Source organism: Typopeltis vanoorti, chromosome 10 (genome assembly GCF_054136105.1).
Source record: "Typopeltis vanoorti isolate ZY-2024b chromosome 10, IOZ_Tvanoo_1.0, whole genome shotgun sequence".
Taxonomy (NCBI): Eukaryota; Metazoa; Arthropoda; class Arachnida; order Uropygi; family Thelyphonidae; genus Typopeltis; species Typopeltis vanoorti.
Genome location: NC_143558.1, coordinates 3,444,348 through 3,732,705, shown reverse-complemented (window position 1 = coordinate 3,732,705; position 288,358 = coordinate 3,444,348). Strand labels below are relative to the sequence as shown.

At 36.6% G+C, this 288,358-nt stretch overlaps 1 protein-coding gene across 2 annotated transcripts; it reads left to right on the top strand.

Annotated features, from left to right (window-relative positions):
- The first annotated feature begins 61,412 nt into the window (after positions 1-61,412).
- LOC150102135 (5'-3' exonuclease PLD3-like) lies at positions 61,413-279,133 on the top strand. 2 transcript variants are annotated; one of them, XM_090398904.1, is made up of 10 exons: positions 61,413-61,562; positions 141,833-142,089; positions 156,736-156,916; positions 167,265-167,388; positions 189,714-189,847; positions 214,965-215,165; positions 233,740-233,879; positions 250,229-250,388; positions 270,860-270,962; positions 277,806-279,133. In XM_090398904.1, the coding sequence occupies exons 1-10, from the start codon at positions 61,545-61,547 to the stop codon at positions 277,985-277,987; spliced, it is 1,500 nt and encodes a 499-aa protein (XP_090255030.1). In that variant the 5' UTR covers positions 61,413-61,544; the 3' UTR covers positions 277,988-279,133. The 2 variants fall into 2 exon arrangements, with proteins under 2 accessions (XP_090255030.1, XP_090255029.1); XM_090398903.1 differs by lacking the exon at positions 61,413-61,562 and adding an exon at positions 129,548-130,311.
- Positions 279,134-288,358: the final 9,225 nt, after the last annotated feature.

The following is a 288,358-nucleotide window of genomic DNA, read 5'->3' as shown; positions in this document are numbered from 1 at the left end:
TCATTCATCACAGAGCACACAGTGATTAAGAATGTCATCAATTTCATTTGCATGAAATTCATGGAGCACAGCAACAGCATTGTAATTGTTTATGTAGTACAGCTTCACGAACAAAGCATGGTGGGGTAAGGTTAGTGCCATCGCTGCAGACAGTATTAACAACCAGAATGAAGGGAAAAATCCTGTGTCCATTTTTTTAAACCCTCCTGGCACCTGCCAAGTTGCATGATATGCAAATTCCATGCATTTGGTGTTTGCAATGCTCTCTTGTGGTGAATTATGGAACTACCTTTTTTTTTTTCACCTTCTCAGATTTTGCACAATGTATTCCTGCAAAGTTTCACAACATTTGGATCACTGGATGGCACTCCAAAAGACCTTAAACAGGGATAGTTTAATTATCCAAGATTTATTTAAATCTTGGATAATTGTTTTTCATTTAAATCTTCCTGAAGAGAGTTAGCATCAGCACTACTCCTTATAACGTTCCTCCAATTGGCATCATCAGCAAACAATTGGATTTCTCCTGCCAGTCCATATTAAATATCATTAACAAATAAATTAGAAGTGGGGTGTAAGAATGGAATCCTATATCAGAGACCATCAGTAACTGTTCTTTTCTATTACTCTGTTTCTATTATTCTGTTCAGAGCCAATCTGTTATCCATCTGATCAGTATTTGTAATCTATCCCTCACCCAGTTATATATCAACTTTTTATGTGAAAAGCTATTACATGCCTCTGCAAAAACCAAAATTATCACTATACATGAGTCTCCCTTATTGAAAACATATCCCTTATTCTCGCTTTCTCATAAAATACAAGTAGATGGTAAAAGCAAGATCCTTCATAAACCTATGCTGATCAGATGGTATGCGAGAATTTATTTCAGAATGAGATTCTCATATACCATTTGAGATCACCAACAGGGAATGCATGGTTAAGAATTTTCCACTCCCTCAGATGCTGAAACAGACATCAATTGCAAAAGAAAGCACAAGCAAAGAATTATTACTAAAATGGAAATTAAAATGATTTTATAGATTTTAGTAAAGATCCATCCCACTATAGCAAACTTATAGAAACCACAGAAACGGTTTGTTATTGTGTATAGTTTGCTGCAATGAATTTCTTTTAGCATTATATTACAAACTATTCCTGACAAAATCCTCTGAGGATTTTGTCAGGAATTTTTTTATTACAGTGAATGGGTTTCCTAATATAATTTTTATTGTTAATACCTCTGTGGAATCAAAAAAATCATCAACAGATTACGCTGTCATACACAAAGATCACTGAATCATGTCTTAAGGTCATTGGCTGCTTAAATGCTCACTGCACTCTTAGGCAATGCATTCCGTGGAATCAAAAGATTCAAAATTAATTTCAGGCGTGACGGTAAAAGTGATGGAAAAATTGGTCGAAAAGAGAATTCAAGAATGAGTGGATAAAAATATGATACTGGAAACATGGCTTTGTGAAGGGTCGGTCATGCCATAGTAATTTACTTTTTAAAAATAGAGTAACAGCTGTGTTGGATAAAGGAAATGGCTACACAATGATTCTGTAGATTTTGCTGGATTTTGCAAAGGTGTTTGATAGAATACCACATGGAACTCTGTTATGCAAATTAGCCAAATGCAGGATGGATATGACATTGGTTATGTAGATAAGAGGGTGGCTGCTGGACAGATGATCAAAATCTGGCATATGGAGGAGCAGGTTGCAGGAGTAAGCAGGTGACTAGTGACATTCACAAGGTTTATTGCTATAACTGCTACTGTTTAATTTGTACATAAAGGATTTATGTAAATAACTTAATCAAAGCAATGTGGATGAGAATGATTTAAATAGGCTGTCTGTATGGGCAAAATATAATGGATGTCAATTTAATGTGGAGAAATGCGAAGTTATGCATTTTGGGATAAATAGATTACAAGCTGTGTACCACATTTGATGGTACTGTACCCCAGGAAATATGAAACTGAGGATTGAGGGTGGTGGCACACAAAATTGAAGTTTGGAGGACATATTACTAAATTTGCTAAGGTGGCTCATAAGATTACTTGGCTGTTGAAGAACACACTAACAAATAGAGACAAGGAAGTTGTTATTCCTCTTTGTAAAGCTAAGACCCCTTACTTGATATGTCCACATCTGGATTACTGTGCTCAGGTCTGATCTCCTGGGTTTTTTGGGGATTATTATTATTATTACCCCAAGACCTCATGGAGTCAAAGACTCATCTGGGAGGTCCTTTATCACACACACACAGCCAATCATGCCGTGCATCGAACACATTCAAACTCCTTGCAGACACCACACTCTCAGGCAAGGCATTCCAATCATTCACAACTCTGCATGACAAAAACCTGCCTAACACTCCCCTACTCACACCCTCTTTATACAGTTTCCAGGGATGACCTCTGGTTCACCCCCGATCTCCCACTATTTTCTGTAGAACCTCTCCAGCATTGATCCTATAACAAATGCTTAATAACTTGTAGGTCTTTATCATATCTCCCCTCTTCCTCCTGTCCACCAGACTCTGCAAGTTGCATCTTCTCAATCTTTCCTCATACTCGACATTCCAGAGGTCAGAAACTACCTTAATCAATCGCCTTTGGACCCTTTCCAACATCTCTTCATCCTTCTGAAAACCAGGTGATCAAATCTGGGCACAATAGTCCATGTGTGGCCTAATCAAAGCATTATATAAAGGAACAAGAATCTTATTACTTCTACACGTTAATGTCCTCTGCATTATTCTCAGAAGCCTTTGTGCTATCTTCACAATTTTGGCTATGCGTCCCCTAAATTTCAGATCCTTATCCACTATCACCCCCAGATCTCTTATTTCCTCTACTTCCAACAATACATTCTCACTAAGCATAAATTCTGCATCCCATCTTTGTTTTCCAAATTTTAAAACCTTACATTTTGCAACATTGAACTCACATCCCCATTTGCTTGCCCAATCACTCAATTTATTCGAGTCTTCTTGCAAGGCCACAACATCTTCACTACTCTTTATGGTTCGTCCCAACTTTGCATCATCTGCAAACAACTGAATATCTCCATCCAAATCATCGCCAATATCATTAATATACAAGTTAAATAGTAATGGCCCTAAAACAGACCCCTGAGGCACTCCACTAGTGACTTTCCTTTTCCTGGATATCGCACCCCCATACACAACGTTTTGATACCTAACAGATAGCCAGTCTCCATTCCAATGCACTAATGTAATATCCAACATCTGCTCTAGTTTGACTATCAATTTATCATGAGGTACTCTATCAAAAGCCTTTGCGAAATCCAAGTATATTACTGTGTATCCTTCTCCTCTGTCCAAGGAAGCAGTCACTTTATTGCAATAAGTAAGTAGATTACTAAAACATGACCTCCCTTTAGCAAATCCATGCTGTCCATCAAAGATAATACCATTGTTGCCAACCCAACTCTGGATCCTAGTTTTGACACGCTTCTCCAACAACCTAACCACATCTGACACACAGATAATCCTATAGTTTGATGCTTGAGTTCCATCACCTCCTTTATGAAGCGGCACAATCTTGCCCTTCTTCCACTCCTTAGGGACTTGACCGAGTGCAAGACTCATATTAAAAAAATATGTGAAGACAGGTGTCAACTCCCTGGCACATTCCTGCAGAATACGTGCCGATATATTATTAAGTCCCACAGCCTTATTAACATCTAGTTTACTCAACTCACCTCTTGCTCACTGGGAAGAGGAAGTGATGGAGACAAATCAAAGGCAAGCAACTAAGATGGTAAATGGTCTGTGGAGGACAGATTAAGAGTGTATGGACTGCAGATAGGCAAAATATAGGGAATGGGATAGAAAGATTCAAGTTATTTACGGGAAATGTTTCAGCACTTTGCTAGAGTGAGCAGAACAAGAGGTCATCCCTGGAAGTTGGTAAGTGTGTGGTTAGAACTAGATTTTTTTTTTGGAGAGTTATGAATTAACGGAATGGGTTGCTGGAGTTAATTTAGTGCTTTGTCTGTTAATGGGCTCATTAGATGAGGTATGACATTAGTGTGAATAGTTTGGATCTACTGCAATTAGTCTTCAGACTTGTCTGTACAACAACAATAATAATATTAATAAAAGTCTTATTCAATGAAGCCATAACCTCTTTGCTTCTACATGTCAAAATCTTCCTCATCACAGCCATACTTTGATGTATTATAATTTATCATTGTGACCCTCTTAAACTTCAGGTCTCTGTCCATCACCTCTACTAGATCTATCATTTCCTTTTTCTCCTTCAAACTTTCTCTGCTAATTGTATACTTTGTATTTCATCCTCATCACTTGTCTACTCACAGAATCTATTCATATAATACTGCAAGGTCACATCATCTGCTTTCTTCTTCACAATTCTCCCCAGTTTGTATATTATGCAACTGTCTGCATCATCCTTAAACAATTCTATATATTCATTAAAGCCTGTCATCACAATATCGTTAGCATACAAATTTCATTATACTGATCCAAAATAGACCCCTGAAGCTTACCACTAGTGGCATTTCTCTTTCAGGACACTGATCCTACCATTCACTCATCTCTATCTGAAAGCCGATCACATATTCAACTCACTAATATCTTATCTAACTCCATCTATTTCAATTTATGAGTAGTTACCAACTTGTTATGTGGCACTCAATGAAAGGCTCTTTCAAAATCTTAGTATACCACTTTATTTGCATCATTCTTGTCTAATGTATTTGTCACCTTGTTGTAGCACACAAAGAGATTGGTAAAACGCAACCTCCCATTTTTTAATTCTTTAACAAACTCATCACAGAGAACAGTATTGCTCTTATCAACTCAGCTTTATATCCTAACCTCATCACCCTCTCTAGCAGCTGAATTACAACTCCAGACACATCGGTTGTCCTATAATTTGTAGCCTTAGGCTTAGCACCAGGGGAGGCTCGTGCATAGGCACTGTGGAACTGCAGCACCCCCAATTTTTCTCAATATATAAATATATTTATTAATTTATTTATATTTACTTGTAATATTTAATTTTATCATAACGATCCTGTACAATTCTCTTATTTTATATAAAAAATAATAAAAATCCATCTTGTAGCACTTAGGATGGCGAAGGATGCTAGCAGCACTGTGTTTACTACAGTGTCATATTGCTACTGTCAAAAGCATATGCACATAATAGTGAGATGCGAGCTATTAGCATAATGCGGCACTGTCGGTCGCGCAGTTCCACTGTTGTTTATATGCAATTTGCACCAGTAGTAGAGTGTTCATAGTGCTTATCATGTTTACTCCATCTCTTTAGATATTTGGACATTACAATTAAAAGATTTAATTGTAATGTCCAAAAATTGTAAATCCATTCCTTTAATTACAATTAAAGGAATGGATTTTATTTTTAAGTAATTTTGAATTATACTAAAGTGTATAATTTTATTGATAATAAAATTTCAAAATTTCAATAATAAAATAATATTTTTTCATGAAACAAAACAAGAAGAATATATTTTATTTTTAAGTAATTTTGAATTATACCAAACTGTATAATTTTATCGATAATAAACAAAATTTTTTCATGTTTAATTTTTTTTAAATCTTTACCATAATTTTAATATTTTATCAAAACACGTATACAACTGTACTTACAGTGTGTATATATATTTCGAAAGTTGCAGCAACCCCACGATTTCGAGCCACGAGCCGACACTGCAAGTTAACATCATGTTTGTGAGGTAAACAATTTAATCCTCTTTTGGGATTAAACTTTCCCTGTTGCAAGACTTGCAAAACTTCTTAAATAGTCAACTTCCTGGAACATTTCCTTAAAACACATACAACCACACTGATGCATGCACACTCACTGATATGTCATTGAGCCCTACTGCCTTATTAACACCAAGTTGATTTAATTTTACATATGTTCTTCATGATGTTCCATTCATTATTATTATTATTATTATTATTATTATCATCTGACCTCCACAGAGTCAGAGACTCATTCATGGGGATGAAATACCTTCATGAATTGCTGTTATTGAATATCTTAACTATATTCTCTGCAGCAGTTATCAATCCACAATTTTCATCGATTAATATAGTCATGTATAGTCAAATAAGCCAAGCAAATAAGAAAAGGGTGATCATTATGGGTGATTTTAATTATGGCAATATAGACTGGAATGAAGAGATAGCAACTGGAAGTAAAGAAAATGAGTTTCTTGAGTTTTTGAGGGATAACTACCTCAGACAGTATGTAACAGAGGGCACAAGAGGATTAAGGGTTTTGGATTTGGTCATCTCATCGGAGGATGTAATTATCAATGAGGTATCAAATCATCCACCAATTGGTGAAAGTGACCATGAGGTGATTACTTGGGTGGTTGCCAGCAGTGCAAGGACCCCTGTGAAAAAAGGGTATATGTGGAACTACAAGGGGGGTGATTATGAAGAGCTCAGGAGACAGCTTGCAGGTGTAGCATAGAATGAGGAGTTAGCTGGAAAAGAGATCAATGCAGCTTGGGGGATTTTCAAAAAATATTTAGTGGATGCAATGTCTAAATGTATACCATGGGTGAGAAGGTTAAATAAGTTAGGTGTGAGATGGATGAATAAAGAGATTAAGCATGCAATACAGAGAAAAGGGGCATTGTGTAGGCAGCATAAGAGAAGTGGAAGTAACCAATTTCAGGAGTTCTACAAAGACCAGGCAAGGAGAGTGACTTGGTTGGTGAGAGTAGCTAAAGAGAGGTATGAACAGCAGTTAGCTAATGAAGCTAAAAAGAATCCTAGGGAGTTCTTTCGATATGTAGCCAGCAAAAGAAAGAATGATTATGGAAGGTTGGCATTGATTGGAGGAAATGGTATAAAGACAGCTGTTGCAGAATGTGTGGTGGAGATACTTAATGAGCAGTTCATAAAGATCTTTCAATCTTGTGAATGTGACTTCATGGAGAGATTAAGAGCAGTTGATGATGGGGAGGAGAGACTGACTGTAAGTGAGCAAGAGGTGTTTGGGGAGTTGAGTAAACTAGATGTAAATAAGGCTGTGGGACTTGATAATATATCACCGCGTATTCTGAAGGAATGTGTCAGAGAGTTGACACCTGCCTTGACATATTTTTTTAATACGAGTCTTGCACTTGGTCAAGTCCCTAAAGAGTGGAAGGAGGGCAAGATTGTGCCACTTCATAAAGGAGGTGATCGAACTCAAGCATCAAACTATAGGCCTATCTGTGTGTCAGGTGTTGTGGTTAAGTTGTTGGAGAAGCTTGTGAGAACTAGGATCCAGAGTTGGGTTGACAACAATGGTATAATCTTTGATGGACAGCATGGATTTGCTAAAGGGAGGTCATGTTTTAGTAATCTACTTACTTATTACAATAAAGTGACTGCTTCCTTGGACAGAGGAGAAGGATACACAGTAATATACTTGGATTTCGCAAAAGCTTTTGATAGAGTTCCTCATGATAAGTTGACAGTCAAACTAGAGCAGATGGGGTTGGATATTAGATTAGTGCATTGGATTGGAGACTGGCTATCTGATAGGTATCAACAAGTTGTGTATGGGGGTGCAATATCCAGGAAAAGGAAAGTCACTAGTGGAGTGCCTCAGGGATCTGTTTTAGGGCCATTACTATTTAACTTGTATATTAATGATATTGGCGAAGATTTGGATGGAGATATTCAGTTGTTTGCAGATGATGCAAAGTTGGGACGAACCATAAAGAGTAGTGAAGATGTTGTGGCCTTGCAAGAAGACTTGAATAAATTGAATGATTGGGCAAGCAAATGGGGATGCGAGTTCAATGTTGCAAAATGTAAGGTTTTAAAATTTGGAAAACAAAGATGGGATGCAGAATTTATGCTTAGTGAGAATATATTGTTGGAAGTAGAGGAAATAAGAGATCTGGGAGTGATAGTGGATAAGGATCTAAAATTTAGGGGACACATCGCCAAAATCGTGAAGACAACACAAAGACTTCTGGGAATGATGAGGAGGACACTGACGTGTAGAAGTAGGGAGATTCTTGTTCCATTGTATAAGGCTTTGATTAGGCCACACATGGACTATTGTGCCCAGATTTGGTCACCTGGTTTTCAGAAGGATGAAGAGATGTTGGAAAGGGTCCAAAAGCGAATGACTAAGGTAGTTTCTGACCTCTGGAATGTTGAGTATGAGGAAAGATTGAAAAGATGTAATTTGCAGAGTCTAGTGGAGAGAAGGAAGAGGGGAGATATGATAGAGACCTACAAGTTGGTAAGGGGTTGTTATAGGATCAATGGTGGAGAAGTTCTACAGAGAATAGTGGGAGATCAGGGGAGAACCAGAGGTCATCCCTGGAAACTGTATAAAGAGGGTGTGAGTAGGGGAGTGAGAGGCAGGTTTTTTTCGTGCAGAGTTGTGAATGATTGGAATGCCTTGCCTGAGAGTGTGGTGTCTGCAAGGAGTTTGAATGTGTTTAAGACCCGGCATGATGAGATGTGTGCGAGATAAAAGGACCTCCTAGATGAGTCTTTGACTCCATGAGGTCTTGTTTAATAATAATAATAATAATAATAATAATAATAATATAATATTATCTTATGATATATGGCAAGAAGAATCTTGCCATATCTTGCCATTAAATGAAGATGATATCGTAACGGGAATAGAAATGGAAGGGTACAGTATTTTTCGTGAGGATAGAAAGGGCAGGAAGGAAGGGGGTGCTGCTGATGATAGCAGGGGAATTAAGTCCACATAAGATAGACATGAAAGGGGGAAATAGTGGCAATGGTTATAAGGTAGTGTGGTTTAATGTGGAGGTTGATAAGGAGACATATTTAATTGAATGTTGCTATAGGACTGGGAATGTGGAAGGTGGTGATGAAGAAATGTATAAACAACTCGGATTAGTGAACAAAGGAAGGATAATTATTATGGGTGATTTTAATTATGGCGGTATAGATTAGAATGAAGAGATAGCATTTGGGAATAATCAAAGTGAATTTCTCGAGTTCTTGAGAGATAACTATCTCAGGCACGTAAAGGAAGGCACACGAGGATCAAGAGTTCTAGATCTGATCATTTCATCAGAGGATGTAATTGTTAGATGGGTTTCACATTTTCCTGCAGTTGGTGAAAGTGATCATGAAGTAATCATCTGTGTTCTAACTAGTCATATGCAGGCTTTTGCAAGGAAATGATATATGTGGAATTATAAGGCTGGTGATTATGACAAGCTTAGGAGAAAACTTGGAGCTATAACATGGAATAAGGAATTGAGCAGTAAGGAAAAAAATGCTGCATGGGAACTTAGAAAGAAATATATATGTGTGATGATATATCACCACACATCTTAAGGGAATGTTCCAGGGAATTGGTAGTTGTATTGGCATGCCTGTTTAATAAAAGTTTTACAACAACATATGTTCCATTGGAGTAGAAGGAGGGTAAAATAGTTCCACTGCAAGGAGGATAAAATAGTTCCACTGCAAGGAGGATAAAATAGTTCCTTCAGCACAATTCCAGATATTATAGGCCAGTCTATATATCTGGAATTGTGGTGAAGGTTCTGGAGAGATTGGTGAATAGAAGGATACAGAAATGGGTTGATAACAGCAGTATTCTCTGTGGTTATCAGCATGGGTTCGTTAAGGGGAAGATCATGTTTCACTAACTTATTTATATACTATAACAAGGTGACAAATAAATACCTTGGACAGAGGAGATGCATATACAGTGGTGTACACTTGGATTTTGCAAAGGCTTTTGATAGACTGCCACATGACAAGCTCTTAAATAAATTGAAACAGATGGGACTGGATAACAGACTTCTGTGTTGGATCAGTGACTGGCTGTCAGATAGGTATCAGAAAGTTGTATATGGGGGTGCAGTATCTCAAAAGAGAAATCACCATTGGTGTGTCGCAGGGATAAGTTTTGGGATCATTGTTGTTCAATTTGTATTTTAATGATATTGGGTTGGGTTTAACTAGTGATATCCGGCTGTTTGCGGATGATGCAAAACTGAGGAGAGCAATGCACGGTCAGGCTGATGTTAATGCCTTACAAGAGGACTTGAATAGATTTCATGAATGGGCAAGTAAGTGGAACTATCAGTTCAATGTTGTCAATTATAAGGTTTTGAGATTTGGTAAACAATGATGGGATGCAAAGTATGCACTTGGTGGGGAAACTTTAACAGAAGTAGAGGAGATGAGAGATCTAGAAGTGATGGTGGACAGGGACCTGAAATACAGGGGCTACATTACACAAGTTTTGAAGAGATCACATCGAATAATGGCAATGAAGCGGAGAACCCTGACATGCAGAAATAGAGAAGTTATGATTCCATTGCATAAGACCTTGATCAGACCCCATATGGATTATTGTGCACAGATTTGGTCACCAGGTTTTCATGGTGACGAGGATATGTTGGAAAGGGGTACAGAGAAGATTCACAAAGGTAGTCAGTGGTATTTGGAAAGAGGAGTATGAGGACAGATTGAGAGAATGTAAGTCCCAGAGCCTCGTGAATACTAGAAAGATGGGGAATATGATTGAGACATATAAGTTGGTCAGGGGTTGTTATCAAATAGACATGGAAGAGATTTTTCATACAATAGGAAAGAGGAGTAGAACAAGAGGCCATTGCTGAAAACTGTTTAAGGAGGGTGTGAGCAAAGGAGTGAGAAGCAGGTTCTTTGCATGGAAGGCGGTTGGTGAGTGGAATGCATTGCTTGAGTGTGTTGTGGATGTGGACACATTGAATCAGTTTAAGACGTGGTTGGATGAGCATTGTATGCAATAGCGAGTATGCAATAACTCCCACGATGAGTCTCTGACTCCATGGAGATCAAATGTTGACAATAATAATAATATTCTTATTATTATTATGATTCAGGAATCCATGGGGATCAAAAGTCTAATCATGGCAGATCCTTCCTAGGAAACACAAAGTCTATCACACCACTCCATAAACTCATTGACTGTTCTTGCTCTCAACGCTCTATCAGGCAATGCATTCCATGGTTCAACCACCCTCTATGCAAAGAAACCACTTTCCACCCTCTTGCTCACAGCTTCCTTTTGTAACTTCCAGGGATGGCCCCTTGTCATTGCATCTTCTCACTGTTCCACCAAGCAAAAGAACTCGCCAGTGCTGACCCTGTAATTACCTCTCCTTCTATCCACCAAACTCTGCAATCCACATTCCCACAGCCGATTCTCATAACTAACATGCTCAGTCCTGAAACCATATTTGTTATCTGTCTCTGTACCCTTTCCACAGTTAATTTATCCCCTTCAAATCCTGGGGACCAAATTTGAGAACAGTAGTCTAAGCGTGGTTTGATCAGGTTCTTATACAATGGAAGGTCAGTATCCTCAGTATTGCAACAATCCTGTGGATTATCTTCACCTGTGCAATATGTTCCCCGAATTTCAGTTTTCTATTGATCATCATACCCAGATCTTTTGTCTCTCCTACTTCCTCCAGTACAGCTTCTCCAATCGATTATGGAGCTTCCCATCGATGTATCCCAAACTTCAAGACTTTACATTTTGCTGCATTAAACCTACACTCCATTCATTCACCCATCTGCCTAGTTTATTCAAATCCTCTTACAAGGCTGCTACATCTGCACTATTCCTAATAACACCTCCCAGCATCACATCATGTGCAAACAATGAATATCCCCTTGTAATCCACTGACAATGTCATTGATATAAAGGTTAAACAATACGGGTCCCAGTACTGAGTATGGGACCCGTATTGGGACCTGACTTGTAACCTTCTGCCTCCTGGATATTGCCCCACTATACACAACTCTCTCTGATACCAATCAGATAGCCAATCCTGAATCCAGTTGACTAACCTGACATCTAAACTCATGTGCTGCGACTTAAATATCGGCTTATCATGTGGCACCCTGTCAAATGCCTTTGAAAAATCCAAAAAAAAAAAAAAAAAAGGCAGTATATGCCTTTCTCTCATCAACTGATCTTGTTATATTATTATTATTATTATTATTATTATTATTATTATTATTATTATTATCAACTACCAACTTCCATGGGATCAGAGACTCATCATTGGAGGTACTCATTATTGCATACAACGCTCATCCAACTGCGTATTAAACTGATTCAATGTGTTCACATCCACGACTCACTCAGGCAATGCATTCCAATCACCAACCACCCTCCATGCAAAGAACCTGCTTCTCACTCCTATAAAAGGCAATCATATTACTGAACAAAAGTGCCCTTTAACAAATCCATGTTGACTCTCACAGATAACATTACCCTCATCTGCTCAACACTATATATGGTCCATCACTAATTTCTCCAAGATTTTAACAACTATTGATGAAACACAAACTAGTCTATAATTTGACACATCATAGTCTGCTATCACCCATATGCAATGGTACAATCCTATCTTAATTCTATTCCTTGGGTACCTTTCCCATAGGAAGACTTTTATTGAAAATACAGGTCAGTGGAGCAGTTAGTTCTTTAGCACATTCTCTCAAAACCCATGGCAAAATTCCATCCAGTCCCACACCTTTATTGACATCCAGAGCACTCAGTATTTGAAACACACTCTCCTCTAAACCTAACCTGCTCTACACCTCTAGTATAAAAACCCTACTTATCCAGGATGAAGTACTCCGATAAAGTGTTTTATTGAAAACTCCACTATATCCTCTGCATCAATCACTCTATTCCCATTTTTATCCCATCATGTCATTCTTCCACAATATTTCTCCTCCTACTGGTGACATAGCTAAAAAAATTCCTTTGGATTTTCTTTGGATCTCAGGGCGCCAATCTCTTCTCATATTCCAGTTTTGCCTTTCTTACCATACTAATCACTCTTCTGGTCTGAGTCTTATATTCTTCATGCATCTGCTTTCCACCCCTCTCCTTATATCTCTTCCATAACTTCTTTTTCACCTGCAGTTCCTGTTTGATATTGTTTTTCATCCACTTTACACCAAACTGTGTCCTCTTCATCACTCATGGACTACAGCGTACCACTGTTGCTAACAAATGTTCTGTAACAATTTCCCAAACACTAATCATATCTTGCCCTTTCAATGCCTCCTCGATGGAATTGCCCCAAGTTGATATCTATGACTATTATAATCACCTGCCTTATAATTCCACATATATTTCTAGCTGTTTGATACTCCTGCATGTCTCATCTTCTAAGTCAAAATCACATGATCACTCTCTCCAACTGTGGGAAGAGTTGCCATCTCAGTTATAATCAGCTCTTCTGATGCTATGACCAAATCCAAAACTCTTGAACCTCGTGTTCCTTCTCTTACATGTTGCCTAAGACATTTGTCCCTGAGGAATTCTAGAAATTCCATTCCCTTAATACTACATGCATTCTCTACTTCCCAATTTATACTGCCACTGCCATTAGTTCCCATAGCAATCATTCTTCTCGTACTTGCCAAGATCAACCGACTAAATATCTCCCACTCCTTACCCTCTGTGCTCTTTGTCTTGTTATTGAAAATTATATGAAAATATATTGAAAAAAATAAGGATTCTTCTTGGGCTGACTGGTTAATTTCTGTTCATACTGCACTTTTACTGCCTTTGCCAACTAAATCACCTTCCTGGCCTGTCCTCCACTGTTACTTACCATTACTCATCTTGTGCTGCCTCCACAATGCTTTTTTTTCCCTTCCAGATTGCATACTTAATCCTTCTAACATCCTTTTTACTTATTTTTACTTAATTTGGAATGCACATTAAGACAAAACTGATGTTAAATATCAGTGCCCAAGCAGTATTTATCTCCTTTCTGCCTAACTCTTCATCCCATGTTAAAGCTCTGAGCTCTCCTCCTAAATTTTTCATAATCACTGGCCTTATAGTTCCACTTATGTCTTTTCCTTACAGAAGTTTTCATATACAGGGCGTTCGGGATAAATTTGACATATTTATAATTAATTATATTTTTCCGTAAGTTACATGTATTAACACACACTTCTCTTCATTTAAAAGTTTGGACCCTTCTTCATTCACATACAAGATGTCAGAAAGGATGGATAGCTGGAACCCACCTGAATCATGGAAGAGAATAACTTGTATCATGATGATTCGTGCCCGCCATCAAAATAAGGATATTACGACTGCTGCCCAATGCTCCCTGAATACAGTAAAAACAATCAGGCATAAACTAGAGACTTGCAAATGGTGACTACGAGGATGTAGCAAGAAGAAAGATCCCTAGCAGACGATCTGATTGCGTTCGTACAGCAGAATTCCTCGCAAATCTGCAGGAACAGGTGTTGAAGAACCCTGGCATTGGAATTCGGGCTTTGTTCGTGGAGTTGCTAACTGTAGTCAAGCCCTGGAAAACAAGGGTAGGCAATGGTAGGCCGTATGTATGGCAGCAGGATTCGGCCCCTTGCCACACCTCTGGGAAAAGTCAAAAATGGTTGTCTGAAAATTTCTACGACTTCACCAGTCCAAATGTTTGGCCTCCAAACTCCCCAGACCTTAACCCCATGGATTATTTTGTATGGGGCGCAGTTGAAAAAGACACCAATCGCACTTCCAGTAATACAAAAGCCCAGTTAATGGATAAAATTAAAACAGTTTTTGCGGCCCTTCCCAGGGAGACTGTAGCATCAGCTTGTTCGAGGTTCCGAAGCAGAATTGAAGCTGTGATCGATGCTAATGGTGGTTATTTTGAGTAAATCTTGTTGATAGTATTGTAATTAACTCTGCCTGTAATGTTTTTTTTGTCAATTCATTAAATTTAATAGATACAAAGAAGATTTTCTTTTTCCTTACGAAACTGTCAAATTTATCCCGAACACCCTGTTCGGGATAAATTTGACAGTTATTACCGCCCACCATCCACATGATCACCTTAAGGTTACACTCACCAATTGGAAGAACATTTGATCATTCACTGTTACATCTTCTGATGATATGATCAGCTTTACAACAACTTGATCTCATCTGTCCTCCATTCATACTGCCTAAGACAGTTGTCGGTTGAGAATTCAGAAAATTTATTTTCCTTATTATAATTTGAATAAACTAGAGAGGTGGGTAAATGAATGGGGATATCGGTTTAATGCAGCAAAATGTATAGTCTTGAAGTTTGGGATCCATCGAAGGGGAGCCAGATACTCAATTGGAGGAGCTATACTGGAGGAAGTAGGGGAGACAAGAAATCTGGGGGGGGGGGTGATGATTGATAGAAATCTGAAATTCAGGGAGCATACTGAAAAGGTGGTGAAGGTAACCCAGAGGATTGCTACAATACTGAGAAGGATCTGCTGACCTGCATAGATAAAAGAGTTATCTCTGCAGGTCATAACATAAGATCCTCATCAGACCACACTTAGACTATTGTTCTCAAATTTGGTCCTCAGGATTTGAAGGGGATAAATTAACTGTGGAAAGGATACAGAGGCAGATAACAAAGATGGTTTCAGGACTATACAATATCAGTTATGAGGATTAGTTGAGGGAATGTGGACTTCAGAGTTTGGTAGATAGAAGGAGAGGTGATATGATCGAGACTTTTAAATTGTTGAAGGTAGTTACAGGGTTGATATTGGGGAGTTCTTTCACTCGGTGGAACAGCAGGAAGGAGCAATGACAATGGGTCATCTCTGGAAGTTATGAAAGGAACCTGTGAGTATGAGAGTGAGGAGTGGTTTCTTTGTGTGGAGGGTGGTTGAACTGTGGAATGCATTGCCTGATAGTGGTGAGAGCAAGAATGGTCAGTGAGTTCAAGGAGTGGTATGACAGACTTTGTGTTTCCTAGGAAGGTCCTCCCACGATGAGGCTCTTGACTCCATGGAGACTTGAATAATAATAATTATCATTATTTCCAGATGTGATCTCTTCATTTTGATTGATACTACCAAAATGCTTTTTTTTTGTTGAAAGTTTTTTCACTTGGTTATATTATAAATTAAAAATGCCAAGAAACTGTGCATGAAGTAATTTCATGCACAATCTTTAATTTATACCAAAATGATTATCTCCTTGCCTTCATTTGTTTACCAAGCCATTACAAAGAATACAATGAAGGGCTAAGGGAATAAATTCATTATTATTATCACCAGACCTCCAGCTGCTTGCCATTTCTCTTCTGTATCCCTCTAAAGGTAAGTATTTTATGTCTGTAGATATTATTATTATTATTATTATTATTATTATTATTATTATTATTATTATTATTATTTGACACCTCCAGGGAGTCCAAAGACTCATTGAGGGAGAGTGTGCCAACAGCATCGAAAGATTGGTCCCCTTCCAACTACTAACCGCGCTCAAACTTACTTAACTGAGCTATTAGTAGCAGAGGCTCTACCAATCGACCAACCTTTGCCGGCATATATGTGTAATGGAATCACAATCTATTTATTTCTGCATGTCAAGGTCCTCTGCATCATTGCCATAATCTAATGTGATAATTTCACAACAATCTCAGGCAATGCATTCCACTCAACAACCACTCTCCATGGCAACCAACTCACTCTTTGCTTGTCATCCTCCTTATTCAATTTCCAGGGATGTCCCCTTGTTCTGCCACTGTCTCCCGTATGATGAAAACTTTCTTTTTTTTGCCATTAACCTTGCCATTAACCCATTAACCTGGCAACAATCTCCCTTAACAATCATGTCACCTCTCATCCTCCTGTTCATGAGGTTTTGCAAATGCATTCCCTCAATCTGTCTTCATACTGCACATTCCAGAGATAGATAACACTGCAGTCAATCTTCTCTGCACTCCTTCTAATATAGTATATCATTATTCATTATTATTACAGGTGACTACAAGGAGTCCTTAGACTCATCGAGAGAGGCCCTAAACATCATGTCCATCGCAACTATTTGACATTCACACAGTATCTATCATACTTTGCCTTGAACTCATTCACTATCATAGCACCCACAACAGACCCTGACAGCTTATTCCACTCATTCACCACTCTAAAAGTAAAAACCCAGCTTTAACACCCTTACTAACCACACTCTTTCCCAGCTTCCATGGATGTGCCCTAGTTCTCCCACCACCAGTCCTGGTCTCAAAAATATCCTCTGAATTAATCCTATAGAAACCCTTCAGCAATTTGAATGTCTCAATCATATCTCCTCTTTTCTGCCTATCAACCAATTTCTACAACCCACAAATCTTCAACCTGTTTTCATAAGGTTCATTCCATAGACCTGCTATCATCTTGGTCACTCGCCTCTGGATCCTCTCAACCTCCTCCCCATCAAAAAGAAACCTAGGTGACCATATCTGGGGACAGTAATCAAGATGGGGTCTTATCAAGGCTTGATACAGAGGAAAAATAACTTGCTTATTTCTGCTCATCCAAGTATTCTTCAGCATCCAAGTGATTTGATCAGCTGATTTAGCCACTTTTGCGATGTGGCCCTCTAAACTTCAACTCCCTATCCACCAACACTCCCAAGTCCCTGGCTTCGTCAATCTCCTGGAGTACAGTTCCACCAATGTGATATACTGATGCTAATCTTTTCTCCCCAAAATGCATAACCTTACATTTTGCCACATTAAATTGACACCCATTCTCCTCAGCTCAGTCCTCCAATCTATCCAAATCATCCTGCAAAATTCTGACATCTTCTGCATTCACTATTGCCCTACGCAACTTAGCATCATCAGCAAACAAATGAATTGTTCTTCTCAGATCCTTCCCTATATCATTAATGAACAAATTAAACAGCAGTGGTCCAAGAACAGAACCCTGTGGCACACCACTAGTCACAGGCCGTCTTTTGGACTCTGCTCCTGAGTAAACTACTCTCTGGTATCTCGCCATCAACCACCCTCCTATCCATCTCACCACCCCTATATCCATTCCCATATGCTGCAGTTTACAGATTAGACTTCCATGTGGTATCCTGTCAAAGGCTTTAGCCAGGTCCAGCAGTATCACTGTAAACCCATCACCCTTATCCAGTTCAGCCATCACTGTGTTATAAAACCTGAGCAAATTACTGAGGCATGATCTACCCTTCACAAAAACCATGCTGTCCCCATACAGTATCTCATTTTCATCAATCCATTCCTGTATTTTACCGTTGACTACTTTCTCCAAGACTTTGACAATGACTCCTGATATGCTGATCGGTCGGCAATTTGCAACAGTAGTTGTGGATCCTCCTTTATGCAGTGGAACTATTTTCCCTCTTTCCACCCCTTCAGGACTAAACCAGACCTGAGACTCAGATTAAATAATAAGGTCAAGAGCACTGACAATTCTTTAGCCACTTCACGTAAGACCCGTGCTGATATACCATCCAATACCACAGATGTATTCACATTAAGGTTCTGTAATAGACTATTCACCTCCACTTCATTTGCCACAATTCCCATATAAACTAATGGCTCCTAATCCTCATGGAGATGAGAAAATGCAGTATATCCTAATTTCCATGACAACCAGATTTGTGCACAGTTATCCATATAAGGCCTGATTAAGATTTTATACAATGGAATCCAATCATCTAATTCTCGTCAATCTGCGATCCGTGATGAGTCTCCTGATTAGAAGTTTTAGACAATTTATTGCAGCTGGCTTACCATTTCTCCTCTGTATCCCTCTAAAGGTAGGTATTTTATGTCTGTAGATATGTGTAATGGAATCACGATTCTCCATCGTTGCCATAATCTAATGTGATAATTTCACAACTTGTTCCATTTTAACCGTAAACTTCAAGTCACTATCCACCACCATTCCCAGATCTATGACTCTACTTCCTTCAGAATTTCCCCAGCAGGTATACACTTTGCATCTTAGAAACAACAAAGCAGGTGATTATGGCACACTCAGGAGACAGCTTGAAGCAGTACCTTGGCATAAAGATCTACAATGGAAGTGTGTTCTTTTTGGAAGATAAAAAAAAAAAAAAAAAAAAAAAAAATCAGCTAACGCCTTTTTATTCCTGTATGAGAGTAGACGAGGCCATTTTAGCCCTGTCTAACTTTTTGGAGACTGAGTGGGCAGTTCTTATGGGAGATAGTCAAGGGATATTTGGAGCAACCCATATCACATTATATATCAAAAGTTAGGAAGGTACATCAGATAGGAGTTAGATGGATGAGTAGTGCAAGGATCAGGCAAGAAAGGTGATCAGTATGGTATGGAAGGCAAAGTCAGATTATGAGAGATTAGCCAAACAGGTAAAAGGAAATAACAGAGTTTTTTTTTATGTGGCAAGTAGGAGGAAGATTGACTATAGAAGGATAACGTTAATGAGTGCTGATAGTAGAGAGCTGATAAATGCAGACAAAAGTTTTGAACTACTTAGTGACCACTTTTCAAGGATATATAGGCTGTCTTTTCAAGGCTGTCTGATAGGTATCGGAGAGTTGTGTATGGTGGGGCAGTTTCAAGGAGGCAGAGTGTTACAAGTGGGGTCCCACAGGGCTCAGTACTGGGATCTATATTGTTTAACCTTTATATCAATGACATTTTCAGTGGATTGCAGGGAGATATTCAGTTGTTTGCAGATGATGCGAAGCTGGGAAGCATTATTAGTAATACTGCAGATGTGATAGCCCTGCAAGAGGATTTGAATAAGCTAGACAGATGGGCAAATGAATGGGGAGTTCAGTTTAATGCAGCAAAATGTAAGGTCTTGAGGGTTGGGACACATCGATGTGATGCTGCATACCCTATTGGAGGAGGTATACTGGAGGAAATAGGGGAGACGAGATCTGCAGTTGATGATTGATAGAAACCTGAAATTTAGGGGACATATTGCAAAGGTGGTGAAGGTAACACAGAGGACTGCTGCAATAATGAGAAGGACGTTGACCTGCAGAGATAAAAGAGTTATCATTCTGTTGTATAAGACCCTGATCAAACTATTGTTCTCAGATTTGGTCTCCAAATTTGAAGGGGATAAATTAACTGTGGAAAGGGTACAAAGATAGTTTCGGGACTGTACAATGTTAGTTATGAGGATCAGCTGAGGGAACATGGACTGCAGAGTTTGGTGGATAGAAGAAGGAGAAATGATATGATTGAGACTTTTAAACTGTTGATAGGTGGGTACAGGGTTAATACTGGGGAGTTCTTTCACTTGGTTGAACAGTAGGAAGAGCCATCCCTGGAAGTTACAAAAAGGAAACTGTGAGCAAGAGGGTGAGGTGTGGTTTCTTTGCATGGAGGGTGGTTGAACCATGGAATGCATTGCCTGATAGAGTGGTGAGAGCAAGAACTGTCAATAATTTTAAGGAGTGGTATGATAGATTTTGTGTTTCCTAGGAGGGACCTCCCACGATGAGTCTTGATAAAATTTGTGTTTCCTAGGAAGGATCTCCTGCGATGAGTCTTTTGACTCCATGGAAGCCTGAATGTGGGATTTAACATCCCCTTAATTTAAATAATAATAATATCATCCAAGCAAAGTTGTTGTTGTTGTTAATGATAGAAGAGAACAGGGACTAATATGAGAACAGAGACTGATGAATTGGGTAGGTACTTAGGATATTGCAGAATCTGAAAATGCAAATACTGCCATAGGATTGGATGGGATATCGACTACAATTTTACGATAGTGTGCAGGGTAATTGGCAATGCCTTTCACTAGGCTGTTTAATTTAAGTCTAAGCTCTGACAAAGTCCCAAGAGAGTGGAAGGAAGGTAAAATATTCCTTTGCATAAAGGAGGATCTTAAGTCTGTATTAGCAAATTATAGACCAATCAGTGTCTCAGGAATGGTGGTAAGAGTACTGCAAAAGTTTGTCAAAAAGAGAATTCAAGAATTGGGTGGATAAGAATATGATACTCTATGAGGGGCAGCATGGCTTTGTGAAAGGAAGTGTCAGTCATACTTTAGTAATCTACAAACTTTTTATAATAGAGTGATAACTGAGTCAGATAAAGGGAATGGCTGCATGATGATGCTGCTGCTGGATTTTGCAAAGGCATTTGACAGGATACCACATAGCACTCTGTTATAGTAAATTGCAAAAAATACGGATGGATATGAAACTGGTGATATGGATAAAAGGTTGGCTGATGGACAGATACCAAAAGTAGTATATGGAGGACCAGAATCCAAAAATGGGCAAATGACTAAGAGTGTGCAGAACTTCATGCTGGGATTACTGCTGTTTAATTTGTGCAAGTCGCGGCTGATCTGACAGATACAAGCAAATTGTTTAATATAAATATTCTTACACATATCCACTGTATAACTTGGAGGTCATGAGTAGGTGTGCATGCATATATTACGAGTGATATTCCACACTGTTTATGCTGTAAGTTTTGGTTTAACACGTGTTATGAAAAGGTGTGTGATATTTCATAGTAAATTGTATCTGAGAGATACCGTGACCTCCGATGTTAGTATAGTATTGGTGTATTTTTTTTTTAATTTTTATTTTTTTATTTACCATTGAAAATGGCTGGAAAAATATATCGATTTCTAATCCATCAGATGCTGAAGAGATCCTATGTCAGTATAGTAGGAAGTGTGAATGATAGCATTAATGGTTTCTCAGAGAATAAAAAAGATGAGATAGATGCATTGAGTGAGATCGCGTTGTTGAATGGTGCGATAGAAAGGGCAAAACAGCAGCTAGAGTGCATGAACAAAAGTCGACTGAATGAACCAACCAATAATAAAAGGTATGACAGGAAAAATAGGCGTATGAATGTAAACATCAACAAAATGAAGGATAGAGTGCTGTATGGGGACTCGTTAGTACGAGGTGTGTTAGTAGAGGATTTGACAAAATCGTACCAACTTGGTGCGACCATAAAAGATGTAACTGAGTCTATTAGAGAGAAAAAGGAAAGGGTGAAAGAAATGATTGTTGTGGCAGGCACGAATGATTTGAAAGGAGATAAAATGGAAATGATAGAAGACCTGAATGAATTGTTTGAGGTAGCAAAAGAAAAGAGTGAGAGAGTTAGAATGATTAGTCTTTTGCCACGGTATGACAGTGAAATGTTTAAAAGGAGGGCCATAATTGCGAATGACTTTATGCGTGGATTATGTATGACGAGTGGTGTGGAATTTGTGGACGTGTGGAGTGAGTTTGATGGGCGAAAGGATCTATATAAGATGGATGGCTTGCATTTGAATGGTTATGGTGTAAGAAGACTTGAGAAAGTGTTGCTGAATGTAGTGGATGTGCAAATTCAGGGAAACTAGATTTGTTAAGGGGGGGGGTAGATATACAGTCCTTAGGGATGCAGTTGAATGTAAGAATGAATATAATATGCAAGAGCAAATAAGGACAACAAACCAGAGTGGGATAGTTAATATAAGGCATCAAGGTAGGGTTGGGGCTAATGGGGGTCTTAAATTCATGTACACTAATACTAATTCATGTACACTAACAAATTACTATAAATTAACTATAAATTCATGTACACTAACACTAATACTAGGAGTATTAGGAACAAGAAGGAAGAGTTTTTGGCCATGGTTGGCACTTCCAGACCACAGGTTATTGGTATTAGTGAAACATGGCTGACTGTAGATGATATAGCTAGTGGGATTGAATGTGATGGGTATAGTGTGTTCAGGAATGACAGAGAGAATAAAATGGGGGGAGGAGTATTGTTGATGATAGCTGATGAGCTACAGCCAAGGAGAATAGAAGTTGAATTGCAGGATAGAGAAAAGAGCACATTTGAGGCCATTTGGTGTGAGATTGTGGCTAGCAGAACTAAATATACAATTGGGTGCTGCTATAGACCAGGTGATGGAAAAGATGGTGGTGACAGTATGCACAAGCAAATAGAAGAAATGAGTGGAAGGAGGGTGATTATTATGGGAGATTTCAACTATGGTTGCATTGATTGGAGTGAGGAGAGGACACATGGGAGGAAGGAATTGGATTTTATGCGGTTATTAAGGGATAACTATCTGCGACAGCATGTAATGGAAAATACTAGGGGTCAGAGAGTGCTTGACCTAGTAATTACATCTGAGGATTTGGTTGTAACAAATATGACCACATTGCCACCAATCAGTGAGAGTGATCATAGGGTCTTGACTTGGGAGGTGGCTAAAGGTGTAGAATCTTCAATTAGACAGGGTACATGTGGAATTATCGGGCTGGAAAGTATGACAAGCTTAGGAGTTTGATTGGCTCAGTGCCATGGCATGTACAACTGCAAGGACTAGAAGTTGATAGTGCATGGGAGGTAGTAAAGAAGTGCTTGCATGAAGCAATGGCTGACTGTATACCTAGAGTCCGAATAATAAATCAAGTAGGGGTTAAATGGATGAATAACACCATTAAGCTTGAGCTGCAAAAAAAGAAACAACTATGGAGGGAATTTAAGGAGAAAGGTGACCGGCAGGCACATGAATGGTATAAAGCGCAGGCCAGAAGGGTAACAAGTGTGGTAAGAAAAGCAAAAATGGATTAAGAAAGAACATTGGCCATGCAGGCTAAACAGAATCCTAAACAGTTTTTTAGATATGTAGCAAGTAAAAGGAAAAATGTACATGGCAGAATGATTTTAAAGAATGCCGATGGTAGGGAGGTAACTGAATCAGTTGAGATAGCTGAGTTACTGAGTGAGCATTTTGCAAGAATATATCATCCAGGTGGTGACATTGCAGAAACGAATAAACCAGTAGATTATACAGGAATTGTGGTGAATGAAGTGGAGGTGAGTAGTCTATTGCATAACCTCAATGTCAATACATCTGTGGGATTGGATGGTATACCAGCTCGTGTAGTACCAGAAGCAGCTAAAGAATTGTCAGTACCCTTGACCATTTTGTTTAATTTGAGTCTCAGGTCTGGGTTAGTCCCGAGCGGGTGGAAGGAGGGGAAAATAGTTCCACTGCATAAAGGTGGTTCCAAGACTGCTGTTGTAAATTACTGACCGATTAGCTTATCAGGAATCATTGTCAAGGTCTTAGAGAAATTAGTCAAGAAAAGAATACAGGATTGGATAGATGAAAATGGGATATTGTATGGGGGACAACATGGTTTTGTGAAGGGTAGATCATGCCTCAGTAACTTGCTCACGTTTTATAACACAGTGACGGCTGAATTGGATAGGGGTAATGGGTTTACAGAGATACTACTGGACCTTGCCAAAGCCTTTGACAGGATACCACATGGAACCCTAATCAGTAAACTGGAGCAGATGGGGATAGATATAGGGTTGGTAAGATGGATAGGAGGGTGGTTGAAGGAGAGATACCAGAGAGTGGTTTATTCAGGAGTGGAGTCAAAAAGACGTCTTGTGACCAGTGGAGTGCCGCAGGGCTCTGTTCTTGGACCACTGCTTTTTAATTTGTTCATCAATGATATTTGAAAGGATTTGAGAGGAAGTGTTCACTTGTTTGCTGATGATGCAAAGTTGGGTAGAGCAATTGTGAGTGCACAGGATATCAAAATTTTACAGGATGATTTGGATAGTTTGGAGGACTGGGGTAGGAAAAATGGATGTCAGTTTAATGTGGCAAAGTGTAAGGTTATGCACTTTGGGGTGAAAAGAATAGCAGCAGTATATCGCATTGGTGGAACCGTACTCCAGGAGATTGATGAGGCCAGGGATTTGGGAGTGCTGGTGGATAGGGAGTTGAAGTTTAGGGGGCCCATTGCAAAAGTGACTAAAACAGCTCACCAAATCACTTGGCTTATGAAAAATACTTTAACATGCAGAGACAAACAAGTTGTTGTTCCTCTGTATCGAGCCTTGATAAGACCCCATCTGGACTTCTGTGCCCAGTTATGGGCACCAGGGTTTCTTCGTGATGGGGAGGAAGTGGAGAGGGTCCAGAGACGAGTGACCAAGATGATAGCAGGTCTGTGGAATGAACCTTATGAGAATAGGTTGAGGATTTGTGGGTTGCAGAAATTGGACGATAGGCGAAGGAGGGGTGATATGATTGAGACATTCAAATTACTGAAGGGTTTTTATAAGATTGATCCAGAAGATATTTTTGAAAATATGACTGGTGGTGGGGGGACTAGGGGCCATGCATGGAAGCTGGGCAAGAGCATGGTTGACAAGGGTCTTAGAGCTAGGTTTTTTACTTGGAGAGTGGTGAATGAGTGGAATAAGCTTCCAGAGTCTGTTGTGGGTGCTACGACCGTGAATGAGTTCAAGGCAAGATATGATAGATACTGTGTGAATGTTGAATAGTTGTTCCAGACATGATGTTAGGGCCTCCCTCGATGAGTCTGTCGACTCCTTGGAGTTTCCTGGAACAATAATAATAATAGTATTGGTTTAGTTGTTTTTTTTTTCTTTGTTTAATAATTTCTAGATTGTAACTGAAAATAAATAATCCATCATGTATTATATTTGCAGTGTTTTTTTTTTAAGTTTTATCACAGTTTAGCACATAAGAAACTCTCAGATACACACGACCTATGCTGCAATTTTTTCGACTGTGACCTCCTCAGGGTTAAAGGGAGATATTCATTTGTTTTCTGATGAAGCCAAGTTGGGTAGGGTAATCAAGGTAATGTAGAGAGCTTGCAGGATGATTTAAATAGGCTTGCAGTATGGGCAAAACATAATGGATGTCAATTTAATGTGGAAAAGCATAAAGTTATGCATTTTGGAATACAAAGATTACAAGTAGCATATCATGTTGAGGGTACTGTTCTTCAGAAACTGATGAAGCCAGTTATTTGGGTAGTAGCAGTAGATGGTGAGTTAAAGTTTAGAAGGCACATTGCTATAGTAACCAGGGTAGCTCAAAGGATTACTTGTTTATTGAAGAACATACTAACAAACAGAGATAAAGGAGTATTCATTTCTCTTTATAAAGTCTTGATATGACCACATCTGGATTACTGTACTCAGGTCTGGTCACCTGGGTTGAATGGAGATGAGGAAGTGGGAGAGAGTTCCAGAATTGAGTAATCAAGATGGTGAATTGTGTGTGGAATTCTCCCTATGAGAATAGATTAATGGTTTGTGGGTGTCAAAAGTTGGTTGATAAGCAAAAAAAAAAAAAAAAAAAAAGGGGGGGGGTGTAATGGATGCATTTAAGTTACTTAATGGATTTTATATGATTAATATCTATAAAATATTTCCCCACTTGGCTAGAGAGGCAGGACAAGAGGTCATTCCTGGAAGTTGGATAGGAGTGTGGTTAGGAACGGTATGAGGACTAGATGATTAAACTTTCAACATCTATCTCTAATCCAGAGTGTTTTAGTAATAAGCTGTGACACCTTTTGACTACTTGCATATGGAAATATGACTTCTGCATTACTTCAATTTTAGTATCACCTCTGGGTCTGGCTCCCACTGATCAGACCTCAATAAAGGTCAAAACTAGTCTGGGTAGTAGTCCTTCCCATAATGCATTGCATTATATCAACATGTTTGTAAGATTACACATATCTGTAAGGATATGTGCACTACAGTATAGGATACTAATAAATTGATGTGAAGTCAGTGCCATGGGTAGGAGGCGCCCTTGTGCAAAACTTTTTTCAGGGCCCCATAAAATAAGTTTCCATGAAAAATTTTTGCGAAAAATTTTACTTTGTTAAAAGTACAAAACAATTTATACACATACATAAAAATAAATTCTGAAATTCATTAATAAGGAATTTTTAATAATAAAAATTTTCAAAAATGTTTTTTCCTTAATATATAAATACAATCGAATATATATATAAACAAAAATTACTTTTATGTTAAAGATACCAAGCAATTTTATAAGCTAGGTTTTTTAATCCTTTTTCCCAAGTAAGCAAACAGACAAGTAAGTCAAGTTTGCGGATGCAGGTAGTAACTTGACTTACTTGTCTGTTTGCTTACTTGGGAAAAAAGGATTAAAAAACTAGCTTAAAAAATTGCTTGATATCTTTAACATAATATATACCCATAATATGATATAAAAAGAAATATTTCATAACACACGCAATTTACAGACATAGAATACTAGTTGTAGTGGAGGTGGGCGGTAGATGGCGTTGATGGAGATGATTCGTAGTAGAGGTTCGGTGTAGTGGTTAAGACAGTTGTAGGTGTCCTCCCGCGATGAGCCTTCGGACTCCTTGGAGGTGTCAGGAATAATAATAATAAGAAAGATAATTTGGAGATATGCTTTTAACTATATAACAATTAGTATAAATATAGGTTTATTTTACATATTTATCGGTCTTGCTTTAGCCGCGACAAAATTTTTAATAATATCGTTAATGTCGAATGAATCCATAATATTATTTTCAATTGATATAATTGATAAATCCGTTAGACCAGGGGTCGCCAAACTTCTTTGACCGTCGACCCCTTCAAGAGTTTCTTGACTTTTTATCGACCCCCTCTATTTTACTATTACGTAATTATAATAGGACAAGCAAAAAAGACACTTATGTGAGTTTCTAGATTGTTTATTTTATAGTTACAATGTTTCTTGTATGTATAATATAGTATATATTATTATATTGGCTTAACTTCAAAGGGATACGTTTTTGTTTTTGACGACCTTCTTAACATTACATATTTGATAGGAGAGATAAATAATATATAAAATAAAAAATTTAATTTAGATAACAAAATAACAATAATACAATCTTCCTATAGGTATATATAGGATGTACAAAATTACAGCCCTGCTCAACACTTCAACATTTTTTTTATATATATTATATTATTATTAGACACCTACAGGGAGTCCAAAGACTCATCAAGGGAGAGTGTACCATCAGCATCGAACGATTGGTTTCCCTTCCAACTACTAACCGCGTTCAAACTTACTTAACTGAGCCATTAGTAGCAAAGGCTCTACCAATCGACCAACACTTGGAGAAATTTAGTTCGTGAATGAATGATGATTGAATTATAATACGTATACGTATGAATTTTAGAACATTAACGCTCACTTGTATGTCGATGCGCAAAAATGAGACTGGAATCGAATACGTGTAAGTATAAGTAAAAATAAGTAAATAAGCAACCATGCACGTGTTGCAACCTCGCTCCCGCTGCGCCGCCCGGTGGGAACCACCGACATCCGTTTATTGGTAAATACGTCATTTTGGTCTACATGATAGGCCTTCGTAACTGTTTTCATGACCTTGCTCCATCTTACAGGTCTCTTCATGTCACTGTTCCCACGATTCACTTTTAATTGCGTTGTCATTCAGGATGGAGGTAATCCAAGTTAACCGAATTAAATATTACCCGTACAATGATTTCTTATATTTTTCTATCGACCCCTAACAATGTCATATCGACCACTGCGTTAGACACTCTGCAGACATTGTTGACCGCAAATAATTTTTTATTACGCGTGGATAGGCTTATGTGTTCGTCAGACATGTAATAGATATCACGGTATGATATGAACACAGATGGATAAAAAAAATAACTATTTATTAACTTAAAAGCTAATATTTCGCTGGTATTATATCCAGCATCTTCAGAGCACACAACACAATGTTTGTTACAAATGCAAAACAACCACAATCCTGTGTAACAGTGGGGCTAGTAAAAGTAATTGCAGCGTGCAACACAAGACTAAAGTCCTAATAAGGTGCCATTTAGGTTTAAAAAAATAATAAAAGTTCAAAGTTTTGAAATAGTAGTCCAAATGATAGTCTTAGAAAGTTTGAAAAAATAAAATAAAAGTAATAAATATTAATTTGGTCTTAAGATGACTGTCTCCCAAATCTTTGGTAGATTTATACAGCCATGCTTGTTAAGGTTTGTAGTATGTTTTAAGGTTTCTGTTGATTCCAGGAACAACCTCTCTGACTTGTAGAAGTTTCTGTGCATTACTTTCCAATTGATCCTGTGTGCAGAGGTATCAAAAGCATGGTCTGCCAGACCCGACTTGCCATAGCGAAAGTGTCGGATATATTTTTTGTGTTTCCTGAGGTGGATGTCCACAGTTCTTCCTGTGTGACTGTAGTAGGCTTGATGGCAAGAACAGGGCACTTCATAGCTTCCTGGATGTGATAAAGGAGTGCATTTGTCCTTAGGTAAACGGACGAGAGTTGCTAATTTTACATATGGTTTAAATACTGTGCGTAATTGGTGTTTGTTAAGCACCCTAGATATCTTTTCAGATGTGTCTTTAATGTATGGGATGGTGGTAGTTTTGTTGAAGTCTTCTGTGGTAGATCGAGGGGATTTCTGCGTAGCATTTAGTATGTTATCTATCTTATGGGGATTATAACCATTGGTTAAGGTGTGACGTAGGTGAGAAAGTTCAGCAGTGAGCTTTTGGAACAGATTGCTCTAGCTCTATGAGTTAGTGTTTTTAAGATACCATATTGCTGAGAAGGGTGATGTGCGATTGTTTGTGTAAGTATCCCGCTGTATGTATGGGTTTTTTGATAAAGCGAAAATGATAAGGAACCTTCTGGAAGACGTGTGATCAGTGTGTCCAGGAAGGGCAGACTGTCATTGGCTTCTAGTTCCATTGTAAAGTGGATTTTAGGGTGCTGGCTATTTAGATGCCCTAAAAATGTATTCCATGTGTCTGGGCCATGTGGCCAAATAGCAAACGCATCATTAACATAGCGTAGCCAGCAGGCTTGAGCGTGGCTGTGTTGATAGCTAGCTTTTCCAGATGTCCTATGTAGAAGTTGGCTAAGGGGGGAGGAGAAAGGGGCGAACCCATAGCTGTCCCATCTAATTGTTTGTATATTTTCCCTTTCCATGTAAAATAACCTGCCTGTAATGTGAATTCAAATAGCTGAAATATATCATGGGGAAATTGTGAATTTAGTAAGTTAAGAGTTTCAGTCAATGGTACATTAGTGAATAATGAGGTGATATCAAAACTCACCATTTGGTCTGAACTTTTTAAGATGTGGTTTTCTAAAATACTTTTTAGGTGGGTAGAATATTTAACAAAAGAGGGATAATTGTTTATGTAAGTGGTTAGTAATTTGGCTAAATGTTTAGCTAGTTTATATGTAGGACTGTTTATACTATCTACAATAGGACGCAAAGATGTACCTTGTTTGTGTATTTTAGGAGCACAATATGTTCTGGGTGTTTTAATGTGCAAGGGTTTGAGTTTTTTGACAATTTCTTTTGGCCAGGAAGTGACTTTGTTCAGTAAGGACAAGGTACACCTTTGCGTCCTATTGTAGATAGTATAAACAGTCCTACATATAAACTAGCTAAACATTTAGCCAAATTACTAACCATTTACACAAACAATTCTTCCTCTTTTGTTAAAAATTCTACCTACCTAAAAAGTATTTTAAAAAACCACACACCTTAAATAGTTCAGAGCTAATGGTGAGTTTTGACACCACTTCATTATTCACTAATGTACCACTGATTGAAACACTTAACTTACTAAATTCACAATTTCCCCATGATATATTTCAGCTATTTAAATTCACAGTACAGGCAGGTTATTTTACATGGAAAGAGAAAATATACAAACAATTAGATGGGACAGCTATGGGATCCCCCGTTAGCCAACTTCCACATAGAACATCTGGAAAAGCTAGCTATAAACACAGCCACTCTCAAACCTAGTCTCTGGCTACGCTATGTTGATGATGTGTTTGCTATTTGGCCACATTGAACACATTTTTAGTGCATCTAAATAGCCAACACCCTAAAATCCACTTTACAATGGAACTAGAAGCCAATGACCTACTCTTCCTGGACACACTGATCACATATCTTCCAGAAGGTTCCTTATCATTCTCGGTTTATAGAAAACCCACACATACAAGGAGATATTTACACAAACAATCACACCATCACCCTTCTCAGAAATATGGTATCTTAAAAACACTAACCCATAGAGCTAGAGCAATCTGTTCCAATGACATTGCTCTTACTGCTGAACTTTCTCACCTACATCACACCTTCTTAACTAATGGTTATAATCCCCATAAGATAGATAAAATACTAAATGCTCCCCCAAAATCCCCCCACTATCTGCTGCAGAAGACTACAACAAAACTATCACCATCCTGTACATTAAAGGCACATCTGAAAAGATATCTAGGGTGCTTAACAAACACCAACTACGCACAATATTTAAACCATATGTAAAATTAGCAACTCTCATCCGTTCACCTAAGGACAAATGCACTCCTTTATCACATCCAGGAATCTATGAAGTGCCCTGTTCTTGCCAGCAAGCCTACTACAGTCACACAGGAAGAACTGTGGACATTCACCTCAGGAAACACAAAAAATATATCCTACACTTTCGCTATGGCAAGTCGGGCCTGGCAGACCATGCTTTGTATACCCCTGCACACAAGATCAATTGGAAAGAAACAAAAGTAATGCACAGAAGCTTCTACAAGTCAGAGAGGTTGTTCCTGGAATCAACAGAAGCCTTAAAACATACTCCAAACCTTAACAAGTATGGCTGTATAAATGTACCGAAGATTTGGGAGACAGTCATCCTAAGATCAAATTAATATTTATTACTTTTATGTTATTTATTTTTTATTTTATTTTATTTATTCAAACTTTCTAAAACTATCATTTGGACTACTATTTCAAAACTTTGAACTTTTTTTTACCCTAGATGGCGCCATATTAGGACTTTAGTCTTGTGTTGCACGCTGCCATTACTTTTACAAGCTCCACTGTTACACTGGTTGTCTTGCATTTGTAACAAACTATGTTTTGTGTGCTCTGAAGATGTTGATTATAATACCAGCGAAATATTAGCTTTTAAGTTAATAAATAGTTATTTTCTCATCCGTCTGTGTTCATATCATACCGTGAAATCTATTACAACAATTTTTTATTAGTTTCAGTTTTGAAAAACTTCTTTCCCCTGATGCTACGGATATTGGTAATGTTAAATAAATTACGCATCACAATCGCAGCATTCGGAACGTGTCGGTTAATTTATTTTCGTATATATAATTTAAAACATCCTGAGGAGCCAACTCTTTTTTAATAAAATATTGCGAAGTTTTTAATTCCTCAAATAAATATAAAATCAATATCGCATTTGTCGCTCAGTTTTAAGTGCAAATCTTTACAATGGTTCATTAAATCTTCATCGCTCCAATCTTTTAATTTGGTAATGTCTCTTATAACTTTAAAGTCCTCGGTATGTTGTTTTAAGAGTATGAATCTTTTCGTGATTGAAGTTATTGTCGTAGCTAAAATCGCGAAGAAAAAATTTATTTCAAAATTTTGTTTAGGATGATGTTGTCTCATATGATGCTTCGTAACCAAACATTTTTGTTTTTGTTCTTTTGCGGATGTCTGGAAAAATAAGATCAATATTAAGATCGTTTGCTACTTCTTTGACAGTTCTAATAACATTTTCAAAATATTGGTCTGTCCGGCGAGTATTTAATTCTTGTATAACATAATCAAGATTTTCTTTAATTTTTCCCATATCAAATGTCGGATTCTGCATTATTTTGCTTGCAACATTTACGAGACTTAAGATTTCGTACCAAACATGAACAGAGCAAATCGAATAAAACTTTGAAATTAAGTTGTCTGCCTGAACTCTAGAATGGATATCTTTAGTTTCATCTTCCGTAATATCAAACAGAGACAGGCAAATTTTCTTGATATTATTTTTAAGTGGCTTTATTGCTTCTACTCTACTTTCCCACCTAGTAGCAGAAAGTGGTTTCAAATTTAAAATATCATTTTTTAATATAGCCGAACGCTTCACAGATATTGAAAAATAATTATATAATTCCTGTATTATACAAAAAAATGTACAGTTTCACAGGATATCTTAGCTGCATCATTAACTACCAAATTTAATGAATGAGCAGCACACGGAATAAAAAAAAGCCCTTTATTTCAAGGATTTTTTTCTGCTGTCTATTATGTTTGCCTTGCATATTTGAACCGTATCATAAGCGTGGCCACGTAAATCCGAAATGTTAATATTCAATAATTTTAAATAATTTTTTATGATTGAAATAGTCCTTGCCCAGTGGTATCTTCTACAGATTGAAAACCCCAAAAATATTCATGAATTTATGCTATATTTGTATCTTTATTTTGATTAACAAATCTAATAACAATAGATAATTGTTCTGTGTGGCTTATATCCAGAGTAGTGTCAAGAATTAATGAATAATATTTCGCCTCTTTAACCATTTCTAAAATTTTTTGTTTTATAGCTTCAGAAATTATACCGATGATTTCATTTTGTATTTTATCACCTAAATAATGGGCGATGTTCCTTTTTTTGTAATGTTTGGATGCGATGCAAGTGTTCTGCCATTATCGAATCAAATTTAGCTATAGTTTCTACTAACTTTAAAAAATTGCAGTTATCATTTTACAAAACGTTTTTGTGAAGAACCTCTAAAAGCTATACACTGTCTTGATAAATATTGTATTATGTAGATTAACCGTTCTATAACAGATTTGCCAATATTTTTCTCAGTTTCGTATAATCTTTGTTGTGTGCAATCTCATTAATGCATTTCTTGATCAACGACATTTTAAGTTCGCTGTATTTTGAACAGTTTTTAATGTGCGCAGAACTTGTCTCGTGTATTTTTAGTATATGACTCAAATGTTACCTGATTTTCAAACTTAGCAAAAATATAATAGATGTAGAATGTACTTGCAAGTGTTGCCTCAGTCTAGCACTACGTGCAGGCTCAAACTTGACATACTTGTCAGTTTGCTTACTTGGGAAAAAGGATTAAAACCTAGCTTATAAAATTGCTTTGTATCTTTAATATATAATAGATGTACTTACTTTACTTGAATAATAATCCAAATTCACAAAACATTTACTAAACAACAATAAATATATCTTATAAAACAAAATAAAAAGGCAAAAGGCAACTGTACTGTTGCCTTTTGCCTTTTGTTTGTGAATTTGTGCGTTACACTGTTACCGTAATAACGCACAAAATGAAATGATGCAAAAATAAACCAAAAAAGTATCAAGAAAGGGCCAATAGCAGTATGTGTAAACAAACTTAAATCATCTAAAGAGTTTTATAGCTCATAAATAACCTATGTTTATTAATTTAATTCGAGCCGCGTCAGCTTGACGCGCCGATAGTCTACATCGCATTATACGGGATTTTTAGCTATGGCTGATTTTAGCTGATTAATATGTTTATAATTTATAAACTATTGTCTTTAAAATGTTATTTGTCTATCAAAAATACAAAAATAAGTACACAATTAAAAATAAAGTCAAAAATTGTCCAAAGTCACTTAAACACAGAATACACAATACACTCAATATGTTTCACATTCAAAATTGAAATGGCGCTGAAAAAAATGTAAGAAGTGCATATTTGGATAGACGCTATTTCGTCTATCCAAATTCGAAGCGGAATTTAAGAAAACGAACATCGTAATATATACCTATGTTTCAGACTAAATATTTTTCAATAGATCAGTGTTTCTGAAACTTCAGATATCCATGTACCCCATCTTTAATTTTCATTATTACCAAGTACCTTTTCAAAGTACCCTTATCAAAATAATAATAATAATAATAATAATAATAATAATAAATAAATAAATAAAAATATATTTCATTGTAAATGTCCGTTTTATTTGAATTTAGATGTACATTTACACAAAAAAAAATTATTTATTTTTAATAGAACAAAATTTATAATGATACTATACATTTTTACTTAATATAAATAATTTATCATCAATGAGAGGAGTGAAATTACTTATTTGTATATCTGCTATATTGTTCTCTTTTGTGCGTTTTATAAATCCAGTCTTTAACCAATGATCCATACTTACAAATTTGAAAGCTAAACAAATTACCGTATTTACTCGACTATAACTCGCACTTTTTCCCCAAAATTAAAGCTAAAAAATCGTGCTGCGAGATATATGCGGGGTTTTCGGAAACTAAAGTTTTCAGAAAAAAAACCAACTGAAAATGGGTATGACTTACCAAGAAGATTCTATTCTCCATCACTTCTTCTGTCCTCAAGAGTGGTTTCCTCGGGTGCAATCAAAGTTATCTACCCAAATACTGTAGAGTCATCTTCTTTCCCATTATAGCAAGCAAAAATTACCAGTAATTTAAGACTTGAGATACGTAATGAACAATCCTTGACAAATTATTAATGAGAAGTGAAAGATGTGCGCGAATGTAGGTAGAGAAAATGTAGAGAAAAAGCAACTACCGTATATTCCGGCGTATAAGTCGACTTTTCGGCATTGAAAAAAAGGACTAAATTTTTTAGGTCGACTTAAACGCCGGGTCAAAAATTGATTGCTTTCCAAGAAAAAACTAGTACGTATCATACTCTGTTAAATTTATTAGCAATATACAAAAAGGGTAAATAAATGAAAATATTTCAACGTATATCGAATTTATTTACAGAAGAAATTATTTACATGTTATATAATTATTTATTTACAAAAGAAAATAGGTAGGTAACTACATAATTAAAATTTAATTTTCACTGTCTGAATATATGAAAAGTTCATTGTACTCTGCTTCTTCCGGTATATCGTCATATAAATTGTATTCGTTTTCTCCATCAGATTTAGCATCGATTTCATCATCATTGTAAACAAAGCCATCTAATTTGTTAGATCCCATGCTTTCGCTACCCATTCACACATAGTTACCAAAGACGCATTAGCATTTGTCCCCCTTTTGTGTAACTTTTCTCTCCTTTTGCATCCACGAATTCCACTGTTTTCGTAAACTGTCTTTAAATGGCTTGTTCATACAAACATCCAACGGTTGCACTAGTGAAGTTAACCCACTTGGAATCACTGCCATATTGGTATTATTCTCTCTCTCTCTCTCTCTCTCTCTCTCTCTCTCTCTCTCTCTCTCTCTCCGTTAAATGGGATTTGAACATGTCCCACACTAAAAGACTGTTTGGATTTTTTAATGCACCTTCTCGTGTATTCCAAATATCTTTTATCCGCAGCTTAACTCCTGCTTCGTCCATCCAACCATTCTCATGAACATGGACAAAAACGTTTCTTGGAATTTTGATCTTTAACATTGTTTTTCTTTTAAAAATTATCATAGGTTTTAATTTAGTACCATCAGCCATACAAGCCAGTGCAACTGCGAAACGGCTTTTTTCATGTCCAGTTGATTTTAAAGAAATAGTTTTACTTCCTTTCAATTCTATTGTTCTATTCCCGATCATGTCAAACATAACTAGAGTTTCATCCATATTTCCGATTTGAGAAAATAAATAATTTTTTTACTTAAGTATAAAGAGCTAATAAGCTTCATTTCGGCAATGAAAACGTTATTTAAATTAAGGAGATATTAAATCCCACATAGTTTTAAAACCGAATAAGAAACTCAAAGATTGGAATCAGAGAGTTTCTTGCCGAATATAGTAAACTATAAAGTATCGGCGAACACTAGCGTTAGCAAATGCAAGTGATCCTAGTACGTAGTACAATACTGGGCAACTCGTTGCAAAGGTGGAGGAAGTAGTTCAGATCGCTATTCTTAGGTATTTTCCATAATGTAAAAACACATTTCCTAGGAAATGTATGCTGTTATTACATTATGGAGGGAGGTCACTGCCCAGACCGGTTTCAGCCTTTTTTGAGGCTTCATCAGTGAGCAGCTAGACCTAATACCAAAGTGTATAGCGAAAAGAACTTATGTACTTTGCGAACGAGTTTTCCAAATAGGTGCAACCATTAAGTTACTTAAGTATAAAGAGCTAATAAGCTTCATTTCGGCAATGAAAACATTACTTAAATTAAGTGGATATTAAATCCCACATAGTTTTAAAACCGAATAAGAAACTCAAAGATTGGAATCAGAGAGTTTCTCAGGGAGGCAGTGACCTCCCTCCATAATGTAATAACAGCATACATTTCCAAGGAAATATGTTTTTACATTATGGAAAATACCAAGAATAGCGATCAGAACTTCTTCCTCCACCTTTGCAACGAGTTTCCCAGTATTGTACTACGTACTAGGATCACTTGCATTGGCTAACGCTAGTGTCGCCGATACTTTATAGTTTACTATATTCGGCAAGAAACTCTCTGATTCCAATCTTTGAGTTTCTTATTCGGTTTTAAAACTATGTGGGATTTAATATCCCTTTAATTTAAATAATTTTTTTACATTCTTTTAGCAATTATAAATCTTTGAAAACTTAATAACTTATCATCCAAATCCTTTCGCAGCTTTTGTGCAATTTTCGTTTTTAGTCGAAGGACTAAATTTTTCCTTTCCATAAACCATCTGCACCAACTCACTGGAGCTTTGAAGTTTTCGCTGTCCTTTTTTTAGTATTTTCTTTTGCAAATTTAATCAATTTGCACTTAAAATTCGCGTCATATTTCATTCTTTTAAACGGAGCCATTGCACTTTGGTTCACTATTGGTCAACACGAAATAAAATTTCTTTTGTCAACTAGGTATTTTATATCTTTTGCTAAAACAAAGAATGAAACGACTAAAAAGGCAGTTATGATCCTAGTGGTTGACGCCTGTATAAGTATATTACTTAGAAACTGTCATAATTTTTATTTTTAAAGAAATTTTTCGAATCGACTTATATGACGAGTATACTATAAACACTCAAACTCCAAAAATTCCAATATCAACTTATACGCCAGGTCGACTTGTACCCCGGAATATACGGTATTAAGAAGGGCATATGATTGCTGCGGTGTTAACAAAAGATCGCGCAACCCAAACAAAACAAGCTGACAATTGAGTTGAAATGCTAATTCTCTTAAACCGATTTCCATATCTGAAATGCATTCACTATATATTTCTTAGTTTTAACACATTCATGACGGGGGGAGGGGTAGTGTCAATTGAGAAATATATTACACAGTATGTAAATGATGCCTGTGAACCTTATCCAGTAACCTGATAAAACTAATTGGGTTTCGTGTTTCTGCAGTATAATGGCTGTTGGGGATGGCGTATTGTTTACTGCAGGGAGCGAATTATCTCTCAAATGTGAAATTCGGGGCGATAGAGACTCGCAATTTGAGTAGGAGAATTCATGCATAATATAATTTAATATATATATATATAAGTTTATGAAATTCACATCATATGATACTGATGGGTTGTTTCCTTAAGTATCGATAAAGTGGGTTCTAAAATGTTTAGTTTTAGTGTGTTTGACTATAATTTTTTTATTAATAAAATATAATAAGCACATATTTAATTGTCAATGGGAAATGGCGCTTTTTTATTTAGTAAAATAAACGTTGTATTTTTGTAAAATATCTTGTTGCCATAATATGGCTGAACGAGCGCCCTTATTAAGCAGCGCCATGAGGCACTGCTTAATAAGGGCGCTCGTTCAGTTTTATCTGATTTATTTGACTGATTTAAAATTTGATCACTCATCAAATTTTAAATGTCAAATTATAATTTGACTGATTTAAAATTTCATTTTTATTGCATTAACTATAATTTGTAATTGTGTAATTTATATAGTACGATATAATTCAAGAATAAGAAAATTCGATATTTTTTTATTATTTCCCATGGTGAAATGACACTCCTATCTTCAAGTACCCTTGTGCTGTGCACAATCTGCACAACCGCATGGCGTGGCCCTGTGTGAAGTCATCAGCCTCTAGATGCAAGTATCCCAGTTGTGAAGTGATGTCACATGCAAACTTTGTTTTCTTACACTTTGATAAAGGATGAAACCAAGAATATATTTTCTTGGCATCTTTAATTTTCATTTTCCAGTTCAGTAACCAAACCTCTCTCTCTTTCTCTCTCTCTCTCTCTCTCTCTCTCTCTCTCTCTCTCTCTCTCTCTCCATGTGATGTATTGAATCCTACAAAAGGGGAAAGGCTCAGGAGGTTAGACGCCTATAAGAATGGTGAATGTTTTAATTATCTTCGCTACATATTTCATACAACAACCTGAAAGAAGAAGTTCTTATTGGGCTGAGAAATAGTCATTACAACGGGTGCAGAAACAATATATTCATTTTAAATATATAGCAAAATTTCTTGGAAATATCAAAGATTCCGAATTAAAAAGCACAGCAATCCAAATGCATAATGCACTAATTACATTGTTGCCTCAATATGCCAGGAATTCTGTAAATCTAGTGTCATGAATTTTATTGACATTTGATCATGGCAGCTAGTCTATAAGGGCTGTATTCAATGCAGCAGCCCTTATGGACGAGCCGCCACTGATTTCATATTTGAAGTTTGATAAAAATTTGCGGTCATTTCTCTTTCTCTCAGACCTTCAAGGATATAACGTGAAATGATTGAAATTATACGTGACAATAGCTCATTCAGGAGGAATTTATCATTTCATGTTTGGAACAAAGACTAGGGTATGTCCGAACACAGATGGGAGAATCCCAGCTGGTAATGTGCCAAAAAGAGTCAATTCATGTTGAAGGGGAGAAAGAAATAAGACAATGTACGAATTCGTCACAAACATGCGAAATCACGTGCTTTATACGGAAAATTTCCCAACTGTTGTACAAGCAAAATAGTTACCACTTTAAAAACTGGAATTTTTATAAAAGAAAAAGAAAATTTTCCAATGTATAATAATAAACGTCCGCGCAGTTAGCCTAGTGGTTTTGCACCTCTCAACTATATGCCTGGGGAAGGAGTGTCCTAGTTCGATTCCCTTCGACGACGTGAGGAGCTTAAGGATTTTCCTCAGCCATAGCCAAGTTAGCCAGTCTTGGGCATGGACAGCAGGGTTTTCCCCCAGTTTATCTGGGGTTTTTCATCCCATAAGCAGGCAAACCGGCCCCATGAACACATACGGATACAGTCATGAATATTGACCTTAGGGGTTGCAGCAGAGGAGTGCCGAACCGGCTGCATTAATACACCAGTAACCCCTCAGGAGGGGACTAAATCCATCCTAATGAGGATAGGATAATAATAAACACTCATCCCACGAAACACATTGATTATCCTATTATCAGAATGGATTCACCTTCTGCCATGCGCAAACGTGTCGAAGGGTCTTGCATCTGTGGTCGCACAGTAATAGAGAATAACATAAATGCCAATAAGAAAGAAAATTATTGCAGACAATCACAGGAAAAGTTGTTTCATAAGAGCATCCTTGTAAAGTCCAGAGAATTAAACATCTAGCAGTTCTGGGCAGAATGCGCTGTACATATAATTTTAGTTTTCCTACTATTACCCTTAAAATATAGCCTCTGTAGATCAGTTAATTTTGATGAGCACTTTACTTTGAAACACATCGGTTCGAATCCCGTCTATGACTAGAGGAAGAACTTTTATCAGTGTTTTTCAGTAAAGAGTGTGTTGCTAGTCTCATATGGAGGTGGAGGTTTTTTCTTCAGGAAACTCAGGATTTTCGTCCCTGAAAACAGGAAATCGACTCCGTGAAGACACGTTTAACGACAAAAGATTCTATTGGACAAGGAAGGCAAGCGGAAACCATCTTGTTCTATATTAAGTACCTGGTAATGTAGAATTGTTATCCCATCAAACATTAGTGTCAGGGGAAACAAACAGACAATTAAAATGATTCAACTAAAACGACAGATTATAATAACGATCGTAAATGACAAAAATTCTATCAAAAATACAGTGAAGAATTATCATCATTTAGAACTGTACTGCAATAAAATCGAAATTATTATAGAGGGGATTATACCACATCAGCAAACCAAGTATACAACCCAGCAGCAGACTTGTTTAATTCAAAAAATCTTATTAAAAGTCAGAGCGCAGTTTGCTACCGTTTTTGGCTCATTATATTATATAATTAGACATAATTTTCATTTGTCACTAATTGTCTAATTTTGTTACTGATCTAATCGCGACACCCGACAATTTAAATTAAAAAAAAAAAAAATCAGCTAACGTCTTTTTCTTCCCGTAAATAGGGAGTAGGCGAGGCCGTTTTAGCCCTATCTAACTTTTGGAAATTGACTGGATAGTTCAATCTCCAATCAGAGATAGCTGCCCCAAGGCTCTCACTAATTAAGGTGCACGCAGTGAAGAGAAACGGCTCAACAAGTGTCGCCATCTCGTGGTCCCTAACCCTAACACTCGTATTTAATGTCTGAAATAATGTGGGTTCTACGGTCGATTTTTTTCAGTTTACGGGACGAAAAACCTAAGTTTCTCCGGTAGAAAAAAACCGCTTGCCCGTGCCAGAGATCGACTAACTCGGGAACTGGTCGATAAAAGGCTTAGAAAAATTTCTTCTAGTCGCTGACTAGATTCGAAACCAAGAAGGCTTTATACATGCTGTACAATAGTATTCTCATTCTAATTGGCATTTTCTTTGACATTTCTTTATGGTTTCACATTGTGTATATTATCTGTGTTTATACAGTCTTTTCTTTTTTTTTTTGCATGATAATCTGCTCAGTGCTTTCTGTTTCCTATAGTTTTATGCTTCATCTGAGCTTTTGATTTTTTTTTTTTAAATTTAGTTTGTCATACATTCTATCATTCTATCTGAATTATTGTTGTCATTTTATCTTAAGCACTCATATTAACATTTTGATTACTATTTCATAAATCCTATTTGTTTCTATATGTAGTTACATTTAACTGTTTGCTGGTAGTATATTACGTCTTCCTTCTTGGGTTTGTGCTATATTTTTTTTGTCGTGTTAGGAAACACTTCTTAAATAATTTCTTCTTTAATAAACCTGTATAATGCTTGTTTTTAAAATGTAAAGGTTTGGTTCATACATTATGAACTTATCGTAGAACTTTGAGTGCTATTTACATATATCATATTTAAACAAATACATATAATTACTTTACATATTATACATTATTAAAATGCGGTCAAGCTCTTCCATTATATATATTGTCATTGACATTTTTGAAACATAAAACTAAACTAAAATCTCCATAATTGACCATTATTATACACACGGCTACAACCAATTATAGTATAAAGCAATTAATATACAGGTGGTTATACAGCTTAATGAGAAAGTATATTCTCTGTGTTTCTTTTGCTTATGTATATTTATTTTATTTCTTCGCGTTCTACAAGAAGTTTTGTATGGTTTTGTTTTAAGTTTTGTATTTATGGTGAGTCTTTTATTTCTATGATTTGCAGTTCTTCGAATTCTGAGATGAGACCCATTTGCCGCCATTGGTGTTTGGTTATTTTGTTTCTGTTTATGGTATCTGTGATTGTGTCTTTTAATATGTTGTTTATTTTCCTGAGAATGTCTGGTCCTGTTTCCATTCCATAAATTTTGTCGCATCTGTATGTCCATATCGAGTACATGGTTGTTATGATGATGATTGCTTTAGTTGTGTTAATGGTACCTTCGTTTAACCAGAATAATGTGTGTTCTGCTATGTGTTCTTTGTGTTTTATGAGTGTTTGAACGGTGTTCCATATTCGGGAGGTGTGTGGGCAGTACATCATTAAGTGGTAAAGTGTTTCTGGTTGGGGAAAAACTGACATGTGGCGGGACCTTGAAGCGGGATCCCTTTAGCTGTGCACCATATTTTTGTGGGCAAACAAGCGTGGTGTATTTTGTAGTAGAAGGTTTTTAATTTGGGGTTTATGGGCAGACTGAAAGCTTTCTTAAGTGCGTTTGATAGTCTTAATATGCCTTCTTAAGTGCGTTTGATAGTCTTAATATGCCTCTTTCAATCTCCCGGTGTTGTGGTGGGGGTATAACTGTGCGCGTGAGTTTGATGTGTGCTGCTTTAGGTCTCATCTTCAAAAATTCGTTTATTCCCATGTATTTATTAATATAGTTGTAACCTTCTGCTATCTCGTGGAACATTTTTGGTGTTTTACCACTCAAATGCGGAAGGGAACATATTACTTTGTCGGGCATTATCTTCTGCATATAGTATAGTATATATGCGCTCCACGCTTTTTCCTCTGTGTAAGCTCTCTCCATGATTTTCGCACTCGCACATAGAGGTCCACTGAGCTACAGGCTTATATTTAAATACACATCCTAAATACTAAATTTCATCAAATGTCATTCAACCAGTGCAGAATTATTATTATTAGTAGTAGTAGTAACAGTAGACTGCTACTAGTATTAGTACATGATATCTCCATAGAATCCAGACTCATAGTTAGAAAGCACTTCTCATATCTGCCGTCTTCACTAGTTAACCCCTTACCTGAAAACATTGCATGACTATCCACCATGTACACACCCTGAGTTCCATCATAGTCTAATAGTATTCAATACAGAATACTGTTTTTGTGTTCTCTGATCCATTTGCCTGCATTGTTATGAATAACAATTCGTACCATTTTATCAAGAAAAATAAAATAAAATAAAAACAGTCATCACAGTGGATAAAACTATAACAGTATAACTATGATTTGAATTTGGAATTTGGCAATATTTTCCATTCAGGCTACACTGCTTGGAAGGAAGTCAACGGAAACCCCCGAAGGGAAAAGTGCATTGTGGTGTAAGGGAAAAGTGTTTGTAGCCGGCATAAATTGGAGGAATATGATGCTCCTAAGTAAGGGCAGCTGTGTCTCCGGGTGAAACAGCTGCGAGAAGGGGAACTGACAGAGTTTGAAAGAGGCGTTGGGATAGGATGCCATGTTGAGATTTGCCAAATTGTTGACAAATTAGGCCATCCCAGGTCAACAGTCAGTGATACCATATTGAAATGGAAGCGCAGGGAGTCAACTGCAAGTGTTACCGCAGCGGACGATCCATTACACTCACCAACGTGACCATAGGGTGCTAGGAAGAATAATATGTCGGACGACCACCATTCGTCGGACGACAGGGTAAATAAATGTGGAGTTCCGGACATCACTGGAACACGAAACTGCACAAAAACATTCAGAACCGAGGCTTACAACATGGGTTTCTATGGCGGGACCTCATGTCATGGAGCAAAGAGCGTGTGTAATGGGAAATAAGAAAGCTTGGAAAGCTGCATTAGAGAGCGGAAAATCACGCTGCACCCTCTACCGAGCAGTTCGATGGGTGTGGACGACGCCGGTGAACGTCACTTACCAGAATGCATAATCCCAACTATGAAATTCTGAGGTTGTGGTGTAATAGTATGACCCTTTTTTTGCTAGTGTAGCATCGGGCCTCTGTTTGTGGTGCAACGAACATTAAACTCCAAGAAATATTTCTGAACATTTTCGACAATGTAATGCTTCCTACTTTATTAAACTGGGGAGCCAGTTTCTTCTCCATTTGAGGGTACAGCAGTAAAACAGCTTTCATCCAGATAGTGATGAGGGATTTACTCAAATAGTAAAGCGTATGTTGGAGGCTTCCTGATCAGCAGGCGAATAATCCTACTGCTGCTCTCTTCTCGGCTGTGCCTGGATAGAGACATTCATGCCCCAACTCTTTATGTTTCCTGAATCAACCACTCTACACATGAAAATCAACCTCAAAAATATTGGAGCCTCTGTAGCTCAGTCAGTATAGACAAAGCGCTTTGGTCAAAAAGACCTGGATTCGATTTCCGTCCAAGGCGTGAGGAACCTTTATCTGATCTCATTCGACGAAAGGTGAGTTAGCCGGTCTCATACGGAGGTAGGGTTTTTTCATCCGGAAACTCGGGTTTTTCTTTCCCCAGAACAGGCAAACCTATCCCGTGAACATACACGGATTACAGTCAAGAATACTTAAGAAACGGTCCCTCCCAACCATATGCCTGATTCGTCAGCTATGCCGGTCCTGAGCCCGGATAAAATACGGGTGTGTGTGTGTGGGGGGGGGGGAATTGAGATGGTACGTATCTCCCCGTAAAAGGGGCTCACGGCCGTTGTATCAAAAAAAATCAGCTAACGCCTATGTTGTTCCCGTATAGGGAGTAGGCGGGGCCGTTTACCCTTTCTAATTTTTGGAGACTAAGTGGGCAGTTCACTCTCCACTGGTAGCCAGTCAGAGAGATAGCTGGCCCAAGGCTATCACTGATTCATCGGTACGCAGTGAAGAAGGTGGCAAGCTAGTGCCGCCATCTCGTGGTCTCTAACCCTAACACAATATTTTTAATGTCTGAAAATAGTGTGGGTTCTACGGTCGATTTTCTTGAGTTTACGAGACGATGCAAAAAAAATCTGCCATAAAAATAACACGGGAATGAATAAACATGATCAATACAAGACAAAAATGGAAAAAGTGATAAAAATATGAAAATCACATTATGCTTTTAATAAAACATTCCACATTCATTCAACTGAGGCATCAGTGCAAACATCAGACATACAATACCACTCAGATATTAAAACCTGATCGTCATTTCTTAAACGAACCCTAATTAGCATACTCCACAACCCGAGCACACCTCAACTGTCCCAATTACATCTTTCATGACACATTCTGCAGAAAAGGAGGGAACGTGCTTTTATAAAATATTATGTCCCTGCCAGGGGCATCCAACATTTCCGATCTTGTGCTCAAGATTTCTTTATCTCATTTTATATCCTCCATTTGATGGGTTCATCGCTCCCCCAAGTCTGAATTATGCTTCCCTTTTTTTGCGTGCTTATCACTAAAATTTTATTTCGTGCAAATTGTGAGATTGCCCTCCATGTGGTGCTTTAACGTCCATAACACAAACTTGCTTCCCTAGACTAATCATTTGCCATGCTGATAAATCTATCACAAATAATTAACCTCTCAATCAGATTACCAAACAATCCTCATCATTTTTCCAACACTCTGGACCTTTTGTTTACTAGTTCTCCTTCCAAATACATTGTGGATATTAGATCTCCCCTTGCCTATTTGGCTATAATCTTATTCCAGTTTCATTGTCTACTGTTCGTTGTCCTACCAGCCAATCTCAGCCTCTTACCCTACGGTTACAATTGTCACAGCTGGGATCATCCCCAAACTTTTTATGCCTGTTTTCCGTGGACACATTGCTGCTCTCGCTCTCCTGATCCAATCATATACGCTGAACTAAAAATTGAAATAATACTTACAGTTTTCACTCCACTGCAAACTCGAGACTGATATTAAAGCCCTAGTTTTCAAAAAAATGCGTCTCTGCAGTCCATGATAAAAACGCATCGTAATTTCAACAGCGTAAATTACGAATCTGGCTTCTCAGACACTCGCACAATATCCCAACACAGGTGGAAAATGTTATCATCGATTCCAAAGCATCATAAGAATGAAATGCAATACACTTGCTTCTTGCTCAACTAGTAATCGAACTTTCTGGTCCTTTGCTAAGACTGTTAAGCTTAACTTCTGACGTTCCTCATTCTGAACTCTCTTGCGTTCTGATGGTATAATACCCAAGGAAAAGGCGCAAATCTTGGCATCAATGTGCAGATAACCAGGCCAAATCATCTCCCACACTAGCTTCCCCCTGCATTTCTCCTTGGAACTTTCTGCAGAAGAACAGCAGGAAAACTCTGATTAATCAGGATACTAAGAATTCTCTTAGTCTAGTTGTGCTCGAAAATTGTGTCCGAGAATTGACACTATGCTGTATCAGCTATATAAAGAATCATCATATTCTACTGACATCCACCCAACAGCTGAACTTAAAGTAGGAGACAAAGATTAGTAAACTAATTATCGTCACACTGTTCTAGCCTCAGTACTTTCGCAAAAGATGGAGAAGATTTCAACAACCAGCTTCTTCATCAACTGGAGATCCACAGTTAGTTAGCGATCACCAACATGGATTTCACCATTCTCGTTCTACAGCTGACTTTCTAGATAATCTCACCTACCTTTGGATTCAGGCCATGGAAAAATTTGGAGAAACTCATGTTATCACTCTCGATATTTCAAAGGCAATTGATCGTGTTTGGCACCAAGACCTCCTGAACTATCTGCCATTTTATGGCCTCCCTTCTACACTCTGTGACTGGGTTGCCAGCTTCCTTGCTGGTCGTTCACTGCTGGAGTATCCTATTGTTTTTCTCTGTTTACATCAATGGCATTTTCTCTCTCTCTCTAACTTGAAATCCTATTCACAGCTTTGTCGATCACAGTACTCTCAAAAATGATCTCAAATGATAACCAATCACTTAAACTCTGATTTCATCAACATTCTCATAGAGGTGAAGATAACTTAGTTAATTTCAATGAAAAGAACCACACCTTAAACCTGCCTTATTACCAGCAAGAAATATCCTACTTCACTCCTGCTTTTCATAATGTATCAATTTCCTTTCAAGATCACTTTTCTCTTCTTGGGCTGACTGTGAGATTCAGCTTTTCTTGACAAAAACATACTACAAGCATAGCCTCCACGGATTCTAAAAACGTCTTATGTTCCGACATCGCATCACTTCTCGTCTCCAACTCATAATATCCCAGATCCAACCAAGCTCGGAATATTGTTACCAAATTTCGGGTGGGACATCCAAAACCCTCCTGAGAATTCTTGGCGATACACAGACCAGGGCGATCTGTTTAACAGGTGACCCTTCAGTCACTTTCCCATAAGGACCTTTTTTTTGCATTATGCTTTTTCTATAGGTATTTTCATGGACAATCCTCCTCTGAATTGGGCACCACCATACCCATAATTTGTTCTACCCATGTGAAAACTAGAGCAGCCACTAGCCAACACCAATACAGCATCCAACTCCAAGACATATGGAACAAACTACTTATTATTCTCCTTCATTCCTTCTACATCTAATTTTGGAACAATTTCATCCATGTGTTTCTCCTCGCCAAGTGCAAACTGCAATGCTTTAAGAAACATTTAATAAATTACTTCTTTCTCCATAACCACTTATCAACACATGGCACTATGGTGTTATAGATCCTCTGAGAGTTCGAGTGATCGGTCATCATAATATTAAAAAATATTGAGACAACACATGGTTATTCACTAGTTGACTGGAAGTTTTCGAGATTATGATTGATTTCAGTCTTCAGTATAATAGCAGAAGCAGGATTATTTTCTGACAGGAAGCTTCAAAATTCTAGAGTTAGAATTGAATCAGGGTATGTTATCATATATTATTCTACAGAAGCCTTTCTGTAGAATAATCGTTTAAAGCTGAATCCTAGTAAGAAATTAGTTTTTTTTATAATGTTAGAAGTGAATCATCATTCACAATACTAGCTAAAAATTGAGAATAACGGTGAAACGAAACTTTGCTTAGAGGCTTATACATGATATTTGGCAATGTTTTAGTCCGCGTAAGAAAAAACGAGTTACTGTTACATCTAGCTATAAAATTCATCAAGCAGAGGGGCCTAGTTGACAGGCTTCATCTTTTCTTACTATATTTTGTTAATAATGGCTTCACACATCAGAGAAATCTAAATATAATTGATTACTCCTATATATTTAGCTCAATACATCAAGAGCCTCTATCAGAAAAATGCAGAAAAACTAGAAACAACATTTAAATTCCGAATAAAAGAATATGTCACATAGCATGCGTATAATATCATGTATATCCCGGTCACAGCATTACAGTAGAAGGAAAGTATCAGAGTTCAGAGATCAGGAAATAGATGTATAATTAATTAAATTATAAACAATTGATAGATAGGGTAAACGGCCCCGCCTACTCCCTATACGGGAACAAATAAGCGTTAGTTGATTTTTTTTTTGATTTGATAGCAATCGCTTCCTAAAACTGAGAAATAGGAATACAGCCTGTCCGATTAAGATTACGGTTCCAATGAACTCTGTATCTAATGTTGACGGATGAGAGACAATGCATAAACCTTCAGAATCCAAAAATCTTATATAATCTTGATGTTCTTCGATTCTAATAGCAGTAGAACTGCTAGTCTTCCAAAGTAGCAAAGATGACAAGAACAGAATATTTGATAAACCCCAGGCAAGGATAAAGGTGATAATGTATCTCTGATAGGTGGTAAGAAAGATGATAATTTTGGGCTGGTTTGAAGATGGTGTACAAATTATATCTGCAAAGGGTCTTTGTTATTTGTTCAGATGTTCCTTTATGGTAGGGTGTGCTGATCCCTTTAACATCAGATTGCAATCGGAAAAGGGATGATAATTATCAAATATTTTCTTTATCAAGGTCTCTCTGTATCCATTTGGTAATAGAATACGTTTTATTTTGTTTAATTCTTCTAATAAAAATGATTCGATGCCTGTGTAGCTCATTGGATGTGGCACTTGCATCCTCTGCGCCAGGCAGTACTAAAATAGATTTATTGTTCCAGCCTAGTTGGCGAGTGGAGGATCTTTTTCTAAGCCTTTCTTCGACCGATTCTCGAGTTAGTCGATCTCTGGTACTGGGATGGCTTTTTTTCTCCAGGAATCGGGTTTTCATCCCATTAACTCAAGAAAATCGACATTATTTCAGACAGTAACAACAGTAACATATCCTGTTAGGGTTAGATACCAAGAGATGGCAGCACCTGTTTGCCGGTCTCTTCATCGGTGGCTGCCTATAATTAGTGATAGAAATGGGCCACTATCTCTGATTGGCTACCAATGGAGATTGAACTGCCCACTCAGTCTCCAAAAGCTAGATAGGGTTCAAAGGCCTCACCTACTCCCTATATGGGAATTAAAGGCATTAGCTTATTAAATTTATTATTTATTAAAATTGAATCAGAACAGCAAATAGTGTGTGCTCGGTGCACAAGGTTTTTGATAAATACCTAATTTTTTTTGTAAACGATTGTAAACGGAAAATTCAGTATTACCAGCCGAGTTACGACGTCTTAAAGTATCCGAAAAGGGAATATTGTCGTTAGATTCCCGTCCAATAGTGAACTTCTTGCGAGTTTATTAGAAGTTAAATTTATCCAGAAACTGAAGTATTTCTCTGTCAGAGTGAGACCTGATTGCACAGACATCATCAACAAAATCTAGCCAAATATTTCTTACACCATTTCTCCTCGACCTCGAGGAGAAATGGTGTAAGAAATCCGACCCTCTAAATGCTCTATAAAATAATCAGAGAAAACATGTGATATATACGACTACCTATCGCAGTACTTTCGATCTGCCTAAATAATTTATTAAAGAAAGTAAAATGGCTGGCGTTGATAGTAAACTGGATTGAATTGCCGATGTCAACAGGGAAATTTGTTTGTAATAGTTGCAGCTTCTTGAAATGGAATATTTGTAATTAATGAAACTACATCAAAGGAAGCCTGTATTTCAAACTCTTCAAGATAAAGATCTTTAATTTTTTAAGTGAAAATTAATCTTTATGTAATAGCCAAGAAAAATTTCTTGAAAGATATTTTGAAAGATGTTTTAAAAGATATTTTGTCAAACCATAAGTACATCCTATGCAATAAACTATTGGACTTAATCGTATAGATATTATCAAAAGTCTTGTACACCAAGCATGCACAACATTTTCTTCTGAGATTGTTCTATTAGAAGAAATAAATAAAATAGAATTTACTCTATTACTTAATGCATACAGTGAGACCTTAATAAAGAAGATATTTGATAATTATCATCCCTTTTACAGATGGCAATCTGATGTTAAAAGGATCAGCATACCCTACCATAAAGGAACATCTGAACAAATATCAAAGACCCTTCACAGATATAATTTGTACACCATCTTCAAACCAGCTCAAAAGTTATCATCTTTCTTACCATCTATCAAGGATACATTATTACCTTTATCCTTACCTGGGTTTTATCAATACTCTCTTCTTGTAATCTTTGCTACTTTGAACAGACTGGCAATTCTACTACTAGTAGAATCGAAGAACATCAAGATTATATAAGATTTTTGATTCTGATTTTGATTTAGGCCTTGCGTCTCATCTCGACAACACTAAACATAGAGTTCCCTGGAACCGTACGAAGATGCTAAACTACAGTAGGTTCAAAGTTCATCACCTATTTTTGAATCTTGTGAAGCCCTACATTACCATACCATCCTAATCTTAATCGGACGGACTATGTGCCTATTTCTAAGTTTTAGAAAGTGATTGCTGTTAATTGTTTATAATTGTTTATACTTTTTCTTCTGGAAACTCGGGTTTTTCGTTTCATAAACCAAAGAAAATCGATCCCAGGACCCACATTATTTCAGACAGACTGTCTGAAATAATGTCGTTTGTTACTGATATCCTGTTAGGCTTAGGTACCAAGAGATGGCAGCACTTGTTTGTCGGTCTCTTCATCTGTTGCCGTTATAATTAGTGATATCCTTGGACCAGCTGTCTTTGATTGGCTACCAGTGGAGAATGAACTGCCCATTGAGTCTTAAAAAGCTAGATAGAGTTTAAAGGCCTCGGGTACTCCCTATAAGGGAATAAAAGGCATTAACTTATTATTGTTTATTATTACATTTTTATTTATTTATTAATTAAAAAAAAATAAAAAAAAATCAGCTAACGCCTTTTTATTCCCGTATACCGGAGTAGGCGAGGCCATTTAGCCCTATCTAACTTTTGGAGACTGAGTGGGCAATTCAATCTCCACTGGTACCCAATCAGAGACAGATGGCCCAAGGCTATCACTAATTAAGCGGTACGCAGTGAAGAGAGACGACTCAAATGTGCCGCCATCTCGTGGTCCCTAACCCTAACACAATATATTTAATGTCTGAAATAATGTGGGTTCTACGGTCGATTTTCTTGAGTTTACAGGACGAAAAACCCGAGTTTCCCGGGAGGAAAAACCTGCTTGCCCGTGCCAGAGATCGACTAACTCGGGAACCGGTCGAAAAAAGGCTTAGAAAAATTTCCTCTAGTCTCCGACTAGACTCGAAACCAAGTCTTCCTTCGTGCGGCCAAGCGCGGCTGTGTGCAAACCCCACATCCGCCGAGCTATTTCCACTGCTCTGAAATCTAATAGTTTCCTCCTACTGGACAGCTGCAACCCACTCACGTGATATTATATGCATGCTCTGTGACTCGTTCTTGTATTCAGAATTTAAATGGTTTTCCTGTTTTTCTGTCTTTCCCTGGAAGAAGCTCATGATATATTAATCGGAATATGTGTGAAGCCGTTATTCAAAAAATATTGCATATCTCTAATAAACAACCAGTAATTTATTCTTCTTTTCTCTTGGTGTTTAAATGCCACATCTTAATTTCTGCCCTGTGTCTGTTTCAGAGGCATGAACACTGCTCCTCTGAATTCCTGCACTTTCAGTTGAATCTGTTAGAACGAGAGTGGAAGCTAATCAGAATTCCTTTTCAGAACAACTGCAAACACACTGAGCCCACTTCTTCTCATCCTGTTTTATTCCATCTACGTTTTCTTCTCTTGAACGGCCTTCCCTATGAAGTGCTCCTCAAAAACTACAACCTCCAACCAGGGACACGCCGTGCAGTTGTGCAGATTGTGCACCGCACAAGGGCGCTTGAAGATATGGGTACCATTTCACCACGTGAAATAATAAAATATATATATATAAATTTTCTTATTCTTGAATTATATCGTACTATATAAATGACACAATTATAAATTATTAATGCAATAAAAATGAAATTTTAAATCAGTCAAATTATTATGAATTCTTATTTAACAATATTTTAACTTGATACATCACCAGTTTTATTATAATTTATTTGAAGTGAAACGCTATCAATATTACCACAGATTTTATTTCACAGAGTAACCATCGACTCAGAGAAAATTTTATAAATATTCTGGATTGTTTATTATATTTTTAGTGGAAATTGTTAGTTTAAGACATACCATGAATTCATTCTTACGCTGTGCTTTGCCCAGTACCATTTACAGGATGTGGCATAGAGACAGCCTGCCTCACGGTGCTCGTTCAGCCGTATTATGGCAACAAAATATTTTACAAAAATACAGCGTTTAGTTTACCAAATAAAAACGCGCTATTTCCCATTGACAATTAAATATATGCTTATTATATTTTATAAATTAAAAAAATATAGTCATACACACTAAAACTTAACATTTTAGAACCCACTTATTAGATACTTAAAGAAAGAACCCATAAAATATACGATGTGAATTTCATAAACTTTTATAGTCTATATATATATATATATATATATATATATATATATATATATATATATATATATATATATATATATATATATATACAGTATATATATTAAATTATAATATGCATGAATTCTCCTATTCAAATTGCGAGTCTCCGTGCAGTAAACAATACGCCATCCCCAACAGCCATTATACTGCAGAAACACGAAACCCAATTAGTTTTATCAGGTCACTGGATAAGGTTCACAGGCATCATTTACATACTGTGTAATATATTTCTCAATTGACACTACCCCTCCCCCGTCATGAACGTGTTAAAACTAAGAAATATATAGTGAATGCATTTCAGATATGGAAATCGGTTTAAGAGAATTAGCATTTCAACTCAATTGTCAGCTTGTTTTGTTTGGGTTGCGCGATCTTTTGTTAACACCGCAGCAATCATATGCCCTTCTTAATACCGTATATTCCGGGGTACAAGTCGACCTGGCGTATAAGTTGATATTGGAATTTTTGGAGTTTGAGTGTTTATAGTATACTCGTCATATAAGTCGACTCGAAAAATTTCTTTAAAAATAAAAATTATGACAGTTTCTAAGTAAAATGCTTATACAGGCGTCAACCACTAGGATCATAACTGCCTTTTTAGTCCTTTCATTCTTTGTTTTTAGCAAAAGATATAAAATACCTAGTTGACAAAAGAAATTTTATTTCGTGTTGACCAATAGTGAACTACAGTGCAATGGCTCCTTTTAAAAGAATGAAATATGACGCGAATTTTAAGTGCAAATTGATTAAATTTGCAAAAGAAAATACTAAAAAAAGGACAGCGAAAATTTCAAAGCTCCAGTGAGTTGGTGCAGCTGGTTTATGGAAGGGAAATATTTAGTCCTTCGACTAAAAACGAAAATCGCACAAAAGCTGCGAAAGGATTTGGATGATAAGTTATTAAGTTTTCAAAGATTTATAATTGCTAAAAGAATGTAAAAAAATTATTTATTTTCTCAAATCGGAAATATGGATGAAACTCTAGTTATGTTTGACATGATCGGGAATAGAACAGTAGAATTGAAAGGAAGTAAAACTATTTCTTTAAAATCAACTGGACATGAAAAAAGCCGTTTCGCAGTTGCACTGGCTTGTATGGCTGATGGTACTAAATTAAAACCTATGATAATTTTTAAAAGAAAAACAATGTTAAAGATCAAAATTCCAAGAAACGTTTTTGTCCATGTTCATGAGAATGGTTGGATGGACGAAGCAGGAGTTAAGCTGCGGATAAAAGATATTTGGAATACACGAGAAGGTGCATTAAAAAATCCAAACAGTCTTTTAGTGTGGGGCATGTTCAAATCCCATTTAACGGAGAGAGAGAGAGAGAGAGAGAGAGAGAGAGAGAATAATACCAATATGGCAGTGATTCCAAGTGGGTTAACTTCACTAGTGCAACCGTTGGATGTTTGTATGAACAAGCCATTTAAAGACAGTTTACGAAAACAGTGGAATTCGTGGATGCAAAAGGAGAGAAAAGTTACACAAAAGGGGGACAAATGCTAATGCGTCTTTGGTAACTATGTGTGAATGGGTAGCGAAAGCATGGGATCTAACAAATTAGATGGCTTTGTTTACAATGATGATGAAATCGATGCTAAATCTGATGGAGAAAACGAATACAATTTATATGACGATATACCGGAAGAAGCAGAGTACAATGAACTTTTCATATATTCAGACAGTGAAAATTAAATTTTAATTATGTAGTTACCTACCTATTTTCTTTTGTAAATAAATAATTATATAACATGTAAATAATTTCTTCTGTAAATAAATTCGATTTAGAATTAGAGCCTGTGTAGCTCAGTGGATGTGGCGTTTGCACACCACCGCGCTTGGCCGCACGAAGGAAGTCTTGGTTTCGAGTCTAGTCGGCGACTAGAGGAAATTTTTCTAAGCCTTTTTTCGACCGGTTCCCGAGTTAGTCGATCTCTGGCACGGGCAAGCAGGTTTTTCCTCCAGGAAACTCGGGTTTTTCGTCCTGTAAACTCAAGAAAATCGACCGTAGACCCCACATTATTTCAGACATTAAATATATTGTGTTAGGGTTAGAGACCACGAGATGGCGGCACATTTGAGCCGTCTCTCTTCACTGCGTACCGCTTAATTAGTGATAGCCTCGGGCCATCTGTCTCTGATTGGATACCAGTGGAGATTGAACTGCCCACTCAGTCTCCAAAAAGTTAGATTGGGCTAAATGGCCTCGCCTACTCCCATATATACGGGAATAAAAAAGGTGTTAGCTGAATAAATTCGATACAAGTTGAAATATTTTCATTTATTTACCCTTTTTGTATATTGCTAATAAATTTAACAGAGTATGATACGTACTAGTTTTTTCTTGGAAAGCAATTAATTTTGGATCCGGCGTATAAGTCGACCTAAAAAATTTAGTACTTTTTTTCAATGCCGAAAAGTCGACTTATACGCCGGAATATACGGTAGTTGCTTTTTGTCTAGTTTTTCTCTACCTACATTCGCGCACATCTTTCACTTCTCATTAATAATTTGTCAAGGATTGTTCATTACTTATCTCAAGTCTTAAATTACCAGTAATTTTTGCTTGCTATAATGGGAAAGAAGATGACTCTACAGTATTTGGGTAGGTAACTTTGATTACACACAAGGAAACCGCTCTCCAGGACAGAAGAAGTGATGGAGAATAGAAGCTTATTGGTAAGTCATACCCATTTTCAGTTGTTTTTTTTTTTCTGAAAACTTTAGTTTCCGAAAACCCCGCATATATCTCGCCGCACGATTTTTTAGCTTTAATTTTGGGGAAAAAGTGCGAGTTATAGTCGAGTAAATACGGTAATTTGTTTAGCTTTCAAATTTTTAAGTATGGATCATTGGTTAAAGACTGGATTTATAAAACGCACAAAAGAGGGCAATAATTTCACTCCTCTCATTGATGATAAATTATTTATATTAAGTAGAAATGTATAGTATCTTTTTAAATTTTGTTCTATTAAAAATAAATATTTTTTTTTGTTGAAATGTAGATCTAAATTCAAATAAAACAGACATTTACAATGAAATATATTTATTATTATTATTATTATTATTATTATTATTATTATTATTATTATTATTATTATTATTATTATTATTATTTTGATAAGGGTATTTTGAAAAGGTACTTGGTAATAATGAAAATTAAAGAAGGGGAACATGGATATCTGAAGTTTCAGAAACACTGATCTATCCAAAAATATTTAGTCTGAAGCATAGGTATATATTACGATGTTCGTTTTCTTAAATTCCGCTTCGAATTTGGATAGACGAAATAGCGTCTATCCAACTATGCACTTCTTACATTTTTTTCAGCGCCATTTCAATTTTGAATGTGAAACATATTGAGTGTATTGTGTATTGAGTGTATTGTAAGTGACTTTGGACAGTTTTTGACTTTGTTTTTAATTGTGTACTTATTTTTGTATTTTTGATAGACAAATAAAATTTTAAAGATAATAGTTTATAAATTATAAACATATTAATCAGCTGAGGGACAATAGCTAAAAATCCCGTATATATGCAGGGTAGACTACCGGCGCGTCAAGCTGAAGCGGCTCGAATTAAATTAATAAACATAGGTTATTTATGAGCTATAAAACTCTTTAGATGATTTATGTTTGTTTACACATACTGCAATTGGCCCTTTCTTGATACTTTTTCGGTGTATTTTTGCATCATTTCATTTTGTGCGTTACGGTAACAGTGTAACGCGCAAATTCACAAACAAAAGGCAACAGTACAGTTGCCTTTTGCCTTTTTATTTTGTTTTATAAGATATATTTATTGTTGTTTAGTAAATTTTTTGTGAATTTGGATTATTATTCAAGTAAAGTAAGTACATCTATTATATATTAAACACACCAAGCAATTTTATAAGCTAGGTTTTAATCCTTTTTCCCAAGTAAGCAAACAGACAAGTATGTCAAGTTTGAGCCTGCACGTGGTGCTAGACTGAGGCAACTCTTGCAAGTACATTCTACGTCTATTATATTTTTGCTAAGTTTGAAAATCAGGTAACATTTGAGTCATATACTAAAAATACACGAGACAAGTTCTGCGCACATTAAAAACTGTTCAAAATACTGCGAACTTAAAATGTCGTTGATTAAGAAATGCATTAATGAGATTGCACACAACAAAGATTCTACGAAACTGAGAAAAAATATTGGCAAATCTGTTATAGAACGGTTAATCTACAAAATACAATATTTATCAAGACAGTGTATAGCTTTTAGAGGTTCTTCACAAAAACGTTTTGTAAAATGATAACTGCAATTTTTTAAAGTTAGTAGAAACTATAGCTAAATTTGATTCGATAATGGCAGAACACTTGCATCGCATCCAAACATTACAAAAAAAGGAACATCGCCCATTATTTAGGTGATAAAATACAAAATGAAATCATCGGTATAATTTCTGAAGCTATAAAACAAAAAATTTTAGAAATGGTTAAAGAGGCGAAATATTATTCATTAATTCTTGACACTACTCTGGATATAAGCCACACAGAACAATTATCTATTGTTATTAGATTTGTTAATCAAAATAAAGATACAAATATAGCATAAATTCATGAATATTTTTGGGGTTTTCAATCTGTAGAAGATACCACTGGGCAAGGACTATTTCAATCATAAAAAAATATTTAAAATTATTGAATATTAACATTTCGGATTTACGCGGCCACGCTTATGATACAGTTCAAATATGCAAGGCAAACATAATAGACAGCAGAAAAAAATCCTTGAAATAAATTCAAGGTCTTTTTTTTTATTCCGTGTGCTGTTCATTCATTAAATTTGGTAGTTAATGATGCAACTAAGATATCCTGTGAAACAGTACATTTTTTGGCAGGAATTATGTAATTATTTTTCAATATCTGTGAAGCGTTCGGCTATATTAAAAAATCATATTCGTGTTTTAAATTTGAAACCACTTTCTGCTACTAGGTGGGAAAGTAGAGTAGAAGTAATAAAGCCACTTAAAAATAATATCAAGAAAATTTACCTGTCTCTGTTTGATATTACAGAAGATGAAACTAAAGATATCCATTCTAGAGTTCAGGCAGACAACTTAATTTCAAACATTTATTTGTTTAAGTTAATTTGCTCTGTTCATGTTTAGTACGAAATCTTAAGTCTCGTAAATGTTGCAAGCAAAATAATGCAGAATCCGACATTTGATATGGGAATAATTACAGAAAATCTTGATTATGTTATACAAGAATTAAATACTCGCCGAACAGACCAATATTTTGAAAATATTATTAGAACTGTAAAAGAAGTAGCAAACGATCTTAATATTGATCCTATTTTTCCAGACATTCGCAAAAGAACAAAAACAAAAATATTTGGTTACGAAGCATCAGTTGAGACATCATCCTAAACAAAATTTAATTTTAAAATAAAATTTTTCTTCGCGATTTTAGACACGACAATAACTTCAGTCACGGAAAGATTCATACTCTTAAAACAACATAACGAGGACTTTAAAGTTATAAGAGACATCAGCAAATTAAAATATTGGAGCGATGAAGATTTAATGAAACATTGTAAAGATTTGCACTTAAAACTGAGCGACAATCAAGATTCCGACAATCGCGATATTGATTTTATATTTATTTGAGGAATTAAAAACTTTGCAATGTTTTATTAAAAAAGAGTTGGCTCCTCAGGATGTTTTGAATTATATATACGAAAATAAATTAACCGACACGTTTCCGATTACTGCGATTGTGATGCGTAATTTATTTAACATTACCAATATCCGTAGCATCAGGGGAAAGAAGATTTTCAAAACTGAAATTAATAAAAAATTATTTGCGGTCAACAATGTCTGGGGAGCGTCTAACGGATTTATCAATTATATCAATTGAAAATAATATTATGATTCATTAGACATTAAAGATATTATTAAAAATTTTGTCGCGGTTAAAGCAAGACGGAAAAATATGTAAAATAAATCTATATTTATCCTAATTGTTATACAGTTAAAAGGATATCTCCAAATTATCTTTGTTATGTAATATTTCTTTTTCTATTATATTATGGGTATATATTATGTTAAAGATACCAAGCAATTTTATAAGGTAGGTTTTTTAATAATTTTTCCCAAGTAAGCAAACTGACAAGTAAGTCAAGTTACTACGTGCAGCCGTAAACTTGACTTGTGTACTTGTCTGTTTGCTTATTTTGGGAAAAAGAATTAAAAAATCTAGCTTGTAAAATTGCTTGGTATCTTTAACATAAAAGTAATTTTTGTTTATATATATATTCTGTTGTATTTATATATTAAGGAATAAACATTTTTGAAAATTTTTATTATTAAAAATTCCCTATTAATGAATTTCAGTGATTACAATGTTCTACTACTGTTAAATAAAATTTATTTTTATGTATGCGTATAAATTGTTTTGTACTTTTAACAAAGTAACATTTTTCGCAAAAATTTTTCATGGAAACTTATTTTATGGGGGCGCTGAAAAATGTTTTGCACAAGAGCGCCTCCTACCCACGCGCGGCACTGCCTCCAACACTTCAATACTCAACTCGTCAATCTTTCGATAATGGAGACTAATGAGTTTGTAAGGTTGGGACTTATTGTAACTTTGGTGTAGATACCAAACATAATTGGCCTCTAAACTCAGGTAGCTTTTTTGAAGCCACCTGAGGATTTCTGGGCAAGGTGGTGTGATGAAAGTCATCGAGATATGAATTCATCTTCCACCTAATAACAATCAACTGCACACCTCCCACGACATATTCATTGGAGGGTGAGTACGTGTTCTCTAAGCTGTTCAATAATGTTGTCTCTCTCTCTCTCCTCCTTCTCTCTCTCTCTCTCTCTCTCTCTGTGTGTGTGTGTGTGTGTGTGTGTGTGTGTGTGTGTGTGTGTGTGTGTGTGTGTGTGTGTGTGTGTGTGTGTGTGTGTGTGTGTGTGTGTGTGTGTGTGTGTGTGTGTGTTGTGAAATAATTAAAGCTTCCCTTACTAGAATTCTTTAATATTCCAGAAATTCTAGGCATGATTGACACCTTGCATGCATATTTTGGGAAAAGGGTTGGGAGATTTTATTATTATTATTATTATTATTTTATTTTTTATTTTTATTATATGGGCACCTCCATGGAGTCCGAGTACTCATCTCGGGAGACCCAACCTATCATAGATTGAATACCTCTCCTTGAACCCATTAATAGAAAAAGCACTCACAACTGACTGGCAACCCATTCCACTCGTTCACAACTCTTCAAGCAAAACATTTAGTCCTTACACCCCTACAGACTACACCTTTATTCAACTTCCAGGGATGAACCCTTGTTCTGGTCCCTCTTAGCCAAATGCTGAAACATTTCCCCTGAATCTATCCCATAAAATCCTTTAAGCAACTTAAATGTTTCTATCATATTCCTTCTTTTTCTCCCATCAACCAATTTTTGCAATCCACACACCTTCAATCTATCCTCATAGGGCGCATTCCACAGGCCACTCACTATCTTGGTCACGCGCCTCTGAATCTTCTTGTTTTTAGCCAGTACATAACGTCACTTTCTGTAGGCTAATTGTATGAAACTATATTCTACTGTCCCTCATGTATGCATCGAAATCCCTGGATATTTAAAAAGAAAGACATGAAAAAAGATGGAAGCCTGAACACCAGTATTAAAATTTCGTCGTGAAATACGCAACTTAAAGTTAACTGCATATACTTTTTTTTTTCTAATTATGTATATTTTCATTTTCGTATTGAAATTTAGGTTTACGTTTTCTTTCTGGTTTAAATTTGTGTGTGTGTGTGTGTGTGTGTGCGTGTGTGTGTGTGTGTGTGTGTGTGTGTGTGTGTGTGTGTGTGTGTGTGTGTGTGTGTGTGTGTGTGTGTGTGTGTGTGTGTGTGTGTGTGTGTGTGTGAAATATTTAACGCTTGTATTTAACACTTCTTTTTACGCTTAGAATTTGATTCGAAATTTAATAAAACTGAAATAGGAGTGTTAACACTTTTGCTGTTTTACTAAATTCTTTTCATATTTATCATACCGACATTCTCTTGAATGCCGATTTCTTTGGAAATTTTACAATATAAACGCAGTGACTTCAACAAAACTAAAGCTATCGATATTTCAAATGAATTGCCCTCGTGGTCTTAGTTGTTTCGGCTTTAATTGTAAAAGAACAATATTTCTAACACATTTCAGTAATTATCTATTTTTAATAACATTTCCACACATAAAAATACCTCTATATCTTTTCCGGTGTGTGACTTCTAACATGTGATGAAATTATCTGGAAGCTTGTTATTCACTAGTTTCAGTGGTTATCGTAGAAGTCGATACGATATTCTAAATTTACTCATGTTTTTGTTTTTTATTGCTAACCATATGTTAAAAATAGAGACTCACATGCGTTTTATTTTTATTTTATTTTTTGTTTTGCTTACCTCTACAATCTCTACTGCGTTTATACCTTTAATATGAATTTCATTACGGAGTCAGTAGACTAAGCAAAGCAACAAGCATCCTTTTCCATAACGTGTTCTCAATGCCGTAGAACGGTGGTTTAAAATCGATTAGTTTAGAAACAGGTTCTCAAGTAGCGCCCTCCCATTTTGTGGAATATAATCATAAGGGAACTTCGTTAACTGCGATACTATTTCTAGTTATAAAAAACATTTTTTGTCTCTGAATTGAACGTGTGAAATATTTTCTTACACATTTCTCTTCAGTATGAAGTTTCGGAAGTATGTAAGTATTTATACTTTACTATTAATATGTTTATATCAGAAGTTAACAGTTTGTTCATAGTAGATAGATATTTTCTAAAAGTTTACGACGTTTCACTGCGTACAATTTAAAAAAAGCTCCTCTGGGTTAAATTGGTAGCTGAGATCATAATCAGCATAATTATGTGCGAAAACTTTATTTCATTAGCACCTTTCAATTGACAATGCAAAGTACAGATATTCTTCTGTACAAAATTTACTGGATATCGTGTTTGTGTCTTTGTAATGGTGTTTGAGAGGGATTTGTTATAGGTGTGTGTGTGTGTGTGTGTGTGTATATGTGTGTGAAAATTATTATTATTTTTTTTATTAGTTATATCAGAGGGCGCTGCTTACACAGCAGACGGATGCATGTACACTGTATCGCTGCTCCTGGTTTTATTGATTTCAAGTGTTATTTAACTCATGTTTCTAACTTGAAAGTGATACTATTTAATTCTACTAGTCACGCTGAAGACAGGGACATTCAAATCACACCAAAATCGGATAAGTAATATTCAAATTTTCAGTGTTACAAGATCATAGAATTTACTGCAGTCACCAGCCAACGAAGAACGAAGGACGTCGTCATTTTAAAAGTCGTACTATAGTCGCTAACGGGAAGAAAGGCTAAAGGTCACCGATACAGCAAAGTTCAAGCAAAAATGAGCTGTAACAAATGCAACAAGCCATTAAGCGATGAAGGGGACGGGCCGCATTGTTCCGGATGTAACAAAAAACAACACTTCCACTGTTAAAGGATCTCAGAAAGCACGTGGAAAGCAAAAGGAGCCGTGAAACGAACCGAATGGCGATGTCAACAGTGCCGTGAGAAAATGAAGAGCAAACACCAAAGAAAAGTAACGACGCACATCAAGGTAAGCCGCTTCCGGATCCGAAAATTACAGATAACTTTGATTCATTTAAACTCATGGTGAAAGACTTATTAAATGCACACATGGAACAAATTAACAAAAAAGTCGAGGAGTATGAACATTAGCAGTTCACTAACGAGACCTCTGAAGAAATATTAGGAACCGTGCGAGAAATCGAAACGAAATTAACGATAGAAACGCAAGAAACACTCCAGCGCGAAAATCAAGAATTGTGGAAAGTGTCAAATGGAACAGATGCTACAAAAAGAAAGAAAAAAAGAACTTCAAATTGAGGGAATAATGAAAGAAAATACAGAAGACTTAAGCAACATAATGCAACTGATCGGCAGCAAAATTGGGATTCAAATCGCAACCACAGATATCACCTATATCAACCGAGGACCACAAAAAAACAAAGAGAGGCCGCCACCAATCATCGCTCGTTTTACCAACAGAAATCTGAGAGACTCCATTCTTACAGCAAGCAAGAAAACAAGGCCGACAACAGCGATCCTAACTGATAAGAAGCTCCCGACGCCAATCTATATAACGGAACACCGAACTCCATACTTCAAAAATCTTCTATACCAAGCAAGGAAGAAAACACAGGGAATAACTACAAGTTCCTGTGGACAAAGAATTCCCAGATATTTTTGAGAAAGAATGAAAACACTCGAGTATACATAATTACAAGTGAATTCGACTTACACAGCCTACCAATATAAAACACTAACTTTTCACATTCTTAAGAATAAGATTAGAACTCATTTAAAAACTATATAATGGAGATCTCAAACATAGGCGAACATATCCAGTCAGACAATATAAACTTCAAGGTCTTTGACTCTTCGAAGAAATGGTCAGACAACATTTCCACGAAAACCAACTTCACTATCATACACACAAACATAAGAAGTATAAAAAAACACTGGCATGCATTGATAACACAGCTCAATTATACCATGATAAACATAGTTGTGCTAATACTGACGAAGTTGCAATAAACGACACAGAAATTTACGCATACAACATACATAATTATCAAACCTACAACTTATGCAGAACAAACAAAAGAGGAGGTCGCATCGTGGCATTTATCAAAGAAAAATACAATGTGACAGAAAAACAAACTCACTTCGAACATGCGGAAAGAAACACTAATTTTGGAAATCACAAATAGCCACAATATTATCAAATACACAATAAACACAATACACAGACCCCCAGATAATAATCCACTCAGTTTTCTTCACGAGTTAGAAACATGGCTAAGCGGCATCGAACCCCGCACAACACACAGGATCATCCTAATAGGAGACATTAACATAAATACGCTTGACCACGCTTCTTCAACCATTAACACATATCTTGATATACTAAGTCAGTACAACATAAACCCTACCATTAACTCCCCAACAAGAGAAGAAATACTCAATAACTCACTAACACAATCATGCATTGATCATGTCAACATACGAGCTCCCATCCATACATATACATCATCAGTAATTAACGTAAAAATTGCCGATCACTACTTTGTCAACATGGTTTTATTACGTTTACTACCCACCACCACAAAACTCGATCATACTAAAGAGCATTGTCGATAACCAAGTAAAAAATACAGACTGCAATTCCCTACTTAAAATAAATGATCCTGTAACATTATACGAGAATTTTCAACTAAAGTTCACAGAAATATACAAAAAAAGCAACAAAACCTACACAAAAGAGGCGACAAACAAACAACAATCCATGGATAAATGACGACATACTAAATACTATTACTGTGAAAGAAAATATATGGAAAAAATTTAGAAAGTCACCCAGTAACAAACATTTACAAACCTCATACAAAAACACAAGAAATCAACTAACAACAAAAATTCGTAGGGCAAAAAGACGCTACTATTTCCAAAAATTCATGGAATATAACGACAACATTAAGCAAACATGGGCTAAACTCAACGAAATAGTAACTCGAAAAAAGAAAACTTGAGCACAAGATTTTATTGCAAAAAGCTTCGGTCAGGACACAAATCAAGAGGAACTAGCAGACTCATTCAAGCATGCTTTCACAAACAACATCACACAACTCAAAAAAGACAAACTACCAACGATCAACAAAAAACTACCGAAACAAAGTCAACAACAAACGATGTATTTTCCACCCGTAACAAAACAGGAACTGAAAGAAGTAACCCTTACAACTAAAACCAAATACCACTCCAGGAATAGACAAAATAAGACTCGCAGACCTTATAACACACTTTGAACAAATAAATCCAGTACCTTTGAAATTCGTGAACATAATATTCGACACAGGCATTATTCCACAACAACTAAAAACTGCAGTAATTACGCCAATATACAAACACGGCAAAAGAAACGAAACTCAGAACTACAGACCAATAGCTACACTACCAGTCATCTCAAAAATTCTAGAAAAAATAACATACCAGACTACAGAACTATTTACAGAAGTACAACATCATCTCACAAAACCAATACGGCTTTCAGAAAACAAAATGTACCATTACTTTATTAGAAGACATCGCCGACACAATAACCAAAGCTCTCAAGAAAAACAAGTACGCCGTCCTTATACTGCTGGACCTAAGCAAAGCATTTGATACACTTGAACATGACATACTACTCACCAAACTATACTTAATAGGTATAAGAGGAACACATCATACATGGTTCAAGAACTACCTCTCAAATAGAACACAAGTAACAAAAATAGGTACATGTCACAGTCGGAGTATACAAGAAAAACATGGTGTACCTGAAGGTGCCATATTATCACCCACTCTATTCAACATATACATTAACGATATTCATAACATATCCATAAGAAGTCAAAAATTTCAATACGCAGATGACACTGCACTGCTAGCAATCTACACAGACATTAACACAGCTCTCTGCAAAGCACAACAAGACCTAAACGAAATCACAACATACTTCCACCAAAACGCAATTCTAATCAACGGCACCAAAACAGAGATATTGATAATACACAACCCAAGAATCATACGCCCTGCATCACTATCGAGACATTGTCACACATACCGCTGACTTAACAACAAAAATACCTGCCAATGTTCCGAAATCAAACCTGTAATACATGCAAAATACTTCGGTCTCTATATAGATTCCCACCTTAAATGGGCGAAACATATAGAATACCTACACACCAAACTCCGGATCATCGCAGCAAAAATCTTCCAAGTAAAAGACATTATTCCATCCAACATAAAAAAAACTCCTATATCATGGTATCTGCGAATCTGCCACCTAACAAAATTAGAAACACCACACAGGAAAATCGTGTCAACAGTGATCTGGACACCTTACACGCAACAACGAATATCCGACAAGCACATGGCGATACACAGAATTCTGAGCATTAAAAACCTGAAACACTACATGACATTAACAAGGAATTACTTCAACATCACCTATCGAAACAACAGAGTCGCATATCGTATAACACGATCTATAACAACTCTTTACATCCCCACACCCTTCAACAACTCATACGGTTCTTTTGTGAAATCTCACCAAACTATACTTAATAGGTATAAGAGGAACACTGCATACATGGTTCAAGAACTACCTCTCAAACAGAACACAAGTAACAAAAATAGGTACATGTCACAGTCGGAGTATACAAGAAAAACACCGTGTACCTCAAGGTGCCATATTATCACCCACTCGATTCAACATATACATTAACGATGTTCATAATATATCCATAAGAAGTCAAATATTTCAAAACGCAGATGACACTGCACTGCTACCAATCTACACAGACATTAACACAGCTCTCTGAAATGCACATCAGATACCCACGCAACTCAACAACGTACCAAGAAATTTAAAACACGTAGATAACTACAGAACACTGAAAAAGTAACTCTGGAAAATATACCAACAAAGTTAAGAAACCATTAACACTAATATACAAATCACAAATCACCAGAATCGAACGCCTACATTCCATCCATAAACAGTAGCAACAACATAAATAGTGAAGGCTAAGTCCCACTCTCTTCATAAAAGCTAACCCAAGCTTCGGAGTAGGTGGGATTAAATCGCCTCACTCATCTACAAGTGATCCTTATAAACAAATGCAGAAATTTCTTTGTATAATCATTCTTTCTCAAACTTTGAAAAAAAAAATATACAAAAAATTCTGTATAATCTTCGTGGTTAATATTAGAATAACATGTGTTGTAAATACATAATATAAAGGCGAAAGAGTATTATTAAAAATTTTAATTGAAATCCAATGTAGAAATTGCAGCACTTAGTGCAGAACTCTGTAAAATTATAAGGTGCAAAATCACACAATATGTTTATTGTATGTATAAATATTTTAGCAATCAAATCATTATTATTATTATTATTAAATATATATATATATATATATATATATATATATATATATATATATATATATATATATATATATATATATATATATATATATATATATATATATATATATATATATATATATATATATATATATATATATATATATATATATATATATATATATATATATATATATATATATATATATATATATATATACAGTATATATATATATATATATATATATATATATATATATATATATATATATATATACAGTATATATATATATATATATATATATATATATATATATATATATATATATATATATATATATATATATATATTTATTTATTATTATTTTTTTTATTTATATATATAACAAAAATATGTATATGTCACAGGCCGGGGTACACAAATGAATCACGGCGTCCCTCAAGGCGCCATATTATCACCCACTCGATTCAACATGTACATTAACGATGTTCATAACATGGCCATAAGAAGTCAAATATTTCAATACGCAGATGACACTGCACTACTAGCAATCCACATAGACATCAACACGACTCTCTGCAAAGCACAACAAGACCTAAACAAAATCACAACATACTTCCACCAAAACGCAATTCTAATCAACGGCACCAAAACACAGATGTTGATAATATACAACCCAAGAATCATACGCCCCACATCACTATCAATACACTGTCACACATACCGCATTAACAACAAAAAAACCTGCCAATGCCTTGAAATCAAACCTGTAACTCGGACAAAACATATGGAATTCCTACACACCAAACTCCGGATCATCGCAACAAAACTCTTCCAAGTAAAAGACATTATTCCATCCAACATAAAAAAAACTCCTATATCACGGTATCTGCGAATCCCTACTCAGATACAGTCTATGCAAAACACATCAAACAGCCACCTAACAAAATTAGAAATATTACATAGGAAAATTGTGTCAACAGTGATTTGGACACCTTATACAACAACCAATGTTCGTCCAGCACATGGCGATACACAGAATCCTGAGCATTAAAAACCTGAAACACTACATGACATTAATAAGGAATTTCTTCAACACCACCTATCGAAAAAACAGAGACACATATCGTGTAACTCGACCTACTACATTCCTACAATCTTCAACAACTCATACGGTTCTTTTGTGAGATCACATGAAATACCCACGCTACTCAACAACCTACCAAGAAATTTAAAACATATAAATAACTACAAAACATTAAAACACGAACTCTGGAAAATATACCAACAAAGTTAATATACCATTAACACTAATATAGACATCACAAATCACCAGCATCCAATTCCTAGATGCCATCAATAAACAGTAACAACAACATAAATAGTGAAGGCTAATCCCACTCTCTTCATAAAAGCTGACCCAAGCTTCGAAGTAGGTGGGATTAATTCGCCTCATTCATCTACACGTAATCCTCATAATCAATGACTGCAGATTATGTAACAAAACCGTCAGTAAGGTGTATAACAATAATGAAGATACTGATAACATTATTCAGATTCTTCTTCTTATTGTGCTGTCTTCTATCGAAGTTCAGCAACCATCTTGGCGAAAAAACTGCGCTCTTGTGCTAATCTGAGCAGTTGTGCACTGCTCTTTCCTGTCCACGTCTTGATGTTGTCAAAACATGATATTCTTTTTCTTCCTCTAGTTCCTTTGCCATCAATTCTTACTACCAAAATTAGAAGTTGGTATTTGCTGTTTCTCATGATGTGGCCAAGATATGATGTTTTTCGTTTCTTGATTATTTGTACAAGATGTTTAGCTTTGCCAATGGATTTTGAGTAATTTTTTCTCTTCATTGGTAATTTTCTCTGTCCATGATATCTTTAGCATTCTTCTGTATAGCCACATCTCAAAGGCTTCGATTTTCTTCATGGTTATCGCCTTCAATGTCCATGTTTCAACTCCATAGAGCAGAATAGACCACACATAGCATTTCAGCATTCGGCATCTGACTTCCATGTTTAGGTCTTTATTGCAGAATAGTGTTCTCATTTTCATGAAGGACTGCCGTGCAACTTCAATCCTTGTCTTTATATCTATTTCTAGATCCCACCGTTCATTAAGCCAACAACGAAGATATTTATATCTTGACACTTGATCAATATTTTTCCAATTGAGTGTCAGTTTCATTGATAAGGCTGGATGTTTGCTGATGATCATGTATTTTGTCTTGTTGATGTTTATATTTATTCCCATTCTTTGGTTTTCTATGTATACTCTGTCAATGAGTTTTTGGAGATCCATAATGTTATCTGCAATTAGCACGGTGTCATCTGCATATCGTAGGTTGTTAACAATCTTTCCATTTATTGTGATTCCCTCTGGGCATTCTTCCAATGCTTTTTTAAAGATTATAATCGATTTAATAAAAAAAAAAAACCCGAATCATTGTAAATTTAAACGAATTATTGTGAATATTAATGTGAAAAAAGATGTCAAACACATTGTTAATATCATTATTTATGCAGTTTAAATAAGATACAGCAATCCTAGCATTCTGTACTAAAAAAAAAAAAAATTATATTGATAGAGATAATCGTGTAATCTATCCTGTGTAACTAAACTATAACTGATTATAAACTATAACTAAAATCGTTATTACTACTAATAACACACGAATTGTTGAACTATATGACCTACGCACTGTACAAATTATGCAACAAATTGGAATCTGAATTGAACCACATGTGAAAAATTGTAGTATTAACTCTTAAATTGTATGTAACGTAACTATATTAAATTGTATGTATTATATAAATATGTGTATTATATGTATTATATAAATATGTGTATTATATGTATTATATAAATTGTGTGTATATGTATATAATTTATTTGACAGATAATAAAGTATTATTTGACATATTATTATTATTTTTTTAATTTTTTTTTTTTTAAGTTTGAGAAAGAGTGATTATACACACAAATTTCTGCATTTATTTATAAGGATTACTTGTAGACGAGTTAGGCAAGTCAATCCCACCTACCCCGAAGCTTGGGTTAGCTTTTATGAAGAGAGTAGGATTAGCCTTCACTATTTATGTTGTTGCTACTATTTATGGATGGAATGTAGGCGTTCGATGCTGGTGATTTGTGATGTGTATATTAGTGTTAATGGTTTCTTAACGTTGTTCGTATATTTTCCAGAGTTCGTTTTTTAATGTTCTGTAGTTATCTACGTGTTTTAACTTTCTTGGTAGGTTGTTGAGTTGGGTGGGTATCTGATGTGATCTCACAATAGAACCGTATGAGTTGTTGAAGGGTGTGGGGATGTAGAGAGTTGTTGTAGGTCGTGTTATACGATATGTGTCTCTGTTGTTTCGATAGGTGATGTTGAAGTAATTCCTTGTTAATGTCATGTAGTGTTTCAGGTTTTTAATGCTCAGAATTATGTGTATCGCCATGTGCTTATCGGATATCGGTTGTTGCATGTAAAGTGTCCAGATCACTGTTGACACGATTTTCCTGTGTGGTGTTTCTAATTTTGTTAGGTGGCTGTTTGATGTATTTGCATAGACTGTTATTCCGTATCTGAGTAGGGATTCGCAGATACCGTGATATAGGAGTTTTTTTTATGTTGGGTGGAATAATGTCTTTAACTTGGAAGAGTTTTGCTGCGATGATCCGGAGTTTGGTATGTAGGTATTCTATATGTTTTGTCCATTTAAGGTGAGAATCTATATAGAGACCGAGGTATTTTGCGTGTGTTACAGGTTTGATTTCGGAACATTTGCAGATATTTTTGTTGTTAATGCAGCGGTATGTGTGACAATGTATCGATAGTGATGCAGGGCGTATGATTCTTGGGTTGTGTATTACAAAATCTGTGTTTTGGTGCCGTTGATTAGAATTGCGTTTTGGTGGAAGTATGTTGTGATTTTATTTAGGTCTTGTTGTGCATTGCAGAGAGCTGTGTTAATGTCTGTGTGGACTGCTAGTAGTGCAGTGTTCATCTGCGTATTGAAATATTTGACTTCTTATGGATATGTTATGAACATCGTTAATGTACATGTTGAATAAAGTGGGTGATAATATGGCACCTTCAGTACACCGTGTTTTACTTGTATACTCCGACTGTGACATGCACCTATTTTTGTTACTTGTGTTCTGTTTGAGAGGTAGTTCTTGAACCATGTATGCAGTGTTCCTCTTATACCTATTGAGTATAGTTTGGTGAGTAGTATGTCATGTTCAAGTGTGTCAAATGCTTTGGTTAAGTTCAGCAGTATAAGGACGGCGTACTTGTTTTTGTCGAGAGCTTTGTTTATTGTGTCGGCGATGTCTTCTAATAATGTAATTTTGCTTTTTTTTTTCTTCTCTGAAAGTCATATTGGTTTTGTGAGATGATGTTGTACTTCTGTAAATAGTTCTGTAGTCTGGTGTGTGTTATTTTTTCTACAATTTTTGAGATGACTGGTAGTGTAGCTATTGGTCTGTAGTTCTGAGTATCGTTTCTTTTGCCGTGTTTGTATATTAGCGTAATTGTTGCAGTTTTTAGTTGTTGTGGAATAATGCGTGTGTCGAATATTATGTTCACAAGTTTCAAAGGTATTTGATTTATTTGTTCAAAGTGTGTTATAAGGTCTGTGAGTCTTATTTTGTCTATTCCTGGATTGGTATTTGGTTTTAGTTGTAAGGGTTACTTCTTTCAGTTCCTGTTTTGTTACGGGTGGAAAATACATCGTTTGTTGTTGACTTTGTGTCGGTAGTTTTTTGTTGATCGTTTGTAGTTTGTCTTTTTTGAGTTGTGTGATGTTGTTTGTGAAAGCATGGTTGAATGAGTCTGCTAGTTCCTCTTGGTTTGTGTCCTGACCGAAGCTTTTTGCAATAAAATCTTGTGCTCAAGTTTTCTTTTTTCGGGTTACTAATTCGTTGAGTGTAGCCCATGTTTTCTTAATGTTGTCGTTATATTCCATGAATTTTTGGAAGTAGTAGCGTCTTTTTGCCCTACGAATTTTTGTTGTTAGTTTATTTCTTGTGTTTTTGTATAAGGTTTGTAAATGTGTGTTACTGGTGACGTTTTATTTTTTTTCCATAGATTTTCTTTTTCAGTAATAGTATTTAGTATGTCGTCATTTATCCATGGATTTTTGTCTGTTTGTCGCCTCGTTTGTGTAGGTTTTGTTGCTTTTTTGTATATTTTTGTGAACTTTAGTTGAAAATTGTCGTATAATGTTACAGGATCTTTATTATTAGTAGGGAATGCCAGTCTGTATTTTTTACTTGGTTATCGACAATGCTCTTTAGTATGATCCAGTTTTGTCGACGTTTGTGGTGGTGGGAGGGGGGGGGAGGTAGGAAACGTAATAAAAGAAGTTGAGACAAAGTAGTGATCGGCAATTTTTATGTTAATTACTGATGATGTATATGTATGGATGGGAGCTCGTATGTTGATATGATCAATGCATGATTGTGTTAGTGAGTTATTGAGTATTTCTTCTCTTGTTGGGGAGTTAATGGTAGGGTTTATGTTGTACTGACTTAGTATATCAAGATATGTGTTAATGGTTGAAGAAGCGTGGTCAAGCGTATTTATGTTAATGTCTCATATTAGGATGAGACTGTGTGTTGTACGGGGTTGGATACCGCTTAGCCATGTTTCTAAGTCGTGAAGAAAACTAAGTGGATTATTATCTGGGGGTCTGTATATTGTGTTTATTGTGTATTTGATACTATTGTGGCTATTTGTGAGTTCCAAAATTAGTGTTTCCGCATGTTCGAAGTGAGTTTGTTTTTCTGTCACATTGTATTTTTCTTTGATAAATGCCACTATGCCACCTCCTCTTTTGTTTGCTCTACATAAGTTGTAGGTTTGATAATTATGTATGTTGTATGCGTAAATTTCTGTGTCGTTTATTGCAACTCCGGTCAGTATTAGCGCATCTATGTTTATCATGGTATAATTGAGTTGTGTTATCAATGCAAGCCAGTGATTCTTTATACTTCTTATGTTTGTGGTGTTGATAGTGAAGTTGGTTTTGGTGGAAATGTTATCTGACCATTTCTTCAAAGTGTCAAAGACCTTGAAGTTTATGTTGTCTGACTGGAAATGTTCTCCTATGTTTGAGATCTCCATTATATAGTTTTCAAATGAGTTCTAATCTTATTCTAATATTATAGTAGTAATCAAATAAAAAAAAATCAGCTAACGCCTTTTTATTCCCGTATACGGGGAGTAGGCGAGGCCATTTAGCCCTATCTAACTTTTGGAGACTGAGTGGGCAGTTCAATCTCCACTGGTACCAATCAGAGATAGATGGCCCAAGGCTATCACTAATTAAGCGGTACTCAGTGAAGAGAGACGGCTCAAATGTGCCGCCATCTCGTGGTCCCTAACCTTAATACAATATATTTAATGTCTGAAATAATGTGGGTTCTACGGTCGATTTTCTTGAGTTTACAGGACGAAAAACCCGAGTTTCCTGGAGGAAAAACCTGCTTGCCCGTGCCAGAGATCGACTAACTCGGGAACCGGTCGAAAAAAGGCTTAGAAAAATTTCCTGTAGTCGCCGACTAGACTCGAAACCAAGTCTTCCTTCGTGCGGCCAAGCGCCGTGGTTGGCAAACGTCACATCCACTGAGCTACATAGGCTCTATTTTATAGTAGTATTAAAATATTATTAATTAAAATTATTTAATATTATGCTAATATTAAAATAATAATAATAATTATTATTATTATTACTTATGTATGTATCCTATAAATCAGTTTACTTATCAGTTGATGATGAATTAGCCTGTCTCATACAGAGATGACCAGGTTTTCCTCCTGGAAATTCGCGTTTTTCATCCTGAAAAATAGATAAACCAACCAGAAAAACAGATAAACGAGAACTCATGAAGTTACTTCTATCCAATTTCATCAGAAGAGGGTGTAGCATGATTTCTCGCTCTATCACGGACCTTCACCACTCTACAGACCAGTCGTGGTTTTCGTTACACGAATGTAAGCAGTTTATCGGTGTTGTTGATTGCTACATTAATGTATAACTTACTTTGGTAAGCACGAACCTATCCATATCGAACTTCTGATTTCCCTATCATTGTTTCTAGTAATCTTTGGTTACTCAATTATCACCTGGGTCTTCCTAAGCATTTTATGGCTGATTAGATTTCTGTTCGCTGAAAATATTGCCAACTGTTAATTTTGGCTGTCAGTCTTTTGCCACTGTTAAGAACTGATAAGTTACTATTATGGTGTCCTTTGATAATACTTCTGTTGAAGTTCTTAAATAGTTTTCCATGTGCCACTGTATACAGATATATAATCGAATCTAGGACTACATGTTTCCATTTCTACTGCTATACTTAACAGAGTAGGTTATGCGTCCAGCAACAAGATATATCTATTAGCATGTTTAATTCTAAAACAGCGAAGTGTACCAGTATTTATTTCAACTTAATGTATATCTATAATTTTCCTAAGGTACGACGAAGATGAACGACAAGCATTTAGAAATGCATATAATTCTGATAATACTTACAATGGAAATTTTGATGGTAATTTTATAGACTTAATCCACAGTTGAATTGTTCATTTGGAGCAAAAGTTTTCGATTAGAAAATTAACAAAATTATTTATTCTACAATATTTTTGTTCTTTTATATTATCAATACTTTATGTAGTTTCTCAATGGTATTGTTAGTCTTTCAGTTTATCCCCACCATAATTTTACTGATAGATTCTTTTTCTTCGTATAATTTTTCTGTTACCTATTATGAACAGGTTTCTTGACTATATCGATGAATTCTTGACTACTTTCTTTTATAATAAATTTATAAAATGTTCTGTTTTAAAATATTCTTCTCATACTTCAGTTTGCACTATTTTAAACACCATTACAAGTGTAATTATTATCTTCTGAATTTAATTCTCAGTGAGACTTTATGCATCGGTAGTATGGTAGGCACTTCTGACCAGATCAAGATCAAGATAAGATAAAGAATCGTGACGTGATTGGTTGACGTCATTGTGGGCGTGGCTTCACGGGTTTGGAATGTTAGGAATTTCCCTGTGGGCATATGTGTTAATGGCTTCAGTTTTTGTGTTTTGGATCGCGTTTGGAATTGTGGGTGATGGTTGAGATAACGATTCGTGTTGTGATTGGTGGACACTTCTGACCAGATCAAGATCAAGATAAGATAAGGAATCGTGACGTGAATGCTTGTTAATTTAGGAAAATGTCAGGGTTAAGGGTCAGGTAAACAGTACTGTAAGGAAAAACAAACGAGTCAAGTGTCTTTGCAGTTGCAGCAATTCGTTCATCCCGTGCAGCTATCGTATTGTGTTGTGATGATTGGTATCCAGGAAAGTAAAGTAAAATAATGGGTGAGTCACAAAAGTCATTGAAATTTTCTTTCTTCAGGAAAATAGCACAGACAAAACTCTTCACCCAGCTCTAAAAGGATGGAAACCGATTATTATTTTAGAAGACACGTACATTGTGATGTACAGGGTGTTCGGGATAAATTTGACAGTTTCGTAAGGAAAAAGAAAATCTTCTTTGTATCTATTAAATTTAATGAATTGACAAAAAAACATTACAGGCAGAGTTAATTACAATACTATCAACAAGATTTACTCAAAATAACCACCATTAGCATCGATCACAGCTTCAATTCTGCTTCGGAACCTCGAACAAGCTGATGCTACAGTCTCCCTGGGAAGGGCCGCAAAAACTGTTTTAATTTTATCCATTAACTGGGCTTTTGTATTACTGGAAGTGCAATTGGTGTCTTTTTCAACTGCGCCCCATACAAAATAATCCATGGGGTTAAGGTCTGGGGAGTTTGGAGGCCAAACATTTGGACTGGTGAAGTCGTAGAAATTTTCAGACAACCATTTTTGACTTTTCCCAGAGGTGTGGCAAGGGGCCGAATCCTGCTGCCATACATACGGCCTACCATTGCCTACCCTTGTTATCCAGGGCTTGACTACAGTTAGCAACTCCACGAACAAAGCCCGAATTCCAATGCCAGGGTTCTTCAACACCTGTTCCTGCAGATTTGCGAGGAATTCTGCCGTACGAACGCAATCAGATCGTCTGCTAGGGATCTTTCTTCTTGCTACATCCTCGTAGTCACCATTGCAAGTCTCTAGTTCATGCCTGATTGTTTTTACTGTATTCAGGGAGCATTGGGCAGCAGTCGTAATATCCTTATTTTGATGGCGGGCACGAATCATCATGATACAAGTTATTCTCTTCCATGATTCAGGTGGGTTCCAGCTATCCATCCTTTCTGACATCTTGTATATGAATGAAGAAGGGTCCAAACTTTTAAATGAAGAGAAGTGTGTGTTAATACATGTAACTTACGGAAAAATATAATTAATTATAAATATGTCAAATTTATCCTGAACACCCTGTATTTATTCAGGACCACTTGGGAAAAGTTATGCAGGAAGTGGTCTGATATCCTCGGCTACTTGCAAAGAATAGTTGACTACGAAATGGACCACAGTGAGTGTTATATTCTGAAATGCCAATATGGGGAACTAATACTTGATGATACAGGAGTGATGGAAGTAAAGTTTTTTTCTATTAGTTGTGAAGAAGCTGAGCGATATTCACCAAAAATGTATGATATTGATAACACTGGCCAACAAAAAAATTTTTTTTCTGCTGATTATGATCTGACACTTGTTTTTTACTAATTTCGGTGTGCTGATTTCAAATATCAAACCCATTTTTCTCTATCACGTCAGGTTTTTCCTCTATAGCATTTTCTTTTTGCTAATTTGTAAGTTTTTGATAGTTTTAAGGAGGCAGTACTATTTAGAGGATCAGAAAAATCGATTTTTTAATATTATTTTCTGAAAGTATGTACTTTTAAAAATCTGTTTCTAAATTTTTATTAAGAAAGTCGAAAAATTCCCGAAGATATAGCCTATTATTCAAAGCGGTGCGCAGCAGAATCAGAGCGCTCACCGCTCTCGCTTGTTAGTAAACGAATAAATGTGTAAGAACCTGCAACGGCACGTACTGGCACTTTGAATGTGAGAGAGGCCGATAACTGACCTAATACATTTAGGTGATGAAAAGTAGGCGATGACAACTGCCAAAAACACAGGTTCTGAAGTTATTAAAATATAGAGACCATAACTGGATCATCTGTGTGGATCTTAAAATGGTAAACTTTTTACTTGGCTTTCAAAGAGGATATACAAAGTTTCCGTGTTTTCTATGCTTCTGGGATAGTCGAGTTAGAAACCAACACTGGAGTCAGAAACATTGGCCTCTTAGAATATCCTTAAATGTTGGAGAACAGAATGTTATAAATCAACCTTTAATCGACAGAGAAAAAATAATTTTCCCACCTCTACACATCAAACTAGGTCTTATGAAGCAGTATGTTAAAGCTTTAGATTTACAAGGTGACTGTTTCCAATACATATGTGAAAAATTTCCACAACTTAGTTATGAAAAAATTAAAGCTGGTGTATTTGATGGACCACAAATTAGAACTTTAATGAGAGACCCAAATTTCATCAACTCTATGAACGAAATTGAGAAAGAGGCCTCAACTTCATTTACGATGGTTGCAAATAATTTTCTTGGAAACAAAAAGGCGTGCAATTACAACGATCTAGTGGAAACAATGCTTGAAAACTTCCAGCACCTAGGTTGCAACATGTGCATAAAGCTTCATTTCCTATATTTCATTTCATCTTGATAGATTTCATCTTCATTTCATCTTGATAGATTTCCCAAGAATTTAGGTGCTGTAAGCGATAAATAAGGCGAAAGATTTCATCAAGACTTAAAATCTATGGAAGATCAGTACCAAGGACGATGGGATTCTCACATGATGGCCGACTACTGTTGGAGTATTCAAAGGGATTGCCAAAACAGAACACACAGCAGAAATTGCTACAGACAAAATTTTGTTCCCTGAAACTCATGTGTAAGTAAAATTGTTATTTTTTTATAAATATTTTTGTAATTTTTAATGAATATTGTTAAGTAGTTAGGTATCTAATCATCGGCCTCTCTCGCATTCAAAGCACCAGTAAGTGCCGTTGCAGGTTCTTACGCATTTATTCATTTACTAACAAGCGAGAGTGGTGAGCACTCCGATTTTGATCTGCGCACCACTTTGAATAATAGGCTATATCTTCAGGAATTTGCACCCAAATGAGTAAAAAACAAGTCTCATATAAAAGTCAGCAAAAATTGTATTGGACAGTGTAATCATTTACTATTTTTGGAAACTGAATTACCATCTGTTAGTATCATGGGGAAAATTATCGCTAATCATTTAAATTCATCAATGGTAAAATTCGACTTTCAAGATTTTATCTAATTCGATAAAGATTCTTTATTTTGGGACATTTACGAACATTTTAAAAAACTGTTTGTGTATATTTGCTGACAAAAGAATACACAGAATGTTTAAGGAGGCATGGTGTCATTTCCAGACTACACAATATCAAATGTATAGAAGTGTGGTTACCATGGTATCTGATTTAAAAATTCTTTTGCATGACCAGCTATTTTGATGTAATGTAACCAAGAAACAGTGAGTAACAAAAATTTTATTCATTGAACTCTTTGGAAAATGTTAAGAGTCTAAACTAAATATTGTAAAATATTTTTAGGTAATTACATGTTTCAAATTTTTCTCAGTGAATATACTTGTAAATAGTATTTCAGCAAAATAAAATATGCATTTGTAAACTTAAATGAACGGAGATGTGTGCTTTTGTCGTTGCGTTTTTCCACAGTGAATTTTTTACTCAGTTATTCTGATTAGAACTTGATATTTAAATCCAGAACTTTATATCTTAATACAATTCTGTTTAATTATTTTTTTTTAAAATCACAACTGTGAAATTAATGCCAGGACGGGAGAAAAAAAAGTGTTGAAAACTAATATCTATGTATTGATTATTTTAGAAATTGCCTAATGCTACCTATTGACATTATTTGAGTTATCTGAAAACAATTCGTTCACATAATCGAAAATCCGAACTGTTAGAATTTGGTTGTTTTACAGAGAGAGCAGCTAATTAACCCAAAACGTGACTTTAACTCTTAAAGTTTGGTATAGAAAAATGTTTGTACTCTCCAGATAACACATACAAATTTTACCTTTCCCCACACAAAGTAAGACAAAAACACACCAACAGTATATCCAACAGCATGCAAAAACATGTTGTTGAGTCATCTGTGCAAAAGGTTCATTTTTGAAGGAACAGTCAGGATATGGCATATAGTAAGGATAAACAGTACTATAAGAAAAAACCATAGAGTCGAGTGACATTGCACTTAAGGTAATCGTTCATCCACTGCAGCTGCTGTTTAGTGTTGGGGTGTTTTGTGTTTGGTAATGTAAAAATAACGGGTGAGCCACAAAATTCTTTGAAAGTTTCTTTGTGAAAAGTTCTAATTGTTTAGAATTTTGTAACAGAAAGTTAACATAAAATATAAGATCAGACCTTTATCTCAGAGCTAACAATCCGTGAAATAATAATAATAATAATAATAATCATCATCATCAAATTCCTGCCATGTACCCTCAAGGGGTGTACAGGATATGATAGTACTACATGAAAAAAATTACATCATTATTAATTTCCAATCTACAATTTTCCTCCAAATCAGTCTGTTACTTGTCAAGACTCTGACATTATCAGATCTTATATTTCTATCGTCTAAAGCATTTTGTACCGTATCAATCCACCTATATCTTGGTCTTCCTCTGGGTCGTTTTGCTGCCAACCTGGCAGAGAACACTTGTTTTGCTAATCTTTCCTCGCCCATTCTGTTTAAGTGACCATACCACCTAAGATTAGCTCTGCTAACGCATTCCTGGATGCTGACAATGTCAAGTTCTTTCCTAATATCCTCATTTTTAATATGATATTGCCATTGATGTCATCTGTTCATGCCTATAATCTTTCTCAGGACTCTCATATCTGCCGTCTCTAGTCTTTGATCAAGTGTTTTACTTCTGACCCAGCTCTCAGATCCATAAGTTAAAACTGGCTTGAACACTGTCTTGTACACAGCTAATTTAGTGTTCTGACTGATTTCTCTCTTATTCCATATGAATTTATTCAATTGACTTCCCACCATACCAGCTTTGCTGATTCTGTTGTCTATTTCTATATTTAATTTACCATCTTCAGTAAAAATCGTGCCTAAATAGCTAAAATGTTTTACTTGTTCCACAGGTTCTCCATTCACAACACAGTTGACATTTTCAATGATTCTGCCTATTTTCATTGTCTTTGTCTTTTCATTCCTGACCTTCATACCGTATCTATTACAACAGCTATTCAATTTAGTCAGTGAATCTTGCATACTTGTAGCAGATTTATTCAGAAGTATAACATCATCTGCATAAAGCAAAGAGCTGACATTAACATCTCCAATTTTGATATCATGTTTAATACCACTTTCCTTCATAATGTGAACCATATAGATAATGAATAACAGAGGGGATAATGTAATTCCTTGTCTCACACCAGATTTAACATTAAACCATCTTCCTGTACTTCCTTCAATTCTAACTGCTGACTTACAACTCAAATAAAGACTAAGTATTGCTTGATATAATGCCCCATTGACACCATATAACTGAAGCGTATTGAATAGCTTCTCTCTTGACACCTTGTCATATGCCTTTTCCAGATCGACAAAACTTAAATACAGATCTTTGTTATATTCCCATGCTTTCTCGACTATTTGTCGTAAAGTGAAGATCTGATCCTGACAGCCTCTATTTGGCCTGAATCCAGCTTGTTCTTCACCAAGCTTTTCTTCCATGATTCTTCTCAACCGTTTCTCAAGTATACTTGCATAGATCCTGCCAGGAACACTCAGCAGGGAAATAGCTCTGTAATTCTCACATTCAGTTTTATTTCCCTTTTTATATATGGGTACTATGAGAGCTCTACTCCAATCATCGGGAATTCGTCCCGCTGTCCAGGCTTTCTGAACTATGCAGTGCAGCCACTGTAAGACTTTTATACCACCATACTTCAGCATTTCTGGTCGAATATCATATACTCCTGCTGCCTTTCCACATTTCAAGCCTTTGACGGCTTTTTCTACTTCTAGTATGGATATATATTCCTGACTGCATGCCTGGTCAGTGTTTTTTACCACTGTGCTGTCATCACTGGTTGTTTCATTTAGCAGTTTTTCAATAATAATAATAATAATTTTATTATTTTTAATAATAATAATAATAATAATAATAATAATAATAATAATAATAATAATAATAATAATAATAATAATAATAATATTTTTTTTTTATTGTTCTTTCAAATATTTACATATGTATAATGATCATCTATTCAGTACATTAATTTACAAGGTTCAGCACTTTGTGCTACATATAATGAGATTTAAATAGTAATGATGATAACAGTTTTTTTTATATAACAATCATAATAATAATTTACAATTATATTCTTCAGGGTTACATAAGTTGTATAATATTACATGCTGTAGTTTACTATTATTTTTTCAAGTTTGAAAAGGTGTGATTATACAACAGTATTTACACATATGCAATCTAAATATTACATTTCCTAATTCTCACAAACATGCAGTGTAAACTCATGATTTACATTTAAAAGAATTTTTTTTATTACATTGCATACATTTGATTACATATGATACATTACTTACATTTGTTTACATGTGATATTTACATTACGTACATTGCTTTACATATGATACATACATTACATACATTGGTTTACATGTGATAAGTACATTACATGCATTTGGTTACATATGATACATCTCGGATGAAAACTAATTTTTTGCTTTCATCCTCGAAGCTTATATGTAAGCTTATCTGAGGATGACACCGGTTGGTTATTATGTATATATTTTTTGCTGTGTTGAGAAGCTACGAAATCTACGAAATTAATAATAATAATAATAACAAAAAAAATCAGCTAACGCCTTTTTATTCCCGTATACGGGAGTAGGCGAGGCCATTTAGCCCTATCTAACTTTTGGAGAATGAGTGGGCAGTTCAATCTCCATTGGTACCCAATCATAGACAGATGGCCAAAAGCTATCACTAATTAAGTGGTACGCAGTGAAGAGAGACGGCTCAAATGTGCCGCCATCTCGTGGTCCCTAACACAATATATTTAATGTCTGAAATAATGTGGGTTCTACGGTCGATTTTCTTGAGTTTACAGGACGAAAAACCCGAGTTTCCGGGAGGAAAAACCTGCTTGCTCGTGCCAGAGATCGACTACTCGGGAACCGGTCGAAAAAAGGCTTAGAAAAATTTCCTATAGTCGCCGACTAGACTCGAAACGAAGTCTTCCTTCGTGCGGCAAGGCGCGGTGGTGTGCAAACGCCACATCCACTGAGCTACACAGGCTCTCAAATAATAATAAGAATAATAATAATGATAATAATTTTTTTTTTAAACATTTTATTATGTCTCAGCATAAATTACATACAATAATAATATTTACAATATTTACAATAAGGATTATACAGAATTTTTGAATTTAGAATATACATAATAATAATAATAATAATAATAATAATAATAATAATAATAATAATAATAATTTTTTATTGTTCTTTCAAATATTTACATATTTACAATGATCATCTATTCAGTATATTATTTTACAAGGTTCAGCACTTTGTGCTACATATAATGAGATTTAAATAGTAATGTTGTTAACAGTTTTTTTATATAACAATCATAATAATAATTTACAATTATATTGTCCAGAGTTACATAAGTTGTATAATATTACATGTTGTGGTTTACTATTTTTTTTTCCAAGTTTGAAAAGGTGTGATTATACAACAGTATTTATACATATGCAATCTGAATATTATGTGTCCTTATTTTCACAAACATACGGTGTAAACTCATGATTTACTTTTAAAATAATTTTTTTTTACATTCCATACATTTGTTACAGTTATTATATACATTACATTCATTTGTTTACATATGATATATTACTTACATTTGTTTACATGTGATATTTACATGACGTGCATTGGTTTACATATAATACATGCATTGGTTTTCTTGTGATACGTACATTACATGCATTTGGTTACATATGATACATCTTGGATGAGAACTAATTTTTTTACCTTTCAGTCTCGAAGCTTAAATGTAAGCTTATCTGAGGATGACACCAGTTGGTTATTATGTATTGTTTTTTTTTTTTTTTGCTGTGTTAGGATGCTACGGAATCTATGATTGAGAAATTCGCGCACGCGCACTCACACGCAGACGCACGCACGCACACACACACACACACACGCACACGCGCGCACGCGAACCCCCCTCCCCACACACACAATAAATTGGAATGTACTGATGCGTCGCTGAACGGGAAGCCTGAGCGAATATATTGTGTTTCATTAAGTTTGTATGGTATTTTGGGTGCGTGTTTCTTGTTCGTAGTATGTCCTTAGAGCTCTTTTCAGGCTATTGTAGTTTGTAAGGTTTCTGTATTCAAAAGGTAATTTGTTTATCATGTCTGGGATGTAGAAGTTTCGCGTGGCCTTTCCGTAGTGATTATTGTATTTATATGTGATATAATTAGTAGTCTGAGGTCTTGTTATACGGTATGTATTTCTGACTGTCCTGTAGTTGGCATCGAAATAATGTTTTAGCAAGGCTGCATAGTGACATAAATGTTTTGCTGTCAGTATTTTGTGTTCTGCCATTGCAATGTTTATAAGGTCGTGATTTTCTCTTTGTTCCCAAAAGATCAGTTTTGTCATTTTGTACTGTAGCGACATTAGTCTATTTAATTTGTAGGGTGCACAGAAGGCATACGTTGTTATCGCGTATCTTAGTATATTTTGTCTTAGTGGTTTGTATATTAGTGTTTTTAGGCATATGGGAACTATGTCTTTTAATCTGTAGAGTTTACCACTTATTGTTCGGAGTTTGTTGTGTAGATGTTTTATATGGCTATTCCAGTTCATATCTGCATCGAGGTAAATTCCAAGGTATCGTATTGTTTCACCTGAGTGATTGTAGTGGTTTTGCTGTTCTGTGTGTTTTTTGTATTGGAAAGTGGATGTTGGATGGTTATATATTTGTTATCAACTGGTCGAGTCAGTGGATTTCTGAATATCATTAATTTTGTCTTTTCTGAGTTTAGGTGCATGGAGTTTTTCGTGAGCAGTCTATGATCAGATTTATGTCATGTTGCATATTTGTTTGGGCTATGCTTGCGTTATTATGGATGGATATTATTGCTGTATCGTGTGCGTATTGGAATATCTTACCTTTGAATGGTAACTGATTAATATCGTGCGTGTAAATGTTGAATAGAGTTGGGGAGACTACAGCTCCCTGTGGCACTCCACAGGTTACTGGTAGCTCTCTGCTTCGGTTTGATCCGATACGTGTGATATGCTTTCTATTTTGGAGGTAGTTTGTAAACCACCTGTGAAGTGGCCCGTCTATTCCAACATGCCTCAGCTTTTCTAACAAGGTTTGATGTGTAAGTGTATCGAATGCTTTGGTTAGATCTATAAAGACTACCATGGCTATTTTGTTTTTGTCTAAGGCGGTATTAATTGCGTCTGTAAAGTCTTCCAAGAGAGATGTTGTTCCCTTATTTTTCTGAAAACCATATTGTGTTTTAGGGATAATATTAAAGATCTCAGTGTATGCTGTGAGTTTCTTCAGTATGATCCGCTCCATAATTTGATTGATAATTGGTAATGTTGCTATGGGTCTGTAATTGCTGATTAAATTTCTTTTTCCTTATTTGTATATGGGTGTAATTATGGCGGTCTTTAGCATACTTGGTATCTGTCCTGTTTTAAATATTTTATTTATTAGTTTTAGTAGGATAGGACTTAAACTAGTTGCATGTTGCTTTATATCTTTAGGTCTGATACCATCTATTCCTGGGCCTTTGTTTGGTTTGATTTGATATATTGCTGAGAGGAGTTCTGCTTCTTTTATGGTTGGGAACCATAATGTCTGTTTTGATCGCGGTCCAAGTGGAGGGTCTCGTTTTGTGATTGGGGGAATATTGAAGTTCTTGGATGGAGTCTACAAAGTATTGGTTAAAGTCATTTGCTAGTTGTTGGATAGGTTTTGTGTCTTTCATGAAGCTGTGTTTTATGGTTTCGGAGGCAGTGGTGTTGGGAACAGAATCTAGCATCTCATTAATCAGATGCCAGGTTTGTTTCATGTTGTTTTGTGCCGAGGTTAGTTTGTCTCTGTAGTAGCTTCTTTTTGCATTTCTGATTTGTGTTGTAAGGCGATTCCTTGTTATCTTATATTCAGTTTTTAAAGTTGTGTTATTTGGATATCACTTTAATTCTTTCCATAAAGCGTCCTTTCTGTGTATTTCTAGGATTAAGTTTTGTGTTATCCAAGGGTTTTGTGTTGTTTTTGATCGAATTCGGACTTTCTTTGTAGCTTTCTTATATATTTCCTCTAGTGTGAGTTTAATGTTGTTGTATAAGATATCTGCTGAATCTGATGCCAGGTGTTCCCAGTCTGTTTTTCTTATTTCGTGGTTGACTATTTCTTCGTCTATTATTGTTTTCTGTCGTTTTTCTTCTGTGGGACATTGCATGGGTATTGTCTTGGTGTGCAGGTTTAGAGCGGTGAAGTAATGGTCTGCTACTTTGCACTTTATGACTGATGCAGTGTAACTATTTGGTGATGCTCGGACGTTTATATGGTCTAGACAGGAGGCAGTGATAATATTTCCGAATATTTCTTCTCTAGTACATGATGTTATTGTTGGTATTAGATTGTACATGGATAGTGTGTCTAGGTATTGTACAGTGTTGTTCTGGTTTTCATTTGCAATATTTATGTTTATGTCGCCAATTATCATTAGGTGTTCGGTTAAGCATATTTCTTGGCTTGAAAGCCAGCAATTGAGTTCGTGTAAGAATTTTATCATGTTTAGGTTTGGTGGCCTGTAAATAGCATTTAGTATTATGGGATGCTGTGTATTCGTGGTATTAATGATTTCGAGGCAGAGGGTTTCAGCATGCTGAAACTGATAGGCCATTTCTTTTGCTATTAATTTTTGTTTCATAAATATTAGTATTCCACCCCCTCTTCTTGTTTCGCTGCATGATCTATGTTGTTGGAAGCCTGGAATTTGGAAAGCAGTCGCTTCGTCATTAGTTATGGATACTTCTGTAAGAATCAATAATATCAGTGTAATTCCTCAGATAAGCCTGTAATAATAACCAATGTTTTCGGATGCTTCTGATGTTAATATGCAAGATTGAGAGACCTCTCACTTGTACTGTGTTTTGTTTCCATGCATCAAGAGATTCGAAAGTACAATTACTGATGTATTCTGGTGTAATTACATCTATCTGATGGTTCACATTCATTTTTGTTGTGTTGAGATCTTCTTATTGAACTAATTTGGAGTCTTTTGTTTCACTCTGGCAACCTGTCTATATCTTCCGAGCTTTTTATTTGTATACACTTTGAAGTCTATGACTTTCTCAAGAATATTTTGCCATCTTTGATCCATAAAAATTAATACTTTTTTTCTGTTTTTCCTTTCTTGCTTGGTACAAAAGATTCTGATTGAAAGGTGTTAAATACTCAGAGAGATTGGCGTATTGTCTTGCGATGCATTTAAATCCTTGACTACTGTTTTTTTCATTCTGCTGGCTTTTATGAGATTGTCTCTTGTAGCCTTGCTTGTCAGACGAACTATGACTGGTGCCGGTCATGGCGAACCTTGTTTTCTGTTCTTCCTGGGAAACCGATTTATGGTCTGAATATCATTATGCTGTAAGGGGATGTCAATTGCATGGCCTAACTTTAGAACTACGTCTCTGAGATTTTCTGTGGATTCGGTTTCTGTAAGACCGTTTATGACAAGGTCTTCTTTATGTTGTTGTTGGTTTAGAACTTCGTATTGTTGTTTCAGGGAATTAAATTCTTGACGGAGTTCCGATGTGTCTTTTATCAATTTGTGCTGCCTCTCAGTTAATGCGTTAATGCTGGTTTTAATGTCTTTTACCGTTTGTAAGACTTCTTCGACTTTTGAATTATTAAATTTAACAAACTCTTCATATTCGCTAATTTTTTTTGTTATTTCTTTATTCTGTTTATCAAATAGTTCTTGGACAAGATCTACCAAGCTGGCTTTTATATTTTCTAAACCTTTTTCTAGCAATAAATTAACAGAACTCAAATTATAAGACTCACCGGTGTTTTGTTGTCTGTTCAGTTCATCTTCCGATTCTGCCTCTGGCGTAATCAGTTGCGTCGTGGGTGGTGGAATTTCTTTGTTCTCTCTACAGTTTAGGCACTTCCATTCTTCTCGTTTGGCATTGGATTTGCGTTGCCAGGTTGTTTCAGAAAGTCCGGAACATGCAAAGTGAAAATTCCTATGGCATTTCCTGCAGGTTATGTAACATCCGTCGGACGGCAATTCCTTCTGACACTTGTTGCACTTCATGACTCTCCTTTCTTCCTCTGGACAGCTGCGAAGATGGTGACGTCCTTTGTTCTGTAATCGTTAGCAACCGCGGTGTATGCTTCAATTTTTTTAGCACACTCAGATTTTGGATTCCACTTGGCCGATTTCGATTAATTATATGTCACTGTCTTCAGCGTGACAAGTAGAGTTTCTTTATGACACTTTTAAATTAAAAACAGGAGTTAGAACCACATTAAAACTATAAAAACGGGACGAGCAATACGACCATGCACCCATTTGTATACCTACACAGCACCCTCTATCAAATAATAATAATAATAATAATAATAATAATAATAATAATAATAAATAACTATTTATTTGTGGTGCCATACGAAGTAATCTAAGAAGAAGGATGAAGGAAAATGATTATGAAAAATCGACAGTGGGTGAAAAATACGAATTTTCAGTTATCATTGGGATAATTGATTGCCAATTTCTTTTGAATAAGAGTTCAAATTTATTTCCTAAAGAAATTTGTATTTCTGATGGAATTATTGTAAGATATGCATTGACAAAATCACCTTGTAGTTGGAAAGAATTACCTGAAAGAGTTAAAAAAACAGAATTCTTGGTTAATAAAATATAACCATCAGCTGAAGTGGGAAATTGGTTCACTATCTTTGGACAAACTATGAAATTGGATGATAGAATCAACATGCAAATATCACATATTACTTGCCAAAGGAAGAGAAAAATCAAAAACATTAACGAGGTTAATAGGGAGGCCTGTTCTTGATTTAAATGAAATTGGATGCCCAAAAGGTGAAAACATAACGTGTACTTTTAAATGCTTCTTTTGGAAGCATAATGAAAGATTCTGTGCTTTTAATAATTCTCAGAAGTATATGTATTGGTTTCAAGAAAATAAATATGCAACCCTTTTTACTACAGTAATAAATTCTGAACGATCACCAAATAAAAAATTAACTTTCAGATGAGAGTCACATTGTCAAAAACCACATGATGGCAATTCCACAAGCATGGGAAGAACCTTTGATGTATTTTTCAATTTATTTATTTTTTTTTGTATTGTTAGATTCAGTAAATACAATTTGTATATAATATTTCATTCAAATAAAATGTGTAAATTTAAATGAACAAATTGGGTGTCGTTGATGTGTTATACAAATTTAAGAAAGACGATAACATATTTTTTTTGACTCACTAAATTAAAAGTCTTATTTGTTCATGCAAGCCCTCAAATATTTCAAGAAACTGTCAACTCTTGGAAGCAAAAGGAACAATCGGGTATTAAATGAATAGCCAGAATTTTAGTGTAGAAGATTTCACCTGAAAAGTTACAATACTGTAAGAATTTAGCTATTTTATTTTACAGAGCCATTTGTTAATAATATTACAGTCAAATGAAAGGTAACATAGAAATTAACAAAGTATATAGTACAGAGCTAATATTCATTTCAAATATTCAACTCTTGGATGCAAAAGGAATAATCGGGTATTAAATTAATACTCAATATTGGTTTTAAAAAAAAATAAATGTAAGCATTAATTTAGTACATCAATAATTTCCCACAGCAACGAAGAGTTCCAAAAACTAAACACACGATTTTTCACCTACGTACAACAAATTGGCTACCGGATAAGAGAGATATCTTTATGATAAGACTTAACAGAAATCTACAGTGTTGGAAAATAAATTCACATACATTTTATATATTTATTAATTTTGCTCAGTTATTCTGTTAGAATATGAATTTTAAAAGTAAAATACAGAAAATAACCAATCAATTTGAAAAAAAAAAAATAATAATAATAATTTCACTTGTCAGAATTCCATACTCTAACAGCAGCATTCAGAATTCGAAACCGGAAATAACACTTACCCTAAACTAAATGGCGCATAGACTTTCCCACCAAGCTTGGTAAATCATTGCATGAGCAAAAGTGGGAAGGAATTAAACAGAGAACCAATCGGATAGTAATCTAAAATAAATAGTCAACTATAGAAAAACAGTCGTACTTCCCCGAACTGATAATTCCGTGCAAAACATCAAAGGAAGAACATGAGTCATGAAAAAGGTGAATACCGCGATTTGACGTTACCGCTCGGTTCCGGATTATTCCTCATGAAAAACACACAACTTAGGATATGTGTGTCACAATGAACGAATCATGTGAATGCTAAAAACATATAGTGTACCAAACGGACAGAAATCTAAGGAACAATAGTCAAATAACTTTTCAGGTTATTAAAGAAATTTCGTTCTTTTAAGATTGTGTTTTTGTGTGTTGTGGTGTGGATAAAAATTCAACTATTTTGGAATATCTATTTGGATTAAGAAGAATCATTCTGTAAAACTGTAAGTAAATTTAAATTATCATTAGAATTTCTAGACTACATACAAAAAAGTTATTGTAACCTTTTAAGTCTCCGTTTATTTTTAAAATACCGTTTGGTGTTTTCTCTTCATGTAAACTAAAAAAAAACACCATTACCCAAACATTTGTAAACAAGATAACGTTAATTCGAAAAAGATGTTGTCATTTGGCAATAATCTTTTAGTAATGTCATCTCCAACTGATAATGAAAATTTCGGAGCAAAAAAAAAAGTGTATGTTTCAGTTAACAATATGTTCCCATTCCGGAAAGAATCAGCTATCAGCTAACGCCTTTTTATTCCCGTATACGGGGAGTAGGCGAGGCCATTTAGCCCTATCTAACTTTTGGAGACTGAGTGGGCAGTTCAATCTCCACTGGTACCAATAAGAGATAGATGGCCCAAGGCTATCACTAATTAAGCAGTACTCAGTGAAGAGAGACGGCTCAAATGTGCCACCTTCTCTTGGTCCCTAACCCTAACACAATATATTTAATGTTCCGGAAAGAAATGTAAGTTAATTTTTTAACTTAAACATAACAAATGATAATTGTAATTTCAATAATCACTGCTCGTATGTTTTGGTAAGCATAATTCTAACACTGAATAGTTTTTTTTTTCATAAGAATAATCATAGGGTATATATTAGGGTATCAACATGGATACATTAGCGAGTTTTCATGCCTAATATGTGTGTGTTTGTGGAACACCAGCATATAATTAAATTAAACAGAAAAGCGTAATCACTGCCGCCATCGCGACTCTAATCTAAGAATTCCCACCATTTAACAGGAAAGAAATGTCCCATAATGTATTGGAAATTAGTACACACAACCAAACAAAACATGACGACAATGACGGATGTGTGTCACCCTGGGAAATTTCCAAGATATCTTATCTCAAAAACATCGACCACAATTCCATAGCCAAACCAAAATACCATATGATATCACAGAGAGACATATGTTCCCCAGAAATTTCCAAACGCATAACGTCATGATTCTTATCTCTAAATATCACCAAACACACCACGTGATGTCCCCGACAGACGAGGGCCCCAGCGAAATTCCAAATATTCTAAACTCAATAACAACAAACATCACGTCACGATTCCTTATCTTATCTTGATCTTGATCTGGATAAAAGTGTCCCACCAATCACAATACGATTCCTTATGGTTCTTTCCATTCAAAACAATAACGTCACTTATTTACAACTAACAAATGACGTCACTTATCTACATCTCATAACAACAAACATTCACGTCACGATTCCTTATCTTATCTTGATCTTGATCTGGTGAGAAGTGTCCACCAATTACAACACGAATCCTTATCTCAACCACACCCACAATTCCATACTCGAACCAAAACACAAGAACTGAAGCCATTGACACATATGCCCACAGGGAAATTCCTAACATTCCAAACACATGGAGCCACGCCCCCAATGACGTCAACCAATCACGTCGCGATTCCTTATCTTATCTTGATCTTGATCTGGTCAGAAGTGCCTACCTACCATACTACTTGCATCTTCTCTCAGAACTATACACCATTCCAATTTGCAACAAACATATTAAGACAGAAATATTGTAGATATCTGAGTAAAAGAAAAATCAATCGACTAGCGGAAAATAATTGCAATTATTCTAGATGAAAGCTCACTCATGAAAACTAAATAATTACTGGATAATTTGGAAGTGATTTATATAAAAATATGAGTCAGCTGTGATTGCTGTACACCAGAGAAGGCCAAAGTAATGTTCTTTTTAATTTTCAGAAATTTTTAATTTAAAAAAAAAGGATAAATTTTCAAAACCGAAGCGTGGTTGAGATATTTAACTTTATCTCACATTTTCCCATTTCTAAAAAGTGCCCTGGTACACAGTTTTTTAGTTTCTTTCTAGAATGTCACACATGCAGAAAACAAAAATATTTTTGATTTCTTTTCTGATGAGTGAATAGCTAATAAGTTCATTAGAATTACAATCGAAACCATTAAGACTATAAGGATACTATATTAAGTTCGTGAAATGCATGTGCTCTCCTGGACAGCTTCAGATAAAAAAAACGAAGAAAAAACTATTATTATCATTATTATTATTCTTATTATTATTTGAGAGCCTGTGTAGCTCAGTGGATGTGGCGTTTGCACACCACCGCGCTAGGCCGCACGAAGGAAGTCTTGGTTTCGAGTCTAGTCGGCGACTAGAGGAAATTTTTCTAAGCCTTTTTTCGACCGGTTCCCGAGTTAGTCGATCTCTGGCACGGGCAAGCAGGTTTTTCCTCCCGGAAACTCGGGTTTTTCGTCCTGTAAACTCAAGAAAATCGACCGTAGAACCCACATTATTTCAGACATTAAATATATTGTGTTAGGGTTAGAGACCACGAGATGGCGGCACATTTGAGCCGTCTCTCTTCACTGCGTACCGCTTAATTAGTGATAGCCTTGGGCCATCTGTCTCTGATTGGGTACCAGTGGAGATTGAATTGCCCACTCAGTCTCCAAAAGTTAGATAGGGCTAAATGGCCTCGCCTACTCCCGTATATACGGGAATAAAAAGGCGTTAGCTGATTTTTTTATTTTTTTTATTTTTTTTATTATTATTATTATTATTATTAATGAGAAATAATAAAATGTTAAAAATGTTAATTAATAATTAAAAAACATCTGTAATAATCATCATTATGAATATTATAATAATATACGTTGTAAACAGTTTTGTTATTATTATTATTTGAAAAAACTTTATGTACGAGAAAGTATTTGTTATGCATAATTGTCTTCATATAATGTATGTAATTTATCTGAGAAATAATAAAATGTTAAAAAATATTATTATTATTATTATTATTATTATTAATTAAAAAAAAATATATATATATATTAATTGTATAATTTCCAATACAAATATTAAAATGCAAACAACATCAACGCAAATGTTACTGCACATCGTAATATGCTATCCTTCTCACTGGCACACTCAGGTTTCAATCTTGGAGGGGGGGGCGAATTGAGTAGACGAATTGAGAAGACACACTACACATTGCATACGAATATTCAATGTGTATTCAATATTCAATTCAATATTTAATGTTCGGCCAGCCTGAGCACTACTCGTTCGCCTTGCGTTCACAGCGGCTGTGATTCCCGAGAGCTATAGGGTATTCCCACCTTATGTGACCGCTAATTCATAAGCAGTATAGGAATAGACACGACACAACATAAATAAAAAAAATAAATTTTAATTAGGAAAAGATTTTTGGAAAATTTTCTAGTGTTTTTTCTTTTGGAGGAGGCCAGAACTCCTTGTCCCCCCCTGATGCTGCTACTCATGTTAATACTCGTATGTGTTTACTGCACGTTTCTAAAATGTGCATCTGTAAAATAATATTTTTGTTATTGTTGTACTTAATGTTTGTAGTATTTGAAACTATTCTTGAAGAAAAATAAAGATGGTTATTATTATTATTATTATTATTATTATTATTATTATTATTATTATTATTATTATTATTAACACTAATATACAAAGCACTATGCTAATATATACTAAGATACGCTATAACAACGTATGCTTTCTGTGCACCCTACAAATTAAATAGATTAATGTCGCTACAGTACAAAATGACAAAACTGAACTTTTGAGAACAAAGAAAAATCACGACCTTATAAACATTGCAATGGCAGAACACAAACTACTGACAGCAAAACATTTATGTCACTATGCAGCCTTGCTAAAACATTATTTCGATGGACAGTTAGAAATACATACCATATAACAAGACCTCAGACTACTAATTATATCACATATAAATACAATAATCACTACGGAAAGGCCACACGAAACTTCTACATCCCAGACATGATAAACAAATTACCTTTTGAATACAGAAACCTTACAAACTACAATAGCCTGAAAAGAGCTCTAAGGACATACTACGAACAAGAAACACGCACCCAAAATACCATACAAACTTAATGAAACACAATATATTCGCTCAGGCTTCCCGTTCAGCGACGCATCAGTACATTCCAATTTATTGTGTGTGTGGGGGGGTGCGCCTGCGCGCGTGTGTGTGTGCGTGCGTGCGTGTGCGTGTGAGTGCGCGTGCGCGAATTTCTCAATCATAGATTCCGTAGCATCCTAACACAGCAAAAAAAAAAAAAAAAACAATACATAATAACCAACTGGTGTCATCCTCAGATAAGCTTACATTTAAGCTTCGAGGATGAAAGGGAAAAAAAAAAAATAGTTCTCATCCAAGATGTATCATATGTAACGAAATGCATGTAATGTACGTATCACAAGAAAACCAATGTATGTATTATATGTAAACCAATGTAAGTAATGTAAATATCATATGTAAACAAATGAATGTAATGCATATAATAATTATAACAAATGTATGTAATGTATATAATAACTGTAACAAATGTATGCAATGTAAAAAAAAATAAATAAAATTATTTTAAAAGTAAATCATGAGTTTACACCGTATGTTTGTGAAAATAAGGACACATAATATTCAGATTGCATATGTGTAAATGCTGTTGATTTTTTGGCCAGAGGAGGACTATCGAAGATGGCGTCTCGCGTGTTAGTGTTTCGTGTTGTGTATTTTTGATGGTGAATTATATGATATATATAGAGGTAAGCGTTCTTCATTTTCTGAAATATTGATTTGTACATTTAGCTAATCGCTCGATATTGCTGGCAATCCTTTCCATCTGCAATATCCTCTACAAAATTTCTGCTGGCAGGTCTCAAGACCTGCGGGATTTCTAATTGCGATCATAAGCAATTTTCCGATCACTACCGACTAGATATAACAACAAATAAAGCAGACATGGATAATATTACTGATCTGCTAGAGCATCTAAACAAAGAACAAGCAGTAAAATTGTTTAAATTACTGCTTAAAAAATTTGATACTGAATGGCCAGGTTTCCTAAACCTGTACACCCAACCGGAAGAATCCGATGATATGGACGGCGAAGTGGAAGAGATCAATGACACATCCATCTCCCTGCCCGAGAGCCCCAGTCAGACGGTCTTCACAGGTGAACAGACGGGCAAGAGACGGCGAATCGAGGAAGATCATGTGGAAAACGAAACTACCTCACAAACAGTCCCGGAAAAAAGGGAAAAGGTCCCACCGGTAATTCTCCGTGAAAAGGAAAAATGGACCACAGTTGCAAGAAACCTAAGAGAACATCAAATTGGATACTCCTGGGCCAAAAACACCAACGAAGGTGTAAAAATTCAACCAACAACAGTCACAGACTACGGAGGAATAACAAAAATGATGGATAACAACAAACTACAGTACCACACCTTCGCACTAAGCAGCGAAAGAAATCTAAAGGTTGTACTGCGAGGTGTCACAGAAGGCATTACCTCCGAGGAGATCGCGGCTGACCTTACCCAGCAGGGCCTATCACCTATCAAAGTCAGCCGGATGTACAGATCCGATAAACAACCAATGCCATTAGTACTGGTTGAGATACAGAACACTCAAAGACAAATTTATGACATAATTGCAGTCTGTGGACTTAAAATATCAACAGAGCCACTCAGGAAAAGGGCATCAGCAGGGCAATGCCATCGTTGCCAAAAGTTTGGCCATGCCCAAAGACTCTGTAAAGCCGAGTTCAGATGCCTGAAGTGTGGCGAGAAGCATCAAACCATTACATGCACAAAAGCAAGAACCACACCAGCCAAATGTGCCAACTGTGGAGGTCCCCACCCAGCAAACTATAAAGGATGCAGCCACCATCCCAGAAATCACGGAACTACAAGACCCGTCCAACCTCCCCCTATCTGGACCACCAATCAAAGCATCTCTGCTGCACAGTCATCAAACCATCAAAACCCAAGCCATAAAAGTCAGGAAAGGGCTCAACCTTCCACCAAGACCTATGCTGAAGCAGCTCGCCCAAAGGACACAATACAAAGCAATCAAATAGGCTCCAACATCACAGCAATACTGACTTCTTCGCTAGCCACTATGCTCCAGGAATTCAGCAGAACAAACCCAACTCCATCCTCCACAAAGAGATTCCTGCAAGGAACCCATTCCATACTCACAGCACTCAACTATGAATAAAACAAAAGTAAAACCGAACTCGCTTCTAATTGCAGCCTGGAATGCCAATGGCCTCACCAACAAGACATTAGAACTACAGGGATTCGCACAAAGACACAATCCGGACATAATGCTGATCAACGAGACCCACCTAAAACCTGCCAACAACCCAAAAGTGAGAGGATACACAATATACCGAACGGATAGACTCAGCTCCAGAGGGGGAGGCACTGCCATCTACATCAAACCATACCTCCACCACAATGCCATATCCAACCCACAGACTACAAACCTGGAAACCACAGGAATACAAGTCCACACAAAAAATGCTGGAAGCCTCAAGATATTTGCTGCCTACAACTCACCAAGCAATCCTCTACTGACAACAGACCTGGATGCAGTCCTCGGCACCACAGACCCCACCATCGTAGTAGGTGACTTGAACGCCAAACACACAGCATGGTTCAGCACCACCAACAACAGAAGTGGTCGCATACTACACAACTATTCAACACTTAACTCAGTTGTGGTAGCAGGACCCACTGAGCACACTCATTACAGCCCTCATGGCAGATCAGATGTACTTGACATAGCTATCCTTAGAAACATCAGTTATCAATACAAACTAGAGACTCTCAATGAACTATCATCCGACCACAACCCAATACTGATCAAACTTGGCACGCAAGATCAACTAGCCCACCAGCACACCTTCATATCGTGGGATAGGCTAGCTAAAATCCTACCAGAATACATTGGTCCTGTACCAATCATCCACAAAGAAGAAGACATAGATGAAGCAATAAGCAATTTAACAAGCCAAATTAAAAAAGCACTAGAAACAGTCACCAAAACCGCAACCAACCACCCATCCGGTCGGCTCCCAGAAAACATAATGGACCTCATCAGAACAAAAAACAAAGCCAGGAAAAGATATCACAACACAAGAGCCCCACAGGACAAGAAAACTCTGAACAAGTTGAACAACCAAGTCAGAAAAGCACTTCAAATCCACAGGAACCAGGATTGGGACAATAAACTATCATCACTCAACCCAGAAGATCACACAATATGGAAATTTCTGAAGATTCTGTGCACTAAACACAATCCCCTACCGCCCATGCAAAGTGCTCATGGAACAGCGCACACGGATAAAGAAAAAGCAGAAGCAATAGCAGAAAACCTAGAAAAACAATGCAGCCCGTCATATGATAATATAAACATCACCCACATATATAAAGTCCACCAGCAGGTCAAGCGTACCTTAAATCAGTCCGAAGACAAACCAGCCAGCATCACCCCCACTACTCCAGTTGAAATAACCAACATCATAAAACATCTAAACAACAAAAAAGCTCCAGGGCCAGATGGAATTACTAACAGAATCATCAAATTACTTCCTAGAAAGGCTATTATGCACCTGGTTAACATAACCAATGCAATATTGAGGATACAACACTTCCCCTCTGCATGGAAAACAGCAGACATCATACCAATAAAAAAGTCAGGAAACAATCCGCAACTCCCGCAAAGCTACCGTCCAATAAGCCTGCTCTCCAACCTGGGAAAGATTGCTGAAAAAATTATCCTTTCAAGACTACAAGAAAAATCAGACCAATTAGGAATAATCCCAAACGAACAATTCGGCTTCCGCCGTATGCACAGCACAGTGCAACAAATACACAGAATAGTGGAGCATATCACTCAAGGATAGAACTGGAACCTTCACACAGCTGCAGTTTTTCTGGATATTGCCAAGGCCTTTGATAAGGTATGGCATCAAGGATTACTCTATAAACTCATTCAGGCCAACATACCAACAAACCTTACCCATCTAATAAAATCATACCTCACTGACAGATCCATGCAGATAAAAATAAATGGCACCATCTCAACTAGGCGCAAAATCCTGGCAGGAGTACCTCAGGGATCTCTTTTGGCTCCTTTACTTTTCACAATCTACGTGGCTGACATTCCACAGAACCTGAGGACTGCCATCACAGCCCTATATGCAGACGACACAGCCATAATGACAAGATCTCTCCGCCCACACCTGGCCATCAGTCGTCTCCAGGATACCAACACAAAGCTAGAGAAATGGTTCTCCGACTGGAGGATACAAGTAAACCCCGTCAAAAGCTCAGCTATACTCTTCACCAGACGCAAAGCCTTCATCCAAGATGATATTGAACTTCTCGGAAAAAAGATACCATGGCAGGCAGAAGCCAAATACCTTGGAGTACAGCTAGACAAAAAGCTAAATTTCAACAGCCATATCAAGCTCATAGGCACAAAGACATCCAGAGCCATAGCCCAACTCTATCCCCTGATCAATCGCAACAGCAAATTGGATATACGCAACAAGCTGTTATTATATAAATAAAAAGGGGGGAGGAGTGTTATTGATGATACTGATGAGCTTCAGCCAAGGAGTATAGAAGTTGAACTGCAGGATGGGGAAAAAAGCACATTTGAGGCTGTTTGGTGTGAGATACAATCTAGCAGAACAAAATATACAATTGGGTGCTGCTATAGACCGGGTGATGGAGTGGATGGTGGGAATAGTATGCATAAGCAAATAGAAGAAATGAATGGAAAGAGGGTAATTATTATGGGTGATTTCAATTATGGTAATATTGACTGGAAAGAGGAGAGGGCACATGGGAGGAAGGAATTGGATTTTATGCAGTTATTAAGGGACAACTATCTACGGCAACATGTATTGGAAAATACCAGGGGGCAGAGAGTGCTGGACCTAGTAATTGCAACTGAGAATGTGGCTGTAACGAACATGACCTTGTTGCCACCAATTGGTGAGAGTGACCATAAGGTCATGACTTGGGAGGTGGCTAAAGGAGTCGAATTTACAATTAAGACAGGGTATATGTGGAATTATCGGGCTGGTAAGTATGACAAGCTTAGGTGTGTGCTTGGCTCAATGCCATGGCATGTAAAACTGCAAGGGCTGGATGTTGATGGTGCATGGGAGGTGGTCAAGAACTGTTTGCAGGAGGCAATGGTTGACTGTATACCAAGAGTCCGAATAATAAATCAGGTAGGGGTTAAATGGATAAATAACACTATTAAGCTTGAGCTGCAAAAAAAGAAACAATTGTGGAGGGAATTTAAGGAGAAGGGTGACCATCAGGTGCATGAACAGTATAAAGCTCAGGCCAGGATGGTAACAAGGGTGGTAAGAAAAGCAAAAGCAGATTACGAAAGGAAATTGGCCATGCAGGCTAAAGAGAATCCCAAACAGTTTTTTCAATATGTTGCAAGTAAAAGGAAAAATGCTCATGGTAGAATGATCTTAAAAAATGCTGAGGGTAGGGAGGTAACTGAATCAGTCGATGTTGTGGAATTACTGAGCGAGCACTTTGCAAGAGTATATCATCCAGGTGGTGGCCTTGCGGAAATGGAGGAACCAACAGCTTATACTGGAATTGTGATGAATGAGGTAGAGGTAACTAGTCTGTTACAGAACCTCAATGTCAATACATCTGTGGGATTGGATGGTATACCAGCTCGTGTCGTACGTGAAACGGCAAAAGAATTGTCAGTGCCCTTGACCATTATGTTTAATTTGAGCCTCAGGACTGGGGTCAGTCCCAAGGGGGTGGAAAGAGGGGAAAATAGTTCCACTGCACAAAGGTGGTTCCAAGGCTGCTGTTGAAAATTACCGGCCAATCAGCATAACAGGAATCATTATCAAGGTCTTAGAGAAAATAGTCAAGAGGAAAATACAAGATTGGATAGAAGAAAATGGGATACTGTATCGGGGACAGCATGGTTTTGTGAAGGGTAGGTCATGCCTCAGTAACTTGCTCACGTATTATAACACAGTGACGGCTGAACTGGATAAGGGTAATGGGTTTACAGTGATTCTGCTGGACCTTGCTAAGGCCTTTGACAGGATACCACATGGAATTCTAATCAGTAAATTGCAGCATATGGGAATGGACATAGGGTTGGTGAGATGGATAGGAGGGTGGTTGACGGAGAGATATCAGAGAGTGGTTTACTCAGGAGTAGAGTCCACAAGACGGCCTGTGACTAGTGGTGTACCACAAGGATCTGTTCTTGGACCACTGCTGTTTAATTTGTTCATAAATGATATAGGAAAGGATCTGAGAGGAACAGTTCATTTGTTTGCGGATGATGCAAAGTTGGGTAGGGCAATAGTGAATGCAGATGACGTCAAAATTTTGCAGGATGATTTGGATAGATTGGAGGTCTGGGCTAGGGAGAATGGATGTCAATTTAATGTGGCAAAATGTAAGGTTATGCATTTTGGGGTGAAAAGATGGGAGGCAGTTTACTGCATTGGTGGAACCGTGCTCCAGGAAATTGATGAGGCACGAGATTTAGGAGTGTTGGTGGATAAGGAATTGAAATTTAGGGGACACATTGCAAAAGTGGCCAAATCAGCTCATCAAATCACTTGGTTGCTGAAGAATACGTTGACAAGCAGAGACAAGCAGGTTATTGTTCCTCTGTATCGAGCCTTGATAAGACCTCATCTCGACTACTGTGCTCAGATTTGGTCACCTAGGTTTCTTCTTGATGGGGAGGAGGTGGAGAGGATCCAGAGGCGAGTGACCAAGATGATAGCAGGTCTGTGGAATGAACCGTATGAGAACAGGTTGAGGATTTGTGGGTTGCAAAAATTGGTTGATAGGCGGAGGAGGGGAGATATGATTGAGACATTCAAATTACTGAAGGGTTTCTATAAAATTAATTCAGAAGATATTTTTGAGAACAGGGCTGTTGTGGGAGGACTAGGGGACATCCATGGAAACTGGGCAAAAGTGTGGTTAGTAAAGGTGTTAGAGCTGGGTTCTTTACTTTTAGAGTAGTGAATGAGTGGAATGCGCTCCCTGAGCCTGTGGTGGATGCTGTGACAGTGAATGAGTTTAAGGCGAGGTATGATAGATACTGTATGAATGTCGAATAGTTGTGATGAAAATGATTTGGGGCCTCCCTCGATGAGTCTAATGACTCCCTGGAGTTGCCCGTAATAATAATAATAATAATAATAATAATAATAATAATAATATAAGATGGTAATTCGACCTGTAATCACATATGCATCCCCGGCATGGAGTCACACATCCAAATCTAACATCCAGAAACTACAGAGGATACAAAACAAATGCCTGCGGATGATCTTAGACGCCCCATGGTTCGTCAGAAACACGCAGATCCACAGAGAAACCGGAACCCCTGACATCCGTTCTCTCCTTCATGACCATGCGGAAAAGTTCTTCAGCAAGGCACATTCTCATCCCAATCCACTAATCAGACAAGCTTCCAGTTATAGTGAACATGACTATCAAAAACACAAAAGACCCAAGGCAATCCTGCTTTCAGCAGAACAGAGCTAACTACACAATTCACAAAGTGCGAGCATAAGTCTCACAACCTCCCCCATCAAGCTTCTCCACACAGATAAAGGGGAAAATAAAAAGCATTTTATGCTTCACCCAGCAAGCCAGTAACGTTGTTGTTGTTGTTGTTGTAAATGCTGTTGTATAATCACACCTTTTCAAACTTGAAAAAAAAAAAATAGTAAACCACAACATGTAATATTATACAACTTATGTAACTCTGAACAATATAATTGTAAATTATTATTATGATTGTTATATAAAAGCCTGTGTAGCTCAGTGGATGTGGCGTTTGCACACCATCGCGCTAGGCCGCACGAAGGAAGTCTTGGTTTCGAGTCTAGTCGGCGACTAGAGGAAATTTTTCTAAGCCTTTTTTTCGACCGGTTCCCCGAGTTAGTCGATCTCTGGCGCGGGCAAGCAGGTTTTTCCTCCCGGAAAACTCGGGTTTTTCGTCCTGTAAACTCAAGAAAATCGACCGTAGAACCCACATTATTTTCAGACATTAAATATATTGTGTTAGGGTTAGAGACCACGAGATGGCGGCACATTTGAGCCGTCTCTCTTCACTGCGTACCGCTTAATTAGTGATAGCCTTGGGCCATCTGTCGCTGATTGGGTACCAGTGGAGATTGAACTGCCCACTCAGTCCTCCAAAAAGTTAGATAGGGCTAAAGGGCGTCGCCTACTCCCGTATTTACGGGAATAAAAAGGCGTTAGCTGATTTTTTTTTTTTTGTTATATAAAAAAAAAAACTGTTATCATCATTACTATTTAAATCTCATTATATGTAGCACAAAGTGCTGAACCTTGTAAAATAATATACTGAATAGATGATCATTGTACATATGTAAATATTTGAAAGAACAATAAAAAAAAATAAATAAATAAAAAATTATTATTATAAATTATTATTTAAGGAAGTCACAAACTTCAAAGCTGATACAAATTAAAAGCTCATAAGACACAGAAAGGCTGCCACAGTGAAAAAAAAAAGCCTCCTAATTAGCTCAAAAAGAAGCCCACAATAAAGTAGAATGCAAACCATCAAGACCGATGCAATCTCAGGATATATCGGCAATTTCACTTTGATTAGACCTTTCAGATCATTTATTCAGATATATATATATATATATATATATATATATATATATATATATATATATATATATAACCAGTGTCATCCTCAGATAAGCTAATTACAAAGCTTCGAGGATGCAGTTGAGACATTACATCCCAGTGGTAGTATTTATCTAACATTATTTACTTAACATTCTGTAATGAATACTTTTAGTAAACAGAAAAATGTAATAGTAATACTTCAGTTATATACTGTATTTGTAAATAATTTGTGATGAGAATAATAAACTTTGCCATTGTAAAAAAAAAAATTACTGTTTCTTGGCCAGCTTGTAAATTTCACTCTTATGTTGTGAGAAATATAAAATTGCACTCAGTTCGAAAAAAAAAATAATAAAAATAAAAATAAACACAGTCCTATAGTCTGTAGCTGAAAGAAACATAGTCTACACTTAATGAGCTATTAACCTGAAAAATGAAAACCTCCCCACAATATTTTATCACCAAAAACTTCGGTCAGGAAAAGAACCAGAAAGAACTAGCAGAATCATTTAACTACGCCTTCACTAATAACATCATACAACTAAAAAAAAAAAGATACTTTTCCCATTAGGCCAAACAGAAAATTTTAACCCAAATTCAATAGCAATCCATGTACTTTCCCCCTGTATCCAAATTAGAACTGAAAGATGATCTCATGAAACAATTAAAGCAAAAGACGAGACCAGGAATTGATAAATCAGACTCATGGACCACCTAACACATTTTGCACAACTAAATCCTGTACTTCTGAAACTTGTGAACATGATATTCTATACTGCCGATATTCCCAAACAACTAAAAACAGCTATAGTTACCTATCTACAAACATGGAAAAAGAAATTACGTTCACAACTACAGACCAATAGCTAACTTGCCTGTAATATCTAAACTTCTTGAAAAAGTAATACACACAAGACTACAAATCTACTTACAGAAATATAGCATCATCTCACAAAAGCAGTACTGTTTTCCAGAAAAGGAAGAGCACAACCATATTATTAATGCTCATTACAAACGAACTAAATTAAGCTGTTTTGCTACACTCATACTCCTTGTTCTTGCCAAAGCTTTTGACACACTTGACCGTGAAATACTGCTATCCAAACTACACTCAGTCGGAATAAGAGGGACATTGCATACCTGGTTTAGGGATTATCTCACAGACACAACGCAAGTAACAAAAATGGCACATATCACAGCCATGGAACACAAATACAACACGGAGGCGCTCATGGAGCAATATTATCACCCACGCTGTTCAAATAGACATAAATGACATTTCAAAACTTGGCCTTACAAAGTCCAATATATCAATATGCAGACGACACAGCACTACTAACAGTCCACACAGATATAAACATTGCACTCTCAAAAGCACAACATGACCTAAGCAAATAACTGGCTACTTCTACCACAACTGAATTATAGTAAACAACACCAAAACGCAAATGCTAATAATAAAGAACCCTTGAATTATGCACCCTGCACTACTAACAATATGTTGTCACATGTCATGAAAGGTTGATATACGCTTGTATCCGCCGAAACTTTTATAGTCTCTATATTCGGCATGAAACTCTTGCAGTTTTTATATTCGGCTATGAAATAATGTCGGATTCAATATCCACTTAATTTGAATAATTTTGCATTGCCGAAGTGAAGCCTTTGGCTCTCTTTTTCAGTAGTCAAAATTGACATATTTATGAAAAACGACAAGACCGCCGGGAAATATGAAAAAAAACGGTACTGTCCCTTTCAAAACGGTACGTATGGTAAGCCTAACTCTAAGCCATTTAGCTTTAATTTTTTTGGAAACTAGGAAGGACAAGCCAACTCGTCCCTTATTTACAGGACTGCTGGTACAGACTATCAATGATTTTTAATTTGCATCCTGGGAAGGAGAGCACCTCCAACAACTTCATTTTGTTGTCTAAAATATTGTGTTTTACAGTCGATTTTCTTGAGTTGTTGGAGTAAAAATCCGATCTCCCAGCAGAAAAAAACTATTTTCTACTATCACCAACTGACTAACTTAGGAATCCTTCGAAGAGTGGGCCTAAGAAAAATATCCTCTGGTCGGCGAACAGAATCGAACTTTGAACAATCTTTGTTTCTGGCGGCTAGAGATATGTATACAAACGCGATTTCCACACGTTTACCTACAATTCTGATTATATTTGACAAAAAAACAAAAACACTTTTTTGGAAAAGACGCGATATCCTCAGGTCTCAAGTGTAACCTACCTTGTATATGAGTTACTGGATTATAGCATCCTGTTAAAAGTTTGAAGTTAATTTTATCTTTTGTCCTTACTTTTTTATTCATTTGCTTATTTATTTATTACTAATTGTGGGATAGGGTATACCTATATATTCACTGGCATAGCTAGGGGGTGCGGAGGGAGCGGTTCGCCCCGGGCGGCACTTTGAACCTTTTTGAACTTTTGCAGTTAATTCTAAAATACAGTTTTCGAGAACTCAGTTCGAAATATTGTAATACTACTGCGAATTTTCCTCACAATTGCTGTAAGTGTTGCTAGTTGTTAGAGGAATTTTTCTAAATAAAAGTTGATTAAGAATTACCTCCATTACTATGAAATAGACTTCGCCAATGTCATCGACGATTCTGCTAACAGAAAAGCAAGAAAAATAACATTTTAGAATGTTGAAATTAAAGCTTTACTTCAAAAATAAACAGTGTTTTAATTTATTTTCCTATACGACCGTTTTGACTTTTTGTAGTATATTTGGTGTGTATTGAGAGGGGCGGCAAACTTAAGAAACTCCCCTGGCGGCAAGCTCTAGCTACGCCACTGTGTATATTCTATTGTTTAAAACACGGAACTAATTTCATGCTTTCACACAATTTAATGACGATTAACGATCTGTCATCAGACCATAACCCAATACGATTAAAATTGGGAAACCTTGAAAAATTATCTCCTCCCCTCACTCATTCATTCCTTGGGAAAGGCTCTCCAAGGTACTTCCAAAATATATTGGCCCTGTTCTCATCATTAAATCAAAAGAGGAAATTGAAATAGCTGTTAATAATTTAACAGAACAGATTAAAGCAGCTTGTGCAGCAGTTACTACCCCTGCAAACTACCCGCAAGTCCAACCACTTGCCAGAAGATATTATGAATCTGATTAGAGAAAAATATAAGGCAAGAAAAAGATATCACAACACCAGGGCGCCGCAAGACAAATGGATCCTGAACAGGTTCAACTCTGCAGTGAGAGATGCCCTTGCAGCCCGTAGAACTCAACTCTGGGAAGAAAAACTAACCTTCATCTCTACTGATAACCACTCCATATGGAATCTCATCCGAAAGATGAATAAACCAGAAATAAACCTCTTCCCCACCTCCAAACAGATTCAGGTCTCATCCACACGGATGCTGATAAAGCTGAAGCAATAGCAAACCATCTCGAAAAACAATGTAAACCTGCATACGATCATCGCGATTTTAACCATATATACAAGATCCATCATAATGTCAGATATTCACTCAATTCTGCTCTCACATATTTCACTCAAATTGCACCCCACCTCACCTGCTGAAATATATGCTATTATTAAGAATTTCAAGAACAAGAAGGCTCCTGGACCCGATGGTATCTCTAACAAAGTAATAAAGCTTCTACCACGTATAGCTATTGTCCATCTGACAAATATAATTAACTCCATCCTTCACTACAAACATTTCCCTTCCTACTGGAAAACTGGCGGACATAATACCGATCCATAAGCCTGGAAAAAAGATTCCAGATTACCTCAAAATTACAGACCAATCAGCCTCATCTCTAATCTCGGCAAAATTGCTGAGAAGGTAATTCTTACCAGACTTCAAGATTCAGTACTCCGAATAAATATCCTGCCTAAGGAGCAGTTTGGCTTCAGACAGTCCCATAGCACTATGCAAGCAAATACACAGATTGGTGGACCACATTATCACGGGTTTTAACTGGCGGCTGTTTTCCTTGACATAGCCAGTGCATTTGGCATTATGGTTTGCTATACAAACTGCTATCATCTGGTATACCAAACGGAATCATTCATCTTATAAAGGCATACCTTTACGATAGTTGCATGCAAGTCAGGATGTGCGGGGTAGCCTCGACACAAAAACGCATCTTGGCTGGATTTCCACAAGGATCCTTACTAGCACCAATCCTTTTCTCCTTATACTTGTATGATATACCACACAACCCATTATCTTCAATTAAAGCCCTGTACGCTGATGACACAGCGATATTCCAGATCTTTAAAGCCTCACCTAGCCATCAAGAAACTGCAAGAAAACGTACTGCTAATCGAACAATATTTTTCCAAATGGCGACTCCAAGTGAATCCCCTGAAGAGCGTAGCCGTCCTATTCTCCAGAAGATCACTGCTTCCTAAAGAAGATATTCTCCTTTTCAACATTAAAATTCCGTGGAAAAATGAGATCAAATATCTTGGTGTAATACTGGACAGAAAACTGACTTTCAGCTCCCATATCAAGACTCTATGTGCAAACACATCAAAATCCATAGCCCAGCTCTATTCGCTAATTAACAGAAACAGTAAGCTGAGCACTAGAATCAAACTTCTCATATACAAACTGATGGTTCGTCCAATACTCACCTACGCTTCACCAGCCTGGAGTCACACTTCAAATTCTAATATTCTCAAATTACAACGTATCCAGAATAAATGTCTCAGATTGATCCTGGGTGCCCCATGGTTCATCCGAACTGTCCAGCTACATCGGGACACAAATGTCCCCTATATTTACACTTTAATGCGGACTATAGCAATCAAATTCTTCTCGAAAGCATCTGTGCACCCTAACAAACTGATCCAACTGGCTGAAGATTATGACGCAATGGATTATTTCAAACATAAAAGACCTAAAGCCATCCTAAACTTCAACACTGAGGATGACTACTCTTCTAGCCCACTCAGGGCGAGCAATTAGCTCATAAACTTTCTCCACTCACAGTTTCTCTCAAGATAGTCGGGAATATGAAAAGCTTTTGCTTCATCCCTTATGTCAGTAAAGTTGATAGTTGATAGTATGCTTTCACGTTTTGTTTTTACTCATTGCAGATGTTTTATGACCTTTCCTTTAGAGATATATTCTATCACTGACGTCATAGAATCGAAATCATCACTTCCTATGTTGTGTGGTCACATGTCGCATTATGGAGAGGTGAAGTAATCAACGTGAACTCATTGGATTGTAGTCGATGAATGGTAGACAGAGTGAACCAAGCTATTTTTGAACTTGTTAAATGACTTCATGTGAAATTATTAATATTCAGGACATTGAAAGCCCTTACACGAAACATATACAGGCTATTTCAAAAGGGTGCATTCAACTTTGCAGGAGAACAGAGAATAACTTGGAAGACGTACAAAATCTGAGTGAGTGTCATGATTTAGTGAAACACATCAATTTTTTGGTCACGTAACTTTATTACCAAATGACAACACAAGATGGCGTGAAACGTCACACCATTTTAAGATGCCAACTTTCGATGATACATAAGGAGCACCTTTCCGCGCACAGTATTGCTAACAGCTTCCTAGTAGGTGTACGATGTTACGATGTACACGTGATACAAGGATTTTGTGGTAACAGGCTGGTCTGTGTGTCGTTCAAGGTCAATGGGAATTCCCGGCCATGTGCTCGTGATGCATTAAAGTGAAAAAACTGTTATTCGGTTATGGTTTACCTTTGTCAGGCACCTTGCTTGGCACATCACCGAGCATCGGAGTGACCATACGGTATCTGTGGATAGCCAGTGAACACATAGGTACTTTGCGAAGAGTGAGAAAGAAAGAAAAAAACGATTTATCAAATCAACCGAGTTTTACGCTGCTTGACAGCGGACTGATAATACAACTTCGCGTAGTATTGCTCAAGAGATGATATTGTAGATTATACGTTTAAACATTATTGAGAAGAACCATGTAATTAATGAATTAAATTTTTTTTTTTTTATCCCCCCCCCCCAAAAAAAATCGGTATTATTATAGCTTTGCCGTTCACCATGAAGCAGTTGTTTTCAGCCAAGAATCCTGAAACTTCCCATACGTACCAACTCATTAGAAAAACGGTAAAAATTGTTTATTAACTTTTACTTTTCTGATTTCAGTTCTTATGTTGGAATTGGCAGACATCTGCATTGGACTTTCAGTACAGGTGATGCCGTGATATAGTAAAGTTGCTTAATAATATATTGTTAGAAGGATTAAACTAAATTTTTTATAGTCTAGCCAAGTGAAAAATAAACTTTCAACATCTTTCTCTAAATCCAGAGTAATTTAATAAAAAGGTGGCACACCTTTTGGCAACTCCTATAGGTAAAGATGACCTCACTAATGCTTCTGCCTGGTATCTCCCCCTGAATCTAGAAAAATGGTTTAAAGACTGGCGACTACAATTAACCCCCCAGAAAAGTACAACGATACTCTTCACAAGAAGACGAGCATCCCCCAAAGGAGACATCACCCTGTTCAACTCTAAAATTCCCTGGAAAACTGAAGCAAAATACCTAGGAATACTTCTCGATATGCGATTATGCTTCAACAGCCACATCAAGAGCATATGCACCAAAGCTTCAAAATGGGGGGGGGGGTGGGGGGGGGGGGGGGTGGGGGGGGGGGGGGGTGGGGGGGGGGGGGGGTGGGGGGGGGGGGGGGTGGGGGGGGGGGGGGGTGGGGGGGGGGGGGGGTGGGGGGGGGGGGGGGTGGGGGGGGGGGGGGGTGGGGGGGGGGGGGGGTGGGGGGGGGGGGGGGTGGGGGGGGGGGGGGGTGGGGGGGGGGGGGGGTGGGGGGGGGGGGGGGTGGGGGGGGGGGGGGGTGGGGGGGGGGGGGGGTGGGGGGGGGGGGGGGTGGGGGGGGGGGGGGGTGGGGGGGGGGGGGGGTGGGGGGGGGGGGGGGTGGGGGGGGGGGGGGGTGGGGGGGGGGGGGGGTGGGGGGGGGGGGGGGTGGGGGGGGGGGGGGGTGGGGGGGGGGGGGGGTGGGGGGGGGGGGGGGTGGGGGGGGGGGGGGGTGGGGGGGGGGGGGGGTGGGGGGGGGGGGGGGTGGGGGGGGGGGGGGGTGGGGGGGGGGGGGGGTGGGGGGGATTCAGCGTGACAAGTAGAGTTTCTTTATGACACTTTTAAATTAAAAACAGGAGTTAGAACCACATTAAAACTATAAAAACGGGACGAGCAATACGACCATGCACCCATTTGTATACCTACACAGCACCCTCTATCAAATAATAATAATAATAATAATAATAATAATAATAATAATAAATAACTATTTATTTGTGGTGCCATACGAAGTAATCTAAGAAGAAGGATGAAGGAAAATGATTATGAAAAATCGACAGTGGGTGAAAAATACGAATTTTCAGTTATCATTGGGATAATTGATTGCCAATTTCTTTTGAATAAGAGTTCAAATTTATTTCCTAAAGAAATTTGTATTTCTGATGGAATTATTGTAAGATATGCATTGACAAAATCACCTTGTAGTTGGAAAGAATTACCTGAAAGAGTTAAAAAAACAGAATTCTTGGTTAATAAAATATAACCATCAGCTGAAGTGGGAAATTGGTTCACTATCTTTGGACAAACTATGAAATTGGATGATAGAATCAACATGCAAATATCACATATTACTTGCCAAAGGAAGAGAAAAATCAAAAACATTAACGAGGTTAATAGGGAGGCCTGTTCTTGATTTAAATGAAATTGTGATGCCCAAAAGGTGAAAACATAACGTGTACTTTTAAATGCTTCTTTTGGAAGCATAATGAAAGATTCTGTGCTTTTAATAATTCTCAGAAGTATATGTATTGGTTTCAAGAAAATAAATATGCAACCCTTTTTACTACAGTAATAAATTCTGAACGATCACCAAATAAAAAATTAACTTTCAGATGAGAGTCACATTGTCAAAAACCACATGATGGCAATTCCACAAGCATGGGAAGAACCTTTGATGTATTTTTTCAATTTATTTATTTTTTGTTGTATTGTTAGATTCAGTAAATACAATTTGTATATAATATTTCATTCAAATAAAATGTGTAAATTTAAATGAACAAATTGGGTGTCGTTGATGTGTTATACAAATTTAAGAAAGACGATAACATATTTTTTTTGACTCACTAAATTAAAAGTCTTATTTGTTCATGCAAGCCCTCAAATATTTCAAGAAACTGTCAACTCTTGGAAGCAAAAGGAACAATCGGGTATTAAATGAATAGCCAGAATTTTAGTGTAGAAGATTTCACCTGAAAAGTTACAATACTGTAAGAATTTAGCTATTTTATTTTACAGAGCCATTTGTTAATAATATTACAGTCAAATGAAAGGTAACATAGAAATTAACAAAGTATATAGTACAGAGCTAATATTCATTTCAAATATTCAACTCTTGGATGCAAAAGGACTAATCGGGTATTAAATTAATACTCAATATTGGTTTTAAAAAAAAATAAATGTAAGCATTAATTTAGTACATCAATAATTTCCCACAGACCAACGAAGAGTTCCAAAAACTAAACACACGATTTTTCACCTACGTACAACAAATTGGCTACCGGATAAGAGAGATATCTTTATGATAAGACTTAACAGAAATCTACAGTGTTGGAAAATAAATTCACATACATTTTATATATTTATTAATTTTGCTCAGTTATTCTGTTAGAATATGAATTTTAAAAGTAAAATACAGAAAAATAACCAATCAATTTGAAAAAAAAAAAATAATAATAATAATTTCACTTGTCAGAATTCCATACTCTAACAGCAGCATTCAGAATTCGAAACCGGAAATAACACTTACCCTAAACTAAATGGCGCATAGACTTTCCCACCAAGCTTGGTAAATCATTGCATGAGCAAAAGTGGGAAGGAATTAAACAGAGAACCAATCGGATAGTAATCTAAAATAAATAGTCAACTATAGAAAAACAGTCGTACTTCCCCGAACTGATAATTCCGTGCAAAACATCAAAGGAAGAACATGAGTCATGAAAAAGGTGAATACCGCGATTTGACGTTACCGCTCGGTTCCGGATTATTCCTCATGAAAAACACACAACTTAGGATATGTGTGTCACAATGAACGAATCATGTGAATGCTAAAAACATATAGTGTACCAAACGGACAGAAATCTAAGGAACAATAGTCAAATAACTTTTCAGGTTATTAAAGAAATTTCGTTCTTTTAAGATTGTGTTTTTGTGTGTTGTGGTGTGGATAAAAATTCAACTATTTTGGAATATCTATTTGGATTAAGAAGAATCATTCTGTAAAACTGTAAGTAAATTTAAATTATCATTAGAATTTCTAGACTACATACAAAAAAGTTATTGTAACCTTTTAAGTCTCCGTTTATTTTTAAAATACCGTTTGGTGTTTTCTCTTCATGTAAACTAAAAAAAAACACCATTACCCAAACATTTGTAAACAAGATAACGTTAATTCGAAAAAGATGTTGTCATTTGGCAATAATCTTTTAGTAATGTCATCTCCAACTGATAATGAAAATTTCGGAGCAAAAAAAAAAGTGTATGTTTCAGTTAACAATATGTTCCCATTCCGGAAAGAATCAGCTATCAGCTAACGCCTTTTTATTCCCGTATACGGGGAGTAGGCGAGGCCATTTAGCCCTATCTAACTTTTGGAGACTGAGTGGGCAGTTCAATCTCCACTGGTACCAATAAGAGATAGATGGCCCAAGGCTATCACTAATTAAGCAGTACTCAGTGAAGAGAGACGGCTCAAATGTGCCACCTTCTCTTGGTCCCTAACCCTAACACAATATATTTAATGTTCCGGAAAGAAATGTAAGTTAATTTTTTAACTTAAACATAACAAATGATAATTGTAATTTCAATAATCACTGCTCGTATGTTTTGGTAAGCATAATTCTAACACTGAATAGTTTTTTTTTTCATAAGAATAATCATAGGGTATATATTAGGGTATCAACATGGATACATTAGCGAGTTTTCATGCCTAATATGTGTGTGTTTGTGGAACACCAGCATATAATTAAATTAAACAGAAAAGCGTAATCACTGCCGCCATCGCGACTCTAATCTAAGAATTCCCACCATTTAACAGGAAAGAAATGTCCCATAATGTATTGGAAATTAGTACACACAACCAAACAAAACATGACGACAATGACGGATGTGTGTCACCCTGGGAAATTTCCAAGATATCTTATCTCAAAAACATCGACCACAATTCCATAGCCAAACCAAAATACCATATGATATCACAGAGAGACATATGTTCCCCAGAAATTTCCAAACGCATAACGTCATGATTCTTATCTCTAAATATCACCAAACACACCACGTGATGTCCCCGACAGACGAGGGCCCCAGCGAAATTCCAAATATTCTAAACTCAATAACAACAAACATCACGTCACGATTCCTTATCTTATCTTGATCTTGATCTGGATAAAAGTGTCCCACCAATCACAATACGATTCCTTATGGTTCTTTCCATTCAAAACAATAACGTCACTTATTTACAACTAACAAATGACGTCACTTATCTACATCTCATAACAACAAACATTCACGTCACGATTCCTTATCTTATCTTGATCTTGATCTGGTGAGAAGTGTCCACCAATTACAACACGAATCCTTATCTCAACCACACCCACAATTCCATACTCGAACCAAAACACAAGAACTGAAGCCATTGACACATATGCCCACAGGGAAATTCCTAACATTCCAAACACATGGAGCCACGCCCCCAATGACGTCAACCAATCACGTCGCGATTCCTTATCTTATCTTGATCTTGATCTGGTCAGAAGTGCCTACCTACCATACTACTTGCATCTTCTCTCAGAACTATACACCATTCCAATTTGCAACAAACATATTAAGACAGAAATATTGTAGATATCTGAGTAAAAGAAAAATCAATCGACTAGCGGAAAATAATTGCAATTATTCTAGATGAAAGCTCACTCATGAAAACTAAATAATTACTGGATAATTTGGAAGTGATTTATATAAAAATATGAGTCAGCTGTGATTGCTGTACACCAGAGAAGGCCAAAGTAATGTTCTTTTTAATTTTCAGAAATTTTTAATTTAAAAAAAAAGGATAAATTTTCAAAACCGAAGCGTGGTTGAGATATTTAACTTTATCTCACATTTTCCCATTTCTAAAAAGTGCCCTGGTACACAGTTTTTTAGTTTCTTTCTAGAATGTCACACATGCAGAAAACAAAAATATTTTTGATTTCTTTTCTGATGAGTGAATAGCTAATAAGTTCATTAGAATTACAATCGAAACCATTAAGACTATAAGGATACTATATTAAGTTCGTGAAATGCATGTGCTCTCCTGGACAGCTTCAGATAAAAAAAACGAAGAAAAAACTATTATTATCATTATTATTATTCTTATTATTATTTGAGAGCCTGTGTAGCTCAGTGGATGTGGCGTTTGCACACCACCGCGCTAGGCCGCACGAAGGAAGTCTTGGTTTCGAGTCTAGTCGGCGACTAGAGGAAATTTTTCTAAGCCTTTTTTCGACCGGTTCCCGAGTTAGTCGATCTCTGGCACGGGCAAGCAGGTTTTTCCTCCCGGAAACTCGGGTTTTTCGTCCTGTAAACTCAAGAAAATCGACCGTAGAACCCACATTATTTCAGACATTAAATATATTGTGTTAGGGTTAGAGACCACGAGATGGCGGCACATTTGAGCCGTCTCTCTTCACTGCGTACCGCTTAATTAGTGATAGCCTTGGGCCATCTGTCTCTGATTGGGTACCAGTGGAGATTGAATTGCCCACTCAGTCTCCAAAAGTTAGATAGGGCTAAATGGCCTCGCCTACTCCCGTATATACGGGAATAAAAAGGCGTTAGCTGATTTTTTTATTTTTTTTATTTTTTTTATTATTATTATTATTATTATTAATGAGAAATAATAAAATGTTAAAAATGTTAATTAATAATTAAAAAACATCTGTAATAATCATCATTATGAATATTATAATAATATACGTTGTAAACAGTTTTGTTATTATTATTATTTGAAAAAACTTTATGTACGAGAAAGTATTTGTTATGCATAATTGTCTTCATATAATGTATGTAATTTATCTGAGAAATAATAAAATGTTAAAAAATATTATTATTATTATTATTATTATTATTAATTAAAAAAAAATATATATATATATTAATTGTATAATTTCCAATACAAATATTAAAATGCAAACAACATCAACGCAAATGTTACTGCACATCGTAATATGCTATCCTTCTCACTGGCACACTCAGGTTTCAATCTTGGAGGGGGGGGCGAATTGAGTAGACGAATTGAGAAGACACACTACACATTGCATACGAATATTCAATGTGTATTCAATATTCAATTCAATATTTAATGTTCGGCCAGCCTGAGCACTACTCGTTCGCCTTGCGTTCACAGCGGCTGTGATTCCCGAGAGCTATAGGGTATTCCCACCTTATGTGACCGCTAATTCATAAGCAGTATAGGAATAGACACGACACAACATAAATAAAAAAAATAAATTTTAATTAGGAAAAGATTTTTGGAAAATTTTCTAGTGTTTTTTCTTTTGGAGGAGGCCAGAACTCCTTGTCCCCCCCTGATGCTGCTACTCATGTTAATACTCGTATGTGTTTACTGCACGTTTCTAAAATGTGCATCTGTAAAATAATATTTTTGTTATTGTTGTACTTAATGTTTGTAGTATTTGAAACTATTCTTGAAGAAAAATAAAGATGGTTATTATTATTATTATTATTATTATTATTATTATTATTATTATTATTATTATTATTATTAACACTAATATACAAAGCACTATGCTAATATATACTAAGATACGCTATAACAACGTATGCTTTCTGTGCACCCTACAAATTAAATAGATTAATGTCGCTACAGTACAAAATGACAAAACTGAACTTTTGAGAACAAAGAAAAATCACGACCTTATAAACATTGCAATGGCAGAACACAAACTACTGACAGCAAAACATTTATGTCACTATGCAGCCTTGCTAAAACATTATTTCGATGGACAGTTAGAAATACATACCATATAACAAGACCTCAGACTACTAATTATATCACATATAAATACAATAATCACTACGGAAAGGCCACACGAAACTTCTACATCCCAGACATGATAAACAAATTACCTTTTGAATACAGAAACCTTACAAACTACAATAGCCTGAAAAGAGCTCTAAGGACATACTACGAACAAGAAACACGCACCCAAAATACCATACAAACTTAATGAAACACAATATATTCGCTCAGGCTTCCCGTTCAGCGACGCATCAGTACATTCCAATTTATTGTGTGTGTGGGGGGGTGCGCCTGCGCGCGTGTGTGTGTGCGTGCGTGCGTGTGCGTGTGAGTGCGCGTGCGCGAATTTCTCAATCATAGATTCCGTAGCATCCTAACACAGCAAAAAAAAAAAAAAAACAATACATAATAACCAACTGGTGTCATCCTCAGATAAGCTTACATTTAAGCTTCGAGGATGAAAGGGAAAAAAAAAAAATAGTTCTCATCCAAGATGTATCATATGTAACGAAATGCATGTAATGTACGTATCACAAGAAAACCAATGTATGTATTATATGTAAACCAATGTAAGTAATGTAAATATCATATGTAAACAAATGAATGTAATGCATATAATAATTATAACAAATGTATGTAATGTATATAATAACTGTAACAAATGTATGCAATGTAAAAAAAAATAAATAAAATTATTTTAAAAGTAAATCATGAGTTTACACCGTATGTTTGTGAAAATAAGGACACATAATATTCAGATTGCATATGTGTAAATGCTGTTGATTTTTTGGCCAGAGGAGGACTATCGAAGATGGCGTCTCGCGTGTTAGTGTTTCGTGTTGTGTATTTTTGATGGTGAATTATATGATATATATAGAGGTAAGCGTTCTTCATTTTCTGAAATATTGATTTGTACATTTAGCTAATCGCTCGATATTGCTGGCAATCCTTTCCATCTGCAATATCCTCTACAAAATTTCTGCTGGCAGGTCTCAAGACCTGCGGGATTTCTAATTGCGATCATAAGCAATTTTCCGATCACTACCGACTAGATATAACAACAAATAAAGCAGACATGGATAATATTACTGATCTGCTAGAGCATCTAAACAAAGAACAAGCAGTAAAATTGTTTAAATTACTGCTTAAAAAATTTGATACTGAATGGCCAGGTTTCCTAAACCTGTACACCCAACCGGAAGAATCCGATGATATGGACGGCGAAGTGGAAGAGATCAATGACACATCCATCTCCCTGCCCGAGAGCCCCAGTCAGACGGTCTTCACAGGTGAACAGACGGGCAAGAGACGGCGAATCGAGGAAGATCATGTGGAAAACGAAACTACCTCACAAACAGTCCCGGAAAAAAGGGAAAAGGTCCCACCGGTAATTCTCCGTGAAAAGGAAAAATGGACCACAGTTGCAAGAAACCTAAGAGAACATCAAATTGGATACTCCTGGGCCAAAAACACCAACGAAGGTGTAAAAATTCAACCAACAACAGTCACAGACTACGGAGGAATAACAAAAATGATGGATAACAACAAACTACAGTACCACACCTTCGCACTAAGCAGCGAAAGAAATCTAAAGGTTGTACTGCGAGGTGTCACAGAAGGCATTACCTCCGAGGAGATCGCGGCTGACCTTACCCAGCAGGGCCTATCACCTATCAAAGTCAGCCGGATGTACAGATCCGATAAACAACCAATGCCATTAGTACTGGTTGAGATACAGAACACTCAAAGACAAATTTATGACATAATTGCAGTCTGTGGACTTAAAATATCAACAGAGCCACTCAGGAAAAGGGCATCAGCAGGGCAATGCCATCGTTGCCAAAAGTTTGGCCATGCCCAAAGACTCTGTAAAGCCGAGTTCAGATGCCTGAAGTGTGGCGAGAAGCATCAAACCATTACATGCACAAAAGCAAGAACCACACCAGCCAAATGTGCCAACTGTGGAGGTCCCCACCCAGCAAACTATAAAGGATGCAGCCACCATCCCAGAAATCACGGAACTACAAGACCCGTCCAACCTCCCCCTATCTGGACCACCAATCAAAGCATCTCTGCTGCACAGTCATCAAACCATCAAAACCCAAGCCATAAAAGTCAGGAAAGGGCTCAACCTTCCACCAAGACCTATGCTGAAGCAGCTCGCCCAAAGGACACAATACAAAGCAATCAAATAGGCTCCAACATCACAGCAATACTGACTTCTTCGCTAGCCACTATGCTCCAGGAATTCAGCAGAACAAACCCAACTCCATCCTCCACAAAGAGATTCCTGCAAGGAACCCATTCCATACTCACAGCACTCAACTATGAATAAAACAAAAGTAAAACCGAACTCGCTTCTAATTGCAGCCTGGAATGCCAATGGCCTCACCAACAAGACATTAGAACTACAGGGATTCGCACAAAGACACAATCCGGACATAATGCTGATCAACGAGACCCACCTAAAACCTGCCAACAACCCAAAAGTGAGAGGATACACAATATACCGAACGGATAGACTCAGCTCCAGAGGGGGAGGCACTGCCATCTACATCAAACCATACCTCCACCACAATGCCATATCCAACCCACAGACTACAAACCTGGAAACCACAGGAATACAAGTCCACACAAAAAATGCTGGAAGCCTCAAGATATTTGCTGCCTACAACTCACCAAGCAATCCTCTACTGACAACAGACCTGGATGCAGTCCTCGGCACCACAGACCCCACCATCGTAGTAGGTGACTTGAACGCCAAACACACAGCATGGTTCAGCACCACCAACAACAGAAGTGGTCGCATACTACACAACTATTCAACACTTAACTCAGTTGTGGTAGCAGGACCCACTGAGCACACTCATTACAGCCCTCATGGCAGATCAGATGTACTTGACATAGCTATCCTTAGAAACATCAGTTATCAATACAAACTAGAGACTCTCAATGAACTATCATCCGACCACAACCCAATACTGATCAAACTTGGCACGCAAGATCAACTAGCCCACCAGCACACCTTCATATCGTGGGATAGGCTAGCTAAAATCCTACCAGAATACATTGGTCCTGTACCAATCATCCACAAAGAAGAAGACATAGATGAAGCAATAAGCAATTTAACAAGCCAAATTAAAAAAGCACTAGAAACAGTCACCAAAACCGCAACCAACCACCCATCCGGTCGGCTCCCAGAAAACATAATGGACCTCATCAGAACAAAAAACAAAGCCAGGAAAAGATATCACAACACAAGAGCCCCACAGGACAAGAAAACTCTGAACAAGTTGAACAACCAAGTCAGAAAAGCACTTCAAATCCACAGGAACCAGGATTGGGACAATAAACTATCATCACTCAACCCAGAAGATCACACAATATGGAAATTTCTGAAGATTCTGTGCACTAAACACAATCCCCTACCGCCCATGCAAAGTGCTCATGGAACAGCGCACACGGATAAAGAAAAAGCAGAAGCAATAGCAGAAAACCTAGAAAAACAATGCAGCCCGTCATATGATAATATAAACATCACCCACATATATAAAGTCCACCAGCAGGTCAAGCGTACCTTAAATCAGTCCGAAGACAAACCAGCCAGCATCACCCCCACTACTCCAGTTGAAATAACCAACATCATAAAACATCTAAACAACAAAAAAGCTCCAGGGCCAGATGGAATTACTAACAGAATCATCAAATTACTTCCTAGAAAGGCTATTATGCACCTGGTTAACATAACCAATGCAATATTGAGGATACAACACTTCCCCTCTGCATGGAAAACAGCAGACATCATACCAATAAAAAAGTCAGGAAACAATCCGCAACTCCCGCAAAGCTACCGTCCAATAAGCCTGCTCTCCAACCTGGGAAAGATTGCTGAAAAAATTATCCTTTCAAGACTACAAGAAAAATCAGACCAATTAGGAATAATCCCAAACGAACAATTCGGCTTCCGCCGTATGCACAGCACAGTGCAACAAATACACAGAATAGTGGAGCATATCACTCAAGGATAGAACTGGAACCTTCACACAGCTGCAGTTTTTCTGGATATTGCCAAGGCCTTTGATAAGGTATGGCATCAAGGATTACTCTATAAACTCATTCAGGCCAACATACCAACAAACCTTACCCATCTAATAAAATCATACCTCACTGACAGATCCATGCAGATAAAAATAAATGGCACCATCTCAACTAGGCGCAAAATCCTGGCAGGAGTACCTCAGGGATCTCTTTTGGCTCCTTTACTTTTCACAATCTACGTGGCTGACATTCCACAGAACCTGAGGACTGCCATCACAGCCCTATATGCAGACGACACAGCCATAATGACAAGATCTCTCCGCCCACACCTGGCCATCAGTCGTCTCCAGGATACCAACACAAAGCTAGAGAAATGGTTCTCCGACTGGAGGATACAAGTAAACCCCGTCAAAAGCTCAGCTATACTCTTCACCAGACGCAAAGCCTTCATCCAAGATGATATTGAACTTCTCGGAAAAAAGATACCATGGCAGGCAGAAGCCAAATACCTTGGAGTACAGCTAGACAAAAAGCTAAATTTCAACAGCCATATCAAGCTCATAGGCACAAAGACATCCAGAGCCATAGCCCAACTCTATCCCCTGATCAATCGCAACAGCAAATTGGATATACGCAACAAGCTGTTATTATATAAATAAAAAGGGGGGAGGAGTGTTATTGATGATACTGATGAGCTTCAGCCAAGGAGTATAGAAGTTGAACTGCAGGATGGGGAAAAAAGCACATTTGAGGCTGTTTGGTGTGAGATACAATCTAGCAGAACAAAATATACAATTGGGTGCTGCTATAGACCGGGTGATGGAGTGGATGGTGGGAATAGTATGCATAAGCAAATAGAAGAAATGAATGGAAAGAGGGTAATTATTATGGGTGATTTCAATTATGGTAATATTGACTGGAAAGAGGAGAGGGCACATGGGAGGAAGGAATTGGATTTTATGCAGTTATTAAGGGACAACTATCTACGGCAACATGTATTGGAAAATACCAGGGGGCAGAGAGTGCTGGACCTAGTAATTGCAACTGAGAATGTGGCTGTAACGAACATGACCTTGTTGCCACCAATTGGTGAGAGTGACCATAAGGTCATGACTTGGGAGGTGGCTAAAGGAGTCGAATTTACAATTAAGACAGGGTATATGTGGAATTATCGGGCTGGTAAGTATGACAAGCTTAGGTGTGTGCTTGGCTCAATGCCATGGCATGTAAAACTGCAAGGGCTGGATGTTGATGGTGCATGGGAGGTGGTCAAGAACTGTTTGCAGGAGGCAATGGTTGACTGTATACCAAGAGTCCGAATAATAAATCAGGTAGGGGTTAAATGGATAAATAACACTATTAAGCTTGAGCTGCAAAAAAAGAAACAATTGTGGAGGGAATTTAAGGAGAAGGGTGACCATCAGGTGCATGAACAGTATAAAGCTCAGGCCAGGATGGTAACAAGGGTGGTAAGAAAAGCAAAAGCAGATTACGAAAGGAAATTGGCCATGCAGGCTAAAGAGAATCCCAAACAGTTTTTTCAATATGTTGCAAGTAAAAGGAAAAATGCTCATGGTAGAATGATCTTAAAAAATGCTGAGGGTAGGGAGGTAACTGAATCAGTCGATGTTGTGGAATTACTGAGCGAGCACTTTGCAAGAGTATATCATCCAGGTGGTGGCCTTGCGGAAATGGAGGAACCAACAGCTTATACTGGAATTGTGATGAATGAGGTAGAGGTAACTAGTCTGTTACAGAACCTCAATGTCAATACATCTGTGGGATTGGATGGTATACCAGCTCGTGTCGTACGTGAAACGGCAAAAGAATTGTCAGTGCCCTTGACCATTATGTTTAATTTGAGCCTCAGGACTGGGTCAGTCCCAAGGGGGTGGAAAGAGGGGAAAATAGTTCCACTGCACAAAGGTGGTTCCAAGGCTGCTGTTGAAAATTACCGGCCAATCAGCATAACAGGAATCATTATCAAGGTCTTAGAGAAAATAGTCAAGAGGAAAATACAAGATTGGATAGAAGAAAATGGGATACTGTATCGGGGACAGCATGGTTTTGTGAAGGGTAGGTCATGCCTCAGTAACTTGCTCACGTATTATAACACAGTGACGGCTGAACTGGATAAGGGTAATGGGTTTACAGTGATTCTGCTGGACCTTGCTAAGGCCTTTGACAGGATACCACATGGAATTCTAATCAGTAAATTGCAGCATATGGGAATGGACATAGGGTTGGTGAGATGGATAGGAGGGTGGTTGACGGAGAGATATCAGAGAGTGGTTTACTCAGGAGTAGAGTCCACAAGACGGCCTGTGACTAGTGGTGTACCACAAGGATCTGTTCTTGGACCACTGCTGTTTAATTTGTTCATAAATGATATAGGAAAGGATCTGAGAGGAACAGTTCATTTGTTTGCGGATGATGCAAAGTTGGGTAGGGCAATAGTGAATGCAGATGACGTCAAAATTTTGCAGGATGATTTGGATAGATTGGAGGTCTGGGCTAGGGAGAATGGATGTCAATTTAATGTGGCAAAATGTAAGGTTATGCATTTTGGGGTGAAAAGATGGGAGGCAGTTTACTGCATTGGTGGAACCGTGCTCCAGGAAATTGATGAGGCACGAGATTTAGGAGTGTTGGTGGATAAGGAATTGAAATTTAGGGGACACATTGCAAAAGTGGCCAAATCAGCTCATCAAATCACTTGGTTGCTGAAGAATACGTTGACAAGCAGAGACAAGCAGGTTATTGTTCCTCTGTATCGAGCCTTGATAAGACCTCATCTCGACTACTGTGCTCAGATTTGGTCACCTAGGTTTCTTCTTGATGGGGAGGAGGTGGAGAGGATCCAGAGGCGAGTGACCAAGATGATAGCAGGTCTGTGGAATGAACCGTATGAGAACAGGTTGAGGATTTGTGGGTTGCAAAAATTGGTTGATAGGCGGAGGAGGGGAGATATGATTGAGACATTCAAATTACTGAAGGGTTTCTATAAAATTAATTCAGAAGATATTTTTGAGAACAGGGCTGTTGTGGGAGGACTAGGGGACATCCATGGAAACTGGGCAAAAGTGTGGTTAGTAAAGGTGTTAGAGCTGGGTTCTTTACTTTTAGAGTAGTGAATGAGTGGAATGCGCTCCCTGAGCCTGTGGTGGATGCTGTGACAGTGAATGAGTTTAAGGCGAGGTATGATAGATACTGTATGAATGTCGAATAGTTGTGATGAAAATGATTTGGGGCCTCCCTCGATGAGTCTAATGACTCCCTGGAGTTGCCCGTAATAATAATAATAATAATAATAATAATAATAATAATAATATAAGATGGTAATTCGACCTGTAATCACATATGCATCCCCGGCATGGAGTCACACATCCAAATCTAACATCCAGAAACTACAGAGGATACAAAACAAATGCCTGCGGATGATCTTAGACGCCCCATGGTTCGTCAGAAACACGCAGATCCACAGAGAAACCGGAACCCCTGACATCCGTTCTCTCCTTCATGACCATGCGGAAAAGTTCTTCAGCAAGGCACATTCTCATCCCAATCCACTAATCAGACAAGCTTCCAGTTATAGTGAACATGACTATCAAAAACACAAAAGACCCAAGGCAATCCTGCTTTCAGCAGAACAGAGCTAACTACACAATTCACAAAGTGCGAGCATAAGTCTCACAACCTCCCCCATCAAGCTTCTCCACACAGATAAAGGGGAAAATAAAAAGCATTTTATGCTTCACCCAGCAAGCCAGTAACGTTGTTGTTGTTGTTGTTGTAAATGCTGTTGTATAATCACACCTTTTCAAACTTGAAAAAAAAAAAATAGTAAACCACAACATGTAATATTATACAACTTATGTAACTCTGAACAATATAATTGTAAATTATTATTATGATTGTTATATAAAAGCCTGTGTAGCTCAGTGGATGTGGCGTTTGCACACCATCGCGCTAGGCCGCACGAAGGAAGTCTTGGTTTCGAGTCTAGTCGGCGACTAGAGGAAATTTTTCTAAGCCTTTTTTCGACCGGTTCCCGAGTTAGTCGATCTCTGGCGCGGGCAAGCAGGTTTTTCCTCCCGGAAACTCGGGTTTTTCGTCCTGTAAACTCAAGAAAATCGACCGTAGAACCCACATTATTTTCAGACATTAAATATATTGTGTTAGGGTTAGAGACCACGAGATGGCGGCACATTTGAGCCGTCTCTCTTCACTGCGTACCGCTTAATTAGTGATAGCCTTGGGCCATCTGTCGCTGATTGGGTACCAGTGGAGATTGAACTGCCCACTCAGTCTCCAAAAGTTAGATAGGGCTAAAGGGCGTCGCCTACTCCCGTATTTACGGGAATAAAAAGGCGTTAGCTGATTTTTTTTTTTTTGTTATATAAAAAAAAAACTGTTATCATCATTACTATTTAAATCTCATTATATGTAGCACAAAGTGCTGAACCTTGTAAAATAATATACTGAATAGATGATCATTGTACATATGTAAATATTTGAAAGAACAATAAAAAAAAATAAATAAATAAAAAATTATTATTATAAATTATTATTTAAGGAAGTCACAAACTTCAAAGCTGATACAAATTAAAAGCTCATAAGACACAGAAAGGCTGCCACAGTGAAAAAAAAAGCCTCCTAATTAGCTCAAAAAGAAGCCCACAATAAAGTAGAATGCAAACCATCAAGACCGATGCAATCTCAGGATATATCGGCAATTTCACTTTGATTAGACCTTTCAGATCATTTATTCAGATATATATATATATATATATATATATATATATATATATATATATATAACCAGTGTCATCCTCAGATAAGCTAATTACAAAGCTTCGAGGATGCAGTTGAGACATTACATCCCAGTGGTAGTATTTATCTAACATTATTTACTTAACATTCTGTAATGAATACTTTTAGTAAACAGAAAATGTAATAGTAATACTTCAGTTATATACTGTATTTGTAAATAATTTGTGATGAGAATAATAAACTTTGCCATTGTAAAAAAAAAAATTACTGTTTCTTGGCCAGCTTGTAAATTTCACTCTTATGTTGTGAGAAATATAAAATTGCACTCAGTTCGAAAAAAAAAATAATAAAAATAAAAATAAACACAGTCTATAGTCTGTAGCTGAAAGAAACATAGTCTACACTTAATGAGCTATTAACCTGAAAAATGAAAACCTCCCCACAATATTTTATCACCAAAAACTTCGGTCAGGAAAAGAACCAGAAAGAACTAGCAGAATCATTTAACTACGCCTTCACTAATAACATCATACAACTAAAAAAAAAAAGATACTTTTCCCATTAGGCCAAACAGAAAATTTTAACCCAAATTCAATAGCAATCCATGTACTTTCCCCCTGTATCCAAATTAGAACTGAAAGATGATCTCATGAAACAATTAAAGCAAAAGACGAGACCAGGAATTGATAAATCAGACTCATGGACCACCTAACACATTTTGCACAACTAAATCCTGTACTTCTGAAACTTGTGAACATGATATTCTATACTGCCGATATTCCCAAACAACTAAAAACAGCTATAGTTACCTATCTACAAACATGGAAAAAGAAATTACGTTCACAACTACAGACCAATAGCTAACTTGCCTGTAATATCTAAACTTCTTGAAAAAGTAATACACACAAGACTACAAATCTACTTACAGAAATATAGCATCATCTCACAAAAGCAGTACTGTTTCCAGAAAAGGAAGAGCACAACCATATTATTAATGCTCATTACAAACGAACTAAATTAAGCTGTTTTGCTACACTCATACTCCTTGTTCTTGCCAAAGCTTTTGACACACTTGACCGTGAAATACTGCTATCCAAACTACACTCAGTCGGAATAAGAGGGACATTGCATACCTGGTTTAGGGATTATCTCACAGACACAACGCAAGTAACAAAAATGGCACATATCACAGCCATGGAACACAAATACAACACGGAGGCGCTCATGGAGCAATATTATCACCCACGCTGTTCAAATAGACATAAATGACATTTCAAAACTTGGCCTTACAAAGTCCAATATATCAATATGCAGACGACACAGCACTACTAACAGTCCACACAGATATAAACATTGCACTCTCAAAAGCACAACATGACCTAAGCAAATAACTGGCTACTTCTACCACAACTGAATTATAGTAAACAACACCAAAACGCAAATGCTAATAATAAAGAACCCTTGAATTATGCACCCTGCACTACTAACAATATGTTGTCACATGTCATGAAAGGTTGATATACGCTTGTATCCGCCGAAACTTTTATAGTCTCTATATTCGGCATGAAACTCTTGCAGTTTTTATATTCGGCTATGAAATAATGTCGGATTCAATATCCACTTAATTTGAATAATTTTGCATTGCCGAAGTGAAGCCTTTGGCTCTCTTTTTCAGTAGTCAAAATTGACATATTTATGAAAACGACAAGACCGCCGGGAAATATGAAAAAAAACGGTACTGTCCCTTTCAAAACGGTACGTATGGTAAGCCTAACTCTAAGCCATTTAGCTTTAATTTTTTTGGAAACTAGGAAGGACAAGCCAACTCGTCCCTTATTTACAGGACTGCTGGTACAGACTATCAATGATTTTTAATTTGCATCCTGGGAAGGAGAGCACCTCCAACAACTTCATTTTGTTGTCTAAAATATTGTGTTTTACAGTCGATTTTCTTGAGTTGTTGGAGTAAAAATCCGATCTCCCAGCAGAAAAAAACTATTTTCTACTATCACCAACTGACTAACTTAGGAATCCTTCGAAGAGTGGCCTAAGAAAAATATCCTCTGGTCGGCGAACAGAATCGAACTTTGAACAATCTTTGTTCTGGCGGCTAGAGATATGTATACAAACGCGATTTCCACACGTTTACCTACAATTCTGATTATATTTGACAAAAAAACAAAAACACTTTTTTGGAAAGACGCGATATCCTCAGGTCTCAAGTGTAACCTACCTTGTATATGAGTTACTGGATTATAGCATCCTGTTAAAAGTTTGAAGTTAATTTTATCTTTTGTCCTTACTTTTTTATTCATTTGCTTATTTATTTATTACTAATTGTGGGATAGGGTATACCTATATATTCACTGGCATAGCTAGGGGGTGCGGAGGGAGCGGTTCGCCCCGGGCGGCACTTTGAACCTTTTTGAACTTTTGCAGTTAATTCTAAAATACAGTTTCGAGAACTCAGTTCGAAATATTGTAATACTACTGCGAATTTTCCTCACAATTGCTGTAAGTGTTGCTAGTTGTTAGAGGAATTTTTCTAAATAAAAGTTGATTAAGAATTACCTCCATTACTATGAAATAGACTTCGCCAATGTCATCGACGATTCTGCTAACAGAAAAGCAAGAAAAATAACATTTTAGAATGTTGAAATTAAAGCTTTACTTCAAAAATAAACAGTGTTTTAATTTATTTTCCTATACGACGTTTTGACTTTTTGTAGTATATTTGGTGTGTATTGAGAGGGGCGGCAAACTTAAGAAACTCCCCTGGCGGCAAGCTCTAGCTACGCCACTGTGTATATTCTATTGTTTAAAACACGGAACTAATTTCATGCTTTCACACAATTTAATGACGATTAACGATCTGTCATCAGACCATAACCCAATACGATTAAAATTGGGAAACCTTGAAAAATTATCTCCTCCCCTCACTCATTCATTCCTTGGGAAAGGCTCTCCAAGGTACTTCCAAAATATATTGGCCCTGTTCTCATCATTAAATCAAAAGAGGAAATTGAAATAGCTGTTAATAATTTAACAGAACAGATTAAAGCAGCTTGTGCAGCAGTTACTACCCCTGCAACTACCCGCAAGTCCAACCACTTGCCAGAAGATATTATGAATCTGATTAGAGAAAAATATAAGGCAAGAAAAAGATATCACAACACCAGGGCGCCGCAAGACAAATGGATCCTGAACAGGTTCAACTCTGCAGTGAGAGATGCCCTTGCAGCCCGTAGAACTCAACTCTGGGAAGAAAAACTAACCTTCATCTCTACTGATAACCACTCCATATGGAATCTCATCCGAAAGATGAATAAACCAGAAATAAACCTCTTCCCCACCTCCAAACAGATTCAGGTCTCATCCACACGGATGCTGATAAAGCTGAAGCAATAGCAAACCATCTCGAAAAACAATGTAAACCTGCATACGATCATCGCGATTTTAACCATATATACAAGATCCATCATAATGTCAGATATTCACTCAATTCTGCTCTCACATATTTCACTCAAATTGCACCCACCTCACCTGCTGAAATATATGCTATTATTAAGAATTTCAAGAACAAGAAGGCTCCTGGACCCGATGGTATCTCTAACAAAGTAATAAAGCTTCTACCACGTATAGCTATTGTCCATCTGACAAATATAATTAACTCCATCCTTCACTACAAACATTTCCCTTCCTACTGGAAACTGGCGGACATAATACCGATCCATAAGCCTGGAAAAAGATTCCAGATTACCTCAAAATTACAGACCAATCAGCCTCATCTCTAATCTCGGCAAAATTGCTGAGAAGGTAATTCTTACCAGACTTCAAGATTCAGTACTCCGAATAAATATCCTGCCTAAGGAGCAGTTTGGCTTCAGACAGTCCCATAGCACTATGCAGCAAATACACAGATTGGTGGACCACATTATCACGGGTTTTAACTGGCGGCTGTTTTCCTTGACATAGCCAGTGCATTTGGCATTATGGTTTGCTATACAAACTGCTATCATCTGGTATACCAAACGGAATCATTCATCTTATAAAGGCATACCTTTACGATAGTTGCATGCAAGTCAGGATGTGCGGGGTAGCCTCGACACAAAAACGCATCTTGGCTGGATTTCCACAAGGATCCTTACTAGCACCAATCCTTTTCTCCTTATACTTGTATGATATACCACACAACCCATTATCTTCAATTAAAGCCCTGTACGCTGATGACACAGCGATATTCCAGATCTTTAAAGCCTCACCTAGCCATCAAGAAACTGCAAGAAAACGTACTGCTAATCGAACAATATTTTTCCAAATGGCGACTCCAAGTGAATCCCCTGAAGAGCGTAGCCGTCCTATTCTCCAGAAGATCACTGCTTCCTAAAGAAGATATTCTCCTTTTCAACATTAAAATTCCGTGGAAAAATGAGATCAAATATCTTGGTGTAATACTGGACAGAAAACTGACTTTCAGCTCCCATATCAAGACTCTATGTGCAAACACATCAAAATCCATAGCCCAGCTCTATTCGCTAATTAACAGAAACAGTAAGCTGAGCACTAGAATCAAACTTCTCATATACAAACTGATGGTTCGTCCAATACTCACCTACGCTTCACCAGCCTGGAGTCACACTTCAAATTCTAATATTCTCAAATTACAACGTATCCAGAATAAATGTCTCAGATTGATCCTGGGTGCCCCATGGTTCATCCGAACTGTCCAGCTACATCGGGACACAAATGTCCCCTATATTTACACTTTAATGCGGACTATAGCAATCAAATTCTTCTCGAAAGCATCTGTGCACCCTAACAAACTGATCCAACTGGCTGAAGATTATGACGCAATGGATTATTTCAAACATAAAAGACCTAAAGCCATCCTAAACTTCAACACTGAGGATGACTACTCTTCTAGCCCACTCAGGGCGAGCAATTAGCTCATAAACTTTCTCCACTCACAGTTTCTCTCAAGATAGTCGGGAATATGAAAAGCTTTTGCTTCATCCCTTATGTCAGTAAAGTTGATAGTTGATAGTATGCTTTCACGTTTTGTTTTTACTCATTGCAGATGTTTTATGACCTTTCCTTTAGAGATATATTCTATCACTGACGTCATAGAATCGAAATCATCACTTCCTATGTTGTGTGGTCACATGTCGCATTATGGAGAGGTGAAGTAATCAACGTGAACTCATTGGATTGTAGTCGATGAATGGTAGACAGAGTGAACCAAGCTATTTTTGAACTTGTTAAATGACTTCATGTGAAATTATTAATATTCAGGACATTGAAAGCCCTTACACGAAACATATACAGGCTATTTCAAAAGGGTGCATTCAACTTTGCAGGAGAACAGAGAATAACTTGGAAGACGTACAAAATCTGAGTGAGTGTCATGATTTAGTGAAACACATCAATTTTTTGGTCACGTAACTTTATTACCAAATGACAACACAAGATGGCGTGAAACGTCACACCATTTTAAGATGCCAACTTTCGATGATACATAAGGAGCACCTTTCCGCGCACAGTATTGCTAACAGCTTCCTAGTAGGTGTACGATGTTACGATGTACACGTGATACAAGGATTTTGTGGTAACAGGCTGGTCTGTGTGTCGTTCAAGGTCAATGGGAATTCCCGGCCATGTGCTCGTGATGCATTAAAGTGAAAAAACTGTTATTCGGTTATGGTTTACCTTTGTCAGGCACCTTGCTTGGCACATCACCGAGCATCGGAGTGACCATACGGTATCTGTGGATAGCCAGTGAACACATAGGTACTTTGCGAAGAGTGAGAAAGAAAGAAAAGAACGATTTATCAAATCAACCGAGTTTTACGCTGCTTGACAGCGGACTGATAATACAACTTCGCGTAGTATTGCTCAAGAGATGATATTGTAGATTATACGTTTAAACATTATTGAGAAGAACCATGTAATTAATGAATTAAATTTTTATTTTTTTATCCCCCCCCCCCAAAAAAAATCGGTATTATTATAGCTTTGCCGTTCACCATGAAGCAGTTGTTTTCAGCCAAGAATCCTGAAACTTCCCATACGTACCAACTCATTAGAAAAACGGTAAAAATTGTTTATTAACTTTTACTTTTCTGATTTCAGTTCTTATGTTGGAATTGGCAGACATCTGCATTGGACTTTCAGTACAGGTGATGCCGTGATATAGTAAAGTTGCTTAATAATATATTGTTAGAAGGATTAAACTAAATTTTTTATAGTCTAGCCAAGTGAAAAATAAACTTTCAACATCTTTCTCTAAATCCAGAGTAATTTAATAAAAAGGTGGCACACCTTTTGGCAACTCCTATAGGTAAAGATGACCTCACTAATGCTTCTGCCTGGTATCTCCCCCTGAATCTAGAAAAATGGTTTAAAGACTGGCGACTACAATTAACCCCCCAGAAAAGTACAACGATACTCTTCACAAGAAGACGAGCATCCCCCAAAGGAGACATCACCCTGTTCAACTCTAAAATTCCCTGGAAAACTGAAGCAAAATACCTAGGAATACTTCTCGATATGCGATTATGCTTCAACAGCCACATCAAGAGCATATGCACCAAAGCTTCAAAAGTTATCGCCCAGCTATACCCCTTGATCAACAGACACAGCAAACTAAGCTCAACAAATAAAATACTACTGTACAAGACAGTGATCCGTCCCACAGTCATATACGCCTCCCCAGCCTGGAGCCATACCTCCAAGACAAACATCCTCAAGCTACAAAGACTACAGAACAAATGCCTGCGAATGATTCTGGATGCCCCATGGTTCATCAGGAACGCCCAGATCCACCGGGACATAAATATCCCCTACATCTCTCCACTACTACGCTCCCTAGCAGAAAAATTCTTTATGAAGACATCTATCCATCCAAACCAACTGATACAACAAGCCGGAAACTATGACGGTAATGACTACTGGAAACATAAGACCGAAAGCCATCCTAACACCCAACGACGAATAACCACTTCTGCCCACTCAGGGCGAGCTAAAATAGCTCGCAAATCTCTCCCATCACTGCTCCCAAAACAGACAACAGGGAATATGAAAAGCGTCAAGCTTCACCCTCTGCGCCATATATATCCTGCGTCCTGGTATCTCCACTTCTGGGCCTGGTTCCCACTGAAGAGACCTCAATAAAGATCGTAACTAGTCTGGGTAGTGGCCCTTCCCTTAATGCATAACATTATACATATCTGCAAGGAGATGTGTTTTGCATTATGGGAGATACTGAGATAGGAGTGATATTAGCTTGGTCCACCTTTGCTATGGTTGCCCAGTGTTGTACTACCTTACCCCAGCCCTGAAGATATTTTCAGGTGCAAACTTTGTTTGCTTACACTTGGATAAAGGATTAAACTAAATTTATTATATGTTGTTAGGATATTTCATTGGCTGTGCAGGTTTTATTCCTGGAGCAATGGAGAGGGTTGAAAGATTAGGAGTCAGAGAAGTGGATGTATATAAAGTACTAAGCAGTACCGTCGACAGGGTGTAGCATAGAGGCAGCCTGCCTCATGGCATGGATTAATAAGGGTGCTCGTTCAGCCATATTGCGGCAGGCGGTGTCGCTATGCGAACAATTCCTGTTAGTGTAGGAATTGCGGAAAGAAGTTTTTCCAAGCTAAAACTGATTAAAAATTATTTGCGAACAGCAATGACCCGAGAAAGATTGGTTGGTCTAGCAACTATTTCGATAGAGGTGGACATAGCTTCTAATTTAAATTTAGAACAGCTTATAAACAGTTTTATTGTGCGATATCCCTGTGCAGCAAACATTTAATTAATATTATTATGTGATCGTTTTCCATTAATGTTTCTCTTGTAATAAAAACAAAATAGCAATTGGAGATTTTCTTATATTTTTGTCTTATAATCCATCAGGGGCGATATTTAATTGTTTGTCTCAGGGTGCGATCTAATCTGGCGACGGCTCTGGTACTAAGTATATAAGTATATCTGAATGCCTATAAGGTGGTGAAGCTGGATGAGATTTCTCTCTCGTTTTAAAGGATCGTTCAAAGGAAAACAGTACCATTGACCTGACTGTGTAATGAAATGGAAAAGTCCCTGGAAGAGTACTACCCATTGAATAAGGGTAGTCCACAGGCATCAAACTGTTGACCAGTTTGTCTTATTTCTGTTAAAATTTTGAAGATACAGGTAAGAGCTTAAGTTCAGTCGTGGACAGATCAATATGGATTTGTTAAGGGGGTGCTGTTTCACTAATATGGTTGCTTTTTTTTTTTTTTTTTTTTTTATAATGAAGTAACGAGTAATTGATGAGGGAAATGTGTATATTAATTTTTCTGGATTTTGCAAGTGCATTTGATAAGTGCCCACAGTAAGTTTATTTTTAAGATGCAACATTATTATTATTACATGACACCTCCAAGAAGTCCAAAGACTAATCGAAGGAGGGCACTTCATAACTCTCAGTCTTCTCCACTGAATTCACAAACTACAGTGAACTGCAACTCCATCATCATCTACACCAGTGCCATCTCCCCACCACCACCACCACCACCACTAGTATTTTCACAGACAATTACAAGCATCCATGCCCAAGGCAGGATTTGTAGTTGCCTTTTAGCTGGAGAGCAGATATACTAACCACTTGGCCAGCATATGTGTTTAGATATGAAGTTAGTGGAGCAGTTGCTTATTTTTTTCCACACAGAAAAAATAAAAACTTCTAGTATATTATTTTATGCTTAGAGTTTTCATTAGATTGTTCTATTGATATAATAGATAGCATGTGATTCATTAGCAAATTGGCCAGAGAAAACTTGCAAATAATAGACAAAAATATTATTAGTTGGTAATAGATGAAGGATCAAGTAGTGTGGACACTATACCTGTTGGGTATAGTGCCCTCCTATGATGAGTCCTTGGAAGCATAATTTCTAAAATTAACTTCCACTGAACATGGAACAAAAAGGCTTGTTTACTGAGGCATAGGTAATTTTCCTAGCATATTGTTCTATAAAAAAGGCTTAAGTGGGTTGACCCTAATTGTGTAATAGAGGGATATACTAATGATATACTAATGCAAAGAGTATTAGGAACAAGAAGGAAGAATTTTTGGCCTTGATTGGCTCTTCCTGGCCACAGGTTATTGGCATTAGTGAAACATGGCTGACAGAAGATGATATAGTTAGTGGGATAGAATGTGTAGGTTGTTGGAGGGACAGAGAGAATAAAATGGGGGGAAGGGTGTTATTGATGATAGCTGATGAACTGCATCCAAGGAGAATTGAAGTTGTATCGCAGGATAGTGAAAGGAGCTCATTTGAGGCTATTTGGTGTGAGATTGAGACTGGCAGAATAAAATACACAGTTCGGTGCTGCTATAGACCAGGTGATGGAATAGATGGTGGAGATAGTATGCATAAACAAATTGATGAAATGAGTGGAAGGAGGGTAATTATTATGGGGGTTTTCAACTATGGTAACATTGATTGGAAAGAGGAGAGGACACATGTGAGGAAGGAAATGGATTTTATTAAATTATTAATGGATAACTATCTGAGATAACAGTATGTAATTGAAAATACTAAGGGTGTGAGAGTGCTTGACTTGGTAATAGCATCTCAGAATTTGATTGTAATGAATATGACCATATTGCCACCTATTGGTGAGAGTGATCATAAGCTCTTGACCTGGGAGGTGGCTAAAGGTGTGGAATTTTCGATTAAAACAGGGTATATGTGGAATTACCGTGCTGGCAAGTATGACAAGCTTAGGAGATTGCTTGGATCAATGCCATGGAATGTACAACTGCAAGGGCTGGACGTCGATAGAGCATGGGAAGTGGTCAAGGAGCATTTACAGGAGGTTATGGCTGATTGTATACCTAGGGTCCGAATAGTAAAACAAGTAGGGGTTAAATGGATGAATAGCACCATTAAGCTTGAGCTGCAAAAAAAAGAAACAACTGTGGAGGGAATTTAAAGAAAGGGGTGACCTGCAGGCACACGAACGGTATAAAGTGTAGGCCAGAAGGGTAACGAGTGTGGTAAAAAAAAAAAGCAAAGCGGATTATGAAAGGAAACTAGCTATGCAAGCTAAAGAGAATCCCAAACAGTTCTTTCAATATGCTGCAAGCAAGAAAAAACTGTACACGGCAAAATGATTTTAAGCAATGACGATGGTAAGGAGGTCACTGAATCAGTCGATATAGCGGAGTTACTGAGCGAGCACTTTGCAAAAGTATATCATCCAGGTGGTGACATTGAAAAAATGAAGGAACCATTAGTTTATACGGGAATTGTGATGAATGAAGTGGAGGTGAATAGTCTATTACAGAACCTTAATGTGAATACATCTGTGGGATTGGATGGTATACCGGCACGGGTCTTGCCGGTATACCATCTCGGGTCTGGTTTAGTTCCGAAGGTGTGGAAAGAGGGGAAAATAGTTTCACTGCATAAAGGAGGATCCAAGACTACGGTTGCAAATTACCAACTGATCAGCATATCAGGAGTCGTCAAGGTCTTGGAGAAAGTAGTCAAGGGAAAAATACAGGAATGAATTGATGAAAATGAGATACTGTATGGGGGGTAGCATGGCTTTGTGAAGGGTAGATCATGCCTCAGTAACTTGCTCAAGTTTTATAACAAGGTGACGGCTGAACTGGATAAGGATAATGGGTTTACAGTGATACTGCTGGACCTGGCAAAGGCGTTTGACAGGATACCACATGGAATTCTAATCCGTGAACTACAACATATGGGAATGGATATAGGGTTGGTGAAATGGATAGGTGGGTGGGTGGTTGATGGAGAGATATCAAAGAGTAGTTTATTCAGGAGTAGAGTCCAAAAGACGGCCTGCGACTAGTGGTGTGCCGCAGGGTTCTGTTCTTGGACCACTGCTGTTTAATCTGTTCATTAACAATATAGGGAAGGATCTAAGAGGAACTGTTCATTTTTTTGCTGATGATGCAAAGTTGGGTAGGGCGATAGTGAATGTAGAAGTTATCAAAATCTTGCAGGATGACTTGGATAGATTGGCGTTCTGGGCTAAGGAGAATGGATGTCAATTTAATGTGACAAAATGCAAGGCTGTGCATTTTGGGGTGAAAAGATTAGCAGCAGTATACCACATTGGTGGAACTGTACTCCAGGAGATTGATGAGGCCAGGGACTTGGGAGTGTTGGTGGATAAGGAGATGAAGTTTAGGGGGCACATTGCAAAAGTGGCTAAATCAGCTCATCAACTCACTTGGTTGTTGAAAAATACCTTGACGAGCAGAGACAAGCAAGTTATTGTACCTCTGTACAGAGCCTTGATGAGACTTCATCTCGACTACTGTGCCCAGATTTGGTCATCTCGGTTCCTTCTTGATGGGGAGGAGGTGGAGAGGATCCAGAAGCGAGTGACTAAGATGATAGCAGGTCTATGGAATGAACCATATGAGAACAGGTTGAAGATTTGTGGGTTGCAGAAATTAGTTGGTAGGCAGAAAAGGGGAGATATGATTGAGACATTCAGATTGCTAAAGGGTTTCTATAGGATTAATTCAGAGGATATTTTTGAGATCAGGACTGATGGTGGGAGAACTAGGGGACACCTATGGAAGCTGGGAAAGAGTGTGGTTAGCAGGGGTGTTAGAGCTGGGTTCTTTATTTTTAGAGTGGTAAATGAGTGGAATAAGCTGCCAGAGTCTGTTGTGGGTGCTATGACTGTGAGTGAGTTCAAGGCAAGGTATGATAGATACTGATAGATAGAGAATGTTCTATAGTTGTGTGGACATGATGTTTAGGGCCTCCCTCGATGAGTCTGAGGACTCCCTGGAGTCTGTTGTGGGTGCTATGACTGTGAGTGAGTTCAAGGCAAGGTATGATAGATACTGATAGATAGAGAATGTCCTATAGTTGTGTGGACATGATGTTTAGGGCCTCCCTCGATGAGTCTAAGGACTCCCTGGGGTCGTCCGTAATAATACTGCAATTAAATATGACTGGATATTTCGGATATGTTACATTTTTTTTAACACCAAAAAATAGTTTAAAAAATGTGTAATTTGAAGATGTCATTGGATTATTATTGTTACTTGATACCTCCAAGGACTCATCTTGGAAGAGCACTCTGCACTCTACTCTGCTCTATTACACACATCTCACCATCACCCTACTACTTAATTCTCCCATTACATGTAACGCCATTCTATCACCCACCTGCAACAACAATATTTTTTTGTTTGTAATTTGCATAGAGCAGTACATCTACTGTTGAAGATGTTTATTGACAATCATTTGTAGACTAGATAATGGTTTCATTATGTTTCAGAATTGCTGCAAGTTATGTAGTCATTTTTGTTGCAGTGAAATAAATTTATTGCTTCTTTCCTATCCTATATGTATAATTTCAAGAGTGTTTTCTGTATGGTAGTCTAATAGGTCCTAAAACTATATTTTTTAAAACTCATATAGATTCTGAAACAGTTTTTTTTTATATATATATATATTATACATGAGTGATCAATTCAAGAATTTTGTTTTAGATGTCTGTTATGATCTTTTCATCAAAACTGGTGCCAATTAGCCAAACTGATTGATAGAAACTAGCCCGATGCAACCATCTGCCTAAAAGAAAACAACCATCATCTGTTATTTATTTTGATATATAGTTACTAAGTTATCAATCCCATTGAATCAATAAGTTTGTGAGTCAGCTAACTGTTGTATTGTAGATCTTGTGACCTTTCATGTATGGGGTCATTATAAAAAAAAAAGTATGATTTAATGCAAATTATCAGCCTCTGAACTGTTAAAAAAATAAATATACAGAGGTTAGTTCAAACTTCAGACAAAGGTGACTGGTATGCTAGTAAAATTGTGCTAGGAGAAGGGAGTATAGCTTGGGAAAGTGTGGGATGAAGTGAAGGGAGGAATGGAACTGTATGAGAGTAATAAATTGTGTTGAATAGGTTTGATATGTCATCTGGAAATGCTTTTTTGTTGTGGGGTAAACAGTTCCAAGTGAAAGGTCATGAGGAAGTAAGAAGAGATAAAGAGTAAGAATGGTTAGACTGAAGAAGAGATGATGAATGAATAGGGAGCAAAGAGAGAGAGAGAGAGAGAGAATGTGTGTGTGTGAGAGAGAGAGAGTGGCATGTGGATAAGTTTGGTGCTGGAAGGTATTCATTTGAGGTTTGTGGTATAATTCACCAACACCAAAGGATCAAAATAAATAAGCTCAAACCTTATTGAAAGTTTTTGAAAGTTTATTTTTCATTTGGTTAGACTATAATAAATTTAGTTTAATCCTTTATCCAAGTGTGAGCAAACAAAGTTTGCGCCTGAAAATATCTTCAGGACTGGAGTAAGGTAGCACAACACCAAGCAGCTCGTAGCAAAGGTGGACCAAGCTAACTTTACTCCTATCTCAGCATCTCCCATAATGCAAAACATCTCCTTGCGGATATGTATAATGTTATGCATTAAGGGAAGGGCCACTACCAGACTAGTTTCGACCTTTATTGAGGTCTCTTCAGTGGGAGCCAGGCAGAAGCAATGGCGAGGACATCTTTACCTATTGGAGCAAACTTTGTTTGCTCAAACCTTATCATATGAAACCACCTAGAATATTTGGGCAAGAACAAGTTCACAATTCTGATACCTCGCCACATGTCCATTAGCTAGTATAGATGGGTGCTCAACCTTTTTCAAATGTGATAAATAAAGGTGATGAGAAATTTAAGTAACATTAAACAAACATGTAGAATCAGCTGAATGCTGAGCATAAGTCAACTGATTTGTGACCAATAGCAAAATACATTTATAACATGATGGGTGAGTGTGCACAGGCTGTTTGTGTGCCCATGATTCTAGGAGAAGAAAACATGATCGTATTTTGTCATATTTATATAGCTTTTGCATTGTTTGTTAAACATTATGTTGCATCTTACTTTTTGTTTCACTTTTTTTCTCCTCAGTACTTAATATTGATTTCATCTATAAAATATATTTAAATTTTATCATGAATATTTTGAATTTCAGTATAGGCTTGTTGGTCAGTTTGAAAGTATAAAGGCCAGAGGTTGGACATGCCTGGTGTAGGCCATCCCTGTACAAACTTGCCCACCAGTTAGCATAGTCGTTCTTCCACACATGCATATAGAGATAACTTTCTCTCCTTTGTTAAAAAAAAAAAAAAATGTTCCTTTTGAAACTATTTAAAAAACCTTATAATTAAAAATTAATGTCATGATTATCTTTGATATTACATCTCTATTAACTTCCTCACCTCCCAAGATTTGAATTATCCAGCTGAAAATAATTATAGTGTTAGTCTTCTTCATAGATCATTCATCTATTACTAGAGACCCACCAAATCCCAAGTGAATTAATTAAATCAGTTGGAATTTCTTTTACATTTTAAATAAGAATTTCTCTGCAGCCAGTTTGGAATCATTGACTTACTTATGTACTCTCAAATTTTAATTGAACAGCTTAATAATACCTCAGATTTCATTTCTAAAGTTCCATTTCCACCTTGCATCTATGTCATTATGGTGAACTTTGTTGTTATACTTTTCACCATTGTACATTAATTTATGTTCTAAGGAATTTCATGCTGACATCCTTAATTTATTTGACTTCATTGTGCTTTCTTCTTGTCTTCTAAGCTTTACATAATCACTAGCCTCATACTTCCGCATGTACCCTTTCCTCGCAGAAGTCTGCATGTGGCTAGCAACAAACCATGCGATCACTTTATGATCACTCTCACCAACTGGAGGAAAGTGCAAAATCCTGCTTACAATTACATCCTCTAATGAAGTGATCAGATCTCAAACTCTCGATCCTTGCATGCCCTCCTTTACATGCTGCCTGAGATAGTTGACTCGCAAGAAATTCATTTTCCTTATTTCCAAATGTTATCTCTTCATTCCCATCTATACTTTCATAATTAAAATCACTCATAATAATCATCCTTCCTTTGTTCACTAACCAGAGTTGTTTATACATTTACATATTTTATCACCCACCTTCACATTCCCTGGCCTATAGCAACATCCAACTAAATGTCTTCCTGTGAACCTTACACTGCACTACCTCATAACCATTGCCAATATTTCCCTCCTTTATGTCTGCCTTATGTTGAGGCATAATTCTCCTACTATCACCAGTAGCTCTCCTTTTTTTGTCTCCTTTCTGTCCTTGTGAAAAACACTGTACCCTTTCATTTCTGTTCACATTAGGATATCATCTTCATTCAACCATGTTTTACTTATTCCAATGATTTTGGGATGAATAAACTCGATCAATGAAACCATTTCATCTCCCTTATTTCTGATACTTCTGGCATTTGTAAAGAAAAACATTGCAGTTCACTTTTATGTCTATAACCAGTCCTATCCAAGCCACTTGTTGGTTGTGATTATTTCACCACACCTGCCCTTACCCAACAATCTTTATCACCCCTTACCATATATATCTGCTCAGTCTCAACTTCTCTGTATACATCCCAATCTACTCCATATCTATGCTGATCATCCCCATACACACACTACTACCTCCAACATCCACTCTCCCTATGCCATGTCTCCTTATCTACCTGGGCTTTCCCTTTTCTCTTGCATTCCCCTTTTCTCTTCATCTCTCACATTACTACTGTTTCTGTTGCCAGGCACTTCTGTCTCTTCAATAGACTCTCCTGTTCTTTCATTTCATCTCTTACTTCTGATCTATTGCTTGCATCATACACTGCACTTCCATCTAGTAACAATTTCTCCAGTTCACTCACTCCAAAGCATTTCATATGCAATCCGTGACATCTGTATAATTCTATTCTTCCCTCAAATACATGCCATACATCCTCTGTCCAAAACAAAACCGAACTTTTGATAGAAAATAAAACACAGGCCAATTATAATTATTCAAATCATTTATTTCAATCAATGTACTCTCTCTAAGCTTCGATACAGCGTTTGGCATGGTCAATTAATTCGTTAAACGAGTTTTTTATATCATTTTTGGGATACTGTTGAGAGTCGTGGTTACTGCCACTTGAACATTTTCAATGGTGTCGTATTGCTTTTCTTTCATTGGCAAATTAAGTCACAGGTTGCTAAATCAGGTGAATACGGCAAGTGATTCAACACACAAACTTGGTTTTTGCTCTAAAACTGTTTCACAGTGTTCGAATGATGAGATAGTGCATTATCGTGCAAAAGTGACCAGCTGCCTGCATCATGATATTCATGCTGTACGCGATGAATTCTCGCTATCAATCGCTTCAAAACTTTGAGATAAAACTCGCCATTGACCGTTTGGCCAGGCAGAAATAAATTCTTTGTGGATATTGCCCTTGGAATCATAGAAACAAATCAGCATTGTCTTTACTTTTGACTTCTCCAAGCGACTTTTTTTTCGGATGCCCTCTTCTGGTGCTTTGTTTCAGGTTCATACTCAAAACGTTTTGTCACCAGTAACGATCGTTTCAAGGAAGTTTGAGTCCTTGGTTTTAATGAAGTCCTTGCAGTGTTCAATTCGATACATTTTTTGGTCATTGGTCAACTTGTGGGGAAAAAAATAGGCCCAAACTCTCGGTCAAAATGTTGTGCACAGTTGATTTTGGAATCCCCAATTCATCTTCAATTAATCTCACAGAGACGATTTTGGGTTTTCTTTGATGAAATCACGCACTTTTTGGATGTTAACTTCGCTCAGTCCACTTTTTGGGTAGCCCGGCTGTTCGTCATCCTGAAGCGTCTCACGACCATTTTGAAATCGCTTAAACCACTCGTAAACTTGATTATGGGATAAGCATTCATCACTGTATGCTTTTTGAAGCATTTGATGTGTTTCGGTAAAACTTTTACCAAGTTTAACACAAAAGTCAATCGCAGCTCTCTGTTTGAAACTCATTTTCTGACCATTCGTCAAAACACACTGTGACTCTTGGCACTATAACTCGACTTCTCATCATGCGTATCAAGGATTTAGGCCTAGCATGGCCTGTTCCGGCCTTAGAAGTCATCGTTGAATTGTTTAAGAGGACGTCCTGGTTTTCTTTTTTCTAACTCTACTTCTAATGAAACAAATGTCATAAACAGTTGAAACAACACTAATGAAGGTTGCCAAAAAGATACAATGGGTGGCGCCACTAGTTTCTTCTATTTTCGAAAAGTTTGGTTTCTTTTTGGACAAAGGGTGTACATCCACAAACTGTACTCCCTTCTTCATACAGCTCCACTAGCATATCATTTATGATTCTGGCTCTCCATCTCAACTCATCATTGTCATACCTATTATTATTTTTATGTCATACCATCATTATTGCATGACACCTCCAGTATTTGCAGCATAATGCCATTCAAGTATAACCAGCTACAATCAGACAAATGTTGGACTGTGTGACTGTTCATGATAGTGTTGACTTTAATTAGATTATTGGATTTTCTTATGATTGATTTTATGACATATATGAGTCTATCATGCCAGTTTATCATATGAATATATACGTATATATTCATTAATAACTTTTGTAAATTAAATGTCAAATGTTATTAATAAGTTGATGTAAATTTTAGTTAAAATAATGTTTTATCATTTTTTGTTTATTGCAGTCTGTTGTTAAAAGTACTGGTAAACATGATATTGGAGAAGATGAACTGCTACTGTTTGATTCTTGCTATATATTAAAAGGAAAAGGAGAAAAATGGAGTGGCTGGTTGAAAATTTCATGCATACTAATAGGCATTATTCTTATTCTGATAGCCTTGGTTTCTCTATTGCCATGTCTAGATCAGAAAGAAGACCTTGTGAATAGTGCTGTTATTAATGAATATAAGTCTGTATGCATCGATTATTCAAGTCGATGTGTGTAAGTAGTATTAACTATTATGATCATGTTATAATATGTGGTGCTATGCTGAAAATACCTTCTAACATTGTTCTCAGTCATTGAAACAAAAACTTAATTTCTTGATAATTATTTCTGAACATAACCTCTCTGTAGTCCATACATTGCAATCAGCATTCAGTTAACTTCATCATTCCATCATGAAACCAGTCATCCTATTTACAGTGCACCCTTTTCACTGTTTTTTTTTTATTTTTTATGTTGCTTCCACCTATGAAAGGTTATTTGTAAACCTATAATATATTTTGTACCATGGGTGTGCTATGGATTTTTTTCTATTTTTATCAATTTTATATATATTTTTGTATTTTTAATTTATTTCTTATATAGTCTGGAAGCCCTGCTCTAGAGACTAAACATAACTTTTTCAAGCTACTTCAGGCCTCCAATAAGCACAGCGTTGGTCTCACAGCAGGTAGTGAAATTCATCTCCCACCTCACAGACAGTCAGAAACGTCCAAGGCAGGTGCGCTAGCTACTCGGCCAACCAGGTCAACAATAAACTGCCACCTTGACTTCATCATTTAGTACAAAGCATGTCCCCTAACATGTTTTTCACTTCCTGAAAGATATAAATTATGATAGAGCCAATTCTGTGCTGTATGATCAGCTGTGAAACTATGGTATCTCAGGCTGGAGTTGTTTATGCACTTATGTAATGCTATGTAGTAATTATTATTATTAATATCAGATCTCCGTGAAGTCAAGATTCATTGCAGGAGGTACCATCAAACATAAAGCTTATCAAACTGTGCTTTAAACTCATTCAACGTGTCTATATCATTCACCACACTTTCAAACAATGCATTCCACTCACAAACTACTCTGCATGCAAAGAACCTACTCCTCACTTTCTTGTTCATGCCTGCTATATAGTTTCTGCAGGTTACCTCTTTTTCTATTCACTTCTCCCATTCTATGAAAAATTTCTTACACATTATCCTAGCAACACTCCTTTTACCAACTTATGTTTTAATTATATACCTCTCCTTCTATTCATGAGATTTTGCAAACTGTCTGTCTTCATACCCTGTATTCCAAAGACATAACATCTTGATCTTTTCTGGACCCTTTCTAATATAGTTTATCTTGATCCCCATGAAAATCAAATGACCAATCTGTGCACCTATTTATATGGTGCCTGATCAAGGCTTTATACAATGGAACCATAACCTTTTTTCCTGCATGTCAAGGTCTTGTGCATCATTGCCATAATCCAATGTGATGACTTCACATCCTGTGCAGTGTGATCCCTTAAAGTTCAGGTCACTGTCTATCACCAGCCATTCCCAGATATCTCACTCCTACTGCCTTCAAAATTTCCTCATCAAATGTACACTTCACATCCCATCCTTGCATACCAAATTTCAGAACCTTTGCCACATTGAACAGATAGGTCCACTCACTTGCCCACCCATACAATCAATTCATATCTTCCTGTAAGGTTGTGACATCTGCCGGACTCCTCATCATTCTCCCGAGTTTTGCACCATTGACAAACAGTTGCATATCTCCAGGCTCTGTTATGGACCTGTCCCCCCTGCAGCACGCCACGAGTAAACTTTTTTTTTGACCTCTTTTGGGATATCATTCCCACACACGACTTGCTGATACCTGTCTGACAGCTAATCACCTATCCAACTAATCTAGTGTCTAATGCTACCCATTCCAGTTTAGTCACCACCTTGTTGTGTGGCACTATGTCAAAGCCTTTGCAAAATCTATGTATGCTACTGTATATGCATCTCCCTTGTCCATTACATTTGTCACCTTGTTATTAATTAAATTGGTAATACATGATCTCCTTTTATGAAACCCATGCTTTGCTGTTATCAACCCATTTCTATATCTTTGGTCTCACCAATCCAGGGGTGTGCCTGTGTGCAAAACTTTAGTTGGCACCCCCTATCCCCACCCTCCAATAAAAAAAATTACTTTAAAAGAACGTTTTTTTTTTTAAAGTATTTCCTCCTCTTTGGCGCCTTTACTATCTTGGCACCTGTGTGCATCACACACATGGCACATATGGCCGGCACGCCCCTGCACCAATTTCTCCAACACTTTAACTACAACTCCAGATATACAGTTTTACTGTAATTTGTAGCTTCAATCTTGTCAGCCTTTGCAAAGTGGAACAATTTTATCTTCCTTCCACTCCTTAAGGACTGGTCTGTTGCAAGACTTATTAACTATTGTCTATTAGTTAATTATTATCTATTGTCTGATGTTAAGATTAACATCAAGCTTTCTTAACTCATAACTCTTGCTCACCTGCCATTGAGCTATTTTCTCCCACACTTGAGCTAATCGTGATTTCATTCTGATAAGGTTGAAGATGCTGATGCATTGCTCACTGAATACATTGACTGTCCTGTGCAACAGTGAAGACAGTGTTGAAGTGGTAGAGACTGTGCTCAAAGTTTGAATATCATCTAGGATGGGAAGAATCTTTTTAAGGGCTTTTCAAATAGAGGCAAGTTAGCCAGTCTCTTACAAAGGTAGCAGTTTTTTTTCCTACCATCAAACCAGGTAGAGATTTGTGCACCCATTATCTAACAGTAGTCATCTATTCTCTTCCTATGGATCTGCTTTCATTCAATAACGAATAGCGATTGCTGCATGCTTTCATCTGTCCTGATATTGTCATTTTAGAATGCACTGTTTTCACTGCTTTGATTCAGAAACCTCTAGTTCTAGACCTGTGAATTTCATTCGCTCCAGAATGCAAGATAATGATTAGTGTAATTTGATTATTCAATTGACTGGCTGCTCATTAAAAAATAAATTTCAACAGGCCCAAACAGGAAGTTAGTTGCTTGCTCTGGTTCACCATAAACCAATTTTAGGTGGATAGGCAAGACATAAAGGGAATAATACATACGATTTCATTATATGCAAGTGGTATGTTTTACTTGGAGCAAATATGAACATGGCCACATTGTCATCACACACATGGCAGTGTTTATTTCCTTTGTGCTACACTTGCCTTCACAACTATTCATTGCATCATCACCCATATACAGTAATCTAACAGATAAGCTTAGGTGTTGATGGTTATTCATGACTTATTTTTCACGGTATTAACAACACCACAAACACTTTTATCAACAAAGATGTTTTTTTAACGCTTATATTACGTGTGTGTTGTGCTCTGATGATGCTGAGTTGAAAATCAGCGAAATATAAGCGTTAATAAAACATCTTTGTTGATAAAAGTGTTTGTGGTGTTGTTAATATGAAAAATAAGTCATGAATACCCATATACAGTATGAAGTACACCATAATTTTTCTTAGTAATTTTTTAATTTTAGAATTCCTTTGGTAATTTAAAGCCTATTAGGCATAGGGGAAAAACACAGGAAATACCTTTTGATGATTATTTTTCTAGTGTGAACTTAATAAGAGGTTGTACAATATTGATTTTTTTATAGAAATGAGTGGAGTTCTGGTTCTTTGTGACTCCATACTGCAAAGATGTCATCAATGTACTGCAGTCAAATTGCTGGTTTTGAGCCTAGAAGGTTCTTTCTTCTAGGCATTAAAGATAAAAGTTGGCTAGGTTAAGTGATGGGGTGAGCTCTTTGCAGTTCCTTCTTCTTGTTTATATATTTTACCTTTTGACAATATCTCTTGAAGAAAGAGATATTGTCTCTTTCTTCACAAATATCACTGTCTTTTATTCTTGTAATAAATTCTGTGGAGATTTTTATCGAAGCAACTGAGTGACCAATGAGGGTGAGAAGGTTAGACAGAAATCTTGATATTTTATCTGTGGGACTACATACAGAATCCATAATAGGTCTAAGTGGACAGTTGCTTTTATGTAATTTTTGTGAGCCATATATACTGCTTGAAAAGAAGTCAACAGACATCCCCACAGACAAGGTGCATCGTGCAATGTAATGAGTCACATATTTGTAGCTAGCATAAATTGGAGGAATATGAAGCTCCCAAGTCTGTGCAATTATGTCTGCATGAAATGACTGTAAGAAGGAAACTGATGGAGTTTGAAAGAGGCATTTTGACAGGCCTATCTGTTTGGCAAATTGTTGACAAATTTGGCCATCCCAGGTCAACAATCAGTGATACCCTACTGAGATGGAAGTACAAGGAGTCAACTGCAAGTGCTACCTGCAGTGAACAACCCACCACACTCACCAAACGTGACCATAGGGTGCTGTGAAGGGTAATATGTAAAAACTGCCATTCGTCAGCTGACACATTGAATGCAGACTTCCAGGCATTGATTGGAACACAAATCTGCCCAAAAACATTCAGACATGGATGTCCATCATATGACCACTATATGCAAGCTCACATTACCTGAACCAACATACAGGGTCGTCTTCGATTGTGCAAAGAGCATGTACAGTGGGACATAGTTGCTTGGAAAGCTGTGTTATAGAACAACGAATTACACCCTCTACTGATCAGATGGATGGATGTGGCAGATGCTGGTAAATATCTCTTATCAAAGTGCATAACCCCAACTATGAAATTTGGAGGTGGTGGTGGTGTGATGGTATGGTCTTGTTTTTTCTGGTTTGACCTCAGATCTCTGTTTGTGGTGCCACGAACATTGAACTCTGAGAGGTATCTGAACATTCTGGACAATGAAATGCTTCCTACTTTGTGGCATTTCTATGGAACTGACCATTATCTCTTTCAGCAAGGCAATCACCGTATCATAAGGCTGCTGTAACTGCATGGCTTATGGACATGAATGTCAACACACTAGTCAAGTGTGTTGACATTCATGTCAACACACTTTGTTGTCACCCTGTGTTGTCCGTTGGCTTCTTTCAAAGCAGTGTATTCTAGGGGTCTTGCATAGTATGTTCTGAGTCTTTGATGGTTTCTTGATCTACGGATGTTGTTTTATCCAATAATTTGTTGAGTTTTTTGAGTTGACTTTTGGTAGGATCAGTATTAAGCTGGGAATATGTATTGCAATCATGAAAAGATAATTTCATTTTTGAATCGTATGGTATGGCTTCTAAGTCCACAGTGGTATTCCTCTTGTCAGCTTTAGTGATAACTGTTGTTATTTTGTTTTAAGGATTTCAGTCTGATGATGAGATATTCAGTTCTGATTGTTGTGCATCATAGATCACCTTGGCTACTTCAAAATGTAATCCATTGTCTTCATTACTAGACAGATGTACTTTTCAATGTTGTGCACAAACTCCAAATAGGGAATACATTTGTAATAGCCCCGTGCTAGTACATTCTGTTCATATTCAGTTAGGAGATGACCAGATAAGTTAATAACTCATTTGTCCATAGGTAATTTAGTTGTGTACCATGTTCATGCAACTTGTCTTAATATGGACAAACTGGAAGATCTGTCAATAAACATATCTCTGAACATCAAGACCACATCTGGCTTATCAAACCTCACAAATCTGGTTTGGCACAACATGGAATAGAAACACTAGCCAACCTCAATCGTAATGACCACTTCACTAATCCAAACGTGTGGGAAATTGTTATCCTCAACTGTATTAAATTTGTAATCTCTTATATTTTATTTTTCACTAATCTATTTTAATTTATTTTCAGCCCAATGGTTTTAACCCATGAACACATGACTGTATACATAGAGGGATTCCAATTTAACACGTGCTCTACTATTCCTTTATTCAATTCCTTGGTGTTGTTTGCTGTTTGTACTAATGATGATGTCTTGTGATACATAAGAAGAAATATATGCATAATAACTTTAATTTTTACATTGGTACACGTGTTTCTATAGTTAGTCTATTTAAGTTTTCCTGCAGGATCACTGCATCATGCTCATTTACCATTGCTCTTCCCAGTTTAGCATCAGCAGCAAACAACTGAATATTTCCTGTCAAATTTTGTATCTTGAAAAGTTTTCCATTCTATTACCTGATATAAATCAGCAGCTGTAAGTTTAATGGAATCCTCATGCATTATCTTCAGTAAGTTTTCATTCTTTCCTTTCTGGTATATAGTAAGTAATATCCCTTGATAACAGTTTCAAACTCCAGATTGAAAATGTCATTTAATCAATCCTTAAATTCTGCTAATGCCTTTTTTTCCCTTATAAGGAGTAAGTGAAGTCATTTAGCTGTATCTAACTTCTTCAAAATGTTGGTTGCTTTCTAGACACAGTGTTACTAATAAATGACTTTATTAGTGACACTGTGTTTTATATTACGCATGTTTTGGTAGTGCATTTATTATTGAAATTTATGGTAAACTTTTACTATAGTGAATTCATAAGGTGGAGAACAAACTCTCCTTTATAACAAACCATCCCAGTGGTGGGAAATGCCACATGGATGGCTAAAGAGAATGATTTTACTATAGTGAATTTCTCTTAGAATAGTGTGGGATTTGGTCAAGACTTTCCAACAATTTGTTATAGTGAATGAATTAATAAATATCCTAGCTAGAATTAGAGAAACGGCAACTTTATATATATTTAGTTTTGTCAATTAGAGTTTAGCATTTCAATCCCATTTCCCTAGATAATTTTTTTCTCCAAGAAAACTCCAGCATGGATTCATGTCCATCACTTGTGAACAGCAAGAGTGATTTTGAAAGCTTCTCCACTTGGTTATATTATAAATTAAAGATGCCAAGAAATTATATTCTTGGTTTCATTCTTTATGTACAGCATGCTGTACATGTCTGTAAGGATATTTGCATTGTATTATGGGATACTGAGGCCATTGTTGTGAAGTCATTAGTCTCTATATAAGAGTTGCGAAGTTACTTCATGTGCAAAATTTTTTTTGGTTACACGTGGTTAAAGGATGAAACCAAGAGTATAATTTCTTGGCATCTTTAATTTATAATATAACCAAGTGGAAAAACTTTCAACATCTACCTTTAATCCAGAGTATTTTAATATGTGAGACAGCTTTTGGCTACTTATATACCAAGATATGACTTCTGCATTACTTCAAACTTGGTATCACTTCTGGGTCTGGCTCCCACTGATGAGACTTTAATAAAGGGCAAAACTTGTCTGGGTAGTGGCCCTTCCCATAATGCATAGCATTATACATGTCTGTAAGGATATGTGCATTGCATTATGGGATACTAAGGCGATTGCTGTGAAGTCATTAGCCTCCATATAAGAGTTGCTCTATCATCAAGTTACTTCATGTGCAAATTTTGGTTATACTTGGATAAAGGACGAAACTAAGAATATAATTTCTTACCATCTTTAATTTATAGTAAGAGTGATTGCATTATAAAACAGCTACTATTTGAAGCACATTATTGAATTTTGCTAGAGTGAGGGAAATGAGCGAACCATTTGTAGGCCTCTGTTTTGATCATATTTTTTTCTCTCCATGAGAATTACTTTACATTATTCATAAATAGAAATAAGCGAATAATATCAAGAATAGCTTGATATTATCAAGCTATTTTTGATATTAATGATTAACTATTCTTGATTATTAAAATCAAGAATAGCTAAGGCAAAAGTAGCAATAATAAATCATTAATGACATTTGGAATAAACAGACTAAAATAAGAATTATATTTACAAACTATTTACTATTTATTATCTGGCTTTGCAATGGGAAGCCTTTTGTCTTCTCCATGTGCTGATTTATTCATGCAAAACTTTGAAAAACATTTCCTCACATCTACAGATCCTTCGCTTTGACAGTGATATGTAGATGATGTATTTATTATCTGGAAATACAGTGTTGCTGAATTGCACAATTTTTTTTTTTTTTTCATCCATCAACTCTTGCCATCATAAAATTCACTTTGGAACTTGACAATGAAGGAAGATTACCTTTCTTAGATGTTTTAATTTTTTTTGAAACAAGCAGAAGGAGGAATCTCTCTTAGCATTTACCATAAACCCACTCATACAGATCATTACCTACATTCCTCCTCATTGCACCATATATATCACAAAAATTGGGTGTTATACATACACTCAAGAAAAGGGCAATTTCTATTATAGGAGATGAAGAATAAATGAAAGAATTACAGTCTCTATTTCAACTACTTGCAAGCAATGTATATTCTAAGAAAATGGTACAAAGAGTACTATTCTCTGCTCCTGTTCCACAACAAATTCCTGATGTTTACTATAGAACCTCAGTTTCCATCCCTTGTAGACTTTCTCTCAAAATCGCTCATCTCCTAAAATCTCATGACATAAGAGTAGCTTTCAAGCCCATTGTGACTATGCGAACTTTATGTTCACCTAAGGACCACAACACTTTCAACCAACATCCTGAAGTTTATATTCCATGTTCTTGTAGCCTTTTTTACATAGGGCAAACATCTAGAAGTAGAAATAAAACAAAAAGAGCATATTGGAGATGTGAATAACAATAGAGAAGACAGCTCAGGCCTAGCTTTCCACTTCTCCCATACTCACCATTATATTATGGACAAGTGTTCCATGCTTCACAAAAAGGACAACTTCAATTCTTGCAACATCAAAAAATCTACGATGGATATCCACTCACAAGGCACACTCCACAAAAACCAAGGAATGATTCTATTAGAATATTCATTGGAAGTTGCTTATTAGATATTTCTGCATGTCAAACTTTACTGCCAACTATCATTCACACTTGCTAAACAGTGACTGACCTGTGCCAGCTTCCATGTTCCACATGTTTTCTGTTTTTTTAGTTGTTTTTTTTGTTCTTCCTAACTCAGAAGAAGCCACTACCATATATGGTGAAACTAGTTGGTATAATCATCTGTACTATTATGGCCTAATAGAACCCAGTGTCAGTAATTTTACATAATGCTTGTTTTTTTGGCTGAAATTTCTACACGCATCAAATGAAGAGGTATTGAAATTAATGGGGAAAAAAGAGTGCTTGTGGAAGACCTCATAAAGAGAAAGTGAAAGATGGTAGAACACATATTAAGAGAATCAGCAGGGGAAACTTCTGTGGAAATACTGGAGAGAAAATTAGAGGGGGAGACGATCCTCTGGATAGACCAAGAAGAACTTCTTAGATTGATCATTTAAAGAAATGGATGGGTAATGAGCTATTATGAGGTGGAAAATGGAAGAGGGACACTCTGGCATGCCATGAAGGTAACCTCTAGATTGAAAATACTACTTAAGAAGAAGAATAGCTAGAGGAAATGTGCACTGCAACAGATAGAGTAGAGGATGCAAAAGCAAATAATGGTAGCGTGTAGGTAGACATCTATGTGCTAGTGATCATATTCCCTAGAAATGCCATGAGCAACATGAATTTCTTCAAATGATTCTATGGTGTGTGTAGCAAACGTTGAGTAAGGTTGGCTAGGAGATGTGCTATGATAAAGAAAACATGTAGATCTCCAGGTGGTAAATAAATTAGTTATTATTATTATTATTATTATTTGTCACCTCCAGGAGTCCAAAGACTCATCGAGGGAGGGCATCTACTCTACAACTCTGCTTCCACCACTCACAATCCACCAATTGAACGCAACTACACCAACGCCATCTACCGCCAACCACCACCACTATTTTTTCCACAGACAATCGCAAACGTCCATGCCCACGGCGGGATGATCCTTTTATTGATGACCTTTTGTTTCCAAGAGGGGCAATGGGATTATAATTTGATGCCTGACTTTCTCTCTCCCTCTTTTTGTGACAGCTGTATGTAAGCTTGATTTCATGTTATTGGTTATGCTATTGTGTCATACTGTACATCTAGGATGGATTTTAATTCTGAAGCAAAAAATATCTCATTTTAAGAAATCTACTTTGCATTTCTTGATAGTTTTTTAATAGATGTTGCAGACTATAGTGTTAAGCTGAGTGTAAAACACAGGGATTTTGACTTCAGCCACATAATATGTTCTGAATTTTTATCTTATACTACTTTCTTACATTTATTGGGGAATTGAGGCCCAGATAACAGTTAGGGGTTTTGTGTGAAATGTCAAGTAAAAGGCTCTTATTTCAGCAAGATTATTTTAATCAGAGGAGAGTTTGAATCAGGAGAGGGGAAACAATAATCAAACCATGGAAAAGAAACAGAAATCATTGTTCCTCCCAACTAACTGTTGTAGTGCCAAAGGACATGGCTGAAATTGGCTGAGTGAAGGTCATTTTATAGAAAATTGAATTATCAAGTGTTCTTGATAATTCAATTTTGAGGAAGAGCTGGTTATCAAAATTCCTATTTTGAGGAAGAAATGGTGTAGGATGTCTGGAGAAAAATAAGGAATATTCAGTCTTCTGGCCTGGCAAATGGATAATTTATGTTAATATTTGCTGTTATGGTTAACAAGAAATATCCTTTCGGCTTGATATGTAAAAGGCAGCTAGTTTGAGTTATGAACATTGAAGTCTCCAATGAAAATGATATTATTATTATTATTCAGGCCTCCATGGAGTCAAAAGACTCATCGTGGGTCATGGGAGGTCCTTTCTAAAAAAACATAAGTCTATCAAGACTCATCGAGGGAAGTCCCTCCTAGGAAACACAGTCTATCATACCGCTCCTTAAATGCATTGACCGTTCTTGCTCTCACCACTCCATCAGGCAATGCATTCCATTGTTCAACCACCCTCCACCATACACAACCCTTCTGCCTCACAGTTTCCTTTCTTAACTTCCAGCGATGGCCCCTTGTCTTGACTCCTTCCCACTGTTCAACCAAGCAAAAGAACTCCCCTGTGTCAACCCTGTAACCACCTCTCAACAGTTTAAAAGTCTCAATCATATCACCCCTCCTTCTTCTATCCACCAACTCTTCAGTCCACACTCCCTCAGTCGATCCTCATAAATAACATTGTACAGTCCCGACACCATCTTTGTTATCCCCCTTTGTACCCTTTCACAGTTAATTTATCCCCTTCAAATCCTGGGGACCAGATCTGAGAACAATAGTCTAAGTGTGGTCTGATCAGAGTCTTATACAACGGTATGATAACCACTTTATCTCTGCAGGTCAGTGTCCTTCTCATTATTGCATCAATCCTCTGCATTACCTTCACTACATTTGCAATATATCCCCTATATTTCAGGTTTCTATCAATCATCAAACCCAGATCTCTCGTCTCTCCTACTTCCTCCAGTTGACCTCTTCCCATAGAGTATGCAGCGTCCCATTGATGTATCCCAAACCTTAAGACCTTACATTTTGCTGCATTAAACCGACACCCCCATTCATTTGCCCATCTATCTAGCTTATTCAAATCCTCTTGCAGGGCTACCACATCTGCACTATTACTAATAACCCTTCCCAGCTTCACATCATCTGCGAACAACCGAACATCCCCTTGCAATCGACGAACAATGTCATTGATATAAAGGTTTAACAATATAGGTTCCAGTACTGAGTCCTGTGGAACCCCACTTGTAACCTTCTGCCTCTTTGATATTGCTCCACCATACACAACTCTCTGATACCTATTGGACAGCCAATCCTGAATCCAGTTGACCAATCTGACATCCAGATCCATGTGCTGCAACTTGAATATCAGCTTATGATGTGGCACCCTGTCAAATGCCTTTGCTAAGTCTAGGAAAACGGCAGTATATGCCTTTCCCTCATCTTGTAACTTTATCATAAAAGGCTAGCATATTGCTAAAACAAGAGCTCCCTTCACAAATCCATGTTGACTCTCACTGATAACATTACCCTCATCTGCCCAATGCTGTATATGGTCCCTCACTACTTTCTCCAAGATCTTACTAACTGCTGATGACACACAAACTGGCCTATAATTAGACACTTACAGTCTGCTACCGCCCTTATCTTACCTTCCTTCCATTCCATGGGCACCTTTCCCGCAGCCAGACTTTCGTTGAAAAGCCAGGTCAAGGGCACTGTCAGTTCCTTAGCACATTCTCTCAAAACTTGTGGTGAAATACTATCCAGTCCCACAGCTTTACTAACATCCAGAGTACTCAGTATGTGGAACACACTCTCCTCTAAACCTCGAACCTGCTCTATCCCTCTAGTATTCAAATTGACTCCTCCAGGATGAAATACTTCAATATAGTGTTCATTTAACAATTTCACTATGTCCTCTGCATCAGTCACTCTATTCCCATTTTTTATCCCATAATGTCATTCTTCCAAAATCATTTCTCCTCCTACTGGTCACATAGCTAAAAAATTCCCTAGGATTTTCCTTGGATTTAAGGGCCAATCTTTTCTCATATTCCAGTTTCGCCTTCCTTACCATACTAGTCGCTCTTCTAGGCTGTGTCTTATATTCTTCATGCATATTCTCTTCACCTGTCTCTTTATATCTCTTCCATAGCCTCTTTTTCGCATGTAGCTCCTTTTTAAAATTGTTTGTTATCCACTTTATGCCAAATTGTGTCCTTTTCTTCACTCATGGATATACAGCTTACCATTGCTGCTAACAAATATTCCTTCACAATTTCCCAAGCACTAATGATACCCAGGCCTTCCAATTACTCCTTCCACGAAACTTCACCAAGTTGACATCTAAGACTATTATAATCACCTGCTTTATAATTCCACATGCGTTCCCGTCTCTTTGATACTTCTGCATGTCTGTTCATTTTCCAAGTCAAAACCTTATGGTCACTCTCTCCAACTGGTGGGAGAGATGTCATCTCAGTTATTATCAGCTCTTCTGATGCTATAACCAAATCCAAAACTCTTGTTCCCTCTGTTACATGTTGCCTAAGACATTAGTCCCTCAAGAATTCTAGAAATTCCATTCCCTTATTGTTTCATGTATCTTCCTCTCCCCAGTTTATACTACTGTAGTTAAAATCTCCCATAACAATCATTCTTTTTGCACTCGCCAAACTCAACTGTCTAATCATTTCCTGGTCCCCACCCTCTGTACTCCTGGGTCTGTAGCAACACCCCACTAAATATCCTGTCTTGCCCACCTCTACCTCATACAATATGCTTTCAAACTCATTAGTGTCACTGCCTTCCAAAGTCTCCACCACCACGCTTTCCCTTCCTATCCTGCCGAAAAATGCTGTACCCAGCAACTTCTATTCCTGTTATTATATCCTCTTCTGTCAACCACGTCTCTGTGATCCCAATAATCTTTATCCAGGCTGATGCTATCAGTGCCACCAATTCCTCTCCCTTATTCCGAATACTCCTTTCATTGGTATAATAAAAATGCCATTGTTTCTATACCCAGCATTATCCTCTCTAGACTCGGCGTTACCTGATGTTGTCCCCCTTCTCCCAAGTACCCATTCCCACAAGAGGCCACCCATGCTACCATCCATACTGGGACACACTGACTCTTTCAGAACAGCAATCTCTCCAGATGCCTACATTCTTTCTCATTCAAATGCAGGCGGTCTCTTGCATACAGTTCCTCTTTGCTCTCAAATGCACTCCAATATCCACATATTCGAATCCTCTCTTCTGACACATTCTCGCTATTATGACATTCAATATCACCGCTCTTCTGCTCAGCTCTTCTGCTCTTCTTATCATGCCTAGGAAACACAACACTATCTTTCCTCTCTGTGTCTTCTTTTGGACAGCCTCAAGCAAGAATCTCGTATCTCTCGCAGCCCTATTTACACCACTACTCAAGTCATTTGTTCCCACCATCACAATCATCTCATCCACCCTTTCACCTCTCTTGATTGCCATAGCCACACTTTCTATTGTTCCTCCTGGAAAACTCTCCTCATGCATCCTATCATGAACACCACGGATCATTGAGGCCTCATACATTACACCTCTTACCATCATATTCCTCGATTGCTCACATGCATCCCTCACTCTCTCTCTTGTAACAGTTTCTCTCTGTGCTCCCCTACTTACCTGCCTTCCTGACATCACTCTATCTCTAGTCCCTGTGCTCCCTTGCATTCCTCTGATTGCTTCTCTCCTGCTGTTTTCATTCTTTCCTCTTCTATCATTCCTATATCTGACACTCATTCCCTCTCTTCCACTTATCCTATTCTCACCTCTATCGATTATATCGATAATTGATTATATAATTGGACTGTAGAATGTAGACTGTGCTTATTTAATGAATAATGGATGTCATCATTCTAAACTATAACATAGGGAAAATTGTCACCCATCACATATCTTTCAGGCTTTCCATGCTTTTTGATACAGTTTTTATTATACCTGGATTCATATCTATCCATCTGCACTTTTTGAACATAAAACATCTTTTCCATTATTTTTTTTTTTTATGATATATGTAATATTTTTTGAAGTTTTTATACTTATTCTGCTTTTCTTTTTTTCTCTAAAAGTGCATACATTTTCAATCCCTCCAATACCCATTATATTATGAAAATGTGCCTTATATTGTATCATATTTTGGATAACCACACTTGATGTAATTGGTTCTGACAGTTAGTAGACACTGTTGAGGAACATTTACTGTTAAATAAGCATTTTAATCATGTTATATATTCATTGTTTATTTATTGTCATCTAGATCATTAGACAAAAAAAAATATGCATGAATAGACTATGTTGTACTTTTTTCAAAATTATAAAGATGTGATATAAATTTTTAATTTTTCAATACAATCTTTTCTTTCATCATTTTATACGAATAGCATTCCACTAATAGTTTTTTATTAATTTTCTGATCCAAATATTGTTACGGTAGTCATGTGTTCTTAAAAAAAAGTATGCTAATTTCATTTACAGAATTAACCTTTTAGAGAGCATTCCTCAAAATTTAACTTATGACAAAGGATCTCCAAGCCATCAATCAACATTTGAAGGCTGGCAAAATTTGATACGGTCTGCAAGAGAGACAATTGATATTGCATCGTTTTATTGGACACTAAGAGGAAAGGACATTGTACCTGATCCTTCAGACTGGCAGGTTTGTGCTTGTGCAAGATTATTAATAATAACCTTGAATTGATAAATGTGATTCATCTTATGAAGTGCATTTCACATACATATATAATTTCATACGAACATTTTGAATCAAAATAATTCATATAATGTTTTCCACCAATTATCAGAATCTTTTCATATTTGATTATCATAGTTTTCACAAATGCAAAAATATGTTTGTTTTATGTTTGTTCTTTTGTTTTAATAGCTGTCTATCATTGAATAATTAACGAGCAGAAATGTGATAATCGATCATTATGAACAATGCAAGTTGCCTTGAAAGCTGATTAGTATGGTAGGGAGGGCAAAATCAGATTATGAGAGGAAATTGGCTGGTAGGCCAAAAAACAAGAATCGTTTTGCCATTTAGCAAGTAAAAAGATGAATGGAAGAATAAAGTTATAGTAGCAGAAAACATATTTGAATTAAGGAGTTATCACTTTGTGGCATGTCATCCAGGTGGAGAAAATTCAATTTCAGAGGAAAGAACCTTGTACCTGATGCTGAGAATATTATAATATTCTCAACATTTACATGCAAATACTGCCAAGAGATCAGATATTCTCAAGAAAGTGCAAAAAAATTGGTAGTGCCTCTGACTAGATTGTTTAATATGATCTCAGCACTGACAGACTTCCAGAGCAGTAGAAAGAGGGCACAGTAGTTCCATTACATAAGGGAAGCTCCAAGACAGAGGTGTTGCAAATTAAAGATTTGTTAGTATCTTAGGAGTGGTGTTTGAGAGTTTGGAAAAGTTGATTAAGGCCAGTACTGAAGACTTATGGTATGGGTTATGTATATAGGAATATAATATTTTGTTGGTGGGAGGAATAATTTTGTGAAGTGAAGTTCTTGTCTTAGTAATTCTATTGTTTTCTGTAATAGTAACAGTTGGGTCGGTTAAAGAAAATAGTACATCATGGTATGGGTTAACATTAAAATAGTACATCAAGGTATTTGACAGGACGCATAAATTGGAGCAAATAGAGATGGGTATAAAACTTGGTACAGGTAACCCTCGTATAATGTGGTACTTATATAACGCAGTCTACAAATTGCAGTAACCCTTTATCTTTTCATATTTTTTCACCGCATGACTTAAAAATCAAATTTTATCTTCGTTAAATTTGTGTCTGCCCGTATCGTGCATGTAGCTATAAGTAGCGAATTTTAAGGGAAATATCCTTTAGCATGCATGTATTGGATCCTACTTCTTGTCAATCCTTACTTTGGATCCAACATGTTAGTCACTACGATGTTCTTAACCAAAAAAAAATAGTTGCTAGTTGATTTCTAATTTTAATCTAATTTAAAGTTGAAATATAAAGAAAATTTATATTTAAAGACTGCGCCACTTTATATCTGAATTAGTTCAAGAATTGAAGATAAGCCAACTCGCAACTATCTCTCCTTTTAGGTGTCAATATTATATATACTGGCAGAGTATATTTGACTTACTTAATTTACCCACTTTGGTTCGAATATTTTATGAATGGTGCAGTAAAAGAGATTCAGGCAAAATACAACTTGTGATTAACAAAAACAAACATTTAATTTAGGATCACAATTATACGCATGAGTTCAAATCACTAATTAAGATACTACAAACACTTCAGCTCTTCTGATAATACAGTCATACAAACTCTAACAAGATAAATCTGTTATCTCTATATTACAGACTTCTCACAGTTCCTTAAGTTCCAAAATACAATAAAATCTCAGTGACACCGCTTTACAAGTAAACACTTTCAAATTTTCGCTTCAGTTAATCTTCGCGATAGTTACTGTTAACATAAGGAAATTCTGGGATGAAACTCACACACTTCTCTATATAGGAAAACTAAAGGTTGGAATAATCTTACCGAATATAATCTTCTATCTTCATCAATTTATACACAAACACTTTTTATAACCGCAAACACTTTTAACAATAAACAGCACTTATTAAAATAAATCTTCTAAGCATTAACTGAATTAGTTCATGGGCACAATACATATAATCAGATGTTCTTGTATGAAGCACTACTGATCACTCTTGAATTAGGGCAATACACAATAATTCCTTAACTTGGGGTTTTATATATACAGATGTTCATTCCTCCAGCATTCAAATAATTCTTTAGGCACTATAATTCTAAACACCGCTATCATTAAACATAACCCTGTTGCCTCTATTTATTCTCTAGTTACTTCTTACTATGCTTCACGTTTCAGTGTGTCCTTGAAAGGTCGGCCCTGAAAATAAATCTCAACTAAAATATCGCTAGTCATTCAGTAGTCACTCAGCTATCTTCCGTTGCTTAATTTATTATTCAGAAACTTATTAGCTAACTGCTTCTCAACTTGTAGACTTTATTTAGTTGCTTGAGTGACTTGCCGACTCGCTATTATCGCACTGTGATTGCCGAATGCCCGATTCCAACCTAATGCCTCTCTCTTTAATAAATCTCTAATGCGCTCATCTCCTAATTAATTCGTAATTCCCGCGTTCGTCGCTTAAATATCTGTTTTCCCCCCCTCAATTGCTCATGTCATTTCTTTCTAAAACTCTTTTCAATAAACCTCACGTGGTGTTCCAAAACGTGCTCGCTCACTTACATACGTTTCCATGACAACAAAACAAAATATAATAAAATTGAGCTATTGCATAACGTTAAACTTCTACAAACAGGAATAAATAGACAATATTTACATTTCAATAAATGCGCAGTTAAAATATTGAATATAAATTCTTATAATATTAACATAGTAATAATTAAAATAGCTTAATATTTAATACAGTCTTTTCATTATTAATACATATAGCTTTGATTAAATAATTAGATATTAGACAAAATTAAAGTAGTTATACGAATATTAAATTGCAAAATAGGTTGTTTACATTAAATAATTACAATTGTAGCCTTTGTGATGGAAGATCATGTTGGATTCTGAAGCAAATAGTAATTACTCTAATCTCTACATAATCAGAATCCAACACATGTATGCCAATTGTTTACCGTATAAAGTGTTAATTATTGTTGAAAGTTGTCTTCGTTTTCTGCTAGGAAAGCGCATTAAAAATCATAAGTGTGTTGATCTTCTCAAACTGAGCACTTCAGTTTCTTCTGAGTTACATACAATATGTAATGCTTTTTTTATGTAAAAAAAAAATTTCTATAATAATGGCCACATAGAGGGCTTTTGCGATATGGTTGAAAACGAAAATTAGTGAATTAATTGATGGGGAAATAGATTTAAATGAGGAGGAACTGCTACAATTGATAGATGACGTCGAACCAAATGGCGGGGAAGTTCTGTCGAAGATTCTGATTGTGATCCGTTAAAAAAAAAAAAAAAATTCAGTTTAAAGAAATTAGCAGAAGGATTGAACTTGGCAAGGAAGTTAGGAAGCTATTTTACGGATAATGACCCCAGAACAGAGGGCTCCGGAAAATTCACAAGACAATTGGATATTTGTTTAGCTCCATATTATGAACTTAATAAAAAAAAATTGCAGCATAGTGGTAAGCAAGGTCTTATTACTGACTTCTTGATAATTAAACCAGCCGAAGTATGCAATGCGAATTATACAAATGAAATCATCACTTGAAATCCAAGAGATTTCAAGTGATGACTTCTGGCCACTTGTAAATAAAGAACATCTACGAAATGTTCGTTTTGAAGACAGTGATGACGATTGTAATATGCACTTTATTATGTACAATGAAGTTTATGTACAATTTGTAATTTTATAAGTTTATACTATATATTTGTTTCATAGTTTTATGTTTTCTTAACTTACATGAATTACAAGAATTAAATAAAAATATATTTTTGTTGGGTATGTCGTTGTTTATATAATTTAAAAAAAAACGATTTCGGAACTTAACCCTATGTTTTCTGTGTAATCCGAGTCTCACATAACACGATTTATATAACATGGCATTTCTATGGAACCTAACATATGCATTATATGAGGGTTATCTGTATATAGTGCTGTGGAATCGGGGAGAAAGTAAGCGACCAGTAAATGTACATATGACTTTGTACTTTAATAAATTTAGTTTAATCCTTTATCCAAGTGTGAGCAAACAAAGTTTGCGCCTGAAAATATCTTCAGGACTGTTGCAAGGTGGTGCAACTCGGTGCAAAGGTGGACCAAGCTCTCATCACTCCTTGTCTCAGTATCTCCCACCATGCAAAGCACTTCCAACGACTTCATACTTTGTTAATTTGTATATTAATGATATGATGCAAGGTTGGAAGAATACCTAGTTATTTGCTGATTGTGTGAACCTAGGAAGGGCAATGGTAAATAAATGTGATGTAGTGATTCTGCCATATGCTCTAAATAGATTGACATTGTGGTCAATGATAATGGTTGCCAGTTGAGTATGTTATCATGGAAAAGATTACAAGCTACATATTATATCTGATAGGATTGTATTTACATGAAATTTGATGCCTTGGATATGGAACATAGAGTTAAAATTTAGAGGACTTGGTAAAAAGTTGGTGGAATAGCATAAAAAATTCACATGGATTTTGACAAGTTTTTATTGTAATCTCATATTCAAATAGAATGTGATTCCAGGAAAGAGAGGACCGAATTTTTTGCTTAGATATGGAACGAATTGTTGGTGGCAGCTGTGAGTGCACTGTCAGTGAATGAGTTTAAGAAGAGGTGTGATCATTATGTGAATAATTGCTAGTGTAGTCCTTTTTGTTGTGGGTATTATGAGTATCTGGGACTCCATGAAAATGAACAGTTAATAGTAAAAAGAACTGTTTTCACTTCAATCAGTTTTATACACAAAATTAAGTCCCAAATAATTGATGTTATAGATATTTAATAACTAAATATTTTAATTGCAGTTGTATTGATTACAAGTTGTATTAATTACTTGTTGTTCATGATCTGATTAGTAGTAGATTTTAGCTAAAACTGTGTATGGGAAAAATAATTTCAGCTACCAAAACATAGCTGCATTTAATTCTTTTTAAGTTTTTATGCATCAAAAATCCTTTTGTATTTATATTATACCCAATTTCTGAACAGAATGTGCATGTTTTTCCATAAAACACTTCTAAGTTATAATTTTAAGCTTTGTAATTTTTTGTTATTATTATTATTACACATCCATCTCCATGGAATCCAAGGACTCATCATGGGAGGCCGCTCTAACCATTATTGATATTAAGCCTGTCAGGTAATGCTATTTACTGACGAAACACTCATGAATGCCTCTGACAATCTATTTCACTAATTTGCCACTGCTTATTACATTTTTACACAACATCTAGGGTTTTCCTTGTTCTCTCCCATCCTGTCATGTATTGGAAAATTTCTTTAGCTTTTACTCTATTATAATACCCCTTTAGTAACTCAAATGTTTTTGTCATATTGCCTCTTTTATACCTAATAGCTAAACTTTATAACCAATGAAACTTTAGTCTATTCTCGTAGGAAGTCACTATTTTGGTCACTTGCAGCATCTAAATCCTCGACCACTTCCTAGAAACTCATATGTCCAAATCTGTGCACAGTAGTCCAGATATTCACATCAAAGCCATATAAAGAGGGACAATTACTTATCATTGTTTTAGTGTGTTTCATAACATTCAAATGATCCTTTTTGGGTATTCTGCCCACTTTTGCAATGTGTCCTCTGAACTTCAACTCTCTGTCCACTATATTACCCTAATCCTTATCCTCATAAATTTCTTGTAGTATATGCAGTACACAGCTTAGTTTTTTTTAACCTAAAGTGCATAACTTTACACTTTGTCACATTAAATTGGCAGTCATTATCCATTGTCAGTTATCAGTCTATTTAGTTCATTCTGCAGGATCTCTACATCTTTATTAACTATTGCTCTCCCTCCCCAGTTAAGCATCATTGGCAAAAAAGTTGGATATTCCCACTGAAATCATTCCCAGTATAATTGATGTGCAGATTAAACAGCAGCAGTCTCAGTATAGATCCTATGGCCCATATAGTCACACACTTTCTGTTTGATTTGTCTCCACCATATGATATGATGTTTTTTCATCATCCACCATGTCCATTTCACCAGCTTTATGACCAAACCCATAAAGATTGACATAATTTGACAAGATACATCTTGTCAAATTATGTAGTATCTTGTCAAATGTTTTTTGCTAAGTCCCGCAGTATCATGGTGTAGACTCTTATCCAACTCAGCTGTCACTTTATCATAGAAAGCAGGTAAATTACTAAGACAAGATTTCCCCTTTACAAAGCTGGTCTGTTTCTTCTCTAAAAGGTATCATATATCTATCCATTCATTCCTGAATTCTGCCCTTAACTGACTTTTCCAATACCGTAACCATCACTCTTACAGCATTAATTGTTCTATAATTTGAAACCTCATTCCTGCAGTCTCCCTTGTGTAATGGAAATTTTGCTCTTTCCACTCCCATGGCATAATCTAGCAGTGCTAAGACAGTCTGATGTTAGAGCTGTAATTTCTCTTGCACTTTCTCCTAACACATGGGCTGATATATCTAATTCCATAGTATTCACATTATGATTTTTTAACATTAGATCAACATTTGATCCCTGGTTCACTATATTATCTACTTCAAAGTGATCCAGTGAGTCAATTATTTCCTTTATTTCTGTTACCTGCTTACCATATGCATTCAGGAAAGTTATCCTTCCGTAATCATTATATCCTTCAGTAATTCATACATTTCTTTTAATTTTGTTATTAAGAAATGTGAAATAGGCTAAGCATACCGTTCCACATATACTTCTTCTTAATTGAAAATTCCATGGCCTATTGCACGTTTCTTAATAAAATTCAGAGAAATGTTTCAAACAATGTCTGCAGTAAAAATTGATAAAGGAATGCCACAAAAATAAAACAAAATTTAAACTTAACACACACATACGTACACTGTATGCTTCATTTCATTTAAGCAGCATTTCTTTATAGGAGTTTGTTTCTTTCAAATTCCTTTAGAAAACTTTTTGAGAAATTTGTGTTTAAAGGTAGCAACAAAATATTCAGTTTTTCTATGTATTTTAAGATAGAACTATTAAGTTTTCAGTTTTTTATTTTTATTTTGTGGCCTTCCTTTAGCAAAGTTTTTTAATGCAGGTATTTAGAAAACTACCTTGCACTTTGTTATTAATCAGTGTGATCATCACTGATGTCTTTTTTTTCTTTTTTCAGTGAGAATCAATTTGGGTTTTAAAATGAAATAATCACCTCTCTGTTACTAATGGAGGTGTGTGTGTGTGTGTGTGTGTGTGTGTGTGTGTGTGTGTGTGTGTGTGTGTGTTGATTCTATGAGATATTTTGGTCACAAATGAGAAATCATTCATTTTCTGGCTAGTTCCCTTATTTTTGAAATACTTCAAAAGCTTAAAAAAAAATTTTTTTTTGACGTTTGTATATTTTTATTGTGAACACTAAAATTGTTTCCACTCTAGTTGTAGCTGAGTTGCTTTACAGTAACTTGGCAATGTTTATAGTGATGTAATTTACACCTACTTATGAAATGGTGAAGCTACAAATTCAAGTTTCAGTTTTAATTGTAGCTTAATTTTTAGCTACTTTCACTACAAATGTATCCCAGCTACAGAACATCTAGCTGGTGACTAGCTCTTAAGACATTTATAGCATAAATTTATAGCTCTGATATGAGTCCATCTAGGAAGCTGTTTAATTTAATCATGATTTTAACAGCTTCCTAGTGTTATATCAGTTCTTTCTTTGTCTTTGTGTGGCATCACTTTCTTGTTAATTTTCTATCTTAAATCCTTGTTGTACCAACTAAGCCTGAAATCTCTAACCTATCTCTCTGGGGCTGCTTCTCTATTCGGAACTCTGACAAAATTAATTTATTTTAGCTGCACCAGCCAGAGTCCTAGTACAGAAGAGTTCTTGTACAAAGAAACCTTCCCAGAGTTTAAGTATTACCTAATCTTATTAAAGTATTAAGTGCCTATAGAAACTTCAACATTGCAGTCATGGCCTAAACTTTCTTTAATTTCCCCTTATTCACAGGTTCGAACTTTAGCGAGGTGGTAATTTCAATCTCGTGCTCAGACAAACTCAGACTTACATAGAAAAAACATGTTTATTAATTAAATTTTTAAATAAGCTAGATAGATGGGCAAATGAATGGGGGTGTCAGTTTAATGCAGCAAAATGTAAGGTCTTGAGGTTTGGGAAACATCGATGGGATGCTGCATACTCTATGGGAGGAGTTATACTGGAGGAAGTAGGGGAGACAAGAGATCTGGGGTTGATGATTGATAGAAACCTGAAGTTTAGGGGACATATTGCAAAGGTGGTGAAGGTAACACAGAGGATTGCTGCTATTATGAGAAGGACGCTGACCTGCAGAGATAAGAGGGTTATCATTCCGTTGTATAAGTCTCTGATCAGACCACACTTGGACTATTGTTCTCAGATTTGGTCCCCAGGATTTGAAGGGGATAAATTAACTGTGGAAAGGATACAAAGACTGATGACAAAGATGGTTTCAGGACTGTACAAGGATAGTTATGAGGATCGGCTGAGATAATGTGGACTGCAGAGTTTGGTGGATAGAAGGAGGAGAGGTGATATGATTGAGACTTTTAAACTGTTGAGAGGTGGTTACAGGGTTGACACTGGGGAGTTCTTTCGCTTGGTTGATCAGCGGGAAGGAGTGATGACAAGAGGCCATCCCTGGAAGTTACGAAAGGAAACTGTGAGCAAGAGGGTAAGGAGTGGTTTCTTTGTGTGGAGGGTGGTTGAGCCGTGGAATGCATTGCCTGATGGAGTGGTGGAAGTGAGAACGGTCAGTGAGTTTAAAGAGTGGTATGATAAACTTTGTGTTTCTTAGGGGGGGGGACCTCCCCTCGATGAGTCTTGACAGACTTTATGTCTTAGGAAGGACCTCCCTCGATGAGTCTTTTGACTCCTTGGAGGCCTGAATAATAATAATAATAATAATTATCAAAATTTCATACAATAAACTTTTACATATCAAGGTATGTCATATCAGAATTCTAATTCATTAGCTGAGCTATAAGGAACACATTAATTATCAAAATACTCAAATTTTACATCTCTAGATTAAATAGGCACATATTCATCATAAAACAGTAATTCAAAATTCTAAGTAAAACTTGCTAACAAAGGTCAATTCACACTCAACCAAGTGTTGCATACTCTCGGGCTTTCAGACTACTAGTCCAATATGATTAACGCGTTACTGAGCACAAAAGTCACTTAAAAGTTCTCTTTCTTCTCAATCAGAAATCTGTTCTTCTCTCTTTGCCCCAATACTAATCATTACAAGAATAAGGCATTTACTGTACTTTACCAGTGTCCTGAGAGGATATCGCGCTTCTTTTCGTCCGTCCTTTGTAGTCAGATGTCTTTCTGCTTTATCGAGTGGCGTCCACGTGGAGGTTACGCTGATCGACATGTCGGCCATCCTTTTTGGGGAACTTATTCTGCTGTTTCGCATCGGTAAACTTTTACCAATGGCCTTAGTTAGTGTCTGCAGTCAGCTTGCGAATAGCATGCCCGACTCATTCAGCTAGCAACCGGGAAGGAGATTACTTCTGGCGCCATCGATCGGTCAGCACTCTGCTTGTCCACACGTGAAAACAGGAACAGGAAAAAACGGGAGGTTCAAACCTGAGTGAACTCGCTTTTTATTCTTCTTTTTAGCACCCTCTTTTCTAATGGAGGATCTCTCACTGTGCTCTCCTATTTGTCCCTACGCGATTGCATCACACTTCTGCTCCTTGAAGAGCGCTCGTTTTGCGAGCGCGAGTTCAGCTCGCCTTCCACGAACGCTTCCGTTGCGCCGTTACATCATCGTAGGCAGCTAGCTAGCAACCTTTGAACCTTTGTTTGCACTTAGATTTACATTCTTACCCAGTATAATTTAGACATCAATAATTTTGACAATATAATTCTATTTAGACATAAAATTTTCTCCTCAACTTTACTTCTTTCTAAGGTAATTGTAACAGGTTTTCTTTTATATTTTTTTTACTTAACTAATAGTGCAAACATTTCTAGCTCAGAATTGTGTTTCTTGTTAAATCTTGAATGAATGACTTTTTTGTTGAAAGAGTCTCCCCATTCAAGATCTAACACTAGATGCTCATATTTTATTTTATATTCCAGTATTACAATTGCAAAAATTGCACTGCACTTGCAATACTGGAATTTAGCATAAATATATTGCATACTCTGGATTTTAACTTTGTCTATAGGATAGTTATTCTTCCTTAGTGCTGTAATAAAATTTATAATGATTGTTTATATTCTTGATATTTTTGAAATCATATCATATAATATTGATACAGGGAGAAAAAATATTCCAAGAAATTCTTCATGCAGGAACAGAAAGGAATATCAAGATTAGAATAGCACAAAACCAACCATCAAAATATCAGCCTAATTATGATACACAAGAACTAGAGAAAAGAGGTAATTTGTTATTACTTTGTTTTCAAAACATTAGGAATCAAATTTGTGCCAGACATCATAGAAAGAATGTAGTTAATCTGATATGTTTTAAATAATTAAACAAATTGCATTTGCAGCAAGAATTTGGAGGTATAAGCCTCTGATGTGCTTGTTCTTTTATAGTTTAGCATCAATTTCATAGATGCTAGACTTTAAAACCATCTCATGAACAAAAGTTCCACGTGTAGTGTCATGAAGCTGAACTGTGATGAACAAAGTAGGAAATGCCTGAAAGTTGTAATGATTACAGATGATGTGAGGGATAACTGGCTGAAGTGGTTTGCTTCTCTGCACAAGGAACCTTCATGGGTACTAAGGTATTTTTTGAGGAGAGAAAACATAGGGGTAAAAGTTAAATTTGGACCATTAACGTACTGGTGATGCACAATATACAGCCAAGTCTCTTTATGTGACTCTTATCCATGAAAGGTTTTTGTAAACCCTTTCATGGATAAGAGTCATATAAAATACCCAAGATACGAATGTGCCTGTGGTATTTGTGGGTGGGCTAAGAATTTTTTTCTATTATTTAATATATTTTTGTATTTTTTTTATTTTTAATTTACATAGTCCAGAAAATCTGCTCGGGGGTGCTTAAAGGTCAAAGCTGTATAACTGAGAGGAGACCTCCACATAGCCTTTAAAGGAATGCGGAGAACCGAACAGGGCATCTGACCTAATGTCCAATCCTCACCTTCTCGTAGTGCACCCTGTTGGGTATCAACTTGGATACTGAACGAATGCGGATGGGCTGGCAATTTGGGATTTAGGCCGACTAAATTGTATTCTTATTGGTTAAACCAAAATAAAAAACGATGGTACAACATGACAAAATTTCATGCCGGCTGGGGCGTTGCCCGGTTAAACAAGGCCTCCGTTGTTTTTTCCAGGGAACCAGGGCGAACAGCGAAAAGTGAGCTACTGGAACAAATCTGAAAACAAACCCCAACTCAACATCACCAGAGTTAAAGATCGGTACTATCAACGTAAGAAGCCTGAATGGCAAAGAAATGGAGCTAACTTAGGAATTAGATAAGTACCAGATCGACATAATAGGGTGACTGAAACAAAAAAGACCAAAACTGGTGAGATCTTTCTGAGCAATAAATACAAAATGTTATATTCAGGCAATGACAATCAAGGAAAAGGAGTAGCCATAGTATTCAACACAAAATACGAGGCTAATCTTCTTGAATGGCAGTCGGTCTCAAGTAGAGTAATGTGGGCAAATATGAGAATGGGTAACTGGACAATGAGACTTATTTGTGCCTATGGTCCCACAGAAGGCTAAGGTAGAAGTGGAGGAATTTTTTGATGCTTTAGAAAAAGCAACTGACACAATGAAAAAGGAAATGTTGGTTCCTGTTGGGGATCTAAATAGCAGAGTAGGAAATGATTGTGAGACATACAAAAATATTTTGGGAAAATTTGGAGAAAAGAGCAAAGCTAATAATAATGGCAAATATCTGTTGGATTTCTGCTCAGGACATGGACTGGTTATTACTAACACCATGTTCCAACATAAAAATGTGCACAAATTCACATGGAGAGAAGAGGCTAGGAATAAGAAAAGTCTCATTGACTATGTTATTGTTGATAGTGATGTTTTCTCCCTGGTGCAGGACACCAGAGTGTACAGAGGATTTGAAATTGGAAGCGATCATTATTTTATTAGACATTAGTCTTGAGCAGGATAAAATTGAATTTCATATTGAAGAGAATGACACACAAGAAAGTTTTAAAATGAATAAAAGTTGAGCAGCTCTCAGATGTGAACTACAGACTAAAATACACAAAGATTATTGAAGAAAAAATGAAAAGAGTTTGAGAACAAGAACCAAACCTTGGAGATTCAGTGGCAAACCTTCAAGAAAACCCTGATTGATTCAGCCAGAGAAGCATGTGGTGAGGTTGTCTGCAAGGATAAAAAAAATCAGAACTCCCTGGTGGACACAGGAAGTTAGAGGCAGTGAAGGAACAGAAGAAAGCATAGCAAAAGTGCCTGTCAAATAAGTCAGCTTGTGCTCTTAGAGAATACAGAGACAAATGCAAGAATGCTAAACACTGTGTAAAACTAACTAAACAAAAGTCATGGGAGGACTTTGGCAAGAATATAGAAAATAAATATGAAGAAGGTGGCAAAATATTCTGGAGGTTGTTGAAGAAGCTTAGGAATGGAGGAAAGAGTACTGTAAAATGAGTTAGAGATGATAAAGGTGACATGAAAACATTAGAAAAAGATATCCTTGAAGTATGGAGTAATTACTTTGAAAAACTGTTAAATGAAACAAGCAGCGATGACAGCACATTGATAAAAAAAAAAAAAAACACTGACCAGGCATGCTGTCAGGAATACATATCCATACTTGAAGTAGAAAAAGCCATCAAAGGCTTGAAATGTGGAAAGCCAGCAGGAGTAGATGATATTTGACCAGAAATGCCGAAGTATGGTGGTATAAAAGTCTTAAAGTGGCTGCACTGCATAGTTCAGAAAGCCTGGACAGAGGGACAAATTCCCGATGATTGGAGTAGAGCTCTCATAGTACCCATATATAAAAAGGGAAATAAAACTGAATGTGAGAATTACAGAGGTGTTTCCCTACTGAGTGTTCCTGGCAAGATCTATGCAAGTATACTTGAGAAACGGTTGAGAAGAATTGTTGAAGAAAAGCTTGGTGAAGAACAAGCTGGATTCAGGTCAAATAGAGGCTGTCAGGATCAGATCTTCACTTTATGACAGATAGTCGAGAAAGCATGGGAATATAACAGAGATCTGTATTTAAGTTTTGTCGATTTGGAAAATGCATATGACAAGGTGCCAAGAGAGAAGCTATTCAATACGCTGCAGTTATATGATGTCAATGGGGCATTATATCAAGCAATACTTAGTCTTTATTTGAGTTGTGAGTCAGCAGTTAGAATTGAAGGAAGTACAGGAAGATGGTTTAATGTTAAATCTGGTGTGAGACAAGGATGTACATTATCCCCTCTGTTATTCATTATCTATGTGGAACACATTATGAAGGAAAGTGGTATTAAATATGATATCAAAATTGGAGATGTTAATGTCAGCTCTTTGTTTTATGCAGATGATGTTATACTTCTAAATAAATCCGCTACAAGTCTGCAAGATTCTCTGACTAAATTGAATAGCTGTTGTAATAGATATGGTATGAAGGTCAGCAATAAAAAGAGAAAGACAATGAAAATAGGTAGACTCATTGAAAATGTCAACTGTGTTTGGAATGGAGAACCTGTGGAACAAGTAAAACATTTCAGTTACTTAGGCATGATTTTTACTGAAGATGGTAAATTAAATATAGAAATAGACAACAGAATCAGCAAAGCTGGTATGATGGGAAGTCAATTGAATAAATTCATGTGGAATAAGAGAGAAATTAGTCGGAACACTAAATTAGCTGTATACAAGACAGTGTTCAAACCAGTTTTAACTTATGGATCTGAGAGCTGAGTCAGAAGTAAAACACTTGACCAAAGACTAGAGACCACAGATATGAGAGTCCTGAGAAAGATTAGAGGCATGAACAGATGGCATCAATGGCAATATCAATAAAAATGAGGATATTAGGAAAGAACTTGACATTGTCAGCATCCAGGAATGCGTTAGCAGAGCTAATCTCAGGTGGTATGGTCACTTAAATAGAATGGGAGAGGAAAGATTAGCAAAACGAGTGTTCTCTGCCAGGGTGGCAGGAAAATGACCCAGAGGAAGACCAAGATATAGGCGGATTGATACGGTACAAAGTGCCTTAGACAATAGAAATATAAGATCTGATAATGTTGGAGTCTTGACATGTAACAGGCTGATTTGGAGTCAAATTGTAGATAGGAAGTTAGTAATGATGTAATTTTTTTCATGTAGTACTCTCATATCCTGTACACCCCTTGAGGGTACATGGCAGGAATTTGATGATGATGATGAGAAAATCTGCTCTAGAGACCAAATGTGGAATTTTTCAAACCGCTTCAGGCCTCCTGCAAGTAAGCAGTGATCCTGCACTGGCCAATGAAATTCATCTGCTACTAAAGACAATCGCAAATATCCAGGCTGCCCACAGTTCGATTTAAACCTGCAGCCTCTTGGAGAGCAGATACATTAATCACTTGGCTGACAAGGTTGGCATTTCCTCTCCCTAGCGAGGGGAATGGCAATTAGACGTCTAGGTGATAGATGATTTTCATTCACCTCTTGAAATACCACAGTTCTGCTTATTGGAGGCTTGAAATGTTTATTGCATGTTTCATCTTCAGAGTATGGTCTCCAGTTTCTGTCCCTTTCTGTCTCTTCACACTTGGTTCAGATGACATCCTTTATGGGAATGCCCATCACACATTAAATAATTAATGAGCTAACACTTCTTGCATTTGAGGGTGCAACAATAAAGTAGTTCTCTATGCCATCTGCTAGGTAGTACATGTGACCAAACCTGATGGTAGAGTGTCATGAAGCTTTCCATCTATCTTGCAAATAATCCTGCTACTGCTCACTCTGCAAATTGTACCTGGAGAGAATCTGGGTATAGCAGTATGCAACGACTAGAGTCTGGTTACTCCTCATGTTCTAAAGTCTCATTCCCCACAGCTTGCCCAGGCTCTGGTGTTTAGGTTTATATATTGATTTCAAAGCTGAATATATCTGAAAACTTAGTTTTAAAAATCTGACCAGAGAGCTTATGAGAATACAATTCCTTGCATTGGAGTTGCCTTGGACAGTTCTTTTAAGTTTTAGCATCCATATATTTGCCTTTTGTTAATACTTTTGATAAAGGTTTCACTGCCTGATGGCTGTTTTTAACTGGTTCTGGTTCTCTTCGGACACCAGGTAAACACCTTAAGAAGGCAAAAACATCGTTTAGTACCAAAGTAGTCCTATGTCAGAAAGTTGTATTTTTCATAAGTGAACTCTTGGACAGTGTGTAATAGTAATTATCAAGGAAACAGCCATACAGCTTTTTGTTTTTTTAGGGTAAAATTTCAAAGCTTTTGAATTTTCTACATATATTCAGCTTTGAAATAAGGTTGGATCTTTAATATCCTTTATTTATATTTATTTTACATCACCAAAATGAAGCTGTATGGCTCTTTTATAATTAAAATAATTTAATTATTACTTCCAGTATTTTACTGAAGTTAGATTAGCATCAGTAGAGAACAGTACACAAGTATTACTGAGTATGAGTTAGTGAAGCCAGTGTGAAGAAACAAGGTAAATCTACAAGTCCTGAATGGTGTTTGTATATTGATATGTGGGTTAATTCAGTTGTGACGGCATTATCAGAAGAAATCAGTTTTGCTCTGTTAACTGCACCATGTAGTGGGTTTGATTAGGCATTCTTGGCATTTTGACTGATGATCTGAGCATAAGTGTTTTCCAAATCTGAGGCAGTTTTATGAATTTATACTTTTCAGATTAGGATTGTTTATAGAGCAGTGGGTGATTCAATGAACAATTTTTCATACCATTTTTTGCTTCTGTGAAGCAAAGTGGATTTCTTCCAGTAGCTTCTGTGGTGGGTACCCAAGAAATTGTCTACAAGTCTTGAGTGACCGTAGTAGCACTGATGTAGTCTTTGTGTTCAGAGATTCAGATGTTGACACTCCTACCTGTATGGCTTTAATGGGATAGCTTGCAGTTGCAGTGCACTTGGTATTTTGGTATCTCCTCAAGATCAGATACAATCCTTAGATTGTATCTGATCTTGAGGAGAGCAGATAAGGGATGCCAATGTTCTTGAAGATGGTAAATAGATTGCATTTCTTCATGATTTTTGCTAACTTTTCAGATGTGCCAGGGATATATGGGTTGGTAGTGGTTTTACTGTAGTCTATATTTGTAGAGGGGAGAAAGCATGTGAATATGAGATGTTAATATTTTTTTGACCCAGTGGGATCTGTAGCCATTAACATATTTCCACAGGAAAAAATCTAATCAGGCCAAGTTTGAGTTCTTGGACACTGCTTGTTTGTGGGCAAGCTCAGTGATGAGGGCCTTATCATCAGAACAAATCGGTTTTGCTTTGTTACCTACATTTTTTTATAATGCCATACTATTTGAGGGGTATGAATTGTTGGTAGATATATCTGCCTGAATTTATGTGTAGGTTTTCTGTAAATAAAAAATTGCTGGGGATCTACGATCCATCTGGTTAGTGTGTAATGAAGGTATCTGGGAAGGGCAGCCTTGTTTTCTTTTGCTAAAGTGAACCAGTTCAACTGCTAATAATGCTAATTAGATCCACTAGGTTGTTAAGTGCACCAAATTTCTCCCTGAAAATGCTTCATGCTATTCAGAAGTAGATTGACTTCTTATTAGATGCCCCTTCTCCCACTCTCTCCAGTTGTTTTCTCATAAGTACTGTTTTTGTATTCCCTTTTCTATAGGTATGTTCATGGGTGCTGCACCATGAAACTGGCCATTATCATTTAAGAATGTGAGAAGCTGCTGGTCAACATCCATGCATAGTTGAACTTCAAACTTATCAAACCAATTTTAATCCTTCTCTTTTATTCCATCTACATATTCTTTGGAATTGCTTTCTCCATACTTTTCTCAGTGACTACAACCTCCAGTTTTTCCCAGGCTCCTTCTTTCTCCTTAATCACTTTCTTAGCACTATTATGTTAAGTTTTGTAATTTTCTGTATGTGGAGTTGATTTAAAAAAAAAATTAAAAAAAAAGTGAGAGAGAGAGAAGACAAAGGACCTGAATATTTAGACCCAAAGTGAACTTGGAATGAATGCCAGGAAGAGGAGAAATGTTATTATACATTGTCAGACTTAATATTAATTTTTATTAAGATTGAACAAAAGTTTTGAAATGATTTTAATGATTCGTAGCATTGCAGTTGTAAAACATTATTCAACAAAATATCAGCCATTATGTTGTAGTCTTGATCTTTTCTTCTAACTCTTGATGCTGAATCAACTTTTTGAATATAGTTAGATGTCAGTACTAGAGAGGCCCTCTCTCATTCTTTCTATCTCAAGTTTTTTCAATCAGAACTACTATGTGTAGCCTCTGACATCAAGAGTATACACCTTTTAGATGCACATTGCAGGTAACAGTTCAATTGAAATGTGCATCTAAAAGGTGTATACTTATACTCTTGATGTCAGACTACGCATAGTAGTTCCAGCTTGAGTCTCTCTTGAGAAATGTCCTAAGGGTACAAAATCGTTAAAAGAACTTACATTTTACACAAATTATGGACTTTACAACCATGTTACAAATAATTATTTTAATTTCCTGATGTTTTGACCTTCATATTAAGGTCATCTGGAGGACACACACACACACACACATATATATATATATATATATATATATATATATATATATATATACACACACACACACACACACAGAGAGAGAAAAGCTAAATTACATTTCACATAATATGCTGAAGAGACAATGATTTGATCAACGGTTATTCTACTGGCCTGACCTCTAGTAAAAATCAAAATTTAAAAAAAAACAACAATAAATAAATGAAATAAAATAAATTAACTACATCAAAGCTATATACTATTTAACACAACATCAGAGAAACTTTCTTTCGTATAGATATTTTTGTTACAGTAAAAATGATGTCTAATTGAATATGACAATTGTTATATTAGATTTAAGATTCTGGATTACCTATGGACCTGTTTATAATTAACTCTTAGGGAGAAAGGTTAAGTGGAGGTAGAATATGTGGCTTTCCATATGCTTAGAATTTTTAGACCATCATTATTGTTAAGATTAGGGTAATTGATAAGAATCTCACAGGTCTCCTTAAATTTATGTTCATACCATGTTTTGGTGTGATGTAAACAACATCACATGTTTTTCCAGCCAGTTCTATGTAAAGTGTTTTCCTTTTTTCTGATAGGAATTGTGCATCCTGTTTCCTCTATATAGGGCAGATTACAGGTGCAATGAATACAGTACACTCCAGGATGGGCCAGGAGAGGGAGTGGTTAGCTCTTTAATTTTGCAAAAGGTTTAAAGGTGGCTTTAAGGTTGTATTTTTGTAGTATTCTGTTTATTTTGTCTGATATCCCTTTAATGTATGGAAAGGTTACAGTTTTATTGTAGTCTAGTTTGTTTTCAAGTGAGGTCCTACAAATTTTGTTGAGAGTATTTTGGCTGTATTCATTTTTTAGGAAGGTATTGCTGATAATTTTCATTGGAGCAAATCTTCAAAGCCCTGTTTTTTAGTGTATTAATGACCCCTGGTTTTTGTGTTGGGTAGTGGTAGAAGTTACTGTGTAAATACGAGGGTGGTCTGAAAAGTTCTTCACCTAACAATGAAAAAACAAATTTATAATTTCAAAATTCTCATAGACAGGCTTATACGTTGGTTATGCCTTATAAATCACTTAAGGAATTGACAACATAGATACGAACATAAATTAAATTACACTTTAATAAATATTTCTGATATTTCGGCAAGGTCACGTTGCCATCTTCAAAATCATTCAAATCGTATCTACTGAGCGAGCACTTTGCAAAAGTATATCATCCAGGTGGTGACATTGAAAAAATGAAGGAACCATTAGTTTATACGGGAATTACGATGAATGAAGTGGAGGTGAATAGTCTATTACAGAACTTTAATGCAAATATATCTGTGGGATTGGATGGTATACCGGCACGGGTCTTGCGTGAAACGGCTAAAGAATTATCAGTACCCTTGACCATGTTATTTAATCTGAGTCTCGGGTCTGTTTAGTCCCGAAGGTGTGGAAAGAGGGGAAAATAGTTCCACTGCAAAAAGGAGGATCCAAGACTATGGTTGCAAATTACCGACCGATCTTGTCAAGGTCTTGGAGAAAGTAGTCATGGGAAAAATACAGGAATGGATTGATGAAAATGAGATATTGTATGGGGGACAGCATGGCTTTGTGAAGGGTAGATCATGCCTCAGTAACTTGTTTTATAACATGGTGATGGCTGAACTGGATAAGGGTAATGGGTTTACAGTGATACTGCTGGACCTGGGCAAAGGCATTTGACAGGATACCACATGGAATTCTAATCTGTAAACTACAACATATGGGAATGGATATAGCGTTAGTGAGATGGACAGGTGGGGTGGTTGATGGAGAGATATCAAAGAGTAGTTTATTCAGGAGTAGAGTCCAAAAGACGTCCTGTGACTAGTAGTGTACCGCAGAGTTCTGTTCTTGGACCGCTACTATTTAATTTGTTCATTAATGATATCGGAAAGGATCTGAGAGGAACTGTTCATTTTTTTGCTGATGATGCAAAGTTGGGTAGAGCAATAGTGAATGCACATGATGTCAAAATTTTGCAGGATGATTTGGATAGATTGGAGGATTGGGCTAAGGAGAATGGATGTCAATTTAATGTGACAAAATATAAGGTTATGCATTTGGGGGTGAAAAGATTAGCAGCAGCATACCACATTGGTGGAACTGTACTCCAAGAGATTGATGAGGCCAGGGACTTGGGAGTGTTGGTGGATAGGGAGATGAATTTTAGGGGGCACATTGCAAAAGTGGCTAAATCAGCTCATCAACTCACTTGGTTGTTGAAAAATACCTTGACGAGCAGAGACAAGCAAGTTATTGTACCTCTGTACCGAGCCTTAATAAGACCTCATCTCGACTACCGTGTCCATATTTGGTCACCTAGGTTCCTTCTTGATGGAGAGGAGGTGGAGAGGATCCAGAGGTGGGTGACTAAGATGATAGCAGGTCTATGGAATGAACCATATGAGAACAGGTTGAAGATTTGTGGGTTACAGAAATTAGTTGATAGGCAGAAAAGGGGATATATGATTGAGACATTCAAATTGCTAAAGGGTTTCTATAAGATTAACTCAGAGGATATTTTTGAGATCAGGACTGGTGGTGGGAGAACTAGGGGACACCTATGGAAGCTGGGCGAGAGAGTGGTTAGCAGGTGTGTTAGAGCTGGTTTCTTTACTTTTAGAATGGTAAATGAGTGAAATAAGCTGCCAGAGTCTGTTGTGGGTGCTAGGATGGTGAGTGAGTTCAAGGCAAGGTATGATAAATACTGTGAGAATGTTGTATAGTTGTGTGGACATGATGTTTAGGGCTTCCCTCGATGAGTCTAAGGACTCCCTGGAGCGCCCATAATAATAATAATAAAAGGAACTTACAAAAAAGGCACTTGCACGTAGGCACTACAACACAGTAACTGGTCTCAGTTACTGTGTTGTAGTGACTACATGCACGTGCCTTTTTTGTAAGTTCCTTTTGAAGATGGCAATGTGATGTTGCTGAAATATCAGAAATATTTATTGAAGTGCAATTTAATTTATATTCATATCTATGTTGTCAATTCCTTAAGTGATTTAGTAATTTCAAAATTATTAAGACTAATACATTTTATTCTAGTGACGGTACAGCACCATTATCCCATCCCTGTAGTGGTTCTCAGTAAGATCTGCAAAATACCTCTCTACAGCTGCAATCACCTCTTGATTAAAAGATAAACACTGGCCAGTGAGGAAGAGTTTTAGTTTTGGGAAGAGATAGGAGATAGAAGTCAGAGGAGCCAAATCTGGGGAATAGGGTGGGTGTTCTAACCATTCATAGTGCAGATCCCTTAATTTTCACATTAAGATGTCAGATGACTACAACCTCCAGTTTTTCTCAGGCTCCTTCTTTCTCCTTAATCACTTTCTTAGCACTATCATGTTAAGTTTTGTAATTTCCTATATGTGGAGTTTTTTAAAAAAAAAAAAAAAAAAAGTGAGAGAGAGAAGACAAAGGATCTGAATACTTAGACCTGCAAAATAGACATTGCCAAAACACCTTTGTGGGCAGGTGCATTGTCCCTATGAAAGATGAATTTTTTTTTCTGCAAACCAGGTCTTTTCTTATAAATTTTTTTTGTCTAGTCTGGTTAAAAGATCAGAATAATATCCCTTGGTTATTGTTTTAATCTTTTCAAGATAATTAATAAACAGAATGCCTTTAACATCCCAAAACACTAATGCCATGACCTTTCCTTCTGATGGAATTGACTGTCTTCTTTGGCACTGAACAACCGGCTTCTGTTCACAGTTTTGTTCTTCGTAAAACACTCCAAAAACTGTTGAGAGATTTTCATTTGAGAGATTTTCATTTGATGTTCATGGGTGCCACACTTGCTTACATCTGCTGTAAGCAAGTGTGGCACCCATCTTGCGCACAGCTTTTTCATTTGCAATTCTTTATGCAAAATATCCTACACATTCTTTTGAAATGCCCATAGTCTCAGCAATTTTATGCACTTTGACTCGCCTGTCATCTAATACCATATCCATCCAGTTCCACTCGATCAATGATTTCTGGTGGTGTTACACTTTTTGGACATCCTTCACGTGGATCATCTTCAAGGCTGGTAAGCCACGTTTAAACTTGGTAGCCCATTTCTTAATTTTTGAAAACGAAGGAGAAGAGTGCCCATAAACTTTTTATTATTATTATATCACACCTCCAAGGAGTGCAAAGACTCATCGAGGGAGGGCATCTACTCTAAAACTCTTTGTCTCACTACTCCACCAACCTTCATCTAATACCAACACCATCTACCGCCAACTACCACCACTAGTACTTTCACAGACAATCACAAACATCCATGCCCACGGCAGGATTCGAACCAGCAGCCTTTTGGCTGGAGAGTAGATATGCTAACCACTCGGCCAACCAGGCTGGCAAAAAGAAGCTCCTTGGGCTTGTCCGAGATTTGATCCCTTGCACCCGAAGCGAGAATCATACCACTAGACCAACAAGCCATTCAAACTTTTATGATCTTCGAATGAATTTCTTTTGCTGTTAAACCCTCTTTTACAAAGAATTTTATAACTGCGCGATACTTCATTTTATCCATTTCAAGGGATATAGACAACACGTTTCCTTCAGATAGCTGTGTAAAACAAACTACTTCATCGAATGACCTGCAATTTCACATGGATGCTTATGACAGATGTACCAACTTAGAAAAAAGAAATCTTGTTGATAGTGTTGCCATCTATGGTAAAGGCCAAGAACTTTTCAGACCACCCTCGTATTTGCCAGTAAGTGTCAGTTTCCAATAAACAGTGAAGGAAAGACTGCCAGAAGGAAGACTTGTGACAAGTGTATCTAGAAATGGAAGTGTGTTCTGCTTTTCAATCCCAGTTGTGAGTTGTATGCATTTGTGTTGTTTCTTTAGGTGGCTGAGGAAAGTGCCCAATGTCTGGCGGCTATGTGGCCAGATAACGAAAACATCGTTAATTCTTTTTTTCCAAATAAGGCTTATTTCGAAAAAATGAATCTAATAATCTCAGACAATGCCATATATCAACTTGTTAACTATGACCCTAACAACTGAATAAAAAAGAAAACAGAGAAGCTACTCAAATCAGTCACCACATGGTCTGAAGATATTTAAAAAAAATTAATTCCGCACTGCACTCGTGCCCTGAGAATTTACTGTCTACGAAAAATTCACAAACAAAACACACCACTCAGGCTGATAGTCGAAGGTATAGACAGCCCCAATTATCACCCTATCCAAGAAGCTAGCAACAACACTCAAGGAGCTGGTAGATCATTCCCCTTCTTATATTAAAAACACACAACACTTTGTAAACAAAATCAAAAGACATCACACTGTTAAAAGATGATTTATTAGTCAGTTTTGATGTCTCTGCCCTCTTCACAAATGTCCCAATGAATGACACAATCCTTCTATTACAGAAAAAATTTCCTCCCAATATCACGGCGCTTTTTGCACATGTACTACGTTGTGGCTATTTTTTGTCAAAACACTTTCTACCTACAAAAAGAAGACACAGCCATGGGCTCACCATTATTTCCTCCCTCCCATTGCTAACTTTTACATGGAATATTTTGAGCAATGTGCTCTAAATTCCTCTTCTTTAAAATCCAAAGCCTGGCTTAGATACATTGATGATGTTTTTGCTATCTGATCCTATGGCTGCCAAACATTACCACCTAAATAAACAACACAAATGCATACAATTCACAATTGAGATTGAAACACACTTCCATTTCAATCTCACATACTGATCATTAATACACAAAAAAAAATAGGGCTTGGAAGATTTGTTCCAATGAACAAACACTTAAAAATGAATTAAAAGTTATCAGCAATACCTTCCTAAAAAAAATGGTTACAGCCAAAATACTATCAACAAAATTCTGTACAAGACCCCACTTAAAAACAAAAATAAACAAGACTAAAATAAAACTGTAACCATTCTATACATTAAAGGGATATCAGACAAAATAAACATTATACTACAAAAATACAACCTCAAAGCCACCTTTAAACCTCCTGTAAATGTTATGGTTATAGGGTCTAAATGAGACATTATATGAAGCAAGACATAATCTATACATGAGTTATAAGTTAGCAGTTAGAATGGAAGGAGGTACAGGAAAATGGTGTGATGTAAAATCAGGAGCTGTAAGACAAGGATGTACACTACCTCCACTCACATTTATCATCTGTATGGATCACATTATGAAAGAAATGATCTCAGGTCTAATATCAAAAATGGAGATATTCAACTTAACTCTTCACTTTATGCAGGGTTTGCTGACCAGATTGAATGACTGCTGTAAGAAATTTGGTATGAAAATTTAAAAATAAAAAGACAAAAATAGGCATGAACATCGAAAATATCAATTGCATTCTGAATAGAGGACCTATAGAACAAATGAAATATTTCAGCTATCATCATCATCATCAAATTCCTGCCATGTACCCTCAAGGGGTGTACAGGATATGACAGCACTACATGAAAAAATTACATCATTACTAACTTCCTATCTACAATTTTCCTCCAAATCAGTCTGTTACTTGTCAAGACTCCAACATTATCAGATCTTATATTTCTATCGTCTAAGGCACTTTGTACCGTATCAATCCACCTACATCTTGGTCTTCCTTTGGGTCGTTTTCCTGCCAACCTGGCAGAGAACACTTGTTTTGCTAATCTTTCCTCTCCCATTCTATTTAAGTGACCATACCATCTGAGATTAGCTCTGCTAACGCATTCCTGGATGCTGACAATGTCAAGTTCTTTCCTAATATCCTCATTTTTAATATGATATTGCCATTGATGCCATCTGTTCACGCATCTAATCTTTCTCAGGACTCTCATATCTGCGGTCTCTAGTCTTTGGTCAAGTGTTTTACTTCTGACCCAGCTCTCAGATCCATAAGTTAAAATTGGTTTGAACACAGTCTTGTATACAGCTAATTTAGTGTTCCGACTAATTTCTTTCTTATTCCATATGAATTTATTCAATTGACTTCCCACGATACCAGCTTTGCTGATTCTGTTGTCTATTTCTATATTTAGTTTACCATCTTCAGTAAAAATTGTGCCTAAGTAGCTGAAATGTTTTACTTGTTCCACAGGTTCTCCATTCACAACACAGTTGACATTTTCAATGATTCTGCCTATTTTCATTGTCTTTGTCTTTTTATTGCTGACCTTCATACCATATCTATTACAACAGCTATTCAATTTAGTCAGAGAATCTTGCAGACTTGTAGCGGATTTATTTAGAAGTATAACATCATCCGCATAAAGCAAAGAGCTGACATTAACATCTCCAATTTTGATATCAGGTTTAATACCACATTCCTTCATAATGTGATCCATATAGATAATGAATAACAGAGGGGATAATGTACATCCTTGTCTCACACCAGATTTAACATTAAACCATCTTCCTGTACTTCCTTCAATTCTAACTGCTGACTCACAACTCAAATAAAGACTAAGTATTGCTTGATATAATGCCTCATTGACACCATATAACTGCAGCGTATTGAATAGCTTCTCTCTTGGCGCCTTGTCATATGCCTTTTCCAAATCGACAAAACTTAAATACAGATCTTTGTTATATTCCCATGCTTTCTCGACTATTTGTCGTAAAGTGAAGATCTGATCCTGACAGCCTCTATTTGGCCTGAATCCAGCTTGTTCTTCACCAAGCTTTTCTTCCACAATTCTTCTCAACCGTTTCTCAAGTATACTTGCATAGATCTTGCCAGGAACACTCAGTAGGGAAATACCTCTGTAATTCTCACAATCAGTTTTATTTCCCTTTTTATATATGGGTACTATGAGAGCTCTACTCCAATCATCGGGAATTCGTCCCTCTGTCCAGGCTTTCTGAACTATGCAGTGCAGCCACTGTAAGACTCTTATACCACCATACTTCAGCATTTCTGGTCGAATATCATCTACTCCTGCTGCCTTTCCACATTTCAAGCCTTTGATGGCTTTTTCTACTTCAAGTATGGATATGTATTCCTGACTGCATGCCTGGTCAGTGTTTTTTATCACTGTGCTGTCATTACTGCTTGTTTCATTTAGCAGTTTTTCAAAGTAATTACTCCATACTTCAAGGATATCCTTTTCTCCTGTTTTCATTTCACCTTTATCATCTCTAATTCCTTTTACAGCACTCTTTCCTCCATTCCTAAGCTTCTTCAACCACCTCCAGAATATTTTGCCACCTTCTTGATATTTATTTTCTATATTCTTGCCAAAGTCCTCCCATGACTTTTGTTTAGCTAGTTTTACACACTGTTTAGCTTTCTTACATTTGTCTCTGTATTCTGTAAGAGTAAAAGCTGACTTATTTGCCAGGAACTTTTGATATGCTTTCTTCTATTCCTTCACTGCCTCTTTAACTTCCTGTGTCCACCAGGGAGTTCTGATTTTTTTTATCTTTGCACACAACCTCACCACATGCCTCTCTGGCAGAATCAATCAATGTTTTCTTCAGAGTTTGCCACTGAATCTCCAAGGTTTGATTCCTGTTCTCAAACTCTTTCACTTTCTTTTCAATAATATTTCTGTATTTTAGTCTACAGTTTACATCTGAGAGCTGCTCAACTTTTATTCGCTTTAAAACTTTCTTACATGTTATTCTTTTCAATATGAAATTCAATTTATCCTGCTCAAGACTAAATAGTGATCACTTCCAATTTCAAATCCTCTGTACACTCTGGTGTCCTGCACCAGGGAGAAAACATCACTATCAACAATAACATAGTCAATGAGACTTTTCTTATTCCTAGCCTCTTCTCTCCATGTGAATTTGTGCACATTTTTATGTTGGAACATGGTGTTAGTAATAACCAGTCCATGTCCTGAGCAGAAATCCAACAGATATTTGCCATTATTATTAGCTTTGCTCTTTTCTCCAAATTTTCCCAAAATAGTTTTGTATGTCTCACAATCATTTCCTACTCTACTATTTAGATCCCCAACAAGGACCAACTTTTCCTTTTTCATTGTGTCAGTTGCTTTTTCTAAAGCCTCAAAAAATTCCTCCACTTCTACCTTAGTAGAACCTTCTGTGGGACCATAGGCACAAATAAGTCTCATTGTCCAGTTCCCCATTCTCATATTTGCTCACATTACTCTACTTGAGACTGACTGCCATTCAAGAAGATTAGCCTCGTATTTTGTGTTGAATACTATGGCTACTCCTTCTTTTCCTTGATTGTTATTGCCTGAATATAACATTTTGTATTTATTGCTCAGAAAGATCTCACCAGTTTTGGTCTTTTTTGTTTCAGTCACCCCTATTATGTCGATCTGGTACTTATCTAATTCCTCAGCTAGCTCCATTTCTTTGCCATTCAGGCTTCTTACGTTGATAGTACCGATCTTTAACTCTGATGTTGAGTTGGGGTTTGTTTTCAGATTTGTTCCAGTAGCTGACTTTTTGCTGTTCGCCCTGGTTCCCTGGCGAAAACAACGGGGGCCTTGTTTAACCGGGCGACGCCTCAACCGGCATGAAATTTTGTCATGTTGTACCATCATTTTTTATTTTGGTTTAACCAATAAAAATACAATTTGGTCGGCTAAATCCCAAATTGCCAGCCCATCCTCGTTCGTTCAGTATCAAAGTAGATACCCAACAGGGTGCACTACGAGAAGGTGAGGATTGGACATTAGGTCAGAAGCCCTGGTCGGTTCTCCGCATTCCTTTAAAGGCTATGTGGAGGTCTCCTCTCAGTTATACAGCTTTGACCCTTAAGCACCCCTTAAGGTTTTTTTCATATTTCAGCTATTTAGGTAATTATTAACAAAGACAGCAAATTATATATGAAAATAGAGAAAAGAATAATCAAAATTGGTATGGTTGAAAGTCAGTTGAATAAAGATAGAGAGAAATTAGTCAAAATGCTACACTAGCAGTATAGACAGTGTATTCTGCTAGAAGTTATAGATCTGAGAGTTAGGTTAAAAATAACACAGTTGAACATAGACTGAAGACTACTGATATAAAAGTTCTGAGAAAAATTAGGGAAGTGAACGGATGGATGGCAGAAAGATATTAAAATAGGAGATATTAAGAAGGAACTTGCTAAAATGCACAGATGGAAATGAATTGGACATGTACTGAGAATGGATAGAGGAAATTCCAAGGGTAACTTTGATATGGATCCCAGAAGAATAAAGAAAAAGGGACATGTCTAAACTACTGTGGCATCATGATAGGAAAAATGGTTGGCTGGTCAGGAGAGTCAGAAAACAGCATAATTAATTATTCAAGCCAGAAGTAATGGGAGAAAACAGATCTCTGCTTTATTGCTAGTGGGCATGAAGTGGATAAGTATGTAAGTAATCACATTGTATTATCCTAATATCTTCTACCTTAGATTTTTGCTGTATATCCATGACGGTATGCATATTAGAAATTTAATGATTAAATAGATGAATAAAAATAACAGAAAGATTAGTGTTTTTGCATATATATGTTATTTTGAAAAATTATTTATTAAAAATAAACACCCAATAGAAGCATTAGAGCCTGTGTAGCTCAGTGGATGTGGAGTTTGCATACCACGGCACTTGGCCGCACGAAGGAAGACTTGGTTTCGAGTCTAGTCGGCGACTAGAGGAAATTTTTTCTAAGCCTTTTTTCGACCAGTTCCTGAGTTAGTCGATCTCTGGCATGGGCAAGCGGGTTTTTCCTCCCGGAAACTCGGGTTTTTCGTCCCGTAAACTCAAGAAAATCGACCATAGAACCCACATTATTTCAGACATTAAATATATTGTGTTAGGGACCACGAGATGGCGGCACATTTGAGCCGTCTCTCTTCACTGTGTACCACTTAATTAGTGATAGCCTTGGGCCCTCTATCTATGATTGGTACCAGTGGAGATTGAACTGCCCACTCAGTCTCCAAAAGTTAGATAGGGCTAAATGGCCTCGCCTACTCCCGTATACAGGAATAAAAAGGCATTAGCTGATTTTAAAAAATAGAAGCATTACTTCCTTTAAGTTGAACATTTTCCTGAATTAAACTTTGCTTTTTTCTGTATATTGATTTAATATTCCTAAATAAATGTTTTAACAAATTTAATAAAAAGACAAAACTTTGAAAATAGGCAGGAACATCAAATATGTCAAATGGATCCTCATGCAAAATCTATGGAAATGAGATTTCAGCTATTTTGCTATTAGATAGCAAAATAGCTGAAAATGGTAAGTTCAATTTGGTGTAATATTCCTAAATAAATACAACTCAAATCTTCAGAACCTTTTAACTAAACTGAATATCTGATGTAATAAATTTGGTATGAAAATCGGCAATAACAAATGGATAGTGAAAATAGTCTTGATGTCAAGAAAGACTGAAGACCAAGATATAGGCAGATTAATGCAGTGAATTAAAAGATCAAAATGTTAGATCTGATAATATTGAAAGCCTCTCTAAATTGTTGAAAATTTAGACAGATTGAAGAAAATTCTTGATAGAAAGCTAGTAACAATGTAAACTTAATTTTGTAATACTGTCAGCATATGAAAATGGAAACAATAGGAGAGAGGGAATGGTAAGAGGTATAATGTATGGGGAGTCAATGATCTGCGGTGTTCAAGATAGGATGCGTGAGGAGTGTTTGCCAGGAGGAATGATAGAAAGGGTGGCTTTGGCAGTTAAGAGAGGTGAAAGGGTGGATGAGATGATTGTGATGGTGGGAACAAATGACTTGAGTGGTGGTGTAAATAGGGCAGCGAGAGATATGAGATATTTGCTTCAGGTGGTACGAAAGAAGACACAGAGAGGAAAGATAGTGTGTGTGTTGCCTAGGTATGATAACGACGAACTGAGCAGAAGAGCAGTAATATTAAATGACATAATAGCTAGAATGTGTGACAAGAGAGGACTGGAATATGTGGATGCTTGGAGTGCATTTGAGGACAGAGAGGAATTGTATACAAGAAACCACTTGCATTTGAATGAGGAAGGATGTAGGCATCTGGATAGATTGCTGTTCTGAAAGAGTCAGTGTGTCCCAATATGGATGGTAGCATGTGTGGCCTCTTGTGGGAATGGATACTTGGGAGAAGGGGGACGACATCAGGTAACGGTGAGCCCAGTGGAGTCTAGAGAGGATAATGCTGGATATAGAAACAATGGCATTTTTATGCTATATACTAGTAATGCCAGGAGTATCCTGAATAAGGGAGAGGAATTGGTGGTGCAGATAGCATCAGCCTGGCCAAAAATTATTGGGATCACTGAGACATGGTTGACAGAAGAGGATATAATAACAGGAATAGAAGTCACTGGGTACAGCATTTTTCGGCAGGATAGGAAGGGAAAGCGTGGTGGTGGAGTACTGCTTATGATAAGTGACGACCTATGTCCTCTAAGAGTGGAGACTTTGGAAGACAGTGACACTAATGATTTTGAAAGCATATTGTGTGAGGTAGAGGTGAGCAAGACAGGATATTTAGTGGGGTGTTGCTACAGACCCAGCAGTACAGAGGGTGGGGACCAGTTAATGTGTAGACAGTTGAGTTTGGCGAGTGCAAGAAGAATGATTGTTATGGGAGATTTTAACTACAGTAGTATAAACTGGAGAGGAAGATGCATGAAACAATAAGGGAATGGAATTGCTAAAATTCTTGAGGGAAAAATGTCTTAGTCAACATGTAATAGAGGGAACAAGAGGTTCAAGAATTTTGGATTTGGTTATAGCATCAGAAGAGTTGATAATAACTGAGATGACATCTCTCCCACCAGTTGGAGAGAGTGACCATATGGTTTTGACTTGGCATTTTGACATGCAGGAGTATCAAAGAGACGGGAACGTATGTGGAATTATAAGGCAGGTGATTATAATAGTCTTAGACGTCAACTTGGGGAAGTTTCATGGAGGGAGGAATTGGAAGGCCAGGATATCATTAGGGCATGGGAAATTATGAAAGAATATTTGTTAGCAGCAATGGTAAGTTGTATATCACAAGTGAAGAAGAGGACACAATTTGGAGTAAAGTGGATGTCAAACAATATTAAACAGGAATTGCATGCGAAAAAGAGGCTGTGGAAGAGATATAAGGAAACAGGAGAAGAGAAGATGCATGAAGAATATAAGACACAGGCCAGAAGAGTAACTAGTATGGTAAGGAAGATGAAACTGGAATATGAGAAGAGATTAGCCCTAAGATCCAAAGAAAATCCTAGGGAATTTTTTAGATATGTGACCAGTAGGAGGAGAAATGACTGTGGAAGAATGATATTGTGAGATAAAAATGGGAATAGAGTGACTGATGCAGAGGACATAGTGGAATTGTTCAATGAACAATTCCACTATGTCCTCTGTCCACTGTCCTATGTCCACTGACTCCTCTAGGAGTATTTCATCCTGGAGGAGTCAGTTTTAATGCTAGAGGGATAGGGCAGGTTCAAGGTTTAGAGGTACAGGAGGAGAGTGTGTTTCAAATACTGAGTACTCTGGATGTCAGTAAAGCTGTGGGACTAGATGGTATTTCACTACGAGTTTTGAGAGAATGTGCGAGGGAACTCACAGTTCTTTGACGTGGCTTTTCAATGAAAGTCTGGCTGCTGGAAAGGTGCCCATGGAATGGAAGGAAGGTAAGATAGTGCTATTGCGTAAAGGTGGTAGCAGACTATACATGTCTAATTATAGACCAGCTTGTGTGTCATCAGTAGTTAGTAAGATCTTGGAGAAAGTAGTGAAGGACCGTATACAGCATTGGGCAGATGAGGGTAATGTTATCTGTGAGAGTCAACATGGATTTGTGAAGGGACGCTCTTGTTTTAGCAATATGCTAGCCTTTTATGAAAAAGTTACAAGAGCAATAGATGAGCGAAAGGCATATACTGCCATTTTCTTCGGTTTAGCGAATGGATTTGACAGGGTGCCACATGATAAGCTGATATTTAAGGTCCAGCACAAGTGTCTGGATGTCAGATTGGTTAACTGGATTCAGGATTGGCTGTCCGATTGGTATCAGAGAGTTGTGTATGGTGTGGCAGTTTCAAGGTGGCAGAGGGGTTACGTGTGAGGTCCCACAGGGCTCAGTACTGGGACCTATATTGTTTTACCTTTATATCAATGACATAGTCAGTGGTTGAATAAGCTAGATAGATGTGCAAATGAATGGGGGTGTCGGTTTAACACCACAAAATGTAAGGTCCATCGGTTTGGGAAACCGATGGCACACTGCATGCTCTATGGGAGGAGTTATACTGGAGGAAGTAGGGGGTGACAAGAAATCTGGGATTGATGATTGATAGAAACCTGAAATTTAGGGGACATATTGCAAAGGTGGCGAAGATAACACAGAGGATTGCTGCAATAATGAGAAGGACACTGATCTGTAGAGATAAAAGTTATCATTCCTTTGTATAAGACCCTGATCAGACCACACTTGGACTATTGTTCTCAGATTTGGTCCCCAGGATTTGAAGGGGATAAATTAACTGTGAAAAGGGTACAAATGCAGATAACAAAGATGGTTTCAGGACTGCACAATGGTAGTTATGAGGGTTGGCTGAGGAAATGTGGACTGCAGAGTTTGGTGGATAGGAGAAGGAGAGGTGATATGATTGAGACTTTTAAACTGTTGAGAGGTGGTTATAGGGTTGATACTGGGGAATTCTTTCTCTTGGTTGAACACAGCAGGAAGGAGTGATGACAAGAGGCCATCCTTGGAAGTTACGAAAGGAAACTGTGAGCAAGGGGGTGAGGAGTGGTTTGTTTGCATGGAAGGTGGTTGAACCATGGAATGTATTGCCTGATGGAGTGGTGAGAGCGAGAAAGGTCAGTGAGTTCAGGGAGTATTATGATAGACTTTGTGTTTCTTAGGAAGGATCTCCCACGATGAGTCTTTTGACTCCATGGAGGCCTGAATAATAATAATAATAATATCCTGTGCTCCCCTTAATGATGCATATTGGTAATTGATGTTGATTTTTCCCATATTTCTTTCTTCCCATATAGGAGCTGCTACAGTGAGAAGTGTTAATTTTTACAAACTTATAGGAGCTGGAATTCTTCATACTAAGATGTGGCTGGTAGATGGAAAACACTTCTACATTGGTAGTGCTAACATGGATTGGCGATCATTGACACAGGTTGCATATTGTTTACATTTATTTATATATATAGTTTTTTTTTTTCATATGACTGCAGAATTCTTATATTTTTCTTCATATAGTTACTGTTAATTCACTCAGATTAGAATAATATTTTATATTACTAAATTCTTTGCATACATAATCTTTTATGTAGTTTCTGTGTCCAAATATTGAAAAACAAGTATGACAATATAAAAATGTTAAATAAACATATATTAAATAAACTATGATTAATATGTATGTCTCATTTATATCACATAATTAATTAATGGACTTTAAACAGCTTGTGTTATATGCTTTTTCTAGATCTACAAAACTTAAATAAGATCCATGTTCCATTTCCATGATTTATCATCATCAAATTCCTGGCATGTACCCTCAAGGGGTGTACAGGATATGACAGTACTACATGAAAAAATTACATCATTACTAACTTCCTATCTACAATTTTCCTCCAAATATTCTGTTACTTGTCAAGACTCCAACATCATTACCAGATCTTATATTTCTATCTTCTAAGGCAGTTTGTACCGTATCAATCCACCTATATCTTGGTCTTCCTCTGGGTCGTTTTCCTGCCAACCTGGCAGAGAACACTTGTTTTGCTAATCTTTCCTCGCTCATTCTGTTCAAGTGACAATACCACCTGAGATTAGCTCTGCTAACGCATTCCTGGATGCTGACAATGCCAAGTTCTTTCCTAATATCCTCGTTTTTAATATGATATTGCCATTGATGCCATCTGTTCACGGCTCTAATCTTTCTCAGGACTCTCATATCTGCGGTCTCTAGTCTTTGGTCAAGTGTTTTATTTCTGACCCAGCTCTCAGATCCATAGTTTAAAACTGGTTTAAACGCTATCTTGTATACAGCTAATTTAGTGTTCCGACTGATGTCTCTTATTCCATATGAATTTATTCAATTGACTTCCTACTATATCAGCTTTGTTGATTCTGTTGTCCATTTCCATATTTAATCTATCATCTTCACTAAAAAGTGTGCCTAAGTAGCTGAAATGTTTTACTTGTTCCTCAGGTTCCCCATTCAAAGCACATTTGACATTTTCAACAATTCTACCTATTTTCATTGTCTTTGTCTTTTTATTGCTGACCTTCATACCATATCTATTACAGCAGTTATTCGATTTAGTCAGGGAATCTTGCAAACTTGTAGCGGATTTATTTAGAAGTATAACATCATCCGCATAAAGCAAAGAGCTGACATTAACATCTCCAATTCTGATATCATATTTAATACCACTTTCCTTCATAATGTGATCCATATAGATAATGAATAACAGAGGGGATAATGTACATCCTTGTCTCACATCAGATTTAACATTAATCCATCTTCCTGTACTTCAATTCTAACTGCTGACTTGCAACTCAAATAAAGGCTAAGTATTGCTTGATATAATGCCCCATTGACATCATATAACTGCAGCGTATTGAATAGCTTCTCTCTTGGCACCTTGTCATATGCATTTTCCAAATCGACAAAACTTAAATACAGATTTGTTATATTCCCATCCTTTCTTGACTATCTGTCGTAAAGTGAAGATCTGATCCTGACAGCCTCTATTTGGCCTGAATCCAGCTTGTTCTTCACCAAGCTTTTCTTCCAGAATTCTTCTTCACCGTTTCTCAAGTATACTGGCATAAATCTTGCTTGGAACACTCAGTAGAGAAATACCTCTGTAATTCTCACATTCAGTTTTATTTCCCTTTTTATATATGGGTACTATTAGAGCTCTGCTACAATCATCAGGAATTCGTCCCTCTGTACAGGCCTTCTGAACTATGCAGTGCAGCCACTGTAAGATTTTTATACCACCATACTTCAGCAAATCTGGTCGAATATCATCTACTCCTGCTGCCTTTCCACATTTCAAGCCTTTGATGGCTTTTTATACTTCAAGTATGGATATGTATTCCTGACTGTATGCCTGTTGGGTGTTTTTTACCACTGTGCTATCACTGCGTGTTTCATTTAGCAATTTTTTCGAAGTAATTACTCCATACTTCAAGGATATCCTTTTCTCCCGTTTTCATATCACCTTTATCATCTCTAACTCCTTTTACAGCACTCTTTCTTCCAGAATATCTTACCACCCTCTTGATATTTATTTTCTATGTTCTTGCCAAAGTCCTCCCATGACTTTTGTTTAGCTTGTTTTACACACTCTTTAGCTTTCTTAGATTTGTCTCTGTATTCTCTAAGAGCACAAGCTGACTTATTTGACAGAAACTTTTGATATGCTTTCTTCTTTTCCTACACTGCCTCTTTAACTTCCTGTGTCCACCATGGAGTTCTGATTTTTCTATCCTTGCAGACAACCTCACCACATGCCTTTCTGGCTGAATCAATCAGGGTTTTCTTTAAGGTTTGCTACTGAGTTTCCAAGGTTTGGTTCTTGTTCTCAAACTCTTTTCATTTTTTTTTCCAATAATCTTTGTGATTTTAGTCTGTAGTTCACATCTGAGAGCTGCTCAACTTTTATTCATTTTAAAACTTTCTTATGTATCATTCTTTTCAATATGAAATTCAATTTTATCATGCTCAAGACTAAATAATGATCGTTTCCAATTTCAAATCCTCTGTATACTCTGGTGTCCTGCACAAGGGAGAAAACATCATCACTATCAACAATAACAGAGTCAATGAAACTTTTCTTATTCCTTGCCTGTTACCTCCATGTGAATTCCATGATTTATAAACTATCTTAATGAAAAAAAATCTGAGCCACCACCAGACAACCAGCTGTTTGATTTAATGTTTAACTCTTAAATACATCTGCTGCAAGTCTTCAGGAAGTTTTTTTTTTTAAATATATATAAGCCTATATATTCCCCACTACTGGGTAAGTGACTCTCTCATTACGGGAGGTTTTTTCGGTCTTCTTCTCTTATGATGACCAATTTTATCTTTGGGGAGTATTTATACACTTATATGAATGAGTGTATGAAGGTGAAAGACGATCACAAACATCCATGCCACTGCAGGATTCGAACCTACAGTCATTTTTCTGTCGAGTGGATATGCTACCACTCGGCCAACCAGGCTGGTTCAAGAGGCTTTAGCTAAATTAAATAATTACTTTGATAAGACTTTACATATCATCATCAAATTCCTGCCATGTACCCTCAAGGGGTGTACAGGATATGACAGTACTACATGAAAAATTTACATCATTACTAACTTCTTATCTACAATTTTCCTCCAAATCAGTCTGTTTCTTGTCAAGACTCCAACATTATCAGATCTTATATTTCTATCGTCTAAGTCACTTTGTACCATATCAATCCACCTATATCTTGGTCTTCCTCTGGGTCGTTTTCTTGCCAACCTGGCAGAGAACACTTGTTTTGCTAATCTTTCCTCTCCCATTCTATTTAAGTGACCATACCACCTGAGATTAGCTCTGCTAACGCATTCCTGGATGCTGACAATGTCAAGTTCTTTCCTAATATCCTCATTTTTATTATGATATTGCCATTGATGCCATCTGTTCATGCCTCTAATCTTTCTCAGGACTCTCATATCTGTGGTCTCTAGTCTTTGGTCAAGTGTTTTACTTCTGACTCAGCTCTCAGATCCATAAGTTAAAACTGGTTTGAACACTCTCTTGTATACAGCTAATTTAGTGTTCCAACTAATTTCTCTCTTATTCCACATGAATTTATTCAATTGACTTCCCATCATACCAGTTTTGCTGATTCTGTTGTCTATTTCTATATTTAATTTACCATCTTCAGTAAAAATCATGCCTAAGTAACTGAAATGTTTTACTTGCTCCACAGGTTCTCCATTCACAACACAGTTGACATTTTCAATGATTCTGCCTATCTTCATTTTCTTTGTCTTTTTATTGCTGACCTTCATACCATATCTATTACAACAGCTATTCAATTTAGTCAGAGAATCTTGCAGACTTGTAGCAGATTTATTTAGAAGTATAACATCATCCGCATAAAGCAAAGAGCTGACATTAACATCTCCAATTTTGATATCAGGTTTAATACCACTTTCCTTCATAATGTGATCCATATAGATAATGAATAACAGAGGGGATAATGTACATCCTTGTCTCACACCAGATTTAACATTAAACCATCTTCCTGTACTTCCTTCAATTCTAACTGCTGACTTATAACTCAAATAAAGACTAAATATTGCTTGATATAATGCCCCATTGACACCATATAACTGCAGCGTATTGAATAGCTTCTCTCTTGGCACCTTGTCATGTGCCTTTTCCAAATCGACAAAACTTAAATACATATCTTTGTTATATTCCCATGCTTTCTCGACTATTTGTCGTAAAGTGAAGATCTGATCCTGACAGCCTCTATTTGGCCTGAATCCAGCTTGTTCGTCACCAAGCTTTTCTTCCACAATTCTTCTCAACCGTTTCTCAAGTATACTTGCATAGATCTTGCCAGGAACACTCAGTAGGGAAATACCTTTGTAATTCTCACATGCAGTTTTATTCCCTTTTTATATATGAGTACTATGAGAGCTCTACTCCAATCATCGGGAATTCGTCCCTCAGTCCAGGCTTTCTGAACTATGCAGTGCAGCCACTGTAAGATTTTTATACCACCATACTTCAGCATTTCTGGTCGAATATCATCTACTCCTGCTGCCTTTTCGCATTTCAAGCCTTTGATGGCTTTTTCTACTTCAGGTATGGATAGGTATTCCTGACTGCATGCCTGGTCAGTGTTTTTTATCACTGTGCTGTCATCACTGCTTGTTTCATTTAGCAGTTTTTCAAAGTAATTACTCCATACTTCAAGGATATCTTTTTCTCCTGTTTTCATGTCACCTTTATCATTTCTAACTCATTTTACAGCACTCTTTCCTCCATTCCTAAGCTTCTTCAACAACCTCCAGAATATTTTGCCACCTTCTTGATATTTATTTTCTATATTCTTGCCAAAGCCCTCCCATGACTTTTGTTTAGCTAGTTTTACACACTGTTTAGCTTTCTTACATTTGTCTCTGTATTCTGTGAGAGTAAAAGCTGACTTATTTGCCAGGAACTTTTGATATGCTTTCTTCTTTTCCTTCATAAATCTTTGAACTTCCTGTGTCCACCAGGGAGTTCCGATTTTTTTATCCTTGCACACAACCTCACCACATGCCTCTCTGACAGAATCAATCAATGTTTCCTTCAGAGTTTGCCATTGAATCTCCAAGGTTTGATTCCTGTTCTCAAACTCTTTCATTTTCTTTTCAATAATCTTTCTGTATTTTAGTCTACAGTTCACATCTGAGAGCTGCTCAACTTTTATTCACTTTAAAACTTTCTTACATGTTATTCTTTTCAATATTAAATTCAATTTTATCCTGCTCAAGACTAAATAGTGATCGCTTCCAATTTCAAATCCTCTGTACACTCTGGTGTCCTGCACCAGGGAGAAAACATCACTATCAACAATAACATAGTCAATGAGACTTTTCTTATTCCTAGCCTCTTCTCTCCATGTGAATTTGTGCACATTTTTATGTTGGAACATGGTGTTAGTAATAACCAGTCCATGTCCTGAGCAGAAATCCAACAGATATTTGCCATTATTATTAGCTTTGCTCTTTTCTCCAAATTTTCCCAAAATATTTTTGTATGTCTCACAATCATTTCCTACTCTACTATTTAGATCCCCAACAAGGACCAACTTTTCCTTTTTCATTGTGTCAGTTGCTTTTTCTAAAGCCTCAAAAAATTCCTCCACTTCTAGCTTAGTAGAACCTTCTGTGGGACCATAGGCACAAATAAGTCTCATTGTCCAGTTCCCCATTCTCATATTTGCTCACATTACTCTACTTGAGACTGACTGCCATTCAAGAAGATTAGCCTCGTATTTTGTGTTGAATACTATGGCTACTCCTTTTCCTTGATTGTCATTGCCTGAATATAATATTTTGTATAAATTGCTCAGAAAGATGTCACCAGTTTTGGTCATTTTTGTTTCAGTCACCCCTATTATGTCGATCTGGTACTTATCTAATTCCTCAGCTAGCTCCATTTCTTTGCCATTCACGCTTCTTACGTTGATAGTACCGATCTTTAACTCTGGTGATGTTGAGTTGGGGTTTGTTTTCAGATTTGTTCCAGTAGCTGACTTTTCGCTGTTCGCCCTGGTTCCCTGGCGAAAACAACGGGGGCTTTGTTTAACCGGGCGATGCCCCAGCCGGCATGAAATTTTGTCATGTTGTACCATAATTTTTTATTTTAGTTTAACCAATAAGAATACAATTTGGTCGGCTAAATCCCAAATTGCCAGCCCATCCTCGTTCATTCAGTATCAAAGTAGATACCCAACAGGGTGCTCCACGAGAAGGTGAGGATTGGACATTAGGTCGGAAGCCCTTGTCGGTTCTCCGCATTCCTTTAAAGGCTATGTGGAGGTCTCTTCTCAGTTATACAGCTTTGACCCTTAAGCACCTCACTTTACATATTATTAACTACATATTAGCGATTTAGGGCACAATTTTTTTGTGAGAATGATAAACTAAATATAGGAATATACTGTATTTATAGAATAAGTGAGTTTGGTTCATTTGGTTGGAAGCCACTTAAATAAATTTATATAGAATATGAAAGAAAGAAATTAGCCAAAACATCATTCTAGCAGTGCATGAGTCGGTGTTTATTATTATTAACATCTGACTTCCATGGAGTCAGAGATTCATCATGGAAGGTACACGCTATAACACACAAAGTTCATCAAACCATGCCTTAAACTGATACCTGTCTACATTCCCGCAATACTCTGGAAATGCCTTCCACTCACCAACCACTCTCCATGCCAGAAATTTACTGCTCTGCTTGCACCCTCCTTATACAGTTTGCAGTGATGGCCTCTTGTTCTATCCTCTTTCCATTCATGAAACATTTCTTCCATTTAACCTAATAACAACCCCTGACTAACTGATGTTTCAATCATATCCCGCCCTATTTACGAGACTTTGCAATATATGTTCTTTCGATCTGTTTGCATACTCCACAATCCAAAGACCACTGATCACCTTTGTGAATCTTCTTATGGCCCTTTCTAGCATATCCTCATCACCAAGAAAACCTGGCGACCAAATTTGTGCACAGTAATCCATATGAGGCCTGAACAAGGCCTTATACAACTGCATCATAACCTCTTCATTTCTGCTTGTCAAGGTCATTTGCTTAATTGTCATTATTCAATGTGATGTCTTCAAAACTCTGCAGTGTGGCCCCTGAATTTTAGGTCCTTGTCCACACCACCACACCCAAATCTATGATCTTCTCTATCTCCTTTAAAGTTTACCCACCAAGTGTATACGTTGCATCCTATCGTTGCTTGCCAATTTCAAAATCCACTTTACAACATTGAACTGACAGTTCCACTTTACCTGCCTAATCATGCAATCTATTCAAGTCTTCTTTTAAGGCCATAGCATTTGCTTGACTCTGCATTGCTCTCCCCAATTTTTCATCATCATCAAACAGTTGCATATCATTGGTTAAACCCATTCCAATATCATTAATATACAAATTGAACAACAATGGCCCTAAACTGATTCCTGTGGCACACCACTAGTGACTTGCCTCTTTCAGGATGCTGCAACCCCCATACACCCATACACAACTGTCTGATAGTCAGTGAGAGAGATAACTCACTAGTCTGTTATCCAATCCCATCCATTTCAGTTTAACAGCTTGTTGTGTTGTGGCAATCTATCAAACTCTTTTTTTAAAATCTAAGTATACCACTGTATATGCATCTCCCTTGTCCAAGATATTGGAAGTTTTTTCACTTGGTTAGACTATAATAAATTTATGTGGTATTTTTTCTTGACTATTATGTATATAAACTATTACACTTTTTTTATAATGTTAGTCAAGTTGCTTTTTATTTTATTGTCCTACATGTTTCGCTAATTTTTCTATCGGCATCTTCAGGGAATACAAATAAGTAAGCTATATGAAGGTAACAGACTAGGTTATAAATTATAACTAGTTATAAGGTAACAATATCTATAATAATAACTATAAGAAGGTAACAGACTAGTTATAACCTAGTCTGTTACCTTCATATAGCTTACTAATTTGTATTCCCTGAAGATGCCAATAGAAAAATTGGCGAAACATGTAGGACAATAAAATAAAAAGCAACTTGACTAACATTATAAAAAAAGTGTAATTGTTTATATAATAAATTTAGTTTAATCCTTTGTCCAAGTGTAAAGCAAACAAAGTTTGCGCCTGAAGTATCTTCAGGACTGAGGCAACTCGTGGTAAAGGTGGACCAAGCTTTCATCACTCCTTGTCTCAGTATCTCCCATAATGCAAAGCACATCTCCTTGCGGACATGTATAATGTTATGCATTAAGGGAAGGGCCACTACCCAGACCAGTTTCGACCTTGATTGAATGTTCAAGTACAGGTCAAACTCCAAAAACTCAGCATTGTTCCCAACCGGTTTTGAGAAGAACTCTCAGAACCGGTTGGCTCTACACCGTGGCAGGCTCATCCCACCACCAAGCAGAGCCGCTCATATCTCATCTGTGGGGTAACAGCAGCAGCCATGCCTTAGTTAACTTCATGGGCTACAGCACTGCCATTCATTACCCCCCCCCCCCCCATCCAGGACCTGGGTGACAGTAACAGCCGAGCCGCCTCAGTTAAAACTTCATGAACTACAGCATTGCCATTCATCACCCAAGCTTCCAACTGGTTTCAACCTTTATTTGAGGTCTCTTCAGTGGGACCCAGAAGTGGTGATACTAAGGCAGAAGCAATGGAGAAGTCATATTTATCTATACCAGTTGTCAAAAGCTGTACCACCTTATTATTTAATTACTTTGGATTTAGAAAAGGATGTTGGAAGTTTTTTTCACTTGGTTAGACTATAATAAATTTAGTTAGTAGAAAATTTAAAAAAATTAATTAGTAGAAAAAAACTTCCAACATCTTTCTCTAAATCCAGAGTAATTAAATAATAAGGTAGTACACTTTTGGCAACTTGTATAGGTAAATATGACTTCTCCATTGCTTCTGCTTTAGTATCACCACTTCTGGGTCTGGCTCCCACTGACGAGACCTCAATAAAGGTCGAAACCAGCCTGGGTAGTGGTCCTTCCCTTCATGCATAGCATTATACATGTCAGCAAGGAGATGTGCTTTGCATTATGGGAGATACTGAGACAAGGAGTGATGAGAGCTTGGTCCACCTTTACCACAAGTTGCCTCAGTCTTGAAGATACTGCAGGCGCAAACTCTGTTTGCTTACGCTTGAATAAAGGATTAAACTAAATTTATTATAGTCTAACGATGTGAAAAAAACTTCCAACATCTTTCTCTAAATCCAGAGTAATTTAATAATAAGGTGAGAGACCTTTTGGCAACTCATATAGGTAAATATGACTTCTCCATTAAGGGAAGGGCCACTACCCAGACCGGTTTCGACCTTTATTGAATGTTCAAGTACAGGTCAAACTCCAAAAACTCAGCGTTGTTCTCCTCAGTAACAGGCTCACTCCACTGAGAAGAACTCTCAGAGCCGGTTGACTCTGCAACGTGGCAGGCTCACCCCACCACCGAGCAGAGCCTCTCATTTGCTCATATCTCATCTGAGGGGTAACAGCCGTGCCTAAATTTATTTCAGACATTTAAAGTGAGTTTAATTGTCTGAAATGTGGGGATAGCTACCCAACCAAATTTTTTGGTTGAGTGGCTATTTTGCCCAAAGCCAAAAACCACCTTGGCTAAATGTGCCAACTGCGGTGGCCCTCATCCTGTGAACTATAAGGGATGTATTGAGCACCCGAAGAACAGACGGATGGAGACAGCTAAACAGTCCTCCTCCTCTAGTACAAGAACACCAGAGGTCCCTGCACCACAGTCAGAGGCTTGGCAACCACAGTTGGAAGGGAAGCCTTCAAAGATAGAGGAAGCCAAAAGCAAACAAGAAGTTATGTTGATGTGGGCCATACAAACAAGTCAACACCAAAACAGAATCAGCCAACTGCACCTACAAACCTGACAGCTGTTATTATTACGGCCTCTAGCAAACATGCTACAAGACTTCAGCCTGTCAAAAACTTCAACAACCTCCACTAAAAGATTCCTTTGCGAAACACAGGCCATCCTCACAGCACTTCTAAATGAATAGAAACAAACTTATTCCATCCTTTCTTCAGATTGTTGCATGGAATGCAAATGGCCTCAAAAACAAAATTCTGGAGCTCCAACATTTCACCTGTGAATATCAACCAGATGTTATACTAATTAGCGAGACACATCTAAGACCCTCAGACAACCCTAAAATATGGGGTTATCTCCTATATAGAAATGACAGGTTGAACTACAGAGGCGGTGGCACTGCCATTTTCATTAAAAATTATATCAAGCACCATTCTGTAAACAACCCTCCAACCACTAACTTTGAGATCACAGGCATGGAGGTATTCACCAGCTCGGCTGGCAGACTGAAAATCTACTCAGCTTACAACCCACCCTTAAATCTCTACTGCACTCTGATCTAAATGCCATCTTAGACATCAGAGAGTCCATCATTATTGCCTGGGATTTAAACTCCAAGCACCCTGCCTGGAATTGTAGAACCACCAACAAGAATGACTGCATCCTTTCCAACTACATAGGATCAACTATGCTGTTGTGGCAGGCCCCACCGAACCAATTCATCTTAGTACGTTTGGCACTGCTGACATCCTAGATATAGCTATCCTGCAAGATATTAAACTTCAGTACAGCCTCAATTCATTGAATGAGTTGTCATCTGATCACAACCCAATTCTACTACAGCTGGGAAAACAAGAATACCTGTCTCTTCCCTCTCACGCATGTATATCGTGGGAAAGATTGTCAAAAGTACTCAGGGAATACATTGGGCCTCTTCCTCATATATGTACAAAAGAAGATGTGGAATCTGCAGTTACAAGCCTCGCCCAACAAATTAACTCCACTATAAAGGTAGCCACCTCCTAAAAATCTCTCCCCCAAGCCTGGTCGTTTGCCCAAAGACATTATGAACTTAATCAGAGAGAAAAACAGAGCTAGGAAAAGATTTCGCAACACTCGTGCACCACAAGACAAAACAGTTCTTAATACACTAAACGGGACAGTGAGAGATGCACTCGAAGCTCACAGAGACCAAGTATGGGAAGAAAAGTTAGCTTCTATCTCGCCTACTGATCACTCTATCTGGGGACTACTGAGAAATATCAGAACAAAGGCACATCTCTTCCCCACCCCTATATTTTCTGACCAGGGCCTTGTTCACACAGATGACAAGGCAAAAGCCATAGCAAAAAATTTAGAAGAGCAGTGCAAACCTTCATATGAAAATTTAGACTTCGATCACATGTATAAAATCCACAGACAGGTCAGACACTCATTAAAACTTCCTAATACCAGTGCTGACCATATTGCACCCACATCACCTGCTGAAATATATGATATTATTAAAAATTTAAAGAACAAAAAAGCTCCTAGGCCAAATGGCATCACAAATAGGGTGATCAAGCTGCTGCCCAAAAAGCTGTAGTGTACCTGACCATAATAATAAATGCAATCTTAAGATTTCACTATTTTCCTTCCACCTGGGAACAGGCTGAAGTAATCCCAGTTCATAAGTCAGGCAAGGACCCACACCTTCCCCACAGTTATTGTCCTATCAGCCTCATCTCCAACTTGGGTAAGATTGCAGAGAAGGTCATCCTCTCACGACTTCAAGCCTCAGTAAATGAAAACGTCCTTCCTAAAGAGCAGCTCGGTTTTTGGCAACACCATGGTACTACCCAGCAAATCCACAGAATTGTGGAATATATTACCACCAGCTACAACTGGCATCAATACACGGGAGCTGTTTTTCTTGATCTATCCAAAGCATTTGACAAAATATGGCACTTCAGATTGCTACATAAACTATCTCAGCTGGTATCTCACTGAAAACAGTACATCTAGTTAGATCATATCTACAGAACAGAACTATGCAAGTCGAGATCAATGGTACTACTTCATCTCAGCGCCATATCTTGGCCGGAGTACCATAGGGATCCCTTCTAGCTCCATTGCTGTTCTCTATATACATGTCAGCTATCCCGCACAACCCAATGTCATCCATCATGGCCCTATATGCAGACGATACAGCATTATTAGCCAGATCTCTCCGACCACACTTTATTACTAGAACGCTTCAAGAAAACCTTCTAATGTTAGAGAGATGGTTCTCCATCTCTCTAAGTAAATCATAATGTATGGAGATGATTGGCTTAAGAGGAGCTTGACCAGTGTTGTTGTTGTTGTCGAAGTTTTATATAAATGAGACTGCAAGTAAATCCACAAAAAAAGCTCAGCCATTCTCTTCACGAAAAGGTTGATATCTGCTGCAGGAGGTCTTACTATTCAATACCAAAATTCCCTGGCAGACGGAAACAAAATACCTTGGTGTTGTCCTCGACAAAAAATTAACTTTTAACCAACACATCAAGGCTACGTGTACAACGACATCTAAAGCCATCACCCAGATCTACCCCCCCCCCCCTAATTAACAGGAACAGCAAGCTAAACATCAGAATCAAATTGCTTTTATACCAGCTGATGATTCGTCCCATAATCACTTACACTTCTCCAGCCTGGAGCCATACCTCCACTACAAATATTATCAAACTGCAAAATGTACAAAACAAGTGCTTGAGAATGATTCTGAACGTCCCATGGTTCATCAGAAACAACAGACTTCATCGAGATATAAAGATTCCTTATATCTTCTCTTTTCTGCAATCTTTAGCAACAATGTTTTTCCTAAAAACGTCCATACACCCCAACGATCTAGTTCAGCAAGCTGTAGCCTACGAGGCAACGGATATATTCAAAGATAAAAGACCAAAACCATTTTAGCTTCCAGTAGCGATGCATAATCTCCATGCCCATCCAGGGCGAGCAAACTACTTGTAAAATTCTACCCTCACTGTAGCTGTAACAGATAGCAAGGAATATGAAAAGCATCTTGCTTCACCCCTAAAGACATTAATGTCAATTGTCATTACTTCCACCTTAGTATCACCATCTCTGAGTCTGGCTCCCACTGACGAGACCTCAATAAAGGTTTAAAACCATTCTGGGTAGTGGCCCTTCCCTTATGCATAGCATTATACATGTCCACAAGGAAATGTGCTTCACATTATGGGAGATACTAAGACAAGTGATGAGAACTTAGTCTACCTTTATCACAAGTTGCCTCAGTCCTGAAGATACTTCAGACGCAAACTTTGTTTGCTTACACTTGGATAAAGGATTAAACTAAATTCATAGTCAAAAAAAGTCGAACAAAAGTCTAACCAAGTCAAAAAAAAAAAAAAAAAAAAACTTCCAACAAGATATTTATCTTTTAGATATGTTGTTATGCAGCCTAAATAATTAAACTGTGTGATCTGTTCTGTTATTTTATTTTCTGTAACTATTTTTGATCTAACATGATCCCAACCTTTAAATGGCATGCCGTTTGTTTTCTTTAGTGAAATTTTTAAATTGTATTGTTGGCTTATTTTGTTTAATTTGTAAACTGATTTTTGAAGGTCATTTTCATTGCATTGATAACAGTTCTTCTGGTTAACTGAATACCTTGTTTTATTGTTGTTTTCTATGTTTTACTAATCTGATTTTTAAATAAATATATATACACTGGGCCGCCGAGAGGGGGTGACATCTCAGACTTTTGTCACGGGCCCGGCATCGAAAAGGTCCTGACCGTCGGGTTCCAACGTGTCACATAACTGTGTTTATAATGAATGGTTTTAAATCTCGTAATAATACAACAATGATAAAGGATAATAGCATATCGAGAATGATACTGTGTTTTGTTTTAGACAGACGGCTACGCTCTTTAGCTCGCCATGATTGTCTGGAAGACACTGATTCTCTCGGAGCGGATCACTGTAGTTCCAAAAATGTATAAGATTTAATATATATAGTGGGTGATGACATCAATAGGCATTCGTGCAAGATTGTTACAGTTGGCTGCGCTAGCTAGTAATTGCATTCACAGTAACCGCTTCGTTCTTGTTAGTATTTTGATAGCGAAGGTTTTGTGATTGTAAAGTGTGCAACTGTATAGTTTAGGCCGTGTGCTAAAAAATAAAAGTAAATATTCTTATTAATTTGATTTTTTAATTATTAAAATTATATTTTTAATAATAAAAATTTGACCAACAGAAATGTATCATCATAAATCTGGAAATCAAAAACGAAAGGAGAAAAGGGATCGTGAGAAGGCAAAAGAAGACTAAAAAAACAAGCATTTACTACTGAAATATTTGAAGATGGAAGAACACCAAGATATTGAAAAAGTGATGCACTTTTTTAAGTGGGGCCCAGACTACAGACTTGTCACAGGCCCGAAAATTTCTCTTGGAGACCCTGTGTGTATATATATATATATATATAGTATGTCCACGCTGTTAGCCGAGTGGCTTTGCGCTTCACAACCATGTGCCCAAGTTAGCCGGTCTTGGGCTTGGACAGCAGGGTTTTTTCTGCCAGTTTACCTGGGGTTTTTAATCCCACAAGCAGGCAAACTGGACCCGTGAACACACAAGCTACAGTCATAAAAATATGGCAAGAAAGGCAACGGGAAACCACCTTGTGTCACTATCTTGCTAGTAATCAGTTGCAACCCTCTCAAGAGAGGAAGCCACAGGATCAGATCATATATATATATATCATCATCAATTTCCTGACATATACCCTCAAGGGGTGTACAGGATATGATAGTACTACGTGAAAAATTTACGTCATTACTAACTTCCTATCTACAATTTTCTTCCAAATCAGTCTGTTACTTGTCAAGACTCCAACATTATCAGATCTTATATTTCTATCATCTAAGGCACTTTGTACTGTATCAATCCACCTATATCTTGGTCTTCCTCTGGGTCGTTTCCCTGCCAGAGAACACTTGTTTTGCTAATCTTTCTTCGTCCATTCTGTTCAAGTGACCATGCCACCTGAGATTAGCTCTGCTAACGCATTCCTGGATGCTGACAATGTCAAGTTCTTTTCGAATATCCTCGTTTTTAATATGATATTGACATTTATGCCATCTGTTCACGCCCCTAATCTTTCTCAGGACTCTCATATCTGCGGTCTCTAGTCTTTGGTCAAGTGTTTTACTTCTGACCCAGCTCTCAGATTCATAAGTTAAAATTGGTTTGAACACTGTCTTGTATACAGCTAATTTAGTGTTCCAGCTGATTTCTCTCTTATTCCATGTGAATTTATTCAATTGACTTCCTACCATACCAGCTTTGTTGATTCTGAATGATTCTGTTGTCTATTTCCATATTTAATTTATCATCTTCACTAAAAACCGTATCTAAGTAGCTGAAATGTTTTACTTCTTCCACACGTTCAATGTTCACAATGCAGTTGACATTTTCAACAATTCTACCTATTTTCATTGTCTTTGTCTTTTTAATGCTGACCTTTATACCATATATCTATTACAACAGTTATTCAATTTAGTCAGAGAATTTTGCAGATTTGTAGCGGATTTATTTAGAAGTATAACATCATCCGCATGAAGCAAAGATCTGACATTAACATCTCCAATTTTTATATCATGTTTAATACCACTTTCCTTCATAATGTGATCCATATAGATAATGAATAACAGCGGGGATAATGTACATCCTTCTCTGACACCAGATTTAACATTAAACCATCTTCCTGTACTTACTTCAATTCTAACTGCTGACAAATCAAATAAAGACTAAGTATTGCTTGATGTAATGCCCCATTGACATCATATAACTGTAGCTTATTGAATAACTTCTCTCTTGGCACTTTGTCATATGCCTTTTCCAGATCGACAAAACTTAAATACCGATCTTTGTTATATTCCCATTCTTTCTCAACTATTTGTCGTAAAGTGATGATCTGATCCTGACAGCTTTTTTCTTCAATTGTTATTCACCAAGCCTTTTCTTCCACAATTCTTCTCAACCGTTTCTCGAGTACTTGCATAGATCTTGCCAGGAACACGCAGTAGGGAACTACCTATGTAACTCTCGCATTCAGTTTTATTTCCCTTTTTATATATGGGTACTATTAGAGCTCTACTCCAATCATCGGGAATTTGTCCCTCTGTTCAGGCTTTCTGAACTATGTAGTGCAGCCACTGTAAGACTTTTATGCCACCATATATTAGTATTTTTGGTCGAATATCATCAATTCCTGCTGCCTTTCCACATTTCAAGCCTTTGATGGCTTTTACTACTTCAAGTATGGATATGTATTCCTGGCTGTATGCCTGTTGAATGTTTTTTACCACTGTGCTATCACTGCTTGTTTCATTTAACAATTTTTCGAAGTAAGTACTCCATACTTCCAGGATATCTTTTTCTCCCATTTTCATGTCCATTTTATCATCTCTAACTCCTTTTACAGCACTCTTTCCTCCATTTCTAAGCTTCTTCAACAACCTTCAGAATATCTTACCACCTTATTGATATTTATTTTCTATGTTCTTGCCAAAGTCCTTCCATGACTTTTGTTTAGTTAGTTTTACACAGTGTTTAGCTTTCTTACATTTGTCTCTGTATTCTCTACGAGCACAAGCTGACTTATTTGCCAGGAACTTTTGATATGCTTTCTTCTTTTCCTTCACTGCCTATTGAACTTCCTGTGTCCACCATGGAGTTCTGATTTTTCTATCCTTGCAGACAACCTCACCACATGCCTCAATGAAGGATTTCTTCAAGGCTTGTCACTGAATTTCCAAGGTTTGGTTCCTGTTCTCAAACTCTTTCATTTTTTCTTCAATAATCTTTGTGTATTTTAGCCTACAGTTAACATCTGAGAGCTGCTCAACTTTTATTCGCGTTAAAACTTTCTGACATGTTATTCTTTTCGATATGAAATTCAATTTTTTCCTGCTCAAAACTAAATAGTGATCGCTTCCAATTTCAAATCCTCTGTACGCTCTGGTGTCCTGCACCAGGGAGAAAACATCACTATCAACAATAACTTAGTCAATGAGACTTTTCTTATTCCTTGCCTCTTCTCTCCATGTGAATTTGTGCACACTTTTATGTTGGAACATGGTGTTAGTAATAGCCAGTCCATGCCCTGAGCAGAAATCCAACAGATATTTGCTATTATTGTTAGCTTTGCTCTTTTCTCCAAATTTTTCCAAAATATTTTTGTTTGTCTGACAATTCTTTCCTACTCTGCTATTTAGATCGCCAACAAGGACCAACTTTTCCTTTTTCATTGTGTCAGTTGCTTGTTCTAAAGCATCAAAAAATTCCTCCACTTCTACCTTAGTATAATCTTCTGTGGGGCCATAGGCACAAATAAGTCTCATTGTCCAATTCCCCATTCTGATATTTGCCCACATCACTCTACTTGAGACTGCCTGCCATTCAAGAAGATTAGCCTCGTATTTTGTGTTGAATACTATGGCTACTCCTTTTCCTTGATTGTCATTTCCTGAGTATGACATTATTGTATATATTGCTCAAAAAGATCTCAGCAGTTTTTGTCTTTTTTGTTTCAGTTACCCCTATTATGTTGATCTGGTACCTATCTAATTCTTCAACTAGCTCCATTTCTTTGCCATACACGCTTTTTATGTTGATAGTAGTCTGGTGATGTTGAGTTGGTGTGTGCTTTCGAATTTGATCCAGTAGCTGACTTTTCGCTGATCGCCCTGGTTCCCTGCCGAAAATGGGGCCTTGTTTAACCGGCCGATGCCCCAGCTGGCATGAAATTTTGTTATGTTGTACCATCATTTTTTATTTTGGTTTAACCAATAAGAATACAATTTGGTCGGCTAAATCCCAAATTGCCAGTTCATCCTCGTTCGTTCAGTATCCAGGTAGATACCCAACAGGGTGCACCACGAGAAGGTTAGGATTGGACATTAGGTCAGAAGCCCTGGTCGGTTCTTTGCATTCCTTTAAAGGCTATGTGGTGCTCCTCTCAGTTATACAGCTTTGACCCTTAAGCACCCCATATATATATATATATATATATATACAGGGTGTTCGGGATAAATTTGACATATTTATAATTAATTATATTTTTCCGTAAGTTACATGTATTAACACACACTTCTCTTCATTTAAAAGTTTGGACCCTTCTTCATTCATATACAAGATGTCAGAAAGGATGGATAGCTGGAACCCACCTGAATCATGGAAGAGAATAACTTGTATCATGATGATTCGTGCCCGCCATCAAAATAAGGATATTACGACTGCTGCCCAATGCTCCCTGAATACAGTAAAAACAATCAGGCATGAACTAGAGACTTGCAATGGTGACTACGAGGATGTAGCAAGAAGAAAGATCCCTAGCAGACGATCTGATTGCGTTCGTACAGCAGAATTCCTCGCAAATCTAATTCTAATTTAATATCCATTATCAATACAATTAGAGGGAAAAAACCCACCTCAAAAAAAAAAAAAAAAAAAAGAGAACATCAATTCAATTGAAAGCGTGATGTTATATGCCTTATCGGCTGTAGGTGAATAGCTCCATTTGCATTAATAAATACAATAAAATAAATTTTTACCGTAATTTATTTTTGCATATTTATTAATACAGATGGAGCTATTCTCCTGCAATCGATAGGGCATATAACATCACGCGCTTTCAATTGAATTGATGTTCTTTTTTTGTGATTGTTTGTTCGGAGTTCGATAAAGGGCTTATTGTGGGAGCCCGTCTGGCTGGAACCACGATTTTGAAAACAGCCGAGCTGACTGGTTTCTCAAAAAGGTAGGATATCTCGGGTGTTTAATCAATGGGAAACTAATCCATATTGCTTGTCTAAGAGGCTAACTGTAGTCCTACGACATTCTGTCAGGAATGAAATCGCCGTCTGAGAAGACTTGTACGGACAAACAGAACTTCCTGTGTGCAGCAATTGACCGAAGCATTTAATGAAGGCTGTTCCCGAACCATATCTCAACGAACTATGCGCAAGGAATTGAAGAGGATCGGTATTTGGCAGTCGCATGCCTATTCTGCGGAGAACTGGGAAGTTCGTCTGCAGTGATGTTAGGAACACCGTGATTGAACATTGCAGATTCCAGTCGGATCACGAGACTGGAAAAAAGTCACGTGATCCGACGAGTCGCAGTATGCTTTGTTCTGTACAGAAGGTAGGCAGATAGTTTGGCGGGAGCCGCATGGCGCAATGAACCCCGCTTGCCTTGTAAACACAACTCAAAGTTCTGGAGGATCATGGTGTGGGGCATGCTGTATTGGTACGGAACAGTCCCACTTATATTGCTAGAAGGTCGGATGTCCTCCAAGGAATATTTATCTGAACATTGTTGCCGATCAGTTCCATCTCGCAATGTTCATTTTTTATCCAGCAGGTGACGGTTGTTTCATGGACGAAAATGCTGCTCTCCATCGAGCATGAATTCTTCAGCAGTGGTTCAGCGAGCATGACAGCGACTTCCACCATCTTCCCTAGCCACCACAAGCCGGAATCTGAACCCAATTTGCAATGTATGGCCCATGTTAAAAACAGATCCGGAAGTGAAGTCTTCTTCAGCCAAATTTGAGCCAGTTAAAGATTGTCTGGCGAACACCTGGTATGTTATAGACGTAAGATTTAATCCAACAGCTTGTGGAATCCATGCGCATATGTGTGCTGTAATTCGGGCTAAAGGAGGTCCAGCACGGCATTAAATAAAGGTTTCTAATTTAGTAGCCGGTATGTGTAGTAAAAAAAAAAAAATATATATATATATATACAGGGTGTTCGGGATAAATTTGACATATTTATAATTAATTATATTTTTCCGTAAGTTACATGTATTAACACACACTTCTCTTCATTTAAAAGTTTGGACCCTTCTTCATTCATATACAAGATGTCAGAAAGGATGGATAGCTGGAACCCACCTGAATCATGGAAGAGAATAACTTGTATCATGATGATTCGTGCCCGCCATCAAAATAAGGATATTATGACTGCTGCCCGATGCTCCCTGAATACAGTAAAAACAATCAGGCATGAACTAGAGACTTGCAATGGTGACTACGAGGATGTAGCAAGAAGAAAGATCCCTAGCAGACGATCTGATTGCGTTCGTACAGCAGAATTCCTCGCAAATCTGCAGGAACAGGTGTTGAAGAACCCTGGCATTGGAATTCGGGCTTTGTTCGTGGAGTTGCTAACTGTAGTCAAGCCCTGGATAACAAGGGTAGCCAATGGTAGGCCGTATGTATGGCAGCAGGATTCGGCCCCTTGCCACACCTCTGGGAAAAGTCAAAAATGGTTGTCTGAAAATTTCTACGACTTCACCAGTCCAAATGTTTGGCCTCCAAACTCCCCAGACCTTAACCCCATGGATTATTTTGTATGGGGCGCAGTTGAAAAAGACACCAATCGCACTTCCAGTAATACAAAATCCCAGTTAATGGATAAAATTAAAACAGTTTTTGCGGCCCTTCCCAGGGAGACTGTAGCATCAGCTTGTTCGAGGTTCCGAAGCAGAATTGAAGCTGTGATCGATGCTAATGGTGGTTATTTTGAGTAAATCTTGTTGATAGTATTGTAATTAACTCTGCCTGTAATGTTTTTTTGTCAATTCATTAAATTTAATAGATACAAAGAAGATTTTCTTTTTCCTTACGAAACTGTCAAATTTATCCTGAACACCCTGTATATATATGTATGTATGTATATATGTATGTATGTGTGTATATATATATATATATGTGTGTGTTCATTTTTAATATAAACTGACTATAAACCCGAGAATTATAACAAATTGAGATTTATTTGCAAATGCAACATGTTTCGTCGAGATCGACTTCATCAGGCGTTAAGAACATAGAAAGATATTAAAAGACACTGAAACAGACATTGAGACACTCTAAAGCTATACAATTATAAAGTTATGATATTCGACTGTAAATTACAGTTATTATGAACTTGTGCTATAGTCCGTGTTAAAGTTCTATTGTTGTACACTTGTGCGTGTGTGGAACCACGCGTTCTCCAGTATCTGATAGTAGAGCTGAAAGAGTCAGGCAAATTATAACTGAGATTATTGTTCATATGAAGAGGGTCCAAGGTGATTTCTTTTGACTCTACAATGCGGCATTCTACCTCATCATGGCAAATGTGTAGGTTTGAAGTTGTTGTCCAATTTACTTCATGTTGGCGGCTTTCATTGTTCGTGTTTATTGAAAACAGGACATGGCCTGATAGGGCAGTAGCTCTGGTTCTCTTGTAAGCAATGTCTCTCTGGTGTTCCTCGAGACGTAGTAAGATAGATTTCTCCGTTTGGCCATAGTAAGGTTTTCCGCACTCACATGTGACCTTGATACACCTGGAAATTGTAGAAGGTTGTGAGATTGTTTATAGTTTCTGAAACTTGATCTTGTTTTTGGAAGAGTCGAAAAGCACGTTATGTTGAATTTCTTTAAGATTCTGTTCAGTTTTTTGGATAGTGTGCTGATATATTGGCAAAGAGATATAACCTTTGGAGTTGTTCTGTGTCTCTACGTTGCTACGTTGACGGTGGGATAATTGTCTGTTGATACTTTTTAAAGAGTAGCCATTGCTTTTAAAGGTCCATTTAAGATGTTGTAGTTCTTTTTTTAGTTCTTCTTCATCTGACAGTACAGATCTTGCACGATTCGCAAGAGTTGATACGATACCCAACTTTTTTTTGCCCTGGATGGTGATGTGAGGATGCATGCAAATATCTGTCCGTGTGTGTTGGCTTTCTAAATATAGAGACTTTTATTGATTCAGGCGTCTTGGTGAGTTTAACATCAAGGAAACAGAGCGAACTATTTTCTTCAATCTCCATGGTCAATTTTATATCCTGATGGAGGTTGTTTAAATGGTTGAGAAACCTGTATATATATGTGTGTGTGTGTGTGTGTGTGTGTATATATATATATATATATATATATATATATATATATATATATATTGAATAGATTTGGAGATAAGCTACATCCCTGTCTGATATCCTGATTTATTTCAATCTCTTCTGTTAATTTATTACCTAACTGTATTTTTGTATCTTTATATAAACTTTGTATATCTCGTACCAAATGTAATGGATATCCTTGTTTTTTTCATTATATTCCATAGTTTTTCTCTGTGTATTTTATTAATAGCTTTCTCATAATCTATAAAGGCCATATGAGTATCTAAATTTAATAAAATTTAATTTAATTTTGATCTAAATTAAATAATGTCTTCTTCTTTGATGCATCAATCCGTAAATTGGTAAATATAGCAGCACATCACAACATCCTGTGTTGTGTTTTCCTTTTTATCTCTTCATAACTCTTAGCGCCAGTTAGCATCATTATGTTATTTATATATGAAATTCTTGGTCTGCCTTGTGGCCTCTTTTCTTCTACAGTCCCCTCCATTATTTCTGTAATCAGTCCCCCATGCCTCAAATGGTGTCCAATTAGGCTTTTTCTTTTCTTATTGATGTGTTTCATTAATGTTTCATTAATTTCATAAATAAGCTTAATATCACATGCTTCGAAAATACTACTCAAAATTATACAAAAAAGGTTGAAGAAGTTACAAAGAAGGTTGAAGAATATGTTGGCAATGACCAGTTTGGATTCGGGAAACAAGGGGACAAGAGAAGCAATCCTAGCACTAAGAACAGTTATTGAAAGAAGATTGGAGAAGAATCAAAATACTCTGATAGTCTTTCTTGTCTTGGAGAAAGCCTTCAATAGTATTGACTGGAATCAAATGTTTCACCTCCTAAAAACAATAAAGGTAGATTGGAGAGATAGAAGGCCTCATATTTAATCTTTACAAGCATCAAGAAGCCCTAATAGAAGCAGCCAGCAATACAACAAAAACCGCAATAGAAAAATACGTAGAGGTGTAAGACAGGGGTGCTCTCTTTCACTCATATTGTTTAATCTGTACATTGAAGATGCAATAAATAAAAACTGAAAGAACTAATAGAAACCGGAACTAAGATAAATGGAATTGATATTAACTGGCTACGGTTTGCGGATGATATAGCAATTTTAGCTGATAATGAAAATAAACTGAAAGCCACCCTAACAAAGATGGAAGAAATCTTCACACAGTACAGCCTAAAAATTAATTATAAGAAAACAAAATTATTAATTACAAGTAAAGCAAATCCAATGAAAATAAACCTGGAAATAAATAATAACCTACTACAACAGGTATCCTCTTTTAAATATCTTGGCAATCTTATCATAGAAGATGGAAGAAACCAATCAGATATTAAAGCACGAATAATCCTAGCCAAAAAAGCATTCTATAACTGAAGAAACATTTTTACCAGTAAAGGACTTAGTATCCAGCTCAAAAAAAGGCTAGTGAAAACATACATATGGAACATTGCATTATATGGTTGTGAAGCCTGGACTCTAACAAAACAAGACATGAAAAAGTTGGAGGCATTTGAAATTTGTGCTGGAGAAAGATGATAAATTAGTTGGACAGAAAAGAAAAGTAATGAAGAAGTTCTGAATATAGTTCATGAAGAGGGGTCATTAATGAAACACATCAAATAATGTGTAATGTGTAAATAATTTCATTCATAATTGCAATGTTATTGATATTGTGGTATACCTTACTTTTGGAGCCATCCTTTATACTAGTAAAAAAAATCTTTTACACATTAATGATTGGCTTTACATTTTATTAAACTACAAATATTATTAATGTACACACTCTCTCTTTTTTAATCCATTATTCATAATTTATAAATAATAAATAAACATGTTTTGTTACTGAAAAAAAAGAGCCAAAAGGCTTCACTTTGGTGATGCAAAATTATTCAAATTAAGTGGATATTGAATCCAACATTATTTCAAAGCCGAATAGAGAAACTGTAAAAGTTTCTGCGGAACTAAGTGTAAGCAAGCCTTTCATGACAGGGGAAACTTGTAGTAAAGGTAGAGTAAGCTCTGATCACTATCCTTAGTATTTCCCATAATGTAAAACACATCTCCTAGCGGGCATGTATGATGTTATACATTGGGGGGGGGGGTCACTACCCAGACCGGTTTTGACCTTTGTTGAGGTCTTGTCATGAAAACTTTCATGCCCCTGTCATGAAAGTTTTGCTTACGCTTAGATCCACCGAAACTTTTATAGTTTCTCTATTCGGCTTTGAAATAATGTTGGATTCAATATCCACTTAATTTGAATAATTTTGCATCACCGAAGCGAAGCCTTTTGGCTCTTTTTTTCGGTAATTCTTGGTGCCTTTTGTGATGTGACACCTTTTTTGGCAACTTGTATGGTAAATTATAAGTTCTGCATCACTTCAACCTGAGTATTTTACATCTGGGTCTGGCTCCCACTGACAATACCTCAACAAAAGTTGAAACCGGTCTGGGTAGTGATTCCCCCCCCCCCCCACACACCCATAATGTATAACCTCATGTCTGCTAGGAGATGTGTTTTACATTATGGGAAATACTAAGGATAGTGATCAGAGCTTACTCCACATTTACTATGAGTTGTCCCTGTCATGAAAGGTTTGCTTATGCTTAGATCCGCCGAAACTTTTATAGTTTCTATATTCGGCACAAAACTCTTGTAGTTTCTCTATTCAACATCCACTTAATTTGAAACATGTTTTGTTATATAATTTTGATAAAATATACAAAATGTGTATAAATATAAACATAGTTATTCCATTTCTTTTTTTGTCCTGAATGTGAATTCAGAATTGTCATCATTATTTAAATAGCTTGAGATGTAGATTATTTTCATGACTTGCTTATTGGAAGCCTGAAGTTGCACAAAAAACCATGTTTGATCTCTGTATTAGAACACAGTGTATCTAACCCTTACCAACTTACATTACTACAAGTAGTACCTGTGCTGTTTCCAAACTTCATAAGTAGTATATCCAAGGGAAGGAGAAGAGACTTCAACACTACTATCACATTATTGATTTCCCCTTTCTCTACTTCAGGATTCCAAAGGAGGGAGGAGAAAAAACATAAACATTGCTTTCTAATTATTGATTTTCCATGACCAGTATTCTATGATAGCACAATATGTATATAGTAATATGTTACTTTATTTATTTACTTGATCAGGTGAAGGAACTTGGAGTGGTGGTTTATAATTGCACTTGTCTTGCTCATGATCTATCCAAAATTTTTGAAGCATACTGGATGATGGGACTACCAGATGCCCACATTCCTGCTGACTGGCCTTCTTGTATGTATACCGCAATTAATAAAAACAACCCTGTTGCTGTTGAGTTCAACGGCACACTTGCCTATACATATCTATCAGTAAGTTAATTTTTCACTATGAGATCAATGATTATATATATCTAATTGCAAATGATTTATTTATAAACATACTTATTCCATTTCTTATTATTTTGTTCTTATTTTGTTTCTTGAACATTTTCTTGTTTGTTTGTTTTGTTTGTTTCCATTTATTTATCAGTGTAGTCCATTTCCTTTAATATGTTTTAATAGTCATTCAAGTAGAGTTCTCTGACATATCTGAAACTTCCCATATCAGATATTTTGATTTTTCAGATGTTTTGAATAATAAATATTCTTATATTTTGGATATTTTTTTGAAAATTAACATGTAGATATATTAGCCATTGATCGATTTCTCAGTGATATTTTTATAATATTTTTTACATTCTGGTAATTGTTTAATAATTAAGAAATTTCTACAATATTAAAATTATATACTAAAGAAATTAGAAATGAGAAGAAATATATAAATAAATCTCTTATTGAAAATTATTTATTTATTTTCTAGACATATACCCAACATAACATAAAAAGTCTTCATCATCATCAAATTCCTGACATGTACCTTCAAGGGGTGTACAGGATATGATAGTACTACATGAAAAATTTACATCAATACTAACTTCCTATCTACAATTTTCCTCCAAATCTATCTGTTACTTGTCAAGTCTCCAACATTATCAGATCTTATGTTTCTATCGTCTAAGGCACTTTGTACCTTATCAATCCACCTATATCTTATTATTATTATTATTATTATTACGGGCAACTCCAGGGAGTCATTAGACTCATCGAGGGAGGCCCCAAATCATATTCATCACAACTATTCGACATTCATACAGTATCTATCATTAGAGCTGGGTTCTTTACTCTAAAAGTAAAGAACCCAGCTCTAACACCTTTACTAACCACACTTTTGCCCAGTTTCCATGGATGTCCCCTAGTCCTCCCACAACCAGCCCTGTTCTCAAAAATATCTTCTGAATTAATTTTATAGAAACCCTTCAGTAATTTGAATGTCTCAATCATATCTCCCTCCTCTGCCTATCAACCAATTTTTGCAACCCACAAATCATCAACCTGTTCTCATAAGGTTCATTCCACAGACCTACTATCATCTTGGTCACTCGCCTCTGGATCCTCTCCACCTCCTCCCCATCAAGAAGAAACCTAGGTGACCAAATCATGGTCTTTCTCTGGGTCGTTTTGCTGCCAACCTGGCAGAGAACACTTGCTATGCTAATCTTTCCTCGCCATTCTGTTTAAGTGACTATACCACCTGAGATTAGCTCTGCTAACGCATTCCTGGATGCTGACAATGTCAAGTTCTTTCCTAATATCCTCGTTTTTAATATGATATTGCAATTGATGCCATCTGTTCACGCCTCTAATCTTTCTCAGGAGTCTCATGTCTGCAGTCTCTAGTCTTTGGTCAAGTGTTTTACTTCTGACCCAGCTCTCAGATCCATAAGTTAAAACAGGTTTGAACACTGTCTTGTATACAGCTAATAATAAATTTAGTTTAATCCTTTATCCAAGTGTGAGCAAACAAAGTTTGCGCCTGAAAATATCTTCAGGACTGGGGTAAGGTGGTACAACACCAAGGCAACTCATTGCAAAGGTGGAGCAAGCTACCAACAATCCTGTCTCAGTATCTCCTATAATGCAAAACACATCTCCTTGTGGATATGTCTAATGTTATGCATTAAGGGAAGGGCCACTACCCAGACTAGTTTCGACCTTTATTGAGGTCTCTTCAGTGGGAGCCAGGCCCAAGTGGAGATACCAGGCAGAAGCATTAGCAGGTCATCTCTACCTATAGGAGTTGTCAAATGGTGTGCCCTTAATGCATAACATTAGAATTATCCGCAAGGAGATGTGTTTTGCATTATGGGAGATACTGAGACAGGATTGTTGGTAGCTTGCTCCACCTTTGCAACGAGTTGCCTTGGTGTTGTACCACCTAACCCCAGTCCTGAAGATACTTTCAGGCGCAAACTTTGTTTGCTCACACTTGGATAAAGGATTAAACTAAATTTATAATACTCTAACCAAGTGAAAAATAAACTTTCAACATCTTTCTCTAAATCCAGAGTAATTTATTAAAAAAAGGGTGGCACACCATTTGGCAACTCCTATAGGTAGAGATGACCTGCTAATGCTTCTGCCTGGTATCTCCACTTGGGCCTGGTTCCCACTGAAGAGACCTCAATAAAGGTTGAAACTAGTCTGGGTAGTGGCCCTTCCCTTAATGCATAACATTAGACATATCCGCACGGAGATGTGTTTTGCATTATAGGAGATACTGAGACAGGATTGTTGGTAGCTTGCTCCACCTTTGCAACGAGTTGCCTTGGTGTTGTACCACCTTACCCCAGTCCTGAAGATACTTTCAGGTGCAAACTTTGTTTGCTCACACTTGGATAAAGGATTAAACTAAATTTATTATACTCTAACCAAGTGAAAAATAAACTTTCAACATTTTGTATACAGCTAATTTAGTGTTCTGACTAATTTCTCTCTTATTCCATATGAATCTTAACTAAAAATCGTGCCTAAGGAGCTGAAATGTTTTACTTCTTCCACAGGTTCCCCGTTCACAACACAGTTGACATTTTCAGCAATTCTACCTATTTTCATGATCTTTTGTCTTTTTAATGCAGACCTTCATACCATCTCTATTACAACAGTTATTCAATTTAGTCAGGGAATCTTGCAAACTTGTAGCAGATTTATTTAAAAGTATACCATTGTCCGCATAAAGCAAAGAACTGACATTAACATCTCCAATTCTGATATCATGTTTAATACCACTTTGCTTCATAATGTGATCCATATAGATAATGAATAACAGAGGGGATAATGTACATCCTTGTCTCACACCAGATTTAACATTAAACCATCTTCCTGTACTTCCTTCAGTTCTAACTGCTGACATACAACTCAAATACAGACTAAGTATTGCTTGATATAATGCCCCATTGACACCATATAACTGTAGCATATTGAATAGCTTCTCTCTTGGCACCATGTCATATGCCTTTTCCAGATCGACAAAACTTAAATACAGATCTTTGTTATATTCCCATTCTTTCTCAACTATTTGTCGTAAAGTGAAGATCTGATCCTGGCAGCCTCAATTTGGCCCAAATCTAGCTTGTTCTTCACCAAGCTTTTCTTCCGCAATTCTTCTCAACCGTTTCTCAAGTATACTTGCATAGATATTGCCAGGAACACTCAGTAATTCTCACATTCAGTTTTATTTCCCTTTTTATATATGGGTACTATTAGAGCTCTACTCCAATCATCGGGAATTCGTCCCCTTGTCCAGGCTTTCTGAACTATGCAGTGCAGCCACTGTAAGACTTTTATGCCATCATATTTCAGCATTTCTAGTCGAATATCATTACTCCTGCTTCCTTTCCACATTTCAAGTCATTGATGGCTTATTCTACTTCAAGTATGGATATGTATTCCTGACTGTATGCCTGTTGAATGTTTTTTACCACTCTGCTATCACTGTTTGTTTCCTTTAGCAATTTTTGGAAGTAATTACTCCATACTTCAAGGATATCCTTTTCTCCCGTTTTCATGTCACCTTTATCATACCTAACTCCTTTTACAGCACTCTTTCCTCCATTTCTAAGCTTCTTCAACAACCTTCAGAATATCTTACTACCTTCTTGATATTTATTTTCTATGTTCTTGCCAAAGTCCTCCCATGACTTTTGTTTAGCTAGTTTCATACGGTGTTTAGCTTTCTTACATTTGTCTCTGTATTCTCTAAGAGACAAATGACTTAATTGCCAGGAACTTTTGATATGCTTTCTTCTTTTCCTTCACTGCCTCTTTAAGTTTCTGTGTCCACCATGGAGTTCTAATTTTTCTATCCTTGCAGATTACCTCACCACATACCTCTCTTGCTGAATCAGAGTTTTTTTCAAGGCTTGCCACTGAATCTCCAAGGTTTGATTCCTGTTCTCAAACTCTTTCATTTTTTCTTCAATAATCTTTGTGTATTTTAGCCTACAGTTCACATCTGAGAGCTGCTCAACTTTTATTCGCTTTAAAACTTTCTTACATGTTATTCTTTTCAATATGAAATTCAATTTTATCCCTCTAGACTAAGTAGTGATCGCTTCCAATTTCAAATCCTCTGTACACTCTGTTGTCTTGCACCAGGGAGAAAACATCACTATCAACAATAACATAGTCAATGAGACTTTTCTTATTCCTTGCTTCTGCTCTCCATGTGAATTTGTGTACATTTTTATGTTGGAACATGGTGTTAGTAATAACCAGTCCATGTCCTGAGCAGAAATCCAACAGATATTTGCCATTATTATTAGCTTTGCTCTTTTCTCCAAATTTTCCCAAAACATTTTTGTATGTCTAACAATCATTTCCTACTCTGCTATTTAGATCGTCAACAAGGACCAACTTTTCCTTTTTCATTGTGTCAGTTGCTTTTTCTAAAGCATCAAAAAATTCCTCCACTTCTACCTTAGTATAATCTTCTGTGGGACCATAGGCACAAATAAGTCTCATTGTCCAATTCCCCATTCTGATATTAGCCCACATCACTCTACTTGAGACTGCCTGCCATTCAAGAAGATTAGCCTCGTATTTTGTGTTGAATACTATGGTTACCCCTTCTTTTCCTTGATTGTCATTTCCTGAATATAACATTTTGTATTTATTGCTCTGAAAGATCTCACCAGATTTTGTCTTTTTTGTTTCAGTCACCCCTATTATGTCAATCTGGTACTTATCTAATTCCTCAGCTAGCTCCATTTCTTTGCCATTCAGGCTTCTTATGTTGATAGTACCGATCTTTAACTCTGGTGATGTTGAGTTGGGGTGTGCTTTCAGATTTGATCCAGTAGATGACTTCTCGCTGATCGCCCTGGTTCCCTGGCGAAAATGGGGCCTTGTTTAACCGGCCGATGCCCCAGCTGGCATGAAATTTTGTCATGTTGTACCATCATTTTTTATTTTGGTTTAACCAATAAGAATACAATTTGATCGGCTAAATCCCAAATTGCCAGTCCATCCTCGTTCGTTCAGTATCCAGGTAGATACCCAACAGGGTGCACCACGAGAAGGTTAGGATTGGACATTAGGTCAGAACCCCTGGTCGGTTCTCTGCATTCCTTTAAAGGCTATGTGGAGGTCTCCTCTCAGTTATACAGCTTTGATGCATCTTTTGTTTTCAAAATATGATAATTAACTAAAATGAAACAATTTAACTGATTTTCAAACTTAGCAAAAATATAATAGACATACTTTACGTGAATAATAATCCAAATTCACAAAAAATTTACTAAACAACAATAAATATTTTATAAAACAAAAGGCAACTGCACAGTAACACACAAAATGAAATGATGCAAAATGCATAAAAAAAAAGTATCAAGAAAAGGCCAATTGCATTATGTGTAAACAAACCTAGATCATCTAAAGAGTTTTATAGCTCATAAATAACCTATGTTTATTAATTTAAGTCGAGCCGCATCAGCCTGATGTGCCGATAGTCTGTGCTGCATATATACAGGATTTTAGCTATGGTCCCTCAGCAACGACCTGTACACACACACACACACACACACACACACACACACACACACACACACACACACACACACACACACACACACACACACGCGGTATAATCGATTAAGGGGTTATGCAGAAAATAATAGGTAAAAAATTTATTTTTAAAAAAATGAAAATTATTCAAGTATACAACAAAAATAAGTCATTTGCAATTAATTTTTTTTTTTTAAATGTTATAAATTTTTATCATGAAAACTAGAGGTTCAATTAAAATCAAAATTTATTTTTGCTGGTAAATTTTACCGCCCTTTTTATTTTAAAGTCTCACCAAATGCTTACTGTCAAGAAAAAAATCAATTATGTTATAGTTTCTTACCTTCCAAATTTACAGAACAATGTCACTGTTTCAGTCACAATTACACATCGGTCTTCTGTCTTAAACTAATAATTTCCACTAAAAATAGAATAAACAATCGAGAATATTTATACAATTTTCGCTGAGTCGATACTTACTCTGTGAAATAAAATCTGTGGTAATATTGATAACGTCTCACTTCAAACAAATTTATAATAAAACTGGTGATGTATTAAGTTAAAAATATTGTTAGATTATTAAGAATTCATAGTAATTTGACTGATTTTAAATTTCATTTTTATTGCATTAAGTATAATTTGTAATTGTGTAATTTATATAGTACGATATAATTCAAGAATAAGAAAATTTATATATATATATTTTATTATTTCATGTGGTGAAATGGTGCCCCTCATCTTCATGCATCCTTGTGCAGGGCATAATCTGCACAACTGCATGGCGTGGCCCTGCCCTGAAGTGGTTAATTATACGTTATCTATCCAAGAAGCATATTTTTATCAAAAATTATTTTGGAGAAATTTATTGAGTGTACCCTGACATGTTCGCTTTCTAGACTGCAACTGAACAAAATCGGCACAGTTATCTAATTAAGATAAAGGAGTGTTTATTGCCTTCTTGCATAAAGTAGGATCGTAATTCAGCAATACATTTCCTGACTTCCTGGTTAGTCTTCAAATCACTTGCTCATGTTCTGGTGTATTAGTCTTATTACTTTCCTTGTCTTTAGGTGTTTTGTTGCATTTTTTTTTTTTTTTCAATGATTGCATCCTCATAATCTTCATTTTCATTGTAACATTGAAGGCTATTGTGAATGCATAAGAACTTTTCGTAGTTTCTGATGTGTTGCAGTTCCAAATGATTTTGTTTTCATTATCAGTCATATATTTGTCTCTTTTCCTAGTCTGATTTCTTAAAACCACATTGGACAAAGCAGCTTTGAATTGTTGTGCTGCTTATTTCTCACTAACTATCTGCAACAAATTGTACTGCCTGTAAAATGTAAAATAGTAACCTTTGCCTGTTGAAGATGACATCAGTAGATTTTCGTCAATTGTTTCAAGGATGTAGTGTATCAGTCTTCCACAATACAATGTCTTCAAATTTTTTATGATTCCCATGTCCAGTGGCTGTACCAGGGATGTGGTGTGTTAGCAGGAAGAAATCCAACTTGAATGTTTTTCAAACAAACTAATTGAGGATGTGCTGCACAGTTGTCCAGAAGCAAAAAAAAGTTTTCTCGAATTTCATTGCAGTTCTGCACCCCAACTCATTAGCCATTCCAACTCATTGAAAAATAACAGAAATCATCCATGCATTTTTGTTGGCATAATACAGAACTGGCAAACTGTCCATTCTAAGTCCTTTAAAGCATTGAGGCTTAGTGCTTTTTCCAATAACCTCCATTTTCAAGAGCTTCCATTTGTCACTTTCCGACATGTTACAGCAGCACAACATGGTAACATGATCCACTGCTTTTTTTTTTTTTAATCTGACAGTGCTGCAAATTTATAGCTCAGGGAACCGTCTGATGTGGCATGGTAAAACAGACCTGTTTCATCGCATCATAAATTTCATGACTAACATCAGGGATACAGCACTAAATTTCTGCAACAAAAAGTTAAACTTTCAGGTAGTTTAGTTGATTTCCACTGTTCAGTGCTTGCAGTATCAGCACTGTCCACCTCACCGTGTGCCTTCTTAAATTTCATTTCATGTCTAATTTCCATCGTGATAACCAACCATCTGTAGCTTTAAAGTTCACATGGTCCAGCTTTCTAGCTAATTCTTCTGATTTGGTTTTTAACATTTAACCATTAACACGCATGGCTTGTCCAGTTACATTAGAGAACCATTGATTGAGAGCCTCCTCAACATCTGAATCCTTGCCTTCTCACTTCCATTTTCGTAATTTTCCCTGTTATCCATTGCGTGCCGCCCATTCTTCTCAAAATTTGTCCTGCTAGCCTAACAAATGTGCGATTGTAGATTTTGAAACACAGGTTATTTCTGCCAGCTTACGATAACTGGTGTTAGACAGTTGGCTTTTTCTAACTTTTCTAATCTGCTAATGTTAGATCTTTCCTTGGCATCTTGATACGGATCTTAAAAAAAAAAAAATTAAATCACTACACTGTTGGTTACACTGTCTACTAAAAAATTTAGACACCTGTTTTAATCAAAAGTATGCTACCTTGCAATCATTGTAAATAGATTTGTTACACTGTCAAAATACACGCATCCTCTCTACTCTGTATCCCAGCACTAACTGACAGCAAACCTCTATGTAACTCACTAACTTGTGCCATCTACAGCCACTGTCCTGATAAAGCAGCAAGGTGGCCTAAATAAGCAAAGCATCTTTGGGTTATGTGTTCTCAATTTGCTTCCATTCTTCAATATTTGCCCCAAATAAATGGCTGCCCTGATTAATTAATGCCCCAATTAACTAGAATCTACTATATATACATGATATTCTAAAACAATGTTTCTGTGTGGTGATTGCCAAGCTGTTTGCATGAGACTTCTGCTTAGTCTAGATGGCTGTTCTGCAGTTGCAATGGCCATGTCAGTGGTATGGTAAGCAAGCCTGACTTATCAGTCACTCATTATTAAGCTTAATGGAATGAATACAGTACAAAGAAACAATTAAATACAAGTTTAATGGATCCTGTATTTCATCTCAGTCGCAGACATCATCAGGGATACAACATTAAAATTGTAAAAGCATGAAAAAGAGGTGCTTATGGGTCAAAGCTGTATAACTGAGAGGAGACCTCCACATAGCCTTTAAAGGAATGCGGAGAAACGACCAGGGCTTCTGACCCAATGTCCAATCCTCACCTTCTCGTGGTGCACCCTGTTGGATATCTACCTGGATACTGAATGAACGAGGATTGGCTGGCAATTTGGAATTTAGCCGACCAAATTGTATTCTTATTGGTTAAACCAAAATAAAAAATGATGGTGCGACATGACAAAATTTCATGCTGGCTGGGGAGTTGCCCAGTTAAACAAGGCCCCCGTTGTTTTTGCCAGGGAACCAGGGTGAACAGCAAAAAGTCAGCTACTGGAATAAGTCTGAAAACATCCAACTCAACATCACCAGAGTTAAAGATCGGTACTATCAACATAAGAAGCCTGAATGGCAAAGAACTGGAGCTAGCTGAGGAATTAGATAAGTACCAGATCGACATAATAGGGGTGACTGAAACAAAAAAGACAAAAACTGGTGAGATCTTTCTGAGCAATAAATACAAAATGTTATATTCAGGAAATGACAATCAAGGAAAAGAAGGAGTAGCCATAGTATTCAACACAAAATACGAGGCTAATCTTCTTGAATGGCAGGCAGTCTCAAGTAGAGTAATAAGGGGAAACTGAAAAATTAGATTTATTTGTGCCTATGGTCCCACAGAAGGTTATACTGAGGTAGAAGTGGAGGAATTTTTTGAGGCTTTAGAAAAAGCAACTGACACAATGAAAAAGGAAAAGTTGGTCCTTGTTGGCGATCTAAATAGCAGAGTAGGAAATGATTGCGAGACATACAAAAATATTTTGGAAAAATTTGCAGAAAAGAGCAAAGCTAATAATAATGGCAAATATCTGTTGGATTTCTGCTCAGGACATGGACTGGTTATTATTAACACCATGTTCCAACATAAAAATGTGCACAAATTCACATGGAGAGAAGAGGCAAGGAATAAGAAAAGTCTCATTGACTATGTTATTATGGATAGTGATGTTTTCCATCAGAGGATTTGAAATTGGAAGTAATCACTATTTAGTCTTGAGCAGAATAAAATTGAATTTCATATTGAAAAGAATAACATGTCAGAAAGTTTTAACGTGAATAAAAGTTGAGCAGCTCTCAAATGTGAACTGTAGACTAAAATACACAAAGATTATTGAAGAAAAAATGAAAGAGTTTGAGAACAGGAATCAAACCTTGGAGATTCAGTGGCAAACTCTGAAGGAAACATTGATTGATTCTGCCAGAGAGGCATGTAGTGAGGTTGTCTGCAAGGATAAAAAAAATCGGCACTCCCTGGTAGATGCAGGAAGTTCAAGAGGCAGTGAAGGAAAAGAAGAAAGCATATCAAAAGTTCCTGTTAAATAAGTCAGCTTGTGCTCTTAGAGAATACAGAGACAAATGCAAGAATGCTAAACACTGTGTAAAACTAGCTAAACAAAAGTCATGGGAGGACTTTGGCAAGAATATAGAAAATAAATATCGAGAAGGTGACAAAATATTCTGGAGATTGTTGAAGAAGCTTAGGAATGGAGGAAAGAATGCTGTAAAAGGAGTTAGAGATGATAAAGGTGACATGAAAACAGGAGAAAAAGATATCCTGGAAGTATGGAGTAATTACTTTGAAAAACTGCTAATTGAAACAAGCAGTGATGACATCACAGTGGTAAAAAAAACACTGACCAGGCATGCAGTCAGGAATACATTTCCATACTTGAAATAGAAAAAGCCATCAAAGGCTTGAAATGTGGAAAGGCAGCAGGAGTAGATGATATTCGAACAGAAATGCTGAAGTGTGGTGGTATACGAGTCTTACAGTGTCTGCAGTGCATAGTTCAGAAAGCCTGGACAGAGGGACGAATTCCCAATGATTGGAGTAGAGCTCTCATAGTACCCATATATAAAAAGGGAAATAAAACTGAATGTGAGAATTACAGAGGTATTTCCCTACTGAGTGTTCCTGGAAAGATCTATGTAAGTATACTTGAGAAACGGTTGAGAAGAATTGTTGAAGAAAAGGTTGGTGAAGAACATGCTGGATTCAGGCCAAATAGAGGATGTCAGGATCAGGATCACTTTACGACAAATAGTCGAAAGAATGGGAATATAACAGAGATCTGTGTTTAAGTTTTGTCGATTTGGAAAAGGCATATGACATGGTGCCAAGAGAGAAGCATATTCAATATGCTACAGTTATATGGTGTCGATGGGGCACTATGTCAAGCAATACTTAGTCTGTATTTGAGTTGTAAGTCAGCAGTTAGAATTAAAGGAAGTACAGGAAGATGGTTTAATGTTAAATCTGGTGTGAGACAAGGATGTACATTATCCCCTCTTTTATTCATTATCTATATGGATCACATTATGAAGGAAAGTGGTATTAAACATGATATCAAAAATGGAGATGTTAATGTCAGCTCTTTACTTTATACGGATGATGTTATACTTTTAAATAAATCCGCTACAAGTCTGCAAGATTCTCTGACTAAATTGAATAGCTGTTGTAATAGATATGGTATGAAGGTCAGCAATAAAAAGAGAAAGACAATGAAAATAGGTAGACTCATTGAAAATGTCAACTGTGTTTGGAATGGAGAACCTGTGGAACAAGTAAAAATTTTCAGCTACTTAGGCACAATTTTTAGTGAAGATTCATATGGAATAAGAGAGAAATTAGTCGGAACACTAAATTAGCTGTATACAAGACGGTGTTCAAACCTGTTTTAACTTATGGATCTGAGAACTGGGTCAGAAGTAAAACACTTGACCAAAGACTAGAGACCGCAGATATGAGAGTTCTGAGAAAAATTAGAGGCGTGATCAAATGGCATCAATTGCAATATCATATTAAAAACGAGGATATTAGGAAAGAACTTGACATTGTCAGCATCCAGGAATGCGTTAGCAGAGCTAATCTCAGGTGGTATGGTAACTTAAACAGAATGGACGAAGAAAGATTAGCAAAACAAGTGTTCTCCACCAGGTTGGCAGCAAAACGACCCAGAGGAAGACCAAGATATAGGTGGATTGATACGGTACATAGTGCCTTAGACGATAGAAATATAAGATCTGATAATGTTGGAGTATTGACAAGTAACAGACTGATTTGGAAGAAAATTGTAGATAGGAAGTTAGTAATGATGTAATTTTTTTCATGTAGTATTATCATATCCTGTACACCCCTTGAGGTACAGGGTGTACATATCCTCTACACCCCTTCATCATCATCAAATACATGGCAGGAATTTGATGATGATGAAGCATGAAAAAAACCACTTGAAACAGTAAGTGGAAAAAAGTTAGGCTAAAAGCCTTAGGTCCTTTGAGGGGACCCCCCCCACACACACCATCCCTTTCCTCTACCGATGGTGTTGGGCATTAGGCCTAAGAATTACAGTATTCCAAATCTTGTGATGACACAACCATATTTATTAATATTAGGTCAGTTTTTCAATCAGTTGCTGATTCTAAAAAAAGTCGTTCACATTTTTATTTGCTTCAGTGAAGCATAGTAGTTTTACTCATTGAATTCTGTGCAAGATATCCAACAAGGTATGGTCAGCCAGACCTGACTGGCCATAGTTATGATGGTGGATTTCAGGAATTAGATGCATTTCCTCTTCCTGGATTCTGATTTCAGCAGAACAGTCCTTCTCTCTGAAATAACAAAGTTGGCAGGAACAGGATACTTGATAAACATCAGGCAAAGAGAGAGAAAGGTGGTTGGTAATTTATCCTTGTGGATGGTTGAAAAGAGGATACTTTATGAAATTGTTTGAAAATGGTGCATAGGCTGTGCTTGTGAAGAACCTGTGCTCTTGTTCTGATGCACCTTTAAAATAGGGGATGGCAATTTTTTTTTTATCCAATTGTAGTCTGGTTGACAGTTGATATATGTATAACAGCATGGTTATATCCCATTAGCAATTATGCTGGTTTTTATTTTGTTTCATTCTACTATCAGAAAGGAATCAGAGCAGATGCCGTTAGCCCAGTGTATAAGAGTTTTGCAATACCCGTCTTCTGTGACGGATGATGCTGGAGAGATGGATGCATCTATCAATAAACAAAATTGAGTATTGCCTACAGAGGTGCTGATTAAACTATCAAGAAAGGGAAGGCTGTTGTTATTCATATTAATAGTGAACTTGATATGAGAGTACATAGAGTTTATTTTATCCAGAAATTGTAGTAATTCTTAGATATATGAAGAGTCGAAGGCTTCAAAAAAAAATGTAGTAATTCTGTCTCTGAAAGTGTGACCAGACTGAAGATATCATCTACAGAGTGAACTTAAATACAAGGTTGAGGAAAAATGGCTCTGAAGAGTTCAATGTAAACGTACGATCATCCAGAAAATATTCAATAAAGGAACATCTGAACAAACAGCATGAATGGTGCACAAATTTAATCTGAGCACCACCTTCAAACCATTTCAGAAACTATCCTTTTCTCTCATCTTCCAAGGTTTACTCTCTCTCCTTGCCTTGGATTTATCAAGTACCCTTGTTTCTTTCAGCTATGTTATTTTGGACAGAAGGGCCATTCCATTCTGCTGAGATTAGAATACATAAAATTCCTAAAACCTAATAAGTCTGGCATTATTTATCATATCATAGATACTAATTCTCGTAGACAAGCTTATACGTTGGTTATGCATTATTAAAACACTTAAGGAATAGAACAACGTAGTTAAGGATATAAATTAAATTAACCTTGAATAAATATTTTCCGATATTTCGGCAATGTCACATTGCCATCTTCTAAAGGAACTTACAAAAAAAGCACGTGCATGTAGGCACTACAAACACAGTAACTGGGAATGAAGAGATGAAGCTATTGTTCTCCTAAAAGTCCTGATGGTGCCCTCTAGCGGGCTAAGTAGGTGTTCTTGGCCGTTGGGCTGAAGGTCTGCTGATGCAAGCCTCCCAAATTTGGGGCAGTCGCATACAACCAAATTTGTTGAGGTTTGGAGAATTTCTTAGGGCTGAGGCTGATTCCATAAATAGTCTTTCGTATTTGTATTTGCTACGGTGTATTACTGTAGCTTTCTTCCACCGTATTCTGTGGCGTGTATCCAGAGCATGGTCCGCAAGACCAGAATGGCTGTACTTGTGAAACTGAATGTAGTCCTTGTGTTCAGAAATTCTGATATTCGCTGTCCTGCCTGTTTGGCCAAAGTAAGACAGATTACAACTGCAAGGGACCTGGTATACACCAGGTAGGTCTAGGGGAAGTGGTTGGTCTTTAGTGGAGCGGATAAGGGATGCCAATTTTCTGTAAGGTTTGTAACAGGAGGTCAGGTCATGCTTTTTTAAGATTTTGGTAATCTTTTCCGAGGTGCCTCGGATGTAGGGAATGGTGATGGATTTAGAGTAATCCTTGTTGTGGAGAGGGGGGAGGGGATCTGTGGTTTGTAGGTTCTAATATTTTTTGGACTTTTTTGGGGGGGCAGCCATTGGCTGAGAAAGTGTTGAGGATGTGATTTAGTTCAGTGTTTAGGGCCAAGTCGTTTGAACAGATTAGTTTAGCCCTGTTGTATAGTGTCTTCACTACTCCATATTGTTGTGGGGGGGGGGGATTGTTGGTGAATGTAGCTGCCTGTATGGGTGGGTTTTCTGTAAACTGAGAAAACCAAAGTTCCATTAGGCTGGCAGGTGACTAGACACACTAGTCTAGTTTTTTTTCTCTTTTTCCAGGGTGAATTTGATTCTGGGGTGTTGGTTGTTTAAGTGTGTTAAGAAGGAGAGAAGTGTTTCAGAGCCATGTGGCCAAATAGCAAACACATCATCAATGTAGCAAAGCCATATGGTTGGTTTTTGTGGGGCAGAGGCTAAGGCTTTTTCTTCAAAGGTCTCCATAAAGAAATTGGCCAAGGGTGGGGAGAGTGGTGCACCCATGGCTGTCCCCTCTATTTGTTTGTAGAATTTTCCTTGCCAAACGAAATAGCCCGAGTTCATTGTGAACTGAAATAAGGCTGAGATATCGGGAGAAAATTTAGCTTGGATTAGCTCTAGATTTTCCTTGAGTGGAACATTTGTGAATAAAGAGGAGACGTCAAAGCTGACCATTATGTCAGTATGTTGGAGTGCAAGGTTTTCTATGCTGGCTTTGAAATGGGCTGAGTCTTTTTGTGTGTGATGGTGTGTTGCCAGTATAGTGTGTGAGCTCTTTGGCCAAATGTTTAGCTAATTTGTATGTGGGGGAATCAATGCCATCCACTATGGGACGTAATGGCACATTATCTTTATGTATTTTTGGGAGTCCGTAAATACGGGGGGGGGGGGGATATAGAGTTAAATGGCTTTAATCTGTTGGTAACTTCTACAGGCCAAGAAGTGACTCTCTTAAGGAGCCTGTGAAGTTTTCTAATTTGAGAGTTGGTGGGATTGTAATTGATGGGGAGGTAAGTAGCCCGATCTAAGAGAAGAGCATTCAGCTTACCTGTGTAGTCCTTTTGGTTAAGGACTACAGTTGCGTTTCCCTTATCCGCTTTGGTGATAACTATTTCTTTATTATTCTTCATTTCCTGTAGAGCTTTATATTCCTTGTTGGATATGTTGGATTTTGGTGGGACTGCTTTGGAAAGGACACAAGCTACATCCAGTCTCACACTGTTGGCGACTTGATGTGGAAGGTGGCGGATTCCGCGTTCGATCTGGATCATAATATCCTCAATGGGTATTTTTTTGGGAGCAATCGCGAAGTTGTGGCCACGTGATAGCGTGTTGATTGCTTCAGGCTTTAGGGTGACTGAAGAAAGGTTGATTACGGTATTGGTAGCAAGTTTTGGAAGGACGGTAGAGTTCTTTTTTAATTTTTCAAATTTTTTCATCTGTCGGCCTCGTATTTTTTTAAATTCTTTGTCAGCAGCAGTACATGAGAATCCGCCACCTTCCACATCAAGTCGCCAACAGTGTGAGACTGGATGTAGCTTGTGTCCTTTCTAAAGCAGTCCCACCAAAATCCAACATATCCAACAAGGAATATAAAGCTCTACAGGAAATGAAGAATAATAAAGAAATAGTTATCACCAAAGCGGATAAGGGAAACGCAACTGTAGTCCTTAACCAAAAGGACTACACAGGTAAGCTGAATGCTCTTCTCTTAGATCGGGCTACTTACCTCCCCATCAATTACAATCCCACCAACTCTCAAATTAGAAAACTTCACAAGCTCCTTAAGAGAGTCACTTCTTGGCCTGTAGAAGTTACCAACAGATTAAAGCCATTTAACTCTATATCCCCCCCCCCGTATTTACGGACTCCCAAAAATACATAAAGATAATGTGCCATTTCGTCCCATAGTGGATGGCATTGATTCCCCCACTATACTGGCAACACACCATCACACATAAAAAAAAACTCAGCCCATTTCAAAGCCAGCATAGAAAACCTTACACTCCAACATACTGACATAATAGTCAGCTTTGACGTCTCCTCTTTATTCACAAATGTCCCACTCAAGGAAACTCTAGAGCTAATCCAAGCTAAATTTTCTCCCGATATCTCAGCCTTATTTCAGTTCACAATGAACTCGGGCTATTTCGTTTGGCAAGGAAAATTCTACAAACAAATAGAGGGGACAGCCATGGGTTCACCACTCTCCCCACCCTTGGCCAATTTCTTTATGGAGACCTTTGAAGAAAAAGCTTTAGCCTCTGCCCCACAAAAACCAGCCATATGGCTTCGCTACGTTGATGATGTGTTCGCTATTTGGCCACATGGCTCTGAAACACTTCTCTCCTTCTTAACACACTTAAACAACCAACATCCCAGAATCAAATTCACCCTGGAAAAAGAGGAAAAAAACAGCCTCCCTTTCCTAGACACACTAGTCACCTGCCAGCCTAATGGAACCTTGGTTTTCTCGGTTTACAGAAAACCCACCCATACAGGCAGATACATTCACCAACAATCCCCCCCCCCACAACAATATGGAGTAGTGAAGACACTATACAACAGGGCTAAACTAATCTGTTCAAACGACTTGGCCCTAAACACTGAACTAAATCACATCCTCAACACTTTCTCAGCCAATGGCTGCCCCCCCAAAAAAAGTCCAAAAAATATTAGAACCTACAAACCACAGATCCCCTCCCCCCCTCCACAACAAGGATTACTCTAAATCCATCACCATTCCCTACATCCGAGGCACCTCGGAAAAGATTACCAAAATCTTAAAAAAGCATGACCTGACCTCCTGTTACAAACCTTACAGAAAATTGGCATCCCTTATCCGCTCCACTAAAGACCAACCACTTCCCCTAGACCTACCTGGTGTATACCAGGTCCCTTGCAGTTGTAATCTGTCTTACTTTGGCCAAACAGGCAGGACAGCGAATATCAGAATTTCTGAACACAAGGACTACATCCGGTTTCACAAGTACAGCCATTCTGGTCTTGCGGACCATGCTCTGGATACATGCCACAGAATACGGTGGAAGAAAGCTACAGTAATACACCGTAACAAATACGAAAGACTATTTATGGAATCAGCCTCAGCCCTAAGAAATTCTCCAAACCTCAACAAATTTGGTTGTATGCGACTGCCCCAAATTTGGGAGGCTTACATCAGCAGACCTTCAGCCCAACGGCCAAGAACACCTACTTAGCCCGCTAGAGGGCACCATCAGGACTTTTAGGAGAACAATAGCTTCATCTCTTCATTCCCAGTTACTGTGTTTGTAGTGCCTACATGCACGTGCTTTTTTTGCAAGTTCCTTTAGAAGATGGCAATGTGACATTGCCGAAATATCGGAAAATATTTATTAAAATTTAATTTATATCCTTAACTACGTTGTTCTGTTCCTTAAGTATTTTAATAAATCATAGATACTAGATGAGTTCTTTGGAATCTGACCAAGATTCTGCACTCATTAGATTTGAATTTTGATTATAATTTCTTTAAACTTTGGAAATCCTACAACACCATTCAAACCGCAATCGTTCTGATTGTATGTATCTCAAAGTTTGGAAAAGTATTCACAGTTAACTTTTTTTTTTTTTTTTTTTTTAATGAATGATTAATGTAACCCTTTGAATTATGAAAACTGCATATTATTTCTTTTGAACCAGTTGAGTGTTGTCATCTGATCATTTCTTATCTTCCTGATGTCCATGTAACAACAAAGAAATATATGGGAGTTAATAAAGTATAATTTTTATGTGTTAACCATTTGCCAGCAAAGATTGGTCGATTGGTAGAGCCTCTGCTAATAATGGCTCATGCAAAAAGTTAAGCAAGTTTGAGTGCAGTTAGTATTTGGAAGGGATCAATCGTTCGATGCTGTTGGCACACTCTCCCTCGATGAGTCTTTATTCTCCCTGGAGGTGTCGCATAATAATAATTATTATTATTATTTAATTCATAATGTCAGTTGCACATTACCTTAAAGCATCTAGTTGCCTATAACAAGTAGTTGATTTTATCCTATTATTAAGATCATTTAGTAAAAGTTCATTATCAACTCAAACCCTTCTAACTTGTTTATGTTAAGCTGAGATACACAACTTAAATTTTGGACATACTTGTAAAAATGAACAAAAAATAATATAACTCATTGTTACAAGTATATTTAACACATATATTTTAAAAAGTTTTATCTTAAATCTTGGACGTGGAATAGTGAACTAGTATTTATCATGTAGCACACACATTAACAATATGTTATCAATCTCAATCAGAACTTCAGAAATAATTTTGTATGGTAGGTAAGGTTAGGTATTATAGTTTTAAATATCTTACTCAGTTGATATTATCAACTGTGGATCTACTAAATTCTCATCTCCCAAGAGGAAGTTATAAATATGAGTTTTATTGCTAATATTCATAAGAAACTATCAAATGTAATAACATTGCTATTAAAGTAGACAGTGATTACATAAATTTTTGTATTATAATATTTTTAGAGTTCACCTCCTCAGTTCTGCCCTAAAGGGCGAACCACTGACATTGATAGTATTCTAGATACAATATATAAGGCAGAGAAGTTTATTTACATTGCTGTCATGGATTACATCCCTGCACTTATTTACACAAAGCCTCAGAAGTAAGTTTTAGATATAGTGAAACTGAAATTCTTAATAACGATACACTGTGTTCTTTTTTTAAATCTGTTTTGGATTAGGATTTGCAATATAATCACGAGAAAAGACTTACTGTTAGGGACCAGAATGATTTCTCCTTTCATTATAATATTTAAAATGGTTCTGCTTACCTGATAACTTCTTTTAATCTTATTTCATTCTCATCAGAAGCTAATTAGATATATAATGATTTAGGTAATAACAAGAGTCCTTCTAAAATTATGTGTGGAGGAAGAATAGAGATGGGTAAGTTAGAGATATTAAAACTATTTCAAGCTCTTCAGTTGAACACAGTGGGATTAGATGGGATATCAGTGCCAGTGCTAAAGTAACGTGAAGAAGAATTACCAATGTCCCTGCATTTGTGCTGTTTTGCAAAATGAACAAGATTCCTAATCAATGAAAGGAACACAAGATAATTCCATTAAACAAGAGTAGAGCTAGGATTCATGCAGCCAATTATATACTAATCAATAGCTCTAGAGTCATTTTTAAAGTATAAAGGCTGGGACCTGTATTTAGATGTGGATAGATAACACTGATCTTCAATGGAGGATAGTATGGCTTTGTTAAAGGCAGTTTTTGTTTAGCAGCCTGCTGTTTCTGTAACAGAGCAACAGCAAAGTTTAATAAAGAGAATGGATATATCATGATACTATTTATTATATGCTTAAAGGATGCAAACAAGGTTTACGTCATAGATAGTAGAGTAGCTGACTGACTCAGGTATCATAAAATTATGTATGGAGATGATTGGCTTAAGAGGAGCTTGACCAGTGTTGTTGTTGTCAAAGTTTTATATAAATGATATTTGGAATATTCTAGAAGATATCTATTTATATGCTGCTGATGTCAAGTTAGGGAGAGATTGATAAAGGACATAACTGATTTGATCATTCTGGTTTTATGGGTGCTGTCATAGTAGACTGAACGACAATGATGATGGTTTTATGTGTAAATGATGATGTATGTTGGTGTATTGTTGGGGAGTGTAAAGTTAGTCATTTTGGATTGATGAAACATTGCAGAAACTACAAGGGTGGTCTATATTTTGGCCCAATAATGAAAAAAACGAATTTATAATTTCAAAATTATTGTAATTTTTCAACATAATCTCCCTTAAGACTAATACATTTATTCCAGTGATGCTCCAGCATCATTATTCTGTCCCTGTAGTGGTTCTCAGCTCTTAATTCGAAGAAAAACGCTGACCAGCGAAGAAGAGTTTTAGTTTTGGGAAAAGATAGAAGTCAGAGGAAGCCAAATCTGGGGAATAGGGTGGATGTTCCAACAATTCAATGTGCAGATCCCTTAATTTTCTCATTGCCAAAACACCTTTGTGGGCAGGTGCATTGTCCTGATGAAAGATGGTTTTTTCTGACCTGACAAAAAAAAAAAAAATTTTTTTTGTCAAGTCAGAAAGGGTTAAAAGATCGGAATAATATTAATTGTTCTTGTTGAGAGGCTTATACGCTGGTTATACATGATAACTAATAATTAAGGAATTGACAGTGTATTAATTGTATTATACAATATATTATATAATTATAACAATAATATTAATTGGTTATTGTTTTACCCTTTTCAAGATAATTAATAAACAAAATGCCTTTATCATCCCAATGCCATGACCTTTCCTACTGATGGAACAGACTTTGTCTTCTTTGGCACTGAACAACTGGCTTCTGTTGCTGCTGTTTGGATTCTGGTGTGTAATGGTGAATCCAAGTCTCATCCATAGTAATAAATCGACACACAAAATCAGTTTTATTCTTGTTAAAATGCTCTAAGCACTGTTTAGAAATTTTTAAAAATGCCAATAGTCTCAGCAATTTCATGCACTTTGACTCGCCTGTCATCCAATACCATATCCATCCAGTACCACTCAATCAATGATTTCTGGTGTTGTTACACTTTTTGGATGTCCTTTACGTGGATCATATTCAAGGCAGTGAAAACAAAAAGATTAATGTGAAGTCATTAGCCGCTATATACAAGTGACCTAGTAGTGAAGATACTCCATGTATAAACTTTGTTTGCTTACACTTAGATAAAGGATTAAAGAAGAGTATAATTTCTTGGCATCTTTAATTTAATTTATAACTAAGTGAAAAACTTTCCAACACGAAGACATCTGTTTAACAATAATAAGAAGAATCCCTTTTTAGACTAAACAACAACAACAAAAAAAAAGTTGAAGTATGTGTTAAATTTTTAAACTCATATTTTCTTAAGGTAATATTTTAATCATATCTTACTAAGCAGATTTCAGATGGACATTCATAGCATGAGCAGGGTCACAAGAATATTTTTGACTCATATACCCTGTTGTGGAATTTTCCTTGGAACCACTGGCAGAGATTGTTGAGCACTTTTATTTATTTATTTATTTTTATACTTGAAACAGACAGGAAGGTAACACTTTTCTTATTCACTTTAATATTTTTTTAAATTCCATATGAAACTAGCACCAAAGTGAGTAAGTGAAAAACTTTTCACCATGGTGGTTTCTGCAGGGTGCATGGTACCAAGGCAAACATTGGTCATAATGTTGGCCACCTAGGTAATGTTTAATCATTTTACTTTGCAGTTATGTTGCGCTGTAATGGATTAGACAAGAATATAATTTCTTGGCAAGTATAATTGATATCACAGAGTAAAATGACACAATTTTTTCTTTATATCAGTCAGACATGATGGTTGCAACAAGAATAATACATTAAGTGCCATGGTTAGACAGGTGTAACTAAAACGGGATTTATCCAGCAAACTGTCATCCCTTTGCTCCCATTTTGGTATACTCAAAGATGAGACTACTAATTAAATGATGGTCTTCACTACCTGGAGACTGTCATTTAATTAGTGATTACAATATGGTTTCCACCATTCTACAGCAGACCTCCTTGCTAATCTTTGGACACATCATGGAACGATTTGGAGAAACTCGTGGTTGTTCCTGATATCTCAAGATTGGTACTCTCAAAGTTGAAGAAGCTAGCCATCCTCCATCAAAGTTGATGGAGAATGGCTAGCTTCTTCACCACCTGGAGACCTATCAGTTAATTAGGGATCACCAATATTCCACCATTTTCATTCTATAGCAGACATCCTCATTGACTTTGCCCACTTTTGGACATGGATTTCAGGTTTTCTGTTGTTGCCTTTGATTTCTGTCTGGCATCAAGATCTTCTCAATAAGCTACTCTTATATGATCTCCCTCCTGCTCTTGGTGATTGAACCAACTCCCTCTCTGCTTGTGTTATGGCTCCCTCTTATCAGATTTCTCTTATCAAATTGAAGGGGATAAATTGACTGTGGGAAAGGGTTCAGAGGCGGATAACAAAGATGGTTTCAGGACTGTACAATATGAGTTATGAGGATTGACTGAGGGAATGTGGACTGCAGAGTTTGGCAGATAGAAGAAAGAGAGGTGATATGGTCGAGACTTTTAAACTCTTGAGAGGCAGTTACAGGGTAGATATTGTAAAGTTCTTTCACTTGGTGAAACGGCAGGAAGCAGCGATGACAAGGGGCCATCCTTGGAAGTTACGAAAGGAGGCTGTGCGCAAGAAGGTGAGGAGTGGTTTCTTTGTGTAGAGGGTGGTTGAACCTTGGAATGCATTGCCTGAGAGAGTAGTTGGAGTGGGGACAGTTAATGGGTTCAAGGAGTGGTATTGATAGACTTTGTATTTCCTAAAAATGACCTCCCACAATGAGTCTTTTGACTCCATGGAGGTCTGAATAATAATAAAAGATGCTGGATGAATATGAAAATAAACTTATTAACTTTCATAAGTATTAATATATTAATTCTAGGAAACAAGGGAACTTGGAACTATCACAAATAGGAAATAGGTATGAGGTACCTAAGACATTCGACGTGCCTTCAAACAAAACAGTAGATGTCAAAGATGCAAAAAGCATTGTTTAAAGTTGTGAGCATGAAAAAAGTCATTTTTTCGTGCATTTTTTATTTATTTTATTATTTTTTTTTTTTGTTGATTTTTAAAAGGAAGACCTTACCCAAACAAAACTTGCTTACTTGGAGTTTATATTCATGCACACCTTAAAGGCTGTGGATGGATGAAGAGGGAATGAAATTGTGAATAGAAAATGTATGGTCCAGTCATCCCTTTGGAATGTTAAAGAAACCAGCTCTGCTAATATGGGGTCAATTTTGTTGCCACAGAACTGAGGCTATCAAGAATAAACTTAGCCGTTTAAAACTCAGTTAGCTTTAATTGCAGGAGGTTTAACCAGCCAGCTACAATTTTTAGATGTCTCCATTAATAAGCCACTGAAAGGATTCATGAAGGAGAGATGGAATAACTGTGTATAGTCTTTAGATTTTGAAGTAACACCAACATGAAGAAGAAAGAAATCTACAATTTCAGAAGTTTGTGATTGGGTTAAAACCTAATGGAATGGAATAAAACCAGAAATTATTATCAAATCATTTAAGAAGTGGTATTAGTAATGCCTTTGAGTACTGAAGATGATTTATTGTTTGAAGAAAGTAATGACTGTTTCAATATGAAAAAGATTCTAGATGATAATTTGTCTAGTTCTGAAGATGAGGATGAAGATTAACACTATTATTGCAATCCTACATTTATTCATTGATACATAGTTTTACACCAAAATTCTCTGAAATTGTTTTCAGTCAATGTATGATAAGATGTTATAATTATTTTCAAAAATTTGTTTTTTTTTTTTCAATAAAATAATTTTTTCCCCAAAAAATATCCCTGAAAAATGGGTGTATCAGTGCATTTTAAACACTGGCAATGTGGTAATTTTGAAGAGAACATAAACTTGTAGGAATGATGAATAGTTCTAATAGCATAGCTTCTTCCACTGACCTTCACTCTGAGTTCACCTAAATGGCTATAGCCTATGATGGATTACCAGCTTTGTCAAACAGATAGTTCCATATTTCAAGTGAGCTAGAAAGTTACTTAACTACTCCCTTACTTACTTACCTAATCCCTATTACTGCACAGTCAGAAAAATGAGCAGTGGCACTGGAAACAAATCAGATTAGGTATTATTTTTGGGAAAATTCCCATGTTACTCCTCTGAGATAAACTATTGTATTTATGGCTAATATAGTATACTTTCATTTAGGAGTGCCCCTTTTTACAATGTCATTGGCTTTTTACTCAAATCTTAGGGCATTACTGATGTGTTATAAAACTAATATATGAAGAATAAAATATAGGAGGAAAATTCGGACATACCTTTTTTTGATTGTTGGCTATCTCCTTATGCATCTGCTGTTAACAGCAGATGCATACATGTGCTGTTAAAGGAAGGGTTTGGGAAAGTGGGGATAAAGTAATGTGAGGGAAATGTTCGAAAAAACCCAGGTTTTTTATATGTATAATATTATTATTATTAAGGGTGGGTAGAGAGTATTTGGGAGGGGGGTAAGAGAAGGATCTGAAAATAGAAACTATTTTTTGAGGAAGAGGAAGGATTGATGGGAAAAGGTCACGGGTGGGAGAATGGGATGCGAGCCATTTCGACAGTACGTCGTCTTCGGAACTCGTGGAGAAAGTAGAGGCTATGTCATGTCATGTCGGCTTGGTGTTTCCGTCTTTGATGTGCTTGTGTTGTCTCCAATTGGTCGGAGTCGTGACCTAATTTTTATGTTATTGAGCTTCCAACTCTTGGAGATTATGCAGGGTCGGTGGATGTTTATTGAGTTTTCATCACATTTTATGGCTATCATTTAAAACTGTTAAAACTGTTATTGCAATCCTACATTTTTTCCTTGATATATAGTTTTATACACCAAAATATACCAAATCAGATCAGTAATTTTAGTTCTTATGCCATTATAGCATCAAAGACTAAAATTTTGTCATTTCCTAAAACACTTTTCACATACAAGCACTTTATCAGTGAACACAGGATTACATAAGTCTTTCTGACCATCACCATCATTATCGCAGTAAAGAAAACAGAATTTTTATTTTTGCCTTTTGCCATAAAAGAAAACATTTCTTTGGAGGAGTATTTGATAGCATTTGCTGAGATCACACTACCAAACAATATCACTGCTTCTCGTGCAGCAGGAACCATACAAGTATATTTTAGCACATTTCATGGGTGAAATTATTATCTCTTTGCAGTCTTGACAGTGCTAAAATATATCTGCATGTTTTTATTTTTTAGTTATTATATTAGTTTTTATTTTATTTTATTTTTTTTATCAGTGCTGCAAAGGGCAATCTATAGAGGCACCTGTTGTTTAGAAACAGCTCCAATAGTACTAGCACAAATGAAGTGACAATATTAGACATTCTTCCCAAAACTCCTCATCAGATCCTCTGAGGAATATTAACAAGATATAGATCAGTCACTGGAAAAATATGTACACTATCAGCAGCCACGGCCAAGGCTGAGTCTGTACACAGAAGTTTGCACTTGTGTGTTTTGCAAATAGTGATGCATTAAGAAACTTTCCTCCTTCTTGGATGAAATTCAGCCCATTGAACAAGCTGGATTAAGAAAGGGGTTTAGCACAATCGATCATTTGCTGACATTGAATCAACTATTCTCGTGGACAGGCTTAGACGTTGATTATGCATTTTTACTAAATAGCTTAAGGAAATTACAATGTATGCTAGGATATACATTAAAATAAATTTTAATACACTTCCAATGTTTCGGCAACAACACGTTGCCATTTTCACAGGAACTTAAAAACAAGACACGTGCACGCAAGCACAACAAACAGTAAGTGAGGACGAAGCAGGAAGCTATTCTTTTCCTAAAAGTCCTGATGGTGGCCCCTAGTGGGCAATGTTGGTATTCTTGGGTGATTGGGCTGAAGGTCTTGTAGGTTTCCCAAATTTGAGAAACGTCTCTGTGAAAATGGCAACATGACGTTGCCGAAATATTGGAAGTGTACTAAAATTTATTTTAATGTATATCCTAGTATAAGTGGTAATTTCCTTAAGCTATTTAGTAAAAATTGAATCAGCTAATAGGAAAATGCAGAAAATATAACTTACCATTGTACCTAGCTTTTACAGATTATAAAGAAGCCTTTGATTCAGTTGAAAAATTACCATTCTTAATAGCAATGAAAAAACATGAAGCCAAAATACATACGTCTAATAAACAAAATAAAAATATATGAAAAAGCAACTGCTAATATCCTAAATGAACACAGCAGTCTATTCCACATAAATAAAGGAGTATGCCAAGGAGATGCTTTCACCCAAATTATTCACTGAAGTATTAGAGTATGCTCTGAATGAACTAGTTGGTGTGGCAAAGGGATTAATATTAATGGTGAAAAACTAAATGTATGATATGCTGATATTGTAGTAATAGCAAACAAATAAAGAGAACTAGAAGAAACCATGAAATAATCTATGAAAAAAAACTAAAATAATGATTAATATTGAAGGAAACTAGATAATAGAAGAACAAATAACAATAAATGATAACATAATAGAGCAAGTATAAGAATATATACTTTGGTAGACCCATTACATTAGGGGGGGGAAAAAAGCAATTTCTTAAGAAGAAATAAGAAAAAAAATTCAGCTAGGCTAGGCTGGATGACTTTTGGCAAATTAAAAAAAAAAAAAAAAAAATTCTATTCAGTAAAATAAAATTAGAAAATAGAGCCAAACTTTTTCAAGCAATGTATCATCCCAATTATGACATATGGATCAGAGACATGGCAAATAACCAAACAAATACTGGACAGAATGAGTTAAACTGAGCATAGAATGGAGAGAGAGAGAGAGAGTGTCAAGCTAAACATCAAACTGGAAGACAAAATAATAAATGAAGATATAAGAATAGGGGGTGCTTAAGGATCAAAGCTGTATAACTGAGAGGAGACCTCCACATAGCCTTTAAAGGAATGCGAAGAACCGACCACGGCTTCTGACATAATGTCCAATCCTCACCTTCTCGTGGTGCACCATGTTGGGTATCTACTTGGATACTGAACGAACGAGGATGGGCTGGCAATTTGGGATTTAGCTGACCAAATTGTATTCTTATTGGTTAAACCAAAATAAAAAAATGATGGTACGACATGACAAAATTTCATGCCGGCTGGGGCGTCGCCCAGTTAAAGAAGGCCCCCGTTGTTTTCGCCAGGGAACCAGGGCGAACAGCGAAAAGTCAGCTACTGGAACAAATCTGAAAACAAACCCCAACTCAACATCACCAGATTTAAAGATCGGTACTATCAATATAAGAAGCCTGAATGGCAAAGAAATGGAGCTAGCTGAGGAATTAGATAAGTACCAGATCAACATAATAGGGGTGACTGAAACAAAAAAGACCAAAACTGGTGAGATCTTTCAGAGCAATAAATACAAAATGTTATATTCAGGCAATGCCAATCAAGGAAAAGGAGTAGCCATAGTATTCAACACAAAATACGAGGCTAATCTTCTTGAATGGCAGTAAGTCTCAAGTAGAGTAATGTGGGCAAAGATGAGAATGGGTAACTGGACAATGAAACTTATTTGTGCCTATGGTCCCACAGAAGGTTCTACTAAGGTAGAAGTGGAGGAATTTTTTGATGTTTTAGAAAAAGCAACTGACACAATGAAAAAGGAAAAGTTGGTCCTTGTTGGTGATCTGAATACCAGAGTAGGAAATAATTGTGAGACATACATAAATATATTGGGAAAATTTGGAGAAAAGAGCAAAGCTAATAATAATGGCAAATACCTGTTGGATTTCTGCTCAGGACATGGACTGGTTATTACTAACACCATGTTCCAACATAAAAATGTGGACAAATTCACATGGAGAGAAGAGGCAAGGAATAAGAAAAGTCTCATTGACTATGTTATTGTTGATAGTGATGTTTTCTCCCTGGTGCAGGACACAGAGGATTTGAATTTGGAAGCGATCACTATTTAGTCTTGAGCAGGATAAAATTGAATTTCATATTGAAAAGAATAACATGTAAGAAAGTTTTAAAGCGAATAAAAGTTGAGCAGCTCTCAGATGTGAACTGTAGACTAAAATACACAAAGATTATTGAAGAAAAAATGAAAGTGTTTGAGAACAGGAATCAAACCTTGGAGATTCAGTGGCAAACTCTGAAGGAAACATTGATTGATTCTGCCAGAGAGGCATGTGGAGATGTTGTCTGCAAGGATAAAAAAAATCAGAACTCCCTGGTGGACACAGGAAGTTAAAGAGGCAGTGAAGGAAAAGAAGAAAGCATATCAAAAGTTCCTGTCAAATAAGTCAGCTTGTGCTCTTTAAGAATACAGAGACAAATGCAAGAATGCTAAACACTGTGTAAAACTAGCTAAACAAAAGTCATGGGAGGACTTTAGCAAGAATATAGAAAATAAATATGAAGAATGTGACAAAATATTCTGGAGGTTGTTGAAGAAGCTTAGGAATGGAGGAAAGAGTGCTGTAAAAGGAGTTAGAGATGATAAAGGTGACATGAAAACGGGAGAAAAAGATATCCTTGAAGTATGGAGTAATTACTTTTAAAAACTGCTAAATGAAACAAGCAGTGATGACAGCACAGTGGTAAAAAACACTGAACAGGCATGTAGTCAGGAATACATATCCATACTTGAAGTAGAAAAAGCCATCAAAGGCTTGAAATGTGGAAAGGCAGCAGGAGTAGATGATATTCGACCAGAAATGCTGAAGTATGGTGGTATAAGAGTCTCACAGTGGCTGCACTGCATAGTTCAGAAAGCCTGGACAAAGGGACGAATTCCTTATGATTGGAGTAGAGCTCTAATAGTACCCATATATAAAAAGGGAAATAAAACTGAATGTGAGAATTACAGAGGTATTTCCCTACTGAGTGTTCCTGGCAAGATCTATGCAAGTGTACTTGAGAAAAGGTTGAGAAGAATTGTGGAAGAAAAGCTTGGTGAAGAACAAGCTGGATTCGGGCCAAATAGAGTCTGTCAGGATCAGATCTTCAATTTACGACAAATAGTCGAGAAAGCATGTGGGAATATAACAGAGATCTGTATTTAAATTTTGTCGATTTGGAAAAAGGATATGACAAGCTGCCAAGAGAGAAGCTATTCAACAAGCTACAGTTGTATGGTTTCAATGGGGCATTATATCAAGCAATACTTAGTCTTTATTTGAGTTGTAACTAAGCAGTTAGAATTGAAGGAAGTACAGGAAGATTGTTTAATGTTATATCTGGTGTGAGACAAGGATGTACATTATCCCCTCTGTTATTCATTATCTATATGGATCACATTAAGAAGGAAAGTGGTATTAAAAATGATATCAAAATTGGAGATGTTAATGTCAGCTCTTTGCTTTATGCGGATGATGATTTATACTTCTAAATAAATCTGCTACAAGTCTGCAAGATTCTCTGACTAAATTGAATAGCTGTTGTAATAAATATGGTATGAAGGTCAGCAATAAAAAGACAAAGACAATGAAAATAGGCAGAATCATTGAAAATGTTAACTGTGTTGTGAATGGACAACCTGTGGAACAAGTGAAACATTTCAATTACTTAGGCATGATTTTTACTGAAGATGGTAAATTAAATATAGAAATAGACAACAGAATCAGCAAAGCTGGTATGGTAGGAAGTCAATTGAATAAATTCATATGAAATAAGAGAGAAATTAGTAGGAACACTAAATTAGCTGTATACAAGACAGTGTTCAAACCAGTTTTAACTTATGGATCTGAGAGCTGGGTCAGAAGTAAAACACTTGACCAAAGACTAGAGACCGCAGATATGAGATTCCCGAGAAAGATTATAGGCATGAACAGATGGCAATATCATATTAAAAACAAGGATATTAGGAAAGAACTTAACATTGTCAACATCCAGGAATGCATTAGCAGAGCTAATCTCAGGTGGTATGGTCACCTGAACAGAATGGGCGAAGAAAGATTAGCAAAACAAGTGTTCTCTGCCAGGTTGGCAGGAAAACGACCCAGAGGAAGACCAAGATATAGGTGGATTGATGCGGTACAATGTGCCTTAGACAATAGAAATATAAGATCTGATAATGTTGGAGTCTTGTCAAGTAACAGACTGATTTGGAGGAAAATTGTAGATAGGAAGTTAGTAATGATGTAATTTTTTTTCATGTAGTACTATCATATCCTGTACACCCCTTGAAGGTACATGGCAGGAATTTGATGATGATATAAGAATAAAAGAAATGTGTTGATGTAGGAGAAGATATTTTAAAACTGAAATGGAGATGTGCAGGACATATTGCATAGATGAAAAGTGATAGAAGGGCAAAGGGAATCGCCCAGTGGCATCCATATGAAGGAAGATGAATGCCTTGATGACCAGAAGTTTGAAGGCTGACCTAGTGGAAATGTCTGGAGAATGTTGGCATTGGGAAGCCTTCAACAGAGAAAGATGGAGACCTATAACCATAAATGGTTATAAAAATGGCTAGAAGAAAGATGATGAAGTTAACAATTTAATAGTATAAAGAGTTCTGTTTAAGAAGAAGAATTAAAAAAAAAAAAAAAATTCAATATTTTGATAGTATACCACAAACTGAATGTGTGGTGTACTCAAGTTCCATTACAGAAGACTAGCAAATTGATATTTTTCTAAATTGCAAATAACTTAGTACTGCAATGTTTGTGGTTCTTATGAAAAATTTGATAACCTGATGTTCATTGACGTGGTTTAATTTTGCTAGTTACATCCTTTAACTGTTCATGTTAGAGAGTTTCCAAAATAGGATTCTCCTCATTTTGATCTTCTTTAGCTAAAAATCTATCTGCCCCATTTTATTAAATTCATTTGGTGTCTTTATCACTCTCCATATCACCACCATTCTGAAATTTATGGCCTCCTCTCTTTAAATGTTGATTTTCTTCACTTCAGCTTTCCTAATAGTGAAGTCATCTATCTTCCTTGGAGATATTAATGTTCACAACTCTAGCTAGCTTGCCTTTTCCAACTGCAGTAATCTAACATGCAGAGATGTTGAGACATTTGTTATCACCAAATCATTCATGTCTAACAGATAACCCCAACCACTCTCCCAATACCCTAGATCTCTTACTCATTAGCAACCCTTCTAAGTATATTATGGATGTTGATTGTCCATATCATAATCTGTTGTCGATTTCTTCCATAGAACACAGCAATACTCACACAGCTATTCTCGCCCATGCGTTTGGTATTATGAAAATGCTAAATAGGATATTTAAATTTTACTCCTGTGCTTCATTTTCTTTGTTGGATTATTGTTTTCAGTTTTCTGATCACAACATTTGCACTAAATTTATCACGAAAGCAATCCATACTGTATGAAAAACATTTTTTTCCATTTTGCTGTAAGTTCTCATCCCTTATCTAAATCTTTGTTTTCCAAGGATACAGGAGAAGAACCTGATATACTGTGCTTGCTTTTGTTGAAATCTTCATCTTCCTTTTTTGTGTATCCAAAACTGAATTTGGAAGGACTAAAAGCAGGAAACTTGAAAATTGAAAAAAAGTATTAGTCATAACTTTTGTCAAATCTCACTTTCCTCTTTTGCACTTGTATGGTTTTGTTTACATCATTATTATACACAGAAAAGCCAACTTTCTTGCTTCTACAATTCTTGTATAGACAATCTTGGTAAATGTTTTCCTACCATTTCATCCACAAAACATTCAATGTCCCCTTTGATTTTTCATCAGAAAGCGATCAGAAGACTCTTATCCAGACTGGATAATCAGAAAATCTCTTGGGTTTTATGGTGTTTTGTTTTGAAGATTTGTGTTCAGACTTAACTTCTGTTATCTTTTAATTATGCTATTCCACTGATATCCAAACTTCAGCTTGGAAATTATTATTATTATTATAATATGGCACTTCCATGAGGTCTGAAGAGTCATTGCAGGAAACCCAATCTATCCACACAATCCATGCCTCTCTTTGAGCCCATTAACAAACATGGCACTCACAACTGACTCTGGCAATCCATTCCACTCATTCACAACTCTTCAAGCAAAAAATCTAGTCCTTGCACTCTTACTAACCACAACTCTATTCAACTTCCAGGGATGATCCCCTTGTTCTTTGTCCTTCTAGCCAAGTGCCGAAACATTTCACCTGCATCTATCCTATAAAACCCTTTAAGCAACTTAAATGTTCTATCATCTCCCCTCTTTTTCTCCTATCATCCAACTTCCTCAATCCACACACCTTCAGTTTATCCTAATAGGGAACATTCCACAGCTTGCTCATCATCTTGGTTATTTGCCTCTGAATATTCTCCACCGCTTCCTCATCCCCAAGTAACCCAGGGGACCAGACTTGAGCACAGTAATCCAGATGTGGGCATATCATTGCTTTATAAAGAAGAATAACTTCCTTATCTCTACTGCCGGCCTGGTTGGCCGAGTGGTTAGTTTGTCTGCTTTCCAGCCAAGAAGCCGTGGGGTTCGAATCCCACCATGGGCATGGATGTTTGTGACTGTCTTACAATCCTACAAACTCTGTGTGGAAAGGGAATCTGTGACCCCATCACTTATTTTAGCAGAAGACATCATTGCCAAAACTATCTGAGGTACAGCAGTGACCATACGGCATCTATGGACATCAAATGTGAAAATTTTTTCACATTTGATGTTTGGAAGCTTCACAACATAAAATTGAAGTCACAACCCCGACCAATAGGCAGTAACACAAACACTTCAAAAGCAGAAGCACCTACCCGACCTGACAGCATCCACTTCCTCCATGTGTTCAGACGACCAAGCATAGTCGAAACAGACCGCACCCCGTCAACTCCCTTCCCCTCCCTCTAAAAATCAGTTGCTGTTTTCAACCCCTTCACCCTTTCCCACCCTATATAAATATAAAAAAAAGTGCTCCGCCCATCCCTAATAATATAATATATATGTGTGTGTATATGTGTATATATATATATATATATATATATATTATTCAAAAAACCTGGTTTTTTTCTATTTCTATTTAATTCTCCCACATTGCTTCCCCCCCCCCCCCCCCCCCACACACACACAGTAGTTTGGACATCGCAGAAAGAAGAAAAGCCACAACACCCAGAAAAAGGTATGTGTAAATTTCTTTTCCTTTATGCTACCTATATTTATTGGTAAATATACATCTACAATGCCCTAAGAATCTGTGAGTAAAAAGCCAATGACATTTAAACAAGGGCACTCCTAAACAGAAGCAGGCAAAATAGCTGTAAATATAATACTAATATAACATTTATACAAATAACACACGATACTAAGCCCAACCACGAGAGTGACACTAAAGTCCTATCTAGGTGGAGCGCCCTCTAAGGGCGGTTGTAGGTGGCCTGGAATGTAAAGTGGGACCTCTGGTGATAAGAGTTTCCCAATCTTAGGAAACACTTATCACCAGAAGTCCCGCTTTACATTCCAGGCCACCTACAACCGCCCTTAGAGGGCGCTCCACCTAGATAGGACTTTAGTGTCACCCACGTGGTTGGGCTTAGTATTGTGTGTTATTTGTATATATGTTACATTAGTTTTTTTGTAATCCCTGAAGATGTCTCAGTGACTGAGACGAAATATAGGAAGTATTAAATTCTGTTTTAATCCTTTCTGAGTGTTGTATACAATCCATTAAGCCTCTACACATGAATTTAATATTACTTCCTCTAGATGATCCTTAACTATCTATACTTCCTCTAGATGATCCTTAAAACCTTAACTGCAGTGTTTTATGCCATGACACAGATTTAAGCTTCTTCCTGAGCTTTCATAATCGCCTGCCTCGTAGTTCCACATATACCCCCCTTTCTTGACAGAATATTCCTCATGTGGTACAATCTTTCAAGTCAAATTCTCATGGTCACTTTCACCAATTAGAGGCAGTGTGATCACCTTGGTTATGGATAGCTCTTCTGATCTTATCACCAGGTCCAATACTCTCCCATCCCTAGTCTGCTCCATCACATGCTGTCTTAAGTAATTATCTCTCAGCAGGTGTATAAATTCTATTTCCTTCCTGTTATGTGATCCCATGTTCAATCCATTTCTAAGAAAGGTGATTAATTTTTACCATCAGGTTTCTTTCATTTTTTTCTTTATAAATTATGGAGTAAACCATTAACACACCACTAATGAAGTACTGCTGGTATTTATTCTGCCACTATATCAGTCAGTAAGGTTTCTTCTTGCACTTATGTCACTTGCCTTTGGACACATGTCATGATGGAAAAGTTTGGGGAAATCTCAAGTAGTTGCTCATTCTATCTCTGTCTGGGTGCACATTGTACTTCATCCTGAGACTTGCATAATGTATTCCACAAAGCTCTGTTCTTTTATCTACTCTCTCCTCGTCTTATGTATCAGTGCAAATCCAATCCCCAATCTTGCTGTTTATGGTACATTGTACTCCTTCTCATGTGACAAATCTGGCACCATATGTATTACCAAAACTTCCAGAATAGAATATCAACTTTTAAAACCTAAGTTCTCATCTCCAAACCATTCTTCAGGAGGATGTTCTGATAACATTGTTAATCTCTGCACACTAGTGAAATAAAAGTCAGTCTTGTGTTGTTTCTTTTACAAAAGAATCCCTTTTCTTTCAATCTTACTTTTGAAAACACCCAAATGTCTGAATAGGATGAGATTTATATTCTTGGGATAACTTCAGTGCATTTAAGAAAGAGCGAACTTAAATTTCTTAGATACTTGAGGAGATGGTATTTGTAATATGTTTATATGAAAAAAGATTGGCTTTTCCCTTGCACTTTTCACTCAACGCAAGAGTTACTCTTGGAAGATATATGTAACAGGCCAAATGGGCTTTGATGTTCTGTGCATATACACATAACTTTAAAAAAAATATAGTCGGACTTAAATATTAGCTAGCTCCCAGAGTGCTTTGGATGTTAAAGGTGACACTGCAAAATCTGCAGACCTCTCTATTACATAGACCTCGGCTATCTATGTTGACTTTTTAATATCAGAGTATAAAGTGATATCAGTTAAAATAATAAATAAAAATATAAAATTGTGATTTTTATTTTTACAGTGCATTAAATAACCATCAGTAAACTAATACTTTTTAAACTAAATTAACAAGTAGCTATAAACATACAGTGAACTTTCATTACAAAATTTTAAGAACTGAAGGAAATGTTTGTTATAATGAAAAAGTTATAATGAACTTCCTTTAGAATTGATACTGTTGAACTTTGGTCCAGACACTTCTGTAGTTTATTATAATAAGAGTTGACTGTACATTTGATAGTTTAAATTTATGAATGTTAATTACTGGTAACATGTTAAAAAGTTAACATGATTTGTAATAATTTCATTGACTCTCTTCCCCACAGGTATTGGTCTACAATAGACAATGCTTTACGAGAAGTTATATTCAATAAACGTATCAGAGTATATCTATTAGGAAGTCTATGGAATCATACTAAACATGATATGTTGAATTTCTTTGAATCTCTTAGTGCACTAAACAGTTCACGTTACAATATTGAAACAGTAAGTTTCTGACTTCTTGAAGGTATTATTGGTATTTAATATATTTCACTTTAATCTCCAAATAAATTCCTATTATGGAAATAAGATACATGAATAACTTGTTTTAAAAGACAACAGCTCAAACTAAGAAATTATCCTAAGGCACAGTGTTTCTCAATGTGGGGCATACGCCCCACAGGGGGGACAATATGAATATTCCGGGGGGCAATTAGAAAATGATGTTGCATTCGTTACCTCATCACTGATATACTCAAAACACTTGCCATTGTCAGCGAGGGGGGGGACATCAAAATCTTTGAGGCGGGCATGATCCAAAAAACGTGGGGAAATACTGTTCTAAGACAAAAACACCTTTTTTGCTCATCCCTTATAGTAGCTCAAATGAAAATGTTCTAATTCATCTACTGTTTACAAAGTTCTGATTTTATTTGTTATATTATGATGTTGAGATCCGGGCTCTGTGAAGGCCAGTCAAGCATAGCGACATTCATGTCCATAAACCATGCAGTTACAGCAGCAGCAGCCTTATGATATGGTGCATTGTCTTACTGAAAAGAGATGGTGGTCTCCTTCAGCAAGACAATAGTATAAATGCCACAAAGTAGGAACCATTGCATTGTTCAGAATATTCAGACACCTCTCAGAGTTCATTGTTTGTGGTATCACAAACAGAGATCTGAGGCAAAACTAGGAAAAGCAGGACCCTACCACTCCACCTCTGAATTTCATAGTTGGGGTTACGCACTCTAGTAAGAGACGTTCAACTGGGCATCTGCCACACCCACACTCATCCATCTGCTTGGTAGCGGGTGTAGCATGATTTGTTGTTCCATAACACAGCTCTTCAAGCTTCCACATCCCACTGTACATGCTCTTTGCACTACTGAAGATGATGCTACATATAGATTCAGGTAATGTGGGGCTTGCATATTGCAGTCCTACCATGGAAACCCATGTTGTGAGCCTAGGTTTTGAATGTTTTTGTACAGATTCATGTTCCAATCAATGCCCAGAACTCTGCATTCAATGTTTCAGCCAATGGATGGCAGTTTTTATATATCATCCTTTGTAGCGTCCTATGGTCACGTTCGTTGAGTGTGGTGGGTTGTCAAAGGTAGGTTGCACTTCCATCTCAGTATAGCATCACTGATTGTTGACTTGGGATGACCCAATTTGTCAACAATTTTCCAAACAGATATGTCTGCAGCATGGCATTCTATCACAGGGTCTCTTTCAAACTCTGTCATTTCCCATCTCGCAGTGATTTTGCCCTGACATAGTTGCACTGGCTTGGGAGCATCATATTTCTCCAATTTACACGTGATTCATTATGGGCAATGCATCTTGCCCTTTGGGGGTTTCCGTTGACTTCTTTCCAAGCATTGTATATTAAATCAAGAACAGCATTCCAAGGGTAGATAGACCTGTGATCTACATAGTGCCAGAAGTTGAAAATGCAAGAAGCAGAAAGAGGATACTAAACCATACAGAGTCTAAGAAGACTATGGATGCATTGGATCTATGCTAGATATGGAAGTCAGCACAAGGAGAGAAATATGATCTTGACTGGAGATCTGAACATATCAAAAATAGGAGTGAGTAAAGCGAGAGCTTGTTCACATATAGAGCAATATACATACCAGGTGATCCAAAAGTCACAGAAAAAGTAATAATTCAAAAAGTATAGACAGTAGCACGATGTGGTTACAGAAATGCACAGAAAGACATGGTTTTTTTTTAATAATGAAAAATTTTATTGCCAGAATAGTTACATTTGTCACTGACAGGTAGCGCTGTAGCGGTCCTGGAGCTGCTATCTGTCACTATTTAAATGTAAGGTACGTAAATTTCAGATGTAGTGAATACTGAAGTTAAACTTTAAGCATTTAACATTTATTACTGAAGTTAAATGTTCTGCCAAGGTGAGGCATGTTATCGTTACGAGATAAAGCACTTTTAGTTAAGCTGTATTATCAGAACTTCGAATGTGCAAGTGTGGCTTTGCACACCTATCATTCGATGCAGGGTATTAGAAGTGGAAAAGGACTGATGTCTTGTTCCTCACTGATAGCTATGATGAAAAGGTTTGAGGACACTGGCAGTTTGGAAGCACGTGCAAGCGGGAGACCCAAAAAAACTATTGCAGTTGTGCACGAGACTGACACACAAACGGCAGCTTCCGCACTTGGGGAATGCAGTGCGCGTGAAATTTCAAGACGAACTGGCATTTCGTACAGGACTGTGTGGCGATCACTCAGGATCATCCTCAAGAGGTATCCTTACAAAATCCAACACGTACAGGAACTGAAACCAATATAACACGTACAGGAACTGATAAACATCATGAATTTGCAAATTGAGCTTTTTAACAGATGAAAAACAATGCAGACTGGCTGTCAAATGTCTTGTGGACTGATGAGGCGCACTTTTCGCTTAATGGAAGTGTAAATGCGCACAACTGCTGCATCTGGGTGAGAGAGAACCCACACACAATTCTGGAAACCCCTTTGCCAAAGGTGACAGCATGGTGTAGGTTCATTGCATCATTATTTATAGGCCTCTTTTTCTTTGAGGAAGTTCACGGCGGTACATTTTGAACTGTTTCTGTCACAGGCAAGCATTATACAACGCTTTAAGAGAGGCAAGCGCTCCATAGTGTAACATTCATGCAGGATGGAGCACCTCCGCACATCACAGGGCCTGTCCGGCACCTGCTGCGATCGACATTTGGCGATGACCGTGTCCTCAGTCACTCTTTCCCGCACGAATGGCCGCCAAGATCTCCAGACCTTACGCCTTGTGACTTTTGGTTATAGGGCTACTTGAAGTCACAGGTGTACAGAGGTCAGCTGACGTCATTGGCCATGTTGAAAGAAGCTATTTGCCATCATGTGACAGGAATTACAGCTGAAACCCTCTTCGATGCTGTGCAGGGTGTCGTGCCATGTCCGACATCCATTCTCATGAATGACAGCGGTCACATTGAACATTTGTAATCCTAGCTGTGCTGCACCACTGTACAACTACTGACACAACTGAAGCGGCACCTGTCGGTGTCAAATGTAACTATCGTGGTAATAAAATTTTTCGTTATTAAAAAAAATCCCATGTCTTTCTATGCATTTCTGTGAAAACCGCATCGTTCTACTGTCTATACTTTTCGAATTATTGAATTTTTACTTTTTCTGTTACTTTTGGATCACCCAGTGTGTGTGTGTGTGTGTGTGTGTATACTGTAACTGAAATTTAAGCTAAATTCATAGCTAAAAACTAAAGATATAACCTTAAAAGAAAGATATTCAACATATGTTCCTCAACTGTAACATTAAATCTAAGAGCGGTTTAGCATCTTAATTCTTTATAATCTATATGGACCACACCATTATTTTGAACAATTTTCAACCTAATGTCAAAATAGATATATTAATTTCAGTTCATCATTCTATAATGATGATATTCTCAAATAAATCTAGTTCAAATTCTGAAGATTCATAAAAAAAAATTTAATTACCTTTAATAAATTTGCATTGAAAAGAAACAATGAAAAGATAAAAACTATGTAAATAAAAAGAAAGATTAATCTCATTCTTAAGACTGAATCTACAAAACAAATAATACACTTAAACGATTCAGGAACTACTTTTAATGGAAAGAAATTAAACTTCAAAAGATAAGGAAAAACAACAAACCAATAGTATATACATTTTGCTTTAACACATGGATCCTAAAAAATCAGGTTGAAAAATAAACAGTCGATTAAATATTGAAGGCTACAAATTAGTTAAAAAAAATTCAGGGAAATGATGGGACGAATAGAAAAATGAAATAAAAAATGGGATATTAGAAAGAAAACTTATTAATATCCTGTTAATTTATTTTCACGGTATTGATTATAACGCAGATGAGAAGAAAATAATTAATGTTTAATACCTTATTAGCTGATATTTTTCTTCAGAGCCCAAAAACAGTTTGGCAAAGTACACGAAACAACAACAATTTGGTATAACGGCGAGACTAGTTTAAAAAAATTTGTAAAGGATAGTACAAGGAACTGAAGTCCTAATTAGGTACCATTTATGTTGAAAAAAAGAGAGAAAAAAGTATTAATTAGATCTTAATACTCGCAATTAGATCTTAAAATGACTATCTCAGAGATTTTTGATAAATTTATGCAGCCACTTGTTGAAATTTGGAGTATGTTTTCAAGTTGCTATTGATTCCATAAACAATCTCTCTCTCTCTCTCTGACTTATAATAATTTCTGTGTAGCATTTTCTTTCATTTGATTCTGTGTGAAGGAGTATGCAAGGCATGTCAGCTAGACCTGACCTGCCATAACAGTACTCCCGGATGTATTTTTTTGTTAACCAAGGTCGATGTCAACAGTTCTTCCTGTCTCTCCATAGTAAGCCAGGTCACAAGAACATGGTACTTTGTGAATTCCTGGATGTGATAAAGAAGAGAGTTTGCCCTTAGGTGAATGGATGAGTTGCCAATTTGACATAAGGTTTAAATTTGGTGCATAGCTGATATTTATTGAGCACTCTAGATATCTTTTCAGATGTGCCTTGAATGTATGGGATGGTAATAGTTTTGCTGTAGTCTTGTGTGATAAGCAATGGAGGGGATTTCACAGAGCTAGATGTATTTTTAGGATACCATACTGGTGAGCTGGATAATGGTGTGACTGTTTGTTCAAATATCTCCCTTTATGTGTGGATTTTCTATAAACAGTAAAAGATAAGGAACCCATCTGGAAGCCGTGTGATTAGTGTATCCAGGAAGGGCAGACAGCCATTAGCTTCCTGTTAAATTGTGAAGTGGATTTTATGGTGTTGGTTATTTAAATGCACTAAAAATGTATCCAGGGTGTCTGGACCATGTGGCCAAATAGCAAACACATCAACATAGCATAGTCAAACTGCTGGTTTGAGAGTGGCTGTATTCATTGCTAGCTTTTCTAAGTGTGTGTGTAGAAATTGGCTAAAAGAGGGGGGGGGGCATTGCTGTCCCAGCTAGTGTTTGTATATCTTCCCTTTCCATGCAAAATAACCTGCATGTACTGTAAATTTAAATAGTTCAAATATATCTGGAGGAAAATGTGACTTTAGCAAATCGAAGGTTTCAATTAATGGTACATTGGTAAATAGTGAAATAACACCAAAACTAATCATTATGTCTGAATTTTTAAGATATGGTTTTCTAAGAAATGAGAACAGAATTTTTAACAAAGGCGGCAGAATTATTTGTGAGGGTGGCTAGTAATTTAGCTAAATGTTTAGCAAGTTTGTATGCGGGACTGTTTATACTATCCAAAATAGGGTGTAGGGATGTACCCCTGTTTGTAAATTTTAGGTGCTCCATATATTCTGGGTGTTTTAACATGGAAAGGCATGAGTAAATTGTTTCTTTTGGCCAGGAAGTGACTTTGTTTCAATAATATACAAACTGTTCTTTTGAGAGAGTTAGTAGGATCACGATCTATGATTTGGTATGTACACTGATCATGGAGTTCATGAAGTGTCTTGTTCTTGTGAACTGGCATACTATGGAGGAAGAGCTGTTGACATCTGCCTTGGTGAACATAAAAAATGCATCTGGCACTATCATTATGGCAAGTCTGGTCTGGCAGACCATGCCTTGGATACCCCCTTCACACAGGATCAAATGGAAGAAAACAAAAGTGCTACTACATAGAAGTCATTATAAGTCAGAGAGATTGTTTTTGAAATCAACAGCAACTTTAAAACATACTCCAAACCTCGACAAGCATGACTGTATAAATTTACCAAAAATCTCATTGTCATTTTAAGATATAATTAATACTTGTTTTCTCTTCCTTCATTTTAGAAATTATGGACTTTACAACCGTGTTATAACTATTTTAATTTCTCTATGTTTCGACCTTCATATCAAGGTCATCATCTGGAGCATATACAAGGACAAGCTCAGTTACATTTCATACAGTAAGCTAAAGAAACAATGATTTGCTCACCGGTTATTTTACTGGCATGACCTCTAGTGAAAATAATAATAATAATAAAAAAAAAAATATAGATAAAATTACAAATTAATTAATTATTTAGAAACTACATCAAAGCTAAATTCTAATGAGAGAAACATTCTTTCTTATAGATAGTTTTCTTACAGTAACAATGATGTCTTATTTTTAACATTACAATTGTTATATTAGATTTAGGATTCTGGATTGTCTACAGTCCTGTTTATAATTAACTCTTGAGGAGAAAGGTACTGTGGGTAGAATATGTGCCTCCCATATGCTTGGGATTTTTAGGCCATCATTATTGTTCAGATTGGTGGTGGTTGATAAGAATTTTACAGGCTTCCTTAAATTTGTGTTGCATCATACCATGCTTTGGTGTGATGTAAACAACTGGTGCTTTTCCAGTCAATTCAATGTAAAGTGTTCATGGCATGATCAGAAAGGCCAGCTTCACCATGGTTATTATATTTAATGTGTCATTTATGTTCCTTTTGTTTTTATTATTATTCAGGCTTCCATGGAGTCAAAAGACTCATCGTGGGAGGTCATTCCTAGGAAACACAGTCTATCATACCACTCCTTAAACTCATTGAACTTTCTCGCTCTTACCACTCTATCAGGCAATGCATTCCGTGGTTCATCCACCCTCCTTGCGAAGAAACCACTCCTCACCCTCTTGCTCACAGTTTCCTTCCGTAATTTCTAGGGATGACCCTTGTCATCACTCCTTCCCTCTGTTCAACCAAGCGAAAGAACTTCCCGGTGTCAACACTGTAACCACCTCTCAACAGTTTAAAAGTCTCAATCATATCACCTCTCCTTTTATCCACCAAACTCTGCAGTCTGCATTCCCTCAGCTGATCTTCATAACTAACATTGTACAGTCCTCAAACCATTTTTGTTATCTGCCTTTGTACCCCTTTCCACAGTTAATTTATCCCCTTAAAATCCTGGGGACCAAATCTGAGAACAATAGTCTAAGTGTGGTCTGATCAGAGTCTTATACAATGGAATGATAACTTTTTTTATCTCTGTAGGTCAGCGTCCTTCTCATTATTGCAGCAATCCTCTGTGTTGCCTTCACCACCTTTATAATATGTCCCCTGAATATCAGGTTCGGTTCCTATCAGTCCACAACCCTAGATCTCTTATCTCCCCTACTTCCTCCAACAGAGTATGCAGCGTCCCATCGATGTATCCCAAACCTCAAGACTTTACATTTTGCTGCATTAAACCGATACCCCCAGTCATTTTCCCCATCTGTCTAGTTAATTTAAATCCTCTTGCAGGGCTACTACATCTGCACTATTACTAATAACCTTCCAGCTTCACATCATCTGCAAACAACAGAATATCCCCTTTCAATCCATGAACAACGTCATTGATATAAAGATTAAACAATATAGGTCCCAGTACTGAGTGCTGTGGGACCCCACTTGTAACCCTCTGCCTGCTTGAAACTGCCCCACCATACACAACTCTCTGATACCTATCGGACAGCCACTTCTGAATCCAGTTGACCAACCTGACATCCGAACCCATGTGCTGCAACTAAAATATCAGTTTATCATGTGGCACCCTGTCAAATGCCTTCGCTAAATCCAAGAAAATGGCAATATATGCTTTTCCCTCATCTACTGCTCTTGTAACTTTATTATAAAAGGCTAGCATATTACTAAAACAAGAGCGTCCCTTAACAATTCCATGTTGACTCTCACAGATAACATTACTCTCATCTTTCCAATGCTGTATACAGTCCCTCACTAATTTCTCTAAGATCTTAACAACTACTGATGACACACAAACTGGCCTATAATTACACACTTCCAGTCTGCTACTGCCCTTATGCAATGGCACTATCTTACCTTCCTTCCATGCCCTGGGCACTTTTCCTGTAACCAGACTTTCATTGAAAAGCCAGGTCAAAGGCGCTGTCAGTTCCCTAGCGCATTCTCTCAAAATTCGTGGTGAAATACCATCCAGTCCCACAGCTTGACTGACATCCAGAGTACTCAGTATTTGGAACACACTCTCTTCTAAACCTCGAACCTGCCATATCCCTCTAGAATTAAAATTTATTCCTCCAGGATGAAATACTCCAATAAAGTGTTCATTGAACAATTCCACTATGTACTCTGGATCAGTCACTCTGTTCCCATTTTTATCTCACAATGTCATTCTTCCAGAATCATTTCTCCTCCTACTGGCCACATAGCTAAAAAATTCCCTAGGATTTTCTTTGGATCTTAGGGCCAATCTCTTCTCATATTCCAGTTTCACCTTCCTTACCATACTAATCACTCTCCTGGCCTGTGTCTTATATTCTTCATGCATCTGCTCTTCTTTTCTGCTCTGTCTCCTTATATCTCTTCCATAGCCTCTTTTTTACATGCAGCTCCTGTTTAATATTGTTTGTCATCCACTTTACACCAAATTGTGTCCTCTTCATTTGTGGAATTCAGCTTACTATTGCTGCTAACAAATATTCCTTAACAATTTCCAAAGTGCTAATGATATTCTGGCCTTCCAATTCCTCCCTCCATGAAGCTATATATGTTAATAATTGGTGGATTTTTATATAGAGGATATTCATAGATATTATCTGATTTATTTAATCCTACCATAGAGATGATCTCTGCTTAACAATTATTTTTAATTTATTTCTGAGTCTACCTATATATTATTATATGCACAAGGGTTCACTCCAATTGCTGCAGTGATCTTAACTCTTTCTTTCATAATCCAAATAATCACTGACTCAAGACCAAAAATACAAAATAATACATTTAATATAACGTAAACAATATATATACACTTCAAACAAATATTACATAACTAATTACAAAATTAATTTGATCCAAGGCCTTTTAAAAATAGTCTTACACTTAAGACTAGACTAAACACTTTGTTTGCACAATCACAAAATGTTCATAGCCAGTTTCTTTCTCTGTCAAGGCCCTTTTCCGAAGATATATGACTCTATTCTTCATTTTCACAGGATCCTTTTTAGTAGAAATAATAGTTAGATTCGGCGTCCTTAATACAGATGAAACTTCCTAATCAAAGTTTTCTCAAACATTCCTTTAGAACGAAAATAGCAATTTCTTCTTTTATTCACTAAATGCTTATTGACAGTCTTAACTCTTCCAATTAAAAAAAACTTACAGTTCTACGATTCCCTTTTCGGAACCTACTATAATTCTTTCAATTAGCGATTTCTCCAATATTCCTTTTAAAATGCTTATAGCGATATTTCCATTTTATTTATCAATACTTGTTTCACTTTGAAACTTAATAGTTAGTTCCACGATTCCTTTTTCGGAATATACTATTAATTTTCCTCCAACTGTCACATAAAAAAAAAACTCAAGTTCCTCTGAATCTAAATATCTGCCAGCCTGTGTTCTAAATTCCTTCCAAACGCTCTCTTGTTTACTCTCCATTGCTTCGATACCGAACTTGTCAGCTGTCAATCACACATCAAACTTCTCGGCGAGCATGCACACTCCATGAAACTGGTAAACAAGAAGTTAGGTATGAATAATGGCTGAGACATTGTCTCCGTTAGCGACAAGAGAAAATGTCTTCATAAAAACACAAAACTTAATATTTTAAATTACAATAAAAATTCCTGCAAGTAATACAAATATCAAATCCAGTAAGTACATCAATTTTTTTAACTTCTTTACGTATCATTTTTGACAAAACAATTTCAATAACGGGCACATTGCAAGTGCCGACAATGCGTGTTATGAAACTAAAACTAATAAACATTTTAACATAAACAATTCATAAAAATATTCAGAATTTTAATTATGATTATTTTTACACCGGCCTTCCAATTCCTCCCTCTGAAACTTCCCCAAGTTGATGTCTAAGACTATTATAATCACCTGCCTTATAATTCCACATACGTTCCTGTCTCTTTGATACTCCTGCATGTCTATTCATCTTCCAAGTCAAAACTACGTGGTCACTCTCTCCAACCGGTGGGAGAGATGTCATCTCAGTTATTATCAACTGTTCTGATGTTGTAAACAAATCCAAAACTCTTGAACCTCTTGTTCCCTCTATTACATGTTGCCTAAGACATTTGTCCCTCAAGAATTCTAGAAATTCCATTCCCTTATTGTTACATGCATGTTCCTCTCCCCAATTATACTGCTGTAGTTAAAATCTCCCATAACAATCATTCTTCTTGCACTTGCCAAGCTACTGCCTAAACATCTGGTCCCCACCCTCTGTGCTCCTTGGTTTGTAGCAACATCCCACTAAATATCCTGTCTTGCCCACCTCTGCCTCACACTATATGCTTTCAAAATCATTGTCACTGCCTTCCAAAGCCTCCACTCTTAGAGGACGTAAGTCGTCACTTATCATAAGCAGTACTCCACCACCACGCTTTCCCTTCCTATCCTGCCGAAAAATTCTCTACCCTGCTACTTTTATTCCCGTTATCATATCCTCTTTTGTCAACCACATCTGTGATCCCAATAATCTTTGGCCGGGCTGATGCTATCAGCGCCACCAATTCCTCTCCTTTATTCCATATACTCCTGGCATTAATGTAAAGCATAAAAATGCCACTGTTTCTTTATCCAACATTATCCCCTCTAGACTCCACTGGGCTCGGCATTACTTCATGTCGTCCGCATTCTCCCAAGTACCCATTCCCACAAGAGGCCACCCCTGCTACCATCCACCCTGGGCATTTTAGTTTCCGTGCATTGATACACCGACTCGTTCAGAACAACAATCTCTCCAGATGCCTATGTCCTTCCTCATTCAAATGCAAGCGGTCTCTCGCATACAATTCCTTTCTATCCTCAAACGCCCTCCAAGCATCCACATATTCCAATCCTCTCTTCTGACACATTCTAGCTCTTATATTATTCAGTATTTCTGCTCTTCTGCTCAGCTCGTCACAATCATACCTAGGCAACACGCACGCTATCTTGCCTCTCTGTGTCTTCTTTCGTGCAATCTCAAGCAAGTATCTCATATCTCTCTCTCTGCCCAATTTACATCACCTCTCAAGTCATTTGTTCCTACCATCACAATCATCTCATCCACCCTTTCACCCCTCTTAATTGTCATAGCCACACTTTCTCTCGTTCCTCCAGGCAAACACTCCTCACGCATCCTATCTTGCACACCATGGATCATTGAATCCCCATACATTACACCTCTTACCACCCTGTTCCTCGATTGCTCACATGTATCCCTCACTCTCTCTCTCTCCTCTAACACTTTCTCTCTGTGTTCCCCTACTTACCTGCCTTCCTGACATCTCTCTATCCTTGGTTCCAGCACTCCCTCGCATTCTTCTCATTCACTCTCTTCCACTGTTTCCATTCTCTCCTCTTCTATCATTCCCATAACTCTCTCTCATTCCCTTTCTTGCACTGTTTCCAATCTCTCCTCTTCTATCATTCCCGATAGAAATCGTGTAACCTGTTTCCCCTATATATGGTAGATTACAGGTGCAATAAATATGGTATACTCCAGGGTGGGCCAGCAGAGGGAGTGGGTCTTTGGATGAGTTGAGTATGCTTTTTTAATTTTGCAGGAGGTTTAAAGGTGGCTTTGAGGTTGCATTTCTGTAGTATTCTGTTTATTTTATTTGTTGTCCCTTAGTTTTATCTTTGTTTTATGTCTGTTTATCTTTGTTTTTTATTGAATTTTATTTAATTGGCTGTAACGATTTTTTAGAAAAGTATTGCTGATAACTTTAAATTCGTCTTTCAGCACTTGTTCATTGGAGCAGATCTTCAAAGCCCTGTTTTTTGGAGTATTAATGACACCTAGTTTTTGTGTTGGGTGGTGGTAGGAGTTTATGTGTATATATTGGCCGGTATGTGTCAGTTTCTGGTAAACAGTGAAGGAAAGACTGCCAGAAGGAAGACGTGCGACAAGTGTATCTAGAAACGGAAGTGTGTTCTATTTTTCAATCTCAATTGTGAACTATATGCATTTGTGTTGTTTGTTTAGGTGGCTAAGGAAAGTGTCTGGTGGTCATGGAGCGAGATTGCGAAAACATCGTCAACATCTAAGCCAGACTTTGGGTTTTAAAGGAGAGGAATTTAGAGCATGTTGCTCAAAATGTTCTATATAAAAGTTAGCAATGGGGGGGAGGATAATGGCGAGCCCATGGTTGCGCCTTCTTTTTTGATCACCGTGCAACACTAAAAAAAAGACTTGTTTTCTCTCTTTTTCCAACATAGATGGTGCCTAATTAGGACTTTAGTTCCTTGTGTTCTCCATTACAATTTTTTTTTTAAACTAGATTGACTGTTATACCAAATTATTGTATTGTGAAAATAAATTAACACATTAGCCTTTCCATGTGTTTATCAATATCCTAGAACATGTAAGTAGAGTTAATCTAAGATAGTACAGGTGGCTTAAACAGAATGGAAGATAAAAGATTACTTAAACAGGTATTTGAGGCAAAATGACAGGAAAGAGAATCCAAAAAGACATAATTGATGCTTTCGGTACAGAGAAGGAGCTGATGAAATCAAGACTGTAAATATCAAGTCTGTTTACAACAGTCTGTAACAGTCCACTATGACATTATATATAGAGTATCATGTTATTTGTATATATATGGTACAGAGATGAATGATTATTATTGTTATATTGTGATACACTGCTTGGAAAGAAGTGTATCACAATAGAAATCCCCAGCGGCAAAAGAGTGCATTGTGCCATGTAACAAGTTATGTTTTTATAGCTGATATAAATTTGGGGAATATGATTCTCCCAAGTTAGTGCAACAGTGTCTGGGTGAAATGGCTGCAAGAAAGGAACTGACGGAGTTTGAAAGAGGCATTGTGATAGGATGTCATGTTGCAGGCCTATGTGTTCAGTAAATATTTGACAATTGGGCCATCCCAAGTGTCAACAATCAGTGATACCGTACTGAGGTGGAAGCACAGGGAATGAACTGCAAGTGCTACCTGCCTTCGATGACCCACCATGCTCACCGAACATGATCATAGGGTGCTACAAAGGATAATATGTAAAAACCACCATTTGTTGGCTGACACATTGAATGTGGAGTTCCAGGCATCGACTGGAACATAAATCTGTACAAAAACATTCAGAAATGAGCTCCCAACATAGGTTTCCATGGTAGGACTGCAATATGCAAGACCCACCATGGAATTACCCAACAAACACCATCTTCAGTGGTGTAAAGTGTGTACGATGGGACATGGAAGCTTGAACAACTGTGTTATGGAGCGACAAATCATGCTACATCGTTTACTGAGCAGATGGACGGGTATGGTAGGTGTTTGGGGAACATCTGTTACCAGAGTACATAAACCCCAACTATGAAATTCAGAGGTGGCAGTGGGATGGTATGGTCCTGTTTTTCCTGGTTTAGGCTCAGACCTCTGTGGTGCCACGAACATTGAGCTTTGAGAGGTATCTGAACATTCTGGATAATACACCATGTCATAAGACTGCTACTGTAACTGTCATTTGTAGACATGATTGGCACCATACTTGACTGGCCTCCACAGAGCTCTGATCTCAATCCTGTTGAATATCTGTGGGATGAACTGGAGCATCGGGTGAGGTCCACAGACATCTGCCCCACAAAGTCCAGAACCTCATTGCATGCCTATAGGAAGAATGGTCCAAAATTCTCATGAATCATTATCATATGCTTGTGGAAAGTATGCCCTATAGTATTGCTGCAGTCATTGCAGCGAAAGGAGGTCCTACATCTTATTAAGGTGGTGCCATGTCTGTTTGTTCCTCATACTATGGTGTCTGTTGACTTCTTTGCGAGCAGTGTATGACTGCTCCACTTCTTTATCTCTCTTTTATAGATTCTCTCTAATCACTTTCTTTTGAATGCTCTGTTTTTGCATTATGTCTGTTCTGTATTTTCAGGTTCTGTTCTCATCCTCCTTTTTAATCCACCTTTGTTCTTTGTAGTGACCTTCTGTATACCTTCATTTGTTCAAAAAACTTGTCAGAAGATTCTGTCTCACTTTTTAATTATCTATCCACACACACATATAGCACCATTTATGTTATAGATTTGGTGATTTCTTGTATGTGGGGTTTATCTAAAAAAAAAAAAAAAATTCCATTTAAACTATGGTCTACTCTCACTATAACAAACTCATAGGAACCTGGGGAATAGTTTGCTGTAATGAATATCCTTTAGAATACCATTGTGACTATGCAGCTTCGATTGCTATGTTTTGGTAGTTTGCATTAGTGATGAGTTTGATGTAACAGTGTTTGCTATAATTAGAGTTGACTGTATATAGTTTTAATAGTTAGATACAAAAGGAAAATTTGTTCAGATTTACATATCCTTTTCATGATCTACAAAATATAAGATATCTTTGTTCTATTTCTATAGTTTGTTATTCACTCTTGGAAAGTAAAAATTAGTCTTAGCAACTCCTGTTTGGCAGCGTGCGTGCTTTAAAAAAAGTTATTTCAGTAATGTTCTTAGTCCTCGGCTGTGTGTGTTCATTCACTTAAATATTTTCTTGTAAACTCAGTAGGTAAGGCTTTTACAATTTTCCATTTGAGAGTAAAATCTACTTGTCAGCCCAGTATTTGATTTTCTGATCATGTCATCATAATTATTATTATTATTATTTGATGCCTCCAGGGAGCCCAAGGACTCATCGAGGGAGGGCACCTACTCTACGGCTCTGTCTCCACCACTCGATCCACCAACTGACTGCAATTACACCAACACCATCTACTGCCTACCACCACCACTGGTATTTCCACAGACAATCGCAAACATCCATGCCCACGGTGGGATTCGAACCCGTAGCCTTTTGGCTGGAGAGCGGATATGCTAACCACTCGGCCCACGGTGGGATTTGAAACTGTAGCTTTTGGCTGGAAAGTGGATACGCTAACCACTCGGGCAGCCAGGCTGGCATTATGTAATCTCATCAAGGTAAAAATTTAGTAGTTTCAGCATTTTAAATTAGTTTTGTGTTCTGATTGCGTTTCTACATTTAACTCTTCCATGTGGGTATCTGTTCATAGTGGATGGGACCTCTCAGTGATGATACCAACCCTTTCCATTTTCATCTCTTCTTTTCTTACCATACTCCTTCTACAATGGAGTTATCATGGATTCTGGTAAAACTTTGATGATGTCAAGGCCTTCCTATAGATAGCTAATGTGCTTTTACTTGCAAGAGACTAACCAAAACATGGTGAAGATCTTGTGTTATGGTATGCTGTCACCATCCTTGTGCACAAACATACCCTATTCCAGCAAGTCCCCACTTAGCAGTAACATAGATATAGTTGTTATCTGCCTTTCAATAGGCCCTCTTATAATATGCTGCATCTATTTACCACTTCATGCAGATATATCCCAGGTTAACCTTAATGACCTCATGTAGCAGTTGCCACCCCCATACTTATAATGGGAAATTTCAAATAGTCCCAACACTATAAGTAGTACATATACTGACATCAGAGGCAAGGTTGTAAAGCATATGCTCAACAACAATGATTTCTTCCTCTTAAATACCAAAAGCACCATCATGATGGAAAATAGAGCAAGCTGACTTATTATTATGGTTAATTTTTTTTTTCTCAGTAAGATTTCATTTTGCAAGAGTCAACTTATTTTCTATCATTGTGTATGTATCACATTATAGTATGTAAAACACAAGCTGCCACACTGCAGTACCCAAAAAATCTAATCTGCTTTTACCTTCTTTAAACCATGATGGAATGCTGAATACTCAGCAGCTGAGGAATCTCAGAACAAAGCTTGGGGAATCCTTTACAGATACCTCACAACAAAAAAATTTTAATTATTTTCAAATGTGCTCCTGTGTGAGCATGATACATGGTGTTATCAGAACCAAAAGGACCTCTGGATTCAATTTACATGTTCTTTAACCAGATCAGCCAACACAAGAATCTGGTGGTGGCTGATTTGGAAAATGGAATAAAAAGGGATAAAATCCAGAAAATGAAGGGCAGATATATCACCTACCCACTTTTGATCCTGAAACAGTAAATATACAGTTTCTGAGCCAAAAGGTGTGATCACTCAGGAAGAACTTTTCCAGAATATCGGCAATATGTTCTTACTTTCTCAAATTTATAAAGCAGAGCAGAAAAACATCAAGTACTGGTCACATTGAATTGCCTAGAAAGTTATGACAGGTCATTCAAGAAATAAGAAATGAAAGTTGCTTCAATATTGAACAACTGCTATAAGACCAGATGATATCCATTATGAGGTGGTTAAACATCTGTCACCATCTTCCATTGATAAACTGCTCTGGTCCTAACAGAATTTTCTGTGAAGACGAATTTTCAGATTCCTGGCAAGGGCCAGTTATTGTCTTTTCAAAGGCCACACAAGGATCCAAAAATTCCAACAAAGTGCTGTCCATTAGTTCTGACTAAATGTATGTCTATGCAATATCTTGGAAAACATAGTTCACTCTTATCTTTAATGATTTCTGGAGAGAAATAACATTTTATCCAAGATACAGTCTAGCTTCAGAAAACATTGTTCAACATTAGTTCATCTTGTTGGACTGGAAACATATGTCAAAGATACTTTTCTCAAAACTGGGCACCTGAAATCAGTTTTCTTTAACATGGAAGAAGCATATAACATAGCTTGGAGGTTTGGTATACTGAAAGACCTGTAAAATTTGATCTCAGAGGTAATCTCTGTTATTTTATCAAAATTTTTCTCTCTAGTCCAAGTAGAACCACTCTCTGCCGAGCCAAGAGAGGAGGGAGTCCTCTTAGTGAGTTTTAGTATTACACTATTTGCAGTCAACATTAACTCAATAACAGCATAATTTCTCTACTGTAAACATTGCCCTCTATATGGATGAGTACTATCTTTTGTCATTCCTTCAATACAAGTTCCATAGACAGGCAGTTGCAGCATGACATTGAGCACCTTTTTCACGTGGGCACTTGTTGATCGGTTTTGGTTTTCCCACAGATGCCTGTTTGGGTGCAATTTTTCCACAAATATTGCTTGACTCTGACCCAGAGCTAAGACTAGGAGACAAATGATAACCCCAGTTGCAACAAAGTGCTTGGGACTATTGTTCAATTAAAAAAATAAAATTCCTACTCCACATACATCAGTTGTGAAATAAGTGCTGAAAAGCAGTGAACATCCTTCACACCCTCCCTTCTATCTCTTGGGGTGCAGATCAATGCTCTTTACTCTGTCTCAATCAGTCACTTATCTAATCAAGACTCAATGGTTAGTCACAGGTCTACACTTCTGCCTGAGACAGTATACTTCAATTGTTGGATTCGGTTCACTGCCAGAAATCCAAGAGTAAGTGAAGCATTCTGAACATCACCTACTTCTAGTTTCTACCTAAAGGTGAATGAACCACCATCCTCATTTCAATAACAACTGTCTTTGGTAGTATGCAGCTAAAATAAAATCCCTGCCAGATTATCCCATGTGAACAAGTATTTTTTGTCCATATTGGGAAAACTTGTATAACATGATAATCAACTCTCACTAAACTTGTTGGGAACACAAGAATAATTTATTATAGTTGATAGTTTGCTATAGTAAATTTCTTTTAGTACCACATTGTACCTGTAGAGCTTTGGTTAGGACTTTCCAGTAGTTTCAAAAGATGATATATCACCTTTCTTTCTTCTCTTTGTACTCATGCAACTAATTATCACTATTCATCCTGTATTTCCTCCATTATGCCTTCTTCCAGATTGCATATCTTACCTCTTCATTCATTCACACCTACATTATTTAACCACCTGACTTATGAACCCAGACATTGCCTCTACTGGATAGTTCCTGAGCAGGGTGCAGGCGACATTTATCTCTTTTCCATCCAGTTTCTCATTCTATCTCCTCAATTTGTCATAATCACCACATGTATGTAATTTCACATGTATTCTTTCCTCACAGAAGTCTGATTAGCCACTACCCAAGTAATCTCTTCATGGTCACTTTCACCAGCTGGAGGAAGATTTGACACATTTATGGTAATATCCTCAAGTGGGATGAACAAATCCAAGTCCCTTCATCCTCATGTACTCTATTATGTGGTGCTTAAGGTGTTTTGTCTCAAAAACTCAAGATTCATTCTCTTTACTTCCAGATGGTATCTTCATTCCAGTCTATATTACTATAATTAAAAAATCACTCATAATGATCACCTTATGCTTATTGACCTATTTCTATCCTTCTTATTGCCTTCCACATTACTAGGTCTGTAGTAACATCCAACTAAATATCTCATCCTCTCTCTCTCTACCTCATGCCACACTGTCTCAAAACTATTGCCACTATTTTCCCTTGCATCTCCAGCTTGGATGGGCATAACTTCTTAACAGCACTCTTCCCTTTCTGCCTTTGCAAAATCATCACTTCATCCAACTACGGCTTACTATTCTGACAATTTTTGGAGGATTGTACTCGATCAATACAACAATTCTTTCCCCTTTATTTTAGATATGGCTATTCATGTATAAACATAACTCTCTGGTTCTGTAACAAGTTTCACTGACACCACTTCTCCGATGTGACTCCTTAATTCCTCTCTATCACTATCAATTCTACAATCTTCCTCAGACCACCCTTTCCTGTCTACTCATGGATTCACTTCTGAATCCAGAAGTGAATGTGCGAGTAGGCAAGAAAGGGCAGCCTTCTCATGCAGTATCTCCCTGTCTACCCTAATTTCCCCCCTCCTCCAAATTCCCTGTCTTGTGTTCCTATCTTCTCATTCCCTTCATTCACAAGCTCTCCTACCTTAACTTTGGGTAAGGTAGGAAAGCTTGTGAATGGAGAATTTTAGGTAACAATAAAACTGAAAATTATAAAGAACTACTTTTTCAACTTTTAACAAGTACCACAAAATGGATCTGGATATTATAGAAGATTCACTTCCTTCATTCTTATCTAGACCTCTTTTCTGAAAACTTAATTGATATTAAGTGATATTAATCTTGTCAATTAATTGATATTAATTGACAAGCAGGTTGAGTGGTTTCAACTAGTATATAGTAATGAAGCAGTGTTAATGTGGGAAAATGCAATGATAATATGATGACCACTACTGGGTACTTCAAAGAGACATACCAAGCTGCTTATGAGGAAATGTTAGTACTTTTAAGTTTGTGTACACTTTCTTTTTATTCAGTTTCCTTATTCATTTCTTTCTTACTGTAAATATAGCAAAATATTCAAGTACATCATTGATCGTTTTATTTATATGTATGCAAGTACATACTTGAATTTTTGTTTTCATTTTACAAAATGCATTCATTTTCTAATTGATTATTTTTTTTAATCTTTTAATTATTAATTTTAAAAAAAGTCATTTTTCTACACCATGAAATTCATGCAATTAATGATAGTTACCAAATCCTTGTTTATCAGTGTGTCTGATGATCTCTGAAGGAGAGGATAGCTCTTAATTTATATATCCTGTACAAGTATATTCTTATGTGTATAGTCAGTCACTTATGTTTATTATATTATTATGAGTCAATGATATATCATTTCCTCTATTCAAGCATTAAGCCTGGTGGTCTGTTATGTCATTTCCTAAATGAGCCTTTCTGCATGAGAAAAGAGAAATATGCTGTTGTCTCCATCTATGATCAGCTTAGATCATAGATGGAGATAATATTTTTTTTTTTCCACAAATGGGATTTGAACCTAAATCTTGTTCATAGCAAGATGACAGCCATGATGAACTGCAAAATAACTCGCATTCCCCAAATGAAGGAGTATTGCAGAATCTATTCATCTCACTGCACCAATCATATATTGATCTCCACAGTAGTCTGATTTTCTGGTCAAACAAGTCATGGTTCCTTCCAACCATACAGATTTGGACCAGAATACTTTTTTCCACTCTTCTATTGTCTAACTGGCATGCTTAAGACCACAGTAGCCTTGATGATATCACCTTCTATGATGAGAGATATCCTGTGCCTTTGGGCTCCAGAGACCCATTGTGCAAGATTCAGAGCATTGCCATCTGTGATATTGTTCCTGCATTCTCTCTCTTGTGTTGCACTGCTTCAGCATCATCTGTCACAATGTTACCTGTCATTTCTCTACATGATGCAGTACATCCTTTACTCACTAGGAGTGTCCACTTTCTGTGCTTTCGAGATTTGTGAACCATCAAGTCAGTGCCATCTAAGATAGACTTAGCTGGTGTTGAGTAAAGAATATAACTGAGCCTTCAACAGTTATATCCTTTTCCAACTCAGACAGACCAACATTCTGGTTACGTAACCATATACAGTGCCAACTTTATGCTGTGATATACTGGGCATGATAAATCTGCTCTTGATAAATCTTTCTTTTCCTTTTTTTTTTTCACAAAAAATTCCATAAAGATGTTTGACTTCTAGTTAAAAATATTACAATATGCATACTTTACATAAATGTATACATGTATAAAATTTTTGTTTGCAGAAATTGTTTATTGTTCCAGTATATAATGAGAGTCAAGCCAAAATCCCATTTGCTCGTGTTAATCACAATAAATATATGGTCACTGACAAAACTGCTTATATAGGTAAGTGAAAACTTAATGTTAATGCACATTAATTTTATGGAAATCATTTTCCATAAAATTAAAATTTGCATTTTTTAATAAAAGAAATTAATAAAATTGGAAATCAGTTCACAGTCATAATACACTGGCTTCATAGCCTCAGTTGTTTAGGCTTTAAATCGAAAACAAACAGACAGACAAATCCACTCTCAGTTCTTTAAATTCTAATTATTAAAAGAACAAGTCCACAGTAATAACTTTTAATTAATAAATAAGGTACAGATATTTCATACTAAAACTAATAGTACATCTTCAGTGTTACAAACACATAAGAATGGAATGCAAGTAACAAACAATCAGTGGATCACCTATTAAAATACATTGCTGTCTCGAGCTAGGAAATGAAAGAAATTAATAAATAATTAATATTTAAGATAATTGGTTTTTTTAATGATTACATAAAATAAAAGTCTCCCAGATCTTCTAGAGAGAGAGACAATCATTTCGATTTAAATTTGGTCGGTGTAAAATAACTTCACAACTTCCTTAAAAAAGGCTTTCATATTTGAACCTGCATCTATGAAGGTGAATAACTTTATTCCACTGGATATTATAGGTAGTGTTAATACTGTGTTGTGCTAGACCAGACTTCTGAGGTTTGTTGTATTCAATATAATAATGATGTTCTTTAATTCTTTTTTCCACAGAATGGCCAGTTTGTCCAAAATAAGAAACATTGCATTCACATAGTATTTGGTAAACGCCAGCCAAAGATAGAGATGACAGTTTATCTTTGGTAGAAGGCAATAAGGAAGAAATTTTGTTCATACGAATATATGTGGGAATCAATTGGTACTTTTTTAAAATTCTACCTATATCCCTACAGATATTGCAAAGATTTTCAAATTTGTTATCCATTCAGGTTATTTTAGTTGGAAAAACAAGTTCTACAAACAAGTTGAGGGTACTGCCATGGGTAGCCCTTTGTCTCCACCTTTGGTTAACTATTTTTTGAAACAATTCGAAGAGACTATATTTTCATCAATTCACCCTCAACTATCTCTTTGGTATCGTTATGTCAATGATGTTTTTGCCATTTGACCACATAACTGAAGATGAGCTTTCCACGTTTCTACAACAGATAAGTAGCCTTCACCTTCATATCCAATTCACCATGGAAAAGGAAAATTTTGGTACTTTACCATTTTTAGGCATCCTGCTTACTCGAACTTCTCCTGGTACCTTATCTACAAGCGTCTTTCGAAAGCCCACATTTACTGGCAGATATATTCATAAAACGTCTGCTCACCACGCATCTCAAAAATTTCACATTCTTAAAGCTCTAATTAATAGAACACATAAAGTTTGCTCTTCTCCAGAAATCTTACAACAAGAACTTTCCATCATTAAAAAGCTAATGGAATCTAATAATTACCACCCCTAATCAAATCCAACATATAACTGAATCTTATGTTCCATTACCTAAAGTTTCTTCGACAGTCCACAGAGTTCCAATCCTCTACATTCCAGGAATCTCAGAACCTATAGGTAGAATTTTAAAAAAGTACCACTTGATTCCCACTTATATTCCTATAAGGCCACATTTACTGGCAGATATATTCATAAAAAGTCTGCTCATAGCACATCTCAAAAATTTGGCATTCTTAAAGCTCTAATTAATAGAACACATAAGGTTTGCTCTTCTCCAGAAATCTTACAACAAGAACTTTCCATCATTAAAAAGTTAATGGAATCTAATAATTACCACCCTAATTGAATCTTATGTTCCAATACCTAAGGTTTCTTCAACAGTCCACAGAGTTCCAATCCCCTACATTCCAGGAATCTCAGAACCTATAGGTAGAATTTTAAAAAAGTACCAATTGATTCCCACTTATATTCCTATCAACAAAATTTCTTTCTTATTGCCTTCTACAAAAGATAAACCGTCATCTCTATCTTTGGCTGGTGTTCACCAAATACCATGTGAATGCGATGTTTCTTATTTTGGACAAACTGGCCGTTCTGTGGAAAAAAGAATTAAAGAACATCGTTATTATATTGAATACAACAAACCTCAGAAGTCTGGTCTAGCACAACACAGTATTAACACTACCCATAATATCCAGTGGGATAAAGCTATTCTATTTCATAGATGCAGGTTCAAATATGAACGCCTCTTTTAAGGAAGTTGTGAAGTTATTTTACACTGACCGAATTTAAATCGAAATGATTGTCTCTCTCTCTCGAAGATCTGGGAGACTTTTATTTTATGTAATCATTAAAAAAACCAATTATCTTAAATATTAATTATTTATTAATTTCTTTCATTTCCTAGCTCGAGACAGCAATGTATTTTAATAGGTGATCCACTGATTGTTTGTTACTTGCATTCCATTCTTATGTGTTTGTAACACGGAAGATTACTATTAGTTTTAGTATGAAATATCTGTACCTTATTTATTAATTAAAAGTTATTACTGTGGACTTTCGTGTTCTTTTAATAATTATTCTATACCACAGGTACCTCTAAAAATAAGAATCTTTAAATTCTAAGAATACATTCAGATACTGCATCTTAGTTTTTTTTTTTCAAACCTTCCCATGCATTGTTTGATATCTTTCCCATTCAGTAACTGATACCATGGGACAGAACATAGTACAGGAATACCTTGTATAGCGCAGTTAATTAGTTTCAATAAGCGTCCGTGTTGTTCGAGGTCTATTTATAAAGGTTTTCAATTTAGTTTGTTTATTACAAAAATTTAGGATAATAAATATGTTTAAAAATGAAAATAATTGTTCTTTTTATTAACTAAATGACAAATAAAATCCTTTTGTTTTCTACAAAAAGTTGTAGAAAACAAAACACATATTGCTTCAAATTTAGCATACAGTAATTTACTTTTTACTAAAGTTGTCTTTTAGTGTTCGTTGAACCATCCTTGTCTTCTTTGTCTCTTCAAGTACTAGATCTCTGTAGTATTTGATGGCATTATTGAGACTTTGTCTCACTTTGATGCTTCTTTCCAAATTCAGGTCGGCATTTATGAGAAAGTCGGAAGCTTCGTCGATTTTTCTCACAAAAGTTGAAAGGTCAGCAAAGGAAAATTCTTCAACCATGACATCAGTGTGGTCATTTTCGTCTTCTTCTGCTTTATAGGCTCGTTGTTGTTCCAACTCCAAAAGGGTTTCATCATCCAGATCATTTGAATGAGAATCAATACATTCGTTCACATTGTTACAATCTGAACTTGTAAAACAAAGATCTTTGCCCATCTGTAACAATTTCTGTTGAGATTTCCTCTTTCTGTGTTGTAAAGGCAACAAAGTCCTTTGAACAATGCAGGAGATATTATGCCATATGGCTCTCATGTTGCTTTGAGTCACCGCTTGCCAAGATTCATAAATATTTTGAATGGCATCTTTTATGTTAAATTTCTTCCAAACTTCACTCCAAGTCCAAGAATCTTCTTCTGCTGCAGCTTTAATAGCTTGAGCAAACGTTCGTCTTAAATAGTAAGCTTTGAAAGTGGAGATAACGCCTTGATTCATTGGCTGCAGAATTGATGTTGTGTTTGGAGGGAAAAAATGAATCTTGACATTTTCATCTAAGTCAGTCAATAGAGTTGGATAGCCTGGCGCATTGTCTAATAAAAGCAAAATTTTGAAAGGAATATCATTCTTTTTTACAATAGCTTTTAACTTCAGGGCAAAAACAAGTTTTAAACCAGTTTCCGAAAAATGAACGAGTCACCCATGCTGTTTTATTCGAACGCCAATGAACAGGTAAATTGTTCTTTGTAAAGCCCTTAAGAGCTCTTGGGTTTTCTGCTCTGCACACTAACAGTGGCTTCAAGTTTAAATCACCTGATGCATTAAAAGTGTCAATCGGTCTTTTGACACTTTGTACCCAGCTTGTGTTTTTTCCTTCTCTGCTAGAAATGTGCGCGATGGCATTCTTTTCCAGAACAAGCCAGTTTCGTCAGAGTTAAAAATTTGATCATCTGTGTAGCCTTCCTTTTCAATAAGCTCCTTCAATTCATTGGGAAATAATTCTGCAGTTTTAGTGTCAGCACTTGCGCTTTCACCTTGGATTCTTATGTTATGGAGTCCCATACACTTTTTGAAACTGTAGAACCACCCGCAACTTGCTATAAAAGTTTCACTGGTTGTACCTCCTTCATTTTCGCTTTCATTTTCTTTTATTTTGTCACATAGACTTGTTGCTTTTGCCTGGATTATCATTTGACTCAAGGGAATCTTTTTCTGATTAAAATCTTCAATCCAGATCATTAGAAGGTGTTCCATATTTTCCCTTGTAGAAGATCGAGTTCTCGTGATCACTTTTGACATATAAGAAGCGGTGCTCATTCCATGTTGTTTAATCTTTTCTTTGCTCTGAATAACTGTTCATACAGATGACTCATTCATTGAATTCTCACATGCTATTTTAGCAAACGAAGCACCATTCTCGTGACATTTTATAATTTGAATTTTCTTCTTTAATGTCAACCACTTGCATTTTTTTTTTTTTTTTGTTACTCCAACAGTGTCTTCTTTGTTTTGTCTCTTTTCACTCATACTTAATTAATAAAAAAATATTAAATACTAATATTAACGTAAATAATAAAATGCTGAGGGGAAAGAACGTGTCTACGTGAGAGTCAATCGAATAACTACTGCATAAATGTGGCTCTCGACTGTCACTTGCGGCCCCCGGGAGTAGCAGTCATTGTTAGTGTAATAATGATAAGTGTAATAATAAAAACCGTATTAGACCAAAACCCGCATTGTTCAAAACCGCGCTATACAAGGTATTCCTGTATTCTCTTAAGTTTTTCATAATACTCAGCCTTGTAGTTGAGGCATGTAACCTGTTCTAATTGAAACATCTGTATACTTAACTACCCAAATCAGTATGGCATGATCACTCATCACTTGTTACAAAACAGTCATATCCTTAGCTAAGACACTATGATCATATCTAACAGTCTTTGACCTTAAGTTCCTTCTTTGATATGCTGCTTGAGAAAGTTGTCTCAAAATAGCTCAAATAAAATTTTCATTCTTATCATGAGTTTTTTTCTGCTGTCCAATCTATGTTTAGATAATTTCACTTGTAATGATTACCCATTTATTACCCATCAGGGTAATCTTGCAATGCATTTTGTCATCCCTAGCAACAGAACTGCCAGATCTGTAGCAACATCCCACCATATATTTTATCCTGTTAGCCTCCACTTCACACCAGAAGACATCAAGCTCACTACCTCAGGGCATTATTGTTTTCATGAAGGTTTCACTAATGTCAACAATTTTAGGCCACAACCAAAGCAGCAAATTAAATTCTTCCTGTTGTTCCTGACATTTGTGTATAGACATAACAAGCTACCTCCTGGCTTTTTCATATACTTGCATCTATAGTCTGCTTAGTGCAATTAGGCAACTTTCTCTTTCTTATCCTTGCACACACACATTCAAAAACTCTTGACCTCAAAGCATACAAGGCCACCCAGATTCATATGCTATCATTATGTTTATATAACTTAGCTGAATTTACACACACACACACACACACACACACATTCTCACCATTTCTCCCATGATAATCTGGTTTCTCTCTGAATTAGGCCTTACTCCAATAATAATTTCTCCATGCTTTTTCTGCCAAAACTATTCAAGTGCAGACCACCTTCTTATACAAGTCTCTTTTTTTTTATCATCAAACTCACTCCATACATCCAGAAACTTGCACCCATTTCTTTCACACAGCCACACATTGGATCATTTGCTGTCATAGCCCTCCATAACTCAGTACTGTCATATCTTGGTAATGGACTAACATGTTTCACTCTTCTTTCTTGCTTCTTCCAGCATTCCTTTCATAATATCTCAAATTCTCCATGCATTTATATTTCTACTTAGCATTGGCCTTATGCTCTTTGTAGAAACCAAAGCATCTGCCATATAAATTATACATTCTTTTCTGCAAAGATTGCTTATTTTCATTTGCCATGTTTGTAAAGATGAGAATTTCTAACAGCCCTCTCTTCCAATTAGCTGTTATGTTTCAGTTTCACTTTACAGTTATTGCTCCTAAACAATGCAGCTTCATAATATTATGATATTTTTACACACACACAAGAAAAAAAAACAGGTGTCACTTGAATATCTGCCAGTAGCTTTGCTTTTTTAGCTACTGGCAGATATTCAAGTGACACCTGTTTTTTTTTTTTTTTTCCTCCACCTGTTTTTGCATTTTCTCCCTTCAAGACTACTGAAAATCATTGTACCATGCTCCCCTTGGGAGGGAGGAGAGAAAAAAACTCATTTCCTCATTTTCATACTAATCTATTTGATATCTATCCATTACGATCTTAAAAGTACAAAAAATATCTCGACTTTGATAAATTTGGTCTTGATTCTCTTCTACATTGGTTGTTCAGCCTGCTAAAGAATTACAATAGTATGCCACATAAATACTGTAGAGTTAAATAAATATACACAAGAAATATTCCTTTCTACATATTTGCTCATTTTTTATATGAATTTTCTTAACTCTAATTTGAATTTAAACATGTTTATTATAATCTAAGCAAGTACAGAACACAGTGCATAATTATTGAAAATATTTCATCAAGAAAATTGTATAATTGGCTTGAGTGCTTATCGCTGTATTTTATAATTCTTTTATATTTTTTGATCATGCTGTATGACTCCCATACATCATAGAGTTTGGGAAGAGAAGTCAGTCTCTGCATTATTACATTGCTTTTCCACAGTTTTTCTATTTTTATTTTTATAAAGAAACCCTATTTGCATTTATCATTTAGTGATCTTATTTTGATTTGAACTTTTCAGGGACATCTAATTGGTCTGGAGATTACTTTGTCAATACTGGAGGTATTGGTTTTATTCTCAGTCAATCTGGCAACACCACTATCTCTAGCCATCCACTAAGAGAGCAACTGCAAGCAATATTTGAACGAGACTGGAACTCAGAATATGCCTATCCTCTTTCTGAATTCAATAGGAAGATGTAGGATTCTGTAGGAAATGACATTCTGTAGGAAGATGTATTTATACCATATGAATAATTTGAATGAAGCCTGTGATATTTACTCAACTTTACACTGGTAATACTTTATATCAGTTTAGGGGAAATGTCATTTCTTGATTACTTTTTCTGTATTGACTGAAACAGGATAAGTTTGCAAAATGCTCAGAAGTTTTAATGATATTAGCTCAAAACAGTACTGTGAACATTGAATGTATGTATAAAAATATATATAAATTACTATGCATCATTCACTAATTTTGTGTGTGTGTGTGTGTGTGTGTGTGTGTGTGAGAGAGAGAGAGGGGAATGTTTTCACATTGTAAAAAAATATATACCTTTTTTGGAATCTGTAAATGTAGTGCTTGAAACATGTAAATGGGTGCAGATCCTCTTTGTATCCTTGGTATTATTGATGATGTATTACTGTCACTGATGTAAGAACGAGATTTGTGTGGTTTATAATGGACTTTAAAAATACATTGTATACAATGTCCCGGTTCTGTTCTGTTTAGCTCTAATGACTATTTGTATTATAAAATTAATTTGACATATAATTTAAAAAATTTTGTTAGGATATTTTTATATATATTTTATATATATATTAGCTATTTGTAAAAATATTTATGATCATTTACACACAGACTTTCCAGCCAGTAAAGTATTTAAAGTATAAATTTTATTTTGAGGCAAAATTCCCTTTAACACTTTTAAAGAATTGTCATTATTGTAATAAAAATACATTGATCTTTGTGACATTGCATTTATTTATATAAATATTTAGTGAATATCACACAATACTCCTCGTAATGCTAAATATGAGCATAGACCATGTTCATCTGTTCCACTGTCATTATCCATCTAATATCCTCTTATGAGGTCTAATCGGCCTTCTCTTCCTATTTGGCTTACATTTTATTAATTGTTTGGGAAATTGGCCATTCTGTTTACTGTTTATTTGTATATTTGAGTAAATACAAATTTATATTTGTATTTACTCAAATATAAATCACACTTTTTTTCCCCAAAATTAAAGCTAAAAAATTAGGGTGCAAGATATATGCAGGGATTTTTGGAAAATAAAGTTTTCAGGAAGAAACTGAAAATGGGTATAACTTACCAAGAATCTTCTATTCGCTATTGCTATTTCCGTCCTAGAGAGCGGTTTCCTTGTGTGCATCCTACCCAAATATCATCATCTTCTTTCCCATTATTTCAAGTAGACTTAAGATCGTAATGAACAATCCTTCATGAATGACTAATGAGAAGTGGAAGCAGAGAGCGAAACAGACAGCAATGGTAGGCCAGTAGAGACAGAACAGCTATTAAGATGTGCATATGATTGGTGTGGTATTAACAAAAGATAGTGCGACCAAAAGATAAAAGTAAGCCAACAATTGAGTTGAAATGCTAATTCTCTTCAACCGAATTCCATAATATCTGAAATTGCCATAACAGCATTCACTGTGTGTGTGTGTGTGTATATATATATATATATATATATATTTCTTAGTTTTAACATGTTCGGTTTGAATTTTATTGCTGCTTTGCATTTGAGCTGGTGGGCTGGCTCAAATAGATAGTATCTAACTAAAATAGATACTGTGTAGTATCTTACACAGTATCTAACTAAAAACAATAATTTTTAGTTAGATACTGTGTTTGCCAGTGCAACATATGGTTTTGTTTGAGTGTATATAGCATAATTTCTGTAGGAGGGGACATGTGATGCATTAGTTATTGTTGTTTTTATCCCAGTTGTCTCTAATTGCACTATTTATTGAGAAATATATTACACAGACTGCAAATGCCTTTGTACCTTATTCAGTGATACAATAAAAGTACTTGTTTTTCTTGCATCTGCAGTATAGTGGCTATTGGGGGTAGAGTGTTGTTTACCGTGGGGCGCAAGTTATTATCACCCCAATGTGAATGTGTTTAAGCTTTTTTTCATGTGCGAAACTTTTTAATTCCTTTTTTCATAAAGTAAAATCAGGGGTATGAATTTTATGTGAGGGTAGATTATATCCGAGTAAATACAGTACTTGTTGTATCCAATTTTGTTTGTATTTGTTTAGTTTTTCTTCTATTGATTTTATTTTTAGCTCATTTAAAATATCTTCTTTCCCTTTTTTTTTTTTTGTTAATAATGTGTATTTTGCAGTTCTCATGAATCTCATTTCACTTGTCTTTATTCTTTGTTTATCTTTATGTATTTATTGCCCAATTTCACTTTCTTTTTGTACAATATTCAGATTGAACGTTCTACTGGTATAAATTTCTTATGCTTAAATCATTTAGTAGTCTTCTGTTTTAATTAGATTTTGCCTCTCTAGTTTATTTTTTTGTAACCAGTTTGATGGAAACCTTAATTTTGCCTTCACTAAAAATAATCTGTATCTATTTCTAGCCCTCTCCTGACTTTAACATGTAGAAAGAGGTTTGGCATTTTTTTTTTTATTTGCTATAAAGTAGTCAATTATTGATTTCTCTCCTCTTGCACTTAATCTATATTTATGTATGTTTTTATGGTAGTAGAATGTGTTAATTATTTTTAAATTATATATTATTATGCAACGAGTCATTTTCCATTTTTGTTTATTGTTAGTTCTCCAAATTTTTTTATATTAATTTTTTTCATTCCTATTCTGGAATTAAGATCTCCAGCTATAATTATATTGTCTGTTTTAATTTTTCATATATTCCTTGTAACCATTTATAAAAGTCATCACTTTCTTCTTTTCCTTCTTTGGAGACATACACTCCAACAACTGTTAAATTTGCTTTATTTAATTTTAATTGCACTTTTAATATTCTTTCATTTCAATATGTAAAATGAGTTATTTTTTGCTTCAATTGATTTATGGATCCAAATCATGCCAGCTTTTGCATATTCTGCTCCACTATATATATATATGATATTGATAGTTGTTTATTTTGTTTCTGTAAGAACTGCAATTTCTGTTTTCTTCATTTAAAATTATATCTGATTCTTCTTTCTTATGTGTTATGCTTCTAATGTTTTACATGGCATATTTCTCCATGTTTTTCTTTTTCCAAAAGTTGTTAACCTTTTCCAATTTGCAGTCTTTTCCCACGTTTTCTATCCAGTTTTAATTTCTTTGGGACTTGAAAGTAATATGTGTTTCCCTATGTCGAGTTACTAGCATGACAATAGGTATCCTAATGGTGGGGGTGCCATCTTAGGGCAGCTAGGCTTGCTTCTCTTAGTAGATAGTGGAAACTTCAGTTTGAGAGGAAAGAGTCACTCCCTTGCCCTCGAATTGCTCTAATAGCATGGGAGGGGGAGGAAGTAAGAAGTATGAGAGAGTAGAAGACCAGCCTACAGATATAATATACGAAGTGTATATTGTAGGAAGCAAGATCGGGTAACTCACCCAGGTGAGCTACTGAGAAGACTATTAATACACATACATTGAATATAATATTTTCTTTGAATTTCTTAAAATTATTATTACTATAATTGGATGTTGTTACTATAATATTGGATGTTTGTGATTGTCAGTGGAAATACCAGTGGTGGTGGTAGGTGATAGATGCCATTGGTGGAGTTGTGAGTGGTGGAGAGAGAGAGTTGTAGAGTAGATGCCCTCCCTCGATGAGTCTTTGGATTCCCTGAAGGTGACAAATAATAATAATAATAATAATAATTGTTGCATAAATTATTGCTAGATCTGAAATTAGGAACTAAGGGCAGTGTATTTTGTTTTCATGAGGGTTTCATTGGTATTAATAGTTTTCAGTCATTTGTGGGTGGATTCACATAAAAAAAATGCACTTGCAGTATATATAAGAAATATATTGCAATGTATGTATAAATTATAAAAATAACTAGTTTGAGTTATCTATATTTGTTGAAGTATTTCACTTATGGTAATTAATCTTTCATCACAAATCTCGTAAAATTTGGAATTTCGTTATTGATTTATATCATAGTATGTTAATGACAGTGCATGAATTGGTTGTTTTGTATATGGATCTTAAGAATAAGGTGTACATTACTGAATATTAATCAACAATTCATAATGCAAAAATCAGTGAAAAGGTTGTTGTGAAGAGCATGTCTTGCTGAGACCCTTCACAGAAAAAATACTACCTGAAGTTAAAGAAATAATCTCTATTATGGTTCATTAGTGATAATTCTATTTTTTTGACCACCGACTTTAATTCAATAATAAAATTAGACTGGGATATATATTGGCCAAAGATAACATATTAAGCCTACTAGTTTCATCAACTTGACTGTTGGCTTCGTCTGGGCATACATAAGGTGATAAAAAACAGCTTTAAACAGGTCAAGAAAGAAATATAAATGAGTACTAAACATTACACAAATTCAAAAGACGTGTTACATCAAACGCATGGAGTGTGTGTGATGTCAAACATTATTATGCAAGCGCATTCTGTAATTTGCAGAGAAGTTGAATTCTAGTGTGTTAAGTGATCTTATGAGGGTCTTCCATATGTCAGCAAGGATTATCCCTTGGTTCCTATTGAGGTTGCCTTTTGAATGGATTACCACAATAGCTTCTTTGAAGGCTATGAAAGTCTTTTGAATCCAGTTGACCAATCTGACATCCAGACATTCCAAATGCCTTCACTAACTCTGAGAAAATGGCAGTATATGCCTTTCCCTCATCTAATGCTCTTGTGATAAACATTATCATAAAAGGCTATCATATTGCTAAAACAAGAGTGCCCCTTCGCAAATCCATGTTGACTCTCACAGATCTGCCCAATGCTGTATACGGTCCTTCACTACTTTCTCCAAGATTTTACTAACTACCGATGACACACAAACTGTCCTATAATTAGACACTTCCAGTCTGCTACTGCCCTTATACAATGACACTATCTTACCTTCCTTCCATTCCATGGGCACCTTTCCCGCAGCCAGACTTTCATTGAAAAGCCAGGTCAAAGGCAATGTCAGTTCCCTTACACATTCTCTCAAAACCTAGTTTTTGTGTTGGGTGGTGGTAAGAATTTTTGTGTATGTATTGGCCTGTGTGTAGGTTTGCGGTAGACTGAGAAGGAGAGACAGCCAGAGGGATGACGTGTGACAAGTGTGTCTAGGAACGGAAGAGAGTTTTTTTTTTTTTTTTTTTTTTTTTTTTTTTTTTTTTTTCACTGGTGAATTGGATACTTTTGTGATGTTTGTTTAGGTGGCTAAGGAATGTATTTAGAGCTTCGCGGCTGTGAGGCCAAATGGTGAAAATATCTGAGCCAAATTTTGGGCTTTAGACATGCTGTCTCTAGAGCACGTTGCTCAAAGTGTTCCATATAAAAGTTAGCTATTGGCGGGGGGGGGGGGGGGACGGTGAGCTCATGGCTGTACCTTCTTTTTTAAGGTAAAAATTGTTTTGCCACATGAAATATCTGGAGCGTAGTACATGGGCAAAGAGGGGCCGTGATGTCATGTGCAAATATGTTCTGTAAGAGCAAGATAGTATCATAGATTGGGACATTCGTGAAAAGGGAAGTTATGTCAAAGCTGACTAATAAATCTTGGTCATTGAGTGTAATGTTTTTAATTTCATTGATGATTTTAATAATTTTATTAATTTATTTATTTTAGTAATTATTATTAGTATTTTAGTATTAATTATTAAAATAAATTATTTTAGTCATTTTATTAATGACTTTAATTAAATAACTTTTCACCAATGTCTTAATCAATGACACTATATATTGCTCTTACAGAACGTATTTCCACATGACATCACGGCCGCCTTTGCCCACATACTCTGCTCTGGATATTTCATGTTGCAAAACAATTTTTACCTTCAAAAAGAAGGTACAGCCATGGGCTCACCGCTTTACCCCCGATAGATAACTTTTATATGGAAGACATTGAGCAACGTGCTCTAGAGACAGCATGTCTAAAGTCCAAAATTTGGCTCAGATACCTCGACGATATTTTTGCCATTTGGCCCCACAGCTGCGAAGCTCTAAATACATTCCTTAGTCACCTAAACAAACAACACAAACGTATCCAATTCACCATTGAAATGGGAAAAAACAACTCTTCCGTTCGTAGACACACGTCTTCCCTCTGGCTGTCTCTCCTTCTCGGTCTACCGCAAACCTACACAGGCCAATACATACACAAAAATTCTTACCACCACCCAACACAAAAACTAGGTGTTATAAGCATCCTTAAACACAGAGCTCTAACTATTTGTTCTAATGAACAAGCTCTAAATCAAGAATACAAGATCATCAACCAAACATTTATAAAAAAATGGATATAGTAAAAAAACTATTCACGAGATCTTCCACAAAGATACCAGTAAGAACAAAAAAGATTTCAGGAATGCCATTGCCATTCCTTATGTTAGAGGCATTTCTGAAAAAATAGACAGAACACTATGCAAATACAACATTAAAACCACCTTTAAACCCTTGAATAAGTTAAGACACCTACTCAGTTCTTCTAAAGATCCTCTTCCACACCCAGCCCACCCAGGGGTATACAAAATACAATGCACATGTAACATACCATACATAGGGAAAACAGGGCGAACTATCCCAATCACACAAGACGAACACAAACGACACATTAAATACCTCCATTTTGGAAAAACCGGCCTTTCTGACCACGCACTCCAAACATACCACGGAATTGATTGGAAAAATACCAACTCCCTACACCGCACAAAAACGTGGTTTGAGAGAAAATTTAAAGAGTCGTGAAATGCTCTAACATAACCCAAATCTGAACAAAAATGATGGCCTAACCATTCCAAGAATGTGGAGGACCCATTTACAACCTGTATAACAACCTAAACTAGCCGTAGAAAAATCCCACTACAAGAAGACAACCTGGTGAAGTGTTTGTAACATTCGACAGCAACTGAAGGAAATCATATAACAATCAGAACTATACAAATCCAGAAGAATATTAATAGATGAGGACTTTAGCAGTTTATTGTAGTTGTATTATTTTTTTATTTTTTAAATTTAATTAATTTTTTTTTTTTTTTATCACTAGAGGTCAGGCTAGGGAAAAGGATTAATTAACTACGTAGATTTAGTTTACCGGTATACAGGGCTAGAGCATGTAGCTTTGTTCCATATACATTTCCTTCTGATGATGACCTCGATACAGGGGTAGAAACTTCAATTTTATTTTATTAGTAATTAATAAAATAATCTGTTCAACACATGTGTTTTTGTGTCCCTAAATTTATAAATATGAATGCTGATCACCGTATAACCTTAAAAGAAAGAATTATCCCCTCTAGACTCCACTGGGCTCAGTGTTAGCAGATGCTGTCCCCTTCTCCCAAGTACCCATTCCCACAAGAGGCCACCCCTGCTACCATCCTCCCTGGGACACACTGAATTGTTCAGAACAGCAATCTCTCCAGATGCCTACGTCCTTCCTCATTCAAATGTAAGCAGTCTCTCGCATGCAATTCCTCTCTGTCCTCAAACGCACTCCAAGCATCCACATATTCCAATCCTCTCTTGTCACACATTCTAGCTATTATGTCATTCAATATTAATGCTCTTCTGCTCAGCTCGTCATTATCATACCTAGGCAACACACATGCACAGATGGATTATGGAAAGAACAAGAGAATTTAAGAAGGAAGTATTCATTTGTTTTATTGATTATAAGAAAGCTTTTGATTGAATGGATCACAACAGACTGTGTATTGTAATGAGATCATTGAGAATACCTGAACATCTAATTATCTTGATAAGATAAGAGCTGTATGGTACCTAGGAACCAAGAAGCTTCAGTAAAAACAGTCTTTGGAGAAACAGTGTTCAAGTGGAAAAAAGGTGTACAGCAAGGCTGTATACCTTTTTTCCACTTGCCTTCTCTTTTTAATATTTATAGTCAATATATTGACTATAAATGAAATAATAAAATGGAATAAAAATTTCCATCAAGGTATTAAACACTTTCTCCTACGGTGAACTTAAACACTCTCCTTTTTTGCCAATGACCAAATAATAATTACAAATTCTGAAGATAACTTACAGAAAACTATTTTAAATCTACATGAGATAGCCAAAGATTATGGAATGATAATATCAACAGAAAAATCAAAACTATGGCCTTTAAAGGACAAGATCCAATAAGAACTAAAATAGTAATAGATAACAAGATTTTAGAACAGATGAATTCATTTAACTACTTAGGTTGTATTATTACATATGAAAAAGATATAAACCTAAAAATTGCAGGTGTAATTAACTTTATATTTAAATCAAACCTAGTTCAAAAACAAACCAGACTAAAAGTATACAATACAGTAGTCCTACTGTATGGAAGTGAAATCTGGACAATAAAACAAAGAGACAAAGATTAATAACTGCTGAAATGAAGTTTATGAGAAAAATTGCAAAGTATACTCTATTTGATCACAAAAGAAACGAAGAAATTATGAAAGAATTAAACCAAGAATCAGTAATAGAAAAAATTAAAAAATATAAACATAAATGGATGGAACAAATTCAAAGAATAAAAACAGAAAGATTACATAAACAAGCCATTAGGAAAAAGGAAACCAGGACGTCCTCTTAAGAGATTCAACAATGACTTCTAAGGCCGGAACAGGCCACTCTAGGCCTAAATCCTTGATAGGCATGATGATGATAGTCGATATATTATGAGAACAGTTAACTTAGACAAAGACTCAGCTTTAATTATGATTGGTAGCAGAAAAATAATTTAAGATATGCTTAAATTATTTTTCTGCCACCAATACAGCTCTCATAGCAGAAACTAAGGAAGATCTGGAGCAGTTGATTCTGTTGGTTAAGAGGGATAGTAACAAAGCTAGGCTTAATTTAAACATCAGCAAAATAAAAGTGATGGCTTCTGGCAATTTAAATGAATTTATATATAATAGAGAGAGAAAGAGAAAATAGAGATCATTTGAAAGTTATGATTTACTGGGATTCAGAATCAGAAATGATGGTAAATGTGAAGATGAAATCGAAAGAATAGTCATGGCAAAAAAAAAAAAAAAAAAAGATATGTTAAACTTAACAAAAAATTATGAAATATAGAGGGCATATTTTGTAAGGCCACATAAGTTAAGATTGTCAAGGCAGTGGTATTTCCATTAGTGATGTATGGATGTGAAAACTGGATTATCAAGATTGATTCATTTGAATTATGGGCATGGAGGAGACTATTAAGAATCCCATGAACTACAAGAATGACCAATAAGAAAGTTTTAGAGAATATAAAGACAGAATCTCCCTGGAGGTACTGATTGCTAAACAGAAATTGATGTATTTTGGACATATTATGCATTATTAGAAAAGGTAGTTATATTGGGGAAGATTCAAGGCATGAGAAAGAGAGGAAGATTGCAAAAGAGTTGGGGTGAACAACATAAAAGAACTTGCCCACTTGAACTTACAGTTGCTGAAAGAAAGTACAAGAGGCCAAGTGGGATGGAGAGCCTTTGTTCACAAGATCATGAAAAGTCAGAAACAACTGGAATGCACATAACATAAGATTGACACAAAACAAATTTTTCAATACATGATGAATAAAGAACTAGGGTTGTATAAGAACCTGGAAGTTGTATAAGAGTGTGGTTAGTAAGGTGTGAAGACTAGATTTTTTGGTTGGAGAGTGGTGAATGAGTGGAATAGATTGCCAGAATTAGTAATCTGACAGTGGATGAGGTAAGGGGAGGTATGATAAGAATTTTGTGTATAAAGGTTGGTTAATCAAAAAGTCAAACAACAGATGGTTGCAGCCAAACTATAGATGGGAACATAACCAGAGATAGATATGCTATAGCAAAAAGAATTTGTGAATTTTAATCGATATTATATCAGGATGATGAAGACAACATAATTGAAGTGCCACAAATTCTACTAAATGAAGCTATATGGAGCATCCAAACCATACAAAATGAAAAAGCTGCAGGTTGTTGTTGAGTTCTTGTCCTTTGAAGAGTCTTAGATGTTTCCATGTGCTCCTTGAACTGCTTTGGCTATGTCGATGATTTTGTTTGTATAGAGCTGTTGTTCAGGATTAGGATCTATTTGTTGCAAGGCTGCTGTAATTGCTGGACAGGTAAAGATGTGAGTGGGTGTCATTTCAGTATTGGGACAGTTGTTGCAGTTTCTATATGTTCTTGTATCATCTGTATTGATCTTCATTCCTCTATAAAGTCCTGTTCGTAGTCTTGTTATCATGGTGGAGGTCTTTCTGTCAGCATTGATTTCAGGCATTTGATGTTGTATCACTGATTTCAGTGGAATTAGTTTAGCTTTTGCTAGTGCGTTTGCATCAGCAAGAATTATCATGTGAGTTTCTTGGTTGAGTTCTTTGGCCTCTTTTTCTGATTTATCA

Excerpts from the sequence above, each read along its gene's own strand:
- LOC150102135 (XM_090398903.1), top strand. The coding sequence starts at position 130,246 with ATGAAGCAGTTGTTTTCAGCCAAGAATCCTGAAACTTCCCATACGTAC. Across the intron at positions 167,389-189,713 it reads ACAAGAACTAGAGAAAAGAG|GAGCTGCTACAGTGAGAAGT; the intron begins GTAATTTGTTAT and ends CTTCCCATATAG. Across the intron at positions 215,166-233,739 it reads TTGCCTATACATATCTATCA|AGTTCACCTCCTCAGTTCTG; the intron begins GTAAGTTAATTT and ends TAATATTTTTAG.